At 35.3% G+C, this 288,358-nt stretch overlaps 2 protein-coding genes, 1 long non-coding RNA gene and 1 other non-coding gene across 4 annotated transcripts; 2 read left to right on the forward strand and 2 right to left on the reverse strand.

Moving 5' to 3' along the window:
* Positions 1 to 52,682: 52,682 nt before the first annotated feature.
* Positions 52,683 to 52,845, reverse strand: LOC118982423 (U1 spliceosomal RNA). Its single transcript, XR_005065549.1, has one exon. It is a non-coding gene; the product is annotated as a U1 spliceosomal RNA (small nuclear RNA).
* A 7,205-nt stretch (positions 52,846 to 60,050) lies between these two features.
* On the forward strand, positions 60,051 to 198,391 carry PHIP (PHIP subunit of CUL4-Ring ligase complex). Its single transcript, XM_037039367.1, has 40 exons — positions 60,051 to 60,326; positions 60,442 to 60,500; positions 60,631 to 60,660; positions 60,852 to 60,911; positions 74,264 to 74,414; positions 74,511 to 74,609; positions 93,870 to 94,030; positions 108,057 to 108,278; positions 108,532 to 108,632; positions 112,641 to 112,711; positions 114,647 to 114,747; positions 114,844 to 114,884; positions 115,616 to 115,714; positions 116,689 to 116,842; positions 117,248 to 117,382; positions 128,660 to 128,788; positions 129,935 to 130,160; positions 134,885 to 135,022; positions 135,701 to 135,884; positions 142,448 to 142,565; positions 144,487 to 144,627; positions 146,624 to 146,700; positions 149,277 to 149,508; positions 154,362 to 154,481; positions 164,063 to 164,170; positions 164,717 to 164,841; positions 164,961 to 165,043; positions 167,245 to 167,356; positions 169,507 to 169,568; positions 171,793 to 171,948; positions 173,232 to 173,352; positions 176,006 to 176,131; positions 179,177 to 179,246; positions 179,886 to 179,936; positions 180,194 to 180,343; positions 187,603 to 187,755; positions 188,505 to 188,668; positions 189,109 to 189,368; positions 190,088 to 190,285; positions 194,139 to 198,391. Exons 1-40 carry the CDS (start codon positions 60,287 to 60,289, stop codon positions 194,768 to 194,770), a joined length of 5,460 nt encoding a protein of 1,819 aa, XP_036895262.1. The 5' UTR covers positions 60,051 to 60,286; the 3' UTR covers positions 194,771 to 198,391.
* An 18,391-nt stretch (positions 198,392 to 216,782) lies between these two features.
* On the reverse strand, positions 216,783 to 245,136 carry IRAK1BP1 (interleukin 1 receptor associated kinase 1 binding protein 1). The gene is made up of 4 exons (XM_037039384.1): positions 244,721 to 245,136; positions 231,582 to 231,647; positions 217,693 to 217,823; positions 216,783 to 217,590 (listed from the first exon to the last, which is right to left on the reverse strand). The coding sequence occupies exons 1-4, from the start codon at positions 245,033 to 245,035 to the stop codon at positions 217,320 to 217,322; spliced, it is 783 nt and encodes a 260-aa protein (XP_036895279.1). The 5' UTR covers positions 245,036 to 245,136; the 3' UTR covers positions 216,783 to 217,319.
* Positions 218,080 to 218,842, forward strand: LOC118982340 (uncharacterized). Its single transcript, XR_005065511.1, has 3 exons — positions 218,080 to 218,427; positions 218,578 to 218,681; positions 218,806 to 218,842. It is a non-coding gene; the product is annotated as an uncharacterized LOC118982340 (long non-coding RNA).
* Positions 245,137 to 288,358: the final 43,222 nt, after the last annotated feature.

A 288,358-nucleotide genomic window follows, 5' to 3' on the forward strand; every position in this document is an offset into this window, starting at 1 on the left:
GGGCTGGATATATAATTAGGAGAATTCAAGATGCCCGACTATTGAAAAATTGCATGCATGTCTCCCTCTTCAAGAGCTGTGAAAATGTTTTTTTATTTTCAAAATTTTTATACCATAAAAACAGAGTTTTAAAATATATTTGAAGTATGAATCAAGAATATCATTCCTAACATTAAGTAAGTACTTGGTAGTTAAAAAAGAAATCAGTTTACTGATTTACTGAACAAAAAACATAAAAAATGTTTTTTATATGACACATTTTCTAACAAAATTATATTAGCTTTACTCTTTTGCATTTCAAAAGAAGTTTCAAAAGTAACTTCTTTACTTTTTTATTGTTATTAGAGGCTAGGTATAGTTCTTTTTTAAGCCATGGGACAGATTTTAATCATTTCTTGCAGACTTCAAATCATTTGTGAGATCATTTCTTTTTAAAATTTTTTCTTTTTATTGAGATATAACTGACATATAAAACATTGTGTAAGTTTAAGGTGTTTTTGAGGCAAATCCTTTATTCTGTATCTTCATCCAAGAATTTGAGTAAAACTTTGACAACCTTTCCTTGTCAAAAAATTTGGAAAATACTAACATGCAACAACCTTGATTGGTGTGGTTGGGGCCTAATTTATAACTATGTAGTCACTGGAGCCTTTAGCTAAGCAAACTGCCACACACTGGAAAGTCTCTGACTTTGAAATGTTAATCATTGTTCTCTTAACAGACCCAGGTGGGTCAAAGGGCAAGCTCCAAGCCTGGAGCCCTGACTGACCAGGAGGCCTGGTGCAACGACTGCCTTTGCCCAAGGCTGGTGCTGCTCTACTAGAAGCCCAGTTTCTGCAAGGTCAGGCTCTCACTTACAACAAGGCACGACACGTTCTGTGTTCACTCTGGATTTTTTAAACTGGGTGTAATGGAATAGCTGGAGTTCAATAGAGAACTGCCTAATGTAAAAGAGACAATTGTCTTGCTACCTATGAGTTTCTGTTTTATCACAGTATTACAAAACTTCCAAGGGGATTGTGACATAAAATAAGTATTTGAAATCTGCTTACCAGATATAATGCATCCAAAGTTCCTGTCTGTCATATATAAGCATAGCTTGGCAAAGTTCCAGGGGGTGACAACCCTATATCAAACCCAGCGTGTTTGTCACCTGTGAAGATGAGTGAGGGAAACAGCATGATGGTATGAAATAAGAATAAAAATACTATTTGGAGTTTCCATTTTAATTCCAGGTACCAGGGAAACTTTCGAATTGTTAAACACTGTATAATTGGCAAAACTGAACTTCTAGATTTACCAGCCATGTTATCCATACCACTGTCTAAAAACCAGCAGTAAGTCTCCAGAGAAAGAGAAGTGGAATTTAATGATGTGTTGAAAGTGGTTTCTTATCAGAAAAGAAATTTTTTTTTACTTTCTTATATTAGCTAGGGACCATTAATTTTTTTCTGACTTCAAATTATTTAATAATATAAACTAGTAAAAAGAGATGTAAAGTCTATCAGAACACATTTGTGTAATAAAGATAAAACATTTTGCAAAGCCATAGTCATATAGATATACATGCAAACTCACAGAACATGTATTGAGCTTTTCCTGGGAGTGTATTAGAAAACACATAAAGGAACTAGAAGACATGGCCCACATGTGTCAACATTGTTTTTTACAGCTAAAACAATTATTTGATTTAAATATAACTTCCCTGATGTACTTAATGAGATGTATTTGTGTGTAAAGTAGGCAGGTTAATGTGAAATGGAACTTTGAAATTAACCGTTTGATTCTATACAGATTGTCAAATTGTTTCAGTAATGTTCTCAAATGATATTTTTCTAGCCTGAATTAACCAATGTGTTAAATATTTAATCAAATATCTCATTAATATATATTTACTGAGGGCCTATCATGTGGTAGGTTGTATTAGCAGATATAGAGAAATGTGAACCAACACCATCACTTTGGAAGACCTTACACTACAACAAGGTAATAACAACAGAAACACAAACAACAGTTATTTATCAAACAGGTAGGGGATGATAAGGGTGAATGATACACTAAAGAGAGAGTGACAGTCAGAGGGAGAAATTTTAGAGGAAGAAAAGAAGTCTATGGGTTTGAGGGTCTAGGAAGAATTCAGAGAAAAAGTTGAAGCTTTGTATTTAAAATTCTCATTATTTAATGTAAAATAATTCTATAGTGACCAAGAAGTTAAATCTTACATAAGACCTCAAACTTGTTTGTGCTCTGTGGCTGTATTATGAGGTTTAGGTGTGCCATGCTGTTTAATTTTTAATGATTTTAGTCCCTAAATTCTTATAGTTACCAATTAAAAATAATAAAAAAAACAAAACAAAATTAGTTGCATGACTATGTATCTTCAGATAATGTATTTGTATAAATCCACAATTATAAAAGTGAGTGGTACTAGGAGAACAAAAAGCCCTGTCATTGAATAAGAAATTTTATAACTCTTAGTGGTTACAGCTGAGGGGGAAAATGTGGCTAGACTCTCCTAAAATAGTGCATTAATTCATTGTCCTTCAGGTTTTCTTCCAATTCAAAAGATTTTGTTTTTCACTTAGGGATTATTATGAACCAGAATTACTTTTCATACTACTATAATAACCATAGTTTTCAATTTTCAAGAGAAGTTCTATTTTTCTAACCCAGGAAGGCCTAAATAGATCAGATTTTTCCCAGTTCTATCCAAGTGCTAATTTCTGGCCAAAGATTCTGTCATAAAAGCTGAACTTGGGGGAGATTTAGCCCTAGGGTAAAAAAAGGAAGCTAACTAAAGGAAATAACAGTGTAATTCTAAGAATACTTGAAGCTATGGGTACTAATTCTTTTAAACTAGCTCTGCAGCTTGAATTGGTCTAAAATATACCACCCCTACTAAATTTATGTTGGATGATTGTTCAGCTATTACATATGCACAGAAAGATAAAGCATGGTGGTTAGATGTACAGACCCTGGAGCCTTACTCTTCTGGGTTCAAGTCCCAAATCTGCTACATTCTTGCTACATTACCCTGGGTAGGTTGCTTAAACACTCTATTGTTTTTTCCACTGTTAAACAGGAATAATAACAGTTCCTGTCTCAAAATTAATTGGTACATGGTAAACAGTTAAATTGTGCCTAGCAAAGAATAAGCATGATTTGCTCTTAGTATTATTCTATCTTTATGTAGTGCTGTTTCCTGATGTTTCTCTCTTTCCCTGAAACATTCCTTTCCTCTTGTCCCTCACTCCTATCTCCTAGATTGCCTATCATTCATCTTCATGGCAATTTTCCCATTGCCTAACACAATGTCTTCAGAAAGATGTTCAATAACTGTTAAATGAATGAACCAAACTCCTTTCACCCCCCTCAGAACCATCCCCAGCCCTCTGACCCTCTCCTATAGTGTTGAGGGAGCCATCTTCCTTGCTCCCAAAAGCCCTATGAATACCAATCACCACAGTTAGCACTATAGGTTGGGATGATCTCTCTCTGCAGGAATCTGAATGCTGAGCAGAGTCATTCTGAGACTGAAGATGGTGATTGCAGATTCATTCCAGTGAGCTTTCTGAGTACACTGTCCATTGATTCCTGGAACTACTCTAGGATCTGCCCTTCCCAGGGTTGTTCTTCAGGTTTCCCTTTGATTCTGTGAGCTAACCTGTATTCCTGTATCCCACAGATTTCTTTCTTTTTTTTTTTAAGCAGAGTTTGTTTTCATTGCTTGCAATCAAACTCTGGTAGTGATTGGACTTGTAAGTCCACTTTAGTCATGGTTTATGGTTATAAACCAAGCCAGCAGAAACAGACCGAACTGTGGGAAAAGGGGTGTGTGCATGTGTGTATGTTTTCTAGTACATGTATAACTGCATAAGAGAAAAATAGACTTTGTGCTAAAATATACAGGGGTGGGGAAAGAAAATAGGTTTATAGTTGTGAGTACATGAAACACAGTTTACTCTGAAGGGTAGGAGCTCCTACCCTTCACAACAGTGTAGATGGAACTAGAGAGCATTATGCTAAGTGAAATAAGCCAGGTGGTGAAATAAAAATACCATATGATCTCACCTATAAGTGAAATCTAAAGAACAAAACAAATAAGTGAGCAAAATATAACCAGAGACATTGAAATAAAGAACAAACTGACAGTAACCAGAGGGTGGGGAGGAGGTGGATAATGAGGCAAAGAAAAGGAAGGTTCATCCAGGAACATGTACAAAGAAGCCATGGACAAAGACAACGAGGGTGCGGGGAAGACTATGTGTGGAAGGTGGGGGTGGGTAGGGCAGGGAAGAATAATGGGTGGGGGAATGGGGACAACAGCAATTGCACAACAGTAAAAAAAGACTTAATTAAAATACAAAAATAAAAAACACATTATGAAATATTATAGGTTTTTCTCTATAGTCTACAATTTAAAATTTAAGTTCTTGGTTAACTGCCTTGACATAGATTTCCCTTAAATTTAATATTTAAGTTAAACCGGTTTATTTATGTAGGTAATAGTAAAACAATAAAACAAATCAAATTTATAAATTAAAGAAAATAATACATAATTGTAACTTAATTTATTACAACAAGCTACAAATACATTATATTTTATGAATATATATACAAAATTCTATGTAAATACTTTTAATGATTTCACTATTAATTTTAGCTATTATTAATTTTTAATTACTTCATAAATTAAACTAGAAAGTTTATAAAAGGCATTCATTTTCAAAAATACTTACGAAGCCCTGGCTGGTGTAGCTCAATGGATTGAGCGCAGGCCTGCGAACCACACGATCATGGTTCAATTCCCAGTCAGGGCACCTGCCTGGGTTGCAGGCCAGTTCCCAGCAGGGGACTCACGAGAGGCAACTGTACATTGATATTTCTCTCCTCTCTTTCCCTTCCCCTCTAAAGATAAATAAATAAAAATATTAAAAAATACTTATGAAAAGTCCTTAAGAATTAGCCTGTAGGAAAAATTATCTATCTTCTCTCTAAAAAATAATTACTTTTGGAACAATATATACAAAGGTCTTTAATAAATAACTTTTTTTTCCCATCTCTCTTTTTGATTGTGAAGTCTTAAAAGCTGTAATCTAACTCTTTTGGGGGTGAATGAATATTGTTCAGGAAGAAAGTTACATTGAACACTGGAAATAATTCTAAGGAAGTACTTATAATGAGAGCAAAAATTATCTAAAAATGCTCTGGCTGGTGTGGCTGAGTGGATTGAGCACTGGCCTGCGAACCAAAGCGTTGCTGTTTTGATTGATTCCCAGCCAGGGCACATGCCTGGGTTGAAGGCCAGGTCCCCAGTAGGGGTGTGTGAGAAGCAACCACACATTGATGCTTCTCTCCCTCTCTTTCTCCCAGCCTTTCCTCAGTCTAAAAATAAATAAATAAAATCTTTTAAAACAGTTACCTAAAAATTTACCAAGAAGTCTTCACAATGCCTATAATATATGTTATAAAGCACAAGTACACCTACTTTAAAGAATTTGTTAATAGTTCATATGTCAGCCTCTCTCTATGCTTACCATACTCCTGAATATTTAAAAAATGCATAAAGAGGCGGCACTAATTTTTAGTGCTTTTTCTATTTTTATTGCTGGCACATAATATTTACAACTAAACAGAAAGGTAAAAGACGGAGATCTGATGTCATCTCCCATCCCTTATTTGAGGCTGCTTTCCCCTGCCTCTCGTACGCTACCTGTGTGGAGCAGGCTGAAGCACCGGTCGTACGCAAGGGTTGACTTTGGGGATAGATGTGTGTTGTTATTCAGCAAATGCTCTCTGACAACATTTAGTAAAATGGTCTTTTGTGAGTTGAGAATCTTTAAAAAGATGGTCCTACTTTCAAATTCTGGGCTTTTTGATTTGTGAAAATTACAAGTGTGTGTGTGTATTTCATTTAGTTACCTGTTTGGTGTTGACATTATATTTCAGTTTTAAACTGAGGGAGGATTAAAAAAAAAAAAACCCAAACCCTTGCCTATTGTTTGTAAGATAGAAATCTTTATTTTTAAATGTCAAGTATATTTTAAATTTGGAAAAAATAAACATCAAATGATTAATTCATGGTCACTTGGTTTTCTCTTGACTTGTAAAACATGCCACATCTTCTTTCTCCATGTGTTTCCATGTATCTTCCTTTTCCCTGAAACATGTTTTCTCGCCATTCCCCATTTAGACAATATCTACTTATGCTGCAGGTTCCCAATTAAAGATTCTTTTCTGGCAAGTTATTCCTAGATTTTTAGGCCAGGTTGGTCAACTTCCTTCGTGTTCTGTCATAATAGTCAATTCACTTCATTGCACTTATTTCTTGAAAGTATCTTCCCTGCAAGTCTGAACTTCTTGAGGGCAGGGACAGTGTCTTGCCTTCACTCCTGTCCTGTTGGCTCCTCAGGTTCTAACTCAGAAATCCCGTCCTCTAAGGTTATTAATCCCCCCTCTGCTTTTCTTTTCACCAAAGCCCAGGGAATCTTTATCTAGTCTGGGAGAGGTTGAGAAATCTTCCCTTCTTACACTTCCTGCTCTCTTCCAAATATTTTGTCTTTGCCAAGGCCAAAGTTTTTGAAACTCGAAAGCAAAGAATTGATCCCTTTGTTTTGTCTCCTGTTGTTTCATCCCCCTGCCAAGACAATGGCAGATGGGATGGTAGAAGAGCCTGGGGTATAGGAATGTGTATGTGAGGGAAGGGGCCAATCACATGTTGTCCCAACTGTCATTCCACCTCACATTCACAGCCAGCACCTGACCCAAAGATAACATCTGTTCTCCATGACGTCTGGGCCCTGTGCTGCACTAAGTCCTCCCTCTGTGACTAAAGGTCTTATTCCCCTGGAACTAGGAATTTCGCCTGTGGAACAGCTCTCAGCTTTCAGCTCTCTCTGGAAATTGCCTTCAGCTATAGAGAGCCTCGGAGCCTATGTTCCAGCCCCTTCCTTGCCTTAGTCGTCTCAAATTCAGTCCAAAGGCCGCCCCCTTCTGCTAACCTAATCCCGGGAGCTGGCTGGAGTCTTGTTGTGACTACATTACAGCCCATCTTCTGGATCCCATCCTGCCCAGCCCTTTCTTTCCTGCTAAGTGTTGAACAGCCCTCAATGCATTTTCTGCACACAAATCCCTATTTCAGAGTCTCCTTCTTAAGAGACTTGTCCTTTAGTCCCCTGTGTCTGTCTGTTTGTTTGTTTAATTGTCTATCTCCCAGTTTTAGAAACCTAAAAATGGGGAAATTTTAGTTTACTTAGAGTCTTCCTTTAAGCAAGTGACATGGGAATAGAATTACAGCTTTTTATGTTTATTTTAGATGTTGGATATAGTCAATGGGGATACTGTTGCAAGGAGAGGGAAAGATAGGGGAGACAAAAACTTCTGCACATTTACCTCTTTCTAGATTGCATTAGGGAGTAGATAGATAGATAGACAGATAACGATAGATACAGTGCATAGAATTAAAAGTAAGAAAGAGGTGTAAATGAATATTGCTGAAAAATTTTTAGTAAAAAAATATAAAATTTTATAAAATTCGCTGAGAAACAAAATAACTTGTCTTGTCATTTTAAAGACTACAGCTGGTGTTTGTTATGCAGATATGCCAGGACTTTTAGTGTCAACTGCTTTTCCCTAGAAAACTGAAGAAAATTAAGTTGAAGAAAAGGTAATATTAAAAGAGACAATATTCGTCGTGTTTTTTAAGTGCAGAGGAATGATAACATTACTTTTTCTTGAGAGTTGGAAGGCTTTTAAAAGTCACATAACCTAAAGTCTGAGCCAGTGCAGGATTATCTTCTGTGAGTTATTGTGCTTCTGTTTCCAACACACAAATACATTTCTAATATTCATTTTATGTTTCCTTGTTTTGAAGTTTAATTAATAATCTTTGCTAAATACCAACCTGAGGCTTTACACACTACAGTGCTTTTTCTTCTCTGATTGTGTTAATATTAATTTACTTATCTTTTGTTTAACTTTGCCTCTGGGATCTATTACATTTAGCTAGCGCAGAGCAGGTAAGGGAGGTACACCGATTCACTTTGGTTTGTCCCCAAACTCATTCTACACTTAACCCATGTTCATGACCGTTCAGAACGTTTTCCCTCTTCGCTGAACAACTACAACACCGAAGTGAACAGTGTCCGAGTGATGCAGTGTACTAACTCTCTTGAGCATTGCCCCATTACGGATGGATTATGCTACCAAGAATGCATCTGTAATTTGTTTTCCTTAGTGTGAGTGTATGTTTATGAGGAACCAGCGCTAGAATGTCCCCCTTGCCATAGAGTTTATTACTTTTTTGCCTCTCTATGAACACTAGAGCAATTTTATTCAGAACATCAAAATTAAAACAAAGTAATAATAATTGGCCAGTCTTTATAAGTGGTTCCTATGTTCTAGGCCCCATGCTGAGTGTTTTACATACATTGGCCCATTTAAGCCTCATAAGCCTGTGAGGTAGATAGTTATTTAATATCCACATTTTATAAATAAAAAATGTGAGTCTCAGAGAAGTTTAAGTAATGTGTCTAAATTCATATGGCTGAAAAGTTATCACAAGTCCTGTCTGATTTATTTTAGCTACTCCTTTAAAACCCTTGACTGATTCTGACTTCAGGTCTTGACTGATTTCTCCAGAAACAGCCTCTCTGCCCTTAGCTTTACCTCTATGTTTAAGTAACTGAATTCCATTGCTTTTCCTCCTCTCCACGCAAAAATGCTCCACAATCCTTCCCATTGCCAGCTAGCGTCCCTTCCTCCAACCATCTCTCACTACTCAACATTTATCTCTTTGTTATATCTCCTAGACCTTGCGAATTGGATGAGTAGCTGCCAAATAAAATCACAGGAGGAAAAGATAAAGCATCTCATCTTTCTCTCTTAAGCCTTTGCTCTCTTCAACTTCCTTGTCAGTGAGTGTTCAAGTTCTCCAGTTTCCCCAAGCAGGCCCCGTGCTAAAAATAGGCCATTATGTGGCATTTCCTGGGGTATGAGAGCCCCAGTAAGAACAGTGGGTGAGATGAGATAATCAAATTCTGCGAGCGAGTGGGGGACACCCTATACCTCTCCCCTGCACCCACTGCTAAGATGCTCACACTTCTGCAGGAATTTGTTCATAGTCGCTCTTAGATCAGATCAAATAGAATGTGTGTTTCCTTTCCTCAGATGAGAGTGGCATAACGTACTGTTTCAAGGGCATAAAACCAGTGTGATCATTGAGACAGAAATATAATTCAAGCCTGTTTGTCATCCATGCCATTGTTCCAACTCAGCAGAGAAGTTTGATGTTAATTGAAGCAAATGTTAATTGAACTGCTAATGTTTGGCAAACATAATTAAACACATTGCAAATTAATGAAGGAAAATTTATTCTTATACATACATAATATTTAGGAGTCATTTTAAAGGAAGATTACATTTTTTAAAAGAGCCTTCCTTCCAGGACCAAGATGAAACATGACAAAGAGAAAATGTATATATAATCCATACTCTCCCCCAGCAATCTGTTGTTGTGAAACAAGCTTTCCACATATGCAAAAAGCTTTATCATCGTTTTCTGATTATAGTAAAAATATGCTTACCTTTAAATTTCAATCTTATATTAAAGAAGAAAGTAAAAAGTATGCAAGATCTCCCACACTGAAAAAATCAAATTGCGTGACACTCTTTAACACACGCATACCTAGGTCTATGCCCATCGGTTCATTTCCCTAGCAATGGGGATCCAGCTGGTGCTGATGAGACTAGAGAAGAAACCTGAGGGAAGTTTTTTTTCTCTCACTCTTAAAAATGGGTCCTTAAGCCTTGGCTGGTGTGGCTCAGTGGGATGAGCACCAACCTGAGAATCCAAAGGTCACTATTTAGATTCCTGGTTGGGGCACATGCCTGGACTGTGGGCCAGGTCCTTAGTCCAGGACCTAGGTGCATGCAAGAGGCAACCAGTAGATGTATCTCTAGCACATTGATGTTATTTCTCTCTCTTTCATGAAAAATAAAAAATGGGTCATTAAAAGGAATTAGCTCTTTTTCTTCTAGCCATTTTCAAATGTAGATGCCACTTTCATGAAAACTGCTGTAGGTATTTTGATACCAGCCTCAGGAAGAAGTCAATTCAAAAAAGTAGGCAAAGATGAAAGAATCACAGAGAAATCATTTCACGAAAGACACTGGGGTAAGCCACTCTTAAAGTCCATCCTGCCTCTGAACTTTCAGGCATGTGAGCACATAAAATGCCTGTATCAGTTGGATATTTTGGTAATTTTTGGCTTAATAAAAGGTTTAATATTTATATAGGGTTAATCACATATTTCCTTTTCTTTTTTTATTGACTTTATTGAGGTGACATGGGTTCACAAAACCATACAAGTTTCATGTGTACAATTCAATCAAACATCATTTGCACACCAGGAAGACAAACAACCCAATTTAAAAATGGGCAAAGGACTTGAATAGACATTCCTCCAAAGAAAATATACAGATGGCCAATCGACATATGAAAAAATGCCGAACATCAGTAACTATCAGAGAGATGCACGTGAAAAACACGATGAGATATCACCTCATACCTGTCAGAATGGCCATCATCAATAAATCAGCAAGCAAATGCTGGTGAGGATGAAGAGAAAAGGGGACCCCCATGCACTGTTGGTGGGAATGAAGACTGGTATAGTAACTGTGGAAAACCATATGAAGTTTCCTAAAAAAGTCACGTATTTACTTAATAATTTCTGGGTTACTAACTTGTTTTAAAAGGTATCCCCAACATATGGGTTATACACATGATCTCCCAAATCTAACTTTTTTAAAAATCCTCACTTGAGGACATTTTCTTTCATTGCTCTTTTTTTAGAGAGAGAGGAAGGGAATGAGAGAAACATTGATGTGAGAAGCATTGACTGGTTGCCTCCCACTCATGCCCAGACTGGGGATCAAACCCACAACCTAGGTATGTGCCCTGATTGGGAATTGAACCTGCAACTCTTTAGTTATGGGACGATACTTCAACCAACTGAGCCCACTAGCCAGGACCTAATTTTGACTTTTAAATACTTTATTATTTTATTTAACTTTTAAGACTAACATAATGTTTTTATATATATCATATGAAGTAGCAGTCCAACTATAGTTTTTTTTCAAATGAGTAGCTAATTATGCTATTTACTAATAGGAAAATAAAATGCGCTCATTTACTAAACCGTTCTCTTCCCTTTGAAATGAAAATCACCCTTATCCTATATCGAGTTCTCAGTATTCTGTAGACTACTAATTGATTAGTCTGTATCTATGCTAATACCCAACTACCTTGATTATGCTAACTTTAAAACACTTTAACACCTAGCAAGGACTCTTGTCATTGTTTTTCATGTTCATATATTTCTTAGTTTCTCTTGGACATTTTTCTTTCATATAAAATGTAAGATAACTCAATTTTCTAGGACCATAGAGATTTTAATTGGTATTTCATTAAATGTGCATAACAAGATAGGCAGAAGTGATGTACTTATAAAATTAAGTCTTCCCTTGGAAGACATGAGTATGTTTTCCCATTTGTTCAGCTCTCCATGCAGTCCTTCGATAAGATTTTGTGGTTCTTTTTCTATAGGCCCTGTGCTTTAAAGTTTTTGTATTGCTATATATGGATTATTTTTTTCCATTTCTAATACTATCTGTATATTTCTAGCATAGGGCCATACTGTTGCTTTTAAAATTGTTTTGTGTATACAGGTGTGTTGCCAAATTCCCTTATAACAATTTTAAAATAGAGTTTCTTGGGTTAATGTCTAAAATGTTTGCTCTTGATTTTGAGTAGGTAGCAGCCATCGTATTTAGGTAGTTTCCTTTCATTCCTGTTTTAACTTGAGTTTGATAGAAACAGATGCTGAATTTAACAAAGTGCCCTTTCAGCTTCTATTAATAAACTAATATTTGGTAACTACATACACACTGATATACTGCTGGACTTTATTTGCTAGTTTTTATATTAGTAACTCATGTTGACCATCACTGCTATCAATGCTTGAGGTACAGACCCAGCTGGACACCTACCATCTCCCTACAGTCTTTCCCTTCTATCTATCTAGCTCTCCTTCCTAATGTGTATAGGAACTGTCCCCTCAGCAACTGCTCAATAATTTTATTTCCCTCCATCTTGCCACTCACCTACTCAGCAGAAGACTTCATTTCTAATATCACAGAAAAAATAGCACACATCATGAATAAACTCAACTTCCCCCTTTTCTGCAAATTTTCCTATTCTTTTCCCTCCCTAAGCTTCCCTACATGTTGCAGAGGAAGGAGTGGCCCTGTTTCTCTGCAGACCTCTTAACTCATGGTCTTGAATCCATTTCCTTCTGCCTCCTTTGAATTCTATGCCTATTAAGTATTGACTTTCAAATTTGTGTTTTGGTCAGAATCAGTTACACTATGCTGTAGTAACAAAACAAAACAAACAAATTAAATAAAACCCTGAATCTTATGTCTTAATACAATTTTTTAAAAATTTATTTTGTCTACCAAGTCCATTATGGTTCTGGGCATCTTTCAAGGGCAATTGTCTTTGATGCTGTGACTCATGTATTCAGGCAGCTATGACCTTGCTGTTCCCAAATCAACATGAGACCTCCTTGGTTCCCATGACAAGAGAGAAGGTGAAGAGAGACCCCTGTAAATAACAAAGAGACTTTTCACTGCCTCAGCCCAGAGGTAGTACATTAAACTTTTGCTCACAATTTATTTACCTAAAACTATTCATATGACCTCACCTAACAGCAAGGGATCTAGAAATGAAATTTTCTTTGTGCATGGGAAGGAAAAATATAAAACAAATTTGAGGGCTATATAGAATTGTTTCACCTCTGTATTATTGATCTCGCTCATTTTGATGACTCTTTTGTTTTTTGTAACAAATAGTGCTGCAAAAGGTAAAATTTTCTTTTTTTCACTGCCAAGTAATGTTCCATTGTGTATATGGACCCTAGTTGTTTTATCCACTCATCTATTGATGGACACTTGGGCTGCTTCCATATCCTGGTGATTGTATGAACACTACAGTGAACATAGGGTGCTTATGTTCTTTTGAATTAGTGTTTCAGGTTCCTTCAGATATATTCCCAGAATATTATGCTAAGTGAAATAAGCCAGTCAGAGAAAGACAAATACCATATGATTTCCCTCATATATGGAATCTAATGAACAAACTGAACTAACAAGGAAAATGTGGACAGACTCATAGATGGAGAGCAGGATGACAGCTAGTATAGTACGGGAGAGGTTAAGGGATGGAGAGAATGAGCAAAAAAGGAAAAAGGACTCATGAACATGGACAACAGTGTGGTGATGCTGGGAGAAGGGTGTATAAAAGGACTAAATGGTAATGGAAAAACACAATAAAGATTAAATAAATAATATATTTTTAAAAAGTGCCAAGCCTAAACCACCTTGACAAGTGCCTACCTGCTATATCATCTATATAACTTCTCTTATGTGTTCCCCATATCCCAGCCACATTGCACTGCTTGAGGTTATCCAATGACTCATGCATTCAACAGCATTTCTGTTTCTTCCCCCATGTAATTCCAGCTTCCTTGCATAGACATGCTCCTTCCTGGTATGTGCTTCCTACATAACCTTGCCTCTGCAACACCCCTGCTCCTTTTCAAAGCCAACCCAAATAGTTATGTAGCTTTCCATAAGTCTTGCAGACAGCAAAAAAGGTTCTCATATCTGAAATTCACAAGCAACTTTATTTAACCTATATTGTAGTGTATTATAATTATTTGCATGATTTCTTGAGCATCTAAACTGTGAGGTCACTGAGAGAATAATTATATTTTATGTGTTCATATACTCAGCAGCTTGTATAGTAGTACCTGGTACACAGAAGGCTTTCAGCAAATGTTTAGTGAATAAATGGCTGAATAAATCAGTGAATAGTAAAATTTCTGAAAATGAATGGGAGAGACTATATGTTATAATTTTTGAGGTATTATTTATATCAGAGTTCTGTTTTATCATTTTTAAAAGAGAGAACATTAAATAACTATTTATTTAAAAAATTAGTTGGTAGCAGAAGTATCATGAGGTAAAGAATTATTAATTGTATTATAATTTATTATTTATGAAACATGAAACAAACATGGCATAACACAAAATACAGACTAAACAAACTATTCATTTAAAGGAGTTAAAGTATGTCTCCACAGTTGATACGGTGCCTTGCAACAGAGCGTGGATGCTCTGCCCCTTCTCCCATGATTGGTGATGGTGCTTATAACTTCAATAGTACCGAGTACATTTTACTTCCATACGAAGCACAGATAGTATAAATGAACATGTCCCCTCCAGTGTAAAATACAAATGCTGGAAAGAGTTAACTAATTAGTAATAATAAAATAGTAATAATAAATCTAAATTAATGTTTAAGGAAACACTTTCACTTATTAATTTTTTTAAATGTATTTATTTTTAGAGATGGGGAAAGGAAGGAGAAAGATAGGAAGTGAAACATCAGTGTGCGAGAGAAATATCTCTCTGTTGCCTCTCACTCACCCCCAAATGGGGTCCTGGCCCACAACTCAAGCATGTGCCCTGACCAGGAATCGAATGAGCCACCTTTCAGTTCGCTGGCTTGCATTCACTCTACTGAGCCACACCAGCCAGGTTGGAAACATATTTTTAAATACTCTGAGGAAGTTTATACTTATGAGCCTAAGTTCTTTAAATTTAAATTTGGGATAGATAACAAGGCTTGGGCTATGAATTAAGGTAAAACATTAGGATATAATTTTAACCATTCATATTGGGCATTTTTATAATGCTTATTCATTTAGTTATCATATTCTACCACTTGGTTTGAATTGTAGGATGAAAATAACTATCCTCTGAATCTTTCTTTTGTTCTAAAATATAAGCAAATAGACAAAAAGATCCTGGCCAAATAACAGTGTTTATTCATTTGTTCATCATAAGTCATACCATATAGAATTTAGCCAATGAGGACCCTGCTTTTGTTAGAAAATGCTTTTAAAAACACAGATTCTTTTATATATTAAACTCATCACCAGTATTTACACATATACATGTATATCCATATCCAGGAAGCAGTCGGGAGGGGGTACCTAAACATGCAAGCATTTAGCAAGGGTTTGCCCTGACATGGGAGTCAGAAACCAAAAGGAGTCAAGGTGAGCCTAAATGAACATAGGTGCAGACCAAATCCAGAAACTGGAGCCAAGGATCAACTGTAAGTTGGGTCCTAAAAGATTTACTGAAAAGAAAAGAAAAAGCAAGCAAGAGGAGTAGAAGTAACCAAGGCAGTGAGCAGTGTGGTTAATGGGAATGAATTGGTGTCAGAAGAATTGTTCAAAGAGTGAGAGGGCCTGTTCAGAATTCTTCTGGACATCTCATGCTGCTTCTACTTTTGTTCATTCTTAACCTCCCTATCTGGGGGTTTGATCTCAAGGCCAGAAGACATGAAGAATGGCTCCTGACATTTCAACTCTTATAAACATGTTCTTTCTCTCCAAGAAAAAGAGCAAAGGTCTTAACATTTCAAAATCCAAGGGTAAAAACATGCAACTGAGAAACTTTGTAACTCTGAGAAATTCTTTCAAATTCATAGAAGACTTTCTCCCGTGTATGTTGTTTCAAATTTAATTCTATAAGGGGAATATATACATACGTTTCCCCCAACCTGGAAGATAGTAACCACATATTTGACAATCATTTTATATGCTCTGTTCTACCTCACTGATTTATTCATCTCCTACTTAGTAGGAATTAATGGAAAGTATCAAGTCAATTTTTGCTCTTTTGTTTTTGTAATGAAGGACTATGGTTTATTAAGAAAAGCACATATAAATTTACATAACTAATGGTCTTGCAGTTACTGGCACCTTGGCAAAATTAAATTTCAGATTCCTTTCCAGGGAGAAATGGCCAAGAATTCTTCCATGGTGGAGATAAGCTTCGTGAACATTCTCTCCTTAGATAACAAGAAAAGTATATTCCAGCCAGTGTCTGTGAATGACTAGAGAGAAATGGACATCAGCTCTTCTCTTGTGTGAAGTTGGTAAACCGAAGTCATGATGATAATTACCTTCATTCAGCCGCTAGTCTGTATCAGGCACTGACATGGGTTCTTGTTTTAATCTTTACAATAGGTTCCTGACAACTAGGAATCTATTATGTGAGCATTACCACCAGCATGACTTAGGTGCAAACAGAGGCCCAAGGAGGTTTAAAAGTTGGGCAAAGGTGGCAATGCTAGTGAATGGTGGAATCATCAGTCAAACCTGGCTCTCGCTCCCAAATTACAATTCTCACTTTAGACAAGTTATACATTGACTTTGAGGTTCAATTTATTCAACTGTCAGGAAATAAATGTGTTGTTACTAATCTAACAAAAATTGTGTCACACCATCTTTGAAGGTAAAATCTTTGAAGTGAATATGAACATGACAAAGATACTGGACTGCCTCTTCTGGTCATAGGGAGAGCAGTGCATCTGAACCAATTTCCTCTCTAAGGGAGAGCTACCTTTGTAAGAGGCATCACAAGGTAGTGGGTTAAGAGCACAAAGCCTCTATTTCCTCAACAGTAAAGTGGGGATGGTAATTTTTGGTTTACAGTATTGTTGTAAAGAGTAAATGAGATGATATAAGAAGTGTTCAGCCCTGGCTGGTGTAGCCCAGTAGATTGAGCGTGGGCCTGAGAACCACATGATCATGGTTCGATTCCCAGTCAGGGCACATGCCTGGGTTGCAGGCCAGTTCCCAGCAGGGGACTCACGAGAGGCAACCATACATTGATATTTCTCTCCTTCTCTCCTTCCCTTCCCCTCTAAAGATTAATAAATAAAATTTAAAAAAAGAAGTGTTCAGCTTAGAGCTTGTATATAGTAATCATTTAAAACATGTTATATATTATTAATATTATTATTATCATCACCATCATGAAAATGCTATACATCAATCTTGGATGACAATTACCAGAAGCAATAATGATGTTAATTGCTTAGAGAATATAAAACTCCTATGTAATTTTAAATTACTCTTAAAACAACAGTTTTCAGATCCCTAATTTCTTGGATGATTTTGCTTTGTAAGATCCACCTTTCTAAGTAGAAGCCACACCAGATGGATGGTGATTCACACAGACTTGTGCCCAAGATATTTCATTCTACAAACATGATTGGCCAGTTTCTTTCTTTCTTTCTTTTTTTTTTTGGCATCAGCACATGTTTGTCTCAGAAAGTAGGGGTCTCTGAAGGCTGAGCATAGCTCCCATTTCCACACTTAGCTATTGTCAGACTGGACATATTCACAAAGAACCCAAGTGCTCATGTCTTTGATCTGTGTATAATTTTGGCCATAGGACATTTTAAGTCATGAAGGCTTTTTTTTTATTGCAAGTAAGTGATTTGGCTGTCACATATAAGAATCAATTTAGGCTTTTGACTAGGTGGACAAAGTAGAAGTGTAAAATACAGTATAAAGTATATTGCTCTGATCTTTCTGATGGTGTGTACCCCCATACGTAAATCAAATAATCACGGAATCAAATCACCTATTATTGAGAATTATGTGGTCACGAGTGAAACTCTAGATCGTATTGTATATGCACAGTTAATGATGGAAATTCATGGTTTCAATGAATAAGCAAAGGTGAAATATTTTACTATCTCCATAGAACATTTAAAAGATCATAATCCTGCCCTGGCTGGTGTAGCTCAGTGGATTGAGCACAGGCCTGCGAACCACACGATCGCGGTTCAATTCCCAGTCAGGGCACATGCCTGGGTTGCAGGCTGGTTCCCTGCAGGCCAACTCCCAGCAGGGGACACAGAAAAGGCAACCATACATTGATGTTTCTCTCCCTCTCTCCTTCCCCTCTAAAGATAAATAAATAAAATTTTAAAAAAAGATCATAATCCTAGTTCACTCATTTATTATTATAATGATTTTTTATAAAGATCAAGTATGAGGAACCCCCACCCCTCAGAAAAGCTTAAGCTGCTTCTAAGGGCATAACATTTAGAAACAACATATGGTTCCTGTAGTCAAGAATAGGCTCCTTAAATTAGCCAAAGACATTCGCAGAAAAATGAGTTGGAGGAAATAGGATCATGGGCAAGAGGGAAAAAAATCGTCATCTCTCTTCCCTCTGCTTTTCATCTTCTTTGCCTGGCTCAATGTGATCTTCATTTTATACCCCATTCTAGAGGTAAAAAAAAAAAAAAGAGGTGCTATGAGTCTCATAATGCAAAGTCTTTTAATGCACTCACATTTTGTTTAGTTACTACTTTAAATGTTATTAAAATAGAAGAGTATTCCATATCATTAAATGTGACAATTACTTTTATTCATTCAATAATCATGCATTGGATGCCTTCTTTATGCCCAGGGCTATGCCCTGAGAGACAGCACATACTCTCCACTCACCATTACAATCTGGTTGCAGGGGAGAAGATAGACCTAACCTGGTTCCTCTTGCTCTTGCATGCTCTAATCTTTTCAGAATCCTATTACTTACCTGCTGAAAACCCTTCAATGATTTCCCATGTCAATAGAGTAAAATCCAGACTAATCACTTTGTCTTATATAGTCATGTATGACCATGCCTCTACCTCTCAAATTTCAGCTCCTGCCAGTACCATCCACAGCCTTTCAGCCTCTCCCATTTGCCTTGCTTCTTCCCAATTTAGAGTTTCACATATGCCTCTTCTGTGTCTGGAACATTCAAACACACACACACACTCACACACCATAACACACCATAGCTAGTTCCTTCTCATTCTTCAGTCTCAATGTAAGTATCACCTCCTGGAGAGACTTTCCCTGAAACTCATGTGTCAAGGTAAATCACTTCACATGCTTCCTCTTATTCCCTATAATATATAAAGACTTTACTTTTAGAGCAGTTTTAAGTTCACAGCAAAATTGGGAGGAAGGTACAGAGATTTCCCAAGTCCCTCCCACCCCCTACACATGCATAGACTCTTCCATTATTAGCATCTACCACCACTGATCTACATTGACATATCATCAACATCCAAAGTTCACAGTTTACATTAGTGTTCACACTTGGTGTTGTACATACTTGTTCACTTATCGTGGCATGTTTCTCCCACTTATTAGCAGAGAAATACCTGGATAATATTAGGTCTACAATAAATTTTGTTGAATGAGTGACTATTGAATGAGTGAAGCAACTAGAAGATAATTGCAGAGTATCATTTACACAAACATATGACAATTTAGTATTAATTCTGGATGTATATTCTGGGGAAGACTCCATGAGAATGGAATGGAATTTGCAATAAGATCTTTAAGTAAGGTAAAATCATCTCACTTAGTAAGTCATACATTTCCAGGAAATTTTCATCACTGAGTTTAATGAAATAAAAAGAAAAAAGGAAGATCCTTTGTGACCACCATCCTGCTTCCTCCAAATGTACAAGGTTTGAATGTGACCTTGGCCCTGTACAGGAAGCTTCGTAAGCAGGCTTATTTTATATGAGGAAGAAATTGAAGTTTTTCTGAAGTGACTCTGGAAGTATAGTTGATTAGAACCTAGAACTCAGATCTCCTTTCTTGCCCCACTTCCAATTCAAACCCTGAGATAAGCACATCATAGAGAATTAACAGACATTTATTTATGAACTTTTTCATACTTATTATTTCTTATTTTTTCAGCCTAAAATGATTTTTAGGTATTGTAACAGGGTGTCTTATATAGAACCAAGAAGGAAGAAATGAGATTTTTGCTTCAATACTATGTCTTTTTCAGACAATTGTTACTATACTGATTTCCATCACTGAAGTCACTGCTTTCAGATCTTGGTGTCATTGGGATAATTGAATATGTTGACTCTTGACCCAGTTCTGAACAATAGATCCCTCTTTCTAGGATGTTGGTAAAAGTTGTGGAAATGGAAGCACTGTTTACTTCAAGTTCTTAGATTTCATCTAAACTATTGTTTTATACATCTACTATACAAACTATACAGTCACAAATAATTTGTCCTACATGCTAACAAATTTTTTGTCATGGTCAGAAATTTCCTGGTAATCACATTTTGATTCTAATTCTGGAATTAAGTAAATAACGCAATTATAATACTAAAAAGAATCATTCAGTTAACTAAGTCACTTGCCTCATACAAGGTTGAATCAGACCACAAGAAAAGTTCCTTTGAATAATCTCTTCATGACTTTGCATTTAGTTAAGCAGATTCCAAGCTAATATAGCTAACCTCTAATTTTAAAGGACTTGTAGACATGCATTTATTATTTTTTCCTTTGGAAAACTTCTTGATAAAATACAGTTGCTTTACTATCTATTTAAGTTTCATTAGAGTGGTGGTTAGAAGTTCCAATAACAGTTCTCTCCAAGGATTTGAGGTTTGGCACCCACCTTTGTAGGAGCTGATTCACTCTTTTTAAACTATTTTCCATGTAAAAAAAACTGGGCCCTGGCTTATGTAGCTCAGTGGACTGAGCATGGGCCTTTGAACCAAAGTGTCACTGGTTCGATTTCCAGTTAGGGCACAAGCCTGGGTTGTGGGCAAGGTCCCCAGTAGGGGGTGCACTAGAGGTAACCAGACATTGATGTTTCACTCCCCCTCTTTCTCCCTCCTTTCCTTTCTCTCTAAAAATATAATTAATAAAATCTTTGAAAAAAAAGAAATTTGGGCTCATTATCTTCACAAACAATATTTAGGCATAATGCTTATCTATATATCCCATGACTAATGGGAAAATAAATCATTCCCTTAACAGATATGTTATGGGAGCCTACTGTGTGCCAATTATTATGGCAGTTGTGAAAGGGTCAGAATCAACCAAGAAGGGAAAACTAGCATGAAAATGTCATTTCCTAGCTACAAGGTATGGGGGTGGCACAAAGCTCTGCTAAAAAGAAGTCAGAGAGGATTTCCAGAGAAGATGTTTTAAACTCAGGTTGAAAAGTAAAAATATTCCTGATGGTTTAGGGCTGGAAGGTGGGTAGGAAGAAATTGGGAGGATTGGGCAATCCAGGAAGAGTAAATATTGAAATAAATGTACAGGGACATGAAACAAATAGTGAAGAAGCTTAGCTTGGAAGAAGCAACAAATTTGAAAGCTGTAGTAGTTGGTCAGTAAACAAATAATTATCAACTGATTAGTAAGTGCTGAGCACCCTGTTTGATTTGGAACATCCTAGAAGTAAATGAGACAGACTTTCAAAAAGATTACACATTAGCCCAGAACACAGATAGTAAACAAATGATTTCAAGTATGGTATGTGCTCCAAAGAAGGAATATGGGGTTCTACGAGAGAATACTACTAACTCTGGAAAGATAATTTTGAAATACCAATGTCAATTTTCTTCCTCATTTTCCCCATCTTTACCTTCTTCTATAAATACTTCCATTTTTTTTCTCTATTTCCAAATCCAATTCAGGCAGTTTGTCTCATTGCCAAAGAACATGCTGACAGTGTGGAGAAAAGAAGCATCCTCTGTGCTCTCCTAGCTTTGCCATCATTGGCATAATGATTGAAAGCATGGAAGTGGATGAGTGATGTACAGAGGGCAAAGGATATGGAGTGGAAAGGGAAGTGCCTAGCACTGAGCTATGAGAAGCACACAAAAAACTTTGCAAAAAAGTTGACATGAAAAAGAGTAAAGATAGAGTACAAGAGAGGGTAGGTAAGTTAGATGGAGAGGTAGGCAAGGCTCAGCTCTAGAAGGACAATACCAGGAATTGGAAAATGAACATCACTATAGATCTTACCTGCATTAAAAGTATAATAAACAGCTATGAATAACTTTATGCCTACCAATTAGTGGTTGGTAGTTCCCTACCAATTAGGGAACTTAGCTGGAATAGATAAATTCCTTGAAAGACACAAAGTGTCAAAGTTTACTCAAGAAAAATTAGGTGGATCTGTTCACGTACTGATACAGCAAGGATTTGGAGAAAGTAGTCCAGGAGTTCTGGCCAGGATGGAGGCATAGGTAGAAATGCTTCACCTCCTTGCACAACCAAAAGAAGGACAACAATAAATTTAAAAACAAAAAAAAACAACCAGAACTGCCAGATATTCAAACTTCATGGAAGTCCAATAACCAAGGAGTTAATGAAATATTAATCCAGACTGCTAAGAGGGGAGAAGATGGGCAGCTGAGGTGGAGAGGAAGCACAGCCAAGGAGGTAGCTTGTGGACCAGTTGGTCCCACATTTGTGGGCTGATAAGCTGGGAAGAACCATTGGAAGGTGAGACAGACCACAGAACTGAAGGTTTCAGTGTGGGAAACTAAAGACTCAAAACCACTGGATGTAAAAATATGCAGGAGTTGTGGCAGTGGGAGAAACTCTCAGGATCACAGGAGAGTCCATGGGAGAGGCCCACTGGGTCCTGGAATGTATACACACCCACCCATCTGCAAATCAGCATCTGAAAGGCTACAATCTGCTTGTGGGAAGTGAGGGAAGTGATGGAAAGCAGGGCTAGAGCAGAGCCAGCAAGTGGCATTGTACCCTCTCTGATGGCTCCCACACAGACAGTGCCACAACACAGCAAAGAGGGTTGCCTGTCCTGGTGGATACCTGGGCTCCACCTCTTACAACATAACAGGTGCACCAAGGCAAAGAAATATGACCCAGGTGAAAGAACACATCAAAACTCCAGAAAAAGAACTAAGTGACAGGGAGATAGCCAACCTATCTGATGCGGAGTTGAAAACACTGGTAACCAGGATGCTCATAGAAATGATTGAGCTCAGTCACAAAATGAAGGAAGAAATGAAGCCTATACAAAGTGAAATAAAGAAAAATATACAGGGAACCAAAAGTGAAGAGAAGGAAATGGGGACTCAAATCAACGATCTGAAACAAAATGAAGAAATAAACATTCAACTGGAACAGAATGAAGAAACAAGAACTCAAAAAAATGAAGACAGACTAAGAAAACTCTGGGACAACTGTAAACACTTCAACATCTGAATCATAGGGGTGCTAGAAGGAGGAAACGAAGAGCAAGAATTTGAAAACTTATTTGAACAAATGATGAAGAAAAACTTCCCCAATCTGGCAAAGGAAATAGACTTCCAGGAAATCCAGGAAGACCAGAGAGTCCCAAAGAAATTGGACCCAAGTAGGAACACACCAAGCACAACATAATTAAGTTGACCAGGATTAAAGATAAGGAAAGAATCTTAAAAGCTGCAAGAGAAAAGGAGAGAGTTACCTACGAAGGAGTTCCCATAGGCCTGTCAGCTGATTTCTCAAAAGAAACCTTCCAGGCAAGAAGGGACTGGAAAGAAATATCCAAAGTCATGAAAGGCAAGGACCTACATCCAAGATTACTCTATCCAGCAAAGCTATCATTTAGAGTGGTGCTTCCCAGATAAGGTCAAGTTAAAGGAGTTCATCACCAAGCCCTTATTATATGAAATGTTAAAGGAACTTACCTAAGAAATAGAAGATAATCAAAATTATGAACAATACAATGACAACAAACTTACAACTATCAACAACTGAAGCTAAAAAATAAAAACAAAAACTGAGCAAACAACTAGAACAGGAACATAATCACAGAAAAGGAGATCACATGGAAAATTATCAGTGGGGACAGGGAGGAGGAGAATGAGTGAAAAGGTAGAGGGAATAAGAAGCACAATAGGTAGGCACAAAATAGATGGGGGCGGGGGATAAAGAAAGAAAAGAAATTAAATAACAGAAATAGCTAGTGTTTATAAAAGAAAATGAATTTGTCAAAAATCTTCACAAGAAGAAAACACCAGGCCCAGGTGACTTCACTGGGTAATTATATCAAATATTCAAAAAAGAAATAATACAAACTACAAATGCTTCAAAAAATAAATGAGGGAACACTTCTTTTTATTTTATAAGGCTAGCATTACTCTGATAACAAAATGTGACAAAGACATAACAAGGGGGTTAGTCTTGAGGACTCTACTGAATGTTTTTTTCCCCTCAATGTTCCTATTATACCCTTAGTTTTCATTCTTTTCTATGCAAATACACCACACAGGAGATCCACAATCTTGCCTCCTACCCAGATGTAGCCCACTACTGCTTATTACTCAAAGCCTGCTGTCTGGGAAGGAGGCAGGAAGTTTCTTTTTGAGTTACAATCTGTGTGCCTCCTCTCCACGGCGGCCAAACTCTGCCTTGTATTCTTACTGGGTCTTTTTAAGGAGTTTCAAGACTCCCTTCCCCTTACTTCAACCCTCCAGCAATAAGAGATCTCCCGTGGTATTGATTGATATAGGATCTGTGTCTAGGGCTCTTTTTTGCCTCTTTCTTCTAAGTAGAGGGTATTTTTCTTTTACCCATCTACAGGCTCCAGTGGTACTTCAAGTGTGTCCTGGGAGCATTAGGGCTTGCTGCTTCTACCTCCACAACTTCAGTCTTTTGTTTCCTAGTGGTAAACGGTTCAGGAGGTGCTTCCTGCCTTTTCCACAGCCAGATTCCATCCTGTCAGTGACCCTGCACTGCCAAAAGAAGTTCTTTCTGGTCTCGTGTCCTTCTCACGGTATTCCTAGTGAGCACCCAATGGAAACCCATAGAAAAGGGTTTGTGTGCAGGTGAAGACTCTCTGCAGCTCCCGGGTCATACTGTTGTGCTAGCCCACACTCAGCCTTTTTTCAGTTTCCGAAATTTTTAGATAAGTTATTTTTACATGATTTTATGGTGCATATCATCTCTCTTTCCCATGCTATGTCACTGATGAGCCAATTCTCACATTCTCTCTCTCCTGAGAGGCCTGTTTTTGAATTTCAGACTTCATTTTTGCCTCTGACATGTTTAAGAAAATGTGTGTGTTTGTAACTCATTATTACAAACTATTTCTAATTGTTATGGTATAAAAAGCATTCCTTCTAGCTTTCTGTTCCCTAAAAGAAACAGAAGTTTTCTTCATTATTAAATTTTGTTTCCGGGTATAAAACTATAGATTGAAATTTTTTGTTTTCTTTGGTTTTATTTATTTAACGAAGTTCCTCCATTATCATCTGGCTTGCATGGTTTCTGATAGAAAGTCTGCTGCCATTTTTGTCTTTATTCCTCTGAAAATAATGTGCTCTTTACCTCTAGATGATTTTAAGATACTTATTTTATCACTAATCTTTAGTAATTTAATTATGATGTGCCTGGATATATTTGTCTTCACATTTTTGCTAATTGAGACTCATTAAGTTTCTTAGATCTAGGGCTGTATAATTTTCATAAAATTGGGAGAATTTTTAGCCATTGTTTTCTAAAATATACTTTGTTTTTACTTCTTTACTAATCTTCTGCAGAGTATAGTATACTATTAATCTCAGTTACTTTTTATTTCAGATCATATATTTTTATATGTAGGAATTCAAATTGTTTTTTAATACCTTCCATTTATCTCACCCTCGTGTTTGTTTTTCTCTACCATCTTGAACATATGGAATATATTTAAAATAGCTATTTAACACCCTTGGCAGCTAATTCTACTATCTATATAGTCTCTGGGTCTATATCTATTAATTGATTTTTCTGCTGGGTAGGGATTGCATTTTTGTGCTTTGTTGAATGCTTGGAAATGTGACATTGGATACCGACAGTACTTTCACATTGTTAGATGCCAGATGTTGTAGCAGTCACTTAAATATTATTGGGCTTTGTTGCATGGAATCATGTTGACCCTTTGAGATTTGCTTTCAGGTTTTGTGAAGCAGAGACTAACTTTCAGCCTAGGCTAATGTGTCTCCATTACTGAGGCACTATCCTCCTGAGGACTCTACTTAATGCCCACGTTGCAGGAGGTTGTTTCATTTTGGCTAGTTGGAATACAAGTTCCGTTTGTCTCTGTGGGCTCAAGGTTTGTTTAAACTATTTCTTCCTGAGAGTTTTTTTCTTCAGTCTCAGGCAGTTCTCTGGAGCTACCCCCTCCTGAAAAGCATATACCTCTTCATTGTTTTGCTCTAAGAATTCTAGCTACCTTTATCTCTCTGAGCTCCAAACTCTATCTTTTCAACTGAGCAAGACTGCCAGGCTTTGTTTCAGTTCTTTCTCACTTTACTATGGCCTGGAAACTTTTTCTGGGCACTGCACTGGAGCAATCACAGTTAACTTTATTAGTCCTCACTCTTAGGGATCAAATATTCCAAACTGTCTAATGTCTCAATTAAAATTGTTTTGTTGGTTTCTGATTATTTAAGACTGGAGAATAAATATGATCTCTTTACATTAGGATATCTAAAAGTGAAGGGAGCCAGCTTAAATGTTGTAAGATATAGAGAATATGGTAAAATTTGTGATTAAGTCACTCTATTAGGTAAATGAAGTATTAATTGGAGGAGAGTGAGAGTAGAGACCAAAATCAGGTTAAGTGCTAGTCAGAGTAGTAGTCTGAGCCACAGATCAGCAGAAGCATAAATTCTTGGTAGTAGATATTGGCATGGGTAAGAAGCGATGGATGTAATAAATATTTAGAGCAATGTCATCTATTGACTGATTGAATATGGAAAAATCAAAAGTTAATGAACACAAAAGCATTTTCAAACATCCATTTAATAATAAACATTTATAGAATAACTATGGTGTGCCTAGCAGTATGGTAGGATAACAGACTACAAATATAAATAAGAAATAATATCTGGGCTAAGAGAGTTAACACACATAAATATAATTACAAAATAATACAGGGACTGCCATAATGAAAGGACAGACAAGGTGCTGCATTGTGTAAATAACTGAGTAATAATAGCCAAGGAGAGTCAAGGAAGCCCTCTAAAAGGAGGGCATATTTGAGATAGTTCTTCTAAGGTAGGTGGAAGCTTTTTAGGCAGCTAGGGAAAGAAAGGACATTGCACATAAAGGATAATAAAAGCATAGTGATTTCCAAGAACAGAGACATTTCACATGAAGGAAATATAAAATATGTTAGATAACCAAGGTATTATAAATGTAAAAATGTAATATTATAAAAGCAAGATATTATTGCATTTCCAAGGATTGATTCTCTAGATATATACATCCATCATGTGAAATGTGTAAGTTTTGGTGATGCCATGGTACTCAAAGTAGACTCTGTATCATCAGTTACATAGAACAGAAAAAAAATCAATATTTATGTCTACTTCCAATCTAGGATTTAAGAAAATGCAATTACTTAAAATATCTGCATTCATGTACCAAGATAATGTTCAAACAATCCATGCTGTTTAAAAAAATAGAAATAAATATTTGTAATGGCTCTAAGAAATAAAGAAAATTTTATATAGCATTCATTTTTTTCTTAACTTCTCTTTACGTAGGCGAATACTATTGCCAATCATTGTTACACAACAAAATAATGTTCTTTTTGATATTCATATCCATAGCTCTAAAAAATACATGGAGCTGCTTCTTGATATTTCACTTTTAAGCATTCTGATGTACACTTTGTCTTATTCTGCCTGTTTTCCATTTGGAATTCCCATCTTGAAGTGTGCCTGTTCTCCAGTCGAGACCTCTCTTTAATTTCCAGAAAATAACCCAAGTCTCTCACCATGTAGTAGAGGGTTAGTCATCTGCAATACAGAGTAGTGAAGGTGTCTGTGGGTGTAACTGCTTCTCAAACACACTTGCAGCCAAGTCTATTCTTGCCCAGAATTCACCTCTTCTATCAGAGAGGTGCCAGACACCAACTCCTGAGCCTTTGGGGTGGGGGTGGGGATGGGATTCTGCTGCATGTAAATCATGCTTCCTCTTGGCTACTTTCCACTGCAGCCTCAGCTCTCCTGGGTCTGCTGAGTTAGTTGCCTCTCATCTTTCTTCTTTACAGCTCCCTATATTCTAATGATATTGTTTTATTTTTGTTCTCTTTATCCTTGTGAGTTTACACCTTATGTTTAAAAATCCATTCACTAACACTGTAGTGGTCTTCAGGAGGGAGCTGAAAATACTGTGTGCAATATTTCCTCTTTACCTAGAAGTCTCTCACTTCATTCTTTTTAAATATCTGTGTCTGTGTCTTTTATAATGCACATAATATATTGGTACAATAATGCACACATAAATTTATAACTACATACACATGATCATATTGCTCAATTTAAATTATTTTTTCTTCTTCTCACAATATGATTATAGATGTTTGAAGACCACTGCTCCTCCTGGCCTCTCAGTGATGGAGTTCCCCAGGGCTCAGAGCTGGGCATTTTCCTCTTTTTTGTATTCATACTCCCCAAGATTATCTCACCTTGTTCTAATGTTGGTGACTCCCAAATTTATACTTTTAGCCCTGAGCTCTGCATTCAACCCCAGAGATATCTAGCTATTCACTTGGTATCTGCACACGAATGTCTAACAGACTCAAGTTTAACCTCCAAATCAGAACTCTTGGTTGCCACAACCCTCCACAAATTGTACCTTGCCCAGGCTATATCAGTTACACAGTCAAAAATTTGTATTGAATGTCTACATGATCCTAAAACCAGAGAATACAACACTGGAACTAAACTGGAAACACAGCTGCAACACAGCTTCCATTCTCAGAGGTGAAGGGGGAGTCAACAAAAAATTTAGAAGTCAATATATATCTTGTGTTTATATTTATTTATATTTATCTGGGTTAAGAATTATTGAGAAAAATATAGCTAAGTAAAAGGTGACTGTCTGTGTTCTCTGTTATTTCTCCCTTTCAGCTCCCCAAATTCTGTCATTAGTGCCTCCTATTTTGCTCTTTTTCTCTGTGGGTTCATGGGTTTAAAATGCATTCATTAACTGCCATTTAGTGGAGTTTAAGGAGAGTGCTGAGGGAAATGCAGGTGTTCAATCCTCCATCCTCACCCAGAAGTTGAAGAGTGTTAAGGGAATGTCTTTATGAGAAAATTATATTTAAACAGAAACCTGAAAGCAGTGAGGAAATAAGGCATGCAGATATCTAAAAGAAGAGCATTCCAGATGGAGGGAGTTGCAAGTGAGAATGTTTCTAAAGTAGGAGTGTGTTTAATGTATTCAAGGAACAGCAAGGAGTCTAGTACTGCTGACGTGAAGTTGAGAGGTGGGATGAAAAGAAAGACTGTTAGAAAAGGAAGTTAGAAAAGGGGCAAGGGGCCTGGTCATTTATTGAAAGTTATGGCAAGGATTTCGATTTTTATCCAGAATGTAATGGAAAGACCTTGGAAGATTTTAAACAGATATTATTAAAACTACATTTTAAGTAATCACTCTGGCTGCTGTATAATAATCCCCTTTAGGCCAATGAAGGCAGAAGCAGAGATTCCAATTAGGAGTGTACAGGCAAGAGATGATGATGACCTGACCTAGAATGGTGATAACAGATGTGGTGAGAAGTGGTAGGATTCTGGATATGCCAAGAGTTAGAGCCAAAGGGATTTTTCTGACAGATTGGGCAATGGAAGAGTCAACTATGCTCCATTTTTATTTGAACAAATGAAGTTATGTTGTTACTGAAATGAAGGCTGTATGAGGAACAGATATTTGAAGGGGGGTGGGTAGGAGCTCAGTTGGATAAGTTAGATTTGAGATAAGTATTAAACAAGCAAATGGTGATGTCAAATGGTTGCTGGATATGAGATAAATATACTAACAGGAACTCATCAGTCTGTAAATAGTATTTAAAGCCACAAGACTTGATTAGATCAACAGGAAAGTGAGTGTAAATGGAAAAGGTAAAGAGGTCCAATGACTAAGACCTAGGGGATGGGGTGGGGGTTTTCAGAATGTACTGATTAGGAAGATGAGGACGACCTCATGGGGAAGACTGAGGAATGAGTTCCCAGTGAGGTAGGAGAACCAAGAGAGGATGGTGTCTAGAAGAAAAGTGAAAGAAGTGTTTCAAGGAGAAGGAAGTGATTAACTGTTAAATGCTGCTAAAGAGATGAATAGGATGAAGTCTGAGAAATGATACATAACAATGTGGGGATCACTGATGACCTTGACAGGGTAATTTCAGTGGAATAATAGGAATGGAAGCTTAACTACAGCGCTGCAGATGCTGCATGGATGACTCAGGAAAAACAGGAGCTATCTGCTGCAGCAATGTTCCCAAGCAGGCGAGAAAGAGGGGAGCCAAAATTTAGATGGAGATGGTGCTCTTAGGTAGGAGTTCATCCACTGCAATGGAGGGAAAGGTAGAAAGCTCAATCTGCATACAGTGACAGATGTAGCCAGAGATGTGGAAGCTCATTTTTTATTGAAATAAGAAGCAAGGCCATTGTCAGCTGAGAAAATGAAGAATGGACAGGTATTGGATGTAAAGGAGAGAAGAACATGTACATTTTAATCTAGAAGAACAGAAAGGCAAATTAACTAGGAAATGACAACAGGATTGCATAACAGGGCAAAGTCCCACTTGAAGTTTGAAGTTATTAAGAAAAATCAGTCAGCTTGGGCATGTGACTCTTCTCCATCCATGTTTCATTGCTCAGCTTCAAGTGAGGAGTCAGTGGAGATTTATATTTGAGTAGGTGTGGGGTTTTGCCCAGCAAGTTTAATGGAGAGATGCAGGGCAGCTGAAAGTGTGGCAATGTGGTGATTACATGGTGATAGGCCATCTCAGCTAAGGAACTCTCAATCACTTGGTTGCACTTCCCTTTGATTCCTCCCTTTCTTTATTCCCTACATCTGTGCATCAGTAGATCCTACAGTTACCTCCAACATACATCTGAAATCTGTCACCTCTTCTCAGTCTCTGTAGCCATAGCTTTGGCCTAGTCACTCACCTCTAAGCTGTCTAACTAGTCTCCCTGCCTCAACTTTTACTATCCAGCAAATCTGTCCTCTACACAGTAGCCACAGTGAGTTTCTAACATCTTAATCAATTGTATAGTCCCTACTTCAGCCTTCAGTGGCTTCCCATTGGACTTCTGTTTTAAACCAAATGGTGGCCACCAAGGTCCTTGCTCCTCCGCCTGCTTCTCCAACCTCTGCTAAGGCTGCTTTCTCTGATGACCACTCTACTCTAGCCATACTGGTTTCTTCTCTAGTTCTCAAACATGCAAACACTTTCTGTTTCAGACTGATGAAATCCTCTCTCCATCTGCCTAGAATGCTCTTCCGTGGCTCTTTAATTTATCCTTTTACTCATTTTTCAAATCCTAGGTCAAACTGTAACTTCCTTAGAGAAGACTTCCCTGAGCTCAGTATTTAATGCATTTTTTACTCAGTATTTAAAGCCTTTTATTTTGCGTCACATCACCTCATTTTTTTACGGCCTCACAGAATCAGAAGTTATTTTTTTTAAGCTGTCATTTATTTATTTGTAGAGAGAGGGGAAGGGAGAGAGAAAGAGAGGGAGGGAAACATTGATATCTGACAGAAACATTAACTGGTTGCCTCTTGCATGCCCCCAACTGAGGAACCGGCCTGCAACCCAGGCATATACTTTTACCAGAAATTGAACTAGTGACGTTCCAGTTTGCAGGATGACACTGAACCCCCTGAGCCACACCAGTCAGGCCTGAAGTTATCTTTATATACTTGTTCATCTCCATACCTTAACATTAATGAGGACAGGGACTTTGCCTCTTTCATTCTCCTTTAAATTCTTAGAGCAGTAGTTCTTAAACTTATTTATTTCCAGAAATTTACACTCTTAAAAGTCATTAAGAACCCCTGAAAGACTTCTGTGTATGTGAGTTATTATACCTATTACTATTAGAAATTAAAATGGAAAAATTTAGAAAAGATTTATGCATTACTTATTTCAAACAAAAATAATAAACCTATTACACATTAACATCAATATTTTATTAAAAAATGATTCTATTTTCTAAAAAATACTATAAATGATACTATTCTTCATTTTTGCAAATATCTTGAACATTTGATTTAATAGAAGACATCTGGATTCTCGTTTCTGTTTCTGTTGTAATGTGTTGTTTTGGTTGAACTGTATGAAGAACATCAGTCCTCACAGGGACACATAGTTGGAAGAAAAAGAATATTCAGGTACTTGTGTCTCTCTTCTTCAGTCCTGCACTAAAACTCAGCAAGTTGCTAAAGGCCAGTCATAACATGGAGTCTGAAACCCTACCAATGACTACTTTCACTGTGAATTAAAATTTGTTGATCTACTTTGAAATCTGAATGGATCTTTTGTCTATACATGATTTTCTAACCTCATGCACTGGTCATTTGGCAACTTCTTTATGTGGATTTTTCAAATGTTGATACATTTTGTCATACAATATTTAAAAAATCACATTTCTTCTGATCTCATCAGAAAAGTTCTCATGTATCGGGAAGCTGTCAAGCTCATGGTAACAGATAAAAAATTTCCAAAAGTCTAATTTTCATTTGGAAACTTTAGTTTTTACTAGCACCAACTATTGTTACTTTTGTCTCTTTTAAAATGAAATACTCACTTTTTTATTTTTGAGAAAATGTTTGTCAAATACCAAGTCTGATCATCATAGCTTGTCAGACAGTCATTCTTTCAATTAATAATGTTCCACACCAAAAAATATGTGGCTAATTCAGCTTTCAGGTAAAGGCAAGGTGCTCTTCCTCAAGATGAACATTGCATTTCAGTATTCGTATGTTCCATTTTATCACAAAATACTAAAAAGACACATTCAAGAGTTATATTTAATAAAATTAATAATTGTATTGCCTCAGCAAGTAGATTCTTAATAAATAAAACTGGTGTTATTGTTCTTTACTACGAGTGCTTGTCAGCAAAAAACACGTGACTGTCGGTACAGTCTAGTGCTACTGCCTTGATTCACGCTCAGGCAGTAGCAGTTTTACCCGCTATTGCTTTTTCGAGTATGTTCTTATCTCACAGACCTGAAAGAGTCTCAGGATCACAGGGGTCCATAGACCACATGAGAACATGTTGCTATATGGTAGAAAGCCAATAAAATTTTTGTAATTTGAGGTACTGGATTATCCTACTCCACTGGTCTATTATATTGACTCAGCAATTCTTTATTCTAAAAATAATTTTTAGAATGTATCATTTGTTTTAGGTATTTTGTAAGAGAAAAATAATTACTTAATCAAAAGTACATATTAATTTCTGTATTAACATGGAACTGTGTAGATACTGTACAAATGAAAGCAAATAGACCTTGTTTTGCAGAGTTTGTAAACACTACACATGTAAATAGCATAGATAGGGCTAATATTGAACATTTTCATTAAATTAAAATAACAATGTTAACCTGTAGAGGGATAACTACATATTAGTTGAGATATCAGTAATACCTCAGTCCTCTAAGGAGAAAATGTAAGATTCTAATAAATAAATTAAAGAAGATCTGAATAAATGAAGATTTAGCTGACAAATATAGATGGAGTAATTTAGTGTAAAGATATCAATTATTCCTGAATTATTCTGTAAATTCACTGCAATCCCAATCCAAATGTCAGTTATAATAGATAAATGAATGGAACAGACATAAGGAATAGGTAAGGGAAAAAGCTATACTGTAAAGGGAATTCCTGGCATCAAGATGGAAAATTCTAGAAAGATGAACAGATATAGGAGTAAATAACAAATACATTGCATTATTTTGGTAAGTAAAAAAGAACATCAACAATCAACAATCACATAGTACTTTACACCCATCAGATAAGAAAAAATTACCCAGTTCAATAATGCTAAGTGTTGATGGGGAAACAAGAACCCCTTTTTGTCATTTTGGAGAACAATCTGGCAATGTAATGGTACTGATTATGTATGGTTATCCAATCATACTGCTAAAGAAAAAGGGGAAAGAGGAACCTTACAAAAAGATGCATGTAAGAGAATATCTTTTTAAAAACATTGTGGAATCAGGGAACTAGAAATGACCTCAGTGTCTACCACTAGAAGGAGGAGAAGGGTTTGGATGCACACTACTGATTATAACATATAGCAGTCAGAGGCAATGTGGAGCTTAGAAACACAATGCTCCATGGAAATGAACAAAAAAAATGAGATCTATGTATGTAAGTTTTAAAATATACACATGCAGTCCTGGCTGGTGTGGCTCAGTGGATTGAGTGCTGGCCTGCACCCCAAAGGGCTAGTTCGATTCCCGCACGTGCCTGGGTTGCAGGCCAGTCCCCAACAAGGAGCACATGAGAGGCAACCACACACTGATGTTTCTCTCCCTCTCTTTCTCCCTCCTTGCCTTCTCTAAAATAAATTTTAAAAAATATTTAAAAATACACATGCAAAATGACACTACATATTTCCAAAGATACATTTAAACTTAAGAATATATACCAAACATATTAGAGCCGTGGCTATGGGAGTGATGTGATGATGGGAGGAAATCCTTTTAAAATTGCTTTTTGGCCTTATGCCCATTGATGATGACAATGGGTCATGGACCAAAGACTTAGATGAACTCAACCTCTGCATCTTTCCCACTATCCTCTACAAAAAATAAAATAAAATAATAAAACTATATGTTGTAGAATGGTAACAAATTAACAAAGTCTGAATATTTGTACAAGGATTATTAGAAAAATTTTCTACTTGCTGATTTTATGGTTAATCAGGGGAATTGATTAGCCAGAGACCTATAGAATTCTTGAGAGTTAAAAGGAGATCTTAATAATTTAGTTTTTCTGATTGCAAGTGTATCTTTTCCCTAACCATACCAAATTGACTTGTGTCTACTTTTCTTTGGAAAAGACATCAACAAAGGAGACTTTACATCTTCTTCTAACAGCCTATTTTAATATTTAACAAACAGCCCTTCTTTTTATGTCTGTACTGTATTTTCACTGTTGCTTTCAAGTCATTTCTCAGAGAAAGTGGATAAAAGTTGGTCTATGTCTCTCTTATGATAATGTCTCATGTATTAGGAGAAAATTATTGTCTCCAAACTAATTAATTCCAATTGCTTCTACCTGCTCTCACGGGTCTTATTTATTCACTACTTTAATCATATTATTAAACTATTCTAAACTTCTGCACTTGACAGCATCCTCAAGGTAAGGAGACATAAAGTGGATGCAATACTAATTTCACAATAGCCCAATGTGTGCCTGATTGAGAGAGAAATTATTTCCAATCATTGCCACCATGAGTCCTTAAGGATAATAACTAGGGGCTGGGAAATCTCATCAACCTTTTTCTTTATGCATTTTAATTATAAATACCCCTTATATGTAAAAATGCTATTGTTACAAAAGTCTTATTTGATCTTCCAACAACTTAATAATGATAGGAAAGATGACATAGTTCTCATTGCAAAGATGAATAATGTAAAGAAAACAGATTGAAGCAACTTTCCTGAGGTCACTGAGCTAATGGGTGCTGGAGGAAGGATTATGATTCTAAGCATGTAGGAAGCATGCTTGACTTCAAGTATGTAAAGAGCAGTATAGAGTAAGAGAAAGAACATTAATTTGTTGCCAGAGAACTTGGGTTCAAACTCGAACTCTGCCACTGGCAGCTGTGTGACCAAATAGGGATTAGGGTTGATGTGAATATTATGGTTATGAACTATATAAACTTTGATTTTCATGTTTTCTTTGTTTTGATGATTTGAATCCTCTGACTTTAAAAATAGCTCTAAAATAAATTTTTACTGCTCCTCTGCTCTTACATCATCACCAGTTTATTCTTCTTGAAAATATTTACCTTTGGTGTTATTGTTTGTTTTTCTTCCTGTTCCACCCAGAGGAACAGCATCTTGCTCTCATTTTTTAGATATTCATTAACAAAATTAGGAGATTAGAAAGTGCATTTGCTCTGACACTTTTGTTGTTCTTTATATTTTATAATCAGCCTCAAAATATTAACAGACTACAGACAAAAGAATGAAAAGCATTAGCTATTTGTGCTTCCTTATGTTTGTGGTTCTTGAGGCACTAAAAGAGCAAATGACCACAGGAATTGAAAAATAAAAATTTTACCAACAATGTAACTTTTGTAATTCTGGTGACTTTTTAAACCTTTAAAAGTTAGTATTGGAGAATAAAAATTCAGACTGTGCCAATGATCCACTATACCAATGTTTTATTTTATTAGAGATAATCATAGTACTTGTACACCAGATTTCCCCATCTTTGCTTTTTAAGAAAATCTTCACACAAGGACATGCTTATTGGTTTGTCAGAAGGGGGGAAAGGAGGGAGAGAAACACCAGTACAAGAGGAAAACCTCTTGGTTTTCCTAGCCTCTTGGTTGAGGCCATTCATAGCCTCTTGGAGGTGCCCTGAAAGGGAGTGAACCTGCAACCTAGGCATGTGCCCTGACGAGAGTTGGACCGATGACCATCTTTCTATTGAGGTAACACCACCTCAACCAACACAGCCACACTGGCCAGGGCCAGGTTTTTCCATCCAGAGTGTCACAAAGCTTTCACAAATTATCAACCATGTATAAATTTTATTTTTTGCATCAAAGGGAACATCTGAAAGTTTCTGATTCATACTTTCTTCTAGAAAATGACCTCTTTTCATCCACATAATTAACATTGGCCCTGGGCCTTCATCTAGTGTTTCCTAAGACCCAGTGATTCCTGACTTACCAATAGTTTGGTTATTCTATATTTCCTTGGATTACCTGAATCAATTTAATTCTTCTCTCGTCTTATTATGGTAAAATATCTCTCTCTTTCCAGCTAATACCTGCTACAACTAAGATTTAAGGATTTAAGTTGATGTCTGTCAGACAGGATGCTGCACTGAGCAGTTCAAATGGGAAAGTATACAGTAGGAGTAAGCAGTTTCATGAAAGCCACAGTAAGCTGCCAACAAGGAAAAAATCACATACTGTGGGAAGATTCAAGAACTTTAACCAGTGAGCACTAAAGACTACACAGTCAAGACATCAGTTCGTTCAACGGTATTGAAAGGACAACCAAACGAACTGTCTGACACTGTCTCTGCTTTTGTATGTACTGTGAGATATTATTACACAGTTGCCATTGATTTTGTTGTAATTGTTGCTCAGTTTAGCTTTGCTTCAAGTCTTGAATGCTTTTACTATGCTGCCATAACATTTAAAAGTGTGACAGAAACATATCAGACTGATATACAAAATAGAAGAGAAGTTGAAACATACCATATTTTCTCAAACTTTATTCTTCTCTCTTCACATTTAATGTGTCTATAGCTGGAACACATTTTATAGTGATATTTTCTTTAAAAAACATGTCAGCTATGGGGCAGGGGAAGAGAATATGTTGTCATTGTCTTCACATGTACAAACCTGTATTTAGAAAGAATCTGTTCAACTTCGTTATTTGCTGTTGAATTTCAAATTGAATGACAATCTTGTTTATGTGAAATGAAAGCCTTTCACTAAAGCATTGAACATCTATCTGTCAAAAGCTCCCAGCTGGCTTTTAAGGAAAGTAATTTTTAACTTACAAAAAAACCTGTGATTTTACCCAAATAAAAGGTGCAGGAAAAATACTGGTATTCTCAAATATGCCTAGAAATCTTTATGATGTTGAAGAGGTCAGTGTTTGAGCATAAACTATGAAATATAGTGGGCCACCACAGTACTATCCATAATGAAAAATAACCTAACAAAATGCAGACTTAGCTGTCAGACTAAGTCCATAGATTTAATCTCAGCTATAGATTTAATCCCAAATTCTGATTTGATGCTAAAAGAAAAAATACATAACTATATGAATAAATGCATTATATTATTGGCAAATTAAAGTAAGTTATCTTCATTTAACACAGTTTTTATCCTTGAAAGCTACTGCAAAATGAATGAGGTATCTCAACATTGCTGGCAACTTATTGTATAATTGAGAGATTCATATATTTTTTCCTCTGCTTCTAACAGATTGCAGTTGGGACTTGAGTATCTGTTTTTCATATTGATAGACGTAAAAAAATTGGGGGGGATTAAATACACCCAGGTCCAATTGAATTACCCAATAAATAATTTTATCTCCTCATCCTCTAAATTTCCAGCATATAATTACCTGTTGCAGATTGATAGCTCTATAAGTCTCATCTACCATGCTTTTAAAAATAATCTTTTGTAGAATAAAATTTTTAAAGCTTTTATGAGAGATTTTCACCAGGGAATCTATTCAAAACCACTGGTTATGATGAAATGGTCTCACTGCCACTTTAGGAATTCTTTTTAAGCTCCTGTAGAGATTGAGAATTGATTAGGACTGAGACAAAAAGAAATCTCCAACTTTAAAACATGTAATAAACCTGCTCCAGAAAACTGAAAACTGTATTCACTGAGGATAGTGATAAGTGAGATGGCAAGATCATTAGTACACACAGCCAGATATGTGCTGGTCCTTTTATACGCTTCCTTTTAGTCTGGTATCAGTTGATCTAAGAATATTTAGGTGATCTTTAGTTCAGAGTTGCAGCACTATTGCGACTTTTTATTCTGGGATCACTGATTCAATGGAATTCTATAGCCTATTTAGAATTTGTGTTCTATGACAAGAATATTTAGCTTTCTTGGTTATTTGATATTTTTATAAGTGGCTGTGTCACAATATTTTAATGTCAATATGACCTTAACTAAAGTAAAATTTCATTGTGTAAAGATATTTAACTGTTAAAAGTAATCGAATACCTATCTTTTATTACCTAGACAATGGTAAAAAGCAATGTGGAGTACTACAGCTTGTTATCAATACTAACAGATCAGATTCAATTCCTTCTGTCTGCTTAAGTTTTCACAGTGATGGATATTAAAGTAGTCCCTACATCATGCTAAGATATTGCAACCTGTCACTTTTGCCACCTGTGCCACCAACTGCCTACCGTTGTTCAAATAAAATTACAGGCAAGCATGACCAAGCATTATCACCTTTATCATATTTATTATAGTCCATAAATTAAAAGAACCCATTAAAAGCATTTCCTATAATCATATACTACTCTTGAGATTACAATTGCTGCTATTAAATGTAGCCTTTTTCTGAACCCTGACATTTTATATCAATATTGCATAGGTAAATGAAAATTTTCTTTCAGAGAGAAAAATATTTCACCAATACAATGAGTATAATGGACAAACTTAAATAATGATTTAAATTAACTTTAGGAAAAACACATAAAAGGATGAGTTTTCATTTTAAAAAAAGATGGTGTTTCAAAAAATCAATATTCACTCATAGTTACAAAACAAAAAAAAGTGTAGTTTTTACCCCCATGCAGACAAAAAACCCCACCTCTGACTTTGTAGAAAAACTCAGAAGCTCTACCTCTATTTATTGTATTGGAAAATTGGCAAGTAAGATGTATCCTCAAATAATAATGCAGTAAAATGCTTTACAGATAAAAGAAAGAACCTCCCTTTTTATATATATTTTATTTTGATATATTACTGACTCTTTTTATGGGTGAACTGCTTTTTAAAATATACACTGCTTACTTTTTAAATTAAAGGAATCAAATGGGAAACTACTAAAGGGACAACTGAGTGTAAGTTGAATTTAAGATATGGTGTGAAAAATAAAGAACATGAAAGGATGATGAAATTTTTTAAAGAAGGCCTCGTTTTTTCCATTCTTTCCACCACAGAAACATTCCCAGGTATCAAAAATGAAACTAAAGGGAGCATTAGAACAAAAGATAGTCATACCTAATAAACACTATTCAAAAATTAGAAGGTAAACTCGCTCATGAATGTAAGCTGTTTTGGAGGTTCTGGTATGTTAGAAATGGCATAGAAACAATAACACTTTCCATACAATAATCATGATAGAGTGAATTATTATATAATGATTAAAATGACTAACCTACATTCTGAGAGCTAGTGCTGCCAGACTAGAAAGAGGAAAGTAGCAAAGAAGTGATTGACTGTGATAAAGAATAATGTGATTTTAAAAATCACTCTCTTGATATATAATGCAATTAATTTTATAAACTGGCTTCATGAGTTAGCGTAGACATTGGCAAATTAACACCTCACTGTTTTTATGTTCAAAGTTGACTATGTGGGTGAACAGCCTGTTTTTTCATGTTAATTTCTAGCCTTAAACAAAAGCTTCACATGAATATGTATTTATCTATTTTTTAAAATAAAAAAAACAAATATAAGACAGTTATATTTTTAAGGCACCAAAAGGGATGATTATCCTCATGTTCAACCACCATCTACAACTTGGTATATGGCAGGAGATCACAAGCCAAAAATGTCCACCATGAGGCCCCAGTGATCTAGATTCTTAATTTATCCTCAGAGGATATTTTTTTATAGTTTTTTAAAAAGATTTTATTTTTTATTGATTTATCTTTAGAGGGGAAGGGAAGGAGAGAAGGAGAGAAACATCAATGTATGGTTGCCTCTCGTGAGTCCCCCCCTGGGAACTGGCCTGCAACCCAGGCATGTGCCCCGACTGGGAATTGAACCTTGATCGTGTGGTTCACAGGCCCATGCTCAATCCACTGAGCCACACCAGCCAGGAACTCAGAGGATATTTTTATGGAGGTGTCATTCTATAGTACTTTGACTGGGTCTGGTTTTTCTGTTGCTCTACTTTGCAATGGGACTAAATGGAAGGGTCTTAATATATAAACACTCTCTTTGAATGCCAAATGAAAAGTTATAGGATATATGTACAGAAAATATGAAAGCTTACACAAACACCTGCATACAATATCAAGATGTTCAGATTCCAGAGCTCCTGTGTACCTAGTGACAGATTAAGAAATTAGTTTGCAATGTCACATATGCTGTGAACTACTGTGAGCACAGCCTTTTCCCTGTCACTGAAGTCTCCATACCTTCCATAATCCAATATTCTCATCTGCCAGTAGATAGAGCGCTTGCTTGAGGATAAAACACCAAAGGAGAGGAGCTTTGTCTACCAGCAGTAAACCCCAGCACACAAATGGAATAATGAGGCCCTGAGAATTAAGTCTGCCATCACTGATAGCCCCAAAGAAGTCAAACCTAAATTTGTCTAATGTTCAAATTTTATCTCTTGATTTTATGGTGGATTTCATAGACAAGTGCATGCTTTACATAAGCGACTGTTAAATAATGTATATTTTCCTCTTTAATGATTAAAAATATGTCACGATGACATTACAACAAATTCTGTCGGCAGAAAAAAAAGAAAAGAAAAAAAGCACAAGAGAATATGAGCAGTTTTCAAGCTTTTCTGAAATGAATAGTGCAGTGGTGAGGAAGAATCAGGCATAGAAGTTAAATCTCTTGCTTAGATGTTTTCTTTTTTGCAATTGGAGAATGCATTCATCACACAAATTCCTACTGTCAAATTGAACCAACAGCTTACACTGAAGACATTTTTGAAGCTGATAGGTAAAAATTGTATGAGTCAAGCACCAAGATAAATACAAGAGTGAAAAGCTTTTTTTCACCTTGGGGAAAAGTCACACTTACTCAGTGTCAAAGTTTAAAATATTACTTAAAAATAAGCATAATGTAAGAGAGATAAGCTAGTCAGATTTGGGTGAGATAAACATTTTATAAGTTGAAGAATGCATTTTTGCTTCCAACCAAGATAGAATAACAGAGATTAGACTTACTTTCCTGCCTGAAACAAATAGAAAACAGTAAAATAAATGAATCACTGGTTTTCAAGAAATTTAACAACAGAAAATAAGTGATGGTGATCTAAGAAGCAGGAAACAAATGTGATGAGCACCAAAGCTGCCCAAGCTTAATGCCTAAAAACAGGTTCTAGATTATGGTGCAGAATGGAGGAAACCATATGGAGACTGGGAACTTTCTGAGTTCAGGAACCACACTTGGAGTCCAGGGAGGCCAAGGCTGCTAGAGTTTGCAGAGCACAGAGGAGAAAACTGTATAAACAGAGATATCCTGCACATACAAAAAAAGCTCACTCAAGAAGAAATCAATCATTTTAATGATAATATATTTATTAAGGACATTGAATTTTTAGCTAAACATATTTCTACAAAGAACATCTCTAAGTCCAGATGGCTCTGTTGGTAAATAGTACTCAAAAGTTTAAAGATAACAAACTTATTAAAACAACTGCCAGAAATTTAAAAATAAATACTTCCCAACTCATTGGATGAGACCAGCTTTACTCAGATACGAAACCAAACCAAGACTATATAGGGCAAATACTATATAAGATTATACAGACCAAGACTATATAAGATAAAGGCTAGTATTTTTCATTGACATAGATAGAAAAAATGTTTTAAAGAAAAATTTCAGCAATTTGAACCAAAAAGTAAACTCCAAGTGGGGTTTTCTCAGGAACACAAGGTAGGTTTAACATCTGAAGAATCTATCAAAGCTATTTATCACAGCAACAAATTAAAAAGGAAAGCCATATCATTATCTCAAGTGGTACAGAAAATGATTGAACAAAATTCATATCCATTCCTGATTAAAACTCTCAGCAAACTAGGAAAGAAGGAAACTTCCTAAATGTGATAAAGGGCATTTATGAAAAGCCCTACAGCTAACATCAGACTTAACGGCAAAAGATTGAGTGCTTTTCCCCTAATGTCAGCAACAAGGCAAGTATGTTTGTTCTCAATATCCCCACTCAGCATTTTCCTGGAGGTTAGAAATAAAAGGTTTGGATATTTGAAAGAGAGTAAACTGCCTTTATTAAGAGGAAACATAATTTTCCTGTAGGGAAAATTATGTGGAAACACATAAAAGACTTTAAAACCACCGGAGTTTAGTGAGTTTGAAGTGTAAAAGTGCATTATACAAAACTTAGTTATTTTTCTGTACACTAGCAATAAAAATTGGAAATTATAAAAGAAATTTTGACAAAGAAGCAATGATGACACAGTGGGGAAATGATTATCTTTTCAACAAATGATAGTAGAAAATTTGTATTTGCATATGCCCCAAAGATAAAATTTTAAAATATTTTATTGATTATGCTATTACAGTGGTCCTGATTTTTCCCCCTTACCTCCTCCACCCAGCACCCCCACTCCTTCAGGCAACCCCCACACCATTGTTAATGTCCATGGGTCATGCCTGTAAGTTCTTTGGTTAGTCATTTCCCATACTTTACATCTCCACGGCTATTCTGTAACTACCTATTTGTACTTCTTAATCCCCTCACCTTTTCACCCATTCCCCAACACTCGTCTCCCATCTGGCAGCCATCAAAACGCTCTCCATATCCACAATTGTCTGTGTTTTTTTTTTGCTTAGTTTGTTTTTTAGATTCAATTGTTGATGGATATGTATTTTTACTTTTTTTGTTCATCATTTTGATCTTTTCTTAAATAAGTCCCTTGAACTTTCATATAATAATGGTTTGGTGATGAAGAACTCCTTTAGTTTTTATTTGTCTGGGAAGCTCTTTATCTGCCCTTTGATTCTAAATGGTAGTTTTTAGGTAGAGCAATCTTGGCTGTAGGTCCCTGCTTTTCATTACTTTGAATATTTTTTTGCCAATCCCTTCTAGCCTGCGAAGTTTCTTTTGAGAAATTAGCTGAGGGCCTTATGGGAACTCTTCTGTAGGTAACTAACTACTATTCTCTTGCTGCTTTTAAGATTCTAAATTAGAGAATTTTTCTTTCATTATTTTTTCTACATCGATTTCCAATTTCTTGCTCTTTTTTTCTTCTGGCAACCCTATGATGTGAATGTTGGAACTCTTGAAGCTGTCCCAGAGGCTGCTTATACTTTCCAGATTTTTTTTGGATTATTTTTTCTTCTTGTTTTTATTGGTTGTGTTTTGCTACCTTTTGTTTTAAATTATTGATTTGATTGGCTTCATACACTCTACTGTTGATTCCCCGTGAATTGTTCTTTATTTCAATTAGTGTACCCTTTATTTCTGACTGGATCTTTTTATGCTGCTGAGGTCCTAAGTTCCTTGAGCATCCTTATAACCAGTGTTTTGAACTTTGTATCTGATTGATTGCTTATCTCCATTTCATTCAGCTCTTCTTCTGGAGTTTTTATCTGTTCCTTCACTTCGGCCATGTTCCTTTGTCTCTTTGTTTGGGCAGTCCCCCTGTGTTTTTTCTGTGTATTAGAAAGAGCTTCTTTGACTCCATGTCTTGGTAGTGTGGTATAATGAAGCAAGTGTCCTGCAGGGTTCACTGGCACAGCTTCCCCTGTCACTTGAGATGTGCCCTTTGTAAGAGCTGAGGGTGTCCTCCTGTTGTAGTTGAGCCTTGGTTGCTGTTGGCAGAGCAATGGGAGAGATTTACCCAGGCCAGTCAGCTGCAAAGACTGGCTGCGACCACTGACCACCAACCTCCACCCTCTGTGGAGAATCAGTTGTGCAGGGGCAGGGTGGGAGTGCTCTGAAGTGGTCTGCAGATGTCCACTGGGTGCACCGATCCTGGGGTTTCCTGGGTGGTGCAGGCCAAATTTAGCCCCTCAATGTTTTGCCTGGGGCCACCCTGCATGAGTTATAAAGCAATATGAGATGGTTGCTACTCACGCTTGGAGATTCCCAGGCAAATCCAAGCTGTGAATCAAGGGTGGCTGCTGCTACTTACTGCCAGGCCTGTAGCTCACTGAGGCCAGCTGTTGCTTGTTTGAGAAGATTTAGGAAGTTATGAAGCATGAGCCAAGACCAGCCATTCATATGGAAAAGCAGCTTGAGTGGGCCCAAAAGTTGGGTGGCTGGAGTCTCTGGGGATCTCCAAGGTGGGTCAAACAGTGTTAGCAGGGTTGATGGAGTCTCAGATATGGCACCAGATATTGCTGACTCTGTGGAGGTCGGGTTTTGAAAAGGGACAATGACTTTCTCTCACCTTAATGCCAGACACTTCAGTTTCTCCCAGTATGCCACTGGTGCATTGCAAGCTGTCATCCCGGCACTGGAGTTCAGAGGGAGTGAGTCTGAGTAGCTGAGTGTGTGTGTGGGTTTTTGTTTTTCTCTTTTGATCATTCCAGGTTTATAGTTCACATCACTGTTCACTCTTGGCATTGTGCATTATATGGGTTTGGACAAATGTATGCATTATTATGGTATCATACAGAGTGTTTTCACTAAAAATCCTCTGTGCTCAGTCTATGTAGTCACCCCCAACTCTTGGTAACCATGATCTTTTTTTTGTCCTAGTAGTTTTCCCTTTTCCAGAATGTCATAGAGTTGAAATCGTATACTAAGTAGCCTTTTCAGATTGGCTCCTTTCACTTGGCAACATGCATTTAAGGCTCCTTCCTGTATTTTCATAGCTTAATCGATCAATTCTTTTTAGTACAAAATAATATTCCATTATCTAGATAGTGTCCAGTTTATTTATCCATTCACCTACTGAATGAACATCTTGGTCACTTCCAAGTTTTGGCAATCATGAGGAAAGCTACTATAAAAATCCATGTGTAGGTTTTTATGTGGATGTAAGTTTTCAACTCTTTTGGGTAAATGCCAAGGATGGTGATTGATGGATCACATGGTAAAAGTATATTTAGTTTTGTAAGAAACACCAAACTATCTTTTAAAGTTGCTGTGTCATTTTGCATTCTCAAGAGCAATGAATGAGAGTTCCAGTTGCTCCACATCCTTGCCAGCTTCTGGTATTGTCAGTGTTTTGAATTTTGATCATTCTAATTGGTGTGTAGTAGTATCTCATTTTTAAATATATTTTATTGATTATGCTATTACAGTTGCCCCATCCCCCCTTCACTCCCGTCTGCCCTGCTCACCCCCTCCCACCCACATTCCCCCCCTTTAGTTCATGTCCATGGGTGGTATATGTAAGTTCTTTGGCTTCCACATTCCCTATACTATTCTTACCCTCCCCCTGTCTATTTTCTATCTACCATCTATGCTATTTATTCTCTTCCTTTTCCCCCTCTCTCCCCCTCCCACTCCTCTGTTGATTACCCTCCATGTGATCTCCATTTCTGTGGTTCTATTCCTGTTCTAGTTGTTTGCTTAGTTTGCTTTTGTTTTTGTTTTAGGTGTGGTTGTTAATAATTGTGAGTTTGCTGTCATTTTACTGTTTATATTTTTATCTTCTTTTTCTTAGATGAATCCCTTTGACATTTCATATAATAAGGACATGGTGATGATGAATTCCTTGCACTTGACCTTATCTGAGAAGCATGTTGTCTGCCCTTCCATTCCAAATGAAAGCTTTGCTAGATAGAGCAATCTTGGATGTAGGTCCATGCCTTTCATGACTTGGAATACTTCTTTCCATCCCCTTCTTGCCTATAAGGTCTCTTTTGAGAAATCAGCTGACAGTCTGATGGGAACTCCTTTGTAGGTAACTGTCCCTTTTCTCTTGCTGTTTCTAGGATTCTTTCCTTAATTTTAATCTTGGGTAATATAATTATGATGTGCCTTGGTGTGTTTCTCCTTGGTCCAACTTCTCTGGGATTCTCTGAACTTCCTGGACTTCCTGGAAGTCTACTTCCTTTGCCAGATTGGGGAAGTTCTCCTTTATTATTTGTTCAAATAACTTTTTCACTTGTTGCTCTTTCTCTTCTCCTTCTGGAACCCCTATGATTTTGATGTTGGAATGTTTAAAGATGTCCTGGAGGTTCCTAAGCCTCTTCTCATTTTTTGAATTCTTGTTTCTTCATTCTTTTCTGATTGGATGTTTCTTTCTTCCTTCGGGTCCACACCATTGATTTGAGTCCCAGTTTCCTTCCCATCACGATTGGTTCCCTGTACATTTTTCTTCATTTTACTTAGTGTAGCCTTCATTTTTTCATCTAATTTGGAACTAAATTCAACCAATTCTCTGAGCATCCTGATTACCAGTGTTTTGAACTGTGCATCTGATAGGTTGGCTATCTCTTCATCACTTAGTTGTATTTTTTCTGGATTTTTTATCTGTTCTATTGTTTGGGCTATTTTTTTTGTCATCATGCACCTGTTACATAGTGAAGGATGGAGCATTAGGTATTCACCTTGGCAGGGCCACCCACACCACTGTGTTGTGATGCTTTATGTGAGGAAGGGGTCTGAGAGAGAATAATGGGACTTGCTCCATTCTCTGTAGGCTTTCAGTCACTTCCCCTGCTACCCACAAGAAAATTGGGCCCTTCTGGTGCTGTTTCCCAGGTGGTTGGGTTTGTGTANGCACCTGTTACAAAAAATTTTTGTAAAATTTTTTTTTATGCACCTGTTACATAGTGAAGGATGGAGCATTAGGTATTCACCTTGGCAGGGCCACCCACACCACTGTGTTGTGATGCTTTATGTGAGGAAGGGGTCTGAGAGAGAATAATGGGACTTGCTCCACTCTCTGTAGGCTTTCAGTCACTTCCCCTGCTACCCACAAGAAAATTGGGCCCTTCTGGTGCTGTTTCCCAGGTGGTTGGGTTTGTGTACATTCTAGGGCCCTGTGAGTCTCTCCAGTAAACTCTCCTGTGAGGCTGAGAGTTTCTCCCGCTGCTGCCTCAACCCCCACTGGTGTTTTCAATCAGCGGTTTGAGGCTTTATTTCCCCACACTGGAGCTCTGGGTCTCAAGGTCTGTCTCGCTCCCCAGTTGTTCCTCCGAGTTTACCTGCACATGCATGTAGAACTGCTGTGCTCCACTAGCCACCACCACAGTCCTGCCGGCCAGCTGCAACCTTGCATGCCCCACTCCACAATCTGGCTCTGGGTCTACTCTCTGCCACCTTGCCATGAGTCCTCTCCACATGCCTGTTTCCACCCCTCCTACCAGTCTGAATGAATGTGTCTTCTTTAACTCTTTGGTTGTTGGAGTCAGTTCAAATTTCTGTCAGTTCTCATTGTTCTTTGTTTTTAAATTGGTGGTCCTTCTTTTGGTTGTGCAAGGAGGCACAGTGTGTCTACCTATGCCCCTATCTTGGCAGGAAGTACCTGTGTGTGGCTTTTTAAGAGGAACTGCTTGGAGCTGCAGAAGTATCTTTTGCCAACTCAATCCCCACTGGTTTTTGCAGCCAGAAGTTATGGGGACTTATCTTCCTGGTACTGGAACCCTGCGATGGGGGGCCTGGTGTGGGGCTGGAACTTCTCACTCCCTAGATAATTCTCCTGAATTTTTATCCACGACACATGGGTACGGGATTAGCCCCTTCTGTGTCTATGCCCCTTCTATCAGTCTGGATGGATGAAGTTTCTTTAATTCCATAGTTGTCAAGACTTCTATTCAACTCGATTTCTGACAGTTCTTAGTGATGGTTGTTCTATATTTTAGTTGTAATTTTGCTGTGGTTGTGCAAAAAGGTGAGCCACATATCTGTCTGCCTATGCTGCCATTTTGACCAGAAGTAAAAGATAAATTTTGATTCCTATGTCATATCATGACTCAAAATTAACTCAAAATGGATCATAGAATTTAATTTAAAATGTAAGACTATAAGAATTCTAGAAGAAAGATACTAGAGTACCTTGGGTTATGCAAAGGTTTTAAAGATATGATTCTAAAAGCTTGGTTTATAAAACAAAAAAAAGTGACAAATTGGCTTCAAAATTGAAAATTTCTCTTCAAAAGACACTGTTAAGAGAATGAAGGGAGATTATAAAGGAAGTAAAAGTTGTATGAACATACAAGCCAATGACTGAGAGAAAATATTTGAAAATAATCATGATATCTGATACAGAATTTCTACCTAGGTGTTCTTTAAAAATTACCTATCAGATATCAATAATAAGAAAACAAATACTACTATTATAAAGGGGGCAAAGAGATTTCAACAGACCTTTTGCCAAAAAAGATAGAGGGATAGCAAATAAGTACATAAATGATGCAGAAAATTATTAGTAGTTAGGACAATGCAAATTAAAACTATCAGATACCACTCCAAGTCTATTCAAAAACTAATGAACCATATTAACACTAATATGGATATATATATATATATATATATATATATATATATATATATAAAGATAGGCATTATATAATGATAAAGCAGTCAATTTTTTAAGAAGACATAAGAATCTTTAATATGCATTCAGGTAACAACTGTGTCAAACTACAAGAGGCAAAAACATTGCTAGGACTTCAAGAAGAAACAGATAAATCCACAATCACAGTTGCAGACTTCAACACCCCTCTGTCAGAAATGGACATATCCAGCAGGCAGAAAATTAGAGGGACATAGGTGAACTGTACCACACCAACAACTAGATATAATCAACATCAATAGACTACGTCATCCAACAAGAGCAGAACAATAGCATTATCTCAGCAGAATGTTCAAGTTGACATTGAACATTCACTGAGATAAAACACATTCTGGGCCATAAAACACACCTTAACAATTTAAAACAATAGAAATAAAACAATGCCTGCTCTCAAACCTCAGTGGAATTAAACTAGTAGTAAATAATAGAAGGATAATAGAAAAGTCTCAAAACACATGGAGATTAAACAACACAGTTCTAAATAACATGTGAGTAAAAGAAAAATTTCAAGAGAATTAAAAACTTATTAACTAAATGGAAATGAAAATACAATTTATCAAAATTTATGAGATGCAGTGTAAGCAGTGCTTAGAGGGAAATTTATAGCATCAAAGGCATAATTAGAATAGCAAAACAAGCTAAAATCATCTAAGTTTCCACCTTAGGAAACTAGAAAAAGTTGAGCAAATTAAATTCACAGTAAGCAGAATAAAAATTCAGGAAGAAATAAAACCAAAAGTAGGGTATCAATAGAGAAAATCAACAAAACCAAAAGCTGTTTCTTTGAAAAGATCAGTGAAATTTATAAACTTCTAACCAGACAACAAAGAAAAAAAGAGGCAGGACACAAATACTAAATAAGTATTAAACAATTTAGTATGTAGTGAATCCAAATAAGAGTGCAGGCTGGACTATAGTAGATGTAACATGGGTTTTGGAACAAGATCAATGTCCTCTGAATCCCAGTTCTGACCTATCTGGACTTCTAACCATGGTCAAACCATAGAAACTCTTGGGGTTTCTGTGCCCTTCCAAGCTGTTGTAAAGAGAATGCCGCATGCTTAAAGTAGGTCTTAAGTCAATATTAGGCCTCTATTTGTTCTCTCACTTGACAAAGTACAAAAATATTGATAACTAACATTTTTACGCCCTTGTGAACCTAGGCTATGCATGAAAAGCGGTTTGGGGATATTAATAGCACAAGGGTATGAGACTGACTGGCTAAGAGTAAGGGGTCTAGAACCAGCTTTATTTGGTTTAGTTCCTGACTTCACAAATAACTAGATTCATGACTCAGGACAAGTCACTTCAATACTTCATGCCTCAGTTCTCTTAACAGTGGAGAGATAATAACAGTATTTGCCATATGGGGGACTTGTGAGGGTCAAGTGAGACAATATTTGTTAAACACTTAGACAGTGTCTAACATATACTAATATGTTAGTGTTAATTATAACAGTATTATAATTTTATCCATACCTCTCAGTAGCTTGATGAGTTAGATAAAATCAGTTTGCCTTTTACTATTTATGGGGAAATGATGATAAGCAAGGTAAAATAATTTGCCCAAGGACACTCAGTAAAAAACGTAATTAGGATTTATTAACTACTCAAATTTCTCCTTATTTCTTTCCAAGCCAATTTCTTATGAGAACTGTTTAGTTTGATGTAAAAACTTGTCAAAAAGCTCTCTGAAAGTTTAAATATAAATTCTTGCCAAATCTCTTTAGTCATGCTTATTTACCTCCTCAAACAAGTCTAGTCGCACTAAAACACATCATTTCTTGTACAGAAATCATGTTGACTCTGTTACGGTAAATTATTCTCTTTTGGCTATTCAGCTATCTTCCATTTTCACCAATAACCTCAGAAAGATTGCAGATTGACTGAAATTTTAAAAGGAGGGTGGGAATTTGGACAAATCATTTAACCTCTTTGAAAGGGGATTTGGACTAGATAATCTCTGGGGCCTTCCTAGCTCTTCATAATTACAGATGTATTGATTCAGACACTCTTTTCCATTTGCTATAGGAGCCCTGCTGATGCACCTTCTATTTATTTGATCTCCTATTTACATATATTTTTGTTTTCCTTCTGATTCTTTAGAGCATCAGATAAAAGACAGAAGTAAAAGACAAGGAAGAAAAATGTACTAAAAAGAGGTTAAAGTTAAGGGGCAAAAATTGGGGGGAAGCAGATTTGATGTCATTCACTTTAGGTTAGGCTTCTTTTTGTTGTTGTTATTTGGTATTCTGTGACCTTCTTTCAGTGACCATGGCATCCCTTCATTTTATAGTCAAATAATACTGTAATGAAGGCTCCAAAAAGACAGAGCTGATATCCAAATGTTGCATGATTATTCTGGTATTTCTATAAATACAGCATATACTTCATTGCCTTCCTTTGAATAAGATGACTCTCAATGGTTCCATGTGCCTCAGCTAGCCCTGTGAAATTATGGCAAACTAGGGTCATTGATAGGAACCACAGTAATATAACTCCAGAAATTACCATAGTTTCTTTATCTAATAAACATATTCCAAGAAAAAACTGAATTTATTAAGTGCCTGTTATATATTCTGAATTGTTGTAAATATTGGGAATACAGAAATCTAAAATGGAGAGACTGTTCTAAAGAAAAAATATTGGTGAATCAGAACAATATCAAGCTATAACATATGTGAAAGCCGTGCTACAACTGAGACATACAAAAGGGACTCTGGCAGCACAGAGAATGAACACCGAGCTGTTTGCTGAGAGTGGCACACAGGTTTTCTCAAAGTGCTGGTAATGTCACGTCTTGAAAACTGCATGAGAAGTGGTTTGATTTGGAGAAAGAAGAGTCCAGAAAGAGGGAGACCAGGATGTACAGAAAGTGAAAGAAAGGCATGTTTGGATAACAATTTCCACATAGAAGGAGTTTAGAGTGCTCCTGGTCCAGTGGGTAGAGTTAAGTGTGGAGAGTTTGAGGGGGGAGATTATAAGGGGCCTCACATGCCACACTAAGGATGAGCCAGAGTTCATGAAGCATCACTGATAGAGTTGAAGCAGTTGAGTAATATGACCTGACTTGTAAGCAGTTTACATGTCCAACCACACGAGAACTTCTCAGAAAGGATCCCAATGACCTTGTCCTGCCCATCAATTTCTAGGGCTTAATACAGTGTCTAGAATATGGCAGATGCTCAAAAATGTTTAATATATAAGGAAGTTAATAGATCCATCCATCAATCAATCAGTGGAGAACTAAGCTAGTCAGAATTTGCTTCTGGACTACATACCAAATTATTTACAGAGGTAATGATGAGATTTACCTTAAAACATTTAAGCAAGAAAGGGGGTGGTTGGAAGGATAGATAAAGTATGACTGACCAAATGTGGGTAATTAAGAATGCTGTGAATCTGGTACCTGGGGCACATTTTTTTTTTAACTTTTTTCTCTAATAAAGAGGCTTTAAAAATTGTTCTTGAGTTAAGGTGGCCCAATTTTGAGATTCCAAAGACTAATGTGTTGAAGTATAAAGATCAAGTTTAAAAGGAACTAGACTTTTAAAGAATGACAATTTGTAACTTAAAAAAAATTGTTGTAAAAGAAAAACCTTGGACACTATGAGAAATTTTTGGAATCTATGCAACTCTTGATTTCTAGGTGTGTAAGCTTTCAATTTAACTTTGGCTAGAGAACTTTTGACTTTAAACCTCTCATAGTTTATATTATAGAACTAAAATTAATCTGTTAGAAATTAGTTGTTAAATTTTTAAAATATGGAAATCATATGCTCATTCCAAAAAGTACTTTTAAAAAATGCTTTCACATTAATCTAGATCATACTCAATAGATTACTTCACAAAACTATTTTTATTTTGTCATTACTAAAAATAACTCAGTGGGATTTATTCCTGCTTGTATTTGTAAAACACATACATTTTGTACTAAAATCTCTATTTTTTCAGAAATATGGGTTTTTTTCTTTTCCTCAAGGAAGAGCACGAACGCAGTCCTTCACTACCACAACTATGCAGTAGAGTTTCCCACATCTGGGGAAATTGCAGGAGTCAGCACATCTGGAGTGCAATGGATAAGCCTCGCCCTAGGTAAACCACCTTCGTGATCATGGTATCTCCCCTGCCGGATAAGTATGAAGAATCTGAATCCTCTACAGCTAAATTTACAGGGTACATATAGCCAATCATGCATATCTCTAACAGTACATTCAATAAATTGAGTTATTGTTCCCAAATAAAGTTAAGTTTTAATAATTGATCATTTCTGGAGACTGGCCAGACTACCACTGAAACATATGCTTTCCAGGTGTAGAGGGGATCAACTGCTCCAGATCAGCTCTCAGATCTACCACCAGCTATGGTGAGCTGGGTATCTCCATGTGTTAGATACAATGTTGTACACGTGAGTGTCAAACTAAAATGCAGTGTTTAAATGACGGTTCTTCAGCTGATGCACAGAGGGAAAGCAAGAATGCTGCAATGAGGATAAGACAGAAGAAGGAATGGCATATGGAAACAAGGGAGAGATATTACAGATTGACTTTGGGTCCTTATGTTAACTCACATGCTTTTGCCCAGGAAAAAGAAACACATAGAAGTAGTACAAGTCACCAGAACTTGTAACAAAACTTCTCATTTTTCTTTTTAATATTAAAAAATAAATTATTAAAATATCTTAATATTAAAAAAGAGAAACATGAGAAACTGACTGAAAGGGGAAATGACCTGTGCAATTATTATCCTAATAGAAGAATGCTATGTTAATAGTCACCAGGAAATATATTGCTATTGTGCCACTGATATCTACCATTGTGTGTTCATCCAGGATTCATTTTTAAATGTTTTTTTAGGTGCAGTGGCATCTGGCTCTCAAAAATAAAGTGAGTTTCCCATCCTAAACGTCTCAAAGAGGTCAAGGTAAGTGAAACTGTTGGCCACAGAGCCGTGTGAGTAAATGTCATTCCTCTTCAGTCAGGATTCCTTGGAAACTTTATAAACTAGAGTCTGAAAGATACGTTAATTATTCTAAAAATAATTTTTAAAAAATCAGTAATTCCTCTAACTCAGCAAACTTTAAAGAGGTCACATTGACCTTGACTTTGGCAAGAATAAGAAAAATTTAATAACACAAAAATGTGTATATATACTTCATAAACAGAAAATTTGTGCTGTTTGAAACTTCATTTCTTTCCTTATGGAAAAGTAGAAGAAAGAAGTACCCGTTTTTCCTCTTTTTCACACCAGTTGTGTAAATTCTCTCTCTAGTCTCCTAATGACCAGGGGAGCTGAAACTAAAAGATGTTGAAGATCCTAATGTGTGACTGTCTCAACTACAAGAAGCAAAGAACAGATTCCTTTATATTTTTAGAGCTCTTAAGACTCGTCTAAATTAATTGCATATCTTAATTCCCACATTTGGTTTATCCCTGGAAACTAAAGTTTCAGTGATGGAAGAGAAGGGAATTTGTAGAGATGCTAAAACAAACAAACAAACAAACAAACAAAACCCCTCAAAAAAACAAACCCAGAGAATTTGGAATATCAGGGAAAGATCTTATACATAGATTTTCCAAAATGTCCAAAGTACTGATGGACAAAAACAAGTATAAAGTATAACATGGGCAGACCAAAGAGGTAAAGATAGCAAGACAAAAAAGCAATTTCTTCCTTCTTACATGGTAAAACTTCCTCAATATTCTTAACAAAGATGTTCTCAAATAATGTTCAGTGACATTGCTTCTGATAACTGTTGAGGAAATAACATATGTTCTTACTAGTAGGTTCTATTTAAAGACTATATTAGTTTTTATACAATTATCAGTTGGTAAGTTCTAGAGAACATGAAAAAAATCCATTATAACCATTTTATCTACACCTATATGTTTATGCACTCAAATGTAAGCATAAAAATTATGAATGTAGTAAGATTTGTAGGTGTAACCTCAAAACCAAATCATAAGCTTTTCTTAAATTTTGAACATACATACACATCTCAGTTAAAAGAGCTATTTGCTATCAACATTATTTTAAGTTTTGTGAGTATATAATAGAACTCACTCTTTGGGCTAGTTAGCCAACCACTATTTCAACAAATACAACTGACTATACTCATCAAAGGGAATAAAGTAACAGAGACATTAAGTCAAGAAAATCTGTTCCAAGTGTATAAATAAAGGAAGAAAAATATAAGCAATTTATAAAGTAAGGTAGTAAATTAGACAGGATTTTCTATAGGAATTCAGGAAATGAAAACATGATTTTTATTACAAAGTCAGTTTAGATTGGCTATATTCTCAATGTTAAGTTGCATCTCACTTTCACATATATATCTTATCCTCATATTTGAGTCTCAGATTAGATCCTACTCTTTTAAACAATCATTCTCCTTTTCCAGCAGCAGTGACTATGGTGTGTTGATTCTGTCTGTTTTTATTATGTAAAGATTCCTCACTAACTTGTCAGGTAAACCCCCCACCCCTTCTTTTCTTACCATGAATAATTTTTCTTCTTTGGAGTTCTTAATGAATTTGGGTACATGTAAAGGCAAGTGACTACATAACTCCTGTCATCAAATTTCATCTTAAAATCACATTGATAATAGCATGCTTTATTTAATACACCATCACTACCAACTTTGAAAGACTCCTTCTGCATCCCTTCCCCTGGGGTCTATCTTCTCGCCTTCCACTGTTCTCTGATCTGTCCAGCCCACTCTCAGTCCATCAGACATCTTCATATTGAAGAATATGCCTACAGACTGTGGAACAGCTTTTTCTACTCTGTCCACTGTGTTGCTCCAAACATTGGGGGAATATATTCTAAAATTGTTTTTCTTCATTGATCTTTATAATTGCACTGTTAGATCATGAAGTGATGTTAAAAATCAAACATATAAATAAGTCCATGAAGATATGTCTTTCTTGTGCAAACTAAAACTTATATTAAAAAAATCTAAGCTACAAGGAATATTAACTTTGGATAAAAAGCAATTGTTTGGTGAATTACTAATGACATTTAAATACTGGGGTGGCCAAAAAGTTCACTTGGTTTTCAGCGTAAAATGACTCTAGTAGCACTTGCTTGTTTTAACTTCATTTAAAACAATTTGTTAGATTACACTGTGAGAGCTGTTATATCAACATGCATTAAAAAACCTTATCAAAAATTGGTTATTTTGTGTAGCCATTTTAATACTGAAAATAGAAGAAAATATGCAACATTTTTGGCATATTATGCTTTATTATTTTAAGGAAGATACAAATGCAACTGAAATACAAAAAAAAAAAAGATTTGTGCAGTGTATGGAGAAGGTACCATAACTGATTAAACTTGTCAAAAGTGTTTTGTGAAGTTTCGTGCTAGAGATTTTTTGCTGGACGATGCTCCACAATCGGGTGGACCAGTTGAAGTTGACAGCGATGAAATCGAGACATTAACTGAGAACAATCAATGTTATATCACCGGGGCAATAGTAACATACCCCAAATACCCAAATCAATAAACTTATTGGTGAAAATAAAACATTTGTCTTTACTTTATGGAAAAAAACCTAAACAGACTTTTTGGCCAAACCAACAAGTAAGGGATTATTTGATTGTTGGTCATCAGCTAATTTTTGTTAGATTAAAAGGAATCATGCACTAATTTAAGTGAAAAAAATTTCTCAGCAAGATATAAGGGAGATAATAATACAAATTGTTAACAACAACTTGGCTTAACAAACTTGGTTATCTCTGTTCTTTCTGCAACAGCCAAATATATACATTTGATATATATTTAAGCTTTGTGCAGGGAGAATGTGTGTGTTCAGAGAAAGTCAGACTGTCATGGACAGAAACATACAAGGGTGGAGAAACCCAGAAGGGAGAGTGTGGTGTATTACACAAGACTTGTTTGACAGTTGTATTTTGTTGCCAAGAAAAGTGAGTATTAAAAAAGAAGGTATTTTTTGAACAAGAGTATTTTCAACTTTTTAATTTGTATACTTTATAGCTATAAAAAAGTATATCAAAATAAAAATGAAAATATATCATTTTAAAAGTTTTTGCAGAGATCGTTTTTAGCTATGTATTGTTTCATAGTAATAGAGTGTGATAACACATACGAATTTTGTGTGATAGAATCCTTTTACTTATAAATAGTATACCATCTTGTTCCAGAAAGAACTCTAATGGCATCATTTGATTATTTCATTAGAATAATAGCTTATCACAATCAAGACAAACTTTTTGTTAAGTGTATATTGTTTCATGGGATGCATAGTGAAAACGAGTGATGAATTTCACAGAAATTTTTCTTGAAATTTCACATTTCAAAAAACATTTGTACTTCTCCTAAAGAGACTATTATATTAAACACATTATTAATCACTGGCTTTCCAATCTTTTACTATTTTTTGTTATCCCTCTAATACAAAAGGCAAGGAAATCTTTTTAAATTGACATTTTATTTTTGAAGTCCATGAAAAAGTTAATATAAAATGAAAGGGATAGAGATGAAATCTGAACTATCCTTACATGCAAAAGAGAAGGCTTAGGAAAGAGGTGCAAGTGCCATTACCTCGGGAACTAAAATACAGGACTTAAAGGGAAGATCTTTCTTCTATTTGATGTGCAGACTTCTTGTGTACATGTGCAAAATAAATGACTTAATAAACCCTATAATTAACAGATGATATTAGAATCCGGAAATGTATGTTTAATGTTTAAATAAATGTTTTTAAACTGTTATAAGGAGTATTTATTACATTTAAAAGCCTATTACAATTCAATTTAACTTACACTGTTAAAGACAAATTATTTGGCTGAAGAGAAGTTTTACTTTCTAGCAGTTAATACATATGTTCTTAAAACAGACTAGTAGTTATAAATTAGTTCAACAAAAGCAGGGTGACACCATTTTCAAATTACTTCTTTGGAAAAGAAAGTATAAATGTTGTCAAAAGTTAGTCAAAATGATGGGAACATCGTATTCAGGAAACTTAGAAGGGGAATTTTGTTTAAAAATTTAGGAGCTAAGTATAGTAGCATACTTAGGAATAGCTTTTGTAACTCACAAATGAAAAACATACATGAAATAATCATAGTAGCTTTCTGTGTTTACATAATGGTCACAAGATATATATGGAAAACTTTACCCAGGGTAATTTTATATTCCATGTCATAATTTGGGTTATTTTCTTTCACAAGGATAAAACTTCTATTAGTAAAAATCAGACTAATACATTTCAAAACCACAAGATTCTGACTATAATACTTAGTTCTTAAAATTTGTTTATTTAAAGAACATCATAATATAAACTATTACAATTATTTGAAGAATAAAATCTTTTTTAAAAAGAAAAGATAAACTAGAAAGCACCAGTCACAGAAATAAACAAAACTGCACAAAGGCATATTAAATGTCTGTCTTTTCAAATCTAACCATTTAGAAGCAAGTTACTTTACCTATAACAGTTAGAGTGGAATTACTGTCCTTAAAAATGCAAATATTTTCAATATTTGAAGGGTAGCCATTTCAATAAGTAAGTTTCTCTCATAATTAATGCTGCAATGGGACGTCACGGTAACTTCTATTTTTTATTTGATTGTTATAAGAGACAATTTTTACATTGTATTATTCCAAGGAGGTTGAAGCTTTTTTTCTTCTTCATTGCATGTATGACGATTTCTGAATCTTTTACGATAGGCCATCACACCGATGCAGTCTTGCAGTACAGCCCAAGGCAGTTGCAGCAAGTATTTCCCACTAGGAATATTTAGGATCTAGGCGGGTACAAGGCTTGAGGAAACAATCTAGAAAATCACAATACAGCTTGTTTGTCCTTTCCCCACAAACCACCTTTTTAGACTAGACCTATGAAATGTACTTTATTATCTAAAAATTTTAAGAACAATCTTTTGTTAAATGTTAACAAAAGAACTACTATCCAAACTCCCTTTAAAATTCAATCCTTAAAAAAAATTCAGCTCTCAAGTCTTTCCGAAAAGTGCTTAAATCAACTGGAGATAAATATCACTTAGTGTCCTTGTTTTCTAACAAACGTCTTTTCCCATTGTTTCTATTAATTTCACTCATATTCTTCTTCTTCAACAAACAAGGCCCTTATCCTCATCACAAAACGCAGATGTATGATTTAGCACATAAAACCGATAATTACATACTAATTTACGAAAGATTAATTTTTCTCTTTTTGTCAGTTTACAAGAAGTCTTCCCTTGATTAACTGTAAACAGAAATGGTTTACACCTCAAATTAGAAGCCATTAATTAGGATGACTAAGTCGACAAGATTCACAGATTATTTAAATTCTTTAATCACTAATCACCCTGGCTAAAGTGTAGTATACTGTTTCAATATCCTTCGGTAGGTTATTGATCTGTCACTAAATTACCTCCAGATCAGTAAGGATAAATATTAGTGTTCTTTCCTTTCTTTCATGTTTACATTATTCCTTCTGGTAAACACTTAAAAAAAAAAGCTTTAAGGTTCTTTAATCCCGAATCCCTACTTAGCCATTATTAGCCTTTTTGTAATCGGAAAAAAGAGTATCTGAAGTACAGATCAGGAGTTTGCTTTACCCAAACAACAATAAAAACATTTGTAAAATGTACGCTTAAGGTAACGGCAGTAATGAAAGATATATGCATAGGTGGCTTCAGTAAATACCGGGCTAGCAAACCAAATGCTTAACAAAAAGAGCCCGATCCTCTATCGCAACATAAAGCCCTCAATAAATTACACAACACTTTGCATAGGCTGCAGAAATAACGCAGGACAGGACTTAACACAGATCCCAATCCGCAGCATTTATACACATGCACATGGCAAGAGACAGAAACCAAACACTATCATTCAACTCAGGCAGGGTAGCGCGATCCCGAGTTTGCCCTGCCTGAGAGTGCGCTCTGTGTGTCTGCGTGAGAGTGAGACCCATCCTCGGGGCATTTCCCCTCTTTCGGCAGTTTTGCTTCATTTGTTTCCTATTTCTGCTACATAGAAACTAACTTCCATCTCAACCCCAGCAGCGCCACTGAATAGAGCCTGTGCTGCGGCGCCGTGTGCGTCAGATCCTTCCGCGGAGCAGTGACTGGCCCCCTCCCTCCTGTGATCTGCCTCCTCAGAGAAAGCACCTCCCAGCCAACCCTCGGCTGTAGCTCCGACATCTTCTCCACTGGAAATAAATAAATAAATCGCACCCTCAGCCTTGGAGGAGGGATCAGGGGTCTCACCGGGCCGAGTACGAGGGTGTTGGGGTCGCAGAGTCGGAAGCACTCCTTTTTTGTGCCAGGGGGCGGGGGCACAGGCCGACGACCTGGCCAAGCCCGGGACCGCGAAGGTGGAGGACTCTTTTCTGTGGCGGAGGGATCCTCGGCGGAGGCGGCGGCCGTAGCCGCTGCCTGAGAGTTGTTGTTTCCTCCTCCTCCTCCTCCGCCTCCGCCGCCGTTGCTTGAATGGTGGAGCCCAGGCTCGGCTCGTGAACACACAGTGACAGCTATAGGGCAGGCAGCGGCACCATCCCCGCTTCCCCTCGGCGGCGGGGTGTCCCGCCAGCGGCTATTAAGTGACCCATAAACATGTCTTGTGAGAGGAAAGGCCTCTCAGAGCTGCGATCGGGTAAGTCGGGGGGCTGCTGGGGCCGCTGGCACTGGGCGATTCCGCTCGCGGTCCCCCGCCCCCCGCCGCCCGGCCGCTCAGCTTGTGTGTCTCCCCGTCCTTCTCTCCCGCGCAGAGCTCTACTTCCTCATCGCCCGGTTCCTGGAAGATGGACCCTGTCAGCAGGCGGCTCAGGTACGACGGCGCGCAGCGCAGGCAGGGCCGGCATTCTTCGCTCGCGGGCGTGGGGGAGGGCGGTGGCGGTGGCGGCGGCGGGGCTTCGGCCCGGGCGCGGGGCTCAGCTCTCCCCGCTTTGTTGTTGCAGGTGCTGATCCGGGAGGTGGCCGAGAAAGAGGTAAGGGCGGTGATGGCCCGCTGCGTCCTGCTGCTGGATGGCCGTCCCTGGGCCGAGGCGCCACCACTGCCGTCGCCACTGGGGCGTGGGACTCCGGGTTTGGGGTCCCAGCCGGGGCGCGGGGCGGGCGGGGGAGGGGAGCGGGCGGGCTGGGGCCGGGGGCCGGCTAATGGGGCGTCCTCTCCCTGCAGCTGCTGCCCCGACGCACCGACTGGACCGGGAAGGAGCATCCCAGGACCTACCAGAATCTGGTGAGACATTCACGTCGCGGAGCAAAGAAACTTTTCCCCGAGTCGAATAAAAATTGAATTTCCCGCAATTTTTTACAGAGACAAAAACTTGGCCCCAGAACGTGAAAGCTCCAAAGGCCAGGAGAAGGGTTGGGAGGCCGGCGCGGAGGCTGCGGGGGGCAGTGGCCGGGGGTGCCTGCACCCCGGGGCCGCAGGGGCTGCCGACAATTTATTTGTGATATTTTGTTAATGTGCTAGAAATAAAGATACGTCATGAGTGTTGTGCAGTGCAAGGCCGGAGGAGGAGGGGCCGGCGCGCGCGTCCGTAAGGACACGGGGGCGCGCGAGGCGGCGGCGGCGCTGGCGGCGGCGGGAGCGGCGCGAGGGAAGAGGGCGCGCTCGCTCGCTTTGCGTGCGCGGTCCGCTTGGCTTTCTCCAGCCCCACACAATAGCTGGTGACTAACTGCTCCGAAGTGGCATTAGCATTTCACGAGCTGGCTATTCCGCCACCATGGAGCTCTAGCGAGACATTATGTATTTTTACTCTGCTTTTTCTTTTGCTCTGTAAATTCATAGCCTGTTTTTTTGTTGGAGGGGTTCCGATGTGTGATGATAATTGGCCAGCAGAACATCTTTCGTGTATGAAACACGCGCAGAAGTGTAAAGCCAGTAATAATCCTAAAACCAGGGGTTTTCACAGGCTTTTTATCGTATCGCTAGTATTCGTGTTATGCTTCTTGCTCAGTTAAAAACTGTTATTGCAGGCCACTGAAGAGTTTTGATTTTTATCCATGTATTAGGATGGAACTTGGCTTTTTTGTAAAAGTTTTTTAGATTATCTTCGGATAAGTGGGTAAATAGCTTAAAAATACCTACTAAATTTTTTGAGTTTTCAAGGTGAATATTTTAGTGATTTATCGAAATTGACGTTTAAATTGTGGACCTGTCACTTTGAGAGTTATGTTTTCTGTGTTATTCTAAATTGATTCAGGTTGTATGAATAAGTGTGTGTCGGGGCAGTTAAAGCACTCACATGCGGCGAATCAAGCCTTTGAAATCTATGCAGTGAATTGATTTTCTGAGACATTTGCAACTGATGTTGTGATGTAGTTAATAATGACTGTTTCTTAATGAGGGCTTCTGAAACGATTAGCAAGTTTCAAAGGTAGCTTAGAATTGAATGTCTTGTGAGGTGAAAGCATGGCATGATTTTGATGGCTTTCGTTTCATTTGGATGTGAGCATTTAACAGGCATCAGAATCTTTCTGATTTAATCTAGGTTGTTGATAAGTGCTCACAACTGTGGAAATAAGCAAGGGTACTTAGGTGTTTACTAAGTTTAATGGAAACTTAACAGCCTTCAAGTAGTGACTTAGGCCAGTTTCATTCAATTCTTGGCTAATAGGAATAGAGTTTGAAGCCAATTCAAATGCAATAACTGCAATATTTAACTTTCTAAATTGTAGCAATTTGACAAAATCTCAAGTGGATTTCTCTGTCTTCCTTGTTATTTGAAAGATATGAATATTATAATTTTCCATTTTTCGGAATTGGGCAGATTTTACAAAATTTATCTTTGCATCCTGTAAAAACCCACAAAACCAAAGTAGTGGAAGATTGCTATTTTCTTGGAGACAGTTGTATTTTTAAAATGAAGTGGTTAATGTTATCTGCCAAGTAATGGGAATATCTGATCCTTGTAGGAATATCATTTTGTTTCTCCAGTAACATCAAGGCTACCAATGTTGATTTTTATTTTATTTAATTTTTTTGAGGTTTCTCATCTCTCATGTATAATAAAATGAATTTGTTTTCCTGTTCTCTTTCTTAAAACTTAGGACACAATAAGCAGTGTTTTTATTGGTGTCATTTATAAAAATCCACTTATTTTGCATGGAAGTGGTTCTTCTTACTTGGAGTATATTCATCTATATACCAGATCAGTCATGTTGGCATACTTGTGAGGCAGTTAAGAATTCTCATTAGACTTCAGAGTTGTCTGGTTCATTTTCTCTCTTCATTCATTGAGCATATTGCTCACTCTGTATATTCTAGATACAAAGCATCATTCAGGGTGCTTTCCTATCCGTCAAACTGTATCTATATGTGTGTCAGTATTTGGTTTAACTTAGACTTTTTGAGATTTAGTTAGTTCTAAAAGCATTTTGGAAGAAAACCAAGTATCAGTATGTTTTTGTTTAATAGTAGGATCTTGAAATTTTATCTAGGTGAACCACGCATAACATTCTATGCTAGTCTCTGTTGTCTTAATTATTCTTATAACTTAAACACGTTTAGCTTTGTTTTCTATTAAATTGCTTTCATTTAACATTGGTTTGAAGACTATTTTGGTGAGTGAAACCAAACTAATATCTATTGTTTGCAGTTTCAATAGGGTGTACCTCTACCTGGAAATTTGTTGCTATGTTACTGATAATTAAGTAATAATTTAAATGGAAGAATTCACGTCAGATTAAATTTCTCAAAAAAAAACTCAAATTATAGTTATTTGAGATAGGATGTAATATTTATATTTACAATCTTAAAATAGGTGTAGATTAGCATCTGTAGTCAGTCAGCCTGCAAATAGAATCACAGTGATTGAGTTTTGACCAAAAGGAAAGTGGAGTTTTGTGAGCAGTTTTAAAAAGTTTACATATTTTAAAAAAATAGATGCATTTTAAGTATTACTGATAAAGGTATTGCGAAACTGCATTGTGGTTATTACCATCTACCCTACGATTTAAAATATTTTTGATGTGAAGTTAAAGGGAGATTTTTTTCTCCAAGGTATGTGTCTAATAAATTTTACATTTTTAAAAATAGGGGTTGAACTTAAAGCAGAAGGGCATTTTTTTAAAAGCTTTTATCAGATTCTTATTTTTTGAATGGAGCCATGCTTAGGAGGCAAAGTTTTTGTAGAATAAGAACTAGTTTTGGGGAAATTATTTGTTTATTTCTTAGTTTTCATAATTAAGATACCACCTTAATGATTGGTGATTGCATATTTATGAGATCTTGAGGCAAAAATTGTAAGCATTTTTCCTAGATTTGGAACTGTGATCACATTTCTTGCTATACAAAGGCATCACCCAACCCTAAATTCGGTTCATATTTTGCTAATTTGTTAAAATCTGAGGCAAGTCGTGGAATTTCTGGGGGCCCCTGCTATCTCATTCGTGAAATAAGTGACTTAAAATGTTTCTAATCTGAAAATCTGATTTTTGAACTATAAATATAAATAGCAATACATTGTCTCTAAGAGTTCTGTTTGGAGTTTGATTATTCAAAAACCCAGAAAGATAGAGATCATGCCGATTTTAAATATTATAAGCGCTTTTGGTAGGGGCATTCTCAGGTTGTAGTATATTTCTTTGCAAGAGTGAAGATTTTTGAGACACCACATTGTAGACTATTTCTTTATGCTGTAATTAATGTTTTTCACTATGGTTTAAATAGTAGTTTTCATAAATTAATGGGGGGCCTTAAAGTCAGATGATTAGGAACCATGAATAGGAATTACTTAGGTATGTATCTTAAGTATGCATTTATTTAGAGTGTGCTGATTAATGTGAAAGTTAAAGTTATAAAACCTAGGAGACAAATTTTAAGGAAAAATATATATATAATGCTTTAAATGTTTTTGAATCAGCCATTCCCATTCTGCATTAAAGATAATATAGTACTTTTTAAAACTCGACCAGTGTAATTTGGGGTGTGGTATGGCATATGAAGTAAATGTAAAAGAGTTTCCGTTTCTTTCTTTCTTTTTTTTTTTTTTGTGGATTGCCAATGAAATGGTAAGCTTAGCTTGGTAGCTTCTAAGATGGGGCTTTAATATTGTGTGGATGGAAGTGGGAAAAATTTCATCTGTTCTTACACATGCAATTCTATTCATACTTTAATCATTATTTTGAAAAGTGAGACATTTACATATAATTTAAAATTAAGTACCTGTTAAAATCTTAATATCCTTGAATAGGCGTTATGTAAAGAGAGAGTGATTATCTCCCTAACTCCACAATGGTGTTTTAGATGATTGTTATGGGACAGGATAGTAAGTACTGCATTAGTCTATTTCCCAGACTGTGAAATGGGCTAACAATACAGCTCTTACTTTGACAGATTCTGCGAGTGATAGGACTGGCACAAATCAGTACTCAGTAAAGGGTAATATGATTAAGCCTAAGATATAAAGAAAAAAGTATAGTAAATAAAAAAATCATTTTTAAAGCATGTTGGGTGAACTTTTAGAAAACCTTGGTTATCTGTATAGTGATTCTAACTATGACTATTTTTTGTGGAACAATTAACATTAAGAAGTATTTGGGTGGTTGAAATATCCAGAATTGATTAGAGGATATATGAAGCCTTTTTCTTTTGGTAATGATCAGGTGGCTTTTAGGAATATATGAGGGGAGTGTGGCTGTTGCATCTAGCTCCTCCTTTCCAGAGATTTGTGTGATTTAAAATTGTTAATAACAGTTCATATTCTTTTTGGAAGTTGTCAGACAGATGTTTTTCCTTGTTTCGCCAATGTGGTTTAATGATACATATGTTTTAAAAAGTTTAATAAAGACTTTCTTGTATTAATTCTTAAGTGAACATTAGGTTAAATAAATCCTATGAATGTCAATTTTTTAATCCACTCAGAATTTCTTTATCATATAACCACAAGATTTTTTTTTTTTATCTAGAAACTCTTCTTTCTACAGCCATACTTTTCCTCAAAATTGGTGAATTATCATGTCACTACAGAATTGTAGCAAATAAAATTGCATTCTACCCAACTTATTCTGGACAAGTAATATCAGATTAATTTTATTCTTGTTAGTAGCTTCCTCATCTAAATTTTAGATTTCATAAAAATGTCTGTCATACTAAGCAAAATGGCAGTTATACTGAACATACACATTTAGAATCACTTTCTATTTTAATTAATTTCAAGGAAGCCAGTCATTAAAATGAGTGCATTAGAAAAAAATTACTAACAGTAAAATTTTTAGGATATTTAACATTTATAATTCTATCTAAAGTGATAAAGGTCATTATATAAAAGGAACCATATTTAAAATTTTAGAAGTAAATTTAAAATGTGTCAAGATTAAAAAAATGTGTCAAGGTTATCAGTTTCTGTTTTCAGGATGCTGTGTTTGTGAAATGAGTAATTTTTGAAAATTAATACATTGGAAATATTAGTATGTTACTGAGCTTATGAAATATACAGTATTAATATTTCATAACAGATTGGGGAAAATGTTAGTACTCTTTTCTTTATGGAATTTGAGAATTCGGGTTACTGAAAAATCAAAATTATGATACTGAACAGCAAAATATTTTAAGTGTGAGAGCCTTTGGTCTCTACAGAGAAGGCAGTCTAAAGCAGGTCTACCTTTAGTTGTTTGCCTTTTGCACACACACACAAGCAGTCTTATTTGAGCTCAGGAATCACAAAAGGAAAAGGATGGCTGGATGAAAAGTTTTGAGACAAAGAAAAGTTAGGTAGCAACATGGTCTGATACAACTTCTACTAAAGTTAAAAGTATTTTAAATTGTAGGAGAAAAGAGATTTTTAGTATAAGGCTTAGGCTGTTCATGGTAGCGTGAATTGTGGTAGCCTTCTGCAAAGGAAACATAAAGAATATATGTGTTCTGGACTCCAGATGGCCTGTTGTCATGGGGGCATGAACCATTTGGTCTGCGTCATAGATGGATAACAGGCACATAGTCTGTCTTCACAGAGGTTATCATATAAATGCAAGAAATATTTACCCTTGCTTGTGTCACTTTGTTTTGGTTAAGTTTTGGGGTGTGGAAATAATAAATTCCAATCAACTTGGAGAAACACACATTTTCTGAAACAACTTCACTGCCATTGGATGTGTGGTGTTAGTATTTTGAGTACACCGTCAGAAACTAAAACATGACTGAAAATGAAACTGGTTGTTCTCTTAAGATTATTTACTTTGGCATCTTAAGCATAAACAGTCTAAGAGTTTCCTGTCTTTAAATTAATAGATGATAACTTCAACAGAATGACAGATTTGAATTTTAAATTATATTTTACTAAGCAAATGTTTTAAAGGGTTTTTTATTGTACAGGTTTTGCTTAGCAAATATAACTTGATTTAAAAACAAAACTTCCAAATATATTATTTTAAAAAGTCATAGTTTAAATTCATTTTTATAGAGCATCCTTTGTGGTTTGTGGGAACCTTAATGAAAACCTTAATTTGGATGGAGGGTTTTTTTATTTGTTTGTTTTTGTTTTTTTAGTATAACAAAGATTGTGATGAATAAACTTCAGAAGAGCAGCGTTGCATTTTTTTAGATGACAAATTTGTATTGATAGTTGTGTTGATCATACTAACTGAATTATGTAAATGAAGTTTTAATAGTTGACCAAACTATGAATATAAAACAGTCTTTCAAGTGTGTTTATTCACAGTTAATTAAGAGGAAATAGGCCTTGACAGGGTAGCTCAGTTTGTTAGAGCGTCCTCCCAGTACACCAAGGTGTTGAGGCATTTGCTCTTTGGTCAGGACATGCGCAAGAATCAACCAATGAATGCATAAAGAAGTATATTAAGTTGTTTGTGTGTGTCTCTTTCAAGTCAATAAATACAAATTTTTAAAAAAGGGTAAACAGACCACCAAGATCAATTTTGATACCTATATTTTTAATTACAAAGAAATCAAAAGCGTGTGAGAGTACTTCTGAAGAGTAGATACCCAGTTTAGAGGATTTGACTTGAAAAGTGGTTATGAGTTCTAATAAGTTTATAATCGTAAAACCTGTGTAATGACAGAAGGAGGGGAGCTAAAGTTTTGAGAAGGAAACTAATATAATAAAAGTAGCAGTTAACTTGAAGTCATGAGACCTGGGTTTGATTACTGTTTCTTCTGTTTTCTAAGAGTATGACTTTGGACACATTGTGTAACCTTTGGATTGCAGTTTTCTTTACCTGCGAAATGGGAAGAATATTTAACCTTATTTGTTTGTGAAGATAAATACATTTGTAGAATATTTGGCACAAAATGTTCCGTATATTTGTCTGTGTGAAGATGCTATTAGTAAAAGTACACAGAGAAAAGGTAAACTTGTTTTAAAGATTATAGATATAATTGAACATACACTTTAATAATGGTAAGAGATGTATAATTATAACTTCAGAAGTTTTGAGATGTTTAGGGGCTGGATTTAGTGATAAACTTCTGGAATGATTAGATATCAAATAGGTTTTTTAAAATTTATGATTCTTGTTTGTATGCTAGAATAGTCATAAAAATAGGAACTACATTCCATTAAGCTGACCTTTTAGTAATTCACCTATCATAGAGAGCAGAAGCAACTAGGCTTTCAGATCTGAAAAAATTGTGAGAAAATAGATGAGACAATATGAAAAACTGACTTTAAAGACCAATCAGGTTTTCTAGAAATATAGTCAAATCAGATCATACTAGTTCTACTCAGTAGGTGGATTTTACTTTCATAGGGACTTCTTGATTGTATGCTAGAGGAAGGACTGGCATTTAAGTCTCACAGGTAAATTAGGTATTTGGAATTACAATAATATATTGATCTAGTCTCACTTGGAAAAGTCCTTGAAAAGATAACCAATTCTTTCCCCCTGTTTATCTTTAGAAAGATTTTTTTCAACATGAAAGGTTAACACATAATATGTAATGTGGATTATAATTAAAATAAAGCCAACTCTTATGTGAGATACTGTGATTATCTCCCAGGGTAGTGACAACAGTTGAAGACATAGAGACTTGGAGTGAATGTTTTTCTCACACTTAGTGTGAGAGCTTAACCCTAGGCAATTTGACCTGGAGCCCTTAATCAAACTGTTGACCTTTACTTTAAAAATTGATTAGAGAAGTTCTTAATACCAGTATATCTGGTAGAATGCAGTGGCTTCCAGGTTCTTTATAATTTCTTTCCACTGGTAATACCTACATTTTAACAATATATTCTACTGATAAGGAGAAATTTTTCTTGGCTGGAAAAGACAGCTGTTTATATGAAGTAGCATACTAAGCAGAAGCAGATAGTTTTAGCCAAAACATGCAGGAAATTAAACCACTCAAAGAGCTCAGTTTCTTTTTTTGTTCCTTCCTTGCTGCAATTCATATTTTCCAAAGATGGTCCTATTCAAATTGTAGTTGAGATTTGATAATTGATAATTCTAGAATTTTATATACACAGTTTGAGAAAAGAGTGATAACAGATTTATGATTTGTGCCAACGTGGAGAAGGCATGAACAGAGTTGCCTCTGTTCTAAAGGTTTCTATTACCCTGTTCCTGGAAAAGTTGCTAGAACCAAGGATCATTCTTTAGGTCTGGGCAGTAAACTGTGCCTGATGTGGGCAAATTGTGCAGAAGTCCTGTTTTTGCAAGGCTCCTGAGCTAAAGTTAATACTTTTTTTGTAAAGACTTTACTTATTTATCTTTAGAGGGGAAGAGAAGGAGAGAGGGAGAGAAATATCAATGTATGGTTGCTTCTCATGAGTCCCCTGCTGGGAACTGGCCTGCAACCCAGGCATGTGCCCTGACTGGGAATCGAACCGCGATCATGTGGTTCGCAGGCCCACACTCAATCTACTGAGCTACACCAGCCAGGGCAAGTTAATACTTTTTTAAAAAATAGTTTTTAAATGTATATAAGGATGCCACAGAGATACTAGCCTCCAAAGCCTAAAATATTTGCCAACTGACCTTGTCCAGGATGTGTTGCCTGACCTCTGCTTTAGATAATGTAACATGATATTTACAAAAAGGATACCTTTGTTTAAATCAGGTTTTAACTATTAATTATGTACAAGGATTGTTGTTACTATGTCAAGTGATTCTCAGTTGCTATTGTAGATGGTGGTAGGGATATGAGAAATGTGGAAAAACTCTAACTAGCCCGCTGGTGTAGGAGTGAATCTCAGTGAGGTTGCATCAGGGTTTGCATTCATAAAGCAGGCTCTTGCATCTTAGTGGGAGAGAGAGGAGATGAAATGTTTATCAAAGGTGACATACATTTAAACTGGAGCACTACTGATAAATAGGCCTTTTAAAAAATTCTTATTTTTTAATAGTGTCAAGGATTGCAATATTAACCCTTTTGTATAATCTATTTATACCTCTCTTCTAAGTGTTTAAAATTTTAATCTTAGAAATATTGAGAAAAGTAGGGTCGATCACATTGATTTCCTTTAGCCATTTTGGGAGAGAGTATTTAGTTTTGTCACCATATCTTCGTGATAGTTTTATCTTCTATTTCTATCCTTAGATTTCTAAGTGTTCTCCTTTACCTGTGGAATTTATGCTTTTATACTCAGTTGTTCATAGTGACAGTGAACTTTAAAACATTCCTTTTTCTGGCTCAGTTTAATGTCTTTTGAAAACTATTCAAAATGTCTCTTTTATAGCTTGCTTGCCCAGTGATATGTGCATGTATTGAGGCAATAGGTACTTTGGGGCTGGGTGGTATGAATGTGGGCTCTGTAGTTAACGCTGCCTTGGATTGATTCTCCTCTCTGCCATCCACTAAGTGTGTCATCTTTTAAGTTTATTTTATTTTTTTGCAGCATAATTTCTTTATTAGTGGGAATAACAATAGTATATATATCTTAGTGTTAAGTTAACTGACTGAACTTTTTCATGTAAAACTTGCCACCTTTACCACAAGGGCTGTAGCATTTGATGTAGAGCCATTATGTGTTAGCTTTGTTAATCACACTGTAATTTGGTTATACTTTTACTTGCTGAACATCTAAAGAGACTGAAAGCAGTTCTGGTCATAGAAAGTAATGGGTAGGTATATTAGAACTGAGGTTGTCAAGTTTTGTTTTTACCAAATAATAGTATATAAATAGTATATAAAATAGTATATATTACTGAGAATCCAAATACAGATATTTTGGATAAGGGATTTTGTTAGACTATCATTTCAAGTTTCCCTTTTAGTTTTAATTTTCTTTTAAGTATTTATTAGTATAAATAAAGGTTTATTCAAACTAAGAAGCTTAATATTAAAGATAAAAGTTCTTTATATATATCCATATAAAATGGACATAAAATGATATATATGCCCATAAATGAGCTATCTTAATTTTTAAAAATTTGTTTTTGTTTTTATGTTTTAAATATTGACCATAGTGACATGGATTCATATTTATGAAGAATAATGTTTAGAGAAAGGCAGCCACAAAAGATAATTTTTATTTTTTTTGAAACAAGTATTGTGTGTATATGACACAGTTGGGACCAAAAGGAGATATGATCCCTGTTCCCTTATAGCTTGTGGTGAACTTGAGAAGAAAAACATTAAATCAGTACACTCTTAAATATATAATTATAAACTGATGTATGAGTTAAAGAAAAGTCATGAGTGTGTACATCCAAGATAATATACTTACACTCAATAGGGTAAAGGAAAACAAAGGAAGTTACATTGGAGGGAAGATCTGAAACACCTAAAAGTCGTGTGGGCAAGAGAATGTGGGGGAATGTTAAATGCATCACATAGAAAAAGCCTGACAGAAGAGAGGAAAGAAGGCTGTTGTGTTTAAATGTAGAAATTGGGCTGGAGGGTGTGAGGCTGGGAATATGCAGGTAAAGGAGAGAAATAGGAATGAGTGAACCAGAAAATTCATTTCAGGGTTTGTAGACCATGTTAATGATTTGAATCTCCAAAGGACAAGGAAAGCCCCTGGTGGTTTTAAGTAGGGGTACATGTTTTGGAAAGAAGATTCTAAGGTCAATGGAAAATACATTTTAATGAGGTAGAGGACATGAGTGGATGTGGCAAAGATGAGTTTACTGCAGAGATAATTTGAAGTTGGGCTGTTATTGTGGTGAAGGAGGGGGGTAGATGAATTTTAGGAAGGAAAAATCAACTGGATTTGGGTGAAAATCAGTTTGGGTATTGGGAATGAGGTGGGAGGGAGGAATGGGCAAGTTAAAAAAAATGACTTCTTGGTTTGAGGCATGATATATGGTGTTTCTATTCACTAAAATGGGGGAAATTTGGGGGGGGTGTTTGGCATGAAGATGGTGACTTCATTTTTATGTATGTTGAATTGAAGAGGTTTGGGGACTACAAAGAGAGATGTTTTTTAAGAAAGTTTGATATGTATAAGAATTGTCCAATGAGAGAATACGGAGTGTATAGAAAAGAGGTACTGGAACTGGTTTCTGAGATCTCAGACCATAAGGAATGTCACCATTTAATAGTTAGAAGTCAGTGGTTTCTGCATATTTTCATGTGTTCACTAAGCTTATTAAGCACTCAACTGTAAATACTGCATTTTGGTACTGGGTTGATAGGTAAACAAGATCTGATTCCATGTCTTATGCAGGATATGGACCAATAAATTGGCAATTTTGGTATAGTGCAGGGGTCTTATTAAACCCACAAACAGGGCAAGATTGTGGTAAGGCCTGTATGTGTGGTTCTTGAAAGGTTACTAGATTTCCATTGAGGTCTGAGTATCAAAATTTATTAAGGACAGTTTATATGGTACGATAAGTACTACAAAGAGTTGGGGGTGGGGAGCATAAAATAACATTATGGAAGTAGTATAATGTGCTATGGAAACATAAAGAAAGGCAGCTGTGGTGTAACAGATCGTGTAAGGCATAGTCTAAGACATAAAAGGGAATGATATGTGGAGGTGGGTGGGTAAAGAATAGATTTTGAGAAGAGGGATCAACTTGTATAAACCTTCAAAAATTAGAAAGCGTGAGAAGCTGAAGAACTGAAAGTATCTCTTCTAACTTTAAAAGGAATGTTGATTTTTAAAAATTGTGACATTAAATCATCAAGGAAAGGTTTAGTTAGAAAAATGTATTCATAATATTTTATTAAAAGATGAAATTCTGCAATAAGGATTCTCAGATTGATTACCTAAAATGTATTTTACAAGAAGACCCTCAAACAAAATCACAAAATTGACATTAATAATGAACTTTCTCATTAAAGTAAAATTTTTACAAGAAATTTTGATGATTTAAAGAAGTTACATTAAAATAATTATCATATACCAGTTTAGAACTGGAAGGGACGCTATAAATATTTTAGATATTTTTCTTTTATATTATTTTTTAAGCAAATTAGGGAAGATTAGAGAAAAGTATAAATACAGTTGTAAAAATTCTTATTTTTACATATTTTCTTTCAAGTGCTTTTTCTACTTAGCTGATCATACTGAAGCAGATATTTAAAACATGTTTTGAGTCAAGATGATAATACTAGGAAAAAAGGGAGCCTATTACTATCTGAGTTTTGGAAATTGTGCATTAAACAAAATTAGTTTTGTTTCAAGATTTTTAAGAGGCTTTAGTGTCATTGAACTTTGTGAATCCTCAAAGCAGAGATGTATAGTATGTACAATTTGTATTAGAACCTCTTTTCCAGAATTATTCGCTCTCTTAGTACTTATTAACCATCTACTGTATTCCAGACTCCATACAGTTTTCAATTAGCCTATCAAAGTGTGACAGGATAGCTCAATGTTGTCTCCATAACAGGAGTGTATTATGAGGAAAAGTAAAATAAGTTCCTCTTAATAAGCTTCAGCTTAGAAAGATGAATATAAACAGAGTTTTTAGAAATACCATTCATGGTCTACAGCGAGAAACTTTTAGTAACTTGATAACTAAATAAATATGAAGTTGATAAATATAAAATGATGGCATAGTGTATTTTATTTTCTGTAAGTCTCTTCAGATTATTATGCACATACTGTCTTTTTACTAAAAAGATTTTAGGACAAGTAATAAAAATAATGTTTCATACTGTGTTTTCAGTAATTAAGCAGTACTTCAAAGTTGATTTAGATATGCTCAAATTTTTTCTAACGGTAGATTTATTTAATGATCATCAAAATATATTTAAATTAATATTTGGAATTTGGCCTTTTTGTTAGGTTTTAGGTAAATTATAAAACTCAGTATAAGAACATGAACAATCAAATTTTTTAGTCTTTATAATAATACCAAGGATATAAAACATTTATTATATTTTACAGTTTGACTTTTTGAAGTTTTTGCAAGTTAAAATGTTAAACTGAAACATCATTTTAGGAATAATGCTGTATATTTTTTCATTGTTCAGTATTTGCATTGACTGGCATCTGTTGATTTATAACTTGCTGTATTTAGATTACATTAATTCTTTAGTATTTAGTAATGGTTGGGTAGCAGTTGTATTCTGTGAGTCAAGTGATTTCACAGAATAAACATGAACTTTGCTCCCAAGTAAAACAAAATATTGACTAGCCAGAACATATTACTATATATTCTGAAGTATATTTTATTCATGTAAAGACTTATATCACTTTATTTAGCAAATATTTTATGTCTTTCATATAATAGGTGAAGTATTACAGACATTTAGCACCTGATCACTTGCTGCAAATATGTCATCGATTAGGACCTCTTCTTGAACAAGAAATTCCACAAAGTGTCCCTGGAGTACAAACATTATTAGGAGCTGGAAGACAGTCTTTGCTACGCACAAACAAAAGTATGGAAATTTTCTAATAGTGTTTATACATTCTTTTTCTCCCTTTTTGTCTTTGTGTCCTATCTTTATATCCATAAAAATATGTGTATTTAATAGGCTGCAAGCATGTTGTATGGAAAGGATCTGCTCTGGCTGCCTTACATTGTGGAAGACCACCTGAGTCGCCAATTAACTATGGTAGCCCACCCAGCATTGGTGAGTTGTTTAAGTTGATTACCAAGTTTTTGGTCTTTGAGTAAAGAGCTTTTCAAAATAAAATTGTTTTTTATTGAAATAAGAGAATTTCATATTATGTATATTAGCATTCAAAGAGAAAAAAGGACGTTTTTTTTCTTACTCAGGGTCTGGCACAGATAATGCTCCTTTTTATTACAAAATCATGAGCATGTAATTCCGTAACAACAATATCATCACACTCAAGTATACCATAAGACATTTTAGGTGAAATGCTCAAATTAAAACTATAAATTATTACACCCATATTATTACCCTACCAACCACTTTCAAGCAGGCCCTACTTCTGCCCAACCCTGTATAAGTGATCTTAATAGTGAAGATATCATAATAATGTGTAATTATGGATTATGTATATCATACCTAATATAGGCTAACTAGTTCACTGGTATTTTATTTTTTACAAAAGACTTCATGACAGTGGTTTTTCAGCTGTATAGGACACTGTGTGTGCCTCAAAACATTTTAAAACATACAATGCCTATTTAGTCAGGGGCACTGACCTCTTTTCCCTTAGATTGTCAAATGAAAAACAAAAGACAACAGTTAGCAAAACAGTAATTGTCCAGTGTGAATGCCCTGTATTGAACCATAATGTATAGGTCATATAATAGAGTTACATCTTATTGGTCATATTGTATAAGGTTGCATCTGATTAGTTAATTCTTGCTACTAGAAATCCTTATATACAAGTATAGTCACCTGAAATTTTAAAGTCTACGTGGAGCAGAAAGGGTAGGTAATTACTACTACTACTACTACTGTAAATCAATCAAAATTATACCTGTTTTTTGTCAGATTGGCAAAAAAATACAATTTATTTTTTGGTGTGCCACAGAATTTTAGTAATTACTTTATGTCTACCATGAAATGAAAAAGGTTGAAAATTGCTGGTTTCCTAACATGTGTATTATTAGGTTGATTTCATGGGTGGCTGTATCATAATACTGAATAGTGATAAGGCTGGAAAACAAAAATAGTTTTATTTTTTAAAAAGTGCATAGCACAGGGGGTTTTTTGCTTTCAAAATTTCAAAGAAGGAAAACTGATGCAGGTAGGTCTTCCTCTTGAAGTGCCTCCTAGATTCATCTCTTTTACCTTATCAGGTCCTTGTCTTACCTGTATTCCTGCATATCCTCCGAACTAGTCTCATTGCTTCTGATATCATCTCCTTCCCTTCTTCCAGGTCATAAGGTATAACACTGTAATATTCATCTTATTTTATTCTACTTTAGCTATGTTGCTCTTGTGATCATGGTAGTGTGAAGAGGTTAAGATATTTTAATGGTGTTTATGCTTCCTCTACCACCAAGTATGAACTTGTAAGTTTTAGAGACCTTGATGTTTTAATCATAGCCTCTTTTTCCACCTTCCATCCTTCTGTCTAGCCAGGAGTTATTCTTTCTCTTCCATCTATCCAAATCCTGCTTATTTTTTTCATTTTGTGCTTACTTACTATATCAGTCATCGGTATTACAAGCTTTGCATAACTTTTGCTTTATGTTTATGTACTACATCTTTTTTCATTGTCTTTCAAGCATTTTGTACTCTTTTATTTTCCATATCTGTTAAAAATAGAAGTGGTTTTTGAAAAGTACAATATGACAGTCTTTGTGTGTTTTATATGCATTTTGTTCTTTATATAATTACTGACATGCAATTTTGGTTTAAAACTACTCTATTGCTACTAGAAAGTGATCTCTTTTATCCCTGGTTGTTTTTAAGATTTTTTATTTGGTTTTCTGCAGTTTGTCTTGGTTTCAGTTTTTTAAATTAATCTTGTGTCAGATTTATTGGCTTCTTAAATCTATAATGTCTTTTATTGCATTGGAAAATTTTCAGTCATTATCTTTTACTGTATTGTCTCTACCTCATTCTCTGTCCTATGGGACTCTGGTTGAACAGATGTTAGACTTTTTGTCAGATCAGCAAATATTGCTTACATGGATATAGGGAATATAAATATGACAAAAATGTCTTGAGTTTTGTGTTACACAGAAAAATGCTACTGGTATATTCATGTAACAAAATTAATTACTGAGGAGATAATTGTATCTTTCTGAAAGACTTTTTCTTTTTTTTAAATATATTTTATTGATTATGCTATTACAGTTATTCCATTTTCCCCTCTTTATTCCCCTTTGTCCTGTACACCCTCTCCCACCTGCATTCCCCTCCTTTACTTCGCGTCCATGGGTCATACATATAAGTTCATTGGTTTCTACATTTCCTGTACTATTCTTAACTTCCTCCTGTCTATTTTCTACCTACCATCTGTGCTACTTATTCTCTGTTCCATTTATCCCTCTCTCCCTGTCCCCCCTCTCTCCCTGTCCCACTCCCCCACTGATAACCCTCCATACGATCTTTGTTTCTATGATTGTGTTCTTGTTCTAGTTGTTTGCTCAATTTATTTTTGTTTTTGTAGGTTTGGTTGTTAATAGTTGTGAGTTTGCTGTCATTTTACTGTACATGTTTTTTAAATCTTTTTCTTAGATAAATCCCTTTAACATTTCATGTAGTAAGGGCTGGGTGATGATGAACTCCTTTAACTTGACCTTATCTGGGAAGCACTCTATCTGCCCTCCCATTCTAAATAATAGCTTTGTTGGATGGAGTAATCTTAGATGTAGGTCCTTGCCTTTCCTGACTTGGAATACTTCTTTCCAGCCTCTTCTTGCCTGTAAGGTCTCTTTTGACAAATCAACTGACAGTCTTATGGGAACTCCTTTGTAGGTAACTCTCTCCTTTTCTCTTGCTGCTTCTAGGATTCTTTCCTTAATTTTAATCTTGGGTAATATAATTATGATGTGCCTTGGTGTGTTCCTCCTTGGGTTCAACTTCTTTGGGACTCTCTGAGGTTCCTGGACTTCCTGAAAGTCTTACTTTCTTTGCCAGGTTGGGGAAGTTCTCCTTCATTATTTGCTCAAATAACTTTTTCACTTGTTGCTCTTTCTCTTCTCCTTCTGGAACCCCTGTGATTTGGATGTTGGAATGTTTAAAGATGTCCTGGAGGTTTCTAAGCCTCTCCTCACTGTTTTGAATTCTTGTTTCTCCATTCTGTTCTGATTGAATGTATCTTTCATCCTTCTCCAAATTGTTGATTTGAATGTCTTTGCTAGAAAATTATGAATAGGATGACAATGGAAGGAAAAATTCATGAAATTTTTTGACATTAGTTTGTCTGCATAGTGATTCTGTGTATCATTTCAAGTTACCACAGTGGGTGAGTCAGAAGACATTTTTTTAAAATATGAACTTTTTGTAGTGTTGACTTACTTTGTTGATTACTTCTTCCTATTTTCTTTCTGGCTACCTTTAAAGAGTTTCTTTGCTTTTTCCTTGGTAAATGTGGTATTACCAAGTGTCAGTGGAAGTAAGGAAAAGAAAAATCTTAACATTTTAGCTTTTCCTAACATAGATTTAAATATTTACTATAGATCCAAATATTTAAATTTTGACACATTTGGGATATAGGGTTTTTTTAAAATAAATTTTTAATTTTGGAATAGGAAATCATTTTACCAAAAAGCTGCACAGAGAATTCAAAGAGCTCCTGCTTACCCTTACTCATTTTTCCTTAAGGTTGTAGTCTGGTACATTTCTCAAAACTACTTAACCAATATCAGTACATTATTATTAACTAAGCAGCAGACCTTATTCATATCTCAGCAAATTTTCCCACTACTTATATTTTCTTGTTCCAGGATTTTCAATCCAGTATACCATACTACACTTAGTGTTTATTCATTTTCACTGAACTTCTTGCTATAACTCAGATGATCATTTAAGATCCGTGGTGGTAAATTGGGTATTACTTTCTTAGCTTTTTTCAAACTATATGCAAACTATTGGACCTCTCTATTTGAATATCTCACAATTGTCTCAAACTTTGAAATGTCTAAAGTAGAGATTTTAATCCTCTGCAACTTACTACTCTAAACCCAGGAGTTATTTTATTTTAGACTTCTCATTCATTTTTTGTGAGTCTTTAGTAAATAAAATCAGTATACTCCGTTCTAGTCTCTTGAATCTGTTTTTCCTTACCATTGCCACAACAACATTTCAGGCCTTAATACTTCATGCCTGGCACTCTACTTCATTTATTCACTTACCCACTAAATATCGAGTCCTAACCTATATCTGTCAGTGGGCTATGATACATGTATTTTTTTGGAATTGCAGGATAAACAAAATCATGTCTCTATTCTCTTAAAACTTCTAGGCTGCCTGATTCTCTCTCTGTCCCCAGTCTTATTCCTATACCATAGGATGTAGCTCCATTCTTTTTTTTAAGATTTTATTTATCTATTTTTAGAGAGAGAGGAAGGGAGTAAGAAGAGAGGGAGAGAAACATCAATGTGTGGTTGCTTCTCCTCTGCCCCTACTGGGGGCAGGCTGCAACCTAGGCATACGCCCCGACTAGGCATAGAACCATTGACCCTTTGGTTCATAGCCCAGTGCTCAAGCCACTGAGCCACACCTGTCAGGGCTCTCCATGAGAATTTCTAAATTATAAGAGTTTTTTAAACCTTGACACTGTTTACATTCTTTGTACTGTGAGTTAAAGAGTGTTTATCAGCCTCATATCCAGTAAATGTTAGTAAACCAGTTGCTCCTATACCTCCCCGACAATTGTGACAATCAAAAATGTCTCCAGACATTCCCAAATGTTCCTGGTGTAAAATTACTTTCAGTTGGAAATTACTGCTCTAAATATTTTAAAATGCAGGTGTGAATAGTCTCAGCTTTATAATGTGGCTCACAAAACTTTTCCCCACTTTTCCTAACCTGTACTTTGTATTCTAGCTTTGTACAACTCTTTGACAGTTCTTAGAATCATCCAAGTCATCTTTCATCCTGTTTTCTCTGAACATGATTTATTTTTTGGGTAAGCCAAAAAGTCTGTTTAGTTTTTCCTGTAAAGTAAAAGGTACATTTTTTATTTACATCAATAATTTTATTGATTTGGACCTTTTGAGTATGTTGGCTGTCTCCCACTATAGGCTTGGGGGTAGAGGCCAGAGGTGCTGCTAAAAATTTTCCAATGCATAAGACAGCCCCACAGCAACGAATCATTTGGCCAGAATGTCAGTGGTACCAAGAAACGTCACAAACCACTTTTGACGTGTTCGATCAGTCACACCACCTTCTCCGTATACTACAGAAATCTTTTTTTGTGTTTCAGTTGCATTTTTTACCTATCTTGAAATAATAAAGCATAATACACCAAAAATGTTGTATATTTTTTCCCATCTCAATATTACAATCACTGCACAAAAATTCACCAATTTTGAAAGTTTTTATTAAATGCATGCTGGTATGACAGCTGTCACAATACAGTCTAACAAAATTGTTCAGAATGAAGTTCAAGACAACTAAGCACCACTAGAGCCATTGTACAGAAAAAACTGAACAAAATTTGGCCAGTCCAGTATTTCTTCAGTGTCTTTCTCTCTCCCTCTCTTTTTTTTGGTCTGTTCATCTTTTAAAACTTAAATATCACTGCATAGAATTAACTCCTTATCATCATCTCTGTGGCTTCTATCACATATGTGTAGCTATTTACCTTTTTTTTGGTACTATACTTTTAGGTCCTGTAGACTAGAGATGATCATTTATTGCTCTTTATAGACCCAGTTCCCCAGCATTAGTAAGTATTACATGAAAAGGCAGTAGATAATTGATGAACTGGGGTGAGAGGAGAAAAATTCAGAGGTGAGTGTGGGTAAAATAGAACATGGTTGGAAGAAAAGAGAGATTTGGTCCAAGGATAGCTTTGAGGTAAGGAAAAAAATCCAGAAGCTTATTTTTAGGAAATCAAGCTTTATTAGTGAAAATCAGTTCATTATACTTACACTATTGGAACCCATACCTGTAAATTTAAGAAGCAACTCTTGAGGTTATCTCTGTGCTTTCTTATATTGTTTTACTTTATTGTATGCTTAAAAATCCTATCCTGACTACTTTGTACCCCCTAGTCCATGATATAAATTATGAAAATTGAACTGGAATTTATTCTTTAGACAACAATGAAAGTGGTAAGTTGTTTTCCAGTCCTCTAAAACCTCCTTTAATAATTTAGAATAATGTTTACTTTCAAAGATACTAACATTTCTCTAGTGTTGTCCTTTCTCCAAGTCTTTACCCATATTATGCCTGTTTTCAGATATAATTTACTTTTTATTTGCCCACAATAATAAACCCTACTTCAGTAATAAGTGGCATGGGTTAGGGAAGACCAGGACAGAAGACACGTAGATACATTAAAGTTGTTTTTAAAGTTAAATGTGGAGATTTGTTTAATGCATGTTTATCTTATTTAAAAAAGAGTTTAATGAATTAAAGCAATCTTTTGTGAATTGCCTTGTTTATATTTTTTAATTATGTTTACTGTGTTATCAAAGTAAACTTTTTATTTCTAGGTTATCCATATCTGATGTTTTTTGTTGTTGTTTTGCCTGCCTACTTCCATATCTTTGTTGTTTTACTTACTGCTGCAGCAAGGTTTCAGTCTAGGTTGGTGGGGATAAAAAGGAGTAATATGTGAGTGTTAATAAACTACTTTGCCTTGAAATATAGCTTTACTACACAAATATCCAGTTGGATGCTATCAAGCCTGTAATTGACTAAGCAAATTTACCTTCATAATTTTCTCCAAGAAAACTGATTTGAATAAAGGGCAGCAAGGATTCAGTAAAAATTAGGTAATAAATCTTGACTCTGTTTTTTTAGTGGAGATGTGTGTGCCTTAGGCAAATTATTTTTCAGGTCCTTAACTTCTTCATCCCTGGAATGGGAAAAATAGCTATCAAATTTGGTTATTTGGAGGCCTAAATGAGGTAGAAAAGTAAGGCACAAAGTATATGACAAGAAATGTTACTTCTGCCTGTTTTTTCTGTAATTATCATTTAATGAATTATTTTGCTAATAATTTTTTGAAGAGTACTCTTTTGAAGAGAATGTTGTTTTCTCATTTTTATATTATATTTTGCCATATTTCCAGTGTTGTATTTGACTTACTCTGCAATTGCTAATATATCTGGCACTGTGCTGGTATCTGGAGTGACAAGATTAATTTTGCCTCATGTGATTGTATTTCTAAATAATTAGAAAGATTGTTGTATATCGTTATAAATCTGCAATGTATAATAAATATGTAATTTATTTTTGTATTTATTTTTTGAAGATTTTATTTATTTACTTTAAGAGAGAGGGGAAGGAAGAGAGAGAGGGAGAGAAACATGAGCTTATGGATTCCTCTTGTGTGTGTGCCCCTTACTGGGGATCTGGCCTGCACCCCAGTCATAGGCCCTGACTGGAAATTCAGCAGCCAATCCTTTGGTTCACAGGCGAGCACTCAGTCTACTGAACCATACCAGCCAGGGTTGTAAGCTAACATTTGACATTATTCAGTAAATTATAAGATTATAATAATCTGTGATTTCTTTCTTATTTATTTATATTTCCCCTTAATATTCTCAATTAGTCTTAAGCTTTTCTGCCTTAGTATATATATACTAGACATCTTTAGATGTCTTCTTATCAGTTATTTAAATGTATTTATCGTAATCTGTTATTTTCTCAGTAACCATTTTTTTGTTTCAAAATTTATTTTTCTTTTAACCTTTTATTCTCTGCTTTTCTAGTCTTACAGTTTTATGATTTGTATTGTTGTACAATTATTTCTGATTTAGCTATGTTTTTTAATCTTTCCTATGAATGATACTTACCTTTATTTTTTGTTCTGTGCTACTAGGGCCTGGAGGGAAGAGATTATTTTATTTCTCTTTATAGACTCAACTCCTCAGCATTAGTAAATATTAAATGAAGAGGCAGTAGGTGATTGATGAAATAGGTGGGATAAGAAAAGTTTATAATGATATTCATATATCCATTTGACACAGATTGTCTTTTTTAACTCTGTTTTTGCCATGCTGGTCCTGCTGCTTTTTTTCCCCTGCCCCCTAACAACAGTAGCTGTGAGAGACTTCTAAGATGTGTTTTTGATTGTTAAAAAAAAATCCTCACTAGAGGGTATATTTTTATTGATTTTAGAGAGGGAGGGAGCCAGGGAGCCAGGGAGCCAGGGAGGAGAGAGACAGAGACAGAGACAGAGACAGAGACATTGATGGGTTACCTCTGCATGCACCCCAGCTGGGGATTGATCCCACAACCTAGGTATGCTCCCTGACCCAGCCAGGATTGAACCTGCAACTTTTTGGTGCATGGGCTGATGATCTAGGCAACCGAACCACTTGGCCAGGGCAAGCTTTTGATTCTGAAGGAAAATAAAGCTAATTTTCATTATACCGAAGTACCAAACATATAAAAGACATTATTTATATTTTTCTTTTGCTTGGATTTCTTTTTGTATTATGATTGATTATAAAAAGGGGACACTTGGCTCTGGCTGGTGTAGCTCAGTGGATTGAGCGTGGGCCTGCGAACCAGATGATTGTGGTTCGAATCCCATTCAGGGCACACGCCTGTGTTGCAGGCCAGTTCCTAGCAGAGAGCACATGAGAGGCAACCTTACATTGATAGTTCTCTCCCTCTCTCCTTCCTTTCCCCTCTAAAAGATAAATAAATAAAATCTTTTAAAAAGGGGGACACTTAAAGATTGACAGTTTTACGTGAGTTGACATTGTTGCTTCTATTGCTGAGTTCTGTTTTCTTTTTTAAATAGTAAGATGACATTTATGTTGAGGCACTCCCCCCCCCACACACACACATACCATGTGATGTGTTTTACAAGCAATTCCAGTAGAAATTAGGACACATCAGCCATTTCCCCTCTTAGTTTGTGTCACATGTTTTTCTGTACTAATTATTAGGTTTGATGTTGAGTTTCATATCTCTAAAAGTAAACCAAGTTAACATATTTTCCTCCTACAGTTTTTAACTTTTTAATTTGAATTTCTTCAGGGAACCTTTGAAGTTAAGGACATATTCCTAGACATACTGAAATTGAGAAGTTTGTGATCAGGCTGAGTAGATACTTACTGGTATATAAACAGATAAGTAATTTGTTAAGCTCCTTAATGAAGATGCAGGGGGAAAATGATTTCACTCAAAAATCTTTTGTAATAGTAAAACAACTCTGTTCAGTGGTATTTCCTTAAATCCTTACATCTTACAAAAGTAAATCTCATTGGACAGAGATTTTCTTAATTTTTTCTTTTTTTAATTGTTCGATTACAGTTGTTCCTATTTTTCTCCAATTAGTCTCTTCTGCCTACCCACCCCCGCACCTCCCACATTCAGTCCTACCTCCACCCAGTTGTCTTTGTCCATGGGTCCTTTATACATATTCTTTGACTTGACCCTTTTTCTTCTTTCCCCTGTTATCTCCCTCCCCCCTCCTCTGGTCACTGTTCGTTTGTTCTTCATTTCCAAGTCTCTGGTTCTATATTGCTTGTTTATTTGATTAGGTTCCCCTGACAGGTGAAGGTATTTGTCTTTCACCTCTTGGCTTATTTAACTTAGCATGATATTCTCCAGTTCCATCCATGCCTTCTCAAAGGGTAGGAGCTCCTTTCTTTCTGCTGTGTGGTTTTCCATTCTGTAAATGTACCACAGTTTTTTGATGCACTCATTTACTGGTAGGCACTTAGGGTGTTTCCAACACTTGGCTGTTGTAAATCACGCTGCTATGAACACTGTGGTTAAAAAAAAAAGGATTTGATTGTTTAAGGACAGTCAATGTGGAAATTAGTATAAAATATCTTTGAGTTTACAAACATTTGTTTCATTTGCTTTTCCTAACAATTCTGGAAAATACTCCCACTTTCATTAATGAGTAAACAAACTTAATGGAGGTAACTAAAACTCATTTATATCCCTGGTTATTTCAGCTCTGATCTTATGCATTTATATAGCATCTTTTTGCCTTCTGAAATTGTTTGTGCTTTAGTCTTACACCATCAGTGTCCATTGGTAGGAATACCTTGGAGATATTACAAGTTCAATTTCAGACCACTGCAGTAAAGTGGCTGTTGCAGTAAAGTGAGTCATAATCTTTTTGCTGGTAGAAGGTTTCTCCATTAATTTGTGAAAATCATGACACCTAAAACACAGTAAAGCAAAGCACAATAAAATGTGGTATGCCTGTATTGATTTTGGTATAGGAGCCTTTTGTCTCAGAATCTGAACTCTAGGAATAGTAACACATGATACATTCTTTCTTTCAAATTTATATCTTCAGTTTCTTGATCTAGCTTTAAGAATCTTGTTTGCAAAGTGATGAATTTCTTTTAAAATAAAATTTTATTTTTTGGAAACCTCCAATTTCTTTTGCAAAATCAGCTTTTGCTTTTAGTTATATTTCTTCTGATCTGTTCTCATGGAAGTCAAGATAAAACTGCAATTACCTCAAAGCTGTCGTATTATATTACTCTCACTTTCTTCCTATAAGTCTTCAATATACTGTTCTTGGGAAATAGTCCAAAATTCTTGACCATACCTTACAAAGTATTTGGTAGTGTGCCCTCTACCTTCTCAGTCTTTTTTTTTTTTTTCTGACATTTATCCCTCTGGACTCTGTATGCTAACCATACCCAGCTTTCTTAGATTGCTTGAATACTGTGCTCTCTTTACAGTCTCAGACCATTGCACATTTTTTCCTTGACCTAGAGTATGCTTCCTTCCTACCAACATTCTTTTGCTGTTCATTTTTCAGTAAAAATGGCTGAACTTTTGCCCTGGCTGGTGTCGTTCAGTTGATTAGACATTGTCCCTCAAAGTGTGAAAGGTCACTGCTTCTATTCCCAGTCAGGGCACATGCCTAAGATTCAGGTTTGGTCCCCAGTGAGGGCACGTACAAGGAACATCTGATTGATGTTTTACTCCCTCCCTTTCCTTTTCTCTAAAAATAAATACATAAAATATTTTTTTAAAAGGCTGAACTTTTTTAGTTTAAATACCAGTTTTTCAGAGAAGTCTACCTCCCCACTAATGTTTAGGACCCTGTGTTTTTAAATTTCCTTATGCCTTTTATTTGATGACACCTTTTGTTGTAAGTCATTGTTTCATGTCTGTCTTCCCTGCTAGACTACATTCTCTAAGAGAGTATGTGCTTTGTCTTTGTTTTTTTCTGTTATATCTCTTAGACCATATTTGGCCCAAATAGGTACTCTATGAATGTTTGTTGACACAAAATTGAGTGATTAAAATATTTGACATAAAGCAGAACTGTATAGTTTTTTAAAATAAATTTTTATTAAAAGAACTACAAGATATTTAAAACTGAAAATATTATATAGTATGTTTTTTGAAGTAGCATCAGATTAGTTTCCAGAGAAGAGGAGGCAGAATAATACAAATCAAACAAGTAATTATACAATTCTAGTAAAGTACAATTTTAGTATTGTAACATCTGTTTTGTTTTGGTGCTTGTTACATATTTGGTTTGTGATGTTTGGCTTAACTCTTGCAGTCATCATTGCTTTTTGCATTTTATTTCAGTTAGTATTTGTGTTTTCAGACATTCATCTTTGTGGTATATGCTAAATCTTAAAAATATGGTGTCTTTCAAATAGGAGATACAACTAAACATCAAAATTGACTATGTAAAGATTTGGAGGATAACTACTGTGCATGGTAATTATGTTAGTTACAGTAGGAAAATGAGAGAAGGTCTCATGGGCATTGTGTTGCCCAGGTTGTTATTTCCTTTTACCCTTCATTCTCATTTGCCTTCCTTCTTCTTCTTCTTTTTTTTTTTTGTGTAGACAAACAGCTGATTACAGAATTATCCTTTTGATGTTGCAGCCCTTTCTACTTTAACTAAAGTTGGGACTTTTATTATACTTGTTATTTTATTTGTCTTGTTCCTGTGTTGGTCAGTTGTTAGTTATTGGTATAGGATGATATAGAGACCAGATGGTGCTGTGGAAATAAACCAACCTGTATTGAATTATTTCTCAGATTATCTCTGGCTAGTAACTTCAAAGAGATTATTGTGGTAAGCTTTTCAGTTGTGTCTCTATAATGAATTAAATGTTAAAAATTACTTCTTAAACAATATCTTCCCAAATAATACTGAATTTAAACTCTCTTTTGATGTATTAGAAACAAAAGTTATACATCAAATTGATGTCCCTTTGTATTATGGCTTTTGGATCAAACTAGATGTGATTTCTTTGTAGCATATCATCCAATCCACTGTCAAATAGGCATTGGTTATTCTCTGCCGTCTATATACATTCAGCTACTTTAATACACCTTTGTCTTTATGGTTTCCTTTTTATGATTAAATAAAGTTAAATTCATTGCATCTTTATCTGTGGGCCCATTTTTCTCCATCTTGAATATAAGTTAATCTCTTTAGGCAAATTAGGTTTTTCATATTGGTATTTTGTGTTCCTTGAGGTAGATTGAGCTATACATTATATAATTAAAAATTTAATCATAATGAATATATGCTCAGTGGAGAAGACTTGGAAAACAGAACAGCTCAAGTATCAGTCTCACTGGTTATCTGCTTTTAATACATTGGTATGTTTCCTTTTAGTCTTTAAAAAAAATATTTGTCTACCTAGCCAGCATGGAGTGTGTGTACTCCTGAGCTTCATTTCTGGGAAAGTTATATTTTGTCATTCAGTTTTCTTGTTGGTAAGGAATATTACCTTATTAGAGGTAATAGTAGTGCCTGCCTTAAAAGAGGGGCAAAGATTATATGAGAATATATATAAAGCACCTTGAACAGTGTTTGGTATGTGGTAAAGCACTCACTATATATTAGGCATTATTTTCCAAACCTGCAATACAAAATAATTAGGTGTGAGCTAGGAAAAAATTGACTTGTGATAAAATTTGATTTGATAAGATTTGATTCTTGTATGTTGAGAAGTACTAGATAAGAATGTACTGGTTAGATGTATGCTCAGTTATATCTAACATGAAGAAATAATGGGCCCTGGCTGGTGTAGCTCAGTGGATCGAGTGTGGCCTACAAACCACACGATTGCAGTTTGATTCCCAGTCAGGGCATATACCTGGGTTGTAGGCCAGTTCCCTGTGGGGGACTCATGAGAGGCAACCACCATACGTTGATATTTCCTCCCTCTCTCCTTCCCTCCCCCTCTAAGGATAAATAAATAAAATCTTAAAAAAAAGAAATAATGGGCCTTTTGTTTCTTGCTAGTAATTAGTTCTGTGTGCTTGTACACATAGACTTTGCTTCAATGACTGTTCTCAGTGATTTGCTACAAATGGTATGTCTCTATTTTGCTCCTTTTCTCTCTTCAGACTTTAAATAGATTGATATTCCAAGTGGATAGCAACAATTTCTGGGACATTTATTTCATTTACTGGTCTATTTACTCAGACAGTTGAGTAAATATGTTTATTTCTTCCTTTCTGTCCAGATTAAAGCCATTTAGCATGGCATTTGAAATGAAAAACTATTTAGAGATATTTTACATCTATGATCCTGTTGATAAAGAAACTCTTCATTTTTGTTTTATTCCTAAATCCAGTTGTTTTATTAACATTTAACTTATTCATTAAATTCACCAAATATATATTGATCATCTACGAAGTGCCAGCCACCACTCTCAGCTCTTAGGCTAATAATCAAAGAGCAAAACACAGAAATCCTGCCCATATGGAGCTCATTGTGTTGTGGCAGGGGCCAGGAAACAAGTAGTGAGCATAATAAGTATATAGCATCAGGTGATAAATAATAGAAAAAGAACAAATATAGAGCTACGTAAAGGTGGATTAGGAGATATAGGTGGTGGTGATAGGGAATGGTTTACAGTTTTCAGTGAGTTGATCAGGTTAGGCCTTGTTGATAGACTTAAAAGTGGTCAAGGAATTGGCCATATGTTGGGGGGGGAGTATTTTAGTCAGAGGGAACAGCCAATGCAGAGGCTCTAAATTAGGAACAAGCCAATATGATAGAAAAATAGGACAGATTAGAATGGCTGGAGCAGACTAAATAGGGATGGGGGAAGAAGTGGGTAGGGTCGGAGAGGTGACAGTAGACAAAATTTTTTAGGGCCTTAGTAGACTGATGTATAAAGAATTTGTTGTTATTCTGAATACAGTGAAGACCACTGTAGTTTAGAGCAGAGTAGTAATGTTGCAAGGCAACCAGTTAGGTTGCTTTGGTAATTCACTTCAGTCTTGCTAGAGGAGGTTGCACTGTAAAATAAATTTTAATATATTTTATTGATAATGTTATTAGAGCTGTCCTGTTCTTTCTCCCCTTTATTCCACTCAACCCTTTACCCCCTCCCACTATCATTCCCCCACTCTAGTTCATGACCATGGGTCATAAACATAAATTCTTTGCTTCTTCATTTCCCATACTATTCTTAACCTCCCCCTATTTTGTACCTACCATTTATGCTTCTGATTCCCTGTATATTTTCTGTCATTCACTCCCCCTCCCGGTCCTTGCTGATAACCCTCCATTTCTGTGAATCTGTTCTTATTCTAGTTGTTTGCTTAGTTTGTTTTTGTTTTTGTTTTAGGTTTGGTTGTTGATAGTTGTGAGTTATCATTTTACTTTTTATAGCTTTGATTCTCTCTCTTTTTTAGATAAGTCCCTTTAACATTTCATATAATAAGGACTTGGTGATGATGAACTCCTTGAACTTGACCTTATCTGGGAAGCACTTGATCTGCCCTTCCATTCTAAATGATAGCTTTGCTGGATAGAGCAATCTTGGATGTAGGCCCTTGCCTTTCATGACTTGGAATACTTCTTTCCAACCTCTTCTTGCCAGAAAGGTTTCTTTTGAGAAATCAGCTGACAGTTTGATGGGAACTCCCTTGTAGGTAACTGTCTCCTTGTCTCTTGCTACTTTTAAGATTCTGTCCTTATCTTTCATCTTGGGTAATGTAATTATGATATGCTTTGGTGTGTGCTTCCTTGGGTCCAAGTTTTTTGGGACTCTCTGAGCTTCTTGGACTTTCTGGGAGTCTGTTCCCTTCCCCAGATTGGAGAATTTTTCCTTCATTGTGTTTTCAAATAAGTTTTTGATTTCTTGTTCTTCCTGTTATCCTTCTGGCACCTCTTTGATTCAGAGTTGGAACATTTAAAGTTGTTGTAGAGGTTCCTAAGCCTCTCCACATTTTTTTTGAATTCTTATTTCTTCATTCTGTTCCGGTTGAATATTTCTTTCTTCCTTCTGCTCCAAACCATTGATTTGAATCCCAGTTTCCTTGCCTTCACTGTTGGTTCCCTGTACATATTCCTTTATTTCACTTTTCGTAGCCTTCACTTCTTCCTCTATTTTGCAACCATATTCAACCATTTCTGTGAGCATCCTGATTACCAGTGTTTTGAACTGTGCATCTGATAAGTTGGCTGTTTCTTCATCGCTTAGTTGTGTTTTTTCTGGAGTTTTGATCTGTTCTTTCACTTGAGCCATATTTTTTGTTATGTAGTGAGGGGTGGAGCCTTAGGTATTCACCAGGGCAGGGCAACCCACATTGCTGCATTGTGATGCTATATGTGGGGGAGGGTTCCGAGAGGGAAAAATGCCACTTGTTCAGCCTTCCCTCGACTTTTAGTCACTTCTTCCACTATCCACAAGCAAATTTGGCCCTTCTGGTGCTGATTCCCAGGTGGTTGGTTTTGTAAATGTTCTAGGACCCTGTGGGTCTCTCCAGCGAACTCTCCTGTGAGGCTGGGCATTTCTCCCACCACTCTAACGCCACAGGTTTTTACAGCCAGAGGTTTTGAGGCTTTATTTCCCTGCACTGGAACCCTGGGTTTTGTGGTCTGTCTCGCTCCCTAGTTGTTCCTCCTTATAATCCACACACAAATGTGGGTCTGCCCACTCCACTGCCTGCTGCATCGCCCACCCTGGTCCTGTAGCTGATGCCTTGCCACCTTGCTGGGAGTCATTTTTACCCCTGCTGCCCATCTCCACCCCTCCTACCAGTCTGGATGAATGTTTCTTTAACTCTTAGGTTGTTGGACTTTCATATGGTTCAATTTTTCTGGCAGTTCCAGATGTTTCTTGTTTTTAAATTTGTTTTTGTCCTTTTGGTTGTGCAAGGAGGCACCATGTATTTACCTATATCTTGGTCGGAAGTTGAGGTGGTTCATTTTAACTGGCTCTGGAGGGTGAGAAAAGATTTATACCAAGTAAAGATGATAGAGATTTTCTTTGGCAGGCTTAATTTAAGAATATTTCCCATCACTATACTTATCAAAATAAATGTACCTTTAATCCAAAGCCACATATATATACTACTTAATTTAAGGTTAAACTATTCTAATGTCATGTAAAGAACATACTCCTTTGTGAGCTCTTATATCTGTTTAACTATACTCGTTTAGAAAATTGATGTTTTAGTTGAATAAAATTTAAGAAGTTCCCATAATCCAAGAAACATTTCCTTTTTATTCAAATCCAGTTAGTCTAACAACTTCTTAAGAAAGTGAATAATTGCCATTTACCTTTCTGCCATAAAACTATAAATTAAATTGAACCATCTTGTATATTTTACTATTAACCAAGATTCATTTATATATGTTTTATTTAAAAGACTCTATACTCAGTTGTGGGAAATATTTAACAATTTCTGTTTTTAAGGTACTTAATGTCCCATAAGGGAAATAGACATTATGCAAATGGTATAGTAAAATAAAATGTGAATTTACTAAGTGGGAATTCTAGAATGTCCCCCTCTCTACTTCTATATAAATTCTCTACCTTTTGATCTGGTCAGGCTTTCTTCAAGTTGAACTGTAACTGTTTGAATGTAATATTATTCAGCTTCTTCAAGTTGAACTATAACTATTGAACAACATACTTGTATTTTCTTTTCTAACTCCCAGTATCAAGTTTGAATTACAAACTTATTACCTGGGAACTCTGCATACTACTCTTTCTGCAGGTCATATCTTTTAGCACAGTTAACACAAGTTTGTGATTTGAGAGCGTGGTCTTTGCTAAATACATTCTCCCTTACAATACGGTCATACTATAGACACTCAGTAGTTAAGTGGTAGTGAAGCATAACAAAGGGTAGTATGGAATATAGTTTTAACTGTAAATACATTGCATTTAGTGTTATGTTTCTGGAAAGTTTTACTTGAAAAGTTGACTGTCGGGTAACTTTGTGAAAGGATTTTCTTATTTTTTCCAGTTGACTACCGAAATGAAAGTCAAGATTGAATCCCAGTTTAAATATAGATTTAGTAAAAACTGTGTTTGAGAGAGCAGTAACATTTTTTATCTTAACAGATGTATTTTTTGCTTAGAAAAGTACATCATCACCTTGATTTTCCGAATAGTTTTTATAAATAAATTCATTTTAAATAATTCTGGCAATGTTAAATATCTTAGTAAAATCTGACATTTCATGAATTTTGTTAAATTTTGCATGGAGGGAATTGAACTACATCTTGGTAACACTGTCAACATTTGTATTATATCTTATTACTTAAATTCTTACAGAACAGACAGGTAAGCCTGAAGTGTCATTCATTCTTAGTGTTTGTATACGATTACCTGCTTTCTTGTTTGGCAGAACAGTTGATGTCTGGTTTTGTGTGATTCCTTCTCTAAATCAGCTTGGAGTCAAAGCACTGGAGGATGTCTTTCACCAGCTATTTCTGTGTATAAGGAAAAATGTATCTGGGCTTATTAGAAACTTATTCACTTTTGTTAACTTCTGTTAAGTTACTGTATAACCAGTTTAAGCTTAAATAATACTAATTCACAATTGTTAAAGCTTATCTTTTGGATATTTTTAGAAGTTGAAATAGATTGTTGCATAGAATTTTTATACTAACAGCAGGTGATATCCTCTAGTAGAATATAAAATGATGGATGTAGTAAAGGAACATGTAAGCATAATGTAATTATTTCTTGAATTATTATTGCTTTAGAACTTGCAAACCATTCTTCTACATATCTCCTCACCATTCCCCAAGATTTTACTTTTTTTTTGCTTTCAAATATACAAACATCATATATGGCTAAAACAATAAATGCTGATAATTTGTACAATGTAGCTGAGATATTTGTATTTCATCAATTTTCGTAATTGCTAGGTGCTAAATCTCAGTTAAATAGTATTTTGTATACATATTTAATTAAATATTTAATCTTTGGGACTAAATTCAAGTGAGAAACTATAGTGTGTACTATCCATTTAGTGCTTATAGATGGCAGTCACAGTCAAGGAAAAAAGCCTTATAGTATAAGATAATCTATAGGTGAATAATATGCCCACTGATCAGTCAGCATATGTTTATTGAATGCCTTCTTTGTCCATAGTTATCTATAGAAGATAAGTACAGTTATAATTTAAATGGAAGAGAAGATTTGGTGCTCGAGTCAACACATCAGGCTTTGGGATAAATGATGAATTTCAATAATAGCCTGAAAGATGGTTAAAATGGATGAGTTGAGAAAAGAGCAAATAAGTTGTGGAGAAGGAATTACAAAGTTGTTTGGCAAGATCCCTAGTTCAATTTTTATTTTTAAAAATAATACAATGAATTATTTCTCTGTTTTCATTTTTTGTGAAGTTTTTTAAAACAACATTTGGCATGTCAGATTTAGAGTATTCATAAGTTTGTGGATGATGAAAACTAAGAATTAATAGATCCAGTTTAACCACTTTTGTAAGAAAATCTATTTTTAAAAGATTTCACTTATTTATTTTAAGAGGGAAGGGAGGGAGAAAGAAAAGGAGAGAAATATCAGTGTTTGGTTGCCGCTTGTGCCCCCTACCGGGGACCTGGTCTGCAACCTAGGTATGTGCCCTAGTTGGGAATCAGACGGGCAACCCTGTGGTATAGGGGTATAGTGGTATTGTAGGCTGGTGCTGAGTCTACTGAGCCATACCAGCCAGGGCAGAAAATCTATTTCATAGGGGCCTTTTAAAAAAATAATATCACATGAAATGATTTGGATTTTTAAAGGAGCTCATTAGCTAGAGAGTAGAGAAGTCTGAATTTAAATCCTAGCTTCATTCCTTATTTACTTTGTGACTTTAGACAGGTCATTTAACTGAATTTGCTTCTTTATAAAATGAGGATAACTCAGTGTGTTACAGGTGAAATAATTTATTTTTGTTGACTTTTTGTATACTTTTAATTAAGAGCCATGTACATTAGAAAGCATCTTTATACCAGCCTATGACAAATTAGAATATGTGAATTCTTAAAAAATGATAATTCAAAACATTTCTAAATTATAATTCTAATAATTTCTAAATCATTTCCTCCCCTTTTTTTGATAGCGGATACTTTGTTTTCAAGGAGGCTGAATGGGAAATACAGGCTTGAACGACTTGTTCCAACTGCAGTATATCAGCACATGAAAATGCATAAACGAATTCTTGGACACTTATCATCTGTGTACTGTGTAACTTTTGATAGAACTGGCAGGCGGATATTTACTGTAAGTAATTTTTTAAATACCTTAATTCATATGTGGGATTGAAGAAACATTGCTTATAGTTGAACTTCGGGTAAAACTTTTGTCTTTTCTTTTAGTGAAAAACTGGAAATTTAGGTAATTTAGCTTCTTAACAGATGATTTTACTTAAGGCTGGACTTTATCCAAGTTTGTAAAATTCCTAAAAGATACATTATACGACAGTCGCAGCTATATTATATTCATTCACAATCCATGGATAAGTGTAATTTCCAGCATTAAAGCAAATATGCAATTTGAAATTTTGTAAAATACAGTAATTTTAATTCTAAACCAAGGGCATTTCCACATATTAGAAGAAATTACTGCATGTGTTTAAATTATTTGTAGAAAACCACTTGCTAGTAGTCTTTGAGGAATTTCCCTTTAGAATAATGATAGAAAAATTCTGAACATATCTAACATGGTTTGTGCATTACCTTCTCTTCTTTACACCTCAGAATTTAATGTATATGATATTATATTCGAAGAGGCCCTTTGGGTTTGTTTATTTTTTTGTTGAATAAAGAAAAGCACAGCTTTTCAGCTTTAAGTGAGAAAATTGTGGAAATTTTTCAGTTTATTTTTAAGCATTTTGACTGCTATATCCACTAAGGGCAATACTTACTGCACTAGTATGGTTGCACTTACAGTTAAATACTACTATGTGAGCTGAAGGTAATGTATTTATTCACACAGTTAATTTCTTTTGAAATAAGAAAATAGTATATAAAAGTTAAAATGGAAATTCCTATCTCTGTCTTTGAAGAGAGCAGTTATGAATTTTACACAGTTCAGACAATTATAGATTCCTCTCTTAAGTAAACATGCTCATAAACTGAGATTTATTTATATCTACTTCTCTACTTGTATACTCACTCATCTGTGAAACAGCTAAACAGCAGGATATAGGAAATATCTTCATACATGTCTTTTCCCTGGTTCTAATCCACTTCAGGCATTTGTAGGTCATTTTTCCTACCTTAGTATTCTCCCCTTTTACTTTTTCTTCCCTCCATTGTTCTCTATGAAGCAACATAAAAGTGAAATTTAAAAAAATTTCTGACAGAGGTTATTATTTTCACAGTGAAGAACAGGCTTGTCTTTGGTAAAATGTTTGACATATTTGCAACAATAATTTACTCTCAAATGGTAATGGAAAATTACATTTAGCTCTAAGTAAATATACTAATTTTTAAATTCAGTTCCCAAAACAAAGTAAATTCATCATTTCTAATGTTTAAAAGAATTCTTAAAAAAATAATAAACTGAAATGATGAGAACAAAGCATTACATTGTGTTTGTACCTCATTTTGATGAGTATAAAGTTATTTCATTGCATTGAGAATATAAAAAATATGTAACTTCTTAATTTTTAATGTTTGTAAAGTGCATTGTGGGAATTCTTCCTTTAAAGACAATAGGGATGGTAAGCATTTGGTTGCTGTATTATATGAAACATTGTGTGTGTTTTGATTTGACCAAGGTCCATAATTTAAAAATTTTTTAGTGAAAATGTAGTGGAATAGTAATTGTTTTGCTATCTCATAAGTCTAGTCAGAGTGGTATTGAGTTAGAAGAGCCCCATTTTGACCAAGTGGTTAACAAACTACTATAGTGAGTCAAATATATCTTGCCACCTGTTTTTGGTAATAAAATGTTATTCAGACAGACATGCTCAGTTGTTGATGTGATGTCTATGGTTGCTTTTATACTACAATAGCAGAGTTGAGTAGTTATGACTAGAGGGCCTAAATTAATTATCTAGCCCTGCACAAAAAATTTGCAGCCTGTTCTAAATGTGTAATTCCTACTTTTAAGAGCATTTGATTTGGGGAACAGGGATGATATGTGAAAAGGGAGCTGCTTTCAGATTATTTTACTTTGTTGATAATGTATAAATAAAGGGAAAATTATCACCATGTTGTTTCATATGGTGTCATCAAGAGTCTAAAAATATTGACATTTTACATATGTGATACAATTTGCAAAGTGCCAAAGTCAGTGTCATTTGTAATTTTTTATTGCTGATTTGCAGTTGCAGATTCCAAAATGTTTCTTTGTGAATAGAAATGCAAAGATATGAGGATACTGTAATTTAAGATTTTCTTGTATTTTTGTGATTATTTCCTCAAGTGCCAGGTAGGGTAAATATGTTTTAACTGTTCATAATACTTTATAAAGTCAGGTGGCTTTATCTATTCCCCCATTCCACTGAGAACACACTACCTGCTGACTAGTGCTTTAAAAATCAGTTTTGAAAGTTGATAAGATAAGGCTTTAAAGATGATAGATTATGAAAGACCAACCAGTATTTCCTATTTATGTGTTTGGTATTTTAAGACCTTGCACATTTATTACTAAGGGTTTTGTAAGGTGATATATTTGAAAGCTTTTTCCAAGGGAGTCTCTCAGTAGGAACAGTTAGAAGTGGTTTAGACAGCACTGTGGTTAAGAGCATCAGCTTGGCATTAGATGGCTTACAACATTACCACTTCCTAGCAGTGCAGCTTGGACAGATGACCTCATTCCTTTAATCGCCTGTATGTCATTTCAAAAAAAAGTGGGAGAATAGATAATGATATCAACCCATAGTTTTGTGGGATTATACAATATAATTATATTACTAGTATAGACCAAGATATATAGTAAGCAGTCATTAATTTTTACCTGCTGGTATTAATTTTATTGACAGATTTAAATAAATTTTATCCATTTTATTTTTTATCCAACTAAAATCTTTTTATGAATGCTGTATACAGAATTTAAACTGAAATCATAATTGATAAATGAAATTCTGTATTAGGATAATTTACCAGTATTTTATACTAGAATATTTTAATGATGGGTATTTCTCAGTAGATTAATGAGAAGAACCCAGGGAGGGAGATAGCATAATTACCAAGTCAAGTTTGCTTTGTAATTTTCTGTTTCAGTTTTTAAATTATTTTTACTTGGTTTCAGAATTATTGCCTCAAATATTTACTGATGAAAAAATAAAGTTAATGAATTCTCTCAATAATAAGCCATTCATTCAAAATGCAAAAGTACATTGAGGACCATATGAGAAGGTCACCCACATCCTCCCCTTTTTTCCAAAAAAAAGTCTCTTTTTTTTTTTCAATTAAGGCAGAAAAGCATAAAATATTTTCATAAATACAATGTTACGGTTAAGACTATGAGGTTATGCATTCTTTTAACAAACTTCAGTCTTTTAGGAGACAAACACTGCTCTAAAACACTTAGGATATAGAAAATGAAAGCATAAATCTGTCTCTGGAGAGTTCACAGCTGGTCAACAGACAATATTGGTATAATGTGATAAGATAGAGGCTGTACAGGATAGTGAGGTATCTAATCTGTTGTGTAGTAGGAGATGGTAAGGGCAATTTAAGAAGTAACACCTAAGTTGATTGAGCTAGATATTACAGACTTTGTGAAAGTTATTTGTAAACTTTAGGAGAATATAACATGCAGTTGTGTTGCTGGATATGGCAAAGAATAAATGTGGATCATCATTAAGCAAGAGCTGTTGATGTTGATGGGGGACAAAATCATCAGTATCCTTTTATGACATAAAGGATTGGGTTTATTTCCTAAGGCAATGGAGAGAAAATTACAGATTTAGACAAGGGTAGTAGAATTTCTCTTTTTAATGACCCCCTTCAGCGTTATTAAGTGGATTGAAACTAAGTCTATAAACAGGAATGGTTCTGGCAGTGGTCCATGAAAAAAATCATCAGGGCTTGAACAGAGGCATGGTGGAAATAGGGATGGAATTAACAGATTAAAAATAGAATCTCTGGGGTTTAAGATATTCATTTGAATGTAGGGAGGATTCAAGAGAACACATTATAGGATGACATGTTTTTAAATTGTGTGACTGGTTAGAAAATTCTGTCACTTAGGTATAGGAATTTAAGTGGAGAAGTTAGTGAAGGTAGGACATACTGAATTTTAGATATTCATGTGGCTAGCCAAATAGAAATATTCAAAGGCAGTGGGAACTCAGGAGAGAGAGCTAGGTTAGAAGATTCAGCTTAGGAATCAATGGATATGGAAATTGACTATATTACCTTATGTGCATGTAATAAGAAGACTGAAACTTCACCCTTCAAAGCAGACCAAAGACAAGGAAAGGAATCAGTAACTGAGACAGAGAAAGAGCTGCCTAAGAGGCTAGGAAAAAAAGTAAAAAGAAAAGAAGTAGTGTCTTAAAAGCCAAAAGATTAGTATTTCATGAGAGATAGAGACCTAAAGTAAATTAGAACTTGAAAGACATCTTTGGGATTTGGCAAGGCCATTAATAATCTTGACTGGAAAAAAAAAGGATTATTTTAGTATTAGGAGTAGGAGTGAAATTGCAGTGCATTGAGGAGGGATTAGAAATTGAAAAATTGAAGACTTAATATAGATTTATACTCCAAAAAGCTTGACAATTGAATAAAGAAAGGCTGTTTTCTGAATGTGTAAGTACTACCACTGAACTTCATATTTCCATTTTATTGTATTTTCCTACTGTGTTGCAATAAACTTGTTTAGATGTCTAAGTTATGAACTGCTTAATAGCAAAGACTTTCTCTTAAATTTTTTAGATATATAGCACCCAAACACTGGTGCATACAGGAGGCATACAACAAGTGAATGGATCAACCAGTCAATTAGAGGAAAAATAATGAGTGATGTCCTTTGTTGCAAGAAACCTAGACTCTATTAGGGGAGATATATGCAAAAGTCTGTAGGACAGTGCTTCATTTATACTAGTCTTTTATTGTACTGCAAATTTGCAAACCCATGTATGACCTAGAGACTTTTTGTATGAGCTATTCTCTTTGCCTGGAATTGTCTTCTCTGAAACATTTCTTTGGCCGATTGCTTTATTTGCAGTTCTCTGTTCAGATACCACTTTGCTATAGACTGTTCCCTGCTTACCTTCCCTCCCCATACCCCATCATTATCTATCTCATTATTTTTCCTATAGTATTATTCTTTGAAATTCTTACTTTTTAAATGTTCTTTTTTTATTGTATCTTTTACCAAGCTCTGTGAGGACAGAGACCTTGATTGTTTATTACCACTGGCTAACATAGAAATCCATGAGTGTATACTTTAATAAAGCAAACTTATTGCTTTAAATAAGTAAATGAATAAGTGAGAGAGAAAGGAAATTTTTTCTTTACAGTACAATGCCAACTTATAATTTAGAAAGTAGAGGAGTTCTGGCCAAGATAGGGGTGTAGGTAGAAATGCTTCGCTTCCTCACACAACAACAACAAAAAAGATAAAAACCAATTTAAAAACAATAAACAACCAGAACTGGCAGAAAAATCAAACTGCATGGAACTCTGACAATCAATAGTTTCTTTAACTAAAGAAACATTGATCCAGACTGGTGCACCAAGACAAAGGAATATGGCTGAATGAGACAACAGATCAAAACTCCAAAGAAAGAGCTAAGCGACGAGGAGAAAGACAGCCTATCAGATGCACAGTTCAAAACACTGGTAACTAGAATGCTTGTAGAACTATTTGAGCTCAGTTGCAAAATGAAGGAAGAAATGGAGGCTACCCAAAGTGAAATAAGGCAAAATATATAGGGACCCAACAGTGAAGAGAAGGAAACCAGGACTCAAATCAAAGATTTGCAACAAAGGGAAGAAATAAACATTCACTGGAACAGAATGAAGAAACAAGAATTGAAAAAAATGAGGAGGAGGGCTTAGGAACCTTTGGGACTACTTTAAGCATTCCAACATCTGAATTATTAGGGGTGCCAGAAGAAGAAGTGTAAGAAATTAAAAACTTATTTTAACAGATAATGAAGGAAAACTTCCCCAATCTGGTGAAGGAAATAGACTTCCAGGAAGTCCAGGAAGCTCAGAGAATCCTAAAGAAATTGGATCTAAGAAGAAACACACCAAGACACATCATAATTGATTGTTACCCAAGATTAAAGAGAAAGAGAGAATCTTAAAAGCAGCAAGAGAAAAGGAGACAGTTACGTACAAAGGAGCTCCCACAAGACTATCAGCTAATTTCTTAAAAGAAACCTTTCTGGCAAGAAGGGGCTGGAAAGAAGTATTCAAAGTCATAAAAGCAAGAACCTACACCTAAGATTACTATATCCAGCAAAGCTGTCATTTAGAATGGGAGGGAAGATAAAGTGCTTCTCAGATAAGGTCAAGTTAAAGGAGTTCATCATCACCAAATGTGATGTGTTATGAAATGACATGTGTATATGAAATGTTAAAGGAACTTAACTAAAAGACTAAAGAAGATCAAAAACTATGAACAGTAAAATGACAGCAAACTCACAACTATCAACAACTGAACCTAAACAGTAACTAAGCAGACAACTAGAACAGGAACAGATTCACAGAAATGGAGATCAGGTGGAGGGTTATCAGTGGGGAGGGGGAGGAGGAGAATTGGGAGAAGGTACAGGAAATAAGAAGCATAATTGGTAGGCATAAAATAGAGAGAGGGAGATTAAGAATAGTATAGGAAATGTAGGAGCCATTGAACTTATGTACAACCCATGGACATGAACTAAGGGATGGGGAATGCTGGAGGGTGAGGAGGTGCGGGGAGGGTTAAAGGGGAGAGAAAAATGGGACATATGCTATATGTTAATAACATAATCAGTAAAATATGCTTAAGAAAGAAGGATGGTTTATATTAAAGATAATAGTTAAAAGGGAGAGAACTACAACTTTATAGGATAGAAACCTTGGAAATACTAACATGACAAAGTTAACTTTAGCGGTGGTGGGGATGGCTTAACAGTATGTGTCCTCTGAATTGAGCACTGAGAAAAACACAGCCTTGTCTTTAGGATACCAAATCAGTATGACCTGGGTCTGATCATGAAGAGACAAAAACATAAAGAGATCTCATGAAGAGTTCATAAACAGCCCTGGCTGGTGTGGCTTAGGGATTGAGTGACAGCCTGTGAATCAAAGAGGTACTGGTTTGATTCCCAGTCAGGGCACATGCCTAGGTTGCTGGCCAGGTCCCCAGTAGGGGGTGCATGAGAGCAACCGTACATTGATGTTTCTCTCCCTCTTTCTCCCTCTCTTTCCCTGTCTCTAAAAAAAAAAAAAAAGAAACATTGAACATAGTGAAGGTCAGGGATCATCCAACATAAGTAAGGTCAGTATTCTTTATAAATTTCTGAGGACATAAAATACAGAGAATGCCTGGGGAAGTAAGTATTCCAGATTGAAAAAGACTGAAGAGATGACATTACTAAAATGTAACATGTTGATTTATGGGGTCCTGGCAAAAAGGAAAAGGGAACATTTGTTGGGCTAGTTGAAAAATTTGAACGGGGCTTGAGGATTAATGGTAGTTTTATCAATATTAACTTCCCAAGTTATATAGGTTGGTGTCCTTGTTTTAGAGAAATATGTGCGCCCTGGGATATTTAGAAGTGATGAATCTTCAGCGCTGCAGCTTGCTCTTAAGTGGTACAGAAAAAGATAAGTGGTACAGAAAAAGACTAATTAATGGTAGTAGTATGTGTGTGTGTTATATGGAGACCTAGGAAGAGAAGAAAGGTGATGATGAAGCATATGTAGTTAATTGTTAGTAGTTGATGAATCTGAGGATATGGAAGGCATTGGTACTGTTCTTAAGAACTAAATTTGAAATTTTAATTTATTTTTTAAAGTGCATTTATTTTTTTAAAGTGTAAGAATGATGGTAAATATTCAGTTAATTATGGGAGAGTTAGAATATGGTAATTTATAGGAAGATAACTGAAAAATTGTGTGGGTCAAGGGGGAAGGAACTAGGAAACCAGACTTAAAGCTGAGAGGAGATAATTGATACACAGTGGTGTTTAAGGAGGATAGATAGATGAATAAATAGATGAAATGAGATGTGTAAAGAGCAGCTTCTTTTGACTAGACACTTAATTAGGTTCACAATGAACAACAGATCCTACTTGTCAATGTGGAATATTGTATCTGCTAAGTTTTGGTTAGGAAGTGGGACTGGGTTCTAGACATGAGTGATAAAGCCTGGTAATGGGAAAAAAGTGACAAATGGAGACCAGTTAGGGATTTTTAAAAAGGTTTAAATTAGCCTGAGCCTCCCTTATAAATAGCAGATTTATGAATTTGCAGTCTTGGAGATTTAGTTGCTCATCTTCTTTTTCATAATGGTACTTAGATTCTTGGGATCAGGATCAGAGCAAGTGATGATTAGATTTATACAAAGTTAGTTATTGGTGATTTAGGTGGGCAGAGAATTAAAAAAATTAACATGTGTTGAAATGATTGACATCGAAGTTTAGGCTAATTTATAAGGAAGATGAAACAGGTGTGATTGGTAAGAGAGAAAAGCAGTGGTCTTTTCTTGAAAAAACAAAAGAACTAAACTGAATTTAAATTGTAAGCAGTTTTTAGCTGCCTGAAGACTAGGGTACTTTTCAGCTTGAATAAGAAAATGACATTGTAGAATACATGGCATTTTAAACATTTAATACTTTTTGTTCTAATGACACCAAGAGGTAAAATCTGACTTAAATCTATTTGGTAGTAGCAAGAGAAATTAGAATTTTCTTTGTTGCTTCTGGTAAGTTTAGACACTATAATTTCTCTGTCTTCATTCCAGAGTGGTAATCTTTGGTTGGTCTTTATGATTGGTGCTTCTCTTAGCAGGAAAAGGTTTAGTGATCTACTCTTTCATTTTAAGTCCATCTGAGCAGAAGTAACATGCTATACTGTTTCCAAATGAATGCAGCTTTCTACTTGCTGAAGTCTACGATTTTTTGTTATTTACTGCTCCATCTTGTACTTTTTATTGAACAGTTTAAATAGTTGTCACTTCTAATCTTCTAGCTTTTAGTTTAAATAACTAAATGCATAAATAAATAATTTAATTAAACAGTTTAAAATTTGCCTTCCAGAAACTATAAAATTTGGGGAGTATAGACTTTAGGTTCTGCTTTAGTCTCTGCATAGAATTTAAGTGATTAAAAGACCCATATGTAAAGTCATTTCATGATGTTTTCATATAAGTTGTTGAGCACTTTTTTTTTGGTTTAAGTAGATTTTTAATACCAAGGTGTATGACAAAATAGAAAGCTATGTCACTGAAACCTGTGGAACTTTTCCAGACTTACCAAAGCTAGATGTATACTAGACATTCCCTGTGCTTTATCTATGGAGAATGTCAGTGTTTGTTTTTATTTATCTGAATTTTGCCTCAAGAAAACCCCAGATTATTTTCGTGAGTCTTTGTAGTTTACAAAGGGGATTCACAAAATATGAACTTTTGCGGGGCATAGCCCAAAAAACAAAAAAAGGAATTATCCAGTGTTGGATCTAGTTATATGCTGGAAGAAAAGGTCATTGGTGCCACAGAGTCCTTAAAAGTATTAAGAGAAATAACAGTGATTCTAGAGTAAGTGTCCACAGTTCAGTTTTCTTTCTGTGTCCTAAGCTAAGGAGCATATTAATGGTCTTAAAGGCACAAGTTTTTATCATTGTGTGCATGGCTGCTTTATGTGTGGTAGAATAACTAAATTTATAGGGTACTTCAAACTAACTTCCTATGCTTAGGCAAATTTAAGGTTTAGCCCTGGCTGGTGTAGCTCAGTGGATTGAGCGCGGGCCTGCGAACCAGAGGATCGCGGTTCGATTCCCAGTCAGGGCACATGCCTGGGTTGCAGGCGGGTTCCCTGCAGGCCAACTCCCAGCAGGGGACGCACAAAAGGCAACCATACATTGATGTTTCTCTCCCTCTCTCCTTCCCCTCTAGAGATAAATAAATAAAATCAAAAAAATTTTTGATTAAAAAAAAATTAAGGTTTATTTAAGTCTCATCCTTTCTTGCCAGTCTTTTTCACAAATATCTACACTGATTTTTTTCTTCCCCAGGATATAGAAAAGGTACTTTTTTTTTCAGCTTCCTTTGTTTTGTCTTTGCATTGACAAGATGTGTTTGTGATGTTTTGTTTGGGTATTTAAGTAAACTAAAACTATACATTCTTATTGTAATTTTTTTTCAGTTTATGCTAGGTTTGATGTAGAAAAGTGGTAATATCAATAAGCACACTTTCATAGTCATTACAAGAGTTTTACATTATTGAAAAGTGAAGCTAGTGATTTATTGCTCTCTGTTTGCTTAGCATTAAATCCCAGCATAATATTCCAATTTGATTTAAAAATGAATTAGAAAAGAAGCATTTTCAATTTGTATCTAGCTAGCTCATGGATTTCTTAAAACATTGTGGCTAAAAGAGTGTGTAGTGACCATGTCTTGTCTGCTTAAAATTCTTCTGTAGTTACCTCACTGGGTTAAATCCAAAACTACAACAGGCATTTAAAAAATATTTTATCATCTTTCTCAAATAAAACCTTTGCAGTTGAATTTCTCGTTACTTCCAGTGTACTTTATATTCCCAACTTTTTTTTTACTTTGCCAGTCCACAATTTTAGCAGCATCTTGGTATTATTAAAAAATGACTACTTTGTTTTCTCCTAGGCCTTAGAGCTTAGTAGAAAAAAAATCTGTCAGTGAGGTTTTTCTAAAATCATGCTGTCTAATTTTATCAGGACTTTCAACTGTTGCTCATGGATTTCTTTTTTTTTCTTTTTTTCTTATTCTCATTTTTTCATATTTCTAAACTCCTTTTCTGGGTTACTTTTTGTTTCCTGTTCCCCCTTTTAGTAAATAACTCTCAAATATTTGTTTTACTTGCTAAGGTTTGAATCATCTAATTTCTTTGTTTACTTTAAAATTGCTCTATTATAACCTTTCTTGCCTTCATACATCATAGAAGCCTATGTATTTTTACCCAAGACAAACCATCATGCTTATAGTTGTAAGCATGGTCTTACAGCTCATCCCTTTTCTCATCGCTTTCACCATTAATATAACATTGCTTTTATTTTAATGTCCAGAACTCTGTTTATTTTTTAAGCATTTAAATCAAAACACTATAATTTCCTACTCTTTGCTTTATTATTAATGTTACTAACATTAGGTAGGCTTGTGGAAAGAAAATTCATCTATTTCCAAAAATTCTGCTCTACAGTTTGGTCTTTTCAAAAAGAATTTTGTCCTTTTACCTTTGATTTAAACACATTTATAGTGCTTTCAAAAATGTTTCCTAGTAAATTTAATTTAATTTAATTTTTCTCTCTTCTGAAGTCCATTTCAGTCTCTTAGTGTATTTATTTATATTTCTGTTAGTCATTTTTAAATATCTTAGTTGAATGTGAGATCATCTTTAGTTTCACATTCCCATAAAATAAATTAATGATCACAATTAATGATGCATGGTCTAGAAATTGCTTAAGGATGCCTTAGATTTGTTTGAAATTCTACTGGTTCTGGAGAGCCGGGGTGAGGGTGGCACATGATTCTAGCACACTACAGGATCATGGAAGAGGATAATGATGAGAGATTTCCTCGAAAGGATGAAGATTTTTCTCCTGCAATTTAATGTAAGAAAAGAGAGGTTAATTGGGATAATACACATTAGATGAAAATGTGCTTAGTGTTTTTTGGTGTTGGGTGTTTTGTTTTGTTTTGTTTTGTTTTTTACAGTATCATTTGCCTGAATAGAATACAATTATAAAGTAACATTAAATTTATGAGATTACTAAATAATGAGCTCAGTAAAACTATAGTGGGTCTTTTTGTTAGATTTTAGTTGGTAAAAAGTCACTCGAGGCTGATTTTTAGATACCAGGTTGCCACTGTTTCTTTCAGTAGAGTTTTGGTCAAAGGGCTGTAGGTTCCCCCACCCTCACCCCCACCCCGCCATTAACATGAAAAATATGTGAAATGCCTTCTACAATAGAATGTAAAGCGCAGAGTCTTAAAGCGCAGAGTCTTACTCAGATACATAAGAACAAATGAATTGTAGTAGCATTGTGATGTATATTGTGATGATATGTTTTTACTTTTTTATGCATTTTGTCTATTGGCATAATTTTAATTTTTGTTGTGAATATAAGCTAGAACCAGACATTGCCTTAATTAATTGAATGTGAATAAATTGACTTCATTTGTGGAATTCAGACAAATCAAGAGTTGAATGAATGCTTTAAAGCAATTTTTTAAAATTCAATAAATGCCTGATATATTCCCATGTGCCAGGTAAACCAGCTTCCTGTAAGTCATAGTTTAATATATCTCATTCACATCCCTTAAATAGTAGTGACATAATCCTCATTTCTTTAATTTTCCAAACAGCTCTTCCATTTGTCTCTTCTGATCTTTTCTATAATAATCTCAGTTTTCTCACTTATTCTTTCCTGCCTGCACTATTTTAATAATTTTCAACTGGTTTTCTACTTCATAGCCTAATTCACACTGATGTCAGGATGATCTTTGAAAAACATGTATCTGATCCTAATACTCTCCTGCTTGGTAATTTAAAAGTGGTCTAAATTATATACCGTATTTCTTTTCTTTCTAGAAGTTAGTTGTTTATTTCTTACTCTTTATTATATTTTTTCCATTGCTATTTAGTCCCCACCATTACAATTTCTTAATACTCTGTAAAATGTCCTTAATATTTTTTTCTTGACTTTATTCTGAGAATAAATATACTACCACCAACAAAAGTAGTGTAGGTAGATAGTCCATATATATAGCTTTTTACCATGTATTAGGCACTCCACCTTCATTTACTCAGTTTTTGCAAAAACCCCATGAGGTAGATACAAATAAGAAAACTGACACATAGGAAACCTGTGTAACTTGCTGAAGGGCAAGCATCTAAGAAGTAGTCATAGTAGGTCATGAACCCAGACATTGATTTTAGAGACTGTGCTCTAAGCTATTATGCTACATTTCCTCTTCATACATAAGACTGTCTAAAGATCACTGCTTCTGGTTTCCTTTCTAGATCTTACCTCTCTACCTCTTAGGAAAAAAAACAGTCTCCTCCCTTGTTTGGATCTCATCTGTATAGCTTTTAGGACATGTTATTGTATTTTCAGTCTTCTGCTTTGCTTCATAAGGACAGGAATACTGTGTCTTTGTATCTTATCCTTATATCTCCAAAGTTTTTGGTACGTGTGTAATTGCAAGGCAGGTGGATAAATGAATACATAAATCACCAAATTTTAAATGTGAGGGAGCCTTAGAGATCATCCAGTTTAACTTCCTTGTTTTATAATGAAGAGCCTGACATTAAATGAACATGACGGTAATACCAGATTTTAATGTGGGTAATTTACCAAAGTTAAATTCCATTACTAGTCTTTAGTGATTGGTGACCCATTATTTTGCTTCAGAGATCAATTAGAAGAATTGGTTTTATAGTTAATTGAGTGTGCTCTAGGTAGTGTTGGCAGAGTCTGGTTTAGGGTTATTCTATCAATACCATGTGACCAAATGATATGCTGTATCTGTTGTCAGTATGAAGCAGCCAACTTGTCTGTATCATTCAGTTTTGTAGGTCCTCTGAGTAATGTCAGGTACAGCAGTGCTTTCTTAAAAGAATTAGATTGGGAGGTTGTAAAGAATTTTAATGTATGTAATCTTTGAAACTTCTTGGTAAATTTTGAATCTGGGGACATGGATATCTGGGGTTAATGATAATATTCTTCACTTTTTTGTATATTTAAAACTTTTTAATAATAAAAATAGTGGAGTATAAGGAGATCTGAGAATAGAGTATTAGCTATAAGATCAATTGGGAAAACTAGAGAATTAAAAAACATAAAAATAAAGTCTAGAAATCCTAATCTCTACTTCGGCTATGTCATATTGGAATGTTTATTTGTACTGCAAATACACTACCTTTTACAGTGTCTCTTTATGTGCTTATTTTGCTGTTGCAGAGTAAACAAGTAATTTATATATTTTTATTAACTCCAGATGAAATTTTTAAAACTGGCTTTAGATTGCATTATATGTATGCTTAACTGAAGATCAATGATGGGAAACTTGTGCACATAAAGATGTGATTTCTTGATCTGTGGTAAGATTTGGAATTAAAATTTATAGAGTTAATTATGTTAATACTCATTCTTATTTTAAGGGTTCTGATGACTGTCTTGTGAAAATCTGGGCAACAGATGATGGGAGATTATTAGCTACTTTAAGAGGACATGCTGCTGAAATATCAGACATGGCTGTGAACTATGAGAATACCATGATAGCAGCTGGAAGTTGTGATAAAATGATCCGAGTCTGGTGTCTTCGAACATGTGCACCATTGGCTGTTCTTCAGGGTCACAGTGCATCTATAACATCACTACAGGTAGTTTTTTAAATCTTTTTGGTTATAATTTAAAGTACATTTTTTAAGAAATCACTTTTATAATTCATTGCATAAAGCCCACTAAAAGGAATATTTCTGCTTTCTTTATAAATATATGGCTTTAAATAACTTGGTAGTCATGACTTTCGTCAGTGTTGAGCATTTTCTAATTCTCTTGCTATTTGATAAAAATGAGTATATTATTTGCAGTGTGTCACTCTTTTAAGGATTTTTTTCTTTTATTGTTTTTCAGTTCTCACCATTGTGCAGTGGCTCCAAGAGATATCTGTCTTCTACTGGAGCAGATGGCACTATTTGTTTTTGGCTGTGGGATGCTGGAACCCTTAAAATAAAGTCAGTTGCTCTTTTATTTCACAGATGTAACATTAAAAGCATAAATGTGTTTAAATGGTTGAAGCTACAAAAGTTATAAAATAGTTGACAATAGAAATAAATTTCCTTTTTCTCCTTGGGTAAATAACAAAATCATTTTGGCTCTTCATTTTTATGCTTTCTTTTTCTTGCTTCAAAGAAAGTTATCTCATGTTAACATGTTTGTTTGTTTTTTCTCTTATCCTTATCGTAGCCCTAGCTCTTTCCTTCAGACAGCTCTTTCCTGTCTTACTACTACTCATTTCTGTGTGCTACATAGTTTTATCCGAATAGATCCTTTGAGAATGTAATCTTATAGTTCCTAAGGCTGTTCTTTAGAATAATTGTAATTATTTCTATTACCGCATCTATGAACTTTAGATTTCATTGTAGATCCAAGGAAACTTAGGAAAACAGAATCATTAAATTTTCACTAAACTACGTGAAGGTAGGTAAATGTAGCCTCCCCCTTGGAGGTTTTTGCATTTTGTGCTTTCACTTAAATTATCTCTGTTTATCAAAACAAGTGGGCTGGACAGTTATTATCTTTTGATGAAGGACACTGAGGCAAATAAAGGTTTAATGACTTTCCCATAGTTAAAACAGTTTTTAAAAATTGGCAAGGCCAGGACTAGAACACTTCTTGCCCCTTGGTCCTGGGATGTCTGTGCCATGCCACTAGGGAGAGGAAGTGCTCTGATTACTCCATAGACAGTCTGTGAACGGAGAGGTACTGCAGCTAGTGTGTCTGCAGTGTTGGCCGTCTCTGTGCTCTCTGAATAGAAAGTAATATAGATTAGGAAGTTACGTCAGTGATGATCTCCTTTGCTTATAAATTATCAACACAAATTGAGTTTAATAAATAATTGATGTAAGTCAATGTTCTTTAAAACAGTACCGTTTAAGTAAACTTCATGTGTATGAACATTCCTGGAGCGTGCCTTTTATGGAAGGACATGAGGGGGCCATTGCAGCTTGAGTAACAAAAAAAGGATTGTAATCAGAGACATGCTCTTTGGAGAAAGCAAATTGACTTCACTTTAGTTTTATTCCTAATATTTAGAATGTTACTTTCTGTAGACATTTAGATAAAAGTTGAAATATTTTATTTATATATGGACAGTAGCAGTAGTTAATTGTTGTTTTCCTTTGTGTATTTTTTACCTCCTTATGGACCTGATTAGGATACCTTTGTCTTTTTATTCCTGTTTTGTTTTTGCAGAGAAGAAAAGTGATTAGCAATTTTAAAATTAGCATAGGAATAAAAATGGCTTTACAAAATTAAACACTTTGTGCCTCTTGAAGATTACATTGCTAAATATAGTAATATATATCTCTATACTTGGAAAGTGAGTAATTACATATAAATGATTTCTTTTTCAGAACATTTATGTAGATTTAACCATAAACTCACTATCTTAATTTTTCACATAATATTTAAAAAATTAGACATGAGTCGGGAAATGTATATAATTTTTTAACAGCTTACCACAGCCATTTTTAATAATTTTAGTAGTTGCATTATATTCCATGGAGTTGTTCTATATTTTGCTTAGTGATTTTTCTGTTTTGGACATACATGTTTTTCTAGTTGTTTTTATAATTAGTATTGTTCTTTGATAATTTTTTCTTGAAAACATTTAAGCTACGGAAATATTAAAATGAAATAGGAGTTCCTTAAATAGGGACACCTGTTTTCTTTTCTGCATTACACATAGTTGATAACTGCCAAAAAATTTTGACAGGACTTAAATTACCTTATTTATGTCAAAGACACTTTAATTACTAATGAAAGGCAAATTGTATTACAGTATCATCCTGTTTTTGTATGAGAGACTTCAACACCTCTCTGCATTAATTGAAAGAATCAGTTTGATCACTAAATGAAACTTGTTCTGGAAAACCAAATCTCTTGATAAATTCACTTTATTATATATAAGGTTTATGTGTATGGTAACAACTCCTTTTTGGAAAGATGCTGCTTCTTAGGTTAGTAGTCTGAGTGGTTGGGTGACTTGGAAGCTGGCTCAAGAGATCTAAGAGTAGGAAGAAGTTGTCGGAGCATATGTAGAATAGATGTAAGGAGAGAATTAGAATTGTAAATATGCAGATAATCATAATGATATCCAATTTTTATCAAGCACTTAGTCTGCCAAACTAGTTCCAAGCACCTTACATTTTTTATCTCATTAATCTTTATGACAACTCTATGAAGAAGGTATATTATTATCTTTAGGACAAAGGGGAAGAAAACTGAGGGCAGATACTGGAAGTATGCTGTCGGAATCCACTTTTAACCACTGTGCCAAACTAAATAGCAGTTATTCATTGTTGTAGTGTGTAGAACCGGTTGAACCTAATTAAACTACTAATAATACTAATATTTATTGTGTGTGCTGAGCACAGTAATAGGCACTTTATGTGGATTATATTCATTTATTCATTTATTATATTCATTTATATTCATTTACTCTGCAACTCTGAGATACAGTGTTTTTACTCCCATTTTACATATGAAGAGCCTGAGGTACAGAAATGTTAACTGGCCTAAGGTCAAAAACCTGAGTAAGTAGCAGAGCTGGGAATTGAATTCAGTCTGAGTCCAAGGCCTGCTTTAAAATAGTTCCTCAGATATGTACTTCAAAATAAATTATCTCTACCAGCTTATCTGTTTTTTCCCTTAAAAATTAAAGCCTATTTAAATTGCAGTCTATATGATTATTTGCATATTCTGGTTATGAATTCCAACTTAATGGTAGTTTGCCATTTACATGACTGATTGTGCCAAAAAATTAACAAAAATGTAGAGCTATCAATAAACTTAAGAAAACTGTAGCTCATTATTTTTCTTTATAATTTCAGATTAATGTACTTAAATTATAATTCCTTTAATTTTACTCTGACAAATTTAGGTTTTAAGAGTGCTTTAATAACTTACAGTTTCTCTGAATTGCATCATGCTTTCTGAGAGCTTGTGGATATTAAGAAAAATACTATAAATGTCAATTCAAAAAATTTATTTTAAAAATTTAACAACTATATTTTGTTGTGTTCTATATCAGTAAGAAAACTATTGTTCGGAATATAAAATTGATAGATTAGAATTTTTTTCTCCCTAAAAATATTACAAAATTGAAACCACTCTGTATTAGAACACTGTAAATGGTAAAAGTTGTACAGTGTACTCTGGTTGAGGTCAGAGGCTCCATTTTTGAAATTTTTTACTAATTTGAAAAACTAGGTCAAAATGTGTGTTAAATAGAACTTTAAATGTAATCACTGTATTGGAGCATTACAAATACATTGTACCATATTGGAGCTGGTATGTAAAATCTGTAATTTTTTTCTTAATATGGTTGATTATAACATTAACACTATACACTTAATAGTAATTAGATATTTAACACAGTTATATAATTAATGTAAGTATATTTGCATGTCACCTATTTTCTATCGATCACTATTTTGAATGAACATAGTTGATTTGAGTTGAATAATCTTAAGATTTTTACAAGAATAAATGTAAGATTCTTAGTTTTTGGAGTCTTATAAGTCATTAGGTGCTAAACAAGGGAGCTATTAATAAGGTTTGATATTGAGAAACTTTAGTTATTGGTGGTGTACATACACCACAGAGTCCACACCTATTTTACTAGTGTATTCATATTTACAAATGACTGATTTGTATTTTTGCATTGGTATTTTATCAAAAACTGAGAAACTGTTAAATTTGATTAGGTATGACAACTGGCTTTGGGATTGTTTTATGTGTAGATTGTTGTATAATCAGGAGCTCCTACAAAGTCTGTACATAGAGTTTCCACAAGATCTGATCATGACGCATAATGATTTCAAACTTGTTTTTAGGAAGGTAGCCATCTGTTGCTTCTTATTTAATTCTGTCCTTCTGTGATTATTTTTTAAAACAGTGATTTCTGGCGTTGCTATTTACTTTGAGATATTTTTAATTGTTTATTTTTTGTTTTATAGTCCAAGGCCTGCAAAATTTACAGAGCGCCCTCGGCCCGGAGTTCAAATGATCTGTTCTTCTTTTAGTGCTGGTAAGATTTTTTTTTTTCTTAATTTTCTGCTTAAAGTTGCACATTAGAATCTTTTTCTTTTTCTGGATATTATACAGGATGGGGCAAAAAAAACATATATACTTGTTTGTATGGAAAATAGTACAATAATTAACAAATAGTAATACAATAATAAATTCCATTTCACATACGACTGTAAACCTAGTTTTTCTTCACTTTGTATTTTCAAAGGCAGTTATGTGCTTGAGGTAAGCTCTACCCTAGAAAGTTTTCTTGCACCAAGTAATTTGTGTGCAAAATGGTCAAAAGACAATGTGACCCATGAAAAAAAGCTTTTGATGTACACAGTGTACGTATGTTGTATGTAAAGACACAGAACCTGTATTTTAGAGGTGGTAGAGCTGTTGATTATATGCCAGAATTTTCATGGATTAAATAGATTTGTTAAGGCACAGGAAATGAAAATGGGACATTCTATGATAAAGATACCTCCAAGGTCCCTGACTTCATTTACAGTACTGTCATGGACTGAATGTTTTTGTCCTTCCCACCCACTTGTTGACATCCTGCTCTCAGACTTCTCAGCCTCCAGAGCTGTGAGAACTAGGTGTCTATTCTGTTTGGTTTTTCTGTTTTTGTTTTTGTTTTTTTTTTTAGAGAGAGAAAGAGAAGAAAGAAAGCTAGCTTATAGTAGAACACAAAATTTTGGAAAATATTTACTCTTGTAATGTAAATCACATTTTTACATATGCCAGAAGATAAAAATTAATTTAATAATGTTTGAACTTTGCTAGAGTTTAGATGATATACTCACATGACTATTTTTCTTTAAGAAGATTATAATGTTCTGGTAAGAGAATATTTTCAAATTTTACTCTGTTAAGGAATGAATCATTGAGTAGTTATCTTGCTGGAAGAAAGGTATTTTAAATCTGTTTTATATTTCCATGGATTTTGGAGTTATCCCGTGGCTAAGTAGCAACTTTGGTTGATATTTGTACAACTTTATTAATTATTTTGTTCAATTTTTTATTTCCTCTTTAAAAATTAGCTGTATAACAGTGCTGACATTCAAATTAAGTTTTGAGTTTATGCAGCATTTTGATGGGTATTAGAGTCTTTTAAAACAAATTATGAGCAGCAGAATTGAATCGATGAGATAATGAAATAAAACATGAATAGATTTAACAGTTAATGTTTCTAGTACCTGTTATTTTCACATTTATTTCCAGTTTTACTTTACCTTTTCATTTCATAATTGTGGATAGCAATAGTGCCTGTGGTAAGTGATTGTAAACTGATGACATGAATCTATTTTTGCCATACTAATATCCAAACATTCTCAGTTTCTAACTTTTAGATTTCTACTGTTACTTCCATGATGACAAATTTTTCTTCTAGTAATAACATAAATGTAGGCACTGCACATGTGTTCAAAGTACAAGGACAGAGTAAATTGAATATACAAACTACTGTAATGGAAGATAGAATGTATGTGTTACAAGACAAAGTCTTAGTGAGACTTTAGAGGAAAGCCGGGCTCATTTGATTGCAGAACTTGTGAAGACAACTTACTGAAGGAATTGGGCCCTAAAAGTTTGATAGAATTTTAATAGGTGGGAAATGGGGTAAGAGGGATTTCAGCAGTTAAAAGGCATGTTTTCTAGTGAGGATAACTGTTAATTTTAACATAAGGTTATGCAATTACAGTGAAATTATTTGTGAATCAAAGCTTTACTGATGTATATATTGAAAGTTCATCTTAGTCAAAGCTCTGTTAGCAAACTTTTGTATTAAATTTAGGTTAGATATATTTAAGATAAATAGGAATAGTTTTAGAGTAAAAGTATTACTCATTCAGTATATATTGTGATAATGTTGTTTGCACTAAATTATCCATTTTTTAGAGATTTTGAGATTGTGTTGTACTGATAAATGTTTACTGTTCTTCTTCAGGTGGAATGTTTCTGGCCACAGGAAGCACAGATCATATTATTAGGGTTTATTTTTTTGGCTCAGGTCAGCCAGAGAAAATATCAGAATTGGAGTTTCATACTGTAAGTATTGGTAAAATGCATTAGATGAGAACAATTTAAATGTGTCTAACAGTTTATCTTCAGGATCTTCTTTTTTTTTTATCTGTTTATGTATAGGACAAAGTTGACAGTATCCAGTTTTCCAACACTAGTAACAGGTAAAAGTTATTTTTCTTAAATTTAATTCTAATTTTAAGAGTTATAAAATAAAGACAGTTTTTATAGTCAGATTTTTATTAGATTTGTATACAACTCAACCACCTAAAAGAAAAATCTTGACCAGTTACACTGAAATGTGAATATAGTCTTCACATGAAACATGTCTTATGTTTTATTTGTAATAATGTTAGTTTATTTGGCCATTTTTAATAATAAGGACTTTTGTCCAACCTACATATTTCCTTTATACATCAAAGTAAAGGGAAACTTTTAGTAAACATTAGAAACGTATTACAGTGTAATATATGAGGCATAACTGGTTTTCCCATATTCTTATTTTAAAATGAAAGACAGGTATTTCTAAGATCTTTAAATAGAACAAGTCAAGGTCATCAATATTGAGAGGAAAGTCAGTATTTTTCCATGGAATATGTCAAGTCTATTTCTAAGGTAGTAAATAGTGGTCCTGAAACCCTTTTGAATGTTATTTTGAGACCTAGCCATGCATATTAGAATATGTGTGTATAAAATTTTAAAAACCTACAGTGTTTTAGAAGTTCTTAGTTTTGCAGTGAATATCTGATAGAGTAATTTTAACTGGATTAGAATGCTGTTTAAGTAAAGATGAGTTCTGTCTTCTTGAGCATTTAAAAAAAAACAACTCTTGGAAAGTACATTTCAGTAAAATGTGTGATTTTTTTCTTTTGGGGGTGGGCTGCTTTTAATGCAGATTTGTAAGTGGGAGTCGTGATGGGACAGCACGTATTTGGCAATTTAAACGAAGAGAATGGAAGAGCATTTTATTGGATATGGCTACTCGTCCAGCAGGGTAAGAGATCAAATTTGAAATACAAAAATACAGATAGATCATTTAATGTATGCTGTAAACAGGTTGGTATGACTCTCAAGCCTATAAAAGTATGCATATTGTAGTCCATGTTAAAATGATCCCTGTATGACTGGAGGTGCTTCTGGAGAATGCAAGGCTTTGATTTTTTGAAGTGATTTTTGCAATACATGAGAAGACTGCTGCATTTATGTATTTCTCTTTTCAGTTCAGTTTTGTTAAGGTAGTAAGAGTAGTGTGAGAATAGTTGTCAGTTTCACTACTTTTTTAAAAAGCCAGGACATCTTACAATGTTTTATCTATCACAGAGAGATGATGTGGTATATCCAGTGGTTTTCTTCTTGTAACTGTTATTTTGGTTTTAATGTTTTATATATTTTTTTTCTATTGGTATTGTGTATAGTAGTTTCAGATGGGAGAACAAAGCAGTTAGTGGGGACGATAGTAAGAATTAAAACACAGGTGGGTATACACAAGGCTTGCAGGCTGAATCCAGCCCACTACCTTGTTTTATTTGGCTGGGCACCTTTTTTTCTACATGGCAGCAGTGCCAAGCTTCTTGCCCCTAGTTAAGGAGTAGTTACATTCGTCTTCCTAAAATTACATTCAGCCTTTTGAAGGCAACTCTGAGGCTCATGTGGCCCCTGGTTAAAATGAGTTTGACGCCCCTGTGATAAAAGATGGAGAGTAGCATGAGAGTTCCTGGGTCCAGATAGAGTTAAAGCAGTGTTATTTATTCAAAGTCATTTTTAAGGGCTTAAGAGTGCTAAAATCCTGGGTTTGCTGACTCAGTGCAGTGATTTCTGCCATCATCCTATGTTTATTCAAGTTATTCTTAACTGTTAAGTGATAATTATGTTAATATAAATTATATGAGAAGATATTTGATTTTTGTCAACACTTGTATTTTAATAAATAATGTCAGTGTAAACAACTACTGCCTCCATGACTTTCAGCCAAAACCTTCAAGGAATAGAAGATAAAATCACAAAGATGAAAGTAACTATGGTGGCATGGGATCGACATGACAACACAGTTATAACTGCAGTTAATAACATGACTCTGAAAGTTTGGAATTCTTACACGGGTCAACTAATTCATGTCTTGATGGTGAGAAAAAAGATTAATTTTATTTGGTATTGAAGCTGTTTGTAGAATAAAGCCATTGTGTTAGCTAAAATCTCTAATTTGTGAGATGGATAAAACACTTTTGCCAGAGATTGGAAATAATTTTAAAATGTAGTTAAATGGGTTTGGCTTTAGAAATACAGATTCTTGGGGTTTTTTTAGCATGTTAGGGCTACATCAGTAGTATTGTCAGGTTTTACTAAATGATAGCAAAGTCCTAGACAGTGATAGTTAGCTCAACTTCATAATTATATATTGATATATGAAGATTTTTTGCCACTTTAATAGGTCTTAAAACTTAGATTCTCAAAATGCTTCTATATCGGTGTTTGATTAAATTTTCTTTTCTAATATTTATAATTTATTGCTACTTCAAAAATATTTCAGGGTCATGAAGATGAAGTATTTGTTCTTGAGCCACATCCATTTGACCCAAGAGTTCTCTTTTCTGCTGGTCATGATGGAAACGTCATAGTATGGGATCTGGCAAGAGGAGTCAAAATTCGATCCTATTTTAATATGGTAATTATCAGTCTCTTCATAGCTATTCAAGATTTGGGGACTTCTTAAGTCAGGTGCTCTGCATATCACAAAGGAAATCCATTTATGAACATGTTTTGACATTATTTTGATTTGTTTCAAAAAGTTGCTTATTCCACACTTAAATTTATATGCTAAATTTAAAATAAAATTGTGCATATTACAATACATGAATTTGTTATAACTAAGTTAGTTTTTAGAATAGTTTTAACAGTGAAGCTTTGATGAGAAACTCACAGGTGTGAAGATATATTATAGATAAGACAAATTGGGAAAACTATGTGGAGGAATTATAAATAAATACTTATATTGTTGTACTTTACCAATAGTTCCGTAGTACAACAGAATTTAATTAAAATACCTATTTTAAAATTAAAGCCAAAGAATCAGTCATTCTTGCCTTTTATGAAGTTACGGTATATTACATATTTTTGGAATTAAGCACTTTGTCCTCCATATTTTGCTAGTTATGTAGATTTTTAGTATATTTTGCTGAGTATTTGAATTGCAGTGGTTTAATATCACAAACACCTTATTCTGCAGTGTTTCCATTCCTCTCTAACCACTGTTTACAGTACTTCTTAAATATGACTGTTTAGTTACATGTTTTTACTCTGTTTCCTATATATCACTGATACCTTTCAGCAAAGAAAACAAAAAAAATGTATTTCTACTGTTTTGATATTTTTAGATTGTTTTAAAAATCAAGGATGGAAATCTTTGGTAATGTATTATAAAACAATAAATTAATAGTGTGTGGTCAGAATTACTTTGGAAACAGTTGTTTCACAAAACAGTCTTGTGAAATATAATAGTTGGTGAAAATTTTCAGAAATGCGATACCATATAAAAATAGTTTGAAGGAGTAAGCAGCAAATAAAAAGAATTTTTATTAGTAAATGAATTAATTGAGCTATCTATTGATATGCCTTAGTGCACAATAAGTTAAGAAAAAAGATTTGTCAAATTCTTATTTTTCTAAAAATCTAGTGTTAATTATTTGGGGTAAAATTGTCAGTGATGGATGGATTTCCTTAGTGATTATATATGTAAAGAAGATTTTTTAAAAAAGCAAATCCTGAAATTACTGGTCAAGAATTTTTTCACCTTGTGTTTTCTGGTTTGCTTTTTTGGGGGATATCTTACTGAATAAGGAAATTAGTCATTTCTCAATTTCTCTTTATAGTTTCAAAAGAAAACAATTTGTGGTCTGTACATATATTATTGACTTTATTTAGTAATTTTATATTTTCAGATGGCATTGGTATGTTAGTAGTGTTTAGAAGGAAAGTTTTCTCATACTTGAATATTGTTTTTACCTTTAAGTTATAAAGGCGAATTTTTTCTCGTCAGATAAGTTGATCACACTAATACTACACATTATCAGTAGATAGAAAACTTGCAGCACCTGGAGAGAGAAGTGATTTACTCCTAGACCATTACAAATTACTGATATAATCAGTAATAGAAGTCACCTATATACATTACTGTCTTAAAAATTATTTATTGTTTAATAAGTGGTTTGGATAAGGATATTTCTCCTGTTCTTTTGGAATGAGTTGGAAAGCCTTTAAATGGCAGAAGAACAAATACGTGTAATAAGTAGAACTGGAGAGTATCCATAGACTCTTCAAGGGTCTGCAAGAAAAACATAACAAACTAGAAAGGATTAAAAATACATACTACATTTAACAAAACAGAAAGTGAACTACTTTTTATCTCATTAACATGAAGATACTGTTTAATTTGGGGGGTAACTTCTGAAGACTTCCAAAATACTTCTATGTATTACCTCATTTGTGTCTCGTGAAAACCTTATAATCAGAGTACTGCTTTTGCAGATAGAGAAACTACAGAGGTAAGTGCTTCAGCTAGGTTACACAGCTCTTAAATGGGTACTTGGGATTTAAACCTATGTTTTTCTGTTCTCTGTGCTAACTCTAGTTGTGTTTAGTCACTGCACAACTAGTGTCCAACTCTCCCAGTCATTAATGTATACAGTGGGAAAATGTTTTCATAATAATATGAACTCTGTGTAGATATTTTGAGATATAATTTAGCTTGATGATATTTTTTTTATCTAAGTGTCCTAGTTTTTGCTCTTTATTCTGTGTTTTTTTTTTTTTAAATCTGTGGGCAGATGGAAGATAAAGCATCCAGCATTGCTATTAAGAACATAAAAACAATTTGAAGGAGTAGTAGAAGCTTGTGTTCACTATCCACTAATATGAATGTTAAATTTTGGCTGTGATTATAACTATTTGGCTCTCTGCAGCTAATAATTAAGCTTTGGTGTTACTNTATAATTTAGCTTGATGATATTTTTTTATCTAAGTGTCCTAGTTTTTGCTCTTTATTCTGTGTTTTTTTTTTTAAATCTGTGGGCAGATGGAAGATAAAGCATCCAGCATTGCTATTAAGAACATAAAAACAATTTGAAGGAGTAGTAGAAGCTTGTGTTCACTATCCACTAATATGAATGTTAAATTTTGGCTGTGATTATAACTATTTGGCTCTCTGCAGCTAATAATTAAGCTTTGGTGTTACTAAAATACCATTAAAGTTGATCCAGTACAAATTTAGTATTTTGTGTGAGTTTTAAAATCAGACTTATAACATGAATAAGTGAATCCATCATTAAACCTAAGTCCAGAAAATAAGAAATGTAAATTGTGACTTTAGCCCTGACTGGGTAGTTCTCAGTTGGTTAGAGTATTGTCCTAATATGCCAAGGTTGTAGGTTTGATCCCTAGTCAGGGCACACACAAGAATCAACCAGTGAATGCATAAGTGAGTGAAACAACAAATCAGTGTTTTCTCTGTCTCTCTCAAACCAACAAAATAATTTACTAAAAAGAATCATGAATTTTAAAAAAACTGTGCCTTTAAAAGAACAAAAATTTTATGCAAATTCTTCTAAAAATGCAAAATTTTATCAAGTGTATTTGGGAATACTGTTTTAATATCAGGTTTTTAATGATAATTGAATTTCCACTTGAAATTTATACCTCTGTAGAAGATAATGAAATTGTGTAATAAATTATTTTGTATTAATCAAGATTCTATTGTATTTTCTTAACTATTACAGATATTAAAATTGTTTCTTGAAATTTTAGAAATAGTAAAAAACTCTATTATTAAAAAGCCTTTCAAAGGTGAATGGTTAAATTTTTAAATACTTGTGTTTGATATATAATAATTATATTTTAACAAATAAATTTGTTAATTTAGCCTATAAATTTAAAATATTGAGCCATCAATATTGTCATATTACACTGATACTCATCATTCAGATAAATATTTTAATTTCTTTTTTCCTGCAGCCAGCTATGATAACACTTCAAAAAATCTTATACTTTATGTTAGGATCACCAAAATTTATAAACAAAAGGTTTGAGGTTGAGAATTGAGATAAAGATATTTAATTTGTAAGCTTGCATAATTTCCTAATATATTTCATTTCCAAAGTCTTACAAATAGATTTCAACTTGTTAGTGGTATTATTTATTAAAAGTGAGAGAATCATTTTTTTTATGTTCACTGATAGCTTTGTTCTTAATAGAGGATCTGAATAATAAAAGCAGCTGAAGAATGGATGTTAGATTTGTTTTTATATTTGTTTTTTATAAGAGATATATGACAAGTGACATAGGGTATGAAATGGAGTAGACAGTATATATACCTTGCACTCCCTCTTCCTCTTGCCTTATTTTTAAAAATGAAATAATCCTAAAATAAACTTATAAAAGCATTTGTTGGAAAAGCATGATATATAAGGAAGAAACACTGAACCTTTTGCTTTTAATGGACCAAGAAAGAAGCTAAGGAGAATATTGTCAAGAATGTTACGAACATAAGACAAATTTATTCTTTTTTGAAAGGACCTGAATTCTAGGCCTTAAATTTTACTTACCTACATACATTCTTTTAAAATCTATGTAAATTACTCATGTTTCAGCTGAACAGTACTTTATGTAACTTGAATGTTCAATGAAAAACTGGAGTATATTTGGATATTTTTTTGAAGGCAGATAATGTATATTCATATTTTTAGTACTGCCTGGTATAGCTCAGGGGATTGAGTGTGGGCCTAGGAACCAAAGGGTTGCTGGGTCAATTCCTAGTCAGGGTATATCCCTGAGTTGCGGGCCAGGTCCCAAGTTGGGGACACATGAGAGGCAACCACATATTGATGTTTCTCTCCTCTTTCTCTTTCTCTTTGTCTTTCTCTTTCTCATCCCATCTCTCTAAAAATAAATAAAATCTTTTTTAAAGAAAGAATATTTTTAACTCTGGGTGTAGTTATTAGCAAGCTCATGAATTTGTGTTTGGTAGTGGCAGGAGGTAAACATCAGTATAGCTTTGTTTTGATGACAGTTGTTCTAAAGTCTCTCCAGTTATTCACTGAGAGGTAGATAAATTATTCCCAGAAATAACCTGAAAATGTGTGCAAATTCTCTGAACTGAAGTCAAGAGCTTTTGTAATATTTTAATTCCCTGAAAGAGGCAGTAGGCAAGTTTAGAGGTTTATATAACCATAATGTTTGTAAGTTCACAAAGTTGTTTTTAAACTTTTTTTCTCTTAAATTTCAAAGCACAGCTGTTTTAACTGTAAGTTTAAGTGAATATTAAATTCACTTGAAAATATATGGAAAGAGGCTTAAATTTCTTAGTACTAGGCCATTTGATTATTAGATAGTAAGTGGAGTGGGATTTGTAGATTCCACGTTAGTAGTTTTTCTCATGTATCTGGTGCTTTTGCTTTATCTTTCCTCCCCTCTTTATTTCTCTATATCTGTTGTTCTAGCTGTGTTTGTTTATGAGTTTCTCTCTCATGTTGATTTCTGTCATGTTGTTCAAAACTTTTCTGGTTGCTTCTTGTCTGGTTCTGATTTTAACTGAAGAGTCGGTATATCTTTTGCTAGAAAGCTACTTTATTGAATTTGATTTTTGCTTTGTTTTTGTTGTTTTATGGGTAAGTTCCAAATAACAGTTTTATTTATTTAATTAATTTTTTTCTTATTTTTATAATTGTTAACCTTTCTTTTACTTGAGAGTAAAAAAAAATAAATGTTCCAGTGTCCACTAATCCAGATCAATAAATTCTCCTTGCAACGTTCCAAACAATCAGAGGCTGCCAATCCACCACTCAGAATTTTTGCACATGTATACTTCTGACATTACCATGTTCTCAGTGTGACCTCTATTTAGTTTTGGACAATTACAGCTGTGTGCATCTGGGAAAGGGAGAACGAAAAGCTTTAAATCGGTATATCTCATATCATGTTCCCTTGTAAATCCAGATTTCAAGATCTCTCTCTCTCCCTCTTTTTCTTTCCTTTCTTCTTTCCTATCAATCTCATTACCTATCTGTCATCACCTAACAAGATGTCATATCAACACTCTCTGTGTTAAAAGGATTCTTTGGTGCTTCCAGTCTTTGTTTCAACCTTTCTGGGTAAGGTATTAACCTTCAGTCTTTTGATTATAAACTTTAGTTATTGCTACTGTCTTTCAGGTTTCTGGGGTGCTTTAGATTCTGTCATTCTCTTTCTCATCTATATCTTGATATCAAAGACATACCTTAAAATTTGTTGCCATGAATGCGAGTTTCTCTCTCTAGCTTGTTATGCTCTATTTGGGGAATTATGTTTATGTTGTAATTCTTTGACATGCTCTATGAATCTATATTACAAAGGTATTAAAGATTTAATAGTTATAAGGGAAAGTACTTAAATTATTTATATTATAAACACAGGTGAAGACAGTTTGATTAGCAAGTATTTGAATACTATTTTGTTCATGAGCACAAAATATGGGGACCATATAGGAGACTAAGATGTAGTACTTGTTTTTAGCCAACATACAGTTAAATTGGGGAGATGAAATATACCTTAAAAAGAAGTATTGATAGTTTCAAATGGTAGTGTGCATATAAGAAAAGGTAGTTGCTATATCTAAAGATGTAGAGATCACTTAGGATGATCAGAGGTTTTGCTGAGGAGGAAGAATTGAAATTATGCCTTGAAAGGTAAATCATAATTGAATCAGTAAAAAAGGTAATTTTGTAAATAAGTGGAATACTATGAGTAACCAAGTAAGAAATATTAAGATATGTTCATAGAGCAGTTTACAAAAATTGTCTGGAACAGATTTTGAAAAATGGCTGATAAAATGAAAAGCATGAAGTTGAAGTGGATTATTTATGGCCTTATGTTAATTTGTGAACATAAAGACTAGTTAATACAGTGGTGATTTTTGTTAAAATAGATTTATATTCCATAAACTTAAAGGAAAAATATTTTGAATGCTCGTAGTAGTAGTATTTCAGATACGAAATTAGATAAGGGGGGAACTACTTTTATTACTGAAATCATAATGCAAAATTAAAGGGGTAGGGAGTGGGAAGTTTGTGGAAGAAATAAATAAAACTGTGTATATATATATATATATACACACACATAGTTTTATATGTATATATATACATAGTTTTATATGTATATGTGTGTGTGTATATATATATATATATATATATATATATATATTTGGTATTTTGTGACTGGTAGAAAGATTGTGGCTGGAGCATGACAGATTTAGTACATTTGTTGAGAGTGTTGAGCCTAGGTGATTTTGTTAACATTGATATTAAAGGAAATAAAGAAGATGTGAAGAAAAAGTGATTTTTTTTAGTTTATTTTTATATGCTTACTGCGATATAGTATTGGACTGTGTAGAACTTTCCAGCATGCACTTGGAGATAGAATACATAGAGAAGCTAGTAGTAAAGAGAACTAGATGTTAAAAGTCTTTCATGTAGAATGTTTAGTTCTTCGTGGTAAAGAGACGGCAGTGTACAGGGCTTAAAACTAAACTTTTAAAAGTAGTCTTGTTATTTAGCTGGGTGGTGGAGATTATAGTCTCTAATGAGTATGTATGACACCATGTCAAGAGAGACCAAAGGAAGAGAATAGATTTCAGGGAAGACTTTATTATTAGTATTACTTCCCTCCGAAAAATCAGAATATGGTAAACAAAATGCTGTTAAATTTCAAAATGAGTTTTTTTTGATAATGTATTTTTTATGAAAATTAGAGCTGACTCTTTAAAATCACTTTTATATATCTACTCGTTTTATCAAGCCAGTTACAGCAGTTTTCTTTTTATGTAAACTTATCTTGGCACCACTTATTTTAAGTAGCTGTCTTTAATTCATATGTAATCATGTTACCATAAAAAATTTTCAATATTAAAGGAAACATTCAGCAATGATCTTTGATGACACCTAGACTATTACAGTGTGGATAGCTTCCATTAAGATATATTTGTTTACACTGTAACTATTGTAACAAATAGAAAGTTGCCAAAGCATGTTTTAATCATACATATGATATTGACTGTTTTCAGTATCTAGTGTACATTCTCAGTTTAACTTAATTTTCCCCCAGGTTGATTGACTTTAAAGGTTCTTTATAAGGAAAGACTTCCTGAGTCTATCACATAAAATTATTGGGGTATTTTAAATGACTCATAATTTTAAATTGTGGAGTACTTTCTAGGTAAGATGCTCCCTTCTAATCAATGGTATAGTAAAAGTGTGAATGAGACCAAACAAACTGACACTGATCATAGACTTCAGATAATTTCCATAACAGGATGATTCTGCTTAAGATAGTTCATTTTTCACCCTCCTGATTTATGTTGTTTTCCTTTAGGAGTACATACTTCTCATATTCAGTGGTATGTGTGCGTCTCATGATCGATATAATTTAGACCCTGTAATTTAGTCTTTATTTTAGAATTGTCCACTTCTTCCAAAAAACCTTCCCAAATATTAGATAGAAGGATTTTAGAACTAGATAGAACTCTAAAGATCATTTAAATTATCACTATCGTTTCGCAGACTAGGTGATTTGCTCATTAATAGAGGAAAGATATCTTGGGTCTTGGGCCTCATTCCTCTGTTTTTTTTATGTAGTCATCTTTCCACTTCACAAAAATGATTTTAGAAATTGTAGATTGTATTCTGGCTTGAAAAGGTACTAATATTCTTCATTAAATATGACACTTCTATCATCATCATTTCTTGCAGATATTTCCAGCATTCTTTAGTCAGTATGAGAATTTTTTTACAAAGGAGTCAATTATTTTAACTTGCCTGTTCCTTTCATCTTTTGCTTTAAAAAATAAAACAGAAAACTTCTTTTTCATAATTAATGATGTACTTTTACATTTACTTTTAGCTCCTACTCTTAAAATTTTTGCACTATTTAGTAAATATTATTTCTTGGATTTTATCAGCTTTTATTGTGTTTTAATGTGTTCAATTTTTATTATGTGGTGGTTATTAATATTTCTCTAATGTTTAGCAAGCATAATTTTGTTAGGATTGATTCATCTAAAATTATATTGACTTATTCTCTTGTTAAGCAGTGCATTTAATTTCATAATAGGCCTAACTTTAATATGGATAGAGAGGATTTTTTTCCCTTTTGGTTTTTAAATATAAGCTTTACTACTTTTTAGTTATACATACATATTAAAATAATTGCTTTAATTTTTTTTCTGTGAGAGCTCTTATAAATACTTTGACCACTGTTTAAGAAAACAAAATTCTTTTCAGAGAGAAATATTTAACCTTTTCTTTGGTTTGCTTTAGCATAGCATAAATAATAAAAACAGGGTATACTTAGTATATAAGGAAAAATATTTTCTTGTTTTGTATCAACTGAAAATCCTTGCCTGCGTTTTGTTATGGGTGTTGGTTATCTGAGGAGTCATTACCAAAGATAAATTTGGCATTTTAATTAACAAAGCCATGGCACTTTTTCTGATTGGTTTCTGTGTAATGCACATACTTTCAGTGTCTTCTTTAATGAATAAGATTAAGCCAAATACATTATAATGTATTTTCTATTTTCTGATTTTACTGAAATACACTTTCATTTTTTCCATGTAAAATTCACTTTGAAGTTATGCAGATGACTTGCACAAAGAAAGTTTGTACCATCTTGACATATTCACAATGGCATGTGTTATATAGGGAACATAGTGATCTTTGATAGGATTGCTGTTTTTTCTTTGATTTTTTTTTAGAGCTTTATAAGTTTCATGTCTCCCAAGGAACTTTTTTTTTTAGAGATCTGTGAACTGTAAATGTGGCAACATTGGTAGATAGCATGATTGTAGGGTCGATTAATCCTCACACTGTGCCTCCTCCACAACGCCCCCCAAAAGTAAAGCAAGATTGTCTGAACATATGTGAAGGATACCATACTTACAAATGTCTGTCAGATACTCTTTAGCATTGCTGAGTAAGACTTCTTTCAAATTTCTTCTGAGTTCTGCATCCTTAGAATAATAAATTTAGACTCAAAATAATATTAGTTCTAGAAGCATTTATTACATTAGAATATTTGTAAAGTAGTTGTGTTTTTTGTTTTCTCTTCTATGAAAGTTAGTAAACCAAGATAAATAAGACATCCAACAATACATGGTCAGTGCAGTTTAGATTCTTTATCTTGGATTTTTTATGTTAAATTTTATTTAGAGGTAAACTTTGTTGATCTGGTTTCTTATAACAGTTCATTTAACTTTTTATTTGCCTAGAAAACAGAAAAATAGAGGCTTAAATTCTGACATTTCTACTTACAATTTCTACAGTCTTTCAATTTTGGCAAAAATAGTATGTTAGTTATATAGCTATTAGTGCCTGCATGTTAATATGGAGAAATAGATACATATTCTTTCTTGTCTTTGAATAGTTTAAGGGACTTGGAGTTTCTTTCCTCTGGTGTCTTGTTCTCCAACTTTTGTCACAGGCAAGAAATGATCCTGTTTCACTTAGGATTCATTTTATTCCTTTTTTGGTAAATCTTCAAGCATGGTAGACATTAGATAAATTCACAACATTTCTTTTATAGGAAAGTTACTTCTTTTTCATTATTATCTCTGTCCAAAACAGCATTAATAAACACCAATGGGTTCATTTCTTCTTTCCAGCAAACTAAAGGAAAAACTGGTGTGTTTTTTTTTTGTTTGTTGGTTGTTTTTCTTGTTTGATTGTTTGTTTGTTTTCTTTTTTGAGGAAATCTTATTTGTGCTACTCTAAATGTATTAGGGAGAGCCCTTCTTTTTAAAAGTGATGTTTCCTCTATTTGCCAAAATGTAACTTTCCTTGAGAAATCAGCTTTTCTTTTTCTAAATTTTAATTTCACTTCTGTATTTGGTGAATTGCATGTTCATCCCTATGCCATATTTTTAACACTAAAAAAAGAAAATTACCACGTCTCTCTTTTCCAAGCATTTCCTGGGATATTGGGATATTACTAATAAAATTCAGTTTGTTCTAGATCAGTGGATACCGGAACAGAGAGGAGGTATTTCTTACCTGATAATGTGTGTGTGTGTTCCGATTCTGCTAATCCAGAAAATCCAATCGCATTTGTTGAAAATCATCCTTAGTTGTTATTTGTTAGGGAGTCAACTCCCTATTTTAATTTCTTTCTGAAATTCAGTCCCTAGATGTGCTTTAGATAGGGTAGAATTTTTACCTCTTTCAGAACACTGCTAAAGAAGTTTTCAACTGGAACATAGTCTGAAGAAGCACTGAGAGCAAAAAAATTCAGAGTGGTGATTGGCCACCTCTGTTTGATTGACAGGTTGCAGGGAGAAACCCATTCGTTCTGGATTAATGGAACTGGAAAACAGAAAACAATTATCAGGTAAAAAAAACCTTTTCTTTAACCTTTGAAATTCGCCATTTAAAATATGAGTCAGACCATCAAGGGACCTTATTACCAAAAGGAAAAAAAAAAACAGTGTCTTGTAAGCAGTGATCTCTGGCTACTACTTCCAAGAGTTACCAAAAAAAAAAAAAATGCTATTGTTACTACACATTGTCAGCCTTTGCTGAAAGAGCTTTGTTAAATGCAGATAAGATGGAATGTAAGGCACAATTGCATTCTTAAGTCTTGGTCAAAAACGAGAAGCAGAATTCTATGGGTGGGGGAGATTGGTAGTATTTTATTTCCTGAATTGTATCTGGTCTGTGGATAAGTAGAACAATTTATTTTTCAAAACTATTAATCTGGCACTTTTCATAAATATTCACAAACTTTGTGACTGCACTGTGTTTGTTATACTTCTTCACTTCATTAGGATGTATACTTATATATCATCATAAAATTCTAGTAACAGTAGTGACCAGTCCTTTTTATTTTTTAATGGCAATGTTTTGATTGCTGGTTAAATACATTTCAGATTGAAGGCCAAGGACATGGTGCAGTGTTTGACTGCAAATGCTCTCCTGATGGTCAGCATTTTGCATGCACAGACTCTCATGGACATCTTTTAATTTTTGGCTTTGGCTCCAGTAGCAAATATGACAAGGTAGGGAGTGATGACTATATTATCTTCTCCTTATTTTGTTTAATCCCATTATGTTTAATGATTGCATTTTGGGGTGGAATCTGGGTGGGAATCATTTATGCTTCCAGTGTATTTGAAGAATATATCAACATATAGAAGAATCATATTTTAAATAGTCTGAGGACATACGTTTTGGAGAAGAGGGTGAAGACAACTGTTTTTGGATTTCTTTTCTATAATAGACATTAGTCATAATTAGATCTTATTTAAATAAGTATAAATATAATCTGTGTATTTCAGAAGGAATAACTTTATACTTAATTAGTCAGCTAGAGCAATATAGGCTGCAGTTCTTAAAGTTTGAGCAGATAAGCTGGGTATGGCTATATTCATAAAGGGACTATTTGAAATGATGTAAAATATTTATATGGGTGATAACCATTTATCTGGCTACAAATCTGGCTTTTATGTGGCTCTCAAAAATGTATGGCGTACTGATGTAGCTAATGATTTTAAATATTAAATACTAAGATTAGTGATGAAAATATTTAAATTGCTATTTGCAGTAGAGTGATAGATTATTATAAAAATTTCATAGCTCATGGTTTAGTTTAAGAAATTCCAAGTTAACCAATAAAATTTGAAATTACAGATATATCAGGCATGAGTTCTCCTTAATAATTTTATATTTTACAATTTTAGAAAAATGTTTATTAACTCTTGGAAAATTGAATTGTTAAATTTTTATAGTAACAGCGTATAAACCATTTTTACTGTAAACTGAAGGATTTTCTTAAATTATGTAAGTGACGTCATTAAAAAGTGTACTTCAAATAGTTTAATTAATGATTTCCCTTTGCAAAAATGTAAAAAAAATTGCCACATTTAGTAATTAAAAAGTAAGTAAAGCATGGCAGCTCTGTAAAATTAATAGTGCCGCTGGAAAATTTATACCTAGAAATGATTTTATTGTGAAATTTGAAATTATATAACTGATTTTGTATGTAAACGATCTCTTTCTTGTTCAAGATAAAATTCAGAGTAGCTTCTTTTCTGATCATAAAAGAATATTGTTGCTTAATATATTTAAAATATTTGCTTTCTGTTAGAAGTTTATAATGATAAATTTTTATATTTTCAATCTTTTATGGTTCTTTCTTTTTATAGATAGCAGATCAGATGTTCTTTCATAGTGATTATCGGCCCCTTATTCGAGATGCCAACAATTTTGTGTTAGATGAACAGACTCAGCAAGCACCTCATCTCATGCCTCCCCCTTTTTTGGTTGATGTTGATGGTAACCCTCATCCATCAAGATACCAGAGATTAGTTCCTGGTCGTGAAAATTGCAGGGAAGAGCAGCTCATCCCACAGATGGGAGTAACTTCCTCAGGTAAATGCTCATTTTCATGGTCAACCACATTTTTCTTCTGGTGAAATTTTATAAGATTGTTAATTGGGTGACACTGTTCTTAATTGTTTTGACCAAATGAGAAGTAGCATTTCTAACTTCTCTGAAGTTTATTTTTTATTTTTGTTTATAGTTCCAATTATTTCTCCCTTTGCTTCCCTCTACCCAGCCCACCCCCACACTACCATAGTCAATCCCCAACCCATTGTCCATGTCCACGGGTCTTTCATATATATGTTCCTTGACTGAATCCTTCACCTTCTTTCCAACAGTCACCTCTCCCTCCTTCCCTCTTACTGCTATCAGTTTATTCTTTTGAAGTTTTTTAAATAATACTTAAGTATTAGAAGATAATTAAGAACTTTGATGATTGAAAGCAGTAATTTTGTCTATATCCATTTATAACCTCTGGAGACTAAAAGGATAAGTTCCTGTATTTGATATGAAGTGAATCAACTTAGATGTTTATTCAGCAACATATGTTGAGAATATCCTCTGTCCCTGACACCTGCTAAACTATGTTATTCAGTAGTAAATTAAACAGACATACTCCTTGGTGTTATGGATTAGTTAGATTAATAAACACAATTATAACCAGATGTGGTTTAAAATTGTGATATTAAGAGGATAATAGTGCTATATGAAAGAGAAAGTAAGACTAGATAGCCTATTCACACCGAAGATTGTTTAAAAAGTGATCAACTTTTAAAAGCTTCTATGTAAGATAGGGATGAAAAGAGTTGAGAGCTGTTAGTGAAGTAAAGGAGAGTGAATCAGCTTTCTGATTATGGACACTTTTTTACTCATTGAATATTAATTTTCTCTTATATAACATTATGTGATTAGTACATGTATTTTCCCCTTTCTTTGTACCTTCATTAGTGTACTTTATTCCATAATGTATTTTGTAACAACTTTTCCTAGCTTACTCTAAAGGTCCAGTCTCATCAAATCTTCTATATTCTCACACCTCATAATAATTGCTACCTTCTCTACTCTGATGTCAATGCTTTCTTACATCTCATAACACTTAAACACTTGCTATTCATTCAACAGGATTAAACATATTTACATGCCTAGCTTTGTGCTAGATTTAGAATTAGAATATTAAGATAGGTAAGTCAATCCATGCTTGAGGAACTATCTACTAGGTTTTCATTCTACATTGGGCTGAGCACTAAGACACATACCTATTATTTGATGAAATGAAAGAGGATAGAAGCTCCTTTATTCAGGGATACTTTGGAAAGATTTCACAGATGAAGTGTCATGGAGATGCCAGTTTAGTTGGTGCTTGAAGGGTGAGTTAGTGTTTATCATGTGTGTCCTTGAAGTGGAAGTATTGTGGTCAAAGGCTCTGAAACAGAAAAGTGTTTACCTATTAGAAGAGTAAGAGTCAAGTAGTCCCATAGGACTGGTACAGATGAGAGTTGATGATGAAAAAGTAGAGTGGGTTAAAACACACTAAGTTTCTCCCTACCTTAAAGTTTTTGTGTTGACTCGTAGCCTTCTATCTGGAGTGTTCTTTTTCTAGCTCCTCATATGGATTACTAATTCTTTTTCTTCCTCTTTAAAAAAATTTTTTAATTGTTCAATTACAGTTGTCCCCATCTTTTCCCCATTACTCTCCCCCACCCTACTCCTCCTCACATTCAGTCCAACCCCTTATTGTCTTTGCCCATGTGTCCTTTATACATGTTCCTTGACTTGACCCTACCTCTTCCTTCTCCCGTTATCTCTCTCCCCTCACCACTCTGGTCATTGTTAGTTTGTTCTTTCTTTTCATGTCTCTGGTTGTATTTTGCTCACTTGTTTGTTTTGTTAATTAGGTTTCACTTATAGGTGAGGTATGATATTTGTTTTTTACCTCCTGGCTTATTCACTTATGTGAATAAGCTCTCCAGTTCCATCCATGCTGTCACAAATGGTACGAGGTCCTTCTTTCTTTCTGCTGCCTAGAATTCCATTGTGTAAAATGTACCATAGTTTTTGTATCCACTAATTTACTGATGGGCGCTTAGACAGTTTCCAGCACTTGGCTATTGTAAATTGTGTTGCTGTGAACATAGGGATGCATAGGTTCTTTTGAATTGGTGTTTCAGGACTCTTAAGGTATAATCCCAGCAGTGAAACTGCTGGGTCAGAAGGCAGTTCCATTTTTAGTTTTCTGAGGAAAATCCATACTGTTTTCCACAGTGGCTACACCAGTCTGCATTCCCACCAACAGTGCACTAGGGTTCCCTTTTCTCCACATCCTTGCTAGCACCTTTTTGTTGATTTATCATGGCCATTCTGACTGGTATGAAGTGGTACTTTGTTGTGGTTTTAATTTGCATCCCTCTGACGGCTAGTGATGCTAAGCATCCTTTTATGTGTCTGGCCCTATGTATGTCCTCCTTAGAGAAGTAGAGTCTATTCAGGTCCTTTGCCCATTTATTAATTGGATTGTTTGCCTTCCTGGTGTGGAGTCATGTGAGTTCTTTATGTATTTTGGAGATCAAACCCTTGTCTGAGGTAACATTGGCAAATATAACATTGGCAGGTATATTTTCCTCTGTGGTTGGTTGCCTTTTCATTTTAGCTGTGCAGTAGCTTTTTAATTTGATGTAGTCTCACTTGTTTATTCTTTCTTTATATCCCTTGCTGTAGGGGACATATTGGTGAAAATATTGCTGCATGGGGATATCTTAACTTTTCCTACCTATGTTTTTTTCTAGGACTTTTATAGTGTCAAACTTATATTTAAGTCTTTTATCCCTATTGAGTTTATTTTTGTGTATGGTGTTAGTTGGTGGTCGGGTTTCATTTATTTGCATGTAGCTGTCCAGATCTCTCAACACCATTTGTTGAGGAGGCTATATTTACTCCATTTTATTCTCTTGCTCTCTTTGTCAAATATAAATTTGCCATGGAGACATGGGTTTATTTCTGGGCTTTCTATTCTGCTCCATTGATCTATGTATCTTCTTATGCCAGTACCAGACATTTGATTATCATGGCCTTATAATATCACTTGATATCAGGTATTGTGATCCTTCTTATTCTTTTTCTGAGAATTGCTGCAGCTATTTGGAGTCATTTATGGTTCCATATAAATTTTTGAAATGTTTGTTCTATATCTGTGAAATATGCCATTGGTATTTTAATAGGGATTGCGTTGATCCAATAGATTGTTATGAGTAGTATGGACATTTTGATGATGTTAATTATTTCCATGAACACAGTATATGCTTCCATTTGTTTGCATCTTCCTTAATTTCTTTCTTCAGTATTCTGTAGTTTTCTGAGTACAGGTGTTTTACCTTCTTGGTTAAGTTTATTTCTAGGTACTTTACTTTTCTTGTTGCTATGGCAAATGAGATTTTTTTTCCTGATTTCTGTTCTGACATTTTATTATCGGTATACAAAAATGCCTTCAGTTTCCAAATATTGACTTTGTATCCCGTTGTTTTGCCAAATTCACTTATTAGATCAAGTAGTTTTTTGGTGGAATCTATAGAATTTTCCATGTACACCATCATGTCATTTGCAAACAGTGACAGTTTTATTTCCTCCTTTCCAATTTGGATGCCCTTTATTTCATTTTCTTGTGTGATTTCTGTGGCTGGAACTTTCAGTACTATGTTGAATAAAAGAGGTGAAAGTGGACACCTTGTCTTGTTCCTGATCTTAGTAGTAAAGCTTTTATTTTTTGCCTTTTGAATTTCATGTTGGATGTATGTTTCTATTATATGGGCTTTATTCTGTTGAGGTTTTCTCCCTCTACTCCTATTTTGCTAAGTGTTTTATCATAAATGGGTGCTGTACCTAATCAAATGCTTTTTCTGTGTCAATTGATAAGAGCATGTGATTTTTATCTTTTTGTTTAAGTGATATATTACATTTATTGATTTGTGAATATTGTACCATCCTTGCATCTCAGGGATGAATCAGGGATTAATCCCACTTGATCATGGTGTATGATCTTTTTAATATCTTTCTGGATGTGGTTTGCCAATACTTTGTTGAGGGTTTTATCTTTTTCTTTGTTAGTGCAAATGCTGCCTTCTCAAAGAGGGTTCCTTTGACCTTTGTGACTCATCATAGGTAGTTTCCATCTCTGTTTCTTTCTGGTTTTCTTTCTCATCACCATCTTTAACATTTTTTACACTTTGTATTTGTGTATTGATTTATTGTTTAATTTCCATATTAGATTGCTTTATGAAGGTCAAGAACCTTACTCACTCCTGGATCCTCATTTCTTTGGCATAGTTCTTAGCACATAGTATATACTAGTAGACATCCAAGAGTTTGTTGGATAAATTAAGCAGTAAAGATTTTTGTGAAATTGGGTAGTCAGGTTTGCCTTTAAAAAAAAAGTTATGATCTAAAATGAAATCCTACTCTTACTGACTTTAAGTAGTTATTTTGGTATTCATATGTGCTAGCTGGAGTTCATTATATTTACCTAATTGAGTTTTTTAAATGATTTCACAAGTGCCTGAATCATGATAAACACTCAGGTATAATCATTATTTTTTTTTTTTATAAATTAAGATTTAGGGGGACATGTTTCCATTTACTTCCATCATTTACCATTGATAATTTTAGGTTTTTTAATGCAAGCAAAATTTACATTTATTTTTGGACTCAAAGTGAGGTAAAGGAGTGAAATGGTTTGAATAGTTGACTAAAGTATCCTTAGCATTTTGTGTGTTATTACATAGGACTGAACCAAGTTTTAAGTCAGCAAGCAAATCAAGACATCAGCCCACTGGACAGCATGATTCAAAGACTACAACTGGAGCAAGACCTGAGACGTTCTGGTGAAGCAAGTATCAATAATACCAGCCGTTTAAGTAGAGGTAAGATGTGATTTTTTCAGGTGGACCATTAAAAAAGCTGAATCAGTCTAAACCTTCAACAGTAGAGAAGAGTTTCAACAAAGTATTTACATCTGTTAAATGCAGTATTAGACAGCCAAAATGCCTGTGTTTTGAAGAATATTTAATGACCTAAGAAAATGTTTATAGTATAAGGTTTTAAACTGTAGATACTGAGTTTTTAATATATATATTCTTCCAAATTTCCTGTAAGTAGAACTAAAAAAAATTTTTAAGTAAATTTATTTAATAATTTATGGAATGTATTCAAAGCCGCATTCTCAGATATCTAATCACCTTTGTTGTATATTATTAAACTTAAAGAAAAAATGTTAAAGAAAATTTGTGGACGTAAACGTCCTTGTGTTTATTATCTGTTTCTGCTTTTTATATAGTTTCCCCCAAAGTACATGGTAAGCATTTTTTTAAGTAATTGTTTTACAACTTCCCACTTTAACAGTCAATAATTATTCATTAACATGCCTAGTCTACTGAATAAATATGTTTTTTATTAAGCTTTTCCCTGGGTTAGCTTCTGATTTGACCATTTATTATTTGCCAAAAGATGAAATTTCACATTGAGGATTGTATAGATTTTTTTTCTTTTGTAAGATAATGGAGAAGTATCTCTAAATAGAACTTACTACATTTTTCATTTAGGTTCTCTAAGCTCTGCCTCAGAGGTTCATTCACCACCAAATATAGGGCTAAGGCGTAGTGGACAAATTGAAGGGGTACGACAAATGCACAGCAATGCACCAAGGAGTGAAATAGCCACAGAGCGGGATCTTGTAGCGTGGAGTCGGAGAGTGGTAGTACCTGAACTTTCAGCTGGTGTAGCAAGGTAAGTGGAGTTGTGAATTTTTATATTCCATAGTAGTTGTTTGTGTTCATTTACAATTATAGTCTTCAAAGTACCTATTCAGCTCTGTAATTTATTTTAAATTTATCTGAAAAGCTAGTATTTTAAACTGTTCATGACTGGAGAAAAATTAAATTTCAATGTATGTTTTTTTCTAGAATGATTCACATAAAGGATATGAGAGGAGGATGTGTTAAGGGGAATAAGGGGAAATAAAAAATGTGGATTGACCAAATTTTTTGAGGAAATTTATTGAGTAGTATATTTCAATCTTAATTTGTCTTATTTAACTGTAGCTTAAAACACTTTGTAAGTTTGTTGTAATTAAATTTTTATGGATTTTATTCATCATTCAGAGCTGTAGTAAAAATTATATTGGTAATACTAAAGTATGTAAATATTTAATATAATAAAATTATTTTTATGTTTATATACTTGTATAAATTTAAAAGGATTAATTTGATATTATCTTATTCTTGAGGTTCATGCTATTAGGGAACTTTATATCTGGTATTTTGGATTCTTCAGTAGTGAAATATTCATCAATGTGGTCCATCTAAACCTAGTCATCACTCACTACATACAATAACTAAAAAAAAAATTAAGATCAAAATGTGAATTTGATATTAGGATTTTTCTGTTTTTTAAACTCAAAACATAATAGTATTTAGCCCTGGCTGGTATAGGTCAGTGGATTCAGCATGGGCCTGCTAACCAAAGGATCTGGGTTCAATTCCCAGTCAGGGCACATGCCTGGGACGCAGGCCAGTTCCCAGCAGGGGACACATGAGAGGCAACCATACATCAATATTTCTCTCCCTCTCTCTTTCCCTTCCCTCTAAAGATAAACAAATAAAATCCTTAAAAAAACATAATAGTAATTATACACAGACATTCCCCAACTTACGATTTTTTTGACTTTACAATGGCGTGAAAATGGTTTATATTCAGTAATAACCATACTTCTTTTAAAAAAAATATATTTTATTGGTTATGCCATTACAGTTGCCCCATTCCTCCCCCTTCATTCCCCTCCACCCTGCATACCCCCTCACACCCACATTCCCTCCCTTTAGTTCATATCCATATGTCCTAAGTTCTTTAGCTTCTACATTTCCCACACTACTCTTGCCCTCCTCCTATTTTCTCCCCACTATCTATGCTACTTATTCTCTGTATCTTCTACCCCCATCTCCTCTGACTCCCCGGTTGCTAACCTTCCATGTGATCTCCATTTCTGTGGTTCCGCTGGTTTAGGTATCTGTTTAGTTTGCTTTTGTTTTAGGTGTGGTTGTTAATAACTGTGAGTTTGCTGTCCTTTCACTGTTCGTATTTTTTTTAAACTTTTATTTATCTTTAGAGGGGAAGGGAAGGAGAGAAATATCAATGTATGGTTGCCTCTCGTGAGTCCCCTGCTGGGAACTGGCCTGCAACCCAGGCATGTGCCCTAGTGGGAATCGAACCCTGATCGTGGGGTTCGCACGCCTGCCCTCAATTCACAGAGCTACACCAGCCAGGGCCCACTGTTCATATTTTTATCTTCTTTTTCTTAGATAAGTCCCTTTAACATTTCATCTAGTAAGGACTTGGTCATGATGAACTCCTTGAACTTGACCTTATCTGAGAAGCACTTTATCTGCCCTTCCATTCTAAATGAAAACTTTGCTGGATAGAACAATCTTGGATGTAGGTCTTTGGATTTCATGACTTGGAATACTTCTTTCTAGCCCCGTCTTGCCTGTAAGGTCTCTTTTGAGAAATCAGCTGACAGTCTGATGGGAACTCCTTTGTAGGTGACTGTCCCCTTATCTCTTGCTGCTTCTAGGATTCTCTCCTTCATTTTAATCTTGGGTAATGTAATGATGATGTGCCTTGGTGTGTTCCTCCTTGGGTCCAACTTCTTTGGGACTCCGAGCTTCCTGGATTTCCTGGAAGTGTATTTCCTTTGCCAGACTGGGGAAGTTCTCCTTTCTTATTTGTTCAAATAAGTTTTCCACTCATGGCTGTGCTTCTTCCCCTTCTAGTATCCCTATAATTCAGATGTTGCAACGTTTAAAGATGTCCTGGAGGTTCCAAAGCCTCTCCTCATTTTTTTGAATTCTTGTTTCTTCATTCTTTTCTGTTTGGTTGGTTCTTTCTTCCTTCTGGTTTACTTCATTGGTTTGAGTCCCAGTTTTCGTTCCATGAGTATTGATTCCCTGTGCACTTTCCTTCATTTCACTTAGTGTAATCTTAATTTTTTTCATCTAATTTGTGACCAAAATCAGCCAGTTCAGTGAGCATCCTGATCACCAGTAGTTTGAACTGTGCATCTGATAGGTTGGCTATCTCTTGGTGGCTTAAAAGTGTTGGCTCTGGGGCTTTGATTTGTTCTTCTGATTGAGCCATTTTTGGTCTGTTTGTGCCTGTTACATATGCGTGGTGGAGCCTTAGGTGTTCACCAATGTGAGTCCACCCAGTTGCTGGGTTGTGATGCTGTATGTGGGGGCAGGGTCAGAGAGGGACAATGGCGTTTGTTCAGCTCTCTCTTGGATTTCAGTCCCCTCTGCTGCTTACCACAAGCCGGCACCTTTTCAAGCACTGCTTTTAGGCTTTAGTTCCCATCGGTGGAGCCCTGGGTTTCGCAGTCTGTCTTGCTTCCCGTTTTTGCCTAGTTTATCTTTGTGCAAATGTGTGACCGCGGTCAACCCTGCACCGCCTGCACTTCTGGGTCTGGCGGCCACTGCCTTTTCCTCCAGTGACCCCTCTCCCCCAGCCACTGACTTCACTCCTCTTACTGGTCTGGATGAATGGTTGTCATACTGTCATAGAGTTCAATTTTCTGTCTGTTCTGGTTGTGTTTTTGTTTCTAAATTTTTGTTGTCCTTAATTTTCGTTGTGCAAGAAGGCACAGTGTTTCCACCTATGCCTCCGTCTTGGCCAAAAGTCCAGTAGTAACCATACTTCAAATTTTGAATTTTGATCTTTTCTTGGGCTAGCAATATGTGGTACAAAATCTCATGATGCTGGCTGGGCAGTGACAGTGAGTCGCAGCTCCCCATCAGGCATGCAGTCATGATGGTAAACAATCTATAATCTATGTTGCCAGTGGGTTTTTTTTGTTTTTGTTGTTGTTCGTGTTTTTTTTGTTTGCTTGTTTGTTTGGTATGGTGTTCTGTCATGCTTAATGTAAGCTAGGGCAAACTATAATATTAAGTGGCTTAAGTGTATTAAATGCATTTTCGACTTACATGGGTTTATTATAAGTTGTAAATTTATACAAGATACTCCCATTGTAAATTGAGGAGTATCTATAATTAAATACTTTTGAATGTGAATGTTTATATAGATTGTGCTGTTTGATTGGACAATACTTCAAATTTGTTTTAGAGTAGGATTAAATATACACCAAAAATATAAATTTCAAAACTAACTGTTTGATGAAGAATGTTCCTAGTTGTCCTTAATAAAAATAACTCTTGGTATGTTTTTACTTGGTTTCCTGTTCACTTTTTAATTCTGATGTTAGAATTTGAGAGGTGTGCAATGAATAACACCCATCTTTTAAATAATAGTTCTGAAGTAATTGAAAACACAAAAGAATAAGACAGACAGGAAACCACAGTGTTAGTTTTTATTATTGACTCAGCTGTGAACAATGTGGCTTTTACCTGCATGAAAGTCTGCTTTCTAATGTTGAACCCCAAACACAGGTATAATACTAGGCTACAGTATTTCTCCCCATGGAGAAGCAGCTGGTTTACTTCTTTAAAAGGCCCAGCAGAATATATATGCTGCTAAGCTGATTTTTTCTTCCAGATTAGTTCACTTCTCTGTTGGAGAAAAATGAGTAGAAAGTGAAAGGAGGGCAGGAGTGGGTTGCTACTTGTTGTTAGAGGTTCTTATATAGGGAAAGAAGCATGAGGAATGGGGAATATTTGTTTCTTTCCAAACGTTTTTCTCCTTTTAATTTTTTTTAAATTGGGCTTAACCATTTGAGGTTATGTGCAAGCAAGACTATGACCATTACTTGGGATATTTGACTTTCCTGGAATTTTGCTGCCAAAACGCACCAGATTTTTTCAGACTATAACATGCACCCCTCAAATTTGTGAGGGAAAGGGGTGCATCTTGTAGTCCAAATGTAGCTTACCTGGCTTGCTTGGGGGGCAGCGGTGGGGTGGGGTCACAGGTCATTAAATATTTTACCACATTTTTTGCTTCAAAAATTTTTTCCCTGATTTTCTTAAAACCTGGGTTAGTCTTATGGTCCAGTGTGTCTAATAGTCGTAAAAATACAGTAGTACTTTTCCTTTGACAGTCTTCCTGGGATATTTACACTTCGGGTAGGTAGGTTAAAGTTTGTCCCTGGAAGACTCTTAAATGAGTCAGAATAGTAGGTTAATTAAAATTAAATCTAAACACATAGCCAACAAAGGACTAATATCTATAATATATAAAGAACTCTTAACAGTAAACATAACAGTTCAATCAGAAAATGGGCAAAGACATGAATAGGCATTTTATCAGAGAATATACGGATGGCAAATAAGCACATGAAAGGATATTTGAACATTATTAGCAATTAGTGAAATGCAAATTGAAACCTCAGATAATTTGTGTATGCCTATCAGAATGGCTAAAATATAGTGATAGCACCAAATGCTGGATTAAGTTTGGAGAAACTGGATCACTAATGTATTATTGATGGGAATGTAAAAAGGGTACAGCCACTCTGAAAATAGTTTTGCACTTTCTTAAAAATCTAAATACACAATTACCAGTGATTATAATCTTAGGGATTTACTCCAAAGAAATTAAAGCTCGGGTTCACACAAAAACTTGTACACTAATGTAAAGCAGCTTTATTTGTAATAGCCAAAACCTAGAAACAACTGAGATATTCTTCAGTAGGTGTGTGGTTAAACAAACTGGTGTAACCATCCCATGAAATAGTATTATACTACCAATAAAGAAATAACCTATTGTTAGAACCACTTGAATAACTTTTGAGGGTATTATGCTGAGTGAAAAACCAGTATTAAGGGTTATGGACTAATCTTGAAATGACAGAAAGTATAGTGATAGCGAACATATAAGTAATTGGTAGACACTGGGGGTTGGGAAATAAGGCTGAGGAGGAGATAAAAATGGGTGTGATAATTTAAAGGGCACTACAAAGGCCCTGGCTGGCATAGCTCAGTGGATTGAGCACAGGCCTGCGAACCAAGGGATTGTGGTTCGATTCCCAGTCAGGGCACATGCCTGGGTTGCAGGCCAGTTCCCAGCAGGAGACACACGAGAGGCAACCACACATTGATTATTTCTCTCCCTACCTCCTTCCCTTCCCCTCTAAAGATAAATAAATAAAATCTTTATTTAAAAAAAGGGCACTACAAAGAATCTTTATGGTGATGAGAATGTTCTGTATCTTGACTGAGGTGATGGAAACATAAACCTTCACGTACGATAAACTTGAGTAGAAATAAAAATACACAACACGTGAGTAGAAGTAAAACTGGGGACTTCTAAATATTGATGAGTTGTATCAGTGTCAGCATCCATATTGCGATATTATTATACTATAATTTTGCGAAATACCAGCATTGAAAGAAACTGGGTAAAGAATGTAAGGAATCTCTATTATTTCTTACAACTGTATATGAATTACAATGATCTGAACAAAATATTTACTTTAAAAAAACAACACATAAATTGTCAAGAACTAATAAATCAAGACCACTCTTTGTCAACGTTTAAATTAACTCATTTTCCATTCAGAGTTAAGATCAGCTGCAATAGAGATTTTTACAGCTAAGTAAAATGACATTACCATACCCTACTAAAAAGAAAATTAACCTTCTAGAACTATTCCAAATTTGAATATTAACTCTCAACTGTGAAATCTCCAGGAAAAATTATAGTTCAAAGATCAATACCTTTGCAGTTCAAAAACTTGGAAATTGTGAAGAATTAAAGTAAAAATTAAAATTCTCTTGTCCTTGTGAGTCCAGGTTTCATGAAATTACAATTCACAGTTAATGTTAACTCAGCTTTTTCTATTGCTCAATTTCAGCTCGATTTCTGGATAGAGTTGAAGTTTTTCAGTAGATGAAGCCTGGCCTGCCTTTCACTGGAGAGAAGTTCTTTCAGGGCTTCAGGAGTTATATTAGTTTAACCTGAAGGTTCTGTTGTGTCCCACCCCACCTTTTTTAAGATTCTAGCTCTTTATATGTTATACAAGATTATCATGGCAAAAATCCACCCTGATAGAAGTATAACCATGTTTCTAGAATCTAATACTTAATTTGCAAAAAATAAGCAGAACCAGTAATATCAAGTTCACTTGGTCAAAGTTTGTCTTACCAATGTTTCAGTCATTTAATGCCAAATGTCCAGAGCACATAATCTATGAATTTAAACTCAGATACATGAGTTGTCACATACTTTCATCTGAAAAGAAAAACTTTGGAGTAGAATTTCCTCTCTGACACTAATATTCCTTTAGGTGAGAAATCAGTTGTAAAAATTCTGGATTAACATGTGGCTTTTTAATCCTCTTTTAGTAGGCAAGAAGAATGGAGAACTGCAAAGGGAGAAGAAGAAATAAAAACTTATAGGTCAGAAGAGAAAAGAAAACACTTCACTGCTCCAAAAGAAAATAAAACACCCACTGTCTCAAAGGTAAATAGTAATTACTTTTGATGTGTGATATTACCTCATAAGTATATTAAGCATTTTAAGACTCCATAATTAAAAATGTTAGCACTGTAATAAATAGGATATTTCATTAATGAAGTAAAAATATAGTTAATTTTTGATTACCTCTTTGTACTATGTATTATGTTTACCATTTAAAATTTTTTATTTTAGCCCTGGCTGGTGTAGCTCAGTGAATTGAGCGTGGGCCTGCGAACCAGAGGATCACGGTTCAATTCCCAGTCAGGGCACATGCCTGGGTTGCAGGCCGGTTCCTTGCAGGCCAACTACCAGCAGGGGACGCACAAAAGGCAACCATACATTGATGTTTCTCTCGCTCTCTCCTTCCCCTCTAAAGATAAATAAATAAATAAAATCTTAAAAAAATTTTTTTTTAATTTTACATTTTCTGCTTTGTGGCATACATACCTTTTCTCCAAATGCCAATTTTTATATGCCCGTTAAATCTTAGTAAATTATATCAGAAGCCTAAGCAGGAAAGCCTAACAGTGCTATCTTTTTTAGTACTGTTAATTGATTGCATACTCTAAAACATTTTTTTTTTGGTCCTGTATATATAGATAGATAATTTTGTTTTCTGTTTTGCACTGAATTTGTTATTGTAGATAATTAAGTCAGCTCTGCTGCTGTACGTAGTAGTTCTTATTTTCTCCATTAAAAGAGGTAAATTGTTTCTACTGCTTTGCCCTGCTAGTTTCTCTGTCAATCCTAATCTGGAAAAACTTGGATCCAGTGTATTTTAGATGGTCATGGCAATGATCTGGGAGTTGTGTACTTACTTCCACTGTGAATGAGTGACAATTATCCATTCTTACATGTTTTTGTACACCAATTAGCTTGAAAGCTTCAGAGACTTAGAATCTGAAATTGAGGAAAACTATATGAAAAAAGCTGGTTTCTTGACCCAGCTTTGTGCTTCTTTCTCTTTTTATTTGAGTTTCTTTTTTTCCTGTTTTATAGTATTTTATTTATTTATATTTAGAGAGAGGAGAAGGGAAGGAGAAAGAGTGGGAGAGAAACGTCAATGTGTGGTTGCCTCTCATGTGTCTGTCCCCTACTGGGGACCTGGCCTGTAACCTAGGCATGTGCCCTGACTGGGAATTGAACCAGCGACCCTTTGCTTCACAGGCCCGTGCTCAATCCACTGAGCTACATCAGCAAGGGTATTTGAGTTTCTTAAACCTGAATTAGTCTACTTTTCTAGAACGTTCTTTTTTCTTTTGTGACTTTGCCATTAAAGGACTCAAGTAGTCCTTTGCTATGTTACGTTTTTCTTTACTGAGTATATCATACCCTGGGATCAGTAGGACCCGCACAGAATTTTTGTTGGTATAATCTGAAATAATTTTTTGTTTTGGGGTTTTGTTAGTTGGTTGGGGTTTTTTTTCATGGTGGCTAGAAAGCATACCTTTTCCTGTATTTTTTGCTCAGAATCCAAGGATATGGGAGCATAAACTCATAATGATTGTGAGTTGTATTGCTACAACTTTTACAGATGGAATATGGTCTTATCTATTAAAATTAAAAGGATATACTTATCTTTTTATCCAAAAGTACGACTTTATAAATGCTTTTTTAAAGAGAGAAAAGTACTTATGTTAGGTAAATGCCTATGCACACAAGTACCCATGCACAAACAAATATTTACAGTGCCCCTGATTGCAAAACTAGAATAACCTTAGTGTCTATCACTGGAAGAAAGGTGTAGGATATTATACAATATCCTTGTTGAAATCTTAAAATATTTGAGCTGCCAGTCCAGTTACTTATGTTAGTATCATAAATATGAATGGATTTTTTAATAATTAAAATACAACTTTTAAAGTACAATAAAAAGTTAGCTCTTTAGGCATACTGGAAATAAATTTAATTTACTTTTTTTCAGAATCATGCTCATGAGCCTTTCCTGGATCTTGGAGAATCCAAAAAGCAGCAGGCAAATCAACACAGTTATCGCACGAGATCTGCATTGGAAGAGATTCCTAGACCTTCGGAAGAGATAGAAAATGGCACTAGCTCTTCAGACGTAAGATCTCAGCACATTCATAAATTTTCATTTTTATAAAAAAATACGACTTTCATTCTTCACATTCATTGGTTATATTTATAGATGATTTGATTATGTTGATCTCAAGTATGTTATTTCTAGGCCTTAAAATGATAGTGATAGCTTCCATTTACTAAAGACTTATTATGTGTGTTGTAGGCATGGCACACATACTGATAAGCTCAGATGCATAGAACAAATTTTCATGAATTATTTCCATTTTATATATATATATATATATATATATAAAAATATATACACAGGACTGAGGTTCTAAGATGTTTAGATTACACATTTACCCAACTATAAAATGGTAGAGCAGGGATTAAACCATTTTACTTTGAAGCCAATCTTTTTAAATGGTACCATGAAGTTCTAATTTGTAGCTATAATAACTGATTAATAGACATTTATCAGTCTTGGTTACTTTTTAATCTCTGTACCACTTCAGTTTTTGTCAATGTAATTTTAAAAATATTTCTTACCTATAAATATTTCTGTAACTATCATTGTTCCTACTAAATTAAATATTTTAGCAAAGGTAGTTCATTTGCAAGCAAAAATTAATTCTATTTAGCACTTAAATCATCTCCCTTCCCCAGCTCACCCACACACCCTCTCTCCCACAGTTAGGTCAAAGACTTTATGATCTTAGACATTGAGTACTATTACATTTTTGAAGCCAAACTTTGTTTTAGGATGTTAGACATATATGGAAATTCACTGAGTATACTTTCTGTTAACAGGGCAGTATTAACTGTTCTAACTATAATTTAAAAGTTAATTTCTGGTGGCTTTAGTCTTAGTATGGCCAGGTCAAAATGATATGTCCAGTCTGCTAAAAAGACCAAATTTACTAATTACATAAACTTGACATATGACTATTTAAATACACATACAAAACATAATATGTATGTGCACTAATTATTTGCCTTATAAAATATATCTATTTTTGAAACAGTTGACTATGATTATTTTAATACTAAGTTTCTAGAATATATTTTAAATATGATTCAGTTTAGTAGAAGCTTAGGTATTTTTAGGTAAACTTGTTACATAAGAAAAATTTATTCTTCATTCTTCCTCAAACTAATTTGTTTATGCTTTACCATCTTTTTAAAGCAATTAAATTAAACTCTAGAGGAGTACATTGAGAACAAAATAGCACCTTGGGCAGAATATATTAATTAATGAAAAAACTGGATTTTTGGTTCAGATATTTTATAGTTTCATATAGTGACTTTTATATTTAGCAATATCACTTTTATTCTCTCTTTAAAGAAGTAATATACTAGGGGTGGGAGTAATCAGATCATCTGTTTAGATTTTTTTCAGTTATAGTAAATAGAAATTAAAGAAAAACAGTGTTTGGGTAGTTTTTAATCCTCTACTATTTGAATAGTACCAGAACTTTAATATTCTTTTTTTTGTATGATAAATCTATTTTAATACTAATATAACATAAAAGTTCCTAATTTTAAGTTTCCCAAAGCATCTATAGAAGGAAAAAAAGCTTAAATTTTAACAAAGGCCAAAGGTAAAAATTGATTTGCCATGTCAGCTATGGAATTTGAATCCAATCTAGAAGATAAGTTGTAAGGCTTCTTAAAATAACAAACAATATACAGGATGGAGCAAAAATAGCCTTACAGTTGTGACTACACAAAACAATTTATTCTTGTGTTATTATTAATTACTGTATTTCCATATAAACAACTGTAAACCTACTTTTGTCCCACTCTCTATGTTATTTATCCAAGAGATTGCTTTGAACCCAATATTAATAAGTATTGTATCTTTGGGCAAATTTAATAATTATTAAATACATTGAGTACTTTTTTGTGTAAAAATCTAAGGTCTGTATTTTGCAACTTACATAAATCAGGTTTTAATTTAAATAACTTGATTGGTGATACTACATAATAGTATTTTTTGATAATATTGAACAATAAAATATATACTCAATATTTCATAGGAAGGTGAAGTTGTTGCTGTCAGTGGTGGAACCTCTGAAGAAGAAGAGAGAGCGTGGCACAGTGATGGCAGTTCTAGGTACTTTAATGAATTTCTATTTTTTCAAATATAATATAAACTCTTTAGAAAGCTGAAGATTCTTTACCAACAACATTTTTCAGAGTCTCTTTGAGTTAAAAGTTGCTTCTTTGTCAGAGATTTTTGGAGTTGTCCAAAATTTAGATTTTCTTTGTGACATGTTTTCTTTCTCTAGTAAAAGAGAAAACTCTTTTCTAGTAAAACTAGATCGGCAAAATGGTGCTTTTAACTTTATCTTCTTAGTTGATATTTTATTATCGAATGCTATGATTTCAGTACTGAACCACAAATTAGTTTTGAGAAATATTCGAGCATTAAATTATTAAAGTATTGAGATCTTACAGAATTTATTGTCTTATATAGTGCAATTTGTTGAATGCTATTAATAATTTCTTTTTTCAGCAATGAAAATAAGCTTTTTTTTTTTCTGTTATTCTCACCTTATTTGACTGTTAGTGAGGATGCCTTCAGTTCCTTATACTAGCAGTTCACATGATTATGGGGCTGATATTCTTGACTGACATTGTAAGGCCTTAATAGCAAGGAGTGTCTCCTTTGGAAATGGTAATTATGTTTAGCCCCAGACACTTATTCTCCAGCAGCAGTAGCTTTTAAAATAAAATGTCCAAAGGAACCAGAAGGTAGAGGCTATCAGAATTCCTTATATGCCCTGGCCAGCATTGCTCAGTTTGTTGGAGTATTGTCTGTCCTGTACACTAAAAGGTTGTGATTTGGTTCCCTGTCCATACATACCAAGGTTGTGGTTCAAATCCCCCTGGGACAAGTATGAAAGGCAACCAATCGTTGTTTTACTCTCTTTCCCTAAAATCAATAAACATACCTTTATTTTTTTTAAAGAATTCCTTAAGCCCTGGTTGGTGTAGCTCAGTGGATTGAGCATGGGCCTGCGAATCACATGATCAGTTCGATTTCCAGTCAGGGCACATGCCTGGGTTGCAGGCCAGTTCCCAGTGAGGGACACACGAGAGGCAACCACACATTGATATTTCTCTCCTTCTCTCTTTCCTTTCCTCTTTAAATAAATAAATAAATCTTTTAAAAAATAAAATAAAAAGAATTCATTATATCAGTTTTAGAATCAAGGGCTTTCCTATTTCCACAATAGTTATTCCCAGTAATGGTATGTAAGCGCCCACAGTTGATGTCTGGTAGTTTTCAACATTTGAAATAGGCCAGCAAAAAAAAATTTGTTTTGGCTTTAGCAGTCGAGGGCCATGTTGTAAAGAATATTGAGCTCTCAGGTTTATAGTTAGGTCTTTGCTGGCAGCAGCAGAATTCCCATTAGAGCTAAGTGCTCCAGGGAGTAGCGGCTATCAATATTTGGCAGGTGCCATTTAGAGTGACTGACCAGGAGGAATAAGTGTAAATAAATGCTCAAAAGTTGAAGACAGTGTATTCTTGGATAGATGTTTTTGCCTACAGATGCATTTCTATGCATACAGGATAGTGTCTGAAAAATATTTAATTAAAGTTCCTTAGAATCATTTTAAATTTTAAAATGAAGTCATGAAAATCATACTAGTAAACCAGTTAATTATTTAAATTTTATCTATGATGATCATTCTTAAGAAGATATAAGTAAATGTTTGTAAAAGACATTGGGCCACGGGAAGAGGCGGTGGTATTAGAATAAAACTCCAGGAAAATGTCCTTTCAGAATTTACCAGGAATATTTTCAGAGAAGAATGAGGTCATGCATCAGTAAACCTGGACAAATGATTATTGATTTTAACATGGTATAATTTAGATTCAATGCATTTACACCCATAACATTGTATACCATCAAGTAACAGTTTTATGTACAAAAATTAAAACAAAATGTCATAATTAGATTCTTTATTTTGCGACAATATCAATTAAGTAAGACTTAGGTCCATTAAAGGTAAACTGAAAAGAAATAAACATGATTAGTAGTGATTCATAAGATAATAAAACCTGTAGTTTTCTGAGTCATGACATGCTTTAAGATATATCTAAGGTATATGTAAATGCTAAGTAAAGTTTACACTGACAGCCTTCCCACTGGGTAAGAGTACTTCTGGCTCTGTCAGTTCAGTATCAGGGCGCATCAGTGCTTTCACATAGGAGTACCCCTTGTTCAGAGCTCTCACCTCTCAAGAAAGGAATCCCTATGCCTCCTTCTTAATGTTTATCTCCTGTGCTCTCCAGGGCTGTGTTTCCACTGTTGCTAGAATTAAGGAAGGTGGCACTCTGCTTCTTATTTTTGTATGCCCCACAGTATTTTGAACAGATGAAACATTCCTAAAAGAATTTTTGGCTAAAATCATAAAAGGCACTTAAATTCATTGTTTCAATTAAAGCCATGACCTTATTGTTTATCTTAATTTTTTTATATTTCAATAAGTTAAGTCTACAGAATTTTAAAAAACTGTTTAGAAGACAAGTTAAAAGTTAGGGAAGTATTTTTAGTTCATTAATATGTACTGTTTTGTTATTTCTCTTTGTTACAATCCTTTTTTTTTTGCATTTTTATAAGACAAAGTCTTAACATTATCTTGTGTTTGTGTATCTTTTAAATCTTTTTGTTCTTATAGTGACTACTCCAGTGACTATTCTGATTGGACAGCTGATGCAGGAATTAATCTGCAGCCACCAAAGAAAATTCCTAAGCATAAAACCAAGAAGGCAGAAAGCAGTTCAGATGAAGAAGAAGAATCTGAAAAACAGAAGCAAAAACAGATTAAAAAAGAAAGGAAAAAAGTAAATGAAGAAAAAGATGGACCAATATCACCAAAGAAAAAAAAGCCCAAAGAAAGAAAACAAAAGGTTCATTTTTAAAAAATATATATAAACTAATATTTTCTGTGAAAGCAAAGCACACATTTTAAAAGTGCAACTGATGAACATTAACATTGTTGAGGTATACATACTTGTAGTAAGTAGTAGTAAAAGTTATTACTACTTACTACATAGTAGTTATTATTACTACTTATTACAAGTAGTAATAATAACTAATTAACTTGTAATAAGTAGTAATAAAAGACCGTCAAAGTACACAATAGTAAAATAGAGTATAGCAGGTCCTTGAATGGTGTTTCTTTCAATGTCTTTTGATGTTATGTTGATAAGATGCTGTAGGAATTTGTCTTTTGTTTATGTTAATGAACCTCTCATAAATTGGTTTTTGCTATACATCATTTTGACTATTGTAAGTCAGAGAACCTGTTGACATAGTGGGAACTTACTGTGTACCAAAATATGTTTAGTTTATTTAAATATTAAATGTTTAGAATCTGAGGGTGTTTCTTTGTAGAACTAATTATATTCTAAATATCGAGCATTTAATCTTATAACATGAGCAGATTTTCTTGACAGTCTGAAGATATTTATGTATATTTAAAAATAATGCTATAAAATATACAGTTTATTAGTCTCTTAATTGCCTTTACCTTTTATTCCTCTTTTTTATTGCTGAAAATAAACAGAAAGTGTAGTGGGAACATCACCTGGAATAAGATTGGCAAAACTTGTCATAGCTGACCACAATGCAAATATGAATGAATCTAAAGTAGGATACTATTGTTTTAACAAACCTTTGTTAATGTATACAGTTTGTGAGCCATAATTAGATGCTCCTTGGGTTGTCATTTGTAGTATGAAATACTGGGGAAACTTATAGGGTCTTTATCCCCAGAGAATTTTGACATTTTAAAAAAAGATTTTATTTATTTTTAGAGACAGGGGAAAGTGGGGAGAAAAAGAGGGAGAGAGCGATTGTTGTGAGACAGAAACATTGATCTATTGTCTCACGTACTTGCCCTGACTGGGGACCTCACCCACAACCCAGGCTTGTGCCTTGAGGGGAAGTCGAACCAACAGTGTTTCGCTTTGTGGAATGACGCCCAACCAACTGAACCACACTGGTCAGGGCCAGCTTGAAAATTTTTAATACGTTTGTCTTAAGTGTTTATTTTATCTGTGTCAGTTGAGCATGTGTTTCCTTCATCTCTATGATTATGAATTACATTAATTTGGATTCCACTGCCTACTGTTCTTGTCACCTCCTTTACGTTTGTCTGGGAAAGATTTACCAAAGAGAATGCCATGCTGTTGCTCACAGTTTTCTTTTTCTTCCGTTTTGTCAATGATAAATGTATAGGGACACATTCTTTTATGTGGTAACCCTTGTTTAGCCATGTATTTAACTAATAATGTAAACACTTTTTTAATCTCAAGACAATTTTGATAAGCTTTTGAGATTTACACTGTGAGAATATAATTCTTTTGTCCCAAGAGCACATTTTACTTTGTGGTCCATATACATGATTTGATAACTGTGTATGAACTAATACCTTGGACTCCTTTATGCAGTGCCACATTTGGATCCACTATTACCATTTGACATATTGTAGTTTCCCTATTTCTCTTGAAGTATTGTAACAGGATCTATCTGCCATTAAATTTAGGTGGGATCGATTTTAAATTTAATAAGTTTTAAGATATTATAGACAATTTCCTTTAATTTGGAGTTTATTCACATGGTTTAGTGTTAGCCTACCAGTGAATTGAACACTGGATAGGCTTGTTCTTATTTCTTAGTCTTCTTGTTATCTCAAGTAGTATTTCCCTTTTTATGAAGAGTTGTAGTGCTGGAAAGTAACAGATCATGAAGTAATTGATAGTATTGCATGTATAAAAAGATGAAAATATTTTCTATATGATAGTCTTTTTCAATTAAGCAAGAATCAGTAAGGCAGATATAGAAAATGCAGTAAGCAGATCTCAGATAATATCTGACATATATCCTTTATGCTTTTAAGAGCTCTGGAAACCAGATCAATAAATTTTTATTGAATGCTTGCTATCTATAAGGCAATACAGTGGGTAGAAAGAAGTATAAGACATAGTACTTATTCTAAAAATAATGTGCAACTGCTGTGGCTGTTGTGCCTCAGTGGAGTGAGTGCAAGCCTGCAAACTAAAGGGTCACTGGTTAAAATCCCAGTCAGGGCACAGGCCTGGGTTGTGAGCCAGGTCCTCAGTAGGGGGCATGAGAGAGGCAACCACACATTGATGTTTCTCTCCCTCTCTTTCTCCCTTCCCCTCTCTCTAAAATTAAATAAGTGAAACCTTAAAAAAAGTGTGTGACCAACAAGTAGCTTGAATTCTTCAAGATAAAAATACAAGAAATGTGTGTTCAGTTGCCAGATTAATATTTTAAAAATTTTATTTATATATTTTTAGATAGAGGGGAAAGGAGAAAGAGAAACATTGATGCATGAGAGAAGCATCGATCAGTTGTTGCCAGATTAATGTGGGAAATAGTAAATCAGAAATCAAATGGGGACATCTCATTTCAGAGTTTCAGATAGAGACTTCAGAAGAAATAATAGTTAAGGTGGGCCTAGAAAAATTTCTGTGGATAGGAAATTAAAAATTTCCTATTAATTCCTATTTTAATCCCTGTGGAATTAAAAATTAATTGCCTATATCTCAATTTTTTAAAAAATCTCAAATCATGAGACTGGAAAGTTTGAAGAATATTCAGTGCAATTTATTCCCTAAGCAGTTTTAAGCATTGAGTGACAGAAATATACTTTAACCAAAAATTATGGGTTTCCTAAAACTTACTGGTGAATAAAAATTGTTGTAATGATTCTTGGCTATGCCCGAGTCTTACAGTTATAACTATGGTTATTCCTGTTTAATATCCAACTTAATCTGGCTTTGTGTTAAAATTGTTAGCTATCCCAATCAACAAGAGATACTTGCCTAGTATAATTGATAGTCCATAGTGAGGCTGGAATTACCAGTTTTCAGACTTTTTCTACTTGTTTTTAGTAGAAAACAAGTCAAAAGGATACCTTTTTCAAAACACACTTTAACTCAACACCTCAGTAAATAAAACTGATGTAATCTGTGGATCTAACTCTATGATGTACTCAGTACATAGTAACAACGGCTATTCAGTAACTCTTTGTGGATAAAATAGCTGTTTAGATGACCTGACTTAACATTACAAATATTGCACATACAAAACTTATTTTCTAAGAGTTTCTCTCTAACTTGTTGCAGTCTAGTCCTTCTCATCTCAACACTAACAATTCTTTTAGTTATTTATACCCAGAACTTGGTGTTATGCTTAATTCTCCTTTTTCTCTCATATTGTGTATCCAGCATCTCAGGGAGTTATCTTGGCTCTTCTAAATATTTCAACACTTAACTTTTTTCAACGTTTCTGCTGTCATTAGTGTTAGCTACTGTGAATTCTCACCTGTATTATTACAGTAGCCTTGTACCTGTCTTCATGCCTTTGCCTTTTATCCTCTAGAGTCTATTTTCTAAAGCATATATCGACAAACTCTTTTTTTGTAAAGGTCCACCTACTCTGCCATTGTAGCCTGAAAGCAGCCAAAGACAATACATAAATGAATGAGTATGGCTGTGTTCCATAAAATTTGATTTAGAGAGAGCATGCCAAGCTTGGACTGTGTCTGGGCTATCATTTGAAAATCCCTGGTTTGATGCATCCATAATGATTCTTTTAAAATATAAGTCAGATCCCATCACTCCTGACTAAAATTCTCTCCAGGAGACCCAAGTTACAGGCAGTAAATGCATATCTTTTCCCATCCGTTTTTCTCCAAAGAGAGAGTGCTCCTGCTGTGTTGTGAGAAGCAGGAAGATGTGGTTAATGAAGAGAAAATGGATACTGAGTAGCAGCTGTAGCAGTACCTGTTGCAAATAGTATTCTGTGGTATCTCAGTATGACATTGCTTCTTCTAGGTGAACTTGCATTGACTTAGTGATAACTGCCTCCTTTTAAAAAAATACACAAGAGAACAAAACTTAGAATCTTAATATACAAACACTGAACCAAAACATTTTAATCAATTGCACGAACCTCCTCTGCTTATAATAATATTAGGTTTCAAGGCTCTTGGAAGTTCCTTTTTCCTAAGTCTAAGGTAACAACATCCAACATCTAGATCATTTTGGCCACTTGTAGGTGACCAGCAAAGTTTAAAAGGTTTTTCTCAGAGGCCTAATTTTATATTTATCCACAAAAAAATAAAAAAGGACCCAGCTTAACAACATATTGTTTGGATAAAACCTGAAGAAAAATTTTTTGTTAAAAGCTAAATGTGAGCCAAGATTGTGAAATGGCTACTCTAAAGGGGAAAAGAGTATTCTCGGGCTATGTAGAAGTATAATGCCCAGCTGTGGAAACAATTAGCCTTCTGTGTCTTGCACTAATCAGCCCATATGATTATATATTACCTACTTGTTACTAATATGCTATGACTAGGACTTTTTTTTAAAAAGACTCATATACTTTGTTAAATGGAAAGTTTATAAAACCAATAGAACTTTGACAGGGACACTACTTGGAGTTTATATTTTAGTGTTTATGGGAATATCTTGACACTTAGTTTTGTTTTGAATGGTGTCTGTGCGGTTTTGGTTTTAGTTCTTTTTTATGTAGTTATTTTGGAGAGATTAAATACTGTATTGCTACTACTGACATCTTTCCAGAATAGGTTTTTAATACCTGAAGAATACACATGTTGTACAATGATTCACTTCCCTTTATTTAACTATCTTTATAATTATTTTAAAGGACAGATTGTAGATGAATGCTTTTATAATAATACTACTTTAAATGTTCTAAACCTTAGAGGTTGGCTGTAGGAGAACTAACAGAAAATGGGTTGACATTAGAAGAATGGTTGCCTTCAACATGGATTACAGATACTCTTCCCCGAAGATGTCCATTTGTACCACAGATGGGTGATGAGGTACGTTTAAACTTTTAAAAACATACTGTATTTATTTCTTTTAAGTTATTTTAAATATTTTTAGAGTACTAGAAACAACTTTAGAAGATTGCAGTGGTTTTATAAAGGTATCTCATTCTAGATGTTTGTAACTACAGAAAAAGTAAAATTAGGGTGGAAGCACTAATGATCATACTTTTTGAGGATGCTGTAAATATTGCCATTGTAAATCTAAATATTTTAAATATGGGAACTTTGTTAACATTTAAAAAACTAGTATGTATTTTTAACGACTATTTTGTTGCTAGTTTTTTCTTATTTAAATTAAAACATACTAATTTTTTTAGTTTAAGACTTAAGTATGTATAGTGTTATATACAATATATAGCCTTTTAGAGAAAAATTCAGGCATTTTATTTTCATTTCATTTTATTTCATAGAAGTGTTTTATTTAAATAACTTATGTTCATAATCTATTCTTAGATCTTTAAAAATTGTATTATCTTAGAATAGCAAATATTTCATTTTTAAGAAAATGTGATTGGGCATCATTTGACTATGTACTTTGGACTATGAAATGAAAGTGTAAGATTTCAAATGCAAGTTTTTCACTCAAGGGTTCATGTCTCTATTTTATGCATAAATGGTAATAGGCAGGGTTATCTTATGCCCAGTAGATGAGCAGTAAGAAATAAGGAATTAAAACTGGCTTTTCTGGCAAAGAACACTAATTAGCTGTAGAAAGTATCAGGTGGCATTCAATCAAAGAAGGAAAACGAAAACTTTACATTGCAAGACTAACTTTAACAAACAGTCTGTAATAATTCAAGTAGATACCCTACTTGCTTAAGAAGGCTTGAAGAGCACAAAACAAGAACCTCACCACATTGTTGTAATTTAGTTACAGTGGGAGATCCTAACAGATCTGTGACATCAAGAAAATGCTTGGTTGTGTTATGTTTAAAATATTATTTGAAGGTGTCCAGAAAGTGTGTAATTGTTTGTTGAATAATTTCCTTTCAAAATGTTTAAGTTGTCTTTTAAAAAGTTTAATAGCACTTTTTTTAACAAGCTATACTATTTTTTAATAGTAGGAAGAATACTTGTTCTAAAACTACTGTGTTCGAGTACCAGTTCTACAGGATGATAGTTAAGAGTCACTTAAATTTGATAGTCATAAAACGAGGATAAATAGATGCCTTGCTGTTTTCATAAGGATAGAATATATGTGAGGATACATTTTTTACTTTCAAGTTACGTATATGTATAAACTACTTACTCCAAAAGTGAGGAATAAATTAATCATGATCCCTGGTTATAGTTTCATTATGCAACACAGATGAACTATTTTTTAAAATATTTGTTTAAAGATTTTATTTAATTCTTGTTCAAGTACAGTTTTCTGTCTTATATTCCCAACTCTGCCCTCCCCCAGTGCTCCCCACCTCCCTCCAATTTCCATCCCCCACCTTAGTTATTGTCCATGTGTCCTTTATACTTGTTCATGTGAGTCCATCCTCTTTTCCCCTATGATTCTCTCCCCTCTGGACCCTGTCAACCTGTTCCATATTTGAGTTTGAGTGTCATTGGTCACATTTTGCTTGCTCGTTTGTTTTGTTGTTTAAATTCCTGTTAACAGTGATATCATATGGTATTTGTCTTTCACCGCCTGGCTTATTTCGCTCAGCATAGTGCTTTCCAGCTCCATCCATGATGTTGCAAAGGGTAGGAGTTCCTTCTTCCTTTCTCCAGCGTAGAATTCCATTGTGTAAATGTACCATAGCTTTTTGATCCAATCAATTACCAATGGGCATCTAGATTGCTTCCAACTCTTGGCTATCGTAAATTGTGCTGCTGTGAACATCGGGGTGCATAGGTTCTTTTGGATTGGTGTTTCAGGGTTCTTAGGATATACTCCTAATAGTGGAATTGCTGGGTCAAAAGGCACATTCATTTTTAGTTTTCTTAGAAAATTCCATACTGTTTTCCATAGTGGTTGTACCAGTCTGCAATCCCACCAACAGTGAACTAGGGTCCCCTTTTCCCCACAACCTCTCCAGCACTTGTTTGTTTCTTTGTTTATGATAGCCATTCTGACTGGTGTTAAGTGGTATCTCATTGTGGTTTTAATTTGCATCTCCCTGATAGCTAGTGATATCGAGCATCTTTTCATGTGTCTCTGGATCCTCTGTATGTCCTCCTTGGAGAAGTATCTGTTAAGTCCTTTGCCCATTTTTTAATTGGGTTGCTCATCTTCTTTGAGTGGAGTCAAGTGAGTTCTTTGTATATTTTGGAGATTAAACCTTTGTCTGAGGTATCATTGGCAAATATGTTTTCCCAAGCTGTTGCTTCTCTTTTTCTCTTGGTATTGTTTTCCTTAGCCATGCAGAAGCTTTTAATTTTGATGAGATCCCATTTGTTTATTCTTTATGTCCCTTGCTCTAGGGGATGTATCAGTAAAAATATTGCTGCGTGGAATATCTGAGATTTTCCTGCCTATGTTCTCCTCTAGGGCTTTCCTGGTTTCACGGCTTATATTTAAGTCTTTTATCCACCTTGAATTTATTTTGGTGTATGGTGTAAGTTGGTGCTCCAGTTTCATTTTTTTAAAGCATGTAGCTGTCCAGTTCTCCCAACACCATTTGTTGAAGAGGCTATCTTTACTCCATTTTATGTTACTGGCCCCTTTGTCGAATATTAATTGACTGTAGAGATTTGGGTTTATTTCTGGGCTCTCTGTTCTATTCCATTGGTCTATGTGCCTGTTTTTATGCCAGTACCAGGCTGTTTTGATTACAGTGGCCTTGGAATACAGTTTGATATCAGGTATTGTGATCCCTCCTACTTTGTTCTTCTTTCTCAAAATTGCAGCAGCTATTTGGGGTCTTTTATGGTTCCATATAAATTTTTGAAGTGTTTGCTCTAAGTCTGTGAAATATGCCATTGGTACTTTAATAGGTATTGCATTAAATCTGTAAATTGCTTTGGGTAGTATGGACATTTTGATGATGTTAATTCTTCCAGTCCATGAACATGGTATACGTTTCCATTTGTTTGTATCTTCCTTGATTTCTTTCTTCAGCGTTGTATAGTTTTCTGCATACAGGTCTTTTACCTCCTAGGTTAGGTTTATTCCCAGATATTTTATTGTTGTTTTTGCTGTATCGAATGGGTTTTTTTTTCTTGATTTTTGCTTCTGCTGTTTCATTGTTGGTATGCAAAAATGCCTTTGATTTCTGGATATTGATTTTGTATCCCACTGTTTTGCCAAATTCATTTATTAGTTCGAGCAGTTTTTTGGTAGAGGCTATAGAATTTTCCACGCACACTATCATGTCATCTGCAAACAATGCTAGTTTTGTTTCCTCCTTTCCGATTTGGATGCCTTTTATTTCCTTTTCTTGTCTGATGGATGTGGCTAAAAGTTCTAATACTATATTGAATAGAAGTGGTGAAAGTGGACAACCTTGTCTTGTTCCTGATCTTAGTGGAAAAGCTTTTAGTTTTTGCCCATTGAGTATGATGTTGGCTGTAGGTCTTTCATATATGGCCTTTATTATATTGAGGAATGCTCCCCCTATTCCCATTTTTCTGAGTACCTTTATTATAAATGGATGTTGTACCTTATCAAAAGCTTTCTCCACGTCTATTGATATTATCATGTGGTTTTTGTCTTTGCTTTTGTTTATGTGATGTATTACATTTACTGATTTATGAATATTGAACCATCCTTGCATCCCTGGGATGAATCCCACTGGGTTGTGGTGTATGATCTTTTTGATGTATTGTTGGATGCAATTTGCCAATATTTTATTGAGGATTTTAGCATCTATGTTCATCAGCGATATCGGCCTGAAGTTTTCTTTCTTTGTTGTGTCTCTATCTGGCTTTGGAATTAGGATGATTGTGGCTTCTTAAAAAGAGTTGGGGAGTTTTCCCTCCTTTTGGATTTTTTGGAATAGTCTGTGAAGAATGGGGGTTAGCTCTTCCTTAAAAGCTTTGTAGAATTCTCCTGTGAAACCATCTGGTCCAGGGTTTTTGTGTGATGGGAGTTTTTTGATCACTTCTTCAATTTCATCTGCTGTTATTGGCCTGTTCAGGTTTTCTGCTTCTTTTTCATTGAGTTTTGGAAGATTATATTTTTCTAGAAATTTGTCCATTTCACCTAGGTTTTCAAATTTCTTGGCATACAGTTCTGCATAGTAATTTCTTACAATCCCTTATATTTCTGTGGTATCAGTTGTAATCTCTCCTCTTTCATTTCCGATTGTGTTTATTTGGGTGCTCTCTCTTCTTTTCTTGATGAGCCTACTTAAAGGTTTGTCTATTTCGTTTATCTTTTCAAAAAACCAACTCCTGAGTTCATTGATCCTTATAATTGTGCTTTTAGTCTCTATGTCATTTAATTCTGCTCAAATCTTGCTTATTTCCTTCCTTCTACTTGCTTTGGGCTGTCTCTTGGTTGTTGTTCCTCGGGTTCTTGCAGACGTCGGGTTAGGTTGTTTGTTTGAAATGTTTCTATCTTCTTTAAGTAAGACTGCATTGCTATGAACTTCCCTCTCAGGACTGCCTTCATTGTGTCCCATAAGTTTTGGGTTGTTGTGAGATCATTTTCATTTGTTTCCAGAAACTTTCTGATTTCTTCCCTAATTTCAGTCTTGACCCATTTGTTGTTTAATAGCATACAATTCAGTCTCCGTGCTTTTGGGTGTTTTGGGTTTTTTCCTGTGGGGTTGGTTTCCAGTTTCAGTCTCTTGTGATCAGAGAAAATGCTTGGTATAATTTCTGTTTTCCTCAATTTGTTGAGACTTGTTTTGTGTCCTATCATGTGGTCTATCTTTGAAAATATTCCATATGCATTTGAAAAGAATGTGTATTTAGCTCCTTTGGGTTGGAGGGTTCTATATATATCAATTAGGTCCATTTCATCCAGGGTGTCGTTTAATGCTGCTATATCTTTGTTGATATTTTGTTTGGAAGATCTGTCCATTTTTGACAGTGGGGTGTTAAAATCCCCTACTATAATTGTGTTGCTGTCAATATCTTTCTTGAGGTCCTCTAGGATTTTCTTTATATATTTGGGTGCTCCTATGTTGGGTGCACATATATTTACAATGTTAATATCTTCTTGGTGGATTCTTCCCTTGAGTATTATTAAGTGACCTTCTGGGTCTCTCTTTATGGCCCTTTTTTTGAAGTCTATTTTGTGTGATATAAGAATTGCTACCCCGGCATTTTTTTTCTTGTCCATTTGCTTGGAAAATTTGTTTCCATCCTTTCACTTTTAGTCTGTGGTGGTCTTTTGACCTGAGGTGGGTCTCTTGTAGGCAGCATATGTGTGGGTTATGCTTTCTTATCCATTCAGCTATTCTATGTCTTTTAATTGGTGCATTTAATCCATTTACGCTTAAGGTTATTATTGAAAGGTACTTATTCATTGCCATTTATGTACCTGTGTTCCTCTCCGTCTCTCTCTTTTCCTTCCTTTCCTTCAAGCAGCCCTTTTAGTAATTCTTGTAGAGTTGGTTTGGTGGAGGCGTATTCTTTTAGACTTGTTTTGTCTTGGAAACTCTTTATTTTGCCTTCTATCTTGATTGAGAGCCTTGCTGGGTACAATAGCCTTGGTTGTAGGCCTGTTTCTCATTCCTTGGAATATTTCTTGCCATTCTCTTCTTGCTTGGAATGTTTCCATTGAGAAGTCAGTAGCCAGCCTTATTGGGACCCCCTTGTATGTTACTTCCTTTCTCTCCCTTGCTGCCTTTAGGATTCTCTCTTTGTCCTGGAGTTTTGCCATTTTAATGATGATGTGTCTTGCAGTAGGCCTCTTTGGGTTCCACCTGATTGGGACTCTTGTGATCCCTGGATTCGTGTGACTTTATCTCTCCTCAACTTAGGAAAATTTACCGTTACTACTCTTTCAAGTAGGTTTTCTATCCCTTGTTCTTCTTCTTCTCCTTCTGGTATTCCTATTATTCGGATATTATTACGTTGCATATTGTCTTGCATTTCTCTTAAACTCTCCTCATTTTTTCTGATTCTCTTTTCCATTACTTGCTTCGTCTGGGAGATTCTTTCTACCCTGTCCTCTAGCTCGCTTATGTGGTCTTCCGCCTCATCGATCCTACTCTTCATACCTTCTGCTGTGTTCTTCAGTTCAGAAATTGTATCCTTCATTTCCTCTTGGCCTTTGCTGATGGTTTCTATTTCCTTTTTCACGTTAGTGTAGTTTGCAGAGAGTGCATTGTAGCTCCCCTGTAGTTTCTGGTAGCTCATTGTAAGCTCTTTGAATTTCCTGATAACCAGTGCTTTGAATTTAGTGTCTGATAGTTGACTTGCCTCTATTTCATCTAACATTTTTTTCTGAGACTTCCACCTTTTCTTTAATTTGGGGATTGTTGCTTTGTCTTCCCATTGTTTGTGATGCCCTGCTTGTTGTCCTCAGCTTCTTAAATTGATCTGTTCTGGTTCCCTGGGTTTATGATGTGAACTTCTGTGGTAGGATACCTGTGAAATTCAGTGGTGCAGTCTCCTGCAGGTATCTTGATATTCTCCGCTTCCACCTACTCCTCTTGTTGGTTTCCAGCTGGCCAAACCTTTTCTTCTGGTCTCACTAGCTGAAGCAGCCTGAGAAGCTATTAGTGTGGCCTTTCTTGCTTCTTGGTGTAGTCAGCTGGTCTTGCCAGTGCTTTCCCAATATCCAGACTGGCGCCGCTCTCCCGCGCCCCACTGAGAGCAGATTTTTCCCCAGGATTCCCAGCCCTGGCCTGGTGTGAGGGCATGTGCTCCCAGCCGGGCTTTCCTGGTCTCACAGGCTTGGGCGTGGACCTTTCCCAGTGCTGTGGCAGAACACACAGGGCAACTCACAATTCTCTCAAACCCTCAACCACTGCCTGACTCCCAGTGCTTCTCAGTCTGAGCCTGGCTGGGTAGGGAGGGAGCTGGTGACTGGCTCTCTTCCAGGGGCATTGCTAGTAGCCCAAGGCTCCCAGGGTCTCTGGCAGACCCGGCTCTGACCCCGCGCTTCAGGGAACGCATGGGCTACTCTCAGTTCTCCCAAGCTGGCAACCACAGCCTGACTCCACGTGTCAGAGCTCTCTGGTTTTCTTCCCAATGCCCACTCCTCTCTCTGCCACTACAGGCAAACTGATGTGTCCTGGTGTTTTCCAATCTGCGCCCTGCCCGGATAGGGAGGTTGCTGGTGACTAGTTCTCTCCCAGGGTTTTTGTTGCCCACCCTTGGCTCTCAGAGACCAAGGTGGCCCGGCCAGGGCCCCAGCGCAGCCCGGTGGAGGGCCTGCAGCCTCTGCACTGTTCCCTCGTACCTTATTGATCTGCGGTTGTCTCCTCTCCCCAACCTCTGGTCATTCAGTATCCGCTACACTTTCTGGAGTCCTGCCTTCCTATACACTGGGTCCCTGTTGGCTATCCGCTGCGCTCCTCTACAGATCAGCCCGGTTTTTCTCCGGTGCGTGGAGGGAAGCGAAATCCTTTGTCCTACTCCGCCGCCATCTCCCCAAAATCTGCTCTTGTTTAAAAATTTTATTTATTTATCTTCAGAAGGGAAGGGAAGGAGAGAGGGAGAGAAATATGAATGTGTATGGTTGCCTCTCATGCATCACTCGCTGGGAACTGCCCTCCAACCCACTCATGTGCCCTGACTGGGAATCGAACTGTGATCCTTTGGTTTGAGCAGGCCCAGGCTCAATCCACTGAGCTACACCAGCCAGGGCCAGATAAACTGTTTTTTAAAAATCATTTAGCCCCGACTGGTGTGGCTTAGTGGATTGGGTGTCATCCTGCAAACCAAAAGGTCACTTGCTGCTTTGAGTCCCGGTCAGGGCATATGCCCAGGTTGTGCCAGGTACCCCAGTTGGGGGTGTGCAAGAGGCAACCAAGCAATGCTTCTTTCTCACATTGCTAAGAATTTCTCTCTCTCTTTTTCTCCCTTCCTTCCCCTCTCTGTAAAAATAAAATAATACAAAATGTTTTTAAGTCATATATTTCAAAGCAGCGTTTTGTTTTACATTGTAGTAAATGCTTTGCATAACAGTTTCTCTTTTCTGTTTTGTAACAACCTTATAACAGCATTATCAACTTGAGATAAGAAAATTAAGCTTAGAAAACTTAATTTGCCAAAGATCACACAGCCAGCAAACTGGTAGTATGACTCCAAATTCTGTGCTCTTCATAAGCCTTGAGAAATATCTTTATCACCAAAATCAAACTAATATGTTTTAAAAATTTCAAGCATGTTTTCTAGTTGGATAATGGTTTACGAAGGCCTTAACCCAGCATCTTAGTAGGAACCTAATCCTGTAAACATCCAGGAGGCAGAGCAGGACAAGAGTGGTTATTAACAGAAGAGAGCATGTTCTGCACCTCACCATCTGACGCTGCAGAGCTTGCATGGCAGTGGGAATATAGGAGCTTGTTAAGGGGACAGGCTCCTATAGGAAAGTCACTTGTTAGTGGACTTTCCTACTGGATGACCTCCCACTGAAGAGCTCTACTTGGAAGCCCTTATATTTCCGCATTCAAGTTCTTAAGATGTCTTACATGTTATATACCTGCAGTTTTTTTTCTTTTTTACAGTTAGCTATCCTCACCATTAAAATTTATTTTTATTTTTATTTTTAAAGGGAGAAAGAAAGACAGGGAGAGAAACATCAACCGGTTGCCTCCCCTTTGCCCCCAACTGGGGAACTGGCTAGAAACTCAGGCATGTGCCCCTTTCCAGGGATCCAACTGGTAACCTCTTTGTTTGCAGACCGGCACTCAGTCCACTGAGCCACACCAGCAGGGGCATATACCTGTGATTCTTTATTTTATTGAAATTTTATTTTATTTTATCCAGTACTCATTAACTTTAACCTTGTATTTTACATTTTTTAAGTACAGGAAGCCCTGATTATTTTGTTTCTATCACAATTTATTCCCCTATGTTCTCTTCCACGTCTATCCATCCTCCCCCCTGCAATTACCACACTATTGTCTGTGTCCATGAGTTCTTTCTCTGTTTTTCCTTTTATGTTTGATCTCTCCATGCCCCAACCCGCCCCAGAGCTGTTGGCCTGCTCTGTATCTATGAGCCTGTGTTTATTTTGCCTGTTAGTTATTTTGAATTTAAAAGTAAACTGGTGCCCTGGGTGGTATGGCTCAGTGAATTGAGTGCTGGTGTGTGAACGAAAGGGTCACTGGTTCAATTCCCACTCAGGGCTCGTGCCTAGGTTCTGAGCCGGGTTGTCAATTGTGGGTATATGAAAGGCAATCACATATTGATGTTTCTCTCTCTCTTACTGTCTTTCCTTTCCCCTCACTCTAGAAATAAATAAACAAAATCTTTAAACAATAAAAGTAATAAAATAACCCCCCCAAAACCCCTAAAGTAACTGTTTTTCTTAACCTTTAGTATGTGACCAAAATAATGTTATTTTGAACACCTTGTTTATGATTATGTGACATCAGAAAAACTTGAGGAAAAGGAGCAAACAATTTCATAGCATTAGAAAATATTTTAGTTCAAAGGACATTAAATTCTTGTATATTGGGTTTAAGGAAACACATTCAATGTGTTTTTAAATTGTGACTTTATGTTATTTTTAGGTTTATTATTTCCGACAAGGACATGAAGCCTATGTTGAAATGGCCCGGAAAAATAAAATTTATAGTATCAATCCTAAAAAACAGCCATGGCATAAAATGGAACTACGGGTATGTTTATTATTTAATAGCTCAAAAATATGTAGTTACAGAATGTGGAGAAAATTGTATTATTAATAGTTTTACTATAAGAAACAGTTTCATGAAGGTGTCTTTCTCAACTGAAGCAATCAGGGGAGTAGAGGATATTGTACTTAACATTCTAAGAAACATAAGATTGACTGAGTTTCTATGCTGTAATAGTTTATAAATTGTAGGTACAAAATATAATTACAGTGAAAATAGCAACACTAATATCTAAGGCAAATATGTTTGTAATTCGATAACTATATCTAGATTTATCAGCAATAGTTCAAAATTACTTAGAGGCTTAGACCTCTAAGTGTTGGGAAACTCTTATTTCAGTAAATTTTTTTTTCTTTTTTCTTTACTATTTAAAAGTGAAATATAATTTGCATACTCTATAGTACACATGCCTGAATTTTCACATATACAGAGTAATTACCCAGATCAAGATTAGCATGAAGAAATGCTTTCTCGATTATATTTACCAGTTTATTTTGAGAAGATGGTTGATCATTTTTTCTCTCTTCTCAGGAACAAGAACTGATGAAAATAGTTGGCATAAAGTATGAAGTGGGATTACCTACCCTTTGCTGCCTTAAACTTGCTTTTCTTGATCCTGATACTGGTAAACTGACTGGTGGATCATTTACCATGAAGTAAGGACTATTGAAAAAGGCAGTGGTTTCTTAGTATTGTAGATTGTTTTCAAGATAAATTTGAACATATTATAGATATTTTTAGGTATGTGACCTAATTTATTTCTGTTTATAATTAGATACCATGATATGCCTGATGTTATAGATTTCCTAGTCTTGAGACAACAGTTTGACGATGCAAGATACAGGCGGTGGAATATAGGTAGGTAATTTTAGAAGCCTAAGATTAAACCTAAGCCTTAATCTGATAACTGCTTTAATATTTTTTATAGTCTAGAGAAAGAAATCAGTTGTCTACCATTTCTGGGAATATTAGCAGCCAAGTACAGTATTGTATCAGGTGTTTTTTCTTTTCTTTTTTAAGAATGAAAATACTTTTAATCTAGTTGATGCTGAAATTCTAAGCAATTTTTTCTCTTAACATTTGTCAGCTATTATAAGATTGTTTATACCTATTCCTTTAGCTATTTTATGTTTTGACTTAGATTTCTATCCAAAAATATTGGTAACAATTCAAAATTGAAGCAAAAGAAGTTTTCCAGGTCAATATATTTTAATAATTTAATTTGATGAGAACAAAAGTTAAAACTACATTTTTTTGTTTAACTTTATTATAATCCTTAAAAGTTAATATTGTAATCAAGACTCAACAAAGTGTTAAAATCCTTAAAAGTTTCAAGGCATTTAAGGTGGATTAATTTTTGTCCAAAGGGTGTGCTGTTTATTGGAGTATTTCATTTCTAAACTTCAAATAGTGGCATTCTTTATCATCTTGGAGTGAGATGTGGTGCATATATGGTATAATGTGGCTTGAAAATTCACAATAATTGATACTTCAGTCCATCTCTTCTCCAGTGCCATTGGAATGCATTGGCATGATGATTTGTCTGTTGTTACTAGACTTCGTAAACTTAGAAATTTAACTGTGGTCTCTAAAAAAAATTAGGAAAATGCAAGTTATTAAAATTAGGGTCCTTAGGAGTTATGAAAAAAGTTAATGTATCATGTATCACTTCTCTGGAAGCTTTGAAAGATGTTTTACATAAAGTAAGGATGCAAATCAAGATAGAGAAAGACATGGAATCCCTCTAGGAGACAGGAAATTTTTTCAAGACAGGAAAGAGCAGAAAGGAATTCCCAGGTAACAGTGAACAGAAGTCCAAGAATAGCATCTGTTACCAAACCTATAAAATAACTATACCAGAAGATACTGTCTCTCAAGAGTGAAGTCTTCAAGGGAAAAAAATGGAACTGATCTCCATATCTAACATGCTTGACTTGTGGGAAATTATATTAAAAAGTAGTTTATATTTTGAGCTGTTAGAGAATGTGGGAAGAAAATCATAAATTTAGGGAAAACTAAAATAAGTGAAACAATTATTAAAAATACAAGAGAGTATGTACAAATTGGCTTAGTAGCAAACAATATTTACATAGTCATGATAAAGAAAAACTGAAGGTAGACTAAATAAAATATGTATGCCTTTTATATACAGTTGTATGGATAGAGGTCAGTACTAACTGTCTGAAATAGACGAGTGAAGAAATAGCTCTACATTCATTATTTAGAAATTCGTAAGTAAATTTCAAGAAGAAATAGTTAAAAGTTTTTCTTGGTCTTGGTTATTTTTTACATTTGATTTTTTGTTTGAAAGTCTGGGAAGGGGAAAATGTAGCAAAAAAGAAGAGACTGGTTTATAGTTTTTGTATGGTACAGTGGGAACCTGAGAGGATAACTCATTAGGGTCTTTGGGGAAAGCAGTTTTCCCGATATGACAATAGCTGAATGTAAGTAAAGAAAGGGACCCAAGGGGTGCTATTTTACAAAGAGTAGATGCTTTTGTTTCTTTATTTGTTTTTAATAGGAAATGGAAAATCAGTGTATGCATGAGTGTTATAGCTTAAGGGTAATTGAAATGAAGAAGTCAGTTTGGGTATTTGTTTTGTTTAGTTGTTTTTAGACTGGAGTATTGATTGTCAGAGGAACTTGGCTACAGAAAGTAAGAAATTATAAACTATAAATAGTTGTTGAGCCAAATTTATTGAACTGTATATTTATATGAATGAAGAGTTTGGGCATAGTCCTACTGATGAATTAAAAATGCTAGATTGTTAAAAATACTTAAGGTAAAAGTGAATTGCTCCTATAAAATTTGAGAAATGGTACAATAGAAACTGGTAAGTCACAGTTCTGGTGTACTTATTAAATATTTTTCCTCAATATTGCTGACTTATTTACTTACTTATTTTGAAATTTGTAGGTCACTTTTTCTATATCTTCTGAAATCATAGAGGCAGTTTAAGTATCTTAAAGGAGTATACTTTGGGGGGAAAGGAGCAACAACAGCAGCATTACAATTCAGACTAATGAGATAGCTCTTATTCTTGTCTATTCTTGTCCAGGTGACCGTTTCAGATCAGTCATAGATGATGCCTGGTGGTTTGGAACAATTGAAAGCCAGGAACCTCTTCAACCTGAATACCCTGATAGTTTGTTTCAGTGTTACAATGTTTGGTAAGGAAGTATTTGTTTTAGTTCAGCCTGACTTTTTTTGAATGTTTTCTCCATCTGTTAATAAAATAAGAGAGATACCTTTTAAAAATTCCAAGGCAGTTATTTTATGATGTGATTTTATTTAAAAATGGCATTTTAGTGTTTAGATTTAAAAAAATATATATTTTATTGATTATGCCATTACATTTGTCCCATTCCTCCCTTTCACTCCCCTCCACCCTCTACACCCCTTCCCCACCATTCCCCCTTTCTTCATGTCCATGAGGCACAAGCTCTTTAGATTCTGTATTTCCCATAGTATTCCTGCCCCCCCTGTCTATTTTCTACCTACCTTCTATGCTACTTATTCTCTGTACCTTCTCCTCCCTTCTCCTCCTCCACTCCCCTGTTGCTAACCCTCCCTGTGATCTCCATTTCTGTGTTTCTGCTCCCGATCTAGCTGTCCTCTTAGTTTGCTTTTGTGTTAGGTGTGGCTGTTAATAACTGTGAGTGTGCTGTCCTTTCACTGTTCATATTTTTCATCTTCTTTTTCTTACATATATAAGTCCCTTTAACATTTCATATAATAAGGGCTTAGTGATGATGAACTCCTTGAACTTGACCTTATCTGATCTGCCCTTCCATTCTAAATGAAAGCTTTGCTGGATAGAGCAATCTTGGATGTAGGTCTTTAGATTTCATGACTTGGAATATTTCTGTCCAGCCCCTTCTTGCCTGGAAGGTTCCCTTTTGCGAAATCTGCTGACAGTCTGATGGGCACTCCTTTGTAGGTGACTGTCCCCTTATCTCTCTTGCTGCTTCTAGAATTCTCTCCATTTTCATCTTGGCTAATGTAATGATGATGTGCCTTGGTGTGTTCCTTCTTGGGTCCAACTTCTTTGGGACTCTCTGAGTTTCCTGAATTTCCTGGAAGTCTATTGCCTTTGCCAGACTGGGGAAGTTCTCCTTTATTATTTGTTCAAATAAGTTTTCCACTCGTGGCTGTTTCTTTTCCCCTTCTGCTACCCCTATAATTCAGATGTCGGAACGTTTAAAGATGTCCTGGAGGTTCCAAAGCCTCTCCTCATTTTTTTGAATTCTTGTTTCTTCATTCTTTTCTGTTTGGTCGTTTCTTTCTTCCTTCTGGTCCACTCCCTTGATTTGAGTCCCAGTTTCCTTTCCATCACAATTGGTTTCCTGCGCATTTCCCTTCATTTCAGTCAGTTTAGCCTCTGTATGTTCCTCTAATTTGTGGCTAAAATCAACCAGTTCAGTGAGCATCCTGATCACCAGTGTTTTTGAACTGTGCATCTGAAAGGTTGGCTATTTCTTTATCACTTAGAATTATAGGCTCTGGGGCTTTGAGCCATTCTTGAGTCATATTGTTTGGTCTGATCGCACCTGTTCTGTATGAGGGGAGGAGCCTTAGGTGTTCACCAGGGCGGGACAACTCAGTCACTGGCTTGTGATGCTGTATGTGGGGGCAGGGTCAGAGAGGAAAAAATGGTGCTTTGCTCTGCTCTGCTTTGCTCTCTCTCTCTCTCTCTCAGATTTCTGTCCCCTCTGTGGCTTCCCACAAGCAAATTGGGCCCCTCTGGTGCTGGTTCCCAGGTGTGTGGGTCCATGTACTCTCCAGGACCCTGTGGGTCTTTCCCAACAAACTCTCTGTGAGCCTGGGAGCCTCTCCTGGCCCCTCGACCCTGAGAAAGTCTTTTTGAGTTGGTGTTTTCACGGTCTAATTCCTGTCGCTGGGGTCCTAGCCTGAGCTGTCTGTCTCACTGCTCTATCCTTCACTTGTTTTATCTGTGCACGAATGTGTGACCAGTCAGCCAGCTGCCCTGCGCCCTCACTGGGTCTGCCCATAGCCACCCCAGTCTTGGGATCCACCAACCACCTCCACCTTTGCGCCTGGGTCGGTGGGGCTGAACTGTCTTTCCAGCCTGACCCCACTCTGCCACTGACTCTGCCCCTCTTACCGGTCTGGCTGAGTGGTTCGTTGTTGTTGGACTTCCATACAGTTCAATTTTCACTGTTTTGGCTGCGTTTTTGTTTCTGAAACTTAGCTGTCTTTAAATTTAGTTGTGGGAGGGGGCACAGTGTTTCCACCTACGCCTCCATCTTGGCCGGAAGTCCTCTAGATTTTTTAATAACAGGATTTTTCTTTTTTTAAGCTGGGATAATGGTGATACAGAAAAGATGAGTCCGTGGGATATGGAGCTTATACCTAATAATGGTGAGTGTATGTTAGACTTTCATATATATGTTATGGAATTAATTTTTTTAAATATTTTATTTATTTATCTTTAGAGGGGAAGGGAAAGAGAGAAGGAGAGAAATATCAATGTATGGTTGCTTCTTGTGAGTCCCCTGCTGGGAACTTGCCTGCAACCCAGGCATGTGCCCTGGCTGGGAATCGAACCGCGATCATGTGGTTTGCAGGCCCGCGCTCAATCCACTGAGCTACACCAGCCAGGGGAATTAATTTTTTAAATAAGAAATCTGATTTGTTAACTTGCTGTTGCATGGGGTTATTAGGAAGGTCAAATGGAAAATATTCATTCATCAAATATAGCACCTTTACTATTGACCTGGACTTTGGAGACGTAGGAGAGAACACGATAGACTTAACTTGCCCCTGGAATTTATAGTTTTAACAGGAAAGATGGAAGTTAATTAATTACAGAAAAACATGAAATTGTTTTGCTAATGATTAGTTATTCCTAGAAGCTGAGCACTTGGGAGCAAAGTGATTTTTGTGACTCCAGAGTTCAGGCTTTTGCATGAGACATAGTGTAAGTTCATATCCCAGCTCTGCCATCTTCTGTCTGTGGCATGTTAGGAAGTTCCTTAAACTCTTCCAAACTACGTTCTTAGGATTTAGCCTTTGAGGTTGTGTAAACTAATATGTCCTTTACTGGGCTTCTCTGAGGATTACATGACATCATATGTATAAAGTACTTATTATAGAGCCTGCCATGTGTAAGGGTTCAGTGAGTAGGTAATTATAATTAATAATAATGTAATAACTGTTACCTTGCATATGGCCTGACACCTTGCCTTGGAATTTGGGAGTTAGCTTTTAGGCAGTGAGTATGATATCTTCCTAGGACTGAGAAAAGGCCACCATAGCTAGCATAGCTAAATTCCAGAGATTATATTTTCTTTCTACCTTATTACCTATCTTTGTTTCAATTTTTTAAAAAAGCTCATATTACTATATATGTATAAAAGTGTTTAAAAGGATGTATATTCCAGATTATTAAAAAGGATTATTTATAAAAATAAAAATATAAAGACTTTTATTATATTTTACATTATTCTGTATTGTTTGATTTTGTTTAAAATAATATTATATTTAAATAATAGTAAAGACTTTTTAAAACAAAATTTTGACTTTTGACATAGAAATAGTTATTTATAAATGTTTGTTAATTTATTGTATTTCTAAGAAGTCAGAGTAAAACAGTATCTTGGAAAAAGTAAACTCAGGTAAACCTTACAAATGAAAAAATAGTCTTTAAAATTTTAAATGTCTTAATCAGCTTGTGATCATTTTACATGGCTTATATTCTGGTTTTGTTGTTTTCCTTTGTGGAAGTGTGAATTTGAAGTCATGTTGCACTATTATAAATGTGAGAGAAATGAAGCTAATAAGAGTTATAATGCCTGAAGTGTTTCTTGAAATGAATCGGTGCCCTTGATACATCCTACCTAAATATATCTGTATGTGGAGGGAGTGCTTTTTGTTTTTGACCTATTTGGATACGTATACATATGCAACCACAGTTTAATTTCATTTTGTGAGGAAGAAAAGTTTTGTACACAAATATTTAACATGTTTCTCTTTTCTGGGTCTAGTTCAAAGAAAAATGTAGTGGTAGATTTGTAGGTTTATGTCATCACCACCCCTAACAATTCTCTTAAAGATTCAGTAAGAGATTCTGTTACATATTCAGGTATGCGGAAAGCATATCATTATCGTTCAAGAGCAGTAAGCATGAGAATTACCTGTCAGTAATCGTAATTTTCTCTGTTTATACATTTTAAAAAATTAGGCTTTATTTGAAGTATTCTGGAAAAGACTACTTTAGTTCAACTTTACATTGTGTGTGTTTTATCAAAGTAAAAATGGAGAATATATTATGAATTGATTCAAAACCTCTTAAATTTGTATCATTTTATGAAATACTTTCTACTTTACCTGGTAAATGGTGATAAAGGAAGTTATGGGGTAAAAAATTTAGAGAAGTAATTATTATAATGTTTTTAAAAATAATTTAAATTTTCTTGATCATTGAAACATGTTTTTCTTTAATAAAAAAAGAATATGCTCACCAAATCTTTATAAAATTATCCTCTTGTCTTATGACAATATCAACTCAAAGTAGAGATGACCTAAATATTAGCAAACTACCACATATTTTCACTAATTCTGCATTTCTTTCTGGGTATTTCAGCTGTATTTCCTGAAGAACTAGGTACCAGTGTTCCTTTAACTGATGTGGAGTGCAGATCATTGATCTATAAACCTCTTGATGGAGAATGGGGTTCCAATCCAAGGGATGAAGAATGTGAAAGAATTGTTGCAGGAATAAACCAGTTGATGACACTAGGTAAATGATAATAGTAGCACATCAGTGTGGGAAAAGGTGGCAGAAAGCAAAGGAAAGGAAAAATACTATAATTCAAACAAAATATTCTTTCATAATATCATTAAGTCAGTGATTTTCAAACATTTCTAAGTGGAATTTTTCAAAATGAGATCTTAAACGCAGGACTCGGATATTGAAAACCGTTATAAATGGGATTGCTCTAGCTGAATTTAGAATGAGGATCCTCTCCCAAAGTGCCAGGGAAACTTCTGAACAATCTGATTCCTCCAGAATCCAGTTTGAAAACTCTTGACATACTCAAGCTGACATGATATAAACTGAAAGACAATGATTGAAAGATGGATTATAATTATTAAATAGTTATACCAGTTTTCTCCTTAACTTTACATACATATACATAAGAGAATATTTGTAAGGATAGCAGAAAAGGTTATGTGAACTGCTTTGCTTCATTAAAAAGAAAAACAGTGACAACAAATTATGCAGAATAACTCTAAACTAGTATGGTGTTTTGTAGCAACCCTCCTGTTCTTCAGTAAGGAATCAGACTCAAAGAGTCTAGGGAGAAATTAACATGAATAACAGCTAAAAACACTAGAGACACATATTGGATAATATTTTTACCTGAAGTATTTTATAGAATGGCAACACTTTATTAAAAATTGTCTCAAATATTGTTTTAGATAATTTTAGTAATATTTTAGGGTATGAAGTTGTCAAACTATGAGCGAATGAGCAAAAATGGAGAAAGACCATAATTTGTAGATTTTTACCAGTTTAATGTGTGCCATTGAGTCATTTACTTGGAGTCAAAAACTTTGGAATCTGTTTCCTCTTTCTGTTTCACTAATATTTCGCAGAATTATGTTTTGAAGATGAGATAAAGTGCTAAGTTTTGAGAAAAATCAAACGTTAATGTTTGAATGCAATGTAATTGTTACAGTGTTATTGATAGAATGAATGTTAAAAACAGATTCAGGAATCGCCAGGTTTTAATTAGAGAAATGTATGTATCTTTAATAGGTCATATGTATATTATGTCATTTCTTTTCTTTTAAACACTCTATGAGTAACAAATATCTGTAAAATTTTGCAGTGTAAATGTATACATAATTAAAAAATGAGACTCTTACTAGAATAGCTAAACTATGCATTTTCTATGAAGAGGGACAGATTAATAGTTACATGGATCAAAACTTGTTTTAATTCAAGAAGAATTTTCCATGAAGTATTTTATGCAATACAAAATAATTTAATAAACTAATTTGTCTTATTTATTTTAGATATTGCTTCAGCATTTGTGGCCCCTGTGGATCTGCAAGCCTACCCCATGTATTGCACTGTAGTGGCATATCCAACAGATTTAAGTACAATTAAACAAAGACTGGAAAACAGGTTTTACAGGTTAGAACTGTTTACTGTAGTTACTACCAAAATAAGGCTAAATGATCCTTTCACCTGTTTACTGATCTTCTATAGCAGTGTTTCTCAAACTTCAATGTACATAAAAAAATCACCTCGGGATTTTGTTAAAATGCAGATTTGGTCCCATAGGTTTAGAGTATGACCTGAGATTCTGCATTTCTAAAAAATTCCCAGTGATGCTGATGCTGCTGGTCTTGTAAGCACACTTAGAATATGTTACCTAGGTAGTTTAGCTTAGCTGCTAATACGAGCTGCTGCTTGCTGTCTTCATAGCATACTTATAAAGCATGGCATAGTTTACAAAACTGTCATTTTCTCCAAGATATCACATTGAAATATGTGACTCGATTTTTCATAGAACGATATAAAATTTGTTTTTTCTTATTTTGCTTCTCTTCAGCTTATGAATACTTACGAACAATGAAATTAGGAAGTTCAAGATATTTTTCATAGTTTTTCAAGTTAGCTTGAAAAACTCGGTAGTTTTTTTCTTTTGAAGACAGAATTTCACTTAATTTGCATCATCATCTTCTAGATAGCAATTTCAATAAATATTGAGTTCCAATCTCAGACAGGCTTTTTTAGGTTTATTGTCTAAATTGTCTTGTTAAAAAGTGAGTTTAAGTTTTTAGTTTTCACATAATGAAATGATACTCGTAATTTTCACTTTTTAAAAGACTTTTGCTATAAACAGTCATAAAACATTTTAATTCAAATAATACTACATGAAAACATTCTTTTATGAGCAGTTTTATATTATTGCAGTTCTTTACATTTTATTTATTTAACTTAGGATGGTTTTTATTCATATTTTGTATTGATATTGTCCTACAAAAATTAGTGCCTTCCATTTTTTTTTGTTAAGTATAAATCTAATTCGGTTTAATTAGTTTTATACTAATTTTAGTATAAAATCTACTTCCTTTACCTGCCACTAAAAATTCCATTTGTTATTCCTTACTGACGAAAACAGGGTTTCTCAGTAAGAACAGTACTGACATTTGGGGTTGTCCTCTGTCCCTTAGTTGTCAATAACAGCCCCTGATTATAAAACCAAAAACTTCTGTATGCATTGCCAAATGGTCCCTGGGCACTCAGAATCGCCCCTCATTAGTAACCACTGGAGTAAAGGAAATTAAGGTATTAAACTTCATGTTTTGAAGATATTTCTGATCTTGCTAGGTATTTCCACTGTTGCTTCATTGCTATTTGTCAGAAGCATAGAGAAGGACATCAGCTATGATAATGTGCCTCCCATTTATCTTCACCCAGGAAGGACGCTTCTTTATATCTTTTCCAACTCCAGATGTTGGAAGTTTAAGAGAATAAATGGAGGAGAAATTCTTAACTATATCCTTCTTTATCCTCGACCTGTGATTGTTAAATCTTAGGAGTTTCACCTAGTGTTTCAGAGATGGAACAAGGCATGTAAGGTAACAGGGAAAGAATTCTGAGGTGTGCATTTCAAGTACATTACACCTGAAATAAGATTTCTGGAATTAGCCATAGTAACTAATCTAGAAAAAATCATTTGGGGATACAATCCTTTCATAAATTAGAAACTGCCCATTTTTCTTATGTTATTTCTTTCTTATCTTTCTTTCTTATCTTTTTCTTTCTTTTATTATAGACCCAAGTTATGTTTTTAATTGCTGTTTCACTGTTTCAGGCTTTTTTGCTTTTCCTTTGTTCATTGGCTTCAGACTCTTTAAAGTTTATGGTTTTCCTCTTCAGTAATTCTTTTAGTCTTTTGTTAAACTACTCTCACTTTGTCTTGCTGATGTTCTTCTAATTTCTTGTTTTACACAGTTTTCTGTAAGTTATTCTGAAGAAACTGTTAATTTTATTATTAGAATGAACTTTGTGAATGCCATTTTAAATACACAGAAGTATTTCTATATCCACAACTATAAATTTTAAAATTTCGTGCCATTGCATTTTTGTTCGCACATCAGCAAGATTTTATGAGTGTTTTTTTAATTTTATGTAAGACCACATAGTGGGTAATATTGTAGAAGTTATCTTTGGATTTACGTTCAAATTTATCTTTTTCTTTATGTTCAAAAATAATAAAATACCAAAATTTATTTTAGTATTGTCAATTCAATGTTAAAAATAATTTTTATTTACTTAACCTTGGTAAACTAACATGGTTACCATTTTTTTATATTTTCATATCTCACAAGCATGGTACCAGCTTTTCATTTTTATATGTCATTTAATTACCAGTGATATAATTAGATGAGAATCGCTCCTTTCTACATAAATGTCAGATATGTTTATTATCAAAAAATGACATCATATCTGACAGGAATAGGTAAAGCTAAAAATGAAAACTCCAGTTCTCTTTTATTACTCTCCCTATAGGCAGTCTCTCTTCCTAAAAGAAGTAACTTGTTTATGGTGCAGTGTGTCTAATCTAAACATATTCTGTGGAAATCCATAGCATTACTACACTTTTTTTTTCTTGCACAAAGAGGTTATACTTTTTCAAAAATAACTTTTTGAGGTGTGAGTTTTGTACTTGATTTAAGACTACAGTTTGAAGAGTCACAATGTCTTGGTTTTAAATTTTATGCTTATATTTCTAAATATAATGAGGTTAATACTTCTCTATTTTGTTTCTTTAAAGGCGGGTTTCTTCCCTAATGTGGGAAGTTCGATATATAGAGCATAATACACGAACATTTAATGAGCCTGGAAGCCCAATTGTAAAATCTGCTAAGTTTGTGACTGATCTTCTTCTGCATTTTATAAAGTGAGTTATTTTTCCACACTTAATAATAATTAATTTGTAATGATGACAATATTATAAAATGTCAATTATAAAATATAATTTTTATAGACATAATATCACATGATGTGCCATACCCATGGCTCCACTCACATAGGAAGCACATTGTGCCTATGTCTATGTCTAAAGTACCATTTAGTTCATTGGCTAATATCACAAAATCATGTGTATTATTATTAACTATAGAACACAAAAGTTGTGTTCTATAGTTAATGTAAACAAACATGTATCCTTTTCTAAGCCCAACTGTTAGATAATTATTATTATTATTATAACTGTTTATTGAATATGTACTGCTTTGCCTAAAATAGTTCTTGTAACCCAAATAATCTTATATGTGGGAAAGAAATTATCTGGAATTTGTAATTAAGGAAAGTACATCTTTTAGAGGTTAATTTGTTTAATTTTTATGGTAATGAGTGTCTGCCATTCTGATTTGAGAACCTTTTATCTTGATATTATAGTACCCCTGTCAAGTTTATAAACAAGTATTTGAGGAGTCTAGCAGTAGACTAAATTTAACTTTCTAGATGATTCTTATTTAAAGTCAAGTATGCTTTCTTATTCATTGATCTTATACAAAGAGTGGCAATTCTAACTTTATAAGGCAGCAGCACTTTTATTCTCTTGTCTTATAGATTTTATGTAAACATAGAATGAATTGAGTCTTCTAGTTGAAGCCAGAGAAATGAATCATGTTTTGTATAACATACTCCTCTGAGTTTGTATTAAGGTTATTTATATTGGATAATTATTTCTTGTTAAGAGAAGACATTTATAATTTAAGTATTCAGCTGCTATCAGCTTTTATTTTTACATGAAGGAATTATTGAAGCTTTTAAAAAAAACATCTCCAGCCCTGGCTGGTGTAGCTCAGTGGATTGAATGCCGGCCCGCGAACCAAAACATCGCAGTTCGATTCCCAGTCAGGGCACATGCCTGGGTTGCAGGCCAGTTCCCAGCAGGGGACGCACAAGTGGCAACCATACATTGATACTTCTCTCCTTCTCTCCTTCCCTTCCCCTCTGAGGATAAATAAGTAAAATCTTTTTAAAAAATCCTCCAGCTTCATTCTTATTACACAGCATAATCAGAGGGTCCCTTTTCCTAGTATTAACTGCTTGCTTTTTGTTTTCTAAGGAATGTAGGTAATTTTAATATAAGAAAACACCCCGGGGAACTTAGATAAACTTCATGTCCTTCCTCTACCCTGTTCTCTAGAGGACTCTGTTTCCTTGCAAGTGCTTTAGGGACTGTTGTTGCAATGCTTTTACTTTTTTCAGTAAAGCTGATAATCAAGAATTAGTTTTCCTCAGAGGACTGTTTCTATAACTTGGTTATAATAGCTTGTAATATTTGAACTATGAAGTTTTTAGTCTGTAATTTTCTAAGTGTTATGTGGATATTTATATACATATAAATATATTTCTAAGAGATATGCATCAGAATCAAGGGATATAGGAAATTTATATTTTAGTGAAATTATTTAGATAAAACAGTTACTTTTATATTTGAATAGTCTGTGAAAATTATATCTTTTTCAAATAGTTACTGGAAAATGACGTATAAGAACAGATTAATACATTTAAAGCCATTCATATTTTATATATCTAAAAATAAATCTCTGGCATTTTTTAGATATATACAGTTTGTTAAAACCATTTTTAGCTGACAGTGGTTTTCAAAATATTATTTCAAAATTTTGATTCTTATACTTTTTAATTGAGTTGTTTGGCCAAATTCCAAGCAGTAGATACATACAAAGTGATGTAATAAATATTTGGAAATAAAAAGAAATGTATATTTAACCTCTTAATACAATTTTGTAGACAGGTAAATTTATAACTATAAGATAAGGAAAAAGTAACAAAAGAGTTTCTATGAAATTTAGATGAGGGATAGGTTCACTTGTAGCTATTAAGGTGGGGTTTCAGGGGGAGGGACAGAGTATATTAAGACGTAATGGACAAGATAGATATGGATGGGTTCAGGAGAAGTGAGATGAAAGGAAATCCATTGTAGGAATAAGGATGGAATGAACTAAGAAATTAAAGGGATATTAAATAAATTTAGTAATTTAAATTGGGTGAAACAGAATACATGAGTTGAAGTAAGGGGTACAGTGTTGTAAACTCATGTTTTGTTCAGATCATGGAGGGCCTTGAATGCTTATCTAAGAAACTAAACTTAAAATATGGGCACCAGAAGCAAGGGTTTATGAACCTATTTTCACATGAATATTATATGATGCATAGTATGCCTTAAAATACTTACTGCAGTGTCTGATATTAATTGATGGGGGGGAGGCATAAACAATAAATATTAGGTTGGCTGCAACACTGACCAAGTAGCAAGTGATAAGGGATTAATTTATGGAAGTGAGAAAGAGGCAGATGCCAAGAGATTTTGAAGGTATACTCATGGAACTTGGCCAGTGGTTGGGTTTATAAGGAGGCACAGGATGGAATAGTGAAAAACTATGCACTATGAAAATGGGAATTCTGTTTTAAAAAAAATAGAGAAAGGAAGACTGGGGAGTGACTATTAGTTTCAGACATGTGGAATTTTAGATGATAGTAGGAATCTAAGAAGAGTCAGACCAAATTATAGGACTTCGAAATTCATTTACAGAGAAGTTACAGTGTCAAGAGAAAATGATTAAGGACAAAATTTTAGGGAATGACTGCATTTAAGAATGAAAGAAAGAAGGAATTAGAAGACAGGAGGTACTTCTCTTGTAGACTAATTAAAGAAGGCATCCCAGGCACAGCAATGAGCTGAGCGAAATTTGGAGGTGAGCATTGAATCAGGTTTGATGTAATGAAATAGGCTAGATTGGAGGCTCCATGTAGAGTGGAGGAGTGGGCTCATGTGTATTTCATCATCAACCTATGAAAGAAGTCTTCAGAATTTTTAGTTTTACCTTAAAATCTGGTTTTAGTAATAGATTTAAAGGGAAAGAAATCTCACAACTCTAATCTTGTATACTAACATTTTCTTGTTATTTAGGGATCAGACTTGCTATAACATAATTCCACTCTACAATTCAATGAAGAAGAAAGTTTTGTCTGACTCTGAGGTATTTAATATTTTATTATAATTATGACATTGGTCTTATTGTATATAAAAAAAGAAACAATAGTTCTCAGATAAATGTTATGAAAATTATTTTTGTCTAATGCTGTAATTAACTTAAACATGGTTCGGAATTTTTTTGTTTTTATGGCAAAAAAAGTTTTTTAAAGGTAGGAGAGGTGAGAATTTTTAGTGAGTACTAAAGAGCTCCAACATATACATTTATATATTTATTAAAATGTAAAGGAGGTAATTGGTATATAAACAAGTGTAGAGTACAGCTGATACTTGAACAGCATAGGTGTTAAGGGCACTTACTCTGAGAGCAGTTGAAAATCTGTGTATAACTTTTAACTTCCCCCAAACTTAATTACTAATAGCCTTCTGTTGAGCAGAAGTCTTACTGATAATGTAAACAGTTTATTAACATACATTTTGTGTATTACATGTATGACATGCCATATGTTTATAATTAAGTAAACCAGAGAAAAGAAAATGTTAAGAAGAGAAAATAACATTTATTTTTTTGGAAAAAAATCTGTATAAGTGGACCTGCACAGTTTAAACCCATGTTGTTCAAGGGTTCAGCTGTAATCATGAAATCTAGAATTTTTAATGAATTCGATAAATTCTTGCTTCAAAGGAAGAAGAGAAAGATGCTGATGTGCCAGGAACTTCCACTCGAAAAAGGAAGGTAACATAGTTTTTGATGTAACAGAAAAATACTTTATATGAATTAAAATGTATTCAGAGCTTTTCTTAACTTTTATTTTTAAAGACTGGTTAAATATTACTGTCAATTAAGTTTCCATCACAAAATGCATGATTTTCAGAACTAGGTAAATGATATTTTCTGTCATTTGACTTACTATATATTATCTAATTATGTAAGACTGCATTAAAAATAGAAATTTGTGTATTTTATTAATTTTTTTATCATTTTTATTTTAGGACCATCAGCCTAGAAGAAGATTACGTAATAGAGCACAGTCTTATGATATTCAAGCATGGAAAAAACAATGTCAAGAACTGTTAAATCTCATATTTCAGTGTGAAGATTCTGAGCCTTTCCGCCAGCCGGTAGATCTCCTTGAATATCCAGTAAGTATTTTTGAAAATACTTTCTTTATATGTTGGTTTTGGTGTAAGTCTTATTATGACAGTTTGCTATTTAAATTGTTTTTATGGTTATAGCTTATTTCTAAATTATTTTGTACATGTACTCATTATCCATTTGGTTATATAGAGCATCAAAGTTGAATGGTGTAGTAAAATAGAACTGTGAACTAAGACTCCAAAGAATTGGGTTATAGTCCCAGCCCTGCCTCTTACCATCTAATTTTCTCATCTAATTTTTTTTTTACTGTTTTCTTCCCCACACTAACTTTATAAATTTATTATGGTGGTTATTTAGAAAACAATAATAATAATACATACCTAAACTTCCTTATGAAGTTATAGAGATGGAAAGAGAATACAATAAAATAGTTGAAACTGAAGCACTATATACAAATTTAAGATGACATTATTAAATATATTTAGGTTATGTTAATTGTGATCTTTTACAGGGTTTATGGTAAAAAGGTTGAGTAAACATGATCCAAGTGTTTATTTTTGCATGTAGTCTTAGAAATCTAAATTAGCTTAGAGTGAGTTTTATTTTCTTACTCAGTTTATTAAAGTTTGTACAGTTCATAAATGGTAACATAAATATAACATGAGTGGTTTCAAATGAAAATGAAATATTTTATAAAATACCGTGAGCTGGGTGTGGTTGTTCTCTGACTTACCTGTTTATATATGTTTTAACCTTCAGTGATGGAAATAAAGAAATTTCATCATAAATATTAAAAATCCCTTATCTCAGCATTTAAAATTAAGAAGCATAGAATCTTAAGTATAGAACATAAATCTTTTATTCCAGCAATGTGATAAACTGGGCTAGTTTAAACCCTACCATCCAAAAACTCTTTAGGGGAACTGAGCTGATGCTTCAGTGCTCTGCTTTTCAGTTCTTTTTGTTTTTGGAACCTGTGGATTTCCCTTTGTTTTTTGCAAGCTCAACTTTGTATATTAGAAAATAAGTTATAATTTACTCACTGCTTGCAGGTGTTGTATTCTGGACTTTTCCCCAGAAAAGGAGAGATAGAAATGAGTGTTAATGTTTACATTCTAATAACACATGTATTAACATTATGCAGAGATAGGTGAAGCTATGTCAGCAGCCATTGTATGGAAGGAAATTGGAAGTGGAATCCCACTGGGACTGTTGAAAGACTTCACCCTCAATGAAAATAATAGAATAATTTCTTCTACAAAGAAGAATATCTCTTTCTGATGTCGGAGTAATCTCCCTAAGCTTGCAGTATGCAAGGATATAGAGTCTAAATTTACACTTTCATGTAGTGAAGAAACTCATCAGGGGGGAAGAAAACAGCCCCTACTAAAGTTGAACCTAATGTTAAAAAGAAATTGCAAACTCCGTAAGGGTGTGATCTATTATATTTATATATATATATGTGTGTGTATATATATATATATATCAACAGAAACAACAAATTGAAATATGAGCACCCTTTTCCCTAAAACTTGAGATCAGTAGATTATTCCTAAATACTATTATACTTCATCAGATCTAAAACCCTGTTCATTGTAAGATAACTGTTATTTTATATACCACCAAGAGAAAGAAAAACCACTGTCATTTAAACTTTGATTTGTCAGTTTGGTTTAGGAGATAAATGGAGGGACAAGAAGCATGAGAAAATAAAAGACTAAAGAGAAAAGAAAAATGTTAAAGCAGTCATACAGAAAATACAGAAGAGACCCAATAAAACTGTGGTCCAGCTGATGTTGAACCTGAGGATCAGATTAAGCAGCTTTCCAAAATATGTAGCTATTTATCGACAGAGTGAAAACAAGAAGCCTTTGCTCATACATAAATACATAAATAAATACATAAATACATAAAGTGCACTACAGCTATATGTATTATTCTTAGAAAATAGGTAATATGAATGCAGTCTCCCTTAAGTACTTAAAATAACAAGAATGATATTTATATTTAGAACCTCTCCTTCCAACAGCTAAAGGTATTACCAGACAAAGTACCAGAAGGATGAAAAAAATTTTAATTTAATCTCTTGTCTCTTTTGGTACTCCTTGATGGAGGTGTGAAACATGGCTATTAACTTTTCTTATTACTGTCACAGAGGAGAAGAGGAAACTGGATAATTTACTTTTTGTATTTCAGAGTTAACTATAATTATCAGCCTTACCAGCAGAATATTTAGGGCAGATCATGGTCTTCATATTTCAGCCTTTGTATGAAAATAATTGCTTTACATTTTGAGTTTAATCAACTATCCAAAGCAAGAGTTTAAAAATTAAACTTTTTTTCAGCCCTGGCTTGTGTAGCTCAGTAGATTTAGCACAGGCTGTGAACCAAAGGGTTGCCAGTTCACAGGGTACATGCCTGGGTTGAGGGCCAGGTCCCTAGTGGGCCCATGTGACAGGCAACCACACCTTGATGTTTCTCTCTCTCTCTCTTAAAAATAAATAAATAAATAAATAATTTTTTGGTGGAAATTAGCATGTTCTATATTCTATTTTGTTTATTCATTCAACAGAATTATATTGACCAGCTACTATACTGTACTAAATGAAGGAAACCAAATGTATGAACCAAGAAAAACAAAATGGTCTGCATAAATTTGACATTGAACCAAAAATTTTGCAAAACATTAAAGAATTTGTATATTCCCAACATTTTCAGTTTGCAAATCCAATATGTTCTAATATTAAATATCCAAGTAATTATATATCTTTGTCAAATTAGTTTGATACTTTTAAGAGGATGGAGAGGTTGGACACTGTTCAGATGTTGTTACCATTGCATAAAGCAGTTTTGTAACTATTGCCTGTAACTATTGCCTTCAGCTGTCTTAATAGTCAGGGGTTCAGTCTTTGAAATATTTTTTAAATGATAGTTTCCACTAATAATGTATTTAATATCTGTAAATGGCCAGGTTATTTTGACCAGATTTGGTACATAAGGTAGACTGGTACACTGTTTTTGGTAAAATCCAAATACTAGTGAAAGATTCTAAGACTAGTTTTGTGTGACTTTATTAAAGTGGTTCTAAAGTCAGACATTATAGGTCAGACATTTCAAAATATTTTGGTCAAACACAGTGTAATTGGACTTCTGAGAAGAAGAAGTAGACATACTTTTGCCTATTTGCCCCACTAACTACACTAAAAAATTGTGGGTGGTATGTATAAAAGAAATGTAAGAAGATTCTGAAAGGTGGAGAGAAGAAGGACCAGCTAGGGATCTCAGGAGCTGATGAATAACATAAAAGTGAATTTCCTAGATATGTGTGTTTGCCTTATATTTCAACTCTGGATACTGGAGAAACTGACAACCTAGAAATGCCAACATGTACTGATCAGAAAAGCATGCTGTCTCCAGCCAGAGGAGGAAGAAAGGGGCAACTCAGCAACACAAAAAACTTGTAGATGATAGCTGCTCTACTCCAATCAAATACCATAGAAAAAATTGTGGCCTTACCCCTTACCACCTGCAAAGGCTAGTGAAGAGCCATCTTCATGCTTCCCAAATACCAAGCCTAGACTTCAACCCCCCCACCTGGGGGTGATGAGGTACTCCTACCCTTCCTCACCAGGTTGGTGTCAGTGGATGCCTAGTGGATGCAAGGAATTTGACCATCAGTCCGTGATAACAAAACGCCCCCATAGTGTCGGTAGAGGTCATGCAGTAACAAAAGCACTCCCACCCTAGTGCATTCCCATCCCTTCCAGATGTTTCAAGGAGCTTCTCCTCAATCGTTGAGTGTCAGTGGAGGTCAGATAAAACCTGGAATTCCACACCCACCTAGTAGTAATAACGTAGTGCCCCTTCTTAGCCCAAAGACTGGGTTCAGAGTAGGCCCTCTGAAACACAAGGTTTAAATGCCCAGGTTTCAATAAAAAATCCCTTGTCATACCAAGTCTCAGAAAAGAACTAAGGATCAAGTGGGAATAGAACTAAAAAATAATGACTGAAATAAAAGCTCACTGAAGAGAACAGAGGAAAGAATCAGTGAATGTGAAGATAAGAAATAAGGGTAAGGGAGGTTTCTACCCACTTGAACTGGTAAAATATTGACAACCTTATGTTTTGATAATTATATATACATTATAAAATATCTGGACAGCCACTTAAAAACTGTATAGAGAGTTATAGTCATGAACTTTATAGAGAAATCAAATGGAGTTCTAAGACCTGTTCAAGTGACCCATAAGATTGGGGAAAAAAAAACAACAGAAGAAAACAATAAAGTGACAGACATAATTAAAGTTGTATAGTATTTTCTGACCACAGTGTAATCAAACTAGAAATCAGTAACAGAAATGTAACAAGAAAATGTTCTAGCACATGATAACCAAACAAGATACTTCTAAGTAATCCATGATTCAAAGACTTATGGGAAATTTAAAAATATATCAATGTAATGAAAATGAGTACAATGTGAAAATTTGTGGGACCCAACTAAATCAATATAGGGAAATTTTATAGCACTAAGTAGTCCATCAGAAGATGAAAAGTCTCAACTCAATCTAAGAGTCTTAAGAGCCTTGGGGAAAAAAGAATAAAATTAACCAAAAGTGAGCAGAAGAAATATTAAGAGCAGAAGTCAATGAAATGGAAAACAGAAAAGCAATTGAAAAAATCCACAAAACCAAAAGCTGATACTTGGAAAAAATTAATAAAATTAAGAAAGCTCTATTAAAATGTATAAAGCTAAAAAGAAAAAAAAAGATACAAATTGCCAATGTCAGGATTGCAATAGGGGGTATCACTACAAATCCTACAGAAATCAAAAGCATAATAAAGGAATACTACACACAACTCCACGCATATAAATTTGACATCCTAACTGAACAGGCCAATTTTAAAAGTACAAATGATTATAATTCACCCCATAAATATTATTAGATCATTTGGATAGCCTTATATAACTAGTAAGGAAATTTAATTTGCAATTAAAAACTTTCAAAAAAGAGATCTCTTAAAGCCAGATATCTTCTCTAGAGCATTCTACCAAACATTTAAAGATTGAACACAAATTCTGCACGATCTCTCCACAGGTGGAGAAGAAAACACTTCACTTAACCTCTAAAGTCAGTAGTATCCTGATATTAAAACCAGACAAAAACAGTACAAAAGAACAAAATTCTTAATAAATTATCAGCAAATTAGAATTCACCAATATGTAAAAATGATTTCATGCCATGACTAATACCAAAATGTTTTAATACCAGGGATATAAGACTGGTTTTGTATTAAAAAATCAATCGATGTAATTCATCACATTGAAGGAGATAAATCACATGAACATATTAATGCAGAAAAAGCATTTGACAAAATGGCTTTTGTTTGTTCAGTGAATGTACATGTTGGATATGATAATGGTATGGTAAATACCATTATCTCGTTTCCAGGAGGAAACGAGAATGAAGGTTGGAAGGAAGGAGTTTATTATATTTACAGGTTCTAGGGAAAAGGCCTCAAATGCCACTTTGCACCACAGGGAATCACCATATTTTCATCAGGTGGCAGAAGACAGGAGCAAGGGACAAACTTTGGCCAGACCCTTTCTTGGGATATCTGTGAGAGAAGCAGGCGGGGCAGGGTAAACAGTTTAGGATTGGCTACTTTGAATAATTTCAGTGGGGCATAGAGAGATAAGGGGGGGGGGTGGTTTTGCATATAAAAAAGTGTTCCCAGTGGAGTCCTTTGCCATCTCTAAGAACTGGCTATCTCTGGGAAGGGCAGAGTGTTCTCAGTTCTGTAAGGCCCCAAATGCCAGAGCATCAGGAATACAGAAAACAAGAAAGTTTAGTTGATATATTTGGCCCTGTAATGAATAGATGTTACACAGACAAATAAATAATCTAAGAAAACTGGGAATAAAAGTGAACTCCCATGATTTGATGAAGAAACATTTATAGGTTATTTATGAAATAACCTATAGCTAACATCATGCTTAATAAAGAAACCTTGAATGTTTTCCCCCTAAGATTGGGAATAAGAATGTCCATTTTCACTGCTATTCAGTATACTACTGCAAATTCTAGCCAGTGGAATAAGGCAAGAAAGGAAATAAAAAGTATGGAGATTGTTAAGGAACAAATAGGTGTTCCCATTTGTAAATTTTGAAATCAGTTTACTTTATGGTGAAACATATTTGATCATAATTTAAACTTGGTGGTTCAAAGTCAAATTATATTTTGAGAAGTGTAGTTACATACTCCAAGGCTATGGAAAAGGTAGAGTACTGTACATCCCTAAATTTTAAATTATTTATTTATTTTTAGAGAGGGGACTGGAGGGAGAAAGAAAGGGAGAGAAACATCAATGTGTGGTTGCCTCTCTAGCACCCCCGACTGGGGACCTGGCCAGCAACTCAGGCATGTGCCCCGACTGGGAACAGAACCAGTGACCCTTTGGTTCGCAGTCCGGCACTCAATTCATGGAGCTATACCAGCCAGGGCTATACATCCCTATTAAGAGATAACTCTATTCAGCCCTGGCTGGTGTGGCTCAATGGATTCCCAGTGCTGGCCTAAAAACCAAAAGGTTACTGGTTCAATTCGCAGTCAAGGCACGATACCTGTGTTGGACCAGGTCCCCTGTTGGGAGCATGTAAGAGGCCACTGTTTCTCACACAGCAATGTTTCTCTCCTTCCCTTCCTCTCTCTCTAAAAATAAATAAATGAAATTTAAAAAAGAGATCACTATATTCAAGTAATTTTCTGCTATTCTCTTGCTTTTTTCTGCTTTCATTTGTTTATTTTCATTGCTTTTTTATACACAATTGACTAGGTATAGAGACTCTGGGTGATTCCACTTCTCTGAAATGAAGTGCATGGACTTGGTGACAACTTTTTTTAATTATGATTATGTTTCAGTGAGTCAACAGCCTTTTGAATTTATAGATAGAATAAAGTTTTGGGCTTTTTAATATCAAACTTATATTTAGTTATAGAATGAAAATTTTCAGTACTTTTTAAATCTCTTTTTTCCAACACACCTCCACCATATACCTTTTCCCCAAGGGATGAAGCGGGGAAAGCAGAACTTAATAGCTTCTAAATGAGAAAACTCTTCCTGTTGACTGCAATATAAAGGATAGGGCATTAGAAAAAAGGGAGCCTTGATGAGAAAACAAGGAATGGTTATTAGTAGTTCTAGGACTTTTGTTCATCACAGAAATTGTATGTGAATCCCTGTGCTGAGATGTAATGCCTTGTGGTAGTAATGATAATAATACCACCTATTTTTCCTCTCTTAGGACTACAGAGACATCATTGACACTCCAATGGATTTTGCTACCGTTAGAGAAACATTAGAGGCTGGGAATTATGAGTCACCAATGGAGTTATGTAAAGATGTTAGACTTATTTTTAGTAATTCTAAAGCATATACACCGAGCAAAAGATCAAGGGTATATATTAAATTGTTTTCTTTTGTTTTTAAGTTAAAGAAATTACTAGAAAAAGGCTGCCACCTTAATTTAAAATTTAGAGCAAAAATTTACTAACTTTCTATGTTCTTAATGGTATCCTAGTGGAAAAAAGAATGACTTCTTTCTACTTTGTTCCTTCTGTGAACTAACACGGATGTCATTAGTGTTCGGGAATGGTTACTTTTCTTGGAGTATGGTTGAATAGGTAACCATGTACATATTGTCCTGGTATATATTAGGGCTATGTAGACTTTTGCAGCTATTCTGCATTAATAGAAAGGAGCATTTTTTTGCAAATGATTCATAAAAATGAGTAAAACTTTCATTTACATCACAAAGGGGTGATAATGTGTAAATGAAATGAGAAAAATAGCTAGTTCTGGGTAGCAATGGAAAACAGGTTCAAATTTCAGGGATAGTTTCATTATGACAAGAGTTTACAGAAATATTGTTTGTATCAGCCATCTCAGTTCATAGTAGGGCTTTTCTTTAAGAATCTCAAAGGTTGGAAGATTCCCAGTCTAACTGCAAAAATAATTGTAAAAATACTCCAGTTTTCATCAAAACTGGGGTTTCATCAAAACACTTCATCAAAAGAGACTGGTGGGGGGGGAAGCAAAGTTTAAATTTTTAAAACTTTGGCTAGATAAATATTTAAATTATATGTTATCTACTGAACAGACATTGTCTTTTGAGAAATGTTTGAATAGTTATTTTTCTTACCATAGATTTACAGCATGAGTTTGCGCCTGTCTGCTTTCTTTGAAGAGCACATCAGTTCGGTTTTATCAGATTATAAATCTGCTCTTCGTTTTCATAAAAGAAATACAATAACCAAAAGAAGGAAAAAAAGAAACAGGAGCAGCTCTGTTTCCAGTAGTGTTGCGTCAAGGTATTTGATTTCTTTTAAACAGCATCAGCTGATCTATAACTTTGTAATCTAAGTAATAGAACTTGATGTTTTTTAATACTTCCTTTACTATTCCCTATATTGCAGAATGATATATTTGACATGCAAGTTCCTATGATGTGGAGGATTTTTAATCTTTTAACTAAAGCTATACTAGTGTAAGTGCTTAAATTCAAACTGCTAAATCTATACAGTAAAACAGCATTTTTAGGATAGTGATGGCATCATGCTTTCTGTCATGTATAACTACAGCATTTACAGCAATCCTTCACTAAATATTCCATATGAAATCCACTACAAATCTCATGTTTTAACATATTTCATAATAGTGCAAATATTGAATCCAATAGTATTTATAAAACTGTATTTTATTCATCCATATAGAGCTATGAGAATGACTAATAATATTATTTTATTTACAGCCCTGAAAGGAAGAAAAGGATCGTGAAACCCCAACTTAAGTCAGATATCTCTACCTCTGCATTCTGTACACCTACGCGATTAATACCACCAAGGCACAATGCTGCTCAGATAAATGGTAAAACAGAATCCAGTTCTGTAGTTCGAACCAGAAGCAACCGGGTGGTTGTAGATCCAGTTACCACAGAGCAACCATCTACTTCTTCAGAAGCAAAGACTTTTATTTCCAAAACTAATACATCTGCAATACCAGGGAAAACAAGTAAGAATCAGTTACAGTTTCTAAATTGAAGTATATATAATGATTTTTTACTTTTTATTACTACTATTTTTAAAAATATTATTTATTTTTTAGACAGAGGGGAAGGGAGGGACTGAAACATCAGTGTGTGGTTGCCTTTTGTGTGTCCCTTACTGGGACCTGGCCCACAATCCAGGTATGTGCCCTGATGGGGAATCGAACCAGTGACCCTTTGGTTTGCAGGCAGTCTGGTTGCTCAGTCCACTGAGCCACACCAGCCAGGGCTATATAATGGTTTTTTAAATTTACACTTTTACTTTGCCATGAAATATATATGATGTCAGTAAATTTTAGCAGACATTGTTGGTTTTTCTTTATTGTTTTTGTTCATTTAAAAATATTTTAATAAGAAAATTTACATTAAGGAATGTCATTGTTTAAAAATAGCAACTCTAACCCAAACTGCCTAAATTTAAACCCTACTATCCAGACTTGCTAGCAGTTTGTCATGACATGACTTCATAATCTTGAAGTGACTGGACAGCTTCTAAAGTTCTAAAATTAAGAATTTATTTCTTTATGCCTGTTTTGAAAGTAGATTTCCTGAAGGTTTAAGCATCGCTCAGGTTTTGTCCTCTTGGCTAATTTAAGCAGTTCAGGTTACAAGTAATCCCAACCTTCTTGCTTGTTTTTAAGTTAAATAACTCTTAGCTTACAATGTTTCTGTGTGTGTCTTTTAGTTCTAGAGAATTCTGTGAAACATTCCAAAACCTTGAATACTCTTTCAAGTCCTGCTCAATCCAACTTTAGTCATGACACTAGGAATAATTCTGCAAAAGAAAATTTGGAAAAGGAAAAGCCAGTCAAACGTAAAATGAAATCATCTGTGCTCTCCAGGACATCCACTCTTTCAAAGTCATCAACTGTCATTGAACAAGGTAAGTGTTGCCCTGGCTGGTGTAGCTCAGTGGATTGAGCGTGGGCCTGTGAACCAGACGATCATGGTTCGATTCCCAGTCAGGGCACATTCCTGGGTTGCAGGCCAGTTCCCAGTAGGGGACTCACGAGAGGCAACCATACATTGATATTTCTCTCCCTCTCTCCTTCCCTTCCCCTCTAAAGATAGATAAATAAAAATATTAAAAAAAAAAAGGTAAGTGTTATTTGTATCTTTCAGGGTAAAGTAGTAGATCTTTCTTTGAAATGATGCATTTGTTGAAGTTAGCACTTACATCAGCTTTTTAGGTTGGTCATTTACAAGTCACATCTGTATTAGTATAGTAGAGGAACTTAGTGAAACATCTTTTGATTTTCACCTTTGTGCCAAAAGCAAACTGTATTACTTTAAAGACCAAGAAAAAATTTCTATATGTAAATGAAAACAAATTTTAGAATCAAAAGCTTTTAAGGATAAGTTTTTAACTTCATGATGACAAAACCTCAAAAAAATATTTCCAAGAAGTTTAAATTGGATTTCATTAACCCATATAGCATTCTCCACTGTTTTAGAAAAATTTGTTGCTATTTCGTCACAAAATTCAACACATCAACCTTTTTACTAAGTAGTAATTCACTAGGGTTGCCTGTAGCCAGACCCTCTATTCTAGCACACAATTTTGGGCCTTTTGCAGTTATTCTTCCAAGTTCTTTCACCTGCAGATATTCATTATAAAGTCATTATGCTATGCTTGAAAGATGAAGGTAAATTATATAAATATGCCCTATGACATGTTAAAACTATTACGGCTTATTGTCAAGAGATTCCTCAATGATAAGCATTTTGTATCTGGACTTCCAATTGTATCTAAACCATTTCATCTTCAATGTTCTTCGCAGAAACCTCTCATTTAATCTTTAATTGAAATGCCCTCATTTTGATTAATGGTATTGGGGTCTATCAACAGACATTAGCTTAAAATCAGGGAGTCATTCTAGCCTTCTCTTCAGCATCTGGATCTACTTGACAATCATTAGTATGTTGTTGCTGCCTCTTTAATATCTCTAAAGCTTCTTCCCTCCTCTTTGCTCTCGCTACCATTGCCTTGATTCAGGTTTACAGAGTTTCTTCCCTGGACTGTCTTAATTTCTAATTCGTCTCTCTGCCTCAGTTCTTAACTCTTCCTTACCCAGTCTGTCTTCCACACTGCAGCCAAAGCAACTTTCTGATCATTTTTCTCCTAGTACAGAGTGCACAGGTACACACACACTTAAAATCCTGCCCTGCTTTCCAGTCATATATGGACCAGATTCTAACATTTGTGCATATTATACAGGACTCTTCATTTCTTGGCTGGTGCCTAATATTCCAGCTTTGCTTATTTGCTTTCCCTGTTTTATGTCTCAGCCATCCTAAACCACTTGGAAGTCCCTAAATATCAGTGTTGTTTTCCCCCGTTGGAATGTCTTTTTCTTTCTAGTTTAATGGTTTCCTGCAACTTTCAAGTCTTTGAAATGTCATCTTCTTCAGGAAGTCTTCTCCTGAGTTCTTTAGACAAAGTCAAGCACTTTGTATTTCTAGAACACTCTGTTCATTGCCTTTTACGGCAGGTAAACTGTCAAATTATTATTTTTTTAGACGTGTCTATCTACAGTAGTATCTGAATTCTTGTGCCTAGTTATTCAGTTCAATAAATAGGAAGATGACTTTGTATATAAATGTTTTAGATTTTCTTCTTTTCTGAACTGAATTAAAAGTTTTATATAGTGAATTGGCCTTGCTTTTATCACTACAGAATCCTAATGAAATCAAGTACATATAGTGAATTGGTACTAACATTACGGTAGGGGAAGTCCAATAGTCAATTTGATTTACGATTTTTGAGTATTACAAATACGTAAGAGTACCAGTACAGTGTGGAAATACAATTAGCTATTAAATAAGTCATTAATGATGACTTATTACATAAATATTGACATGTGAGTTAACTATTTGAATCAAAAGCAGTGCTGTCCAGTAAAAATATAAGCCAGATAGATAATTTAAAATTTCCTAGTAGCTATTTCTAGTAATAACAATCATAAAATTATCCATTTTCCTAATATATTTTATTCATTCTATTATCCAAAATATTATCATTTCAACATGCAATCAGTACTTTGAATTGTATGCTGCTTCTGTTTTCAAATTTAAATTTTATTAAAAACTCAGTTTCTCTGTTGCATAGGTACATTGCAAATGCTCAGTGGCCACATGGTTGTTAACTACCAGGACAGTGCAGGTCCAAATCAGTGGCTTTTCTTTTCTTTCTTTCTTTTTTTTAAACTCTTGAATTCCTTTTTTAAGAGAACTGCATTAGTAGTTACTATGTTTAGGTTATATATTGCTTTATGAAATTGATGAAACCTGTAGTCCTTTTACCAGAAAGTGCACATAGACATATCCACACAAAATTTGGGCCATTTTAAGGCATTCCTGGAGTTCTTGAATCCAATCCATAGAACTTCTATAGTGGGTATGTGGTCTGGATATTTAAAACCCTTGTCAGTAGTCTTACTGGAAAATAAGTGAAAAGATCTAGAGAACTCTCAAGCAGCTTAATTGTTTATTAGAAAATGCTTAACTACTTGATGCTCTCACACACTTCTCCCCTGCCCTCCTCCCTGCCCCATCGTTATAGAAAACCACCAATCTAAAGAAAATCATTTGTACTTCAGGGGTCAGGAAATGAGGGCTTTGCCTTCTGTGCTACTGGCTCTGACATTTTGTGAGTCTCTTGATGGTTTTTTTCTTAATATTTATGAAGTATAATGCTAACCTATGACAAAAAATGCTATTATGAAGAAGCTTTCTCTTTAAAAGCAGTTTCCATTTCTGTGGATTTCCTTATTGTATTGCAGATTGTGTACCACAACCAAACAAAAAACTTCAGAATTTTGGAAGAAAAAAGTTAGTGGTAGTGCGTGTATGTCATCTTTTCCTTCATCTGGAAGGGTAACAGATTTTATTTTAACTACAGAAAGGCAGTGCATCATAATCTCTACATATTTAGAGTTCAATCTCTAAAAAATTCTTTTTAATTTAATTCTTGTTCAAGTACAGTTTTCTGTCTTATATTCCCAGCCTTCCCCCCACCCCTGGTGCTCCCCACCTCCCTCCCATTTCCGCCCCCCCACCTTAGTTATTGTCCATGTGTCCTTTATACTTGTTCATGTGAGTCCTTCCCCTTTTCCCCTGTGATTCTCTCCCCTCTCCATCTAAAAAAATTTTTTAATAAAACACGATGGCCTTTATTATGGAGATTGTTACATTGGGGGTTTAAACATGATATTGGTGGCATACATGCAGGCATACCTTGGAGATAGTGTAGTTCCAGTTCTAAACTACCTCAATAAAGCTAAGGTGACACTAAAACAAGTCACACAAATTGTTGTCTTTCTAATGCATGGAAGTTATGTCTATATTACACTGTAGCCTATTAAATGTGTAGTGACATTATGTCTAAAGAAAATAATGTTTAAAAATATTTTATTGCTAAAAAAATGCTATCATCTGAGCCTGCTGAAATAATGACGCTAATAGAATTGCTTGACGCAGGGTTACCAAGGCCTTCGATTTGTTTAAAAAAAAATAAGAAGGCTCTATCTGAGAGATGCACTGAAATGAGGAACAATAAAACTAGGTATATCTGTAAGTAATATTAAGCCATGAGCCTTTTGTCTTTTTTTCTTGTTAGTAAAAAATGTTTAGGATTGTGTCATTATGTGTAACTATAGCAATGGCCTTATTGATTAGTTTCAGGGTTAAATAAAAAAGTGATTCTATATATATTAAGTGATGTTCCCTTTTAACAGATTGTAAGAACAATGCTCTTATACCAGGAAGCATTCAAGTGAATGGCCATGGAGGGCAGCCATCTAAACTTGTGAAGAGGGGACCTGGAAGGAAGCCTAAGGTAGAAGTTAATACTGGTAGTGGTGAACTTATACACAAGAAAAGGGGTAGAAAGCCCAAAAAGCTACAGTATGCAAAGCCAGAAAGTGCAGAGCAAAATAATGTGCATTCTGTCAGAGATGAAGTAGTTCCTTCTTCAACATGCAATTTCCTTTCTGAAACTAATACTGTACAGGAGGATTTGTTACAGAAAAAGAGTCGTGGAGGCCGAAAGCCCAAAAGGAGGATGACACAAAAACTAGACTCGGATCTCATAGTTCCTACAGGTGTTAAAATGCTGAGGAGAAGTAATCGAAAAAAGATGGATGATCCCATGGATAAGGAGGAAGAGTTTGAAGATGTTAAAGGCTCTGAACCCCACATGAGAACTAGAAACCAAGGTCGAAGGACAGCTTTCTATAATGAGGATGACTCTGAAGAGGAGCAAAGACAGCTGTTGTTTGAAGACACCTCTTTGACTTTTGGAACTTCAAGCAGAGGACGAGTCCGAAAGTTGACTGAAAAAGCAAAAGCTAATTTAATTGGTTGGTGATGTGTACCAGACTATTTTACTTCAGAATCATAAAGCAGGTACAGTTAAGGAATATGTAGAACTAATGCTTCTGCCTCCTTGCTGCTGTGGTGGATTAGGGAATGTTATAATTTGATTTGCAAGAAAAAGTAAACAAACTTATAAGACACTTCACTTCTTTAAATGAATATATATAAATATATACATATATATTTTAAATGTTTGCTATTTATTACCCTTAGATAGGTTATGCATTTCAATATTCATTTCATTCACTGTTGGGGGAAAAAAGAAATTGAGGACCTACAATGAATTCCCAGTTTATTTCTGGAAAAGACAGTTCTGCTACATTTTTGAGGAGTGTAATATTCCTAGTGATAGAGCATTTCATGTTAAAACCAATTATTTTTGACCAAGCCAAGTACATTTCTATCGATACAGAAGTTGTGCCCCCTAGGAAGACATATGTTACCAGAGCAGTGGTAAATTAAGGAATGTGTTTCCTCTAAAAATAAATATAAAATCCCTACAATTTGATACCATAAAGAGTTTAATTTTAATTAGACAATGTTGATCTACAAAGGATCTAGAGGAGGCTTTTGCTGTGTTCCATTTCTGCCAAACATAAGAGAAAATGTACTGATGAAAAGGAAACATATCCACATTGGAAAACATTTGACTGTCTAATTTTTCAGACCTTGATTCTTGTATCAATCACTCAATCTCTGTTTATTGTGCCAAAGACTGAGAATCAGTGCAGTGGGAAGCCTGTTTTTGACTGTCAGGACAGCATACACTTTTCAATATTGGAAAGGCTATATATTATTCTAAAGAGCAAGTTATTAAAGAGTTATGCTGAGATGTATCTTTTTTTGGTACTAATAGTAGAAAATAATGCACTGGTGGGTCCTTTGACAGAGATGTTTTAGATAAAGTGTTTAAGTGGTTAAAGGATTCAAGGAAAATACAGGAAAAAGGTATGGGATTTGATGTTTACTTATTGATCTGGATTAATGTCATTTCTAAACTTTAGACATATCTAATAGCCTAAAGTGATTTAAAAAGAAATATGTCTGTGTGTGTGTGTATATATATATTGATAAATGGGTATAATTAAATATATATACAAACACATACTTATATACTATTACCCAGGTATAAATTCTTTTCTTCAGGATTTTTTTAGATAGTGGTAGAATAAAAATAATTTTAAAATGTCATACTTTATAGTTTAATTTTAAGGGGAAGATTGGTTATTTTCAATTATTAAAAGTTAAAATAGGCCAAATCACTTTTTATGCAATCATGTTTTATACAGTGGTCTCATTGCACATTGTGTTTTTTCTGCACTTTTTATGGTATCCTTATCATGCTGGTATGTCAGTATACATCCTAAAGAAAAGTTCCATTTAATGATTGTGCCTTGTATTCTATTATTTTTTGCATCATTCGTAAAATTAAGTTGTCTATTGTAAATGATAATTATATGACTTAGGAGAATGTATTGCTATATGTACTGCTATGGAAAAGGAAAGCAGTTATTTATTTGTTTATGGTACATTACTTATTTTATACCTTAAAAACCAACATAAATACCATTTCTATTGTTTAAAAATTATTGCCCATTTTTAAAAAGTGGAAAGTAGTATTTTCTGAGGACTGCTATGGTATAAAAATGTAACCAAAATTTTCAGATACTACATTTTTTAAGTGAGAATGAGAAAATATGTATTAGTATGACCCTAATGTGGAAAAATAAAGACTTTAATTGAACCATGGCAAAACACATTAAATAATTATTTCTCTACTTATTTCTGGTAGGGATAAATGTTAGCTGTCCTTTAATTGTTTTGAAGACGAGTGGAAAGCAGTGCATTTGGACTTTTTAAATTGTTTGTAACTAAATTTGTACAGAAATCCTGTGAAATTAAGTAAACCATTTTCCAGATCTTAACTGGATTGCTGTGATTTTGAAGTTGAAAAATAATTTCAAATTTTTCAGGTTTTTGTATATTTATTTTTTTCTAACAAATATATTTACTATATAAAATTCAGTAGCTGAACTCTTCATAATGCAGAAATGGATGGCTTGGTTGTATAGTAAAATGAGTCTTTCAGTTACACCATTATTGAAAATAATAGTGTATATGTTTGAAATTTTGTCATTAAAGTAATTTGTTGCTTTTGAAGGCAATCTATTTGAAACGTAATTTCCTGATGTTATCTGCATTGTGTTAGAAAAAATAATAGACTATAAATCCATTTTTGTAAAAAATGTGTACAGTTTTAAAGTGTGTACAGAAAAAGGAAGCACGTACACAGTCTGAGTGGAATATACCTCTACTACAGTGTATGGATTAGTTCTAACTCTTGAGCAAGAAACGAGTATTTACCATTTTACCTGCAGCAAGTAAATGTATTACTCCTGTTCTAAAGACACTGTATATTTATGACCTTATTTGGACATTATTAGACACTGGTTTCTTAGTAAAGCAAAAATGACTTGGATGAGATTATTTGTAATTGAAACACTTAAAAATGTATTAGTGTAATACCAGATATATCTAGATTTTATATTTTTATAATTTAGCTTCTATACATTGCAGAAGTTCAATTGAGAAATTTAAGTCACCATCACATTTTTGTTTTGTTGGACCATTTGGAAAATACCTTCTTTGAGACAGTGACTCCATGTATGTACTGTTTATAGGTAAAAGGAAATGTTGGCAGTTGTCTTGGGTGAGCAATAAAAAAACTCAAGTTTACTGAAAATTTTGAAAATATAACCTGTTACATGCATGGAAATTGTAACCAATTTATGTATTTTTAAGTACCTAACCCTAATATTCTCTCCATTCATCACAACATTTTTGAATCCCTGTCAAATCTTAAACAATTCTAAAATGTTGCAAATGAGCAGTTGAACATATAATCTAATTACAGAATCACAACTAGGCAATAGGTATATACTTTCCTAAAATATTATCTTTCATGGTCTGCTATTATGGCGTTGGACTATTTTCTGCATATATTTATGTAGTAAAGATTTAATAGTTTTGTTTCCATTATTTTTATTACTGCACAACTTTACAAATTTGAAGACTAATTTTCACCAAACTGTCATCCCCAAATTTAATCAGAAGAACTATATAGAATATTTGTGAGTTTGGGTCGCATCTGAGACATGAACTTGGTGAAATTTAGTATTACTTGGAAATGGATTACATAAGATACACTGATCAGCAAAACAATCCTCATGTGGCATATTTGTGTTCACACCTAGAACTGTCCCTTTGCTGCAGTACAGTAGACTAATTAGACGTTTAAAAAGTGTACTCAAATAACATTTTGCTTATGCGATATTAGCAACATTTACATGTTTTAAAATATGATTTGTAATATAAATCAGCTCATCCAGTTAATACTGTTTACTTTAATTCTGGCATTCCATTTTATACATACTTTTATCTCTCAAATGTCAACTGGAAACAATTTGATTTTCAGTTTTCTATCTAATGAAAACAAATTATTATTCTGAATATTTTCATTCATCTGAAACTTACTTTTGAGTAGACTGAAAGGACCAAGATACTTGAGTGTTTAAAGGGCTGTGTGTTCCTTATATGCAGGAAATACATAATTTTAAAAGTCATAATAGAGAAAGTGATTTTTTGTTCTGTGAATTACCCTCATACTTAGAAAGTAGTTTTTATTTTACATAATAGGTTAAGAAATGGTTTAGTTATATTTAGTTGAGAATTTATTTTCCTATTAAAATTGGAAAAACAGACCTTTCCCTTTCTTTTCTCATTGCATTTATCCTTAGTTCCTCAAATTTCCAAGTGATTCGAACTAAATATTACATTTACTGAGAAACTATTTTTGTCCCTAATTATCCTGAGCTAATCACTCCAAATGAAAAGTCATTTTATACTAAGTACAGTACCTGAGAAGTGGTCAAGTTGAATCAGAAGCCTGTAGGTACCACTTTCGACACTCCAGAGATAAACCTTGTATACACTGCAGTAAAACAATTAGAAAATATTATGAGCTATGAATACTTGCTTTTAGTTTTGATAGCTCTGTGTTGAAATACTTTTTTAATGCAGATAAAATCATCAGGAAATTTAACCAACCTTATATGGCACAAACCAAATACATATAGTGGATGGCTATGAGTTTCTTCATTTAAGGAACTACAAGAATAGGCTTGAGATGATATATAGTACACATATATGGTGCAGATGCACATGGATGCTTGTTACTTTTAAGATTATGCGTATTGATTAATCACAATGGTAAACTATAAATTGAGATAAAATACAAAGTTACATTTTTGGACCATATTAAAACTGCAAGACATGGGATCTTATTAAGGATTTTTTAGAAAATATTAAATCCTGTCACAATATTTAGACAAGTAGAATGTAGTTCAATTTTTAAAAAGTAACTGACCTAGAGGGTTAAAGTTGAAACTGACACATTTTCAAATTAAAATTATGCTTATTTTGTACAGAAAATGTTAAACACAAGCAAATTTGTTGTATGTAATAAGTAACAGAGTTTAAAGACAAATTAATTATTTAGCTCTATTGAGGTTTTTGTTATTTTCTTCCAGAAACCTGGAGTGTCATGTTTATAAATGGCAGTCTCACACCACAATAGCAGTGCCCCTTCTTTCTGTACATATTGATTGGACCTTTCTTTACTGTTATGTGGACACTTTCTATGTTAGTTTTGATGCATAATTCTTTGAATCCTTTTATACTAGAATGTATGTGTAAGAATTCCTGTCCCTGCAATGTAGTAACTACAAACTTATTTTTAAATAAATAGAAAACTTGTTTTTCTAAACTATTTGGTAGAGCCTCATGATTTCTTTATTATTTGCTCTTTTCTTTCTTGGTGACACATGAAGCACTTGCTACATAATTTCAACAGGCACTATATCAAAGAAGCTATTAAGTAAATACTGAGTTTCCAGTACCCCATTTAGCAAACTGTTAAAATTACTAGCCAATCAGAAGATTGTGGGTATCTTAATATTTAGTTCCAAGATGAGGTTAAAAGTAAATCATTTGCCTTTTAGTGTGTAGATTCAGTGAAATAATGTTACTGATTTGCTACTATGCAGATTACTGAGTGATAAGTACTTATTCAGGTATTTTCTGTAAGATAGCAAGAGAGTGTTCACACAAGTATTTTCTCAAGTATGAAGTGAAGTTTAAGGGAAACAATTAAATGGAGGAATGATGGAAAAGTTTTCCTTATTTAAGCAGTTTACAGAATGAGATTTATAAGGCGCCTGTTTTTCTAGTAATTTGTTCAGATTGGCATACATTTCTCTTGAATTTCTGAGAATTCCAATTTTAGTATAAGGAATACATAAATATACAATAAATGACCATCAGATTAAGCACATGAGGGGATGATTTGTGATTTTTGTGCTATTAATGATCATTTCTCCCCAGGAAATTTTTTAAATGACTGTAAAATAAATGTCTAAGTTGAGGAAATCAGGAGTAAAACATTGTTGGGTACCTTTTCTTTTCTTTCTAAAATATATATGTAGTATATACTTAGAAGAACCAGCCAGGAAAAATGCATTTTCAGCAACCACTTTTTTCTGGTTTCTCTTTTGTAATAACATAAACTTTATGTTCTGAGCTAAGTTTCCTCATTAAAGACATTAAAAAACCAAAGCACAAAACTTCCATTTCTTGCAGTATAATACCTAGCATTTGTAATCTTTGTGCACTCAACACTGTACCATTTGGTAACTTTTTGGTTTTGTTTGGGGAAAACAGTGGAAAGGATTCAATGAGGTACCTTCCTGCCTAACTAGCTACACATATTGGCAGCATAGTGCAGTGGAATGAAATGAGCTTGGAATTGAGTCATCTCTTTGAGCTCCACTTTCCTCATCTGTAAAGTAAAAAAAGGTTAGATAATCTGTAGGGTCCAATTCAATTTGAATAGCCTATGATTAATCGTTACTTATTATCCTCTGTACTTAGGACTCAATCTTGGCTTTTCTATTTAGTCCCTAAATGATACGCCATTTAATGTATGACTTCCAGGCAAGCTGCGTCTTATGGCCATGACCTGAATAGCATAAGTGGGAGACCTTCTGAATCCTTATAAAAAGGATTTTTTTTATTTTAATTGTTGTTCAAGTACAGTTTTCTGCCTTTTACCGCTGCTCCCCCCTCCCCCGCCCCACTCCTTGTTGTTAATTGTCTATGAGTCCTCTATACTTGTTCCTGCAAACTATTCAGCCTTTTCCCTAAAATTCCCTCCCCTCTCTCCTCTGGTCCCTGTCAGCCTGTTCTCAATTTCAGTGTCTTTGGTTATATTTTGCTTGCTTGTTTGTGTTGTTTAGGTTCCTGTTAAAGGTGAGATCATATGGTATTTGTCTTTTACCGCCTGGCTTATTTCACGCAGCATAATGCTTTCCAGTTCCATCCATGCTGTTGCAAAGGGTAGGAGTTCCTTTCTTTTTGTGACATAGAATTCCATTGTGTAAATGTACCATAATTTTTGCATCCATTCATTTACTGATGAGCACTTAGGTTGCTTCCAACACTTGGCTATTGTAAATTGTGCTGCTTTGAACATTGGGGTGCACAGGTTCTTTTGGATTGGTGTTTCAGGGTTGGTGGGATTGCAGACTGGTACAACCACTATGAAAACAGTATGGAATTTTCTCAGAAAACTAAAAATGGATCTGCCTTTTGACCTAGCAAGTCCACTGCTAGGATTATATAAAAAAAGATTTTTGACTCTATTATTGCAACACACTATAAATTATGAGTCAACTTGAAAATTTGTTTACTACTAATAAAAAAAGTACTGAAGTAAGTGGTTTTTTTCAGGGGCCCTCTGGGAAATGTGACCAATAGGGAGTAATCAAAGAGTATCTGTGGTCGGTATTTGTAATTTAATATGGTAAGATTGCTGGAGGAAGCCCTGGCTGGTATGGTTCAGTGGATTGAGTGCGGGCCTGTGAAGCAAAGGGGTCACTGGTTCAACTTCCAGTCAGGGCACACGCCTGGGCTGCAGGCCAGGTCCCCAGTAGGAGACACATGAGAGGCAACCACACATTGATGTTTTTCTCCCACTCTTCTTCCCTTCCCCTCTCTGTAAAAATAAATAAATAAAATATTTTTTTAAAAAAGATTGATGGGGGAATTATGCCACCAAGAAAGTTAAAATAGGGAGTTTATAAACTGCAGCCCCCGACTATACTGGCAAAATCTGTCAGAATAAACTTCAGAATTCTGTAATCTCATGAAAACTACCAAGGGAATGTTTAATGAAAAAGTGGCTGAATTTCAGTAAGAATTGTGGTGGTTTAGCTTACCCACTCACAGTTCCCCACTCCCTTTTTGGGGATGCTGCAGGGATCTTGCATTCCTGGTACCAGAGTAGGGAACCATATGGACCTTCTAAAACAGTACTTTTGACCCTTAGTGACAGCCTGACAGGGTCAGCTCTGGGGCTAGGCTTTGACTGCTTTCCAACTCGCTCAGTTCTGAAGTAGTCCCCTGGGTGGGGTTTGCCAAAGCTTTGAAAGGCAAATACACTAGTCACACTAGTGCGTGCAGCAGGGAGAACATACAGGGTGAGCAGCAGACAGACCAAAAAGCTTGGAAGGAAGATATTACATGGGAGAATAGAGTTTGGATGCTTGTCCACCAATAACCCTGATGTGTAAAAGCCAGACATTTTATTTTGGAAAAGTATTGTATAGTCAAGAATTGTGTAAGTTTACTGTGCTGGGTAATATGATACCAAAACTCAGATGGGTTATCTTTAAAATTCATTTAGCTAAATACTTTAAAAGAAGTTTACCATCTGTGTTAACCTTGGAAAGATTATGTATTTCTTCTTAGTTGAAAGGCAAAGACACATCTTTCCTTGAGTTTTGAGAAAATTTTTCAATGTTCTCTTACAAATTATTAAAATAACCTAGAGTTAACTAATTTTGTTTGTTGATCCCTAGTTAAAGCAAGTTTTTTTTTTCAGTTTAGGGGAATGGTTAAAATGGTCTATATTACAAATGGAATTTTATGTTGACGCATGTCATGTGACTCAAGCATTTGGCCATGGTTTTGGGTTGGCCAAAAAGTTCATTTGGTTTTTTCCATAAGGTGGCTCTACTAGCACATAGATGTATTTAACTTCATTCAAAACAATTTTGTTAGATTGTATTGTGACAGCTGTCATATCAGCATACATTTAAAATAAAATTGGTGAATGTTTATATAGCCACTTGAATATTGAAGATAGAAGAAAATGCGCAACATTTTTGGCATATTGTGTTGCAACTGTTCAAAGCCAGACAGGTTCACGTAATTTGAGCAGATGGGAGAATATTCACGGAGCTGTTGGGATGTCTGACATGCCTTTACTCAAGGGTGGGTGATCCAGGCACACTGCAGGCTGCATGTCCCCCTGCATGTGTCACTGCATGTCACATGAGTCCTTGTGTGGCACCCAGCAGGGAGCTCCTACTCCTTAAATACTAGAGAGAGACAAAGCTGGTAGAAAGCCAGTACGGTACGTAACATAGCTTGATTCTACACAGGTGAGCCCACTCAAGGCTATGAAAACCTTTACCAGACACAGTCTCAAGGCTATGAGAACACAGCTTATCAGGCCCATTCTCAAGGTTATGGGAAACTGCTTCCTTTAGTTGCCCAGACACCGGGGTAAGGAGGCCAGACCGACTGACTCTGTTTACCCTATTCATACTATACTTTATTATTATTACAAGAAAAGTAAAAAGGCAGCTGAAACACAAATGAAAAAGTTTTGCACAGTGTATGGGGAAGGTGTTGTGACTGATTGAATGTGTCAAAAGTGTTTTGTGAAGTTTTGTGCTGGAAGTTTCTCACCAGATGATGCTCCCAGGTAGACTGGCTGAAGTTTGATAGCATTCAAATCAAGACATTAATTGAGAACAATCAGTGTTATACCATGTGGGAGATAGCAAACATACTCCAAATACCCAAATGAATAAGGTTATTGGTGAAAATGAAAAATGTGCCTTTTATTTAATGGAAAAAGCCACACTGACTTTTTGGCCAACCGAATGTAATATTTCAATTACAAATATAGATTCTACATGTTGTCATCTTGTAATTACTGAGAAGCAGCAAGAATGTGTCAAAAGACAGAAAAGTGTATCTATCACCTGCTAACTTCCTATTTGTTTCTCACTATTTTATTTAATATCCGTGTTTTTCCAAGAAATCTAAGAAATGCCTTTTATTTTTTACTTTGATGTTGACATTGCTAGAGAAAAACAGGAGTTTCATTTTATTTTTTTAAGGCAATGCCTAAGGTCAGGTTGTTTTTTTTTCGTATCTTTTTTTAAAGATTTTATTTATTTATCTTTAGAGAGGAAGGGAAGGTGAGAAGGAGAGAAATATCAATGTATGGTTGCCTCTCGTGAGTCCCCTGCTGGGAACTGGCCTGCAACCCAGGCATGTGCCCTGACTGGGAATCAAACCGCGATCGTGTGGTTCACAGGCCCGTGCTCAATCCACTGAGCTACACCAGCCAGGGCAGGAGTTTCATTTTAAATGTGTCCATTTGTTTGTTTACATCACTTGTCTAAACTCTTATTTTTTTCTAGACTTATTAAAGCATAACTGATAAATAAAAATTGTATATACTTAGGAATATAACATGGTTTGATATATACATTGTGAAATGACTATCTGAAGTGAATTCATATGTCCATCACCTCATCTAGTTCCTTTTTTTTTTTTTTACTTTTTGATGTGGTAAGAACACTTACGACCTCCCCTACTGAATTCTAAGTACACAATACAATATTGTTAAACATAACCACTATGCCATACATTAGTACCCCAGAACTTAGTCATCCTACAGGTGCGTCCAACCAAGGGTTGCATGAGTCCCAGGATGGCTATGAGAGTGGCCCAACACAAAATCATGAATTTACTTAGAACCTTTGTTTTGCTCATCGGTTTTCATTAGTGTTTGTATGTTTAATGTGTGGCACAAGACAACTCTTCTTCCAGTGTGGCCAAGAGATGCCAAAGTGCTGGGACACCCCTGGACCCTTTAACTGATTTTCCCCATTCTCCTCCCAACTAGACCCTGAAACCACTGTTCTGTGTGGTTCCATGAATTTAACTGTTAGATTCCACTTATGTGTAAATGAGATTAAGTAGTATTTCTCTTTCCCTGTCTGGTTTATTTCGATTCATCATCCTCCAGATTTGCCCATATTGTCACAAAAGGTAGGGCATCTTTTTTAATGGCTAAATAATATTCCATTGCAGCCCTTTTTAAAAAACTCATTCATCCACCAATGGACAGTGAGGTTGTTCCCATGCCCTGGCTATTGTGAACAAGGCTGCGGGGAACATGGCGGTGCAGACGGCTCCTCGAGATGCCAAGTTCATTCCCTTTGAAAATACATACCCAGTAGTGAGATTGCTGAATTATGTGATCGTTCCATTTTTCATTTTTAAGAAACGTCTGTACTGCTAAACTCTACTTTTGAAGTGAAATTATGTCCTCATAATTTCAGTAATAACATTTGTGCCATCGCGCATTCACAGTCCATTTTATACGACTTGTGTAATGTGCTCACATTACATGTATTCAGGTGCTTTTATATGCCTTGTGAATTATAAACACTCAAGTTTTTATGAAATAAGTTGCATATATTGTATGCAAGTGTAAATACGGATCTCACATTTTTCTTTAACAAAATGGGGGCTGATTGCTATCTGATATTTTCTGAATTTTGGGGGGAGGGCATGTCTGTCTCTTTGTACAAGTAATTTTATATTTCCAAGACTTACTCATTTTTTACATAAGATATAATTCATTTTGTATATTTACTGTGTGATTTGCTGTATAATATTGTGTGAACATATCACAATCTAACAATTCTGTTTTCAGTAAACACTGGTTGTTTCCAGTCTTTCACTATTATTAATAACCTGCTATGGATATCATTTCCTGTGTTTGCTTACACCCCTTGAGAACCCATCCCTGAGTGTGTGTGTTCAGTAAATCCAATTCATGTTACTACTCTGTTACTTAAAAATCCTTCAGCCTGGCCAGGTAGCTCCGTTGTTTGTTTAGATAAACATCCCAAAATGCCAAGGCTGTGGGTTTGATCCCAGTCAGGGCACACAGAAGAATCCGTCAATGCATAATAAATAAATGGAACAACAAAATCTCTTTCTTCCCTGCCTCACCCTCTCCACCACCCCCGCTCCAGATCAATTTTTTAAATTCTTTAAAAATCCTTCAAGCTGGTGGCTTGGCATAAATACCTGGAATAATAGTCCAGCTGGCCTGGAGGCGTCCCAGGACAGCTACCTTAATGCAAGCAATTACTTTTTAGAATAGACATCTAATAGCGATGTTGCTGAGCGGCTTTGCTACGATTCCTCTTTCCTTTTGTCAGCCAGGACCTACCCTGTTCCTCTCTGCTCTGTACTCTGGCACTGTATATACTCTAAATCTGGTCAGATGTGAAAATGAATCTCTTATCGCCAAGGTTTTTCAGGAGGGAAAAAAAGGAAATATGCATTTGGAAGGCTGTCCCAGAAAAGCCACAAGGGTGAAAAGAGCATGGAAGGAGTCAGATACCGCTAGTCTCCAACCATGGCACTGCCATTTATGAACTATTACGTCTCTTAGCTTTCTGGGTCTCTTTGCATACACCCCCCCCAAAAAAGCAGTTATGACTCCTGAGTGGACTGACTTCTTGAGTGGTGTAGAAGATCAAATAAAACCTAGTTTATTTCACAAACATACTACTGTTCTATGTCTAGAGATGAAACATGTGGCCCCCTTGTCCTAAAAGAATTCACAGCCTGGAGCAGTGGTTCTCAACCCTTACTGCTCACAGGAATCATCTGCAGGGTGATTTTTAGGGGGGGAAATGGATGCCTGAGTTCCCTGCATCCTGGCCATGGGAGATTAGACAAATTCCTTAAATTTTCTTAACCTATACTATATGTGCATGATGGGGCTAATAGAAGCTACTTCAAAGGCTACTTGTATTAAATAATTTGTAACATCTGCTTAACCCTGTACCTGGTGTGGAGTACACAGGTGATAAATTGCTGGGAGCGGAGTAGGAAAATCTGCATAGCTGGGGTAGAGCGGTACCTAACTACATAGCTGGAGATCTTTGCCACACTGGCGAGAATATGCAAGGGCTTTGAATACCCCAAGAGGGTAAGCTGACTCAGCTGGAATGGCCATCCTGGAGGATATGATACCAAAGCTGAATTTTTAATTCAAAGGTGAGGAAATGAGACAAGCCAGGGAGACAATGGGAGTGAGGAACATCTCAGAGAAAGGCAGTCTGTTGGATTCTCCTGGAGCACGACAGGAGGGATGAAACTGAGGAGAGCACAGGGCTCAGGTCTTGAGGGACGCTAGAGAGCAGGCAGAGGGAGATGGCCCCCAAGCTGCTGGCTATCAGAAGCCACCAAAAGATTTTCAGTTGCGAAGAACACGACCAGTCTTGTTTAAGTTAGTTCACTGCGTCCTGGATTTGCGGCAACCAGATATCTCTTTGAGATACTAGTTTCATTTCCTCTGGACATGTATCCAGAAGTGGGATTGCTGAATCTATGGCAGTGGGAGCGGCTGTCTGGTCTCAGGCAGTTGAATTAGGAGCGGAGTAGAGGCCCTGGGAGGAAAGAGGGAAAGACGTAAAATTTACTGCCCTTGGAGCCACAAGGAGGGTAAGTGACTGGGGAGGACCCGGAGGACATTATCATCCGTAGCACTAACAGTGGGTAAAGGAGGAAAAGTGCTATGCCTAGGGATGGGGCTCAAGGCAAGAGATGAAGATCTGGGTGGAGTATGGTAGATTCTGTCCAGGGCTGGGTGAGTCTCAAACGCCCCGAGGCTGAGAAGATGCGACTCAGACCCCTCGCAGCAGCGTCTTAGCTCCGCAAACGCCTCGGCGGAGCGCGCGCAGCGTGTGTCATGTAAGGCCGCTCCCACGCAGCGGCTAAATCGGCGCAGAGCGGTGGGAGACTGCGGCGGGGCGGAGGCAGGGTAGGGCCTGACCAGCCGCTACAGTGCGTCATTCTGGTCTCTGCGGTGCCGCCCCGAGGTTAGGAGCGGGCTCTGGGACCCGACCGCACAGACGCTGGGAGGGGCGCCCCAGTGGCGGCCTGCGCTTGCGCTGGGCCAGGTCAGGGTCCTCTACCCCTCACCCTCCACCCCCGGAGAGCCTCCGCCCGCCGCCTCCAGTGCGCTCCGACCTCCTGCGTTCGGTCCTGCGCCCGGATCCCGGCTTCAACGGGAGGCAAGTTCCTGTCGCTGCTAGTGAATCGAAACCCCCTGACAGCTCTGGTCCGGCGAGAGAACCTCAGCACCCGGACTTCTTGACAGGTAACGGGATTGGGGAGGAACCAAGGCGAGAGCGCCGCCTTCTCCCTCGCCTTTTGTTATTTTTTAGATATTTTGGGCTGAGGAAGAAGGCCACGTGTATAATTTATTGCTTCTTTGGGGGTTAGGGGGAGGACGAGTGTTTATCTTGACTCATCAAGGTTAGTTTTGTTTTGGTTTGTGTTTTATCAGTTCCATCTTTCTCTTTGGTTGAAATGTTTCCTTCCTTTGTTACTACCCATTTTTCAGTTTCTTTAGGTATGTTGGGACTGTTACACAATTTAGGGTTACATTTGTATAATTCTTCAGTTACTATTGATTTGAGAGAAACGGATTTTTCTCTCAAATTTATCACCAAGCTATCCTCATTCTATAATTTGCTCCATTGATTCTGTTCTGATGCTGATTCCTAAACTAAGTTCTGGGAATTGTGTTCGTCTTAAATATTCCATAATGCCCACTACTTTGGTAGCCACACGGCGGACTTCCAGTGTATTCTTGATAATCTATCACTTTTTCATGCAGTATCTTCTTATTTCCCTTGTGACCATATAATACCCCCACCACCCACCCAGCCAAGCATGCTCTCATAGACCTGCGCTGCCATCCCGACTAGCAACTCCAGTTTCTCTCCATTATAGTCTAGCGAAGCCCTTCTCCCCTGAATCTCCTAAGTCTCCTCCTCATTGTAACTCATAAATGTGAAAGCTTGGACATCTGGCTTCAGCCTGCCTTTCAGACTCTGCATGTCCATCCTTTATAACCCGCTCAAGTCTTCACTCGTTTTTATCTTCTTATCAAAACCAGAATACTTATGGAAAGATGCCATTTAAAACAAGCATATTATGAAAAATAGCAAAAATACAGACAGAAATAGCATCAAATATCTAGTCAGTAAATTTCCACGTTTCCTGCTCTGAATATTTTTGCTTGTTTGACTCATGATCCAAGTAAGTTCCACACACTGAAATTGGTTAATATATTTTTCTCTCCATATGTATGTACTTCATCTCTGTCTCTGTACCATTTTTTACTGTTACTGGTGTAAATTACAAGTTTTTAAGGCCTTCTCCTAGATGATGAAATTATGGACTCACCAGTCATGTTCAGATTTAAAGTTATGGAATTTGCTGCATTTTTCATGCCTTTAAAGCCTGGCATTTGGGCTTGGAATCAGGAAGTGAGAAAGAGCATATAAATACAAGTCTCTTAAATTGTGCTTTCATTCAGGGGGATCCTTGATTTACTTTATATAACAAGTGCACTCATATTTCTATACAATGGATTTGCTGAGAGAAACGATTAAAATCTTCACATTATAGGGAAAGAAAAGGATGTTAACAACTTTCGGGCCATTCTGTTACATGCCTGCTTTCTCAATTCTTAAGTCAGTTTTCCTCCTCCTCAATATTGTAATACAAGTAATATAATATTAACAAATAATACTATAAGAATAAGCCCTGTGTTTTGCATGCTCACAACTGTAAACCTACTTTTGCCCATCCCTGTACACTACATTGGACTTTTTTGAGTGGGGCTAGTCTCAGTCTGTAACACAAATAGTGCTTGCTCTTGGTCAGTGTAATGCAGGTTCCCATATTATTGCTGCAGTGTGTACATTCACCAAAAGAACTGGTTTTAGACATGTATAGGTTTTAGACATGTATTGCACATTGATTTTAGAAAATCAATGTGCAATAATTTTTTTCACCTTCAGCTGACTCTTCACCAACAAAAGTCTGGCTGGTTTCTCTTCTGCCTTTCAACTCCTTTCCCTGAATCAGGTTTGTTTCTTTAGTAATTAAGCTATCTCAGTTTTTTATTGTGTTCAATACACAGCACACAAACATTCTGTGTCAACTTCTAACCTTTTTCTAGTTTTAACACAGACACTCTGGATTAAATGGGTCTTGGATGCTTCAGTTTTCTTACAAAGGATCTTCTATATCATGTGAAGCTTTTCTTACAGCCTGAGTTCTCTTTATTTTACTACATGTATCAGGTGAGTCCATATATCTGGACTCACAAATGTAAGACACCTGTTAAGTGAACACAAGATCTGTGGAAAATTGAGTGTTTAAATCAGGTGAAACAAGCTATGCTATTCATTTATTTTAAGAAGAGTACTCATGACTAGGAAGAAAGCTAATAACCTATGTATGCTTCTAATTAGCTTTCAATTCAATACCAAAAAATAAAAATTAGTAACTTACTGAGTTAGGCAGTAATAATTTGGGAAAAATTTGTTTCATATGTAAATGTCGCTAAAGGATTTTGCACATTAAAGGTGAATAAACATATTTTTCTCCCTTTTGCCTGACATACTACATAGAGAAGTGTCTTGGATGATCCCTGTGGAGATTCCTGAAAAGAGCACCCTGAAGGTTTTGCAGGTCTGTGTTCTGCCAGCAGCTCCTCCAGCAGTATTTTGTCTTAGGGTATAGCAATGCTTATGCACAGTCTTCAAGTAGTAGAAAGGTTGCAATGAATGTATTGTAATTCCGTCTTTTATTTTCTTTGATTCTTAAAAAAATAGCTATCCTTCAGAGGACACCTTTATATCATTTAATATTTTGGGACTGCAGGGGCAGAATAATGATTAAAAATTTTTGTGGCTTCAGGCAAAAGATATAAAACAACATGTGTGCATTTTACTATTTATATTGAAAATTAACTCTAGAAATAGAAATCCCCTAACACAATTATATAATCATCCAAAAACCATAAAAAGTAAAGCAAAAAAGTGAATCCAAGATCAGTATGCATTTTTCTCTTGTAGTGTATGCTCTGTCATTAAGTCTTCCCTCCTTATCTTTTTCTTGGGGGCCAAGGGGAGGTGGCTCCAGAAATTACAGCTCTACAAATGCTTATGAGCCTCAGTACCATACTTTTCAACAGTATTTGGTCTGAATACTTAAAAATAATTGCCATTAGCTTTAAGAAAGAAACTCTTAAAAAATCTCTTTAAAACCAGCTTGAGCACTGATGCCAAGTGGGGGCTCAAAACAGTTTGGGAGGAAAATAAGGTTACTTAATAACCCTTACAGGAAAAAGTGTAATTTCTGAAGTGCAGTTACTTCAGCTTTATCATTTTAGGAATAGGTACAACAAAGATGAAGAAATCTTTGCACATATTGAGTTGCGAAACAGTCAATATATTAAAAATAATTTTTATTTTTTTAAAGATTTTATTTATTTATTTCTCTTTAGAGGGGAAGGAGAGAGGGAGAGAAACATCAATGTATGGTTGCCTTTTGTGCGTCCTCTGCTGGGAGTTGGCCTGCAGGGAACCCGCCTGCAACCCAGGCATGTGCCCTGACTGGGAATCGAACCGCGATCCTCTGGTTCGCAGGCTCGCGCTCAATCCATTGAGCTACACCAGCCAGGGCTTAAAAATAATTTTTATTTTATTTAGTTGACACCTGAGTTACACTTCACCCCCTACTCCAATATGGAATATAATACCTTACACTTTTCATTGATTTCACGTTAACTAAGAAAAATTTTCTTTTCATGGTATTTGCTTACTTGGGTTACAGTTGACTTATTTGAATCATTATACTAATTTAAAAATAGAGTTAAAATAGATATGACTAATTCAATAAAAGGAAAAAGCATATATTTTTGTATGAACTACAAATTCATTGCTATCAAATACAAATATGATTTTCTAAAATAGGCTTTGAAAGTAAAATTGATGCTTATGGAAACAAATTCAGTTTAAGCATCCGATAGCTAGCTTTTCTTCTTCTTTAACCTTTTGTTAGCCAGATACTAGGAAAACAAATGTGAGACACAGCCCTGTTCTTGAGGAGTTCACAGTCTTGTGTAGAGTCAGACAGCCAGAGGGGAGGGCGAGGGGGTAACAGGGGAACGAGGGGAAGGGTCCTCAAGGACCCACAGACAAAGCTGGGGATGCAGGGTGGGTAGGACTGAGGGTGAGGGATGGGGATAGATTGTGGGGGGAGGGGATGGGGAAATGGAGACAACTGTACTTGAAAAATAAAAAAAATTAATAAATTTTAAAAAAGGAATAATTAGGATGCATTAATACGATCAGTGTAAAGCTGATGCATATATGAAAGAGTTGGAATTATTTACCTGTTTTTGACTGCCGAAAATTATAGAAGGGATAGAGGGTACGTGCTAAAACTGCTATTTTTAATACACACACAAACACACATTGCTGCCACTAGATGGTAAGTAACATGATACTTTGAGGATTTTCCTTTTATTTATTTATTTATGTATTATATTTTATTTATTTATTTTTAGAGACAGGGGAAGGGAAGGAGAAACAGAGGGAGAGAAACACCAATGTGTGGTTGCCTCTCATGCTTCCCCTACTGGGGCCCCGGCCTGCAACCCAGGCATGTGCTCTGACTGGGAATCAAACCAGTGAACCTTTGCTTCACAGGCCCGTGCTCAATCCAGCCCGTGCTCAATCCACTGAGCTACACCAGTCAGGGCTCTTTTTATTTTTTAAATATTTTATTTATTTATAGAGAGAGGGGAAGGGAAGGAGAGAGCGAGAGAAATATCAATGTGTGGTTGCCTCTCATGTGTCCCCTACTGGGAATTGAACCGCAATCTTTTGGTTCTCAGGCCCGCTCTCGATCCACTGAGCTACACCAGCCAGGGCTGAGGATGTTCTTTTTAAATTCAGGGATTACTAACTTTTTTCATGATCATTTAGATCAGCACTTTCTCCTGCCATCTGGCATTTTTGTTTCTTAGAGTGTACACTAATTTTAGTTTCCAGTTCACTATTGTCTCTAATTAATTGTACTGAGCACACAGAACCCTCATAAATCTTCAATCCTGTGTAGCAGATAATATGTTTTTGCCCCATCTTTTTGTTTTTTCACTATTATAATAATAGGGCCAACTTACAAAGCCAGCATTTGTTTATTTCCAGATGGATCATTGACAGCGACATAACTATTTAGGGGTAATTACTGGTTGGGCTTCAGAAGGGAGGCTGAAACAGAAATATCCTGACAAGCAAGTTATAAACAGTATTCTTTTAATAAAATAGTACAAATAATCCCTCCTGGAAATCATTATTTCATCCTAAGAACACTGAATTCTAGTCTTTTAACATAACTGAGCATGTTAAAGTGATTTAGGCCATATTAGATTATGAGTAGAAACTATTTGGCTGGAAATACAATATGCATAAAACAGTATAAATATTTATTTTAATTAAACTGCAGTTGACTATTGAAGAATGTGGGGTTTAGGGACACTGACCACCCCCCACCACACAGTGAAAATCCACATATAACTTCTGACTCTCTGAAGAGTTAGTTGTCCCTCAGTATCCACTGGGGATTGGTTCCAGGATTCCTGAGGATGCTCCAAGTCCCCTATATGAAATGGCATAGCTCTCCACATTTGTGCATTCCCAAATACTGCCCCAAAACAGCACAGTATTGAAAAAAATCCATATATATGTGGACCTGCACGATTCAAACATGTGTTGTTCAAGGTTCAACTGGAATATATATAGGAATTAGTATTAGGAATTAAACTACATGTATATAGTTTTTATTTTTTTCTGTAATGAATAATAAAGCATTTGCCTCCCATATAACTTCATAATATAGGTAATATATATTAACTCCCACTTTTGACCTCATAATTCACATTTTTATTTCTTTAGGCCAGTGAAAAAATTCCTTACTATCAAATCATTGTCAACAAGTTCAACAGAATTGGATACCCTCCACCTACATACCTAGGGAGGACATAACAATTATAAGATATGAGATACGGTATCTTAAGTTACAAATTATCTTTCCAGACTTATTTACTTACATTAAACTCAAATTGTCTGTCAAATAACTATACTGATAAAAGGTAATTGCTGACACAAAAAATGTAATTTAGCATAAAACTGAATAGAATCCTAAGTTTTATCACTAATATTCAGAAACCTTATTTTAATAGCATTTCCTTTTATAAAGGAGCTTCAAATATAGTGGGTCTGTTTCAAATACTCAATTATAATTTGTTGCTTTCTGGAAAGATTTTTTAAAGGAAGTTCAGAAGAAAGGAATTTCATTAGGATCAAGTTCAGGCTAGGTTTATTCTAGTAGGCTTTGTGGCACAGGGCCTGAGAGTAATTCATTGTGAAACTCTAGTGTATGCTAATGTGTCAGAAATTAAATTACCATCAACTGTCCACAAAATCTGGTATGTCCTTCGTACACAGGATATTATACATAAACCAGCCCAATCTTTGAAGAATTTCTTTTCTTAGCTGCTCTATAGAATTGTGCAACTGCTATTTTATAGAATATTTTTGAAGCAACATTTAAAAAAATTCATGTAAATCATAAAAAGTGTTTGATAACTTAAAATAATATTTGTTTCTTTTCAAGCTAAATTGAATAGCTTCTTTTCTGAATGTGATGGAACCAAAAATATAATGAAGCCATGGCTAAGAAAAATCTACCCGCATAATTAAATTTTTACTGAGTATAAACAACTTTTTTTCTTGATGTACAGCCCAAATTGCACTTTCTGCTGAACTGGATAAATAAAAGCTAAGATATGGCTTTTTTAAAAGTAAAAATTCAGGACTTCCAGCCAAGATGGATGTGTAGGTAGACACACTGTCCCTCCTTGCACAACCAAAAGGACAACAATTTAAAAACGAAAAACAACCAGAACTGACAGAAAAATCAAACTGTATGAAAGTCTGATAACCAAGGAGTTAAAGGAGAAACATTCATCCAGACCCACAGGAGGGGCGGAGATAGCAGCTGGGTGGAGAGGACTCCATGGGAGGCAGCAACTGAGGACCAGGGAGGGCAAGGTGTCAGCTGGCAGACCCTATATGAAAGGTTAGAGGGCCTTATCTAAGAAAAAGAATATGATCAAAAGTATGAACAGTCAAATGACAACTAACAGTTACTAAAAACCACACCTGAAACAAAAACAAACTAAACAACTATGAACAGGAACAGAATCACAGAAATGGAGATTACATGGAGGATTATCAGCAGGGGAGTAGGAGGAGGGGAGAGGGGAAAAAGGCATGGAGAATAAGTAGCATAAAGGGTAGATAGCAAATAGATGGGGGGGAGGTTAAGAATAGTATAGGAAATGTAGAAGCCAAAGAACTTATATGTATGACCCATGGACATGAACTAAAGGGGAGGGGGATGTGGGTGAGAGGGGGTGTGCAGAGTAGAGGGGAATAAAGGGGGGGAAATGGGACAGCTGTAATAGCATAATCAAAAAAATGTATTTAAAAAAATCAACACATACTGGTTTTCTGGTAACTATTTTTTAAAGAGACTTTATTTATTTTGAGAGAGAGGGGAAGGGAGAGAGAAAGACAGGGAGAGAACATCAATGTGCAAGAGATACATCAATTGCTTGCCTCTTGCATGCCCCCAGCTGGGTACCCAGCCTGCAACCCAGGCATGTGCTCTGATTGGGAATCAAACCGACGACCCTTTGGTTTGCAGACTGGCAGTCAATCCACTGAGCCACACCAGCCAGGGCATATTTTTCATATGACTAAAAATTCATCTTAGCATTAGATTTAGAAAAGTCAACTTTTAATTGAGCTGACAGTAATCAGAGAATATAATGATAGTTGTAGTTGATATAATGGCTACCATTTTCTGAGTGACTACTATGTACTAGGCATTATTTTCATGGTTTTATATTTATCAACTTTAATCTTACAGTAGTAGTTTCATTCCATTGGTGAGGAAAGAGAAGCTTAAAGAGATTCTAGTGCCTTGCCAAGTTTACACAACTGGTACATTTTCTCAGCAAATATTTGAGGACTTACTGTTGGCCCTGACACCATCCTGGGTGTGAGAATGTAGCACCCAAGAAAAGGAAGACAAGATCTCCATTCTGAAAGAGCTTACACTCTGGGAGTAATGTCAGGATTTGAATATAGTGGTGTCATATTCTAAAACTTTCATCTTAGCTTCCACACTCCTTACTGCCAAGGACACTACAGAAGAAATGGATAAAACTGTTCCAGTGCTGCTTACAAAAGGTAGGGATAGAAACTATATACTGGAATGTGTTGTAGGAAAGAAATACTGGTATATAAGTATCAAGATATCTCAAAGGAAAAATTTAGGCTGTTATGGTGGGGAATGGAAGGCCTATGTAGATGATGCGTAATGTAAAAGCAATGACACATACACAGTTACATCTCAAATAGCCTTAGGATCCGTATTATCTCAGTGTATTAACCCGCCCTGTTCAACATGGTGGCCATTAGCCATTATGGCTTTTGAGCATCTGAAATGTAGCTAGTATAACCAAGGTAACTGAATTTTAAATTTTAATTTGAAAACAATGGTTATACAGTTATTAGATCTTTTAAGCATACTTGGAACAACCTGGGTGTGTGGAACCTATTGTTTCAACTAAATTTTAGAAAATAAATACAGATCAAGTATTTCTGATGAAAATTTAGCACCTGAATTGAGATATAGGACATACACTGGATTCTGAACAATTAGTATAAAAATAAATTATACTGAATACCTACCTGTTAATCATTTTTAAAATATTGATTGCATGCTGAAGTGATAATATTTTGGATATACTATTAAATAAAATACTAAAATTAGTTTATACTTATTTTTCAAAATGTGTCTATTAGGGAATTTTAAATTACATATGTGGCTTGCATTATATTTGTAGTGGAGAATGCTGTTATAATCAAAGAAGCCCTGATGAAGACTTATATATTATCTGGTCCATGTATTTATTATTTCTCATTTCTGGCATAAAAACATTTTCACAATATATTTCCTTACCCATTTATCAAATTACAATTTGCTTTTCATTCTTTCTATTAATGTTAATAGTCATATGAATAATTGTGTCATTACTTCTTCCTATAATAGAAATATAAAAGTTACACATGCACTAGCATAAATTCATTATACAAATGTGCACATATTTATTTCCAAAGAGTATTTCCCAAAGTGAGGTTTTAAAAATAGAAAGTAAACATAAGTATTCTTTGGGGCTATACTGAAGGATTCACAAATTTGGGGAAGAACACATATACTCCATATGTGTATGTATATATATTCGGGCAAAAGCAAACATTATAAAAAGTATAAAAATAGACAAAATCATACAAACACAATACATTTTGGTTGGAATTTTAGAGATGTTTTTTTTTCTTCTCTTTCCCCTTTACTTCAAAAGTTATAAATACTTTTGAAGCAGCATGTATTGTTGCACTTTTGATTTTTTGTTGTACAGTTAATGAACTTGAGAGTCTGGATGACTGGTGATCATCTATTTGTTCTTCCCATTCTTTAATTTCTTCTTCTTTAATTAATAAAGGTTTTCCTAGAGTTTGGCCAACAAGGTTACACACTTCTTGAGCTTTGCGCCATGCATTCTCAACAGCAACAAGACAGGCTTGCCGTCTTAGGAATTAAATGCAGAGGTTATTAATATGGCATTCAATGAACTGTAGCACTGAATAGTTTAATTAATGGATAATTTAGTTAAAGATATGTTTAACTTACCGAAGAGTCTCAACAGAACCTGGAGTATGATAGAACTGGGGTTGGCTGATGACAACAGAGCTATCTAGCTTTTCAACAAGGAAGTTACAAATATTTTGCATTTTTCCAAATTCAGTAAATGTAATGCAGACCTGTAAATGAAATGATACTTGAAATTATTTTCATGCCTGACACATTATTTCAAACTTTGAATTAAAAAGGTAAAAGCCATATTAAAATGAGGTCATTTTATAGTATGTAACAGGAAAATCCTACCGCACTTATTACTAAATTATTTTGTTATTAAATTTTTTGCTTATGAATTTTATAATTTAATATTAACTTGAATATTTTAATATTTTAAAATACATTTAAAATGAGTCAGGAACTTTTTATGAGAGAATTGGAGGCTTCCCCTTTCAACTTTATTATTTGGCTGAATTCTAGTTCTGATAAATTTTTCACAGCACTTAAGTTAAATCTATGCTATTAACTTCCTGATAAGCAGTATTTACACCATACTTCACTGCTCTTAATGAGATGTTTCTTCTTCCAGTTGTCATTTTCAGATATATATGTGGAAACTCATCTATTTCATTATGTCCTCTGCCTTTAAAAATGTGGGAGCAGTCTTTATGCAATACTTTATTTAAAAATGTAGACTAAACAATTCTTCCAAGGAAACTTTACACAAGCTCAATATGTAAAACAAAACAAGTTCACGTACTGGAGAAGCAAAGATCTTCAAAGAGACGGGTAAGGCGATCTTCCGAGTGATCTCATACAATGCAGAATAGTTGTCTTTAATCATTAAATGTTATCCAGTGAAGACTCATATGCTATCTGGTTTCAATACTAAGTAAATAGTGTATTTTATAATCATTTTGTCTTCTATTTGTAAAAAAGCTGACTGGGATTTTGATCGGAATTGCTATGAATCTATAGCTGGTATATCAATAAAGGAAGAACTGGTATCTTAATGACATGGAGACGTCTAAATCATGAACGAGGTATGTTTCTCCATTTATTTATGTCTTTTTAAATTTCTCTAAGCAATGATTTGTAGTTTCCAGCATACAGCTCTTTCACATTTTTTAAATTCTCACCCAAGGGCATATTTATTGATTTTTTTAGAGAGAGAAAGGTGGAGAGAAACAGGCGAGAAGAGAGAAAGAGGTCAAGATTGAGAGATCGAGGTGAGAGAAAAATACCAACTGGTTGCCCCTCTTACATGGCAGATGGGGGACTGAACTCAAAACCCTCAAGACTAAAGTATGTGCCCCAACTGGGAGTCAGTCCTGCAGTCTTATGATGTAAAGGACAACACTCCAACCAACTTAGCCACATGGCCAGGTCTCATGTTTTTTTAAAATCAGATTTATCCCTAGGTATTTCATATTTTTGCTGCTTATCAATTCTAATAGTTTTTTTAAGGGTTCCCTCAGATTTTCTGCACAGTCATGTTGTCCATGAATAAAGACAATTTTACTTCTCATTTTCCAGTCTCAATGCCTTGTATTTCCTTTTCTTGCCTGACTGCATTAGCCAGAAAACTTAAATATAATGTTGAATAGAAGTCGTGACAATTGATACATTTGTCTTGTTCCTGATTTTAGGCACAAAGCATCCAGTGCTTGTTTCACCATCAAACATGTTGGTAGAGTTTTCACAGATTCCCTTTATCAGTTTGAGGAAGTTCCCTACTATTCTACATTGCTGAGAATTTTTATTAGGAATAGATGTTGGGTTTTTGTTAAATGCTCTTTCTGCATCTATTGTGATGATCATATGGTGTTTCTTTTTTATTTTATTAATATGGTAAATTAGATTGGCCAATTTTTTAATGTTAAACCAACCTTTCATTCTTGGAATGAACCATACTTGGTTATTCCTTTTTATATATCACTGGATTTCATTTGCTAGCATTTTATTTATAACTTTAGCACACATGTTTACAATGGATATTATCTCTAGTTTTGGGGGCGTTTTTTTGCTTGTAATGTTTGATTGTTTTTTACCCCCAGGTTTTGTTATCTTCTGGCCCTAAATTATGCATTGGGAAGTATTCCCTCTTCATTTTCTGGAAAAGTTTGCATACCAATGACCGTATTTCTCCCTTGCATTTATATACTTTCTAATTTCTCTTTTGACCCATGGATTATTGAGAGGTATGTTTCTGAATCACAAATATTAAGGGGATTTTCCTGAGATCTTTCTGTTATTGGGTTTCAAATGTAATTGTACTGGGTCAGAGAACTTACTTTGTATGATTCAGATACTTTTTAATTTATCAAGACTTGTTTTATGACTCAGAATATAGTCTACCTTGGCAAATGTTCCATGTGTCTTGAAAGGAATGTGACATCTGCTGTTGTTGGAATTGAGTGTCAAGTAGGTCAGACTGGTTGGTAGTGTTCTTTAAATCTCTTAAAGTTGTATTGATTTCCTGTTTCATTTGATTATTAAGAAAAGAGTACTAAAAACAACAAAAACTATAGATTTATTTCTTTTAAGTTCTGTCATTTACCTTTCATATTTTGAAGCTTTGATATCAGATGTTTATGTGTTTAGAATTATGTTCTCTTGATTGGTCTCATTTGCCACTATGAAATCATCATTTTTATCTGTGGTAATGTTCTTTGCTTTGAATTCTCCTTTATGTGTTATTATGGTTGCTCTAGCTTTCCTTTGATTCATATTAGCATGGCATGTCTATCCATCTCATTTTTTAAAGTGAGGCTTATTAAGGTATAACTTACATAAAGTAAAATACACACTTTTTAGTATATGTCTAATGCATTTTGACAGATGCATTAAGTCATGTAGCCATGTAGTCATCCCAGCCCCTGGAAACTACTGATTTATTTGTTTGTTTTTTAAACTTTAATTTTTAGAGTAGTTCCATTTAGCTCCTGCTACCACACATGTTTAGACCTCCTCCATAATCAACATTCCTCACTAGAGTGGAACATGTGTTACAATATATGAACCTATAGACACATCATTATGATGTGTCTTAAGTCTATAGTTTACATTAGGATTCACTCCTGGTGTTGTTTTTCAGTATGTTTAGACAAGTGTTATAGTGAGTGACGTGTATCTAACATTATACTATTGTAAAAAGTATTTTCACTGCCATAAAATCCCTCTGTGCTCTCCCTATTCATCCTATCCTCCCCCTGACCCCTGACCACTAATGTTTTTCCCAGAATGTCATATAGTTGGAATAACACACTATGTAGCCTTTTAAGATTTTTTTCCCTTTAAGTTAGTAATAGGCATTTAAGGTTCCTCTTCGTTTTCATAGCTTGATAGCTGATTTCTATTTAGTACTGAATAATGTTACATTCTCTGGATGTAACATTTATTTATTTATTCTCTGGATGTAACACAGTTTATTTATCCACTCACCCACTGCAGGACATCTTGGCTGTTTCCAAAGTTTGACTGTTATGAATATAGCTGCTATAAATATCTGTGTGCAGGTTTCTATGTGAACATAAACTTTCATCTCCTTTTGAGTAAATATCAAGGGCTGTAATTGCTGCGCCAGATAGTAGGAGTATGTTCAGTTTTATAAGGAGTATGTTCAGTATTCCAAAGGGGCTGTACCATTTTGCAATCTCCCCAGAAATGAATGAGTTCCTGTTGTTTCACGTCCTTGTCAACATTTGGTGTTGACAGCATTCCAGATTTTAGCCATTCCAATAGGTGTGTGGTGGCGCTTCACTGTTTTAATTTGCAATTGCCTAATAACATGATGTGGAACATCTTTTCATATGCTTACTTGCCATCTGTATATCTTTTTAAAAATATTTATTTATTTTTAGAGAGAGGAGTAGGGAAGGAGAAAGAGTGGTAGAGAAACATCAGTGTGTGGTTGCCTGTCATGTGTCCCCCACTGGGGACCCGGCCTGCAATCCAGGCATGTGCCCCCATTGGGAATTGAACCAGCGACCTTTTGCTTCACAGGCCTGTGCTCAATCCACTGAGCTACACCAGCCAGGGCCATCTGTATATCTTTAGTGAGGTGTCTATTAAGGTCTTTGGCTCATTTTTATATAGGGTTATTTTCTTATTGCTGAGTTTTAAGAGTTCCTTACATATTTTGGATAACGGTCCTTTAAAATAAGTGTGTTTTGCAACTATTTTCCCTCTGGCTTATCTTATCAATCTCTTGACACTGTCTTTCACAAAACAGGAGTTTTAAAATATGACAGAAGTCTGGCTAATCAATTATTTCTTTTATGAATCATACCTTTGGCACTGTATCTAAAGAGTCATTATGATACTCAAAGTCATTTAGGGTACTCCTATGTTATCTTCTAGGAGCTTTATAGTTCTGTGTTTTATCATTAGCTCTAGGATGCATTTTGAGTTCATTTATTTTTATTATTTTTTATTTTTAGAGAGAGGGGAAGGGAGAGAGAAAGAAAGGGAGAGAAACATTGATGTGTGAGAGAAACATTGATTGGTTGCCCCTCACATGCCCCAAACCCGGTACCTGGCCTCCAACTCGGGCATGTGCCCTGACCTTGAATTGAACCAGTGACATTTTGCTTTGCAGGATGATACCCAACCAACTGAGCCATGCTGGCCAGGGGTTAGTTCATTTTATGAAGGGTATAAGGTCTGTATCTAGATTCATTTTTTGATATGTATATGTCCAGTTGTTCTAGCACCAATTGTTGAAAAGACTATCTGACCCATTATACTGTATTTCTTCCTTTCTCAAAGATCAGTTGACTTATACGGGAATCTATTTTTTGGCTCTGTTTTGTTCCATTGATTTATTGTCTACTCTTTAAGCAGCAATACCTTATCTTGATTTTTGTAGCTTTGTAGTAAGTCTTGAAATCAGGTAATGTCAATCCTCCAACGTTGTTCTGTTCCTTTAATACTGTGTTGGCTGTTTTGGGTCTTTTGTCTTTCCACGTAAATTTGTGTTGTTTTTTTCATATCCCCAAAATAATTTGCTGGAATTTTGATTTAGATTACATTGAATCTATAGATCTAGTTGGAAAAATATACACCTTGACTATGTTGAATATGAATATCCATTTGTGTAGTTTTTCTGATTTAGTTTGTTAGAGTTTATAATTTCCTCATATAGATCTTATACATATGTTGTTAGATTTATATCTGTCATGTTTTTGGATGCTATGGAAAACTGTGTTCTGAATTTCAAATTCTACTTGTTCATTGCAGATATACAGGAAATAATATTTTGTTGAGGAATTTGCCTCTGTGTTCATGAGAGGTATGGGTCTGTATTTTTGTTATCCTGTATTTCTGTAGGATCTATAGTGATGTCTCCCTTTTCAGTTCTGATATTAATAATTATCTCTTCTATTTCTCTCTGTCCATTTCTCTGCAGTTGTCAAGAAGTTTATTGATCTTATTAAAGAATTAGCCTTTGGTTTCACTGATTATCTCTATTGATTTCCCATTTTGAATTTCATTGATTTCTGTTCTAATTCTTATTTATTTTCTTCGGCTTACTTTGGATTTAATTTACTCCTCTTTTTCAAGTTTTCTAAGGTAAAAACAGGTTATTTGAGTTTCCCTTTAAATATATGTATTCAGTTCCAAAATTCTGTTCTAAGTACTGCTTTCACTGCATCCCACACATTTTAAGAAACTATATTTTCATTTAGTTCCAAATGTCTAAAATTTCTCATGTGATTTCTTCTTTGACCCATGAGTTGTTTAGTCTCTATGTAATTTCTAGTTATCTGTCACTGATTTCTAGTTTCCACTGTGATCTGAGAGCAGACGTTGTATGATTTCTGTCCTTTTAAATTTGTCTAGATATATAATTTGGCCTACGATATGTTGTATCTTGGGGATGTTCCACGGGAGCTTAAGAAGATTTGTGATGTTTTTGGAGGAAGTAGTCTATAGATGTCCATTATATCCAGATAGTTGATGGCTTTTTTTATTGTTTGTTTGTTTTTTCAAGATTTTATTAATTTATTTTCAGAGAGAGGGGAAGGAAAGGAAAAAGAGAAGGAGAGAAACATCAATGTGTGGTTGCCTCTCATATGCCCCCCACTGAGGACCTGGCCCACAACCCAGGCATGTACCCGGACCAAGATTCGAACTGGCAGCCCTTGGGTTTGCAGGCCAGCACTCAATCCACTGTGCCACACCAACCAGGACAGTTGATGGGCATTTTGGGTTCATCCATGCCCCTTTTAATTTTCTGTCTGGTGGGTCTGTCCATTTCTGAGAGAGAGTGGGTTGGAGTCTCCAACTCTTACAGTAGATTCATCTATTTCTCCTTGTACCTCTATTAGTTTTTGCCTCATAGTTTGATACTCTGTTGTTATATAAAAACACACTAAAGATTTGAAGACATTCTTTGAAGAATTTCCCCTTAATAATTATGTGATACTTTATCTATCCCTGATAACTATCCTTGCTATGAAATCTACATTGTCTGAAATTAATATAGTGATTCTTGCTTTCTTTTGATTAGTGTTAGCATGGTATATTTTTCTCCTTGCATTGTATGTATATACTTACATACTTTTATGTACCTAAAAATCACATATATACACACACACATATATATGTTTTTATACTTAAAGTGGTTTTATCATAGATAATATGTAGTTTGGTACTGCTTTTTGATTCACTCTTACAGTCACTTTGTTTTTTAAATGATGCATGTAGATCATTGATGTTTAAAGTAATATAATGATAGTTGGATTAAGATCCACCACATTCTGAAGAGAGAGAAAGGCTTTTAAAGTTACAATACAGACTTCCGCCAAGATGGAGGCATAGGTGGAAACACTGTGCCTTCTCCCACAACCAAGTTTGGATACAACAAAAGTTTTGGAGAACTAAGACACACCCAGAGACCAGAAAACCGAATTATACGGAAGTCCGACAGCTACGAACCGTTCAACAGGGACGGTAAGAGAGGCAGAGCCAGCAGCAGAGCAGGGTCGGGAAGGACAGACCTAGGAGCGCAGGCAGCCTGGACCTAGTCGGGGTGCGGGGCAGGCTGACCAAGGTCGCACATTCGCGCGCAGTGAGACGGACCACACAGGCCCCAGGGGGTGAACAGTGGTGGCAGCGGTGGCACACTCGCGTGCAGTGGAGCGGGGCGCGTGGCCCTGGTGACGGTGGTGGCTGCAGTGCTAGTGGGGGTCACAGAGGCGGGCGCCGGAGGGAAGCCATTGTCCCTCTTTGACCCCGCCCCCACATACAGCATCACAATCCAGCAACTGAGTTGCCCTGCTCTGGTGAAAACCTAGGGCTCTGTTCCTGCTACTTAACAGGCACGAACAGCCCAAAAGATGGTGCAAGAACTCAAAGTCCCAGAGCCAATAACTCTAAGCGACCAACAGATTGCCAGCCTCTCAGAAGCCCAATTTAAAACACTATTTATCAGGATGCTCACAGAATTGGTAGAGTACAGTCACAAATTAGAGGAACTTAGTCACAAATTAGAGGAACATATGAAGGCTAAACTAATTGAAATACAGGGAGATGTCCAGGAAACCAATAGCGATGGAAAGGAAAATGGGACTCAAATCAAGGGAGTGGACCAGAAGGAAGAACGAAACATCCAACCAGAAAATGGTAAAGAAACAAGAATTCAAAAAAATGAGGAGAGGCTTAGGAACCTCCAGGACATCTTTAAACGTTCCAACACCCGGATTATAGGGGTACCAGAAGGGGGAAAGAAACAGCCACGAGTGGAAAACTTATTTGAACAAATAATAAAGGAGAACTTCCCCAGTCTGGCAAAGGAAGTAGACTTCCAGGAAATCCAGGAAGCTCAGAGAGTCCCAAAGAAGTTGGACCCAAGAAGGAACACACCAAGGCACATCATAATTACATTAGCCAAGATTAAAATGAAGGAGAGAATCCTAGAAGCAGCAAGGGATAAGGGGACAGTCACCTACAAAGGAGTACCCATCAGACTGTCAGTGGATTTCTCAAAAGAGACCTTACAGGCAAGAAGGGGCTGGAAAGAAGTATTCCAAGTTATGAATTCCAAAGACCTACAGCCAAGATTGCTTTATCCAGGAAAACTTTCATTTAGAATGGAAGGACAGATAAAGTGGTTCTCAGACAAGGTCAAGTTCAAGGAGTTCATCATCACTAAGCCCTTATTATATGAAATGCTAAAGGGACTTACATAAGAAAGAGATGATGAAAAATATCAATAGTGAAAGGACAGCAAACACACAGTTATTAACAACCACACCTAAAACAAAAGCAAACCAAGAGGACAGCTAGATCAGGAGTGGAACCATAGAAATGAAGAACACATGGAGGGTTAGAAATAGGGGGGTGGGAGGAGGAGAAGGGGGAAGAAGGCACAGAAAATAGCATAGATGGTAGGTAGAAAATAGATAGGGGGGAGGGCGAGAATAGTGGGGGAAATATAGAATCTAAAGAAGTTGAGACACGTGGTTATAAACTAAGGGGGGAAAAGGGTGGGGAAGGGAGTGTGCGGGTGGAGGGGAATGAGGTGGGGAATAGAACAACTGTAATGGTATAATCAATAAACTATATTTAAAAAAAAGAAAAAAAAGATCCACCACATTCTTTACTGTTTTATCTTTGTTGCCTTTGTTCTTTTTTTAGTAATCTTGTCTTCAGCTCTCAGGGAAGCAGAGCCTCCCTGCTCTGACAGCTGTCACTTTGTTCTCTGTATCTGTGACTGTTTCTATTTTGTTTGCTTTTTTACTTTCTTCGTTAGATTCCACATATAAGTGAAATCACATGGATTTTTGTCTTTCTCTGACTGGCTTAGTTCACTTAGCATAATACCCTCTAGGTCCATCCATGTTGTCCCAGAAGATAAGCTTTTTCCTTCTTCTTTTTATTTATTGATTTTTACAGCTGAGTAATATTTCACTGTGTAAATGTACCACAGCTTTTTACTCTACAGTTTTACTAGTGATAATCACTTGAGCTGCTTCCAAATCACAGCCATTATAAATAATGTTGCAATAAACATAGTGGTATACATATATATTCTTTCAAATCAGTGTTTCAGTTTTCTTCAGATATATTCCTGGAAGTGGAAATGTTGGGTCATAAAGCAGTTCCATTTTTAATTTTTTAAGGAAACTCCATACAACTTTCCAGTGGCTGCATCAGTCTGCATTCCCACCAACAGTGCAACGGATTCCTTTTCCTCCACATCCTCACCAGCACCTGTTGTTTTTTGGTTTATTAATGATACCAATCTGACAGGTGTAAGGAGATATTTCATTGTGGTTTTTCTCTGTGCATTTCTCTGATGATTAGTAACATTGAGCATCTTTTCCTATGTCTATTAGCCATCTGTATGTCTTCTTTGGAGAAGTGTCTGTTCAGGTCCTTTGCCCATTTTTAAATTGGATTGTTTGGTTTTTGGTGTTGTTTTGTAGGTTCTTCATACATTTTGGATATTAACTCCTCATCAGATATATCTGCAAATATGTTCTCCCATTCAATGAGTTGTCTGTATTTTGCTGATGGTCTCCTTTACTGAGAAAAAACTTTTTTTGTATGTGATATAGTGCCATTTTTTTTTTATTTTTTCTTTTGTTTCCCTTGCCCAAGGAGATGTATCAGAAAAAATATTAGATTTTACTGCCTATGTTTTCTTCTAGGATTTTTATGGCTTTGAGTGTGACATTTAAGTCCTCAGTCCATTTTAAGTTTATTCTTGTGTATGGTGTCAGGGGATCTATTTTTATTTTTTTGTACTTATAGGTCCAATTTCCCCAATACCATTTATTGAATAGACTATCTTTACTCCATTTTATGTCCTTGCCTCCTCTGTCAAATAATAATTGACCGTAATAGGGTGGGTTGATTTCTGGGCTCTCTGTTCTGTTCCATTGATCTATGTCTCTGTTTTGGTGCCAGTACCATGCTCTTTGATTATTGTGGCCTTGTAACAATTATAGTTTGATATCAGGTAGTGTGAATCCTCTAACTTTGTTTTTCTTTCTCAAGATCACTGTGGCTATCTGGGGTCTTTTGTGGTTTCATATAAATTTCTGGAATACTTCTTCTAGTTCTGTGAAATACACCATTGGTACCTTGATAGGAATTGTGTTAAATATGCAGATTGCTTTGTGTAGTATAGATATTTTAATGATGTTAATTTTTCTTATCCATGAATGTGGTGTATGCTTCCACTTAATTGAATTTTCTTCAATTTTTTCTTCAGTGTATTATAATTTTCTAAGTGTAGTTCTTTTACAGATCTTTTATTCCCAGGAAATGTTTTTTGATGCAATTTTCAAAGGGATTGTTTTTTTAGTTTCCCTTTCTGTTACTTTATGACTAGTGTATAAAAATGCAATTGATTTCAGGATATTTATTTTGCTACTTTACTGAATTTATCAGTTTTAATAATTTTTGGTGGAATCAACAGGGTTTTCTATAAACTCATACAGTATCATGTCACTTGCAAGTAATGAGTTTTTCTTCCTAATTTTGATGCTTTTTATTTCTTTTTGTCTGAGTGCTGTGGATAGGACTTCTAGTACTGTGTTGAATAAGAGAGGTGAAAGTAGACATCCCTGTCTTCTTCCCAATCTTAAGGGAAACAGTTTTTGCCCACTGAGTATGATGTTGGCTGTGGGTTGGTCATATATGCCCTTTATTACATTTAAGTATGTTCCCTCTATTCTCACATAGCTGAGAGTTTTTATCATAAATGGGTGCAGGATTTCATTAAATGCCCTTTTTTGCATCTATTGATATGATCATGTGACTTTAATCCTTCATTCTGTTTATGTGATGTATCACATTTATTGATTTGTGATATTATACCAACCTTGCATCCTTGAGAAAAATTCCATGTGATTATGGTGTATAATCACATGGTGTATGGTGTACGGTGTTTAATGTGTTGCTAGATCCAATTTGCTAATATTTTTGAGGACTTTTGCATCTATGTTCATCAGGGATTTTGGCCTATTATTTTCTTTATAGTGTCTTTATCTGGTTTTAGAATTAGGATAATGCTGGTTTTAGAATTAGGATAATGCTGCTCTCATAAAACAAGCTTAAGAGTCTCTACTCTTGAATTTTCTGGAAATTTCTTCTAACACTGAGATTGTGAAAAGAAACAACAACTATAACAACAAAAGAGATATAAAAATTACAAAGTGAAGGTTTTAATCCAAATTCCCTCCCCATGCATAACTACTACTCATCCACCCTTAAAGAAGTCACCTGAATTATTTATTACTTTCAATATTCTTATCTTTAAAATAAGAAGAAATAGCATGGTAAGTAGAAGGTTAGATAAGCAGTCTTTAAAGTGTCTTTCAGGATGAATATTTCAGATATTACATGAAAAGTAATGTTCTACTATTGAATCTTAATCTATATATTAAACTGCCATGAGAATACTGGTATATGTAAGACATTAGGTTTTAGTATTCACTATGTCCACAGCCATAAAGCTGTACATTGTTCTTTACCTTGTGAGCCCACTACCCTGGTCTCTGTGGATTGCTGATGTTGACTTAAGCACAATCATGTGTAATTTGAGTTCTGTCTACCAGAAGCCCTATACAAAATATAATCAGATTCTCTCAAGAAATCTGCATACAAGACATTAACAAATGTAAGTACAGCAGAAAGAAGATGAGTAGAATTTAGCCAAGTCCTTGTTTAATCATGTCTTACATAAAACACATAGCTCTAATGTACTTCTGATCCTGGAGGGTCAGTCCCTACAACTTAATCTGAAAAACACATTCCAGTGTTCCATGAAGCCTGGCTGTGTGATTGCTGGGACTGTTCCTGCCCCCCTCTTACCCTTAGTTCTTGGTGTACCCTCACAATAAATCCCATTAACTAAGATATCGTGAGCCTATCTATGTTCACTACAACTAAGTGGTAACAACTACCAGAGGAGTGCTCGAACAAATAGCAGCTGTTGACCTCTGTAATATGGATCTTACCAGACTGCTCTCTTCATCCTGTTTCAAAGGTATTTTTAAGTCCCTACTAGTACAAAATAACTTGTTGAATGAATCCCTAAACTCATCATGAGAAATTTTAAAATTCCTTGAGAGAGTTAAATTTTAAGTAAAGAAATCACACAACTGCTAGGTTAATTATTGGGGCAACAATGTATTATGGAAATGACTATCCCAGAGGTAAGGAGCCAGGATTCTAATATCCATTTCACTCTAATTATTGTAGCATGACACTTGAGAAATCTGAGTAAGTGATCTGAGCCTAAGGTCACACCCTTTAAAATTAGAAAAATAATATATTACCTGCTGAAGGTATGACTAGGTGATTTCTGAGATATTTTCCACCTCTAAAGGCAAAGATTCTTGACTAGATATACAAGATTCCATTCTAACTCCATTCTTTTTTTAAATTACTTTATTGTTGTTCAATTACAGTTGTCTGCGTTTTCTACCCCCCCCCCCACTCCCACCCTATACCAGCCAAACCCACCTCCCTCCCTTGCTTCCACTCTTCCCCTGGGTTTTGTCATGTGTCCTTTATAGTAGTTCCTGAAAACCCTTCTCCCCTCTCTCCCCTCACCCCCTCCCCTCCAGCTATTATTAGATTGTTCTTAATTTCAATGACTCTGGTTATATTTTGTTTGCTTTTTTCTTCTGCTGTTTAGGTTCCAGTTAAAGGTGAGATCATATAGTATTTGTCCCTCACCACCTGGCTTATTTAACTTAGCATAATGCTCTCCAGTTTCATCTATGCTGTCACAAAGGGTATAAGCTCCTTGTCTCTCTCTGCTGTGTGGAATTCCATTGTGTAAATGTACCATAGTTTTTTGTTTTTTTTTTTAATCTTTAGAGGGGAAGGAGAGAGGGAGAGAAACATCAATGTATGGTTGCCTTTCATGCATCCCCTGCTGGGAGTTGGCCTGCAGGGAACCGGCCTGCAACCCAGGCATATGCCCTGATTGGGAATCGAACTGCGATCCTCTGGTTCGCAGACCCCACGCTCAATCCACTGAGCTACACCAGCCAGGGCCCCGTACCATAGTTTTTTGATCCACTCATTTGCTGATGGGCACTTAGGTTGCTTCCAGCACTTGGCTACTGTAAATTATCTTGGCTATTTATTGATCCTCTCCAACACTTCTCTATGGTGGCCATTCTGACCGTTGTGAAGTGGTATATCTCATTGTGGTTTTAATTTGCATCTCTCATGGCTCATGATGATAAGGATCTTTTCATATGCCTCTGGGTCCTCTGTATGTCCTCCTTGAAGAAGTGTCTGTTCAGGTCCTTTGCCCTTTTTTTAATTGGACTTTTTGTCTTCCTGGAGTGGTCTTACTCCATTCTTGTTTCCTGTGGCAAGGCAGCAGCATGGACCAAGCACATACCCCAAGATATTCCAAATCAGAAACAGATAGCAGTCTGTTTTAACATATATTGATTTCATAAAATCCTGATCATAAAATCTTTAAAGATAAGTAAAAAGTACAGGCAGTTGTAGGAGCTAAATGTTATCATTAATTGAGCATACTAAAATATTTTGTTCTTCTTAACTTACCACAACACAGTGAAATTGCATTGTGAAACAAAAGAATGTTAAAGAGTGTTTTGATCCCTTGTTATATTAATTTGTTTTTTATCTAAGAACAAATGTGCCTTCTGTAGTGCTTCTTGCTTACTATGTAATAACATTAGTAAAATTTTATTCAGGTGGCAAGTAACTGCTACTTCCCCTTTGTTATTTTTATTCCATTTCAAAAACTTCTCTTAAGTACATCTCATTAAATTTATTTGAAAATAGGTATGTAACATCAAAAATGATTGTGAGAAAAATAACCTTTTAGCAGTACCATAAGAAGCATTTCTTCTGTCCATTTCAGTTCAAGAATAAAAATAAATGCAAATTGTCCCCACAAAGTCATGCTGTTTTCAGTTGTTAAGGTAAGTACATACCTCTGCTTCCATGTGATAAGCATTTTCCACTCTTCTAATATCCTTTGTTACAGTTACATTTTCTGACTGAAATAGAAAGTACAAGGGTATAATTACTAAGTGGCTATTAAATGGAATTACTCTAAAACAGTGATTTTCAACCTGTATGCTGTGGCACACTGGGTGTGCCAAAGAATTTTTTAAACATACAATGCCTATTTAGTTAGTGGCATGAGCTCTTTCCTTAGACTGTCAAATAAAAAAATAACAGCCAGCACAACAATAGTCATCCAGTATAAATGAATCAAATTACACCTGTTTTATTTGTCAGATCAGCAAAAAATATATTGTTTGGTGTGCCACAGAATTTTAGTAAATAGTTTATTTGTCATGAGATGAAAAAGGTTGAAAATCACTGTTCTGAGGCATAAAGTAGCAACCTGAACCTCTTAAAATGAAAATGACAAAGTATGCAGAAGAAACTGGTTTGACTGATGTTTTAAAACTTCCCTAAACATAACAAAATAAATTCAGCAGCCTACAAATTATTGCTAAAAATTTCATTATAATTCCATTTGTAGTAATTTTTATATTAGCGCATACAAAAATTATGAACTTAGAGTATTATATATATGAAGAATAATTTGTACCCAATCATTCTGAATGTTATAGGAGTGTTAGAATTTTTAAAATGTTCATTTTACAAATAATTTAATGCAAATTTAAATACCAGTGGTATGCAACTTTGGGCAAATTACTCAATTTTTGTTTTTGAGCCTTAGTTTCTGCATTTATAAAACTAGGCTGACATCATGTATACTAAACAGAATTGTTCTGAGGATTTAATGACAAGCTGTATGTAAGTGCTGGGCACAGAGAAGGTACTAAGCAAATATAGATGTATCCTATTATCATATAAAAATTTCCTAAAACACTGAATTCAGACCAGTTTGTTTTTTAGAAAATATTAATATTTTCTGAACCTCTGGGTAAATACAGGTACACAATTCAGATAAAAATGTTAAATTTCTTATTTACTTTTCTGAAGGGTTTTAAAATTTACAGACATGAACGCTTTACCTCCTCTTATTTTGTGGGACAGGCAGAACCTATGTTCTACAAAATTTTTCTGTCCTTCAAAATACACGCTAAATAAATGTAAAGGTTATTATGCCCAATAATGATTTAATTATAAGTTCTTTTCTAGAGGACTTAGCTGCATCTAAATTTTTAAATGTAAAGTTCAAGCAATTTATATTATCCAGAAAATGTGAAAGAACTTTAACCAAATAATTTGAACTTAAGTACCAATTATAGCTGTGATATCCATCACTATCATGAAAATATATATGCATATGACACACATAGTAACTACTCACTGTAGATAATTTAGAATACCAATAAATATGAAACATTATGGTACATATTTCTTGTAATCAGCTTTATTCATTTGGTTGACCTGGAACTTTGCTGTCACTTAATAATCCTTTATGACATAAACATATCTTCTATTTTTTTGGATGTCTCCTTTTTCAAAAATCTTTCCCCCACTTCATTTGATAAATACATATAAAACTTCTGACTGAAAAAAATTATCAGAGAAATACTTTTAGGAAAAGTAGCTGGAAGAAAGTATCTTTTATTGTTGTATTTATTTGTGTTATTGTTGTCAATTAAAGAAAATTTAAGGGCCCTGGCTGGTGTAGCTCAGTGGATTGAGTGCGGGCCTGTGAACCAGACGATCGCGGTTCCATCCCCAGTCAGGGCACATGCCTGGGTTGCAGGCAAGTTCCCCGCAGGGGCCAGTTCCCAGCAGGGGATGCACGAGAAGCAACCATACATTGATGTTTCTCTTCCTCTCTCCTTCCCTTCCCCTCTAAAGATAAATAAATAAAATATTTAAAAAAAAAGAAAATTTAATAACTAGAGAAAAAAGGTAAAGAAGAAATAATAATGTCTCCAAACCCTATTATTATTAGTATTTAAATAAAACATTTTACTGAACCATCTATCCATGCATATAAATATATCTAGGTCTATGTATGAGCTTTTTCATAAATGAAATTATATTCTACATGCTGTTTTGGAACCTACTTTAATAATTTTTAATTTTAGAATAATTTAAAATTTACAGAAATAGTAAATTTTAAATTATAAAATAGATAGTCAGGATAGTACAGTGATGCAGACACTCGCCTGCAGTGTCCACGTCATAATGGATGAAATGAGACATTCACATGTACTACTGAGTCCAGTGGAGGAAAAGGGACAGCATGGCTTTTCTCTCAAGAGGAGCAAAACCCTTGGCCCTTGCCGTGACCGGCCTTTTTGGGTTTCTCGGCACATTACATGATGGTTCTCATTTTCTATGCACAGGTTGCTTTAGGTGGGTACCTTTCACAGCAAACAAAGGAGCCAATGCCACTAATCACATCACACAAGAGGGATATTTGAAAATGAAAAGGCAAAAGTGGTTGAACGAGTTACACTCCTCCCTGGAAGGTTTAGCATGGATTTTAGGAAATGACTTTGCAGTAAATGTTTGCCACTGGGAGCTGGGCCCATGCCACGCAGAATGGTCTCCTATAGTACAGAAAGTTCCCATATACCTCAGTTTTAGATTTCTCTGATGTTACTATCTTATATTACCATGACACATCTGTCAGAACTAAAAAACAAACACTGGTACATTACCATTAACTAAACTTCAAACTTTATCTGGATTTCACCTGTTTCTATAATGTTCTTTTACTAAGGTTCAAATCTACAACACCCCATTCCACTAATTCATGATGTCTCCTATGTTTCCTCTGGTCTATGATAGTTTCTCAGTATTCTCTCTCATTTTTTATAACCTTGAAAGTTCTGGTCAGTTATTTTGTAGGATGTCCCTCAATTTGGGTTTGTATGACAGTGTTTTCTCATGATCAAATCAGAGTTAATAGGAAAGAATACCACAGAAGTGAAGTGCCCTTTTCATCACGACATGCCCTGGGGTAAATAATATCCACATGACATTAACCTTGATCACTTGTTTAAGGTAGTGCCTGCATGGTTCCTCCACTGCCAAGTTACTATTTTTCTCTTTCCATGCTTTATTTGTTGAAGACAAGTCACTAAGTCCAGTCCACATTCGCCCAGTAAATGCTGCATTGTTCATTTTGTTGCTCAAATTGTCCTAGCTATGACTATCAGGAATTGTTTCAGGCTGCTTCCTATATCCAACATATTCCCATCCTTTTATTTCTTGAGTACTTCCTTACTTTCTGGTGGAAGATGCTGCAAGCTCATGTTTCGGCTTCCCTGCCCAGCCCCTTCTTCAAGAAGCTTAGTATCATCTTTGAGTTTGGTATTTAAAACTAAGATCTGGGTGTTGCAACTGCTCATTGCTACTGGAGTGTTATTCCGTGTAGGCCCTCTCAATAAACAGAGTTTGTGTATAAATTCATGTATACTCCTGTATCTATAATTGTTTCTGTTTTCTATCCATCTGTATATAGACTAAGCTAAACATGAGTTTCCAACTCTAACTCAACCAGAGTTCATTCTAACCATCCTTCCTTTCTTATCTGTAACTTCCAGAAAGTATCCGGCCACATAATATGAAAAACAGAGACATTTATTGAAGAAAATACAAGAAATGTTGTACATAGGACAATGACACCTCAGTCCCCTTCAAAGTAGTCACTTTGGGACCTCACACAGTTCTTCCAATCGCCGTCAGCTGCCCTGTTGTATTTTCCTGAATCTCATCAATGGTCTGAAATCTCTTCTTTCAAAGGTGATTTTAGTTTTGGGCAAAGCCAGAAGTCACAGGGCACCAAATCTGGATTGTATGGGGGCCAAGCCACTTAGGTGATTTGATGTTTTGCCAAAAAACTCTGCATGAGAGGTGCTGCATGAGTGAGAGTGCCACTGTGATGAAGCTGCCAATCACCGGCTGCCTGTAGCTGTGGCCTTCCTGAATTATCTGAACAGTTTCCATGGAGGAATGTTCAAGCTTAACACAAAATTTGATGCAGATTTGTTGCTCTACTTGCTCAGTCATTTTGAATGTGATGGCCACACAGGACACATGCTCACTCAACAGCTCCTACTGCCCCCACTGACTAGTACAGAGAAGTTGTTATTGTTCACATACAGGCATTCTAGTCCACTCTCCCTAGCCGCCAGGTTACACTGATGTTGTGCAAGCCATTTTTGTTGTATTATTAATGGTTGAACTCTTTCCATATATATATATATCTATATAAAATAGCCTCAGAATTCTTAACCAGTATCTGGTTGAAAAACAAATTTACCAGTTAGTGTATAGTGTTTATGTATCTTTCATCTTTATCCTTAGTTTCCAGTCAAATTTTTTTTTTCCAAAATTACTTAGGACACTCCTTTCACCCTCCTCCCCCGTGTTGAGTGCAGTTATGTCATTTATCTGTTATAGAATTAGGTTCATTTGTCATAGTCTGAATTCTGTCTTGGAATTGATCCTTATTTTGATGACTTTTTCTTCAATTTATACCCAGTAATGTTCACTCTTTGTGATTTACAGATCTATGGGTTTTGACATATGCACAGTCAGTATCCACCACACCAGTACCACACAGAATGATTCTTTCACCTGAAAAGTTCCTCTGTGCATCCTCTTTAAGTCAACCAATTTCCTGCAACAACCCTTGTCAACTACCAATTTGTTTTCTGCCCCTATGGTTTTCCTTTTCCAGAATGTTGCATGAATGGATCATAAAATATAAACCTTTTTATAGTATACATCTATGATTCACCCATGTTGTTTTGTGAATCAATACCTTGTACCTTTTTATTGCTGAATACTGTTTATCCAAACAGTATTCCACTGTCAGACATCTTGGTGGCTTCCAGTTCTAGTGATTTATAAATGAGCCATTATAAGCATTGTGAACTGTATAAGAACCAGTGTCTTCCAAAGTAGCTTTACCAGTTTGCAACCTTATCTGCACTGATGAAAATTTCTGTTGCTCTACATCTTTGCCAGCATTTACTATAATCAGTGATACTGGATTTTAGCCATTCTAATAGCTGCAAAGTGGTATGTGGTGGTTTTAATCTTTATTTCCCTAATGACAAATATCGTTGAGCCTCTTTTCATGTGTTTATATGCCATCTGTCTAAATTCTTCGGTGAAATGTCTGTTCAGATAATTTGTGCTTTTAAATTAAGTGGCTTGTTTATTTACTGTGGAATTGAGTTCTTTGTATAGTCTTGATACAGTCCTTTATCATATATGTGATTTACGAATATTTTCTCCAGGTTGTGGACAGTAATTTAAGACTTTATTTTTTGTTTCTGAGTGGTTTTAGGTTCACAGAAAAACTAAATGGAGAGTATAGATATTTCCCATTTATCCCCTATTACCACAAATGCACAGTCTCCACCATTACCAACATTCCCTACCAGAGTGGCACACTGGTTACCAATGATGAACTTACACTGACACATCATGATCACCTGAAGTCCATAGTTTATATTAGAGTTTACTCTTGGTGCTATGTATTCTATGGGTTTGAACAAATGTATGACATGTATCACAGTATTTCACTACCCTGAAAATCCTCTCTGTTCCACCTGTTCATCCTTCCCTCTCCCCCAATCCCTGACAACTACTGATCTTTTTACTGTTTCCATAATTTGCTTTTTCCATAATGTCATACAGCTGAAGCAATACACTATACAGCTTTTTCAGACTGACCTCTTTTTTCAGTAATATCTATTCAAGTTTCCTCCATGTCTTTTCATGGCTTGATAGCTCATTTCATTTTAGTGCTGAATAAACATTCCATTGTCCGGAGTTAGAGCAGTTCGCTAACCTATTCACTGTCTGAAAGATACCTTGGTTGCTACCAAGTTTTGGCAACTGGATTGTTTTTTTATTTTCTTATTTTTTTTTGCAAAGCAAAAGTTTTTAATTTAGATAAAATCCAATTTATCTTTTTGTGTGTGTTTTTCATGAATTGTGCTTTTGGTAATATATCCCCAAAAAACTCATCTTCAAATCAGTGATACATAGATTTTCTCCTTTATGTTTTACACTTAGGTCTATGGTCCATTTTGAACATATTTTTGTAAAAGGTGTTAGGTGTGTGTCAATGCTTACTTTTGGCACATGGACATTCAATTGTTATAGCACCCTTTGCTGAAAAGATTCCTTTCTTTATTGAATTGCTTTTATACCCTAGTGTTTTCCTTTCTGAAAAAAAATCTTTTTTTTAAAAGATTTTATTTATTTATCTTTAGAAGGGAAGGAGAGAAGGACAGAAATATCAATGTATGGTTGCTTCTTGTGAGACCCCTGCTAGGAACTGGGCTGCAACCCAGGCATGTGCCCTGACTGGGAATCGAACCGCAATCGTGTGGTTCACAGGCCCATGGCTCAATCCACTGAGCTACACTAGCTAGGGCTGAAAAAAAAAATCTTAAGAGTATTTTTTTGGTTTACCCCAGTGATTCTTAAAAGGAGTGTCTATAATTAGAACTACATATATAGGAAGACAGTTACCTTCCTTATGAATGTAGTCATATATTTGATAAGTTTATTATTCCAAATAATATAGGGAATGGAGAAATAAAAGTCACCCTTTGGTAGTCAGACTGAGAAAGTCTAAGTGGAATGTAAATAATATTTCCAACAGGGGACAGACAAAACCCAAGCAAAGTTTCTAACAGAAATTAACTGTAACCAAAAAAATGATTAACATTCTATTTCTGCTTGATTGCATTCCTTTATAGAAAGCAACTCTAACCTAATCTAACCTAATTTTAATCCTCTGGGTTTCCTATGAAAAAAATGAATAGTCAATTGCCAAATTGCCCCTACTCTGTTAGTCCTTAGAATCATTCAGTACAGGTCTAAATCTGTAATAGGTCCCGCTCTACCCGCCTTTCTTAAACATTCCTAAGGTCCTCTGTGATGCATTCTTCTTTCTGCATGATGCTAAATATACCTAAATTTGTTTCATTATATAGATATATGTGTGGCAGTGTTTGGCTGGTGAGCTCCCACATAAAGTATGAGACTTTTTGCCTATTTCTCTATACGGCAGTGGATCTCAATCAGAGAGGGCTATTTTACTCTCCCCCAGAATATTTGCTAATGTCTGGAGACATATTTGATCATCACGAGGGGGAGTACACTGCTGTGATGTAGTAAGTTGACAGGGTCAACACATGTTTCTGTCTACCAGAAACTGAGGAGCTTCCTGAAGTGTAAGAATTTCAGTTGTAAAACTGGGACAGTCCTAGGTATATTGGGACAAACTGGTCACTTTATGGGTAGGGGCCAGGAATGTAACTAAATATTCTACAATGCACAAAACAGCCCTTTATGACAAAAAATGATCTAGTTCAAGATATGAAAATGTGCCATACTGAGTACAAAGTAAAAAATATTTAAATATACCAGCCTACTCCATTTAGTTTTCCCAATTAAGCTACTGGGAAGCTATTTTATATCTAAATATCCAGGGCAGGATTTTAAAAGGCAAAATAGTCAATATAAGAAAAACTAACTCCACGACAGAAGGAAAGCAACATTCTCAATAATCTTAAAAAGTGTTATTGCAGGAATAAAGTTAAAAAATGTAAACATACAGAAAACTATACAACTTTAGAGAAAAAATTTTGAATAAATGGACTGGGACCCAATACTATAAAATTAGCAATTCTCCTAAAATTAATATATAAACAATGCGAAATATGAACAGAAGTTTTATTTGAACTGTAGAATTTCTCAGTGTCTGGATTTTCTGACTATACTCCCATGATGTCAACATGTCCCTTGCAGACAGGAAACCTTTTCAGTATAGGAGTAATGAAGGAAGAACTTGCCCTATACATATTTCACAAAGATGTAATAATTTGAACAATGTGGTACTAACACAGGCACATAAGAAGCAAAATAAGTAGCACTATTCTGAAACTGATCTAATAATGTCTGCAGATTGCAAATATATCAGTAACATATCAAAGCAGTAAGTGCAACAAGAAATATGTAATCCTAACATCACACATTTTGCTGCCCCTACTCTCTCTGAACAGCTACTGTGTGCTTCAGGGTAAGCCATCTAGGTCTAAAGCATTCAGGATTATCACATCTACCTTGCCAAAAGATTAGGTTAAAAATGGGTAGAAATTCAAATCTAAGCTAATTAGTATATGGCATTTCTCTATCCACAAAGGTAAGTTTAGGTTGGCCATTAAGAGTGAACTATATGCATCCCCACCACCCCCTCCCTGGGGATGGCTGAGGTGGCGGGGGAGTAGTGGGGAGTAAATGCAGACAACTGTACTTACACAACAAAGAGTGAACTATAGAAATTATTTTTAAAAAAGAGTGAACTATAGAAATTATTTTTAGTTGGTTGCTGGAAACAAAAATTACTGTCTTTCTCTTTATGGTATAATAATATATAAGGCTTGGGAATGTTGAAGCCATTTCAGTATTATGCAGAAAGTTGCAGGTAAAAAGCCAAGAGAAATGTATCAAAATAGAATCTTGACCATTGTATACCTGAAGCCCAAATTACAACTTTAATATAAGATTATGTAAAGCAATTATTTTTATTTTTAAAGGCAGTTTGAGTTAGCTTTTTGCACACATAGTAAGGGAAACATAGACTTCACTAAATGATTTCAGTATAGCAAGAAATCAGTAAATGATTGCTCTCATTTAGAAGAAAACAAAACCTTTGTCCTTATTCCATAATAAACTCCAAACACGGGAAATATATGATGTACTATAAGGGGTCCCTAAAGATTCCTGGAAATATTCAGGAATTGGTTAACTGAATGTTAATGGTTATATAGCTTTAGGCTTGAGAAGGACCCAATAAGCATTATATCTAATGCAGAAAACATGGAAATGATAAATAAGTTTGACTAAATAAGTCTTTAACATTTTGAATGTTCTATACTGTAAACAAAGTTATATGGCAAATATGATATTGGGAAAAATTTTGTAATATATGAGAGACACAGTTATTGACACTCTTAATTTTTAAAGTTCCCATCAATTAATAAAGACAATAGAAAAATGGGGAAAATATTATGAACTAGCAATATACATGAAAAAAGTTTAACATCAAATGTTAAAAAACAATAAAACAAGAAAGAAAAGTAACATTTTTTTGACTACTGGATTTACAAAGTTAAGAAAAATGATGCCAAGGATATATATGGAATGAAGATGTAAACTTATCTTCCTAAAGTGTAATTTTTTCATAGGTCTTAAAAGTATGCATAAGCCATTTATTAATGTCCAAAGAACATGTATAACTACATAGTAACAAGAATATTAATCCTGTCACCATTTTTAGTAATGAAAAGCTGAAGTCAACTCATGAGATTTTCAATCTGTTTCTACTAACTCCCTATTTTAATTTACATGTAGCCAGAAACAGATTCTTGAGGAAAAAAAAAAAAGAAAGCAGTATTTAAAGAATTTGTATTTCTTTAAAGTATTTAAAGAAAAAAAAAAAGAATTTGAGTCCAAACAGTGAATTTTTAAGATAATCTCAAGAATATCATAGGGGAGTGAGAAATGAAAGAGAAGGAAAGAAAGCCATTCAAGGGTATGTTGTCAAACAGTCATCACTGTGGGCAACAGGAACTTATTTATGCAGATAAACTCTGGGAATGCAGGTAGAACACATGTCTCAGGGTTATTCTGCCCAAGGGGTGAGAAATCTGGGGTCTCCTTTTATCACTCCCCTTAGCTATTAATTGAAAGCACCTGGAACTGGAAAAGGGATTGTTAATTCTCTGGCACTACTGGGTGGCTCCACTTGTAAGCACAGTAGATTCCTGCAGCCTGGAAAAGCTAAAAAATTCCAAAGTTTTGGCAGATGGAAGTTGGACCTGCATGCACAAAAAAGTGGCAAGGGATACAAGTGTGAACTATCAATAGCATCTGCTACATCCCTGCCCTCACCTATCCACTGCCAAGACATTAAAGCAGCAATATATTCTAGTGGTTAGGAGCATAGGCTTTGTAGTCAAAGTTCTTGACAGGAGTCCAAACTTTCTCGCTGTGTGACCTTAATCACTGTGGTCCTAAGAGTTCTCATCTGTAAAACACAGCAACTGAACTACCAGTCTCATATGGTGGGAGTATCACATGAGATAACATTTGTAAAAGGTCTAGCAATAGCAAGCAGCTTTTATTATCAATTATATCCCAACTCCGCTGTATTGAACACAAGGCCTTCCTTCATGTTCTGTGTTCGGCTTTCTTCTTCAGTCATATCTAGAGTCCTCTGCATTTTCTCTAAGTACTCCTGTGTCCTAGCCATAGGGAACAGGGTCTAGTGCTCTGAACACATATACTTGACTGCACTCTAGAGTGAAATTAGAATGCCTTCCCTTCAGCCACTGTTTAAGCTTTGACACGAGTCATTTCCATTGTGAAATCTTTCTGGAATTCCTCAAGTAAAAGGAACATTACTTCCTTTTCTTCACTGTACTATACGGTATCATACATATTTTCATCACAGCACCTACTATAGATTAGTATATTCCTATCATGGGGCTCCTTCAGTGCAATACAAAATTTTACTCATTTACGTTTATCCAAAAATATACAGTTATGAGTGGGCAAACATTAGAACTTACGGCCAAACATTAGAACTTACAGCCAACATACAAACCAGAAAACAAAAGAATTCCATATTACACTAAATGCTATTTAAAAATAAACAGTGATAGGGAATGCCTAACAAATGCTTGATGATATAATCAGTAAATACTGCTTAGAACTTGAAAACATTTTTCTATAAAAAACACTAAAAATGAATGTTATGACTTCATTGGAACTAGGTGATCATTATACATAATCTGTAATATAGATGAATCAATTGTTTATTTAGTGCTTACTTTTTTATTAATTCAGAAACTATGGTATTTTCTAAGAATACACCGTAATATATATGAAGCATAACCTATGAATGCAAAAGCAAACGAGACAAAACGGTGTCTTCTATAGAGAAGTTTAGAATGGGGGGAGTGACAAGTAAAGGAATAAATATAATACAGAATAAATTTTATTACAAGTGGGGAGTGGCATGACAAAGAAGAGTGTTACGCAGGAAAGCAATGCCAAGGAGGTGAACTTGGGCTAATTCTTAGAGAGAAAAGAATGGGAGCCAGCCAGTCAACCAGCTGGGAGAGATCACAGGAAATGTTAAGTGTTAGGTTCCATCTATAAGGCAAAGGAGTTTGGAATAACTGGAGTTTAAACAGGGTAGTGATGTTTATAAACCTAAGGTTCCAAAGTTTAAAGCAAATAAAGGGCCTTGGCTGGTGTGGCTCAGTGGATTGAGTGCCAGCCTGCAAACCAAAGGAGGCTGGTTAGATTCCCAGTCAGGGCACATGCCCAGGCTGTGAGCCAGGTCCCCGTTGGGGATATGCAAGAAGCAACAGAGAGATGATTCTCTTCCTCCCTTCCCCTCTCTCTAGAAATGAATAAATCTTAAACAAAAGAATAAAGACTTTGTGAAGACGTATTATAATTCATCATGCAAAGTAATATAAATTATTTTTTGCATTACCTATTGAACAAATTATATCATGCCTTCCTCCATTAGCAGGGGTACTGAGAGATTACTGACCTTTGTATGTCTTACCTTGAACACTAAATCTTAATGTAATCTTAATTGTCACCTGGACACAGTAGTTTATTTAGTTTCACATATTAGAAGTAACAGTCATGTGAGAGTAGTATACATTTCATGTATAAGTACCTCAAGAATTAGTAATATTGAAATAGGACTGCAGCACTGGAAGCAGTTTTTCTGAGGAAGTACTTTTCTACATATTAAACTCACTTTATTCATATTATTTTAATTAGCATTTGAGTTCTTCTAAGCTGTAAAATCATTTAGAGACATCTTTTTCAAATGATTTTTAAATAATTCTGTTTGTAAATGCAGCACAAATATATTTTCTCCTTGATTTTCGGGGGTGTGCCATTTTAAAAATAAACTGGAAGAACTTTTATAAACTCGGTGTTACCCTGAATAAATCACAACTTTGGCCTTTAGAGTCCTATTCTGTAAAATGAAAAGAGTTGAGATAGTCCACCCATTCTATGGTTTCTGATTTTCTTTCATTCTAATTATCTGGAGTCTGGCATAGTTGGAAGCAACCTGTATTTAAAGTTCAGAGCATTACTTATTACTTAATCTCTTTAAATATGGAAAATGAAGATATTAAAATCTGCTTAACAGGCCTATTGTATGGATGAATTAAGGCTGTTTCATTTTTTGTTTGTCCTTGGAAGTAGGCTTAAAGTTTGATTTATGTACTGATTTGTTTCATGGACAGTCCTATTTGATAATTAAAGGCATTTAATGTATGTGGCATCCACAATGTAATGGCTTAATTTCATTAAACTTAAAACTAAAAAATTTGGAGAAAAAATTTAAGTCCTTAATTCCTCCCCTACCCCATCACTATTTGCAAAAAAATTCTGAAAAATCATTCCATGGGAAGCTTTACATGTCTGGGAGGCCATGCTTCTCACCTGCCAGCTCTATGGTGTAGCATCGCAACAAAAAGAGATTAATGTATAGCACACTTAGGCAAGCATTTACATCTAGCAGCGTGTCCAACCTTCTGGCGTCTCTGGGTCACACTGGAAGAAGACGAGTTCTCTTGGGCCACACATTAAATACACTGAGACGCGTAATAAAAAAAAAAATCAGTGTTTTAAGTAAATTTACAATTTTGTGTTGCGCTGCGTTCACAGCCATCCTGACTGCCATGCGGCCTTCGGGCCGCAGGTTGGACACCCCTATTAAGGTTTCAAGTTTAACAGCTGACCATTCCAAGGCTAAAAGCAAAATTATTGAAGTAAATATTGCCATATAAAACCCTACTCAATTTCTATTCTCTTATTTTACATGTCACTGTGGCCAATAATTACTTTCATCTAGAAGGATGGGCCAAGAATCCATTCTGCCAGGTCTTGGTACCATGTATTACCGTTGAGACGAAAGTGCCTCAGGTGCCCCCCACCCTCCACACCTCCACACCTGCTCCAGAAGCCGTGGGCCGCAATCCCTGCCCGGCCCCCCACCCCCGACTCATCTTTTGCGATCGCGCTCCAGGCACCTCTCGCGCAGAGCTCTCACCTGCAGACCCTGCTGCTGGACGCTCTGTGTGATGTAGTCCAAGCGGCGGCAAACGCTTTTCTTGGCCTCAGCCGCCGTCTCCTTGGTGCTGCTCACCAGCACCACTACCTGCGCTCGGTCAGGAACCGCAGACACCTCCGCGGTGCCGCTTACGTGCACCTCGCGGGTCGAAGTCTGGCCCTGTGCTAAGGGGAGGGGACGGCGCAGGCCCGGCTGCGTTTCTCCGCCCGAGTCCAAATTGTTCTCCTGGCTTCGGTCAGCCCAGGGAACCAGTTCCACGAACACACGAGACGAAGAGGCCTTTTGCAACGACATCTTTTGATGGCAGCTGAGTTACCATAGTAACTCGGAGCTGACGGCGGCCGAAGGGGTCAAAGCGCTCAGTCTCGTGAGCGGCGCAAAGGATGCTGGGGTGGGTTTGGAGGTCCGGGAACTTCTAGAGAGCGGGAGGTACAGTTTGTGGTGGAGGGTTTTACCACACACATGTATTTTTACACGGTGTTGGTTGAACGGGTCGTTATACTTTTTAACATCTTCACCTTACCTCCGTCAAAAACTTAGTAAGCTTTCTTCGTGGCTGCCCTCTCAATGAGCCCCGCCTTTCTGTGCCCAGCGTCCTCCTCCGCCCCTAGCCTTGCACACCTCGGTTGAAGTTCCTGAGAGGTCAGGTCGGGCAGAGCGGGATTGCTTTTATACGTACATTTTCTTGGACGCGGTTCTGTAATCTTTCAGCCATGTTTTCTTTGACTATACCATTCTTTCTGCGCACAGCTTAAGTCGTAATAAAGCCAAAGTTCGCAAGAGATTTTTGTTGGGATGAACTACTTTTTGCCAGTTTGATTTTTGGGAGTTTGCTCGAATTTCACTTTCATCTGCTCTTATGCTAGGGTGATAATACATTTCACATTTGCAATGTGGTTATAATGTGCTTGCAAATGGACATCTGAGAGAAACCGACAGCTGACAGTAATAGTTGCTAAACCTTTGTCAGGGTTTTCGATTTGTTTCTGAAGTCCCTGGAATTGTTCTGGCCTTGAGTATGTACTGGAGAGTTTTTAGTGGTATCAAAGTGCGTTCAATGTGAGCATTGCTTTAGATTTTGTCTATTACCTTTTTTGGGAGAACAACAACCTTTGAGCCACTGCTTCCCATCAGATAGGTTTTCTTCTATCTCCATGGATGTGAAAATATACATTCTGTCCCATGAGGGGGAAAATAATTTTGAGTAACTAATTTTTGAAAAAAGGACCACTAGTCTCTCCAAAGGAGCCTTAAAAAGCCAACTGTTGATCCTCAACTAGTTTCTTCTCTATCATTTTTCTTTTCTAGTAAGAATTTAACTAAATTAGATGGTACTCTCTCCCTTTCTCATTGGCTTATCACTGGTTTAAAGTAATTTCTCTATTTTGCCATATATTTTGCTGTTATTACCTAAAAACAGTTATATGATAGAATTCTGATTTAAAACATTAATAATTTTCTCCATACTTCTGATAGTTTGAGGCAATCAAAATAATGATTCTTGAATTTGATGGAAAATTCATTTTTCCTAGTGATAAATGTAGAACAATCTCCAAAGTGAATTGTTGAGTGAATGAATGTCACGAGTACAAAGCAGCAGGAGTTTTAGGTGCATATTAGTATTTAGGAAATGGTAAACCATTTCAAATAAATGGGAAAATTAATAAGTGGTATGGAGATAATTGGTTAGCTACATGAAAAAATTGCTCTGTTTTGCATCACATACTGAAAGTAAAATTCAGAGGAGATGAAATAATTGGAATAAAATATAGGTGAATATAAATAGACTTGTAATTCTGTAAATGGAAAGGATTTTCTAAGCACAGTTTAAAATGCTGCAACCATAAGGAAAGGTATGAAAATTTTGACCACTGAAAAAATTTTTCAGTATACAAAAACAAAAACAAAAAGGTGACACAAGTAAATTGGGAAAATTTATAAATTAAATAAAGTCATACCTCACTACTAGTTGTTTTCAGAACTCATCAAACTCCATATATGTCACAGTTGGACAAGAAAAAAATGTTTCAGCACTTGGTGCTTGCTTGGGGATTTGCCTCGCTTGCTAGAACTTGTGGGAGTCACTCGCCTCTCCTCCAGAGAAAATGCTTCATCTTTGGGTACTTGTTAATTTTGGCACTTACCACAAGTTCCAGAATGAATTAATGATGAGTACTGAGATACCAGTGTATTTATTTTATACAAAAGGCTAATAGCCTAATTGTCAGAGAACTGTTAACAGGAAAAAATAAAATAGATAATGAAGACAAGCTCTATTAGCTGAGGCTGCCATGACAGAATACCACAAACTAGATGGCTTATCAAAATTTTATTTTCTCACAGTTCTTGAGTTTAGAAATCTAAGATCAGGGTGTTGATAGGTTTGACGTCTTCTAATGCCTTTTTTCTGGATTTTTAGATAATCTCAGTGTGCTTTAACATGGCCTTTCCTATATATGCAAGCATTTGTAATGTTTCTTCTTTTTTTAATAAGACCACCAATTTCACTGGATCAAAACTCCACCCTCATGACCTCATTTAACTTTAATTTCCTCTTGGAAGGCCCCATCTCTGAGTATAGTCGCATTGGGGTTTAGCAATTCAACATATGAAGTTGGGGGCTGGAGGACACAATTCAGTCCATAATACAAACCACTTGAGCAGAAATACTAATTGTCTAAACATGGGGAAAAAGTTTATCCCCCACCAGGAGTTAAAGAATGCACATTTAACTATAATGAAGTATCTTTTTTAATGAATTATCCCACAATAAAGGCAGTGGAAATGGAGATACAATTAGATAAAAGTAATTTTGAAAGAAGACTGGAATCGTTCTTGGTGACATTATATAGTGAATAAAACAGCAGGATGAGACATAGCTGACTTTGAGGTTTTCAGCCTGGTTAACAAGGAGAATGAATGGGGGTGGGAGAGTATATCTATTTGTGCAGCTCATAGGGACCTAGTTCTCTGTCAAAGGCAAGGCTGATCCTCTAGCAACCATTTTGAGTAAGATGATTATTTTACACAATTTAATTGGACCCAGAATAGGCACCTGATTCAAGTTGGGCCAATTAGAGGTTTTGTTTTTGTTTTTAGTATGGAAATCCATATTTACACCAAATTTTAAAAACTCAGTTTCTTAGATCTCACAAATGGCATGCATTCATATATACACATAAAACCTCGAGAGAGACAGATTGTCAATTTTTCACAAACCATTTCTAGTAGAGAAGAAGAAAATGTCAGTGTATAGAGAAAAGGAAGGATGATGTGAGAAACAGGATACCATACATTCAGAGAGGAACGGAGATGAGACAGAGGAAGAGTCCAGAGGTAATTCCAGTCTCTGTTTCTGGAATCTTCCTTAGACCTGCTTTCACTCTTGCCCTGTAGTTCTAAAAAATATTTGTATCCTTATCATAAAATCTGTCCCCCTTTTTCTTGCATAAGTAACTTGACTCAGTTTTACATTATCTTAAAATTAGGAATATTAACTGAAAATAGTATATAATAGAGAAGGAGAATTCAAACGTCTTGTATAGCTTTCAGCCTAAGGAATTTGTAGAGTTCCCCACAAAGTGAATCATTAGGTGCACAACTTAGAGCTTCACCCTTTGAGAAAATTTTGCTCTTCATGGTCATTCAAGGACACTCTGGGATCTGATGCTGTCATGCAGCTGCCTTCCATTTCTTTTTATTTTTTAAAGATTTTATTTATTTATTTTTAGAGAGAGGGGAAGGGAGAGAGAAAGAGAGGGAGAGTAACATCAGTGTGTGCTTGCTTCTTGCGTGCCCCCAACTAGGGACCTGGCCTGCAACCCAGGCATGTGCCCTGACTGGGAATTGAACCAGCAACCCTTTGGTTTGCAGGCTGGGCCTCAATCCACTGAGCCACACCAGCCAGGTCATGTCTTCCATTTCTATCTGTAACCTGCTCATCCAGCTAACACATTCATAAACCTATCCATAAAAAGCTCAGGGTTTTTCCTCTTTCTTTAGCTGATCTACAAGAACCCCCATATAACCATTGGTGAGAGCTGAGAATGGTGTTCTAGTGTAACCTTGGTGGGTGCCATGGGACTCTGAGTAACCTGCTCATCCAGCTTGCTTGTATGTCCTCTGATCTTGCTCATGCTTGGTGTCCTAGATGTGGTATTTTCATCTTTTGATGGGTTTTTATGGAGCTGTCTGGCTGGACCCATGAGTATCTGCCTGGACCCATTGAGCTGGCTTGGAGCGTCTGACAGGACCGATGTGATCATGGGCAATTCTGAGTATCTCAGAAAATTTAGAGAAGAATGGAGCAATACATTTCAAATGTTGAGTGAAAAAAATAATGTAGAAGTAGGTATTAAACTGAATCTCAAGAATGATGGGAAAATGGAGGTATTTTCAGACATACAAAGAGTTAAGGGAGTGTGCCATCTATGGACTCTCACTAAAATATTATCATGCCCTGGCTGGTGTGGCTTGGTTCATTGGGCATTGTCTGCATTGTCTGCAAGGCAAAAGGTCTCTGGTTTGATTCCTGGGCATATGCCTGGGTTGTTGATTTGATCCCTGTTGGGGCATGTACGGAAAGCAACCAACTGTTTCTCACATTGATGTTTCTTTCCCTCTCCCTTCCTTCCCTACTCTCTAGAATGAAAATTTTTAAAAAATTTTTTCATAGTGTTTGCCTCTGTAATACTAATAAGAACGAAAGAAAGGAGTGGTATAAGAGAAATAACAGTAATCATGGAAATTGGTAACAAGGCCAGAAATGTAATTACTTGCGAAAATGATTTCTTGTTTGTATGTGGGTGGTTAAATAAAAACAAACTGAAAAAAAGCTCTAGATATTTGTGACAAAGGAGAGACATTCATTGCATTTGGCTGAAGAATTTTAAGGTCCTTGACTTATGTAAAAAGAAGCTAGAGATACTGAATTGCTTTAGACTTTGTCATAATACTTTGCAATTATTTACATATAGAAATATGTATCAGTAAACAAATAAATCAGAGGCAGAAAAGATTCAAAGAGGTAGGAGAAAGATTTAAATACCACAATGTTATAGAGCCAGTGGATGTAAAATTTTTTGAGAAGGGAAAGGTGATTAATAATGTCAAATGCTATAAACAGGTTAAACATTTAAGGATGGAAATATGTTTATTAAATATAATATTCTACCAAAAGATAGAAGTAACCCAAATGTCCATCAGTGAAGAAACAAAATGAGGCATATTCACATAGAATATCATTCAGCCATAAAATGACATGAGGTACTGATACATGCTACAACTTGCAAAAACCATGACAATTTATGTTAAGTGAAAGAAGTTAGCCACAAAAGACCACATATTATATGAGACCATCCATGTGAAAGTCCAGAATAGGACAATTCATAAAGACAGAAAATAGATTAGTGGTTTCTTAAGGTGGTAGAGAAGGTAGGGGGATAGAGAGTGATAGCTAAAGGGTACAAGGTTTCTTTTAGGGTGATAAAAATATGCTGTGGTGATAGTCACTTTAATCTGTGGATATACTAAAAACTCTTGCATTATATACTTTGGTAAACTGTGATTGTATTTCGTATAGTTCAATCAGGGTGTTTCAAAAAAGAAAAAAAGATTATTAGTGACCTTCAAAGAATTGTTTCACTGGGAACTGGATGGCAAAGGGTTAAGGGATGAGTGTGCTACTAGAAAAAGTAGGAAAAGATAAGAATGTGTTAATATTATCTGAAATGAGGTTGTTGTCGTGGAAAAAGTAATTGGTTTTAGGGTTTCCAGAAATGACAGTAGATAAGATCCTACCTTGTCTCACAAATACCCCGGTTACTGGAAATAACTATCTTGGGTTTCCTCATTATTTCCAGGTTTGTTTATTACTTTCTTACAGGTTACAGATGTTTATCTTCTGGTACCTTAAAAGATGTGGGTAGAATAGGTTAGTGGGCCTAGGGTGTGTTGTGTCTAAGGAGGCTCCTGCCAGACATATTTGCTTGTTTCCCCAGGGTACCTTACATGGAGTTCCAGAGTATAATGATTATATCTTCACCTTGAAAGTTACAAATTAATGCAGAAAAAGTACTCTCAAGTACAGGTCTACTCTCTGAGGCAAAATAAACAAGATTACCTCCCTGCTATATCATCTTGGTGTTAGGCTGAGCTGCTCTACGTTTTGCCTCTGGATTGGAAACCACCTGCCTCTGTATATGTACTTGACTGACCTCTTGGACACTTTGATATTTCAAGTAAGCTTTTGATTTAAATCTTTTTTCACTTTACTAATTTTCTCCCCAATCCATTTCATTATCACTGGTTTCCTTTGATATTATCTGGCTTATTATTCTTAGCTTTCACACATTTGCATGCATAATGTAACTACTTATATTTTAATTGCTTAGGCAAAGAATTGGATGTTTCTTTTAATTAGTGAAGAAGTAATATTTTGTAAATGAAGCTATTATAGTAATAGTAACAATTATTAGTTGTAATTATATCTTAACTGATTTACACTATTTGTATCCAAGAAAGTAAGAAATATTTGACAGCTCATTTGTAAATTTAAGCTGTAAGACTCTGACTTGGGTAAAGACTGCTTCTTCTTGATATTAATCCCCTTTGAAAACAGTGGATTAGACATGGCTTTAACAATAGGTATTTTGATCTTCAAAAATTATTTAATTTCAAATTCTAGTACTGTACAAACTTATAGGACATTGTAGATACCTCAATGAGTTAGAAAGGAAATCTTATTTAATTTGTTGAGTTTTCCAGAAGAAATGGTCATTTATACTACAACATCATGGTGAAGTTGTTACAGATAAGAAAGGGCTACTTACATAAATTGTTTTTCCTCTAACAAATACTTATTAGGTATTTAAAAAATTATTGTAACATCTTGGTTGAATGATAATCATTAGAGATCTAACAGGGCACACAGCGAGGTAGACGCTAAATAAATTATTAAAATTATCAGAGAAAAAAGCTAATATCCAAAATTGTGATAAAATAAAAGAGAAAATGCCATGGGAAAGAACATATGGAATTTGGAAGCTAGAAGAAACATAGTCTTATGTTATAGATGAACAAACTAGAACAAACCAGAAGGTTTTTACAGTTATGTGCCCTAGGTTATGGGGCAGACTGTCTTAATGCCTTTTCCACTGTGCCATGCTGCCTCCTAGTGATCAGGGATTATTGACTATTTACAGGCCTCTTGCTACTCACCTCTAGCCTCCTTTGGCTCCTGTAACACTATTCTTGTTCTACTTCCTTCTCTCTGGTAACTTTTTACTGCAGGTTTCACTGACTTCTCCTTTCCTGTGACTGACTCAGTCCTCAGCCTACTTCTTTTCTTTTTACATTTGCAGTTACCGTCATTCATTCAGTTTTCAGTTCTATTGACTCAATTTTCTTATTTGTAAAAAGAGAGAACAAGAGCAGCTTCTTTTTAATTTTAAAAGTTAAGTCAATGACAATATAAAATGATGGGTATTATAAATGCCTTATCTTGTTATTTATTTTGCGTTTTAGTCCTCACCCAAGTATATGTTCATTGATTTTTAGAGACAGAAAGGGTGAGAGAGAGACAGTGAGAAACATCAATAAACAACAATCAGTTGGTTACCTCCTATACTGGGAATCGAACCCAAAGCCTAGGTATATGCCCTGTCTAGGAATCTAACCTACAACTTTTTGGTGACACTGCAACCAACTGAACCACCCAACTATGGCATAAATGTCTTATTTAAAAAACTAGCATTGTCTGACCAAATACCTCAGCAAAGAAGATATACAGATGGTAAGTAAGCATGTGAAAAGATGTTCAGCATCAGCTCTGGTGGGGGTGGTGAGAGCACCAAGGTTGCACATTTGATTTTCAGTCAGGGCACATGCAAGAAGCAACAAATGAATGCATAAATAAATAGAACAACAACTTGATGTCTTTCTTACTCTCTCCCTCCCCCCTCTCTCTAAAAATCAATTAAACTTTTTTTAAATTTAAAATATGCATATAATTGTTTTGTTGTTTATGCTATTACAGTTGTCCCACTTTTTTCTGCCTTGCCTCCTCCCCATAGCCATCCCCCCACTCCCCACACTGTTGTCCATGTCCATAGATTGTTCATGTATGTTCTTTGACTAAAACCTTCACCTTCTTTCAATCAGTCTCCACCTCCCCACTACCCTTTTATAGCTGTCAGTATATTTATTATATGATTCCATGCCTCTGGTTCTGTTTTGCTCATTAGTTTATTTTATTCATTAGATTCCTCATATAAGAAAAATCATATGATATTTATCTTACATGGACTGTCTTACTTAACTTAGCAAAATAGCCTGTATTTTCATCCATGCTGTTGTGAAGGGTAGGAGTCCTTCCTTTCTGCTGCGCAATATTCCATTGTGTAAATGTACCACAGTTTTTTGATCCACTCATTTCTGATGGGTAATTAGGCTGTTTCCAGCACTTGGACTATTATAAATAACACTGCTATGAACATAGGGGTGCGCAGGTTCTTTTGAATAGGTGTTTTAGGATTCTTAGGGTAAAATCCCAGAGGTGGAATTGTTGGGTCTAAATGCAGTTCCATATTTAGTGTTTTGACTAAATTCCATACTGTTTTTCACAGCAGTTACACCACTCTGCATACCTACCAACAGTATACTAGGGTTCTCTCTTTTCCACATTCTCCATAGCACTTGTTTGTTGATTTGTTTACGATGGCCTTTCTGACTGATGTGAGGTGGTATCTCATCGTGGTTTTAATTTGCATCTGTCTGATGGCTAGTGATGCTGAACATCCTTTCATATGTCTCTGGGCCCTCTTTATGTCCACCTTGGAGAAGTAGGGTCTGTTCAGGTCCTTTGCCCATTTTTAATTGGATTGTTTGCCTTCCTGGTGTTGAGTTCTGTCAGTTCTTTGTATATTTTGGAGATGAAATCTTTGTCTGATATATTTTTTGTTGGCAAATATGTTCTCTCATACAGTCAATTCCATTTTCATTTTGATGATGGTTTCTTTACCCATGCAGAAGTTTTTTAATTTGATGTAGTACCATTTGTTTATTTTTTCCTTTATTTCCCTTGCCCTAGGAGATATATTGGCAAAAAATATTGCTGTGTGGAATATCTGAAATGTTAGTGCCTATGTTTCCTGCTAGGATTTTTATGATATCAAGACCTATTTAAATCTTTTACCCATTTTGAGTTTACTCTGGTGTATGGTATAAGTTGGTGGTCTAGTTTCATTTTTTTTTTGCATGTACCAGTCCAGTTCTCCAAACACCATTTATTGAATAGGCTATTTCTATCCTATTATGTGCTCATGCCCCCTTGTCAAATATTAATTGACCATAAGGACCTGGATTTTTTACTGGGCTGTCTATTCTGTTCCATTGAATTTTATTCCATCTCTGGAATAAATCTCACTTGAGCATGGTATAGGATCTTTTTAATGTATTGTTGGATCCACTTTGGTAGTATATTGTTGAGGATTTTAGCATCTATATCCATCAAAGATATTAGCCTATAATTTCTTTGTTGTGACTTTACCTGGTTTCAGGATTAGGATAATACTAGCCTTGTAAAAAGGGTATGGGAGGTATGAGATATTGTGGTATGATTTTGATTATTTCCTTCTGTATGTTCCTTTTGGGCTTTGTTTGTTTTTGTTCCTCTACTTTTAGATGCAGGGTTAGATTGTTTATTTGAGATTTTCTATCTTCTTTATGTAGGCCTGTACTTCTGTGAACTTCCCACTCAGGACTGCCTTTGCTATGTTCCATAGGTTTTTGGTTGTTGTGTGTTCATTTTCATTTGTTTCCAGATAGTTTTTGATTTCCTTGATATCATTGTTAACCCATTCACTTATTTAATAACATGTCAGTCAGCATCCATGTATTTGAATGTTTTTGAGTTTTTTTCTTGAGGTTGGTTTCTAGTTTCAAGCCATTATGATCTGAGATGTTGCTTGATATTATTTTAATTTTTTTGAAAAATTTAAGGCTTATTTTGTGCCCTACTTTGTGGTCTAATTTAGGATATGATCCATGTGCATTTGAGAAAAATGTATGGTTTGTTTCTTTGGGGTAAAATGTTTTGTAAATATCAGTTAAGTTCATTTTGATCTAGAATGTCATTCACTGCTGCAAAGCTCTTACTGATTTTTTTGTTTGAATGATCTATCCATTGTTGACAGTCGGCTATTAAAATCCGCAGCAATGTCTGTATTGCTCTCTGTCTCTTTCTTAAAGTCCTCTAGGATTTTCTTCATATATTTAGGTGCTTCTATATTTGGTGCATATACATTTAAAGAGTTATATTCTCTTGTTGGACCACTCCCTTAAGCATTATGTAGTGGCCTTTGTGTCTTGTTATGCCTTTGTTTTGAAGTCTCTTTTGCCTGATATAAGTATTGACACCCAACCTTTCTTTTTTTCATGTCCATTTAGATGAAATATTTTCTGTTCCTTCATGTTCAGCCAGTGTATATCTTTCATGTTGAGTTGAGTCTCTTGTAGACAGCATTTATGTGGGTCATATTTTCTTATCCATTCAGCTACCATATGTCTTTTGGTTGGCACATTTAATCCATTTACATATAAGGTTATTATTGATAGGTACTTGTTCATTGACATTTTCCTTTTTGTACCTATGTTCCTATTTCTTCTTTTTCTTAAACCAGTCCCTTTAGCATCTTTGTAGTGCTGATTTGGTGGAGATGTACTCTTTTAGTCTTCCTTTGACCAGGGAAGCTCTTTATTTTGCCTTCCATTTTAAATTAGAGCCTCACTGAATACAGTAGCCTTGATTGCAGGTCCTTGCTTTTCATTACTTGGTATATTCCATGCCAATCCCTTCTGGCTCTTAGTGTTTCTTTTGAGAAATCATCTCGTAGGTTTATTGGAGCTCCCTTGTATGTTACTAGCTATTTCTCCCTTACTGCCTTTAAAATTTTTTCTTTGTCTTTAAATACTGCAGTTTTGATTTTAATGTGTTTGGAGTCAGCCTCTTGTAGTTAATCTTGATTGGGACCTTCTGTGCTTCCTGGGCTTACATGAATTTTTCCTTCACCAAGTTAGGGAAGTTCGTGTCATTCTTGTAACCAAGTTCTCTATATGTTGCTCCTTTTCTTCTCCTTCAGTATCCCGATGATGCAAATATTGTTAAAATCATGTCCCAAAGATCCTTTAAACTATCCTCATTCCTCTCGATTCTTTTTTCATTTTGTTGCTCTGACTGGGTGTTTTTTTCTGCCTTGGCTTCCAACTTGCTCATTCAACCCTCTGCTTCATCTAACCTGCTTTTAATTCCTTCTAGTATAATCTTCATTTCAGATATTGCATTTTTATTTCCAACTCATTCTTGAAATTCAAGTTTTCTATGTCCTTTTTTATGCTGATGTGTTTTTCACAAGTTCCTGAGCATACAATAACCATTATTTTGAACTCTATGTCTGATAAACTGCTTGCCTAGATTTTATTTAGCTCTTTTTCTGGAAATTTCTCTTTTTCTTTCATTTGGGTGTTATTTATTTGTCTTTCCATTTTAGCTGTCTCTTTGTGTTTGTTTCTATGTAGTAGATTGATCTGCTTTGACTCTCTGTCTTGTGGAGTGGCCTTGTGCACTGGGAATCCTGTGGGACCCCGTGGTGGAGACTCCTTTATGTCCTGGTTTGGATGCCTAGGAATGTCCTTCATTTGGGTTATGTGTATCTCATATTATATCTGGGGCCTGATTGTTTTTGGCCCATAAGTTGGGAATTCCCCTCTGGCTGGCTGACTAGGAGGCTCAACCCCTACCACATATTATATGCTGTTGTGTAGGTGTTAGAAGAACAAAGGAAAACACACAAAAACACCAAAATGTGCAGCTGCCCCATCCACAACAGCAGTAAAGAAAGCAAAGCAAAGAGAAATGGAATAGCAGAGAAAGGGGAAAAGAAAAAGGAATATGAGAAGACCATAGCAAAGAAATGTGATTATGAGATCAAAAAGGGCAAGAGAAGTAATCCTGTATTTTGCCATGTATAATGCACACTTTTTTGCCCAAATTTTGAGGGAAGAATAAGGATGCACATTATACATGGGTAGTAACTGAAATTGTTCTTGTGTTTTGTAATTATTTGTTACATAAAATTCTTTGTATCATAGTATGGTCAAAAATAAATGCTAAAATTCCTTTATAATACAAAAAAAACACAAACATCTAAATATAAATAAATAAATAATTGAATTAAAAATTAAAACAAAAGATTTTTTTCTGAAAGTGTTGGCCCAAAATGTGGGTGCACATTACACAGCAAAATATGATACTAGTAATGAATTGAAGAAGGAAAATAGGGAACCGGAACACAGAAAAAGTAACAAAAATAATAAAAGCAGAGAAGAAGGGAACAATGGAGTAATCAAAGATAAGAATAAAATAGGAGATATAAAAGTAAAATTAGAGTACCAAAAGTAAAAGAAGAAAAATAGATTAAAAAAATAAAAAAAAAGTTATGAAAAAGAAAAACAGCAAAAGTAATGAAAAAAGAAACAAGTGAGTTGTCTCAGGAGAATTTAGATCTTGCTGGCTGGTTTCTCCCTTTGGATATCATTCTGATGTCTGAGTCTGCTGTAAGCCAATGTCAGATACTGTCCACGTCTGGCCCTTGACAGCCTAATTGAAGCTACAAGCAATCCACAGTTTGTGGGTGATTCCTCCAGACTTGGCTGCTTCCAGCGTGGGCCACACTGCTCTGCAAAGTTGTCTTTTTTCAAAACTGGGTCCAACGGTATGTCAACAAATTTCCCAAGTCACTGAAGAATCCACTTCTTCCTGTCTTTGCCTGCTGGCCTGCTGTCAATATTAATCTAGTTGTAGACCAGACTATTTCTGAGAGGGTTTCTGGAAGAAACGAAGAGCTGTGATTCCTGGATCTCCCATGGCAAGTGCCTTTGAAACTTCAGGGAAGATGATGGGTGTGTTCCCCCTCCTCCAAGCCATTAGTTTGAGTCTGTCAAGGATTATTTCCTCCTATTTGACAAGGCCAGCCCCTAGCGGGCCTCCAGAACCCAGATTTTGAGTCCACCAGATGCTGGGAGGGTGCTTCTGTGGCTCTCCTATGAGGGGATAGCACCAGTCTGTTTCCCAGCAAAGTGCATGGATTGGCTGGGCCCTGCAGCTAGTCTTTGACAACCCCTTAGTCTGTTTATGTTGCTGTCTCCTCAGCAAGATGCAGGGTGGGAGAAAAGAAAGAAAAAAAATACCCAAATAAAACACCAACACAGCAAAACTGGAGAAAGAACAAAGAAAGGTACAGGGTGGAGTGAACAGGATTTCAGAAGGTGTGGTGAGGAGAATTCCAAAGGGTGGATGGAACAGTATCCCACAGGGTAAGATGATTCATTTTACCCTGGGAGGGACTAGCTCTTCTCAAGAAAGATGGCTACTGTGGAGCTCAGGTACATCTGGGTCCAGAAAATCCCACAGCAGCTCCTCCAGGTCTCTCTCCAGTGCCTCCCCCTCTAGACTGCCCTCACATGACTCCAGTCCTACAGGCCTTCCCTCTGCTGGGTCTCAAGGTATGTAACCACAAACTCAAAGCCTGTACTTCACTCCTTTAAGGAATAAAAAAGGATGGCAAGTTTTTGTCTTTCCCTAGCAGAGAACTCCTGGGGCCTTTCACTGCTGGATGCCATTTGGTGGGCCCATCTTGGTGCTGGTTCTCTGTGCTTGGGGGCCTAGTCTGTGGTCCTGGCTTCACTCCTCTCAAGGGGAAGCTCCCACAGCAATGCCACCACCTGGGCCCACTGTCCTGACTTCTTGGCCTACTTCCTGCCTGTGCCATGCCAGCCCCTTTAAGTTGTCTCTGCCCTTCCTACAGGTATAAATGTGGATTTTTGGCAGTCTTTGGTTAAAAATCTCTTTTTTCAGGTAGGCTTTGATTTAACTCGAATGATTGTTCTCTTTATTTCCAGTTTGGTTCTAGGGGGCAGTGCATGATATATTCTCCTACTCCAGTGCCATCTTCCTAAAAACATTTTTAAAAAGATTTTTAACATCATGTGTCCTGAGGGAGTTGCAGATTAAACAACAGGATACCTCTACATGTGTATTAGAATGTTCAAAATCCAAAACTCTGAAACACCAAATGTTGATAAGAATGTGAAACAACAGGAACCCAGTCATTGTTCATGGGAATTTAAAATGGTATAGACACATAGAGTATACAAAACCAAAGGTAAACCCTAATGTAAACTAAGGACTTTTTGTGATTATGATGTGTCAGTGTAGGTTGGTTCATCAGTTATAACAAACTTACCACTGTGCAGTTAAATGTCAACCATAGGAGAGGTTGTGTTTGGGTGTTTGGGAGAGGATAGGGATGTGGGGGCTGTGTTCTTTTTATTCAATTTTACTGTGTGTCTAAAATTGCTCTAAAATGTAGTTGATGAATTAACCCAAAATAAAAAGAGCATTGCATTTTCAAAAGACAATGATATTTTTAAGTAAAATGACATTCATTGTCAAGATTTATGTAAGGTGTGCCATGGTTGGCATAGCTCAGTTGTTTGGAGAGTCCTACTGTAAACACAAAGGTCACAGGTCAGGACACATGCCTGGGTTGCAGATTCAGTCCCTAGTTGAGGCACATATGGAAGGTAACCCATCAATGTTTCTCTCACACTGTTGTTTCTCTCCCTTTCTCTCCTTTTCCCTTCCTCTCTCTCTAAAGTCAATAGGCATGTCCTCAAGTGAGGATTAAAAAAAAGATACATAAGCTGTGAAATGTATCTCCCTTGAGTCTCAGTTGCTTTATTTTTAAAGTTGAACACATATGCATATTTATATTTCAGAAAATATAGCCATACTTAGGGAACCATATTCATTTAGAAAAATGCCTTGAGAAACTTCCATGACTGTGGATGGTGAAGGTTTCAGAATGAGGTCAGAAGGAGACTGCGATACAAAGAGAGAACTAAAGAGTTATGCAAAAAGAAGTGAACATAGGTATGGGAGGAGGAATGCCAGAAAGAAAAACAAGGATGGAATTAGAGGAAAGGTCATACAATATAGGTAAGAGTCTGGATTTTGTAGAGAAGAATAGAAAAATTCCCTGGTGGCATATAGCCAAGAACTTGAAAGACTTGAGACATGTAATTATGATATTTAGTTATTGGCTTTTGGCAATATAACAACTCACAGCATTGCATTATCTATGTGGTTTGGGGAAAACCAAGGAAAGACTGCTTTATAGGACAAGCATCTGTGAGAGCTGAGAGATGTGATATAGAGTTCAGCAGAAGCAGAAGCAACAGTTTACTATGAGAATTAAAGTGTGTAGGGTTAAGGGCAATGGGATTCTCACAGGAGACTTTCTCAAAGAGAGGATGAGGCTGTAAAAGATTAACCCAAGGAGGCTTAAGATTAGATATATAACATTCTGAAAATGGCAATAGAACTGAAGAAAAAAACAGTATTCTCTCAGAACTGTGTTCATAAAACTCAGTAGAGTCAGGAATATTTACTAACAAAATATGCAAGTGCTCCTGAGATCCAATGGATACAAAAATAGAGAAAAAAAAAACATAGCCAACAACTGGTGTCATTGGATGTACGTTTTTTTACTACCATAGTTAACATCCTTCTAAACAGTTGTCCTGTTTGCATCCAGACTTTCCTACCCTAACCAATTGCATAATTCAATGGCCTAAGGTGGTCTTTCATATCAAATTCAAGTTTCAAGTTTGTGAACTTCAAAGTTTCATATGAGATATATTGGCATTTAACCTAAATAATATTTTGATGTGCCTTCGGAGTGTTTATATCACATACATCTAACAATTTTATCTACACTTCATAGCCAGCTCACTAGTCACCTACCTTTGAAGAAAACACTCCACTTTCATCTTAATCATTTCAAGTTCTGACCTTTCCATAATCTGCAAACAATTTCTGTTTGTCCAGAAATATCAGGGAATGAAATAATTCTGAATATTTGAACAATGTGGTTGATTTAACATAAGTAGCCTGCATGAATTATCAACCTTAAATGAGTTATTTTATAATATAATTCTTAATGATAAGATTAAATATAATAAAATCTCTCTTTGATAATTCAGATGAAATTTCAGAATCTGGAGTGACTTAGGCTCAACATGCAAGCAAGAATTGTTATTCAATAGCATTGCAGAATCATATGGATATTAAGGTGTTCTGGGTGTTTTTGATCTGGAAAAATAGGTTATTTTAGCCTTCAAAACACAAATACTCTTTGGTTTTCTCATCTGAATTCTGAGTAAATGTGGTAGGGCAAACCTTTACATCACCAGGGTCAGGAGATGAACATTTTACTTATGAGGTATCATTTATCTGGAGATACAGTTCTAGAAACTTCATTGCAGACTTTTGTGTAGAAGGTTCTTACTAAAAGTCATTGGTGGGAATGATTAGTGTTCATGTAATTATGTATTCAACATTTATAAATTTATAATAAAAGCATAACTCTTACAGGAAAACTCATATTATGATCTCATGTGCTAAGGGAAGCTAAGCAAGCCTAAAATACAGTTACCCCATAGCAATAAAAAGCTTATATTTTTTCAGGAAAAACTTCTCCTGGTCACTGTTTACAAAGGGAATTTAATTTCTTTGTAAAATATAATAAATTTTTACAAACCCTTGTAAGAATATTGAAATGCACATCTATCCTCATTTTAATGAAAGAATAGAAATTGGTCACTTTTCAATATATAATGAAAAACAGAGTTTAGTTCAAAGGCATTGGATTTACCATAGTAAATGATATTTGAATAGTGTGATTACTTTAAAGATGACAAGCCATCATGCCCAGGAGGGAAATAATATGTTGCAAGGTTGAAAGAAAATGGATTATTCAAGATGTGATTTCGTGAAAAAGAAATGATGCCTTTGATATTCAAAACACCAAGGGAGAATTTAATACACTGTGTTAGAGAAACCAGAGAGATATTTGATGGTTAGAAGAGATAGGGTTTTAAGGAAAAAGTAAATTACCTTGTTTTCCTCTTCCATCAAAAATAAAAGATTAGCTATATAAGGCAAAATGGGGGGAATTCAAGAGGGAAAGTAACATGTATAAATCAGATACTATAAGGAAAAAATAAAATTGTATACATACAGCTCATTAAAAAATAAAGGAAATATACAGGTTATTTTTAACATAACTTAAAAAAATATATAGTCATCATGTTATACATTATTTCCCAGTACTTACTTATCTTATAACTATATATTGAAATTAGACTGAACTGTTGGTGGAAATGTAAATTGGTACAGCCATTATTGAAGTTACTAAAAAAATTAAAAATACAACTACCATTTGATCCAGCAATCCCACCTCTCCACTGTCATTTCTCTACTCTACCCCTTACCCACCACACTGCAGAGAACTGAAGACTAAACTTTCTCTTAATGTAAATAGTATGCCTTTATGGTCACAAATAGAAATAGAGGGACTTGCTCAACTATTTTTCCCCCTCTGGTAGAAGAGATTTAGATGTGATTTATAACTATTCAAAAGCAAAGCCACATTTTGGGGAGATGTTCCCTAGTCTTTAACTTGCTTGTAGCTATGAACCTCTTTAGTAGTTGACTCATTAGGTTACTTGAATACATTTTGCAATATTTTATTCTTGGACAATTTACTGAGAAATTACATTTATTAAAATTAAGCATTGTGTGATGGGGGGATTTGCCCGCAGGGCACCCCTGGCTGCCATCATGAGAATAAGCCCACCAGGACATGATCTGCTTGGGGAGGAAAGGTGGCCAATCTCTCAAAGGAGAGGGACCAGGAACCTGTTTCTCAGTGAGCTTTTATTGGGTTTAATTTGCATAGGAATAGAGGGCATATACATAAAGCTCATCAAGTCATTGTCAGGCAGTAATGATCAAATAATAACATTCAAAGAACTCTGAGGGCTTATTATGAGTCAGGGTCTTGGATAGCTAAAGGGCCATAAAACTTTGGGGAACAAACTCATTTCATGCTTGGACCCTTATCATTTAAATTGAGGGTATTGACAAAATAGGTTTCATAGGATTTTATGCATTCTATCTTAGGCCTGATCACCCCAGAGAACGCGCCCTTTCCACCACAGGGCCACACCCACCTCCGACTACATTTCAGGCTTAAGGCATTGTTTCAGACGTAAGTCGGGTAGGGGAAGTAAGGCAGCCAAGAGTTTAGGAGACTTCTTGCAGACAGAATGAGGACTCAGGCTATGTCAAAGCTTAGGCACGAGGGTCCATCACCCCCTTTTTCTTTAGCCCCCCAAGTCCTTCCCTGGGGGCCCCTTCATGACCATGCCTGTCTTAGGTTGTTTCTCATTTGAGGAATCTTTCCAGTCATTGGCTAACCAGTCATCTGCCCTGGGCCAAGCAGAGTGAAGTGAAAGGGATCAGAGGCAGTGCCTCTACAAGGAAGGTAAGCTTTGTCTCCTGAATGGCTTATGGTCCCAAGGTCCTTTATTCAGCCTTAGCCATAGGGGATTACAGTTTCTGAAACCAGACAGGGTGGTTCCCAACAGCATTGTATGGTTAAAATAATGATATTGAAAAGCCAAAGTGGTGTCAGGTGACTGATTTTAAAAAATATCCCTGATTATTGTAATTATTACAGCCTTGCTTTATATCATAGAGTTATCTGCTTTTAAATTAGTTTCTCTCTCTCTCTCTTTCTCTTTTTCTCTTCCTCCCTCCATCTGTCCCTCTCTTTTTTCCTGAAAGGGCTAGGAAAACAGAAAAGAAAGTTTTGGGTAAGAAAGTAAAAAAAAAATTAAGTAAATGTATGCCTTAAGTACTGTAGCTGTTTTACCTGGAGTAAAATTGTCTTGCCTTTTAGGCAGGTTAACAATACTTGAAAATATAACACTTATAAGAGAATTTAACATAAATGCTTAGAACTGATGAAAAATTCAGTTCTTTTTAAAGCATATTTTATTGACTTTGCTATTACAGCTTTCCCATTTTTATTTCCCTTTTATCCCCCTCTGCCCTGCACCATCCTTCCTACTAGCCTTCACCACTTCCACTCTGTTAGTTCCCATCCAGGGGTTGTACATATAAGTTCTTTGGCTTCTCCATTTCCTGTACTATTCTTAATCTACCCCTATCTATTTTGTACCAACTGTTTATGCTTCTTATTTCCTGCACCTTTTCCCCCATCCTGCTCCCTCCACCTCCCCATTGAAAACCTTCCATTAGATCTCTCTTTCTGTGATTCTGTTCCTATTCTAGTTGTTTTCTTAGTTTGTTTTTGCTTAGGTTCAGTTGTTGATAGTTGTGAGTTTGTTGTCATTTTACTGTTCATAGTTTATGATCTTCTTCCATTTCTGAGATAAGTCCCTTTAACATTTTATATAATAAGGGCTTGGTGATGATGAACTCCTTTAACTTGACCTTATCTGAGAAGCACTTTATCTGCCCTTCCATTCTAAATGAAAGCTTTGCTGGATAGAGTCATCTTGGATGCAGGTTCTTGCTTTTTATGACTTCAAATACTTCTTTCCAGCACCTTCCTGCCTATAAGGTTTCTTTTGAAAAATCAGCTGGTAGTCTTATGGGCACTCCTTTGTATGTAACTGTCTCCTTTCCTTTTGCTGCTTTTAAGATTCTCTCCTTATCTTTAATCTAGTGGAACTTAACTATGATGTGCCTTGGTGTGTGCTTGGGTCCAATTTCTTTGGGACTCTCTGGGCTTCCAGGATTTCCTGGAAGTCTATTTTCTTTGATAGACTGGGGAAGTTTTCCTTCATTATTTGTTCAAATAAGTTTACAATTTCTTGCTTTCCCTTTCACCTTCTGGCATTCCTATGATTTGGATATTGGAGCACTTAAAGTTGTCCCAGAGGTTCCAAAGCCTCTCCTCAATTTTTTTAAATTCTTGTTTCTTCATTCTGTTCCAGTTGGATGTTTATTTCTTCCTTTTGTTCCAAAGCATTGATTTGAGCCCTGGATTCCTTCCTTTTGCTATTTGTTCCCTGTATATTTTTGCTTTATGTAGCCTTTTTGCTTTGTGTAGCCTTCATTTCTTCCTTCATTTTGAGACTGAGCTTAGTCAATTCTGTGGGTATCTTTTTTTAAAATTTTATTTATTCATTTTTAGACAGAGGGGAAGAGGAGAGAGAAGGAAATATCAATGTATGGTTGCATCTTGTGCATCCCCTGCTGGGAACTGGCCTGCAACCCAGGCATGTGCCCTGACTGGGAATCGAACTGAACTGTGATCCTTTGGTTCACAGGCCCGTGCTCAATCCACTGAACTACACCAGCCAGGGCAATTCTGTGAGTATCTTGATTACCAGTGCTTTGAACTCTGCATCAGATAGGTTGTCTTTCTCCTTGTCAGTTAGCTCTTTTTCTGGAGTTTTGATCTGTTCTTTCATTTGGGCCACATTTCTTTTGGCTCACCCATCTGGATGAATGTTTCTTTAACTCATTGGTAGTTGGGAGTTCCATGCAATTTGCTATTCTGGCAGTTCTAGTTGTTTATCATTTTTAAACTGGTTATTATCCTTCTTTTCATTGTATGAGGAAGTGAAACATTTCTACCTATACCTCTGTCTTGGCCAGAACCCTAGTCGAATATTTATTTCTTTTTTCTGCTCCAAATCATTGATTTGAGTCCCTATTTCCTTCCTTTCACTGTTGGTTCTCTAAATATTTTCCTTTATTTCACTTTGCATAGCCTTCACTTTTTCCTCTGTTTTGTGGCTGTACTCAACCATTTCTATGAGCATCCTGATTAACAGTGTTTTGAACTCTGCATCTGATAGGATGGCTGTCTCTTTATTGCTTAGTTCTGTTTTTGGAGCTTTGATCTGTTCCTCCATTTGGACCATATTTTTGGTCTAGGCACACCTGTTACATAGTAGGGAGTGGAACCTTAGGTATTCACCAGGACAGGGCAACCCACATCACTGTGTTGTGGCACTCTCTGTGGGGGAAGGGTCCAAGAGGAAAGAATGTCACTTGCTCAGCTATCCCATGCTTTCAGTCACATACACTGCTACCCACAAGCCAATTGGGCCCTTCTGGTGCTGATTCTTGGGTGGGTGGGTTTGTGTACATTCTAGGACCTTTTGGGTCTCTCCAACAAACTCTCCTGTGAGACTGGGAGTTTCTCCCACCACCACAACCCCTGCAGGTCTGTCATGCATGTCCTCTCAGCTCCGCCCTAGCTGCTTGTCTCCACCCCTTCTGCCAGTCTGAATGAATGTTTCTTCTTTAACTTCTTGGTTGTTGGACTTCCATCCAGTTCTATTTCCTTGCAGTTCTGGTGGCTTTTTTATTTTTAAATTTGTTGTTGTCCTTTTGGTTGTGCGAGGAGGCAAAGTGTATCTACCTATGCCTCCATCTTGGCTAGAAGGTCTAAAATATTCAGTCTTCAATTCATCTTTTTTAATCTTCATTAGGTTTGCCTTAAGAATAACATAAATATATAGAAATTAAAACAATATAGGTACTCAGAAACATAGTTTCTTTTATTTTTATTATCAAGTACTTAAGTAGGATGAAAATACTGGCTCACCTTTGTTAAACTTCAATCACTACTTTGGGTGACTCCTCCCTTGGATTTAGTGTGGGTCTCTTGAAAGCTGAAACTGTAATGCCCCCTTGAAACAAGGAGAAACAGATTGTGCACAGTCTCCTGATAAAGAGCAAAGAGAAACTTTGATTTCTAGAGAGAAGACATAGTTATGGAACTGTTTTTTAACTTTCATTGTTGTTTGCCACAACTCTTTAAAGTTTGAGTTTAGAGTCATAAATTTCTTCCTGATCATGAATATGCAATCATTCCTTTTACTACAAATTCCAGATAACTGAATTATACATTTTAGCTTATTGTTTTATGGTCAATTTCAGAAAAGATGATTCTCAGAAACAAGACAGGGATGTCCATTTTCACCACTCTCATTCAACATAGTATTGGAAGTTCAAGCCACAGCAGTCGAACAAGAAGAAGAAATAAAAGGCATCTGAATTGGAAAGAACGAGTGAAACTGTCATTATGTGTAGATACATGATACTGTATAGAGAGAACCCTAAAATCCCATTGAATACTAGGACTGATAAATGAATTCAGTAAAATAGCAGTTTAAAAATAAGTATTCAGAAATTGGTCATTTTTATACACCAATATCAAACTATCAGAAAGGGAATTCCTTTGCAATGGTATCCAAGAAAAATTACCTAGAAATAAATTTAACCGTGGAGATAATACACTGAAGATAGAAATTGAGGAATGTGCAAATAAATGGAAGTATATATTGTACTCATGGTTAGAAATAATTAACATCAGTAAAATGTCTATACTACCCAAAGCAATTTATAGGTTGAATGCAATTCCTACCAAAATACCAGTGGCATTTTCACAGAACTAGTACAAATAATCCACTATTTTTTTTTCATAAAGTCACAAAAGGCCTTCCTGAATAGCCATGGCAATCTTGAGAAAGAAGAACAAAGTTGGAGGTATCACACTACCTGATATCAAATGTACTACAAGCCTATAGTAATCCAAACAGCATGGCTCTGGCTTAAACACAGACAAATCAATGGAACAGAAGAGAGGGCTCAGAAATGAACCCACAATTAATGACAAAGGAGGTAAGAACATACAATGGCATAAAGACAGTCTATTTAGTAAATGGCATTGGGTAAAGTGGACAGATCTATAAAAAATGAAACTAGATGAACTTCTTACACAATATATAATAGACTAAAAACAGATTAAATGTATGAAATGAAACCATAAAATTCCTAAAGGAAAACAGGCAGTAAAATCTCTAACATTTCTCTTAGCAGTATTTTTTTATGATATATCTCCTTGGGCAAGGGAAATAAAAGAAAAAAAATAAACCAATGGGACTACATGGAACTATAAGTTTTTGCACATCAAAGGAAACCATCCACAGAATGAAAGTACAGCCTACTGAATGGAAGAAGATATTTGCCAAAGATACATATGATAAGGGGTGATATGTATGTACCACAGCTTATTTTTTCATTTACCTCCTGAAGGGTATTTTGGTATTCCAAAAACTGACAATTACAAATAACGTTTCTATAAACAATTATGGGCAATTTTTAGAGTGAACATAAGTTTTCAAGTTCTTTGCACAAATACCAGGGAGTACAATTGCTGGATTGTAAGCTATGCTTATTTTTGTAAGAAACCAACAAACTGTCTTCCAAAGTAGCTGTAGCATTTTGCAATCCTGTCAGTAAGGAGTGAGAATTCCTGTTGCTCCACATCCTCATTAGCATTTATTGGTGTTAGGGTTTAGGATTTTGGCCATTATAGCTGGTGGTATCTTATTGTTGATTTAATCTGCATTTCCCTAATGACCAATGATGTTGAGCATTTTTTTTACTTATTTGCCATCCATGTATTGTTTTTAATGACCTTTCTGTGTTAAGGTCTTTGGCCCATTTTTTAAAATGAATTGTTTGGTTCCTTATTGTTGTTTTAAGAAATCTTTGTATATTTTGGAAAACAGTCCTTATCAGATGTGTTGCAAATGTTTTCTCCAAACCCATGGCCTTTCTTATCATTATCTTGACATTCTCTCTAGTAGGGCAGAAATTTTTAATTGTAATAAGTCCAGGCTATCAGTTATTTCTTTCATGGATCTTTGATGTTGTATCTTAAAAGTCATCTTCATGCCCAAGCTCATCTCAGTATTCTCCTATGTCACTTTTTAAGAGTTTTATAGCTTTGTATCTTGCATATAGTTATGTGTTTCATTTAGAGTTAATTTTAATGAAAGCTGTAAGGTCTGTGTTTAGATTTATGTTTTTTGTCTGTGGATGTCCATTTGTTCCAGCACTATTTGTTGAAACGAGTAGGTCCTATACTTTTGGCTTTACAATCCCTGAAGCATAAGTGCCTCTGGGTTTTGCAACGAAAGTGAACATGGTAGCTTGAATGGTAAAATTAATGATGAATGTATCAATGGAATATGTAGAATAGTCAATATTAGTATGCATGGTAGGAATAATTGCAGTGATACTAATAACTAATATTTTAAACAGCTAATATTAATAATGTGAACTAGGTATTAGTAATAAAATAGGTACATCAATAGCCCTTACCGTATGCTAGGCAATGTTCCATTCATTAAACATGCATTCATTCATATGGCTTAAAAACAAAATGCAAGAGAAACCAGATGGAGAGATTTTGAGAGGCATACTGAGAAGTTGGAAGGTACCGGTATATTTCTTACCTTTTTAATTTGTATTTTTATACTTATGTTCTATAAATTTAGCTTTGGTATCAGCTAAATGTCAACACAAATGGCAGCACAATCAAGTGTTGTCACATTTGATTCCATTTTATCAATGAAATATAAAGAAAATTGTGAGGGAAGATATGGTACATTTATCAATAAATTATAGTAAATTTCACAATTGATTTTTTAAAACTTAGGAAAATATTAAATATTAATTTAGATTTTATTTGGGGTCTTGAAGAAGTATTATTTTCTAAAATCAAAATGATTACATCAAGTTCTCTTCTTAGATTATCTACTATATAAAAAATGAGTTGCAATGTATTTTTATTAAAAATTCTACATTTATCACAATGCTATGTTTTAATAGCATTTAATAGTTAAAATTAACAATTTAAGAAAACTACAATATAAAATTTTTCCCTATCTGTTTCCCCAATTTCTTTTTTAAGTAAATCTTTTGGTATAAGGTCTTTACTGATAAGCACTGTTTTAAGTTATTATGTTTTATTGGTAATTGACAATTTGCTCAAATCTACATGTTGGAGAATTCTGCTTGGTTAGTTACTTAAGTTGTAAGATTGCAGTCAGGAGACCAGGGGTAAATCATTTGAGTCATTTAGTTTGGTGTGAATGTGTTTATTATATGATTACCTCAAACATAATTTTTAAAAGGGAAAGATGAAGAAAATCCTGGATATATCTTCAAAGGGTGATAGACAGTGAAACATGTGGCTGAACTGAAGTCAGACTGGATCTCCTTTGTCATTTTGTTTAGCACTCACTGTACTAGAATGTTGAGATTTGAAATAGTCTGCCATGAAAATATTATGAAACAAAATAACTCACAAATTCTGAATTTTATAAAGAATATTTTAAAATGTAATTTTGATTATTTTGAATTCTGTTCAGTGTCTGCATAGCTTAGTCTACATCTGCTATCATAATGTTTTGAATAATAAATTCATTGCCTTTCTGATTATTTAAATACTTAACTCTGGTTTAGATGTAATAGCATTGGAACTAGGATTCTTATCATTCATGTTAACTTTTTTTTTGCTTTCAACATTTTAAAAAATATTTTATTTTTATTTATTTTTTAGAGAGAGGGGATGGGAAGGAGAAAGAGTGGTAGAGAAACATCAATGTGTGGTTGTCACTCATGTGCCCCCTGCTGGGAACTGGCCTGCAACCCAGGCATGTGCCCTGACTAGGAATTGAACCAGCGACCCTTTACTTCACAGGCCTGTGCTCAATCCACTGAGCTATGCCAGCCAGGGCAACTTTCAACATTCTTTACTACAGATTTTTTTCAGACACTTTTTGAAAATACTTCAAAGCAAAACTGAATTATTTTAACTTCATTTTGTAGTCTTTAAGATATATATAAAAGTAGACAGAATATCTAAAGTTTATACCCTTGTACCATTATCACTCAGTTTCAACAATTACCAGCTCATATCAATATTATTTTTTCCAATCTCACCTGCATTCTCTGCCATATTATCTAGAGGCAAAAACTAGATATAATATAGTTTTATCTATAAATATTTCCTGGAATGGTGACCAACTCATTTTTAAAGACATTATGAAGTCATAGATTTAAATACATTTGATTGATCAGGTGGAGCCTAAAATTCTGCATTTCTAGAGAGCTGCCTGGTGATGTTGATGCTGGTCCCCAAACAACTAGCAAGACCCCAGAGCAATTCTTTCCAACAGTCCAAAGTTCTAAGATGATGGAAATATTCTCTGTTCAATAACCCTCGACTACTTGAAGTATGGTTGGTGTGAGTGAAGTACATTTTTAATTTAGAAAAATTTTTAATTAAACTTAAGTAGCTACATGTGGTTAGTTAATACCATATTGAACAGTTTAGACTGGGAACGTGTTAGAAATCTAGACTGTTAGACTCAGTCACAGACCTGTCGAATCAGAACCTAAATTTTAATAAGATTTTCAAGTGATTTACATACATTAAAGCCCAGAAGCAGTGTCTGGAGAAACTCCTGCCACTATTCAGAAGTTACCTATAAGAAAATATATTTCAGCATGTTTATAGTGTGACACTGGATAAATTGTGCTATGGTCTAACTGCTATATAGCAGTTAAAATAAATTGAGTATACACATGGATAAACCATGTAACATAATATTGAAAAAAAGCAGGCCCTGGCTGGTGTAGCTCAGTGGATTGAGCGCGGGCCCGTGAACCACATGATCGTGGTTCAATTCCCAGTCAGGGCACATGCCTGGGTTGCAGGCCAGTTCCCAGCAGGGGGCTCATGAGAGGCAACCATACATTGATATTTTTCCTTCTCTCCTTCCCTTCACCTCTAAAGATAGATAGATAGAGAAATAAGTAAATAAGAAACAAAAAAGCAAATGTATGTGTTAGACTTGTATATTACAATACCATTTTATAAAATTTTAACATAAACCATACTATATATCATTAGGAGAGTTACACATATTTGGTTAAATTATAAAAATATTCATGGAAATAAGAAACACCAAATTTAGGATAGTTCCATTCATTTGTAGAGGGCTTGTAAGGATGAAAGAAATAATGGGAGAGAAGAACACAAAAGATGTGAATTGTATTTTTCATGTTTTTTATCTTAAGGTAGGAAGTGGGTATACTGGTATTTGTTATTCCCTATACCTTCTTGTTTATCTGTAATATATTTCTATTTTTTAAATTGATTTTTTAGACAGAAGAGAAGGACGGGAGAAAGAGAGGGAAAGAAACATCGATGTGTGGTTGCCTCTCACATGCCCCCTACTGGGGATCTGGCCGGAAACAGAGGCATGTGCCATGACTGGGAATCGAACTGGCAACCTTTTGGTTTGCAGGTTGGCACTCAATCCACTGATTCATGCTTGTCCCAGCCTGTAATGTATTTCTTATATCTCCATCCACAATGGTTAATTTCAGTTTCTCATTGATTCAGTCTCAGTTTGGTGATTGTGAGGTTATCAAAAAGTTGAGAAACCTTTTTGTGAAAGTTCAAGATCACTCAAGTTTTCCTTCAAGTTACGCAGGCTAAAAAATAAGTTTCATTAACAAATTCACCTCAGGTTTTTTGTTGTTGTTTGTTTTTTTTTTGTGACCTGAATTTAGATGAATGCCTTAAAAAATACTTACATAGTTATTTACAAGGGTTTTTACTTTGAGGTTGGTAACAGCATCCAAATAACAACAGATGTATTCCGGAAACACTTTTTTCTTTTAAAAAAAATATTTTTATTTATTTATCTTTAGAGAGGAAGGGAAGGAGAGAAATATCAATGTATGGTTGCCTCTCATGAGTCCCCTGCTGGGAACTGGCCTGCAACCCAGGCATGTGCCCTGACTGGGAATCGAACTGCGATTGTGTGGTTCGCAGGCCCGTGCTCAATCCACTGAGCTACACCAGCCAGGGCCGGAAACACTCTTTTCCATTGCTCCACTTCTTGATGGTATTTGCTTTGGTTTCTTTTACTATCTCAACAGCAATCAACCCCTGAGATAATTTCTTGGTAACTTGGCTACTAAAATTTGTCATCTTTGTATTGTGGAGTTAAAAATTATCATATTTATGTTCTAATTCCCATTGAAGCTGACTCTTGGTTTGGAGCACAATTCTCTCTTTTCGATGCATTCAGCCTCAGTTATATTGTTTGATTGATATTGTCTATTACATTGCTTTTTATTCCTCTTTCTTAAATAGAATCATCTGGTGAATTTTTAAAAAGCAGGAGCTCAATTTCTAAAGATTCTGATTTAATTAATATGTCAATTTAAAAAAGACTTCCTAGGAGATTCAAGTTTGATGTCAGGTTGAGAGGCTCTGCTTTCACAAATGTATTTTCTTCTTTGTTGCCTAGCATTTTATTAGCTTTTCCTGTTTGACTTCCAGTATCTCTGCTCCTTAGCTTCAGGAACAGGATGGCATCAAGAAAGCATTTCTTCAGCTTAGTTCTCCAAATTCTGAATTAAGTTTAGGAAACTTAGGCTAAATAAGTGAAACAGAGAAATGGAGAAATGACTCAGGTTATTTAGTTAACAGTCAGTCCTGTTAGCTCTCAGAAACCAGGTGAGCCTGCTTTAGGCCTAAGTTGGTGTAAATTGACTTGGTAATTAAAGTTGATTTAACAATGATTTGTAAGATACTTGTTTCTTAGGAAACCAAGCTAAAATCGATCTGTTACATTTATGTGTTCCTGTGTGTCATTGTCTTAGTAAGAAGTGTTATATATTACTATGGCTGGATTTTGTCCAGTTCTTGTATAGGTTATTGCTGTTTGTGGGAGAATTATTTTATGTTCTTTTGTAACTTTGTTGGTTAATTTTTATAGTTCTGCTGTATTATGAACCAGAACATCATCATTGTTAAGAATATTCCTATATGTTCATTGCCATTCTTATTTCATGATATAAATGAAAATTATTTAAAGAACTGGAAGGTTAGTATGTGGGACAATTATTATTTTCCATTTTCTTTATTCTTTATTCCTGAAATGATAAGTGACATGTTTTTTTCTTGGTTAGACATTTTCTTTTTAATATTTCTATTTTGAGGGAGTAACCTACTGTTCCTCAGTTTCTCTACCATCCATAATGTTGTTAAGAAGTTAAATAACTATCAAGTGATTGAACAGTTCAGGTCTTAATAATTATTACTTATGCATTGAAGAACTGATTAAATATATTAACATTCTTAGATTTATTAAGAATAATGAATATTCCATAAAATTATTTGCACAGAACCTAATTTGTAGAAGGTCTTTTTTTTTCCAATGTAAAGTAAAAGCCCTAGAGGCCTGGCCAGGTAGCTTGGTTGGTTAGAGCATTGTCCCAACATGCGAAGGTTGTGGGTTCGATCTGCAGTCAAGGCACATGCAAGAATTACCTAATGAACGCATAGATCAGTGGAACAACGTATCAGTGTTTCTCTCTCTCTCTCTTTCTCAAAATCAATTGAAAAATTTAAAAATAAGACCCAGAGAGACTTTCATATCTTTTCTAATCTCCCTTTTCAGATGGTCTGAACCATGTTACTTAGCTTTTCAATTTTTATTTTTTGAAATTCTCTTATCATAAAAGGTTATACAAACTTAAACAATCCAGCAAAGTACAAAGGAATGGAAATCACCCATAATTGCACCATTGTTGACTCTTTTTTAATAGACATCTAGAAATGGAATTTAGTCCTTGTCCTCATAGCTTATTTTAGGATTTAGTATCTTGAAAGTCATAGATTCTTTTTAAAAATATATTTATTTTTAGAGAGAGGGGAAAGGAAGGAGAAAAAGTGGGAGAGAAACATCAATATATGGTTGCCTCTTCATAACCCCTATGGGGGCCTGACTTGGCCTGCAACCCAGGCATGTGCCCTGACTAGGAACTGACCTGGTGACCCTTTGGTTTGCAGTCTGGTGCTCAATCCACTGAGCCATACCAGCCAGGACTGAAAGTCATAGATTCTTTTTGTGTATCATTTCTGTTCCAATTTTGATCTCTTTTCCTCACTAAGAGCAGTAACAGAATTTTCTCCTGAAATATCTGATATATTTCAGAAGAAAAACTTAAACAGAACACTTATGTATTTTCTATGTGAAATGAAGCAAACACATTTAATCTTTGCTGTTAAACTGATATCTCATCTGGTGGACATATTTTAACATCTTTTGGATCTTTCCAATTTCTTTAAAACTCATTTAAATTTATATGATTAGGACTGGACACAAGTCTATGAATGTAGAAAGATGAGTCAGCTGTATTCTGATAATTTGTCCCTTCCCTGACCCCATAGATTTTTCAAAATTCAGCTGACAATTCATCCACTTTAGGATTTTTAAAAAGTATTCAGATAATTTATTATATAAGCATCCATTTTTTCTGGGGAAAGCAACAAAACCTATGTTATGAAGTCATGATAAATAGTACTTCACATCTTCAAAAGAACTTCTCCTATTTGTTGATGAGCTGAGCCAACCTGCTGCAGTAATGGCTGGATGCTTCCCCACTGTACAAGTTGGAAACAAGAAAACACAGCACAGAGTTTTTCCTTTATATCTTTGCTAACATTGTTAAGACATGTTACAGAACATGCAATGCAAACCAGACGGCTTTCAAAGATATAGTTGCTAGTAGTCAAAGCATAGACTTAGAAGTAATCCTAGTTTAGTTTATCTTTTCTCTCCATAAGGCCACATTTTTCTCTTGTTACGTATTTAATCATCTGTATGCAGTTTATAAACTGCAAAATACAATTCTATTTTTATGGTCAAGAGATTGGTTTTTGAGATCTTGTAATCTGTCTTAACAATTTCATCCATCAGTAAGACAGGAAAATGCCCCACTGTAATCAAGTGCTTAGAATGGCAGTAGTGATAGCTTACTATCTTCTCAGAAGTACACTTACATACTTTATATACATTATCTCATTCAGTACACATAAGAACTATACCAAGTAAATTTCCTCTTTTCTTTGCTATGCCCTCAGCTGGTTTACTGTATTCTTCTCTGTGAGGATGTTTTGGAGACCTGCAGGGGCAGGGAGTAAGTCTTCACAATTTTCCATTATAGGACCTCTGCCCTATGTCCCTTAGCTCTTTAAAATTCAGTTGATTTCATATTGATTTTTTCTTGTAAATGACTCTGTCCTTTTGCCCTTTCATTTGTTTTCTCTGAATGACATGTAAGCTCATTTTAGGGTCATGGGAGGAAAGAGGAAAGTCAAGTCTTTTGTTTCTTTAGTATTTTTTCTTGTTCCCCTTTACTAACTCCTCAGGACCTACTGTGGACTCTGTTTATGGTTCTTTTTTATTTTTTATTTTTAAATTACAGTTGGTGTATATATGATACTGGTTTGAAGTGTACAACTGCATGATTAGACATTTATATAACTTACAAAGTGATCAACCCAATGAGTCTAGTACCCATCGGACACCATATAGTTATTACAATATTAATAAATATAATCCCTATGCTGTATTTTACACCCCCATGACTATTTTGTAGCTACCACTTTATAGTTCTTAATCCCTTTGTCTTTTTTCACTCATTCCCTCAACCTCCCTCTCATCTGGCAACCATCAAAAGGTTCTTTGTATCCAAGTCTGTCTGTGTCTTGTTCTGCTTGTTTATTTATTCCGTTTTTAGATTTTATATATACATGAAATCATCTGGAATTTGTCTTTCTTTGTCTGACTTATTTTACTTAGCACAATACCCTTAGGTCCACTCACATTGTTGTAGATGGAGAAATTTCATTCTTTTTAATGGCTGAATCATATCTGTTATATATATGCACCACTTCATCCCTTCATCTGTTGAAGGACACTTAGGTTGCTTCCATGTCTTGGCTATTGTAAATAATTCTGGGATAAACATAGGGATGTATGTGTCTTTTTGATTTAATGTTTTGGGTTTCTTTGGATAAATACCTAGAAATGGAATTGCTGCATCTTAGTATTAGTATTGCTGTCCTAGCTTTTTTGTTTCCATTTTCATGAAATATCTTTCTCCACCCCTTTACTTTCAGTCTATATGTGTCTTCCAGTCTGAAGTAGTCTCTTGTAGACTGCATATGTAAGGGTCTTGTTTTGATATCCATTTAGTTATCATATATCTTTTGATTGAAACATTTAATTCACTTGCATTTAAAATAATTGTTGATTGATATGTATTTATTGCCATTTTATGATTCACATTTCTTCTTCTCCTTCCCCTTCTCCTCCTCCTCCTCTTCCCCCTTCTCCTTCAAGAAGACCCATTAACATTTCTTGCAATATTGGTTTGGTGGTGATGCACATCTTTAGCTTTTTGTTATCTGAGAAGTTCTTTATCTATTCGTGACTTGAAGGATAGATAAAAAGCTTCCCAGACAGCAAAAAGCTTTGCTGGGTAGATTAATCTTGGTTGTAAGTCCTCGCTTTTCATCACTTTGAATATTCCGTGCCAATCTCTTCTGGCCTGCAAAGTTTTCATTGAGAAATCAGTGGACAGTCTTTTGGGAGCTCCCTTGTAGGTAACTTCACTGCTCTTCTTTTGCTGCTTGTGAGATTCTCTCTTTGTCTTTAACCTGCATTTTAATTATGATGTGTCTTTATGTGGATCTCTTTGAGTTCATCTTTTTTGGGACTCTCTGCCCTCCCTGGACTTGTATGTCTAATTCCTTTGCCAGATTAGAGAAATTTTCAGTGATTAATTTTTCAAATAGGTTTTCAATTCCTTGCTCTTTCTTTTTCTTTTCCAGCATTCCTATGATGGGAATGTTAGTATTCTTCAAGTTGTCCCAGAATCTCCTCCTTACATTATCCTCATTTTTTAAATCTTTTTTCTCCTTGCTGTTCTGATTGGTTGTTTTCTTTCTTCCTTATCTTCCAAATCATTAATTTGATTCTCCATAATGTATTCTTCATTTCAATTATTGTACTCTTCATTTCTGACTGGCTCTTTTATATGGTTTCCATATTCTTTTTTATGCTGTTGATGTTCTCACTAAGTTCTTTGAGCATCCTTTTCACCGTTGTTTTGAACTCTGTATCTGGTAGTTTGCTTGCCTCCATTTTATTAATTTCTTTCTGGAGATTTCTTCGTTTCCTTTTATTTGAGACCTGGAGATTTCTTCTTTTTTATTTTTTTGGAAGGAAGGGAAAGTTTTATTTATTTATTTATTTATTTATTTTTAATATATTTTATTGATTATACCATTACAGTTGTTCTATTCCCCCCTTCATTCCCCTCCACCCGCACACTCCCTCCCCCACCATTCTCCCCCCCTTAGTTTATAACCATGTGTCTCAAGTTCTTTAGGTTCTATATTTCCCCCACTATTCTCACCCTCCCCCCTATCTATTTTCTACCTACCATCTATGCTATTTCCTATGCCTTCTCCCCTCTTCTCCTCCTCCCTCCCCCCTGTTTCTAACCCTCCATGTGTTCTTCATTTCTATGGTTCCACTCCTGATCTAGCTGTCCTCTTGGTTTGCTTTTGTTTTAGGTGTGGTTGTTAATAACTGTGTGTTTGCTGTCCTTTCACTGTTAATATTTTTTATCTTCTCTTTCTTATATAAGTCCCTTTAGCATTTCATATAATAAGGGCTTGGTGATGATGAACTCCTTGAACTTGACCTTATCTGAGAAGCACTTTATCTGTCCTTCCATTCTAAATGAAAGTTTTGCTGGATAAAGCAATCTTGGCTGTAGGTCTTTGGATTTCATGACTTGGAATACTTCTTTCCAGCCCCTTCTTGCCTGTAAGGTCTCTTTTGAGAAATCCGCTGACAGTCTGATGGGTACTCCTTTGTAGGTGACTGTCCCCTTATCCCTTGCTGCTTCTAGGATTCTCTCCTTCATTTTGGTCTTGGCTAATGTAATTATGATGTGCCTTGGTGTGTTCCTTCTTGGGTCCAACTTCTTTGGGACTCTCTGAGCTTCCTGGATTTCCTGGAAGTCTATTTCCTTTGCCAGACTGGGGAAGTTCTCCTTTATTATTTGTTCAAATACATTTTCCACTCGTGACTGTTTCTTTCCCCCTTCTGGTACCCCTATAATCCGGATGTTGGAACGTTTAAAGATGTCCTGGAGGTTCCTAAGCCTCTCCTCATTTTTTTGAATTCTCGTTTCTTCATTCCTTTCTGGTCGGATGTTTCGTTCTTCCTTCTGGTCCATTCCATTGATTTGAGTCCCAGTTTCCTTTCCATCGCTATTGGTTTCCTGGACATCTCCCTTCATTTCAATTAGTTTAGCCTTCATATGTTCCTCCAATTTGTGACTGTACTCTACCAATCCTGTGAGCATCCTGATAAATAGTGTCTTAAATTGGGCTTCTGAGAGCCTGGCAATCTGTTGGTCACTTACAGTTATTGGCTCTGGGACTTTGAGTTCTTCTTGCGCCATCTTTTGGGCTGTTCGTGCCTGTTAAGTAGCCGGATCAGAGCCCTAGGTTTTCACCAGAGCAGGGCAACTAAGTTGCTGGGTTGTGATGCTGTATGCGGGGGCGGGGTCAAAGAGGGACAATGGCTTCCCGTCTGCCGCCTGCTGCCGTGGCCCCCACCGGCGCCGCAGCCACCACCGTCACCAGCCCCACTCGTTTCGTTCCACTGCACGCGAGTGTGCCACCGCCTCAGCCCTCGCCTCCTGGGGCCTGCGTGGTCTGTCACACTGTGCACGAGTGTGCAACCGCGGTCAGTCTGCCCCACACCCTGACTGGTTCCGGGCTGCCTGGGAGTCTACGTCGAGGGATCTGTCCTGCCCGACCCAGCTCCACTGCTGCCTCCGCCTCTCTTACCGTCCCCGTTGAATGGTTTGTAGTTGTCGGACTTCCGTATAATTCAGTTTTCTGGTCTTTGGGTGTGTCCTTGTTCTCCAAACCTTTGTTGTATTCAAACTTGGTTGTGGGAGAAGGCACAGTGTTTCCACCTATGCCTCCATCTTGGCGGAAGTCCGATTTCTTCTTTTTCTTTTATTTGACACCCGTTTCTTTGTTTCCTCATTTTGGTTGCTTCCCTGTGTTTGTTTCTATGTGTTAGGAAGAGCTGTTACAACTCTTGTTTTGGTAGCGTGGCCTTGCCTAGTAGGTGCTCTTGCATCCAGTGGCACAACTCTGTGTGGGCTATGTGCACTCATGTTTTGTTGTTGAACCCCGATTGCCATTGGCACACTACTGCCAGGGACTGCCCCCTAGGTTGATTAGTTGTGAGTGGAACTACAACTACTCCAACTGCAACTACAGTGGAGTACCTGCTGTGCGGGGGCTGATCCCACAGAGCAGGGCTTGCTTCAGTGGGGCCTTGGTGCTCACTGAATCCACTCCTTGAGTGTGTCACTTGTTAAAGTGGTTGGGTGTAATCTGGTGTGGTCAGAAGCTGTCCACCAGATTTTCTGGCTCTGGCCCTCCTGGGAGGTGGAGGCCAAGGTTAGCTGCCACCTGTGTTCTGCCTGGGGCCATCTACCATGAGCTATAAAATGGTCAGCAGATGGTGGCTAATTGTACTAGGCTTAGAGGTGCCTGGGATTGGCCAAACTGCAAACCAAGGCTGATTGCCACTAGTCCAAGTCCTGAGATCACTTAGCAAGAGGTACAGGTATGAAGAGGCCAGATGCTACTTTTTTGAGAGATTTTAGAAAGTCTACAGCATGAGCCAAGAGAAGTCCATTGTATGGAAACCCACTAGAAATGGCTAGAGTGAGCCTGGAAGTTGGGTAGGGTGGGGTCTCAGGCAATCACCAGGGTGAGTGAACAGTAATAGCTAGGTTAATGGAGTCTCAGAAAAGATGTCAGTCTGCTGGCTTGATTGGGGGAAAGCTTAGCAAAGGAACAGTAGCCTCTACTAGTACTTCTGTCTGGGGAGTACATGTTGTGAAGCCAGCCCATGTTGTGAAGCCAGCCAATTCAATTCTTCCTTATATGTCCCTGGAGGCTTTTTAGCTGCTGCCCCAGTATTGGAGTTCAGAGTGAGTGAGTCCAAGTAAGTTAGTGTGAAGGCCCTTTAAGAGGAACTACCTGGGACACCAGTAGCCCTCTGTCTCTCTCAGCCACCACCCCCACTGTTTTTTACAGCCAGGAGTTATGGAGACTTCTCTTGAGTCACTGGAACTCTGGAGTGTGGGGGTCTGGTGTAGGGATGGGACCTCTTTCTCCTCAGGGAGGACCTCTGCGGAGGAGCTGTCCCTCACAATTTTTATCTGCCATACACAGATGTGGAATCAGCCTGTCCTGTGTCGCTGCCTTTTCTAGCTTTGTAGATGTAGCTTCTTCTTTATATCCTTAGTTATAGGACTTCTGTTAAGCTCTATTTCAGGTGGTTCTCAGTGATGGTTCTGTAGTTTAGTTATAATTTTGATGTGGTTTAGGGAGTTTGCAAGTACTGCATTTATATACATTGCCATCTTGGCCAGAATGCCTGTTTATGGCTCTTATTTATTACACTTGAAAGAGTTTGACAAAGAACAGAGCTGGAAAAGACCCTTTGAGATTACTGTATTATCTAGAGTAATAGATACTCTATTATTTATTGGGATGATCTATCCCATTTGTTGTGCCCCTCTTGGCATTTCTTCGCATGCTTTTCCTTATCTGCCAGCAACTTCATCTTTTGCAGCAATTTTCTGTGTGCTCTGGGCTGTGAAGGTATCCCATTGAGGAGGTTTTATGGTTGCTAGTTATAGTGTACTTACAGGATTGATATATAGAAGGGATCTAGACCATTTCCATTATTTTCTTTCATTGGTATTTTTATTCTGGGCAAGTTGAGAACCCAGGCTCTGTATCTGAATGCAATGCAGAACAGGTGTCCTTATTTTTTACAAAAGACTCTGGTTTGTTGGTGGGATTGCAGATTGGTACAACCACTATGGAAAGCAGTATGAAATTTTCCCAGAAAACTAAAAATGGAATTAATCCAGCAATTCCACTGCTAGGATTGTATTCTAAGAAGCTTGAAACATCAATCCAAAAGAACCTATGCACCCCAATGTTCATAGCAGCACAATTTACAATAGCCAAGAGTTGGAAGCAACCTAGGTGCACATCAGTAAATAAATGGATCCAAAAACTATGGTACATTTACACAATGGAATTTTATGCAGTAGAAAGAAAGAAGGAGCTCCTACCCTTTTCAACAGCATGGATGGAACTGGAAAACATTATGCTGAGTGAAATAAGTCAGGCATTGAAAGACAAATACCATATAATCTCACCTTTAACAGGAAGCTAAACAACAAAACAAACAAGCAAGCAAGATATAACCAAAGACACTGAAATAGAGAACAGGGGGACAGTGACCAGAGGAGAGAGGGGAGGGAAATTCCATGGTGAAAAGGGGAAGGATTTACAGGAACACACGGACAACAACTAAGAGGTTGAAAATGGGAGGGAGGTGGGGAACACTGGAGGGGTGGGTGGGATGGGATGGGAGTAAAAGACAGAAAACTGTACTTAAACAACAATTAAATTTAAAAAAAAGACTCTGGTTGAGCCCAGGACTGAAGTATACTGCCTATATCAGTGTGGGTCCTTATGTTGGTGTTCTCCTGGCTAGATCTCTCCATCCAGATCAGTGCCAGCTCTTGTCTGTGTTTGGGTCTGACATCTCTAATCTTGCCTCCTGGGTATATTGATTCCAGTTACCTCTGAAATCTGCACTTCAATTCCCAAGCATTATTATTGGTTTTCTTTGTCTATGGCACTTGAAAGTTTCCCTTACTTGTTGCAAGCTTGGCTGTATATTTTTTCCCCAACGTTGTACCTAGCATTAAGTAATCTGGGCCCAAAGTCTTAATTATAGAGCAATGTTAATCTCATTCCTTGTGACAGACATTTTTTATTTCTTCCCACTATCCATTTCTCCTTTGTATCTTGCTTAGTTTGTTCATAGTGAATATGCTGAACTAAAGACAGTTTTACTTAGCTTTCTTTGCATCTAGAAATTGCCAGGTTATATAGTCCTGGCCATGAGGCTAATGATGATAGTATATGAGGATGGATGACTCTGGTACTCTCTTTTTTTTACTTTGTTTTAATCTTGACACTGATTTATTGTTTGGAACTATAGCATGCTTTTCCTTATTTGCCATTTTGTCACCATGAGGTGACAAACATGAGGAAAAAGGCCAATGGCCTAAAGATGGTAGAATGCAGAGCTGGAACAAATCTTAGTAACTATTGACATTGTTGAGAAATAAAATTAAAGGTAATGTATCCTGCTTGTGGAGAAAAACCTTGATTTGTTTGAGCCATGGCTAATTGGTGGGGTTTTTTTTTTTGTTTTTGTTTTGTTGTTTACTTATGGATGAACACATTCCTAATGACCTGTTTCTCTAATAGTTGGGATGTTGGTATTAGGTAATCAAATAGGAGTGAGGAGGCTCTCTTACTTGCATTGGGCCATATGGTTTTTTGAATAGTAATTGATTAGTAACATATATTAAAAATTGTTAGAATTTACAGAAAACTCAAAACGAATTAACCTACTTGCATTATGATTTTTAGATTAAAATGCCAGCATATGTTTACATTTGACACATTAAATTAAAATTCTTCTTTATAAAATTGATGCCTTATGGCTTGGCTGGTTTCATGATAAACTTTTGTAATAATGTCTATTGACTTCTATTGCTTTAAAAAAATAGAATCATGCGTTGCTTCTACATTATTGTTATATAATACATTTTAAACTCCAGCTTTTATATTATTCATGTATTGAATATTATATAATCCTACACAGTATTTTAATTACAATAAGTTATATGCGATAATAAATATGACTAGAATAGAACATTTAAGAAATTAATAGGAAAGCAATTATAAATTGCTCAATAACCAAATTTTTAAAAACCCTAATGCAAATAGATGGGTAATGGAAGAAAAGATACTTAATTTTTATGTGGGAACTGTGAGTTGACAAAAACTTCCAGCAACTGCTCTTGTTTTTCCTTAATATATATTCTCCTTTTGCATTGTGCAGTGACAAGGCATTACATAAGATGGCAGTAGGAGATTATAAATGTTTCCTCTCAGAGTGACACGTTCCAAGGAATTGGCAAGTGAGGCATAATAAACACAATTATATAATAGCTATTTTAGAATATGAGATTTCTCACATATATTATTTTCTTTGACTACTTGTCCCCCTTTTTAATGGAAAGAAGAAAGCTTCTAATTTTGAATTCACATGCATCTTTAAAGAAATCACACACAATGTTATATTTCACTTCACTTTTATCTGCCTAACTCTCTAAAAACTAAAATTTTACTTAATTTTGTGGAGTTTTGACATCATAGAGTAAATCATGATTTCTTAGAATATTTTAGCACCTTAAAATATAAATACTTAGTTGCCCACTCTGAACTATAGTAAAAGGGTACATTTCTGGAGATGAACTATTTCTTTACTGTTTCTTTTTCCCTGAGGATTATTGGACTGGATTATATTTTAGAGTATGCTATTATTTTAAATCTTAGAAAAATCTGAGATGAACTAGGTTTTATAGGGTGTAGATATTAAGCTTTATTTTTTGTTGCTTTTGAAAAGCATAAACATATTTTGCTTTGTGCCTTTCTGTTTTTGAGACACCCACACAAGAGGATGACTAATAATGATTGTATATTATATATTGAAATAACTTCTGTATTCTTTAACATTAGTCCATAAGCACCAGGTGACCACCTGAATGTGGACAACTCTGTACATTTGTCAGCCAAGTCAGGAATGGAAATATTGAATTTATCTATATAGAATCTTTACATAGATTGGTTGTTATCCCTGGAGAACTTAGTTCCATAAATTGATGAATAAGTTACCATGGGAGAAGCATTTCCTCTATGACAGAGAATATGCTTGGTATGATTTCAGTCTTCTTAAATTTGTTGAGGCCAATTTTATGCCCCAACATACAGACCACCCTTTTGATTGTTCTATGTGTATTGGAGAAGAATGCATAATCTGTTGTTCTGGGATGAAAGGCTCTGTAAATGTCAATTAGGGCCATTTGGTCTAATGTGTCATTTAAGGCCAATCTTTCTTTATTGATTATCTATTTGGATGTTCTATATAAAGCTGTCAATGGAGTATTTAGACCCCTTATTATGAGGGTGTTTTTGTTAGTTTCTCCTTGTAGTTCCCTTAGTAGTTACTTTATATATTTTGGTGCTCCCTGAGGAAGTGCATGTATTTTGAGAAGTATTATGTTTTCTTGATGTAGTGTCTCCTTTATCATTATAAAATGTCCATCTTTGTCTCTTGTTACCTTTATCTTGAAATCTGTTTTGTCATATATAAGCATAACTATACCTTCTTTTCATGTGGATGCTATTTACTTAGAGAATCTTTTTCTAACCTTTCATTTTGTCTTTGCAGCTTAGATGTATCTTCATATAGCAGCATATGGTTGGATTTGGTTTTTTTGATACAGTGTAATACTCTGGGTCTTTTTATTGGTGAATTCAGTTCATTTACATTTAGGGTAATTATTGATGTATGGGGATTTTCTATAGCTATTATATATTTTGTTTTCTGGTAGCACTGTGCCTCCATTTATTCTTTGTGTGTGGGTGTGTTTCTGTCTATTGTTTTTATTTTGGTGGTATTCCATACTTTTTTCCCCTCTTTCTTCAATTTTTTAAGTTATGTGTCTCAGTTTTTGTTGTTACCCCTGGAGAACTCAGTTCTATAAACCAATGAATAAATTATCATGGGAGAAACACTCCATCTTTGACAAATGCGATGTTGTTCAACTATTACCCTTTTTATGCTAAGGAAACTATATTTCAGTTCTTCTATATTAACTCCCTAGAATGCCAAGGGTTATGATGTTTCTTTTAAATATGTAAACATGGAGGATTTGATATTTTGTAGGTTTTAAAAAACATTCTCTTAAGATAAAAATAAAGCTACAGCTTTTGTTTTACAGTATTATTATTCTTAGACCCAAGAAAATATTTTTAACTAAAATGCTATTAAACATATATCAATTTATATGCATATATAAACCTGTTATAACTGAAAATTTTTAATAGACTTCATTTTTCTTGGAGAAGTTTTAGATTCACAGCAAAATTGAACAGAAAGTATAGAGGTTCTGTTCTGTTATCCCCATCCTCACCCATTATCAACATCCTGCACTGCAATAGTGTGTTTGTTTTCATTGATGAAACTGTATTGATTCATCACAATCACCCAAAGTTCATAGTTTACATTAGGATTTACTACTGGTGTTATTTAGGCCTTTTTGTTATTTTTGTTGTTCTATGGGTTTTGACAGAAGTATACTGTATAACATATATCTGCCATTATAGTTTCATACAAAATAGTTTCAGTGCTATAAAAATTCTCTTTGTTCTATTTATTCATCCCTCCCTCCTCTCCAACCCCTGGCCACCATTGATCTTTTTAATGTCTACATAGTTTTGCCTTTTCTATTACTTCATATAGTTGGAGTCATATATGTGGTCTTTTCAGATTGGCTTGTTTCTTTTAGTAATGTGCACTGAAGTTTCTGCCATATTTTTCCATGGCTTTATGGTCAGGAAAACCATAGTTTATTTTTCCTTCCTTTACTAAAGGACACGTTGGTTGCTTCCAAATATTAGTAGTTATAAATAAAGCTTCTATGAATTTCATGTACAGGGTTTGTGTGGACATAAGTTTTTAATTCCTTTGGGTGAATACCAAGGGGTATGATTACTGGATCATATGTTAACAGTATGTTTAGTTTTTTGAGAAATAAACTGTCTTCCAGAGTGGCTGTACAATTTTGGATTTCTATCAGCAGTGAAAAAGCATCTATTTCTTTGTATCCTTGTCATCATTTGTTGTTGTCAATGTTCTTTTTTTCTTTTTGCCATTATAAGAGGAGTGTAGCGGTCAAACTGAATTTTCATACCTGGAAATTAGTAGATCTTAAAACATGTCAATTAATGAGTATTACAAGCTATAATTTAAAATAACATTGTAGGATAAGATTGCTATTATTTTACATTTGACATTTTAAATTTTATGTTAATGTGTGTATGACCTTTATTTAAAAATATATTTTATTGATTATGCTATTACAGTTGTCCCATGTCCCCCCTTCATTCCCCTCCACCCTGCACACTCCCTCCCACCCACATTCCTCCCCTTTAGTTCATGTCCCTGTGTCACAAGTGCTTCAGCTTCTACATTTCCCATACTATTCTTGCCCACTCCCTGTCTATTTTCTACCTGCAATTTATGCTCCTTATCCTCTGTACCTTTTTCCCCTCTCTCCTCCTCCTACTCCCCTGTTGCTAACCCTCCATGTGATCTCCATTTCTGTGGTTCTGTTCCTGTTCTGGCTGTTTGCTTAGTTTGTTTTTGTTTTTTTTATAGGTGTGGTTGTTAATAATTGTGAGTTTGCTGCCATTTTACTGTACATGTTTTTGTGTGCTTTTTCTTAGGTAAGTTTCTTTAACATTTCATATAATAAGGGCTTGGTGATGATGAACTCCTTGAACTTGACCTTATCTGAGAAGCGCTTTTTCTGCCCTTCCATTCTAAATGAAAGCTTTGCTGGATAGAGCAATCTTGGATGTAGGTGTTTGGATTTCATGACTTGGAATACTTCTTTCCAGCCCCTTCTTGCCTGTAAGGTCTCTTTTGAGAAATCAGCTGATAGTGTGATGGGAACTCCTTTGTAGGTGTCTGTCCCCTTATCTCTTGCTGCTTCTAGGATTCTCTCCTTTTTAATCTTGGGTAATGTAATTATCATGTTCGTTGGTGTGTTCCTCCTTAGGTCCACCTTCTTTGGGACTCTCTGAGCTTCCTGGACTTCCTGGAAGTCTATTTCCTTTGCCAGATTGGGGAAGTTCTCCTTTATTCTTTGTTCAAATAAGCTTTCCACTCGTGGCTGTTCCTCTTCCCCTTATGATACCCCTATAATTCGGATGTTGGAATGTTTAAAGATGTCCTGGAGGTTCCTGTCTCTCCTCATTTTTTTGAATTCTTGTTTCTTTATTCATTTTGATTGGTTGTTTCTTTCTTCCTTCTGGTCCACTTGATTGATTTGACTCCTGGTTTCCTTTCCATCACTATTGGTTCCCTGTACATTTTCCTTTATTTCACTTAGTATAGCCTTCATTTTGTCATCTAATTTGCCACAAAATTCAACCAATTCTGTGAGCATCCTGATCACCAGTGTTTTGAACTGTGCATCTGATAGGTTGGCTATCTCTTGGTTGCTCAGATCTATTGGCTCTGGGGCTTTGATCTGTTCTTTTATTTGAGCCATTTTTTTTTGGTCTGGTTGCACCTGCTATGTAGTGAGGGGCAGAGACTTAGGTGTTCACCAGGGTGGGGCAAACACCACTTCCTCCACCCCTAGCGCTGGGTTGTGATGCTGGGGTGGGGTTAGAGAGGGAACAATGGCGCTTGCCCACTCTCTCTTGGATTTCAGTCCCTTCTGCCACTTCCCACAAGCAAATTGGGCCCTTCTGGTGCTGATTCCTGTATGGGTGGGTTTGTGTACATCCTGGGATCCTGTGGGTCTCTCCAGCAAACTCTCCTGTGAGTTTGGGAGTCTCTCCTGGCACCTCAACTCCCACAGGTGTTTTCAATTGGTGTTTTGAGGCTTTATTTCCCCAAGCCTGGACCCTGCGTTGCGTGATCTGTCTTGTTGCCCATTTTTGCTGGGTTTATCTGCATGCGAATGTGGAACCACCTGGCCCACTAGTCACCTTGCACTCAGTGCCCCTCAACAATTTGTCACCTCACTGGGTCCACCAGCTGCCGCTTTGTATGCCTGGGGTCTGTCAGCCGCCCTGCCTCGAGCCCTCTCTGTCCTGGCTCTGTGACTCCATCCCTCCTACCATTCTGGATGAATGTGTCTACTTTAACTCCTTGATTGTC

This window comes from Sturnira hondurensis, unplaced genomic scaffold (assembly GCF_014824575.4).
Source record: "Sturnira hondurensis isolate 20B ecotype Veracruz unplaced genomic scaffold, ASM1482457v3 Scaffold0025370, whole genome shotgun sequence".
NCBI classification, from domain to species: domain Eukaryota; kingdom Metazoa; phylum Chordata; class Mammalia; order Chiroptera; family Phyllostomidae; genus Sturnira; species Sturnira hondurensis.

Excerpts from the sequence above, each read along its gene's own strand:
- PHIP (XM_037039367.1), top strand. The coding sequence starts at position 60,287 with ATGTCTTGTGAGAGGAAAGGCCTCTCAGAGCTGCGATCGG. Across the intron at positions 74,415-74,510 it reads TTTGCTACGCACAAACAAAA|GCTGCAAGCATGTTGTATGG; the intron begins GTATGGAAATTT and ends TGTATTTAATAG. Across the intron at positions 189,369-190,087 it reads TGCAATACCAGGGAAAACAA|TTCTAGAGAATTCTGTGAAA; the intron begins GTAAGAATCAGT and ends TGTGTCTTTTAG.
- IRAK1BP1 (XM_037039384.1), bottom strand. The coding sequence starts at position 245,035 with ATGTCGTTGCAAAAGGCCTCTTCGTCTCGTGTGTTCGTGGAACTGGTT. Across the intron at positions 231,648-244,720 it reads TCCAGCAGCAGGGTCTGCAG|TCAGAAAATGTAACTGTAAC; the intron begins GTGAGAGCTCTG and ends TTTCTATTTCAG. Across the intron at positions 217,824-231,581 it reads CTTATCACATGGAAGCAGAG|GTCTGCATTACATTTACTGA; the intron begins GTATGTACTTAC and ends TTTCATTTACAG.